The sequence below is a fragment of the Rhipicephalus microplus genome, chromosome 10 (genome assembly GCF_043290135.1).
Source record: "Rhipicephalus microplus isolate Deutch F79 chromosome 10, USDA_Rmic, whole genome shotgun sequence".
Lineage (NCBI taxonomy): Eukaryota > Metazoa > Arthropoda > Arachnida > Ixodida > Ixodidae > Rhipicephalus > Rhipicephalus microplus.
In genome coordinates, this window is record NC_134709.1 from 30,724,716 (window position 1) to 30,977,702 (window position 252,987).

The 252,987-nt window shown below is 47.5% G+C and overlaps 7 protein-coding genes and 3 non-coding genes across 15 annotated transcripts; 6 read left to right on the forward strand and 4 right to left on the reverse strand.

Annotated features, from left to right (window-relative positions):
* Window positions 1–2,657: 2,657 nt before the first annotated feature.
* On the reverse strand, window positions 2,658–13,544 carry LOC119181768 (serine/threonine-protein phosphatase alpha-2 isoform). 2 transcript variants are annotated; one of them, XM_075875356.1, is made up of 7 exons: window positions 13,370–13,544; window positions 11,011–11,373; window positions 9,084–9,188; window positions 7,858–8,081; window positions 6,535–6,669; window positions 4,978–5,064; window positions 2,658–3,610 (listed from the first exon to the last, which is right to left on the reverse strand). In XM_075875356.1, exons 1-7 carry the CDS (start codon window positions 13,425–13,427, stop codon window positions 3,608–3,610), a joined length of 975 nt encoding a protein of 324 aa, XP_075731471.1. In that variant the 5' UTR covers window positions 13,428–13,544; the 3' UTR covers window positions 2,658–3,607. The 2 variants fall into 2 exon arrangements, with proteins under 2 accessions (XP_075731471.1, XP_075731470.1); XM_075875355.1 differs by lacking the exon at window positions 6,535–6,669.
* A 5,710-nt stretch (window positions 13,545–19,254) lies between these two features.
* On the forward strand, window positions 19,255–19,326 carry TRNAA-UGC (transfer RNA alanine (anticodon UGC)). Its single transcript has one exon. It is a non-coding gene; the product is annotated as a tRNA-Ala (tRNA).
* A 1,960-nt stretch (window positions 19,327–21,286) lies between these two features.
* LOC142774676 (uncharacterized) lies at window positions 21,287–64,750 on the forward strand. 2 transcript variants are annotated; one of them, XM_075875361.1, is made up of 4 exons: window positions 21,287–21,426; window positions 23,449–23,535; window positions 62,016–62,170; window positions 63,654–64,750. In XM_075875361.1, exons 1-4 carry the CDS (start codon window positions 21,339–21,341, stop codon window positions 63,744–63,746), a joined length of 423 nt encoding a protein of 140 aa, XP_075731476.1. In that variant the 5' UTR covers window positions 21,287–21,338; the 3' UTR covers window positions 63,747–64,750. The 2 variants fall into 2 exon arrangements, with proteins under 2 accessions (XP_075731476.1, XP_075731475.1); XM_075875360.1 differs by lacking the exon at window positions 21,287–21,426 and adding an exon at window positions 21,550–21,921.
* Window positions 33,745–41,709, reverse strand: LOC142774675 (THAP domain-containing protein 2-like). Of its 2 annotated transcripts, none has more exons than XM_075875357.1 (3): window positions 41,076–41,709; window positions 40,721–40,919; window positions 33,745–40,395 (listed from the first exon to the last, which is right to left on the reverse strand). In XM_075875357.1, the coding sequence occupies exon 3, from the start codon at window positions 39,016–39,018 to the stop codon at window positions 37,699–37,701; it is 1,320 nt and encodes a 439-aa protein (XP_075731472.1). In that variant the 5' UTR covers window positions 39,019–40,395; window positions 40,721–40,919; window positions 41,076–41,709; the 3' UTR covers window positions 33,745–37,698. The 2 variants fall into 2 exon arrangements, with proteins under 2 accessions (XP_075731472.1, XP_075731473.1); XM_075875358.1 differs by having other exon boundaries at window positions 41,076–41,701.
* On the forward strand, window positions 41,931–46,182 carry LOC119178563 (uncharacterized). The gene is made up of 5 exons (XM_075875359.1): window positions 41,931–44,439; window positions 44,538–44,684; window positions 44,801–44,974; window positions 45,130–45,318; window positions 45,378–46,182. Exons 1-5 carry the CDS (start codon window positions 42,649–42,651, stop codon window positions 45,633–45,635), a joined length of 2,559 nt encoding a protein of 852 aa, XP_075731474.1. The 5' UTR covers window positions 41,931–42,648; the 3' UTR covers window positions 45,636–46,182.
* Window positions 47,272–47,343, forward strand: TRNAA-UGC (transfer RNA alanine (anticodon CGC)). Its single transcript has one exon. It is a non-coding gene; the product is annotated as a tRNA-Ala (tRNA).
* On the forward strand, window positions 56,214–56,285 carry TRNAA-UGC (transfer RNA alanine (anticodon CGC)). Its single transcript has one exon. It is a non-coding gene; the product is annotated as a tRNA-Ala (tRNA).
* A 3,225-nt stretch (window positions 64,751–67,975) lies between the features above and the next one.
* On the reverse strand, window positions 67,976–163,166 carry LOC119181053 (uncharacterized). 3 transcript variants are annotated; one of them, XM_075875362.1, is made up of 28 exons: window positions 162,982–163,166; window positions 160,580–160,768; window positions 158,583–158,795; window positions 150,186–150,315; window positions 138,597–138,702; window positions 129,429–129,594; window positions 119,304–119,390; window positions 118,656–118,787; window positions 117,783–117,986; window positions 116,144–116,311; window positions 101,544–101,626; window positions 99,315–99,519; window positions 97,616–97,817; window positions 95,158–95,309; window positions 93,955–94,071; window positions 92,053–92,162; window positions 90,458–90,679; window positions 88,251–88,404; window positions 87,568–87,642; window positions 85,146–85,300; window positions 83,066–83,236; window positions 82,150–82,273; window positions 79,742–79,992; window positions 74,990–75,112; window positions 73,412–73,578; window positions 72,859–73,004; window positions 69,156–69,380; window positions 67,976–68,556 (listed from the first exon to the last, which is right to left on the reverse strand). In XM_075875362.1, the coding sequence occupies exons 1-28, from the start codon at window positions 163,073–163,075 to the stop codon at window positions 68,417–68,419; spliced, it is 4,311 nt and encodes a 1,436-aa protein (XP_075731477.1). In that variant the 5' UTR covers window positions 163,076–163,166; the 3' UTR covers window positions 67,976–68,416. The 3 variants fall into 3 exon arrangements, 2 of the variants coding, with proteins under 2 accessions (XP_075731477.1, XP_075731478.1); XM_075875363.1 differs by lacking the exon at window positions 87,568–87,642; XR_012886492.1 differs by lacking the exons at window positions 67,976–68,556; window positions 69,156–69,380; window positions 72,859–73,004; window positions 73,412–73,578 and having other exon boundaries at window positions 74,998–75,112; window positions 79,673–79,992.
* Window positions 163,167–207,126: 43,960 nt separating this feature from the next.
* LOC119181769 (acid-sensing ion channel 4-A-like) lies at window positions 207,127–221,459 on the forward strand. The gene is made up of 6 exons (XM_075876049.1): window positions 207,127–207,275; window positions 209,908–210,124; window positions 213,354–213,508; window positions 214,143–214,246; window positions 216,919–217,079; window positions 221,319–221,459. The coding sequence occupies exons 1-6, from the start codon at window positions 207,127–207,129 to the stop codon at window positions 221,457–221,459; spliced, it is 927 nt and encodes a 308-aa protein (XP_075732164.1).
* A 10,593-nt stretch (window positions 221,460–232,052) lies between these two features.
* Window positions 232,053–251,106, reverse strand: LOC119180649 (pleckstrin homology domain-containing family J member 1). Its single transcript, XM_037431762.2, has 7 exons — window positions 250,869–251,106; window positions 248,028–248,113; window positions 247,405–247,483; window positions 245,369–245,459; window positions 243,450–243,513; window positions 240,306–240,402; window positions 232,053–239,543 (listed from the first exon to the last, which is right to left on the reverse strand). The coding sequence occupies exons 1-7, from the start codon at window positions 250,960–250,962 to the stop codon at window positions 239,512–239,514; spliced, it is 543 nt and encodes a 180-aa protein (XP_037287659.1). The 5' UTR covers window positions 250,963–251,106; the 3' UTR covers window positions 232,053–239,511.
* Between the last annotated feature and the right edge of the window lie 1,881 nt (window positions 251,107–252,987).

Below are 252,987 nucleotides of genomic sequence, written 5' to 3' on the forward strand. Positions count from 1 at the left end.
CGCAAGCGCAGCAAAAAGACCGCTATGACCGTCGCCACCAAAGCGTGCACTTCTCGCCGGGGTCTCTGGTACTTCTCTGGGCACCAAACCACCAAGTCGGCTTATCAGAGAAGCTACTATCACACTACCATGGCCCCTACAAAGTGTTACGACAACTTAGTGACGTGAGCTACGAGATCGCACCCCTAAACAATGCCTTTTCGACCACCTCACTCCAGACAGACGTTGTACACGTTTCCAGACTGAAACCGTATCACCCTCCTCGTTCGTCGCCGCCGTACTAAGCGCCGTGACGGCGCTTCCGCCGCAGGGGAGTGATGTTACGGTGCATCATCGACAGGAGCAAGCGTGGCACTTAGCGAAGATGAAGAAGACGCCTGTGCGTTAGGCGCTTGCACGAGATGCAACTCAGACATCTTGTTCGGCTGCCGACTCTCGGTGGACGCTGTCCTGTAAGCCAAGACCTCGCTCCGTCACAATATGTTGTAAAATACTCGAGCACATAATCGTTGCCCACGTCTACGGCCGCCTCGGGACTAACAAATTATTTTCTAACCAGCATGGATTCAGAAAGGTCATTCCATGTCAAACAGTTATTAAATTAACTACGGACCTTAACTTTAAGATAAATAGTGACCTACAGACTGGCTGTATATGTCTGGACTTTGCTATAGCTTTCGACCGTTTCGCCCATTGCCACCATATTTCTAAATTATCGGCCCTCATATTTAAATCGGCCCTGAATTTAAATAAAAGACTTCGTGAAGTTGTTAATTGGCACGTTTGGCCGATAAATATGCGGCACGGTCGACAACGGCGCCTTTTAAGATAGGATCGCATTGAATTGAAAAAAAAAAGAACTTGTGGAGTCTCGAATGGCGAGCAAGCGCTACGCCTCGCTCTTGAAGTGAACGGACAAAGTAAACATGGTCGGTACGAATGAAACCCACACATACATTTAGTTAACTAATTTACAACGACGATATCGTCCGCCGATTCGATACATCAATCGTTCACTCTCTAGGACATCCGTACACAACATTACCACACACTCCATGACAAACACAATAATACGACGAACACACACTAACATGATAAACACAATTAATACAACACCCAAGGCGGCGTCGCCAACGCTTGACTTACCACGAGGGCCCCCGACGCGCGGGCCCCGCGGTGCGACGCGCCGAGGACCCACGCTAGAGACAACCGTTCGCTGCAACCGCCACGCGCCGAAGAGACTCGCTCGACTCTCGCCCGCCACCAAGGCTTGCTTTCCGCCAGGGGTCACCACCGGGGCTACCACTGTAACACCCATGATGATGACAGTGGTGCTCAACGCGAACTCAAGGACACCTACCGCCCGGTGGTTGTGAATGGAAATGCGGCTTTTGGGCGAGACATGTGCGCCACGCAGCGCGAACTTTACAGGGGGCGTCAGCACCCCCACAAACTCTATTAGGGTTATGCAAGGAGGCGCATCTTAGTCCATACGTGGGACCACCAGAGGAACCGCGCATGGCGGCCGCGTCGTGGGCTTGCTCAACTGACCGGAGTTGGTCGACCAGGCGTGGACTGCTAATTGCAGCCATCACCACCTCACTAATCACCTAAAAAAGAGGAACGGCCGAGTTCCCTATGCATTGACTTGGTAGAAGGGTGGCTGCGACGAAGCTTCGCCCCCTTATTCTCCGGAAAGCAGGGGTGGAGCCAAGATTTTTTTTCACTGGGGACACCAACGAAAAGTGTGTGTGTGTGAGAGAGAGAGAATGAATTGAGAGATAGGCAGCGAGGTTAACCAGAGTTGTAGCGTACGGTTTGCTAGCCAGCACTAAGGAGAGAGAGAATGGGGAAGAAAGATGAGAATGAGAGCGAAGGAAAAGGTAGACACCCGAAAAAGAATAAAAAATGCGGTGGTGCTATGGCCTTATCAAAAGGCCACTACCACGCAAGCAGTTCAATTAGGCCTTGACTGAATTTCTGTGCGAAGACAGATCGTGTCGGCATTTGAGCACTCACTGTTCTGACAAGGATCTGTTGTCAAGACGGGCTAACGCAGCTGCTAGCGGCAGTCTGTGCGCGCTGTAGCGAGGGCATAGAGGGCTAGCAAAAAAATGCCCCCACTCCCCCTTCGTGTGTTTGACCAATGCCACCCCTGCCGGAGGGGGAGCCCCACGCACGCCTCTGTATACCTTATGTTCATTTCTCTCTCTTCCTTCCTGCTCAACATCCTTCTATTAACATTGCTGAAACGTGGGCTACCTGGTTGTACTTCATGACGGACCAGCCGCGCAACCACACATAAGAAGAAAGATCAGCACTGTGGTTTCATGTTTTTCTCTGCATGGTTCCGCTGACGGTCCTTCATGATCGTTGTAAAACACGGGAGAAAATCACGTTTATATGACTTCATCCCACGAGCTGCTACAACTCTGCCTGTGTGACCAGCGGGCAGGCTCTCCATAGTGCATTCGGCTTGAGACAGTTTCCGGCTATCCGAAAAAAGCTTAGGTACAGTTTCACCCTGCGCACTTTATGGTCACTTGCACAGCTGTGACCTCTGCGACAAGAAATGAAGGAAGCGCTGCACTGTTCCATCTCTCTGGGCTGCCATCACAAGCTCTTGGCAAAATGTCCTTCTAAAGTAAGCTGCCCGGTGAAGAAAACCGCCCTTTATTGTGAAGAAAAACAGTGAGAGGCGTAAGTAACAGTAGAAAAAAAAAGAGAACACTCATTGAAAACAAAAAGCAACGGGGAATGAGAAAGAGCAAACAAAAGTAGCTGACGTTAGAAGCAGGAAGTGAAGGGCCAAGGGGAGATGGTGGGGAGCTATTATCGAAGTGGTGCTGGTCAGAGATGGTGCTTCAAAAATCTTTGCTCACCCTCTTTGGTGGTACAATTCTTACAACCCGGCCAGGGGCTGAAGAGAAGCGCACGCTAGGGAGATGGCAGTACTGTAGAAAAAAACAGGTGGCAGGGGGGAAGGGAGACTCGCGTAGGAAACAAAAATGCTTCCTGGCAAGGAGGCATTCGGGGGAGAAAGAGAGAACAGAGTTGTGTCCGTAGGAACACACACAAACAAAAAAAAATCAACCAAAGCAACACGTCACGGGGGGGGGGGGGGGGGTCTTCTAAACGCGCGCAACTATGCCAAGTAGTCAACCTGTCCAGAGCGATTGTCATCACTCAATTCACATAACACGTGAAAGAGACCGAGGGGTCTGGAATGTATAAAAAAAAAGAAACACTACAATATCAGTCCCTTTGTCCTCGAGATCAGTTCATTCGTCACAAGAGCTGCACGCGTAAGGAAGGTGTGGGTCGGCATTTTCTGCGAGCCGGGTGTCCCGCAAGCAAGGAGGATCGTCACTCATCCCGTATGGTGACCTCGTACCCTCACAAAACTTTAGGACCTATGCTGCTCATTGAGTTGTGTTCGTTGTCGCCATGGTGATGGTCTGTCTCTCCTTTTGTCACCTTCCAGCCAAAGTGTCGCTTGGTTGTCTCTTCGTTGCCAAAAAAAAAAAAAAAAAAACTGGTGCAGCATCTTCCTCGCCCTCAAAGATGCCGAGCTTACTTTTCTTCGCCTCCCATCCTGAGCGCTCGTTCACTGCATCATAGAAAAGAAAGCCTGTAAATGAGCTCTCCGATTGCGCAGTTAGAAAAAAAAAAAGATAGAGCAAGCTTGACCGTTTGCATATAACGTTTCAACCTGAAAACCATACAAAGCTTGTGCTGACTGAGCAGGCGTCCTTAATTATGCAGCACTAGGGGACACATCAGTTTACCAGTTGATTTGCTTTACTAACAGACAAACGTATACGCCATTATTGCCGAGTAAATATTACAGACAGTTTTTGGTGCCGGTGCGGGCTGACTGCCTGCCTACCGATGCCTTCACATGGCCATCAGTCCCGCCTAGTGAGTGCTATCTCATGGACACACAACATAGCCTGGGAGGGATTCAAACTACCCTCGAAATTTCAACATCTTCCGTGTGTACATATACAAGCATACACGCACAAACATACACAAAGTTTGGTTGAACCCCTTTCTCACTGTGCCCCTGCAGAAGTATAGCGTGGTTGCACTAGCGTTTTGAGTGAGTTGCCAAACATAGCACAATTACAGCGTGAGGCCCGCCAAGCACGTGACTTGGCCTCAAAAGACATCTATCTAGATTTAAGGAAAGCAGTTTCCAACATGATCAATCATTCGTAACATCTGCCGAGCGGTGAGAACACAGCCGCCAACAGTTATTCGGGTGTGGAAAATTCGCTTATTCGGGCATTTTAGTGGCACTGCCACAGTATGGACGTTCTTTTCATCATTATGTAGTTTGTAGCAAGATGGCGTTAAAGGGCTCATCTCACAAAAATTTCGGCGTCGGCGTCGGCGTCATTGGTTCAGAGTGGGAACCGAAGCAGGGCCGTTTGGGTCCGAGTGGGTATCAAACTCGGGTCGTTTACATGGCAAGTGGATGTTCGACCACATGGTCACACGTCTGCTTGTGAATACAGTGAAAAGAACTTCCTTTACTTGGAAATGCAGTGAAGGTAGCTTTCATGCTTTACATACACACGCGTCCTGTATACGTGTTTCACAATTCAACACGAAATGTTGAAGTAACAATGCGTCGTACAAGCTACCATTGGCAGCGGGCGTGTCAGAACATGTGATTATCATAATGACTTCGTGGTTTAAAGCCAGTTACCCACTACAAAAGGCACACACGCTACTGCACCTATTCCCTTATGACCACGTAGTGGGCGTATAGCAAGTCCGAAAAGGTTTCATGCGCTAAGTGTTTGAGGTATGCACTATAGGACAGAACATCGCTATCGCATTCAACTCCTAAAGGCGAATCTTTAGGGCGCCCCATTTTTTTTCTTACGGGGTATGAAATTTCGGTGCAGCTGGCCATTCTAGTCATGCAGAACTACATTGAGCAGGTGATGCAACCAAAGGCTCGCTCACCTGTCCCCGCTTTGGTGATGCTGGCTTGGCCCCTGCCCCTGGAATGCCTCCATGAGGAAAATTTTTCTTGTCGGAAGGCTTCAGAATCTACAAGACATGCAGCACAAGTAGCTGTGAGAGCTGCCACGGGCAAATTAAAAAAAAAAGTGAAACAATGCATCCGCGAGTGTGCACTTGCAGCAACTTTTAGCTTCAAAGGAAAATGGAAGCAGCTTTATATAGTAGCAGAATTTGACTTTTAATAGAATGTAGATTACTTGTAAAACAAGTTACGGTTAAGAAATTGCTGTACTTAAACCAAATAAGCCAATATAACAAGCCAACTAACGATGAATCAATGCGAGGGTAATATTTTTCTTCAATATTAAAGTGGAACTTCGCAGCAGTGTGCTTTTTTTTTTATAAGTGTATTCGCAATATGGCGTTTAACGACTGCAGTGAAACCATCTCTACAGACACCATATGTGGACAAATTAATTTGTTCATTTTGAATACTTCAAATCCCAAATAAATAAAATTCAAATTGAAGCGAATGCGGAAATTCGTTCGTATAACCGAAGTGCTTGAATATTGGCTCAGGCCCAATTTTATTAAACCAAGTTTACCACCAATGCGTCACCAGATTTTCCCGTTGACTGCTTACACTTGTGAAATTTCTATCGATACGAATAGCGCAATTTTGAGCACTCCTGCCAACGGCGAGCTTGACGTAGTGCCAGCGCACCCAGGTGCGACTCAAAGCATGACGTTTTTGGTTGTGGTATCCAACAACTGCGAGCTGGACGTCCTTGGTCGCATAGTGCTCCAATGTGTACAATGTTTAAGAAAGGATCTGACACAGTACATCGGCGTACACGAGGGCCATTTTATTTTTTAATAGGGGTCGACTATATATTTATATGAAAATTAAATTGTGGTTTCAAATAAAATTTTAAAAAACGAGCGTGGCGTCGAAGCTAGACTCACTGTGTTGTTACATCGCGTTTTACTTAAACTGGTCAAGTGGTTTTTGCAATTTTCGTAGACTCACAGCCGAGGGAGGTTGATTAGATGTACACGCTAAAGGATACCCAGCCTTTAAAAAATTCAATGTGCTATACTTATTTTCAAAGTAATTCAAATATATAATGTTCTGAAGCTGAATCTCAAAGGGGGGAACACTTGCAAGGGGTGTTCCTCCCAGCCTATAATCAAGGAGTGTCCGGACCCACCTGACCCCCCCCCCTGCCATGATTGACGCCAATGGACAACTACGCATGCAATGTTCGCAGGTACAATAAGTTCAGCAATGGAAGGATCCACCACATCTACCTTTGGTTTATGGTGACATGAAGCACACCACAGACTCACTTACACTCCCGATATAACGAACATGAATATAACGACTTATCGGGTATCACTAAGTAAAAGAAGAATAGCTCTTTCAAAGATACAATGTTACAGGTAAACGCTTACAACAAACTTTCAGATATAAATAAGTTATTCTTGTGGCAAAATGACTGTTATAATAAAGTTTGAGTGTAGTTTGGGAGGATATGAGAGGATGCTCAGTCTCACCTGGAACGAGCACGTCAGCTTCTCGTCGACACTCATGAAAGCACCGGCGTTGTCGAACTCGCCACAGTAGTTGGGCGCCGAGAAAATGGTCACCAGTTTTCGCCTGGCGAAGAACTCGTAGCCATCTTCCACCACCTGAGTGCAGGGCAAAAGGCGAGTCCACTTTACTCCTAGAATGATTTTTAGGGGCGAAGCTCCTTATGGCGTGGCTTGGGCGTCCCTCGTAGTACGTAACCACCAGTGGCACATACCCGAAATACGTATAACATTTGACTTCCTAAGTGGTGCCGGTGAAAGATTTCTTCTGTGCGTTGTTTAACAATAAAAAATAGTGCTCAATGTACATGCCAATGGCTGCTAATGGGGAATAAAAAACAGGAGCATTCGGCTTTTAGTCAACGCGCACGCTGCGATCCCCATTAGCAGTCATTGGCATGTACATTGAGCACTATCGGACAATAAAGGGTTGCTACATTATACTCGCTGGGCGTAACCTCCTTGGTTTTAGACAGGTTTAGCGAGCATTGGGCCGCAGTCCCATGATTACAGTGAACTAGTATATACCATGAATTCAAGCTGGTTGAAGGTGGGAAGTAGACCCGAAGCGCAAGCCGTAAGAAAGTGTGCGTGTGCCACATCTCGTTTAGTCCTTGGAATGTCCACTGAATGGCGGTGCTTCTATATGGGGAATATATGATAAAAAGATGCGAGATGGTGGGACTTGGAGTGTTGAATAGACGGACGAACGGACACACAGGCAGATGCATGGATGGACGCATGAACGGACGCAGGGGCGGATGCATGAACGAACGCAGGGACGGGCACACGAACAGACGCATGGACGGTCACACAGACGGACGCATGGACGGACGAATGCTTCGCCCCACTCTCCATCAATCACTCTGTGGATATGCTGCCATTTTTTATAAATTGCTAGGTATTGCGATAGTGTCACGAAAGCACTGCTCATAATAGGTTTTTCTTATCGCTCTTGCAAAACAAAATTCACAAGTGTTACGTCAATTTTTTTCCTAGGCAGTGCAGAAGACAGCAAAAAAAAAAAAAACACTTCTGTCTCCGGTTGCTGTCTCTTGCGTTGCCTTTAAAAATGAACCATAACTAACTTGCCCAATGTCACATTTAAGTGCAATTAAGTTTTTAAAAAGCAGTGTCACAGTGTTCTTCATATACCTGTATGAAGTAGATGTTTGGGAATGAAGGCGATAGACACTAAGTAAACTGTCATTTGGGTGAACGTAAAATTTGGCTTTCGTTCAGACAGCCATATTTCACCGTGAAAAGGTATAAACAACAAGAACTCGCCTGGTGTGCCCTGCAGATGAGATCGAGGTCGTGCTTGTGCAGAAACCTCGCGACCACATCGGGTCCGAAAGTGAAGGATACCCCGCGGTCGTTCTCCCTCCAACCCACGGTGTCCTTGTCGGGATCGGCCCAGAGCAGGTCACACAGCAGACCCTGGTCGGGAACGTCCGTCGGCCGCATTATGCGCCCCACCTGCTCCATCGACTGCAGATCGGGGCTTAGACCTGCAAATACATCAACAGCACGTATTCGTCCGCAGAATGGCTGCATTCTTGACTTACAATACAGTGTCGCACCCTCGAGGAGGCTCAAACACACGGCCCACCGACGTGTCACGAGCGGCCTGTGGCTTCACAAAAAATAAAATGCTTGACATTTTCGTATGGTAGCTTCATGCTATTATTAACACTTTGCTCGAGAAGGGCCACAGAGACGGGACTAACTGCGAAGCATGTTTTATTATTGAAGTACTCCGTGCAGTCACCGTATGTTGAAAAGTGATCACAGAACAATATATATTTCTGAACTGGTGTCCACGGTGGAGTCATTATGGTGATTAGAATCGATGTTTCTCGATTGCTGACGCCAAATACTCTTCAGAAATGACCCATATATGAAAGTTGAGAAATACCTTCTTTGGAATGACAGCGTTAGTAGACCTTCTGTTCTACTCTTACGCACCCCTTCCCGCTTCAATCTTCTTCACTGTAGCAACCCTTAAGAGACTAAATTCGGCGACTGAGGCCCACAAGTTGAGGTGAGTTGAAACCCCTGTCATAATGGTTCCTTAGGGTTGAGAGCTGGGCTAGTTGGTGAGACATCATTTAACCATATGGTGTAGTAGCGCAATTTTCACGGGGACTTGTCCTCTTCGTCCCCGTTCTTGTCCTCTTCGTCCCCGTGAAAATTGCGCTACTACACCATATGGTTAAATAATGGTTCCTCCTATGCCTGTAGGTTAGTGCAAACAGCTCTAACATCTCGCCGCATAAAGGTTAACAATGCTCATGTCGCCGACGTCACAGTGTGACGAAAAAAAAAGTCTTCCCTCTTCGGTACCTGCAGAGAGCAGTTGATCAACGATAGGGCTTCCACGGGATGGTGGATATGCTTTTACGGGAGTGGCGTGTGAACATTAGAAATTTCAAATACGCGTCGATTATTTCTTTTTCGAAGCACGGTTGAATATGACAGGTTTCGTGTGTGCCAAAAGGTCGGGCACATACCTCCATGCATGCAGAAAATCTTCTCGTCTACAATGGCAGCCACTGGTAAACAGTTGAAGAGGTCTGTGAAGGTCTTCCACAACTTGATGCTGTACCTCCTCTTGCCTGAAACCGGATAAAAAAAAGCCGGTTGCAACAACGCCAATGAGCCTTCAAGCAAGAACACAATGAACAGCAATAAAAGATTGTTTGAGCACGTCAGCCAATAACAATCCATGTACTGCTGTAGTTTTTTTTTTCTCACACACTTACAAGTAACCATTTGGAAATGTTGTAATGAAGGAAGCAATGCAGTGACACAAGTGAACTACACACATACACAAATATGAAGGACAGAAAGAGCACAGGAATGAGGATAATATCTAGGGCTTAACGCCCCAAAAACCTACGATACGATTATGAGAGACGCCGTATTAGAAGGCTCCAGAAATTTCGAGCACCTGAGGTTCTTTAGCGTGCACTTAAATCTAAGTACACGGACGTCAAGTTTACATCTTTATAGAAAAGGCAGCCGCCTCAACCGGGATTCAATCCCGCGACCTCCGAGTCAGCACTAGAGTGCCGTAGCCACTATCCACAGCGGCGAAGAAGAAAGAGCACAGGAAGAACTGAAGAACATTGCATGAAACGTACAGCCCGCACCCTCCTCCCTACAGCGCCCGCTTCCTGTGAATCCACAAGTACAGGACCACCTCCCACGTTGCCATGACTGAATCGGGAGTTGACAAACGCACCACCAGAGCGTGTATGCTATGAAGTGGACCTCTCCCCGCACGCAGGGCACACGCCATATGAATAGTTTTCAGGGTGTATTAGATGTAATGTACAATGATTCTGTAGAAATCGAAATTGGTCCGTAGAAATTGATTGGTTGATGTGTGGGGTTTAACGTTCCAAAACCACCACATGCTTATGAGAGACGCCATAGTGGAGCGCTCCGGAAATTTCGGACTCCTGGGGTTCTTTAACGTGCACCCAAATCTGAGTACGCCTACAACATGTCCACCTTTATCGGAAAGGCAGCCGCCTCAGCCAAGATTTGATCCCGCAACCTGTGGGTCAGAAGCCGAGTGCCTTAGCCACTAGACCACCGTGGCGGGGCTCGTCCGTAGAAATATAAACGCTCCAGATATTGTTCGAAATAACAGAGTTGCGGTCAAGTATGAGTGAATTGAAAAAAATGATGCCGTTATAACTGACTGAGACCATTGAACGCGAGTAAATTATGAGTTTTCTCACTTAGTGAAGTGCCCTGGCAGGAGCTTTTAATGAGTACTGAATGAAGCTTGTATTGAGCTTGTTAGGAATGTTTAACTGCTGCTTCCAAACAAAATATACATGCAGTATAAAAACTGGTTACACAGGCCTAACGGAGGTAGCTCAATATTACTGCATACCTTAAGCTTCATGTATTTTTACTCTTAGCCTGATCAGTTTCTCCCCTAAACATGGGAGACGGAGGTCCATGGCAGGGGCAGCCATTTAATGCAATAGCTGCTGCTCGAGTATGGACAACTCTTGCTCCACACTGCCCTGGCTTTCTGCCCACCCAATGGTTTCTGTAGCACGACATAATCAATGCCGACATGAACTAACGCCATGTTCGACAGATCACACCAGAGTGCATCCCCTCTCCCCCCGCCCAGCGCTACGACGATTGGATGAAACGGCACATCATTGTGCCCTGGTGTGATGTTAGCCAAGAGTCATCAACCTCGCACCGTGTAATGAGACAGACTACTGATGATGTGGCAACGTTTTGGAATGTGGCCCTACCCCCTTCCCTCAAGCCTTGGCGCTACTGAGAAAAAAAAAAACAGCTGGCAGTCGGCAAGTGTGACACTGACTACCAATAAAATTTTCGAATAAAGATCTACTATATGCCTAAGGACAAACTTTAAAAATAAAAAAAAAGGCAGAAACCTACACTCATCGTAGAAGCCGTAGATGCGGTTGATGGAGGCGCACTCGTGGTTACCGCGCAGGATGAAGAAGTTCTCCCGGTGCTTGATCTTGAAGCAGAGGAGCAGGCAGATGGTCTCCAGCGACTGTCGTCCCCGGTCCACGTAGTCTCCCAGGAAGAGGTAGTTGCTCTCGGGAGGGAAACCCCCGTGCTCGAACAGCCTGAGCAGGTCGTAGTACTGGCCGTGGGTGTCGCCGCAGATCTTCAGGGGGGCCCCGAGCTCCAGCAGGATGGGCTGCGACATCAACACCTCGCGCCCCTTCAGGCACAGGCCGCGGATCTCGTTCTCGGACAGCTGGACATTCTTTCCCGGCCGACAGCCGCGCACTGCACGAGGTCCACGAGTGTTGAAGATTGGGCGAGTTGGTTCGTCGTACTTGAACTGGTATAGCCCATTACGGGGAAGAAGAAACGGCTGTCCTCTTGTGTAGGCCTGCTCGGCCGTTTCTTCTTCCCCGTAATGCGCTATACCAGTTCAAGTACCACTGCACGAGAGAGCGGGAAGAGGCATTGAACCTCCCTTCACGGCTGCAAACGGCAAACCGGCCCTTCGCAGATGGTTACGCAGACATCGATACAACGGTTTGTGCCAGTGCAAATCATGTGGCCCGCGTAACAAATGTTTTCTTTATCTCTGTATTTTACGGTGTGAATCGGCAAGGTCAAGAAACGAAGACAATTAAAACAACACGCTGACCACGATAGAAGCAAATAAAAGCAAGATGTTTAGGGCCCTCATACGGGAGCCTTGTTCACAAAACAATTATGGGGGGCCAAAACGTCTTGCTTTCATTTGCTTCTACTGTGGTCGGCGCGTTGTTTCAATTGTCTTTATGCATGTTCCCGACTACACGGGTTTCCGTCGAACTATCGATTTCAGGTCAAGAAACGTCGAGTACGCCAACTCAACCGACATGTGTATACGTAAACCGTATAGCGCAGCTCGTTTATTGGTTAAAGGTACAATATACGTCAAGGTTTAAAGCTTAACACAGCAGCACTAAAAGCCATTCACAATATAGGCTATCCATACCTGAGAGACTAATCCCCCATTGAAGAACTAAGCTGCAGCCATACAGAGACTGTCACAGCGGATGAAGAGAATGGAAATCCACCAGATCTACATCACGGCGTATATAGACACATCTGTCCATGGTGTGGAGCCACACTGACACATTTAGGATTTGGCAAAAACACGGGATCGGCAAAAAGTACGAACTACTGCCTTTCTAAAGTAGATTTAAAAAACTTAAAGTTTTAACTGTTAAAATACGGAATCTGCAAGTATGAGTGGTCATCCGAGCTTCTTGATACAAAACACTGTTAGTTCCAAATTTTGGCACACCTATAAGCAACTGCGAAGAGCCTCCCGCTCTAAAAGATTCAAAGGGTTTATCTTGTACGCTGGTTCACAATAGAGTAGTACACAACCAAATTCAAGCATTGGCGAGCATACATGCGGTAAATCATGACCGGCGTATCTCCGCGTAGACCGGAACGAAGCCGGCCACTCTACCCATCATCCCAACAGTGCGTATAGTCTTAATTGATTAAGCCAGCTCAGTTTTTCATCGTACAGATCTATTCTTTTTCTTCTTTCACGTTCCCCTAAATCACTGTTAACAAAGAAAAGGAGAGAGAAGACGTCTGCGATCAGAGTCGGCTGCATCCCTTGACAAAAAACAAAAAGAGCACCATATCCCGCAAAAGAGAATTATGTGTAGATGCGAAGCAGTGGGCGCTAACGCTTACACTGGCGGCGGCGTTGATTCTGGCGTTCATCACGGCGTTGCGCAGAAGAGAAACCCGAGGTGGTGCAAAGTACGCTGGGATATACCGGTGTTTCCTACTGGAACATGTCAATCGCCGCTAATGGTCAATGAGAGACAGAAGACTCGGATTGGACGCAGAGAACCGCATTCCGCTTTCAGTTAACGCGCATGCTGCTAATTTTTATTGTTCAACAACACACAGGAGAAATCTCCCACTGAAACTACCTTGGAAGACAAGGGTGGCCACTGAACGGTTGTGCAGCACGAGCCAGTCGGTTTTTTTTTTTTTTTTCAATCAAGAAACTCGCTGGCAGAGACTGCCTGCTTGGGCGTTGCGAGGCGAGAGAGAGGGAGCGTAGGAAAGGAGAGAGTGGCGGAGTGGCCACGCCGCACACCGGATTGAGCTCAACCCTCAGCTGCTTCGCATCCGTGGAGGTGCCGTCGGTCAGCGTGTGACCGGCTGTCGACCTATTCATCGGTCACTGCGACTTCCATCCAAACTACAGCGGCGCTCCTCACCAGGACTACCACAGCACGACTGCCGGACTCACCTTCAAGCAGCCTCTCCAGCAAGCTGTCTATGTTGAGTCGCGCAGGTTGGTCGGACATCGCAGAAGGTTCGCCTTCCGAGAACACTCGGTACAGCCTCGCAGCCGCCGCCGAAGTGCCGACGACGACGTTGACAGGTCAACGAAGTCGACCTGCGCGAACGTGCACCAGAGCGCGCACCAATGACGTCAGCAGCGCGGGCGCGTGGGTGCCGCCCCCTGGCGTCGCCTCATTGAAACTATGAAGCCAAGCATGACTTAACCGAGCGTGCTACGTACGAAAAAAGATTAACAGTAAAGTAAATGTGTACTGTCACTCTTTAGTAAACACCATAAAAATTATTTCTTTCCATTTTTAAAATTTATTTTAAGCCTGGGAAGAGCAGGAGAAAACAAAGGGTGTAAAATCTTGAGCCCGCATTATGGTTTATTAACTAAAACGTGTGTTGTTGTTCTTCCTCGGAGTTTTCGAGGAGCTGACTCTGCCACTGCGAACTATAAAAATGGTAAATCTAATAAAACTTGCGCGACCCCGACTCCTTCAAGACCCAACATTTCACGTATCCTCTGCATTCACTTCCACGTAACTCACCTGACAGCGAATGCAAAGGTAGACTACGCGTGTTGTGACTTCCTTTTCTTCTTCCCTCGTAGCAGAAGACTAGTCATCATCATCATTATTGAGGCTCGTCACGAGCTGACGCGCCGCCTTGGCAGCGCCAGCTCACCCTCTTTTCTTGCTTTGCGAGTTCAACAAAATGCCCTTTAAATCACAGCGAGTTCGAAGGCGAGGCATTACTTTCTGTCTCGCCTTCACCATATCCTTCTTACTAGCACTTATCTCTCTCGCCACTTCATAAAACGCGTGTAAATGTATTTTGCCGGCAGTAGGTAGGCTGCCGGTACGACAACTTAGCCTAGCGGCACTGCGCTTATGTTAGTACAGTTAGGCTTGCAGAGAACTGGGTTGAATAATCTACTAATGCAAAATAAACACCTGTACAAATAATGGACACAGATACTTGCGCTCACTTGCTGTCAATAGAAAACTGAAAAGAACCTTCGTCGAACCAGAAATCCGTGGGTTAACACACCACAGAGTCGCACAAAATATGCGATGCCTTGGTTTGGCCATCCTCGTCAAATGCACGGCATGGCTCACTGCAGCCTCTGTTCACCACACACCATATCAAATGCCTTATCTTTCCCGTATTCACACTCGCCATGCCAACTGCGCGAGATAACCGAGAGCGATCTAACTTGCGATATCGCTGAGTGAGTGGCAAGGATGAGCGGATGCAAGCGCAAAGAACAGAGGCCAACTAAGTCCCGTGCTGGGCATGACTAACAAAATGAGAAATAAAAATGCATACAAACCAAAGAAAATATTTTTTACAGTTTATTGAAATCACTTTATTTGTAAAATAATTCTGAGAGGCAATAAGTACGGACATCACATGCACATCAACCTTCCTTCTTTCCAACCGATTTTAGGACGCCCGGCCACCGCTACGAGCGCGCGTGTTCCTTAATGGGACACTAAAGGCAACTATCAAGTCGACGTTGATTGTTGAAATAGCGGCTCAGAAACCTCACAGTGTTACTTTGGTGCCAAAGAAGGGCCTATTTTGAAATAAAATCATGTTTTAGTGGTCCGCATCGGGTTAGCGCACTTCAAATTACCCGCCCCAAGAAGCGTACCGACCGGATCGACTCACGTCACTGTTGCCATGCACAACGTTGCCCGGCTTTACTGCGCTAGTAGCAGCAAACCGGAAGCAGCGGGAGCCAAAGCAGCAACAATGGCCATTGATCAATATCCCGATATTGGCTTCGAAATTGCAGACGTTTTTGGTTTAACGGCGCCCCGCTGATGGTCGAAATTTCCGGAGCCCTCCACTGTGGCGTCTCTTATAACCATATGGTGGTTTTGGGACGTTAACTCCCACATATCAATCGATCAATAAAGCTATCCGACTTTTCCAGCTAGAAAACTGCAAAGCTGGTCAAAGAATGTGTTGAACGCTATGGCGCTGAAGCAAACCCGCCAGAGACGCTCCGGCTGCCGTTGTTTGAAGAAACTAAAAGCAAAAAGATGTAAGAGCGTTGATATAAAAACGCAATCGCAAAAAGAAAGATCAGTAAAGCTACAAAACATAGAAGCGTTCACGAGCTGGCTCGTTTCGCACGTGTCATTCCCTTTTCAAGTACCAGATGGTTTGTTATCACCGCAACGGCGTCCTTATTGTGTGATTCTTAAAGAAAAAAGAAAAGAAAAGTGAGCCCCGTAACTGTCTGCATCAGAGTGCGACACCTCAACAGTAGCTCAGGAGGGAGGGGGGTAAAGGAGGGATTACAAGGATAGGATTAAAAGGTAAAGAGATAGAGAGAGGAAGGAGAGAGCGAGGCGCAGGGACAGCGAACGACAGAAAACGACGGAAGTAAAGAGGAGATAGGAAAGATGGACATGGTCGCAGGAGTCCAAGGACGGGGCACCACTGAGCGAGAGCTCTTGTCGGCGTCAGGAGATGGCGTAGGGGGAGCAATGTCGGCCAGGGCTGCGCTGTCGTCGGAGGTCGCGGGGGCACAACCGGTCGGCACGAAATCCAGAGAGCGAGTCTCCAACGGCGTCCTGTGCATTACGGGCAGTATGCCGTGCGAGCTTCCTGTACGGTAGGGCTTTCAGTTCATTTCATTGGACAGCCTTCCGACGTCATAGGGTGAGGGAAACACGGTCAGGTAAGCCCGCGAAATTTGAGTTGAGGGCAAGCATCCATTTCATTCTATTTTGATATTTCTATAGCGCACAATAACTTTGCGCTGCGTGTCCCTGTCGCTGCCGTTCTTGCGGCACGTATCTTTTGAGTCTTCTGTGTACACAAACAGCTAGAAAAACAAGTAAAACTATGAGGTCGTGAAAAGTGTTCGAGGGCCTCTTTAAAAAGAGGGCCTCTTTAAATCCCGGCTGCGGCGGCTGCATTTCCGATGGAGGCGGAAATGTTGTAGGCCCGTGTGCTCAGATTTGGGTGCACGTTAAAGAACCCCAGGTGGTCTAAATTTCCGGAGCCCTCCACTACGGCGTCTCTCATAATCATATAGTGGTTTTGGGACGTTAAACCCCACATATCAATCAATCAATCTTTAAAAAGGTGCTGCTGCACTTTTTGAGCATGGTCAGGAAACGCTGCTGATCAGTAGTAGAGGCCTTCGGGAACACGCGAGCCAAATAATATAGCGCAGCGTGCGGCCTGGCATTTACACTAAGTTCCCACAGTAATCTCTCTCTGCACAATTGATGATACAAGCTCAAAAAGCACTCGCCAAAGTCACTGTATCAGCCATTGGCTGAATTGAACATGACGCGATCTGTCGTAACAGGAACAGCCGCTTGAGGCCGTGATTTGTATAGGTTAGCAAAGTGAACTAATTATCACGCTTTGCCAATAGGTCTTACGTCATATAATATATATATATATATATATATATATATATATATATATATATATATATATATATATATATATATATATATATAAGTAAAATGAGGAACAAATCGTGCACCGGTGTTTTGTTATAAATTATAAAGTGGTTTTGATGACAGTGTGTCCAATTTACATATGCGATACAGAGTCCACATTTCAGTCATTGCATTTAAGGACTCACAGACCGGCCTTTTTGGGAATAATGCACCTGTACTAAATAAATGTGGGCTCACAACGACACTCGTACGCTGTAATGTATAGCTCACAACCGTGTTTGTATTGTAAAATTTAATACAGCTGCACGTTCTAAAACGTTTGTTCAAGTTACTGCTTCGCCGTGTGTATAAAATAGATAATTTTCGTATCGTTTACGTTCAAACATTTAAACGCTTTCCCGGTTTTTCAGAGTATGCACGAGTTCAACTTACGGTCGCTAGATGTCCCTACTGCAACTATATGTCACTCCCGCGTTCGTTCTCGCCTGATCCGATGAACATTCGAAAAAAAAAAAAAAACATACGTCACATTTGTAGTCTTCCGTCGCATTGCAGAGTTCATTATGGAGTGCACAGTACTGCAACATTCCCTTTTTTTTTAATGTGAAACAAAATACATGAAGTGTTGCACACGATGCCGAGATATATGCAGCGGGAAAACTATATTTACCTTTCACCGCGAAATATTTCACATGACCGTCAAACAAACAAAGATGTGTTCAGGTAGAGTTGTTAGCGATTTACAGCATAGAGAAATATGCTATATAAAGAACAGCCACTGTGGCCTTTTCGCGGCCCTGCAGGAAATGCCCCAGTGGCTTGATGGCGTATCACTGGATGGCACACCCACGCTCACTTTTACTCCTTTGTTGAGATATGTAATAGCCTCCTCAAGAGGACAACGAATACCCGAGTTTGACATCAATTTTTCGCAAAGAAGAAATTTTATTAACTTGGGCAATTTTACTATATCAACTCTACATCACGTTCCGCTTAGGACATTCAATGCCTTATAACATTATAGTGAAGTATCACTAGAAAGCGTTGTCTTTCTGCATTTGTTTTGCGCAAAGAGGCACATTCATGTGGTTTATATGTACAGTACATGTATTCCCCTTGAGGACGCATGGGTGTGTAACCTAGTGGTAAAGACACTCGCCTTCGGAGCGTATGAGTACGGGTTCAAATGCCAGCGTATAGACAAAAAAAAAAAACGTTATTTTATGTATGCCGAAGACAATACCGGGTCTGACCAACCACTCGTGGCGCTGAAAGCAGCGCAGCAGCTGGGCCACAGAACACTACGGGACTGACTACTCTTTGTGCAAGTATGTTTCTCTATGATTTATAATAAATAGACCTCTACTATATATGGGAGAGCAAGAGGCCGTCCCGTAACCCTCACCTTACATGAGGCCATGAAAAAGTATTAAGGATTCGAAAAAATGATTCACAATTTCGAGTACATCGTACTCAACTATGGGAGAGCACTTGGCCGTCCCTATGTGTTTAGAAAAAATGTTTAACGATTTCGAGTACTTCGTACTCAACTATGGGATAGCACTGAGCCATCCCGCTAAAAGAAGACACGTAAAGCTGCGTGGATTGGGTTGTCGGCGTACAATCGCAACTGTGCTTCCTATTCGTTTCTTCACTATGCAGACACGCGTTCAAGTCGCTGGGTTTAGGTCCAGAATTTGAAACGTCCCGGTTGAACTTCGTCAAAGATTTTCCCATTGATGTTCAGGAAAAGATATTGTTTCGGGTAGCTACGTCGAACCTTTAACCTGTTATAGGCGTGGTGTTTACATTTGCCGACGAAAAGTATTTACGGCTCCAATAGAAACCAGCTATAGCACAAGTCTTTCACTGGGGGAAGGGCAGGCGCGCCGCGCGCATCCAACACCACCTAGAGAGAGAGAGAGAGATAAAGATGCAAGGAAAGGCAGGGAGGTTAACCAGACGCACATCCGGTTTGCTACCCTGCACTGGGGAAGGGATAAAGGGGAGAAAAGAGGTTGCAGAAAGATGAGAAGGTACACACAATCACGAGCACACTCGGGGAGACCCAACACCACCTAGACTATTGAATAGTCTAGGTGGTGTTGGCGCATCTGTGGCCGCAGCCGACATTTGTTTCTCAGGGTTGTTGCCCGAAACGAACCTCGGCGGCTTCCTGCCAGTCCCCGAGCCAGCAACAACGAACAGTGGGTTTATTCGACCTATACGTGTAAAGGACTGCTCGATAAGCTGCTCGAAGCCGACGAAAGACTAACGTAATCGCACGTCGTCTTAATTTTCGTGTGCGGCGTCGAACGCTGCTTGCAATACGTCTGCGGCACCGTGCAGCCATCTGTACATCAGCAATCTGGTTCACACGTGCGCTCTAAAAGCAGCCATTCGTATATACGGGGGTGTAGCTCAGTGGTAGAGCGTTCGCTTTGCATGTGAAAGGCCCCGGGTTCGATCCCCGGCACCTCCACTGTCTATTTTTTAACACCCGTTTTTTTTTTTTTTGTAGCGAGATTTTCTGAGAAACAGTACTGGCTCACCGTGATACCTACTAAACGGCAAATTACTCATTTAACGGGACCAAGCGGTTGCTGCAAACCTTCCAATTTTGTTTCTCAACACGCATCCCCCAACACTAGTTTAACGTTTCTTGGACGCTAACGCCAACAAATATGTTCTGTCTTAGAAGATATGCCCCAAAACTAAAAAGAAAGTGGGATTCCTTATTGTTAGGAAGTTTCGTAGTGAAATTAAGGCCCATGCTACGTTCGTTAAAAAGCTTTATAACCTTTACAACTTCTCCGGACTTTTCGTTGTTCTGTTTGAGTACCACGAAGTCATTTATATACTTGAAATTTTGGTCAGCATAATCGAAACGGTGCCATATGTCTTGTCAAAAGTATTCAAAAATAAATACATCGTCTCTTTTTTTTTTTGCAGTTTTTCCAGATTTGTTTAGCAAGTCTTGCAAGCAAGACTGGCTTGCGACACTTGCAGAACCAGTTTTTTTTTTTTCTTTTTCCGTTGAACCTGAAGTTTAGTAGCATTGCTTAGAAACGCTATGCATTGATCTTCAGTGCTGCTTCAAACCATAGTAATGCTATATAAAGGGATAAAGTTTGTCGTACTTGTATTAATAAAGCTATAAAGTACGAGCCTTAGTTGTAAACGATAACTATCGCTCAATGCAAAACGTTTAGATATTGCCAAAAGCATCAATGTATATGTAAAATATTATGGACACTAGTTCGAATGAAAGTAAATGAATTCTCAATATATATTGAATTTCACAGATGACATGACAACTGCAAGGCCCAATGCTGCTTCATATTCTAGTGAATATTCAGTTTAGTGAACTATCAGTTAAGCGAATTATCTTTTAGTTTTCTTGAAGTTCACTCAAGTGAGAGTTTCCTGAATCGCCTGAAACTTGATTTTAGATTGAGACAGCAAAAAAAAAAGGGGGGGGGGGGTCGAGACATTAGCACTTGTTTGACGTGTACTACGACATTGCAGTAGCGATAAGCTTATTCAACTTCGCATTCTTGGTGTATGCCTTTAACTGCTCATTCACAACTGCCAGCATCTGCATGTGGTTACAAGCCAGCGTAGTAGCGGACTCTATTCAATTGCAAATCGCGCTTGATATTTTCTCACTGCAATCACAGGAAGAATGTGAATGCTGAAATGGGCTGTCGCTTTGTGACATCTCTGATAAGACAGAGTATCACATATATTTTTTTCTTTCTTTATTACTGAGACCAGCTTTGCTTCTTAAGAACGCGCCCACTAAACCTTTTATTCGAGCATTTGAGAATAGATCTCGGAAAGACCGCGAGAACGCCGACGGGCATACGTCACTCCCAAAGCTTCGGCTAGGCCACAAATACAAAGGAAGCAACGGTGTAGATTTAGAAATAGGACCGCACAGCGCACGGCGGCAACGTGATTGAATTCGAGGCAGGAGGAAACCACATCCGCTGGTGGCGTCGTGTTGGCTTGTTCCCGGAGCTTTCGCATGAAAACGTAAAACGTATTTTTGTCGTCGTCATCATCATCATCAGACTGACTACGTCCACTGCAGGACAAAGGCCTCTCCCATGTTCCGCCAGTTAACTCGGTCCTGTGCTTGCTGCTGCCAATTTATACCCGCAAACTTCTTAATCTCATCTGCCCACCTAACCTTCTGTCTCACTCTAACCCGTATTTTTGTAGCGCTTAATTAAGCGCGCACGCGCACGCGCACGCACACACACACACACACACACACACACAAAGAGAGAGAGAGAGAGAGAGAGAGAGACCGAACAGACGACGCGGCGACGATGCATGAGACATATGGAGGAGCGCTCCCCCGAAGGCCACATTGCAGGGACTGATAGGCAAGGCGCCGTCGTCGCACCATTGATTATGCAAACCAGCTGCACAAAATCATCTCTTCTGTACATATGGGACACATGAGTCCAGAGTGCGCAAGGAGAAATGAATCGCTATATCTGGCGTTCGGGAGAAGTGACGCATGCAGATGCACCCCACTGTATACATCGCGGACACTCGGAATATACATTGTGTGAGTGTGTGTTTTTTTTTTACTCGGGGAAATGCGTGCACCTATGTATACGTAGATGCCATTGTTCGAGTGCGCGCGCTTTCAAAACAATGCCACCGCTTGACCGCGAGGACTCTCAGTGACCGATGGCCCAGTCGGACAAGAAACGTATCCTTCGAAAAAGCGAATAAACGAATGCTGTCGTTCGAGATTGGTCGCGCCGACACTTTCAGTGTCGTTTGGAAGAGGTTCGCGCCGCGTGACTCCAGTGATAGTAGGAACGCCTGTTTCGTTTCTCGTTTTTATTAGGAAGTGTTTCGATAAGTTACGACGCGGAAGGAACTGCCGATTACAGGGGTGAGATGTTTTCATTAGCGAGAAGCGCTCTGGATAGAGTGAGGGACGTGGCGGCCCCTCTGACGGACAATGTGCTAACTCGCACCGTCGCCTCGGCACCAGGGGCGCTGCTGGAGGCGACCAGGAACGTCGCGTCTCCCGTCGTCGGAGTGGTCGCCGGTAAGTCCGATCGATAATTGACCAGCATATACGGCACCTGTAACACTTGTGGGGGCTGCAGTATTACTAGCTTCAACTTGTTTTCTTATCTAGTTTCTCTCTCCCGCTGATGGTGGGGGGAGGAGGAGAAGTTATTATCACAGTGGCCCACTTCTCCCTGTATAGATTAGTATACCCGTCCGAGGTTCTGTGATAGTGGTATAGCAGGTGTCACACGCCCTTCTAACACCCTGGTAGCAGGTTGTTTAAGTGTAAGAACACTCTAACACCCTACTTTCAATTTTGCTGGACACCCTTCATTTAGGGTGTTCAGAATCAGCCAATTACACCCTTGAGGTGTCCGTCTGGCGACAAGCCCGTATACACCCTTAAGGTTGTACAAAAGTTTACTGTGCTATAGAGGTTAGAGGACAGCATGCTTCACAATGGACGAAGAAAAACGAAATCAAAATGGAGTGATGAAGTGTGTCTCGCAATGACCCGCTGAAGGCAACATCACTGAGCGACGGCGGGCGAAACCCTGCACGACTGCATGCGCGTTGGGAACTGCGTCTTTCCTTTTCTCTCCCTCTTTTACTCTCCTATTTCCCTCCCCATGTATAGGGTAGCGAACTGATCGTATAGTCAAGTTAAGCGCCCCACTCTTCCTATATCCCTTCTTTATCTCTCTCTTTCGTCCCTAGCTTTGCCGAAGACGCGTGAAGCGAACAGTTCTTGCAATGCAGCATCAGGAGCCTCAGGCCACCATTATCGCCATAAAAATTGCGCGGCCATTACACCTCGAAAAAATAAAATGACCGGACAGGTATGACTTGGCAAATGAGGGCAGACACGAATCCCAGAGAAGGGTAGTATTTATTACCAGTGGCATATAAGTCAAACAAAACCCTGTACTACTTAGAAGTGTGGCAGCTTGGGCTAGTTGGAATGGCATGACGATGGCTAGAGCGCGAGAACAGAACGGGGACAAAGAGACAAGAAGGACACGAGCGCTAATTAGCCCTCGTGTCCTTGTCTCTTTGTCGTCGTTCTGTTCTCGCGCTCTAACTATCGTCATATACTACTGTTCGATCTTTGACAAAGGGGTCGTGTATAGTATGAATAATGTTTAGTCCAACAAAGGCAGTGTACAGCATACATAGAGAAATTAAATAAAGCAAGGGTTCAGTACTTAAGAGAGAAAATCACCTTACACATTTTATTCAGCTTTCGTGTTTTGTGCGAACACTTAAGCTGGCGTGATCAAATGGTGTTTTGGGACGTTGAAACCCGCATATCAATCATTGCTATTTTAAAAACTCTGTCAATAATTGCAAGAATACTGTAAAATCGAGTACTTCGCCTTATGCGATTGGATGGAGCTGTGCACCACGAACCTCTGGAGTTCACTTTAAAAAAAGTTAACTTAAATTAAGCGGAGATCATGAGTTACGGCGGTGTTGCGTTCACCGTCATTGCGCTAATCCTATACGTCCCAACGCGAAGGAGCCCCGATCGGGCGTCTGATATCGGTGCCTTCATTTACAGGTCTCCCGTCGACGGCTGTGGCGGCTCCAAAATTCATGTTCAATGCTGTGAGGAACACAACCACAGCGATCGGCACCGGTATAAAAGGCAAGTACCCAATTCGAATGCGCGTTGAGAATAAAAATCATAGCCCCGAAATGACAAGTTTCCGGCTCCGCAAATACTTCCGGCGCATACATTCAGCGAAAGCAAAGCCTTCGAGATCTCAAGCAGAGCCGATCAGCACGTCTTCATTTGCGGATTGTGTACTCGTTCAGATTGCAGCGGGCGTACACTTCTTTCATGAATTCCAAGAATAACACCAGCGGGTCTGAGTGCCGCCATATTGGACTTTTAAGCGTCGTGTTTTTTATGTATGACAACTAAACAAACAGTGTTACGGTAGCCGCATACACATGAAAACGAATGGGTTGGTTAAACCAGTACGATGTTTCATGGCGTTATTAATCCCCATTGCAACACACACACACACACACACACACACACACACACACACACACACACACACACACACACACACACACACACGCGCGCGCACGCACACACGCACGCACACACGCACACACACACGCACACACACACACACACGCACACACACACGCACACACACACGCACACACACACGCACACACACACGCACACACACACGCACACACACACGCACACACACACGCACACGCACGCACACACGCACACGCACGCACACACGCACACGCACACGCACACACACACACACACACACGCACACGCACACGCACACACACACACACACACACACACACACAGAGAGAGAGAGAGAAAGAGGCTTAGGCTTCGCTGCTCAGCTCAAGATGGTGCTGTCGGCATTCAATGAAAAATATGCAGCGAAATACATTGCCATTCCATGTGTTTTTCCTGCTAGAATGCATTATCTGTTCTTGTTTTTTCATTAGAGATAGAAAACGTAATAAGTGAGTAACTATGTCCTGCTCTGGCGACATTATAACGCGTAAAGTACCATAGATGTGCTTTGGTCCAATAAAAATACCTGTTGTCAGTTAAATCAGAACGTCTCTGTGCTTGCAATTAGACGTTATGATCTGTTTTTGCGTTGGTAATTAGGCAGTGTATGGAACGCAGTTTTCTTGTGAGTGTTTGCTGAAATTAAACTGCTCACTGCGTAAAAAAGAAATAATAATGCCTGATAATATTTGCCCGAGAAGTCATGCGAAAGAGTCTTATTTATAACTAAGCTAACCATCTTAGCCGGCAAGTTCTGCCTTGACTATTTCCACTAATATTCCCTTTTGACATTAACACGACGCAACAATAACACGCGCAATGACAAGCCGAGTCGCGGCGTCGCCTATGCCAGTATATCTGTTTTTTTCTTTTGTGAATGTTACGGCTTGTGAAGCACCTTCTCGCGGTACGAGTGCTAGTACTGATTGCGAAATTTAAATTACCTAAAACAATAAAACGTATCCATGCGTAGATTTTCCTTTTGAAACTCAGAAGATACACTTCCTTCGTTTTTCCCTTCGTAATCGAACTGCTACCGCGGATTCCGCCTCGGTGGAACAGTAGCTAGGGTGCTCAGATGCTGAGCCGGAGGTCGCGGGTTCGATTCCAGCCGTGATGGTCACATTTCGATGGAGGCGGTATGGAAAAGGCCCTTGTACTGTGCGATCTCAGTGCACGTTAAAGGACATCACATGGTCAAAAATTTCGGAGCCGTTCACTACGTTGTTCCTCAACCACGTCCTGGTTTTGGGACGTGAGACTCCAGATATTTTATTATAAACATGTTACCGTGAAATTCACGACGAAATAAAGCTTTCAAGAGGCCACCATAACGAGTCTTTTGTTGACCCTTTAACCTTCATGACATTTCTTTCCTTCTCTCTTTTGATTTGGCCGCTATGTATAGTTGTGCCCTCAGCTCAGACAAGCAAGCACGGGAATGTCGTTTGTCCTGTTTACTCAATCAAGCTTAGCGAGGACTACCAGAAGGACCACAGCACTCACTGCGGACTTTTGTTTGAACTAAACAAACACACAAATAAAACAAACACAGCTGCTCAATCTGTCACAAAGATGACAGGCGCGCCTGCTTGGCTACAGAGCTCCGCTGCGACCTTATACGTTCATATTTTCATCTCGCAATATTTCTGTAATCCCTACAACGCATGCTGCACATTGAATATCCTCTCATCTTCGAAATTAAAACGGAAGTGACTAGATGCGCGTTTCAAGCCGAATGTAACGACCCCCGGATGTTTCGAATAGTGCCTTTCTTGGGCTCTGTTTGCCACCATGTATACCTGTTAGAAACAGCCTTTCATTATTGCGTGCATGAAAAACACGCTTATGTTTGGAGGTGAAGTTTTGCAATTAAAAGCCATAAAACTTGAAAAATAGTGCGTGTATTGTTGTCTCTTCTTCGTCCGCGTTTGTTAGCGGTATACATTTTAACAGTCGTAGTACAGCAGTCGGCTCGTACTTTACTTTCACCCATCAAATCTTCGACTTCAATAATGTCCAATAGTCGATCATTCTTTATGTACTTTGCCATTCATAGCCATGCACGATAAATGTTTGCAGGATGTCACAGTAACTGGCGAAAATTCAGAAAGCACGTGCACTATACGCATGCCTTCTGAAACTGAAAGCTGCTTTCACTTTTGGACTTTGTTTGTGCTCTTTGGGATGACTGCGGATTTCAGAGTTCGTTTCACAGAGAGTGCGTTATATTTATTAATCAAGCATTTCAAATACCACGAAAGGAAAATCTCAAGGGAAGATACTTGAGATACCCCTGCCTTGTTTATGCGTTTACACTAGGTAAAAAAAAAAAGAGGCTCTTCTCGAAATACGATAAGTGACGTTGAGGCTTTATTTCTCCACGAGATGTTGCTTTCTTTCAAGATCTCCAGAATATGTAAACAAAGACATGCTTTTTTTTGTTTCTTGTTTGTGACGAATTCTTCGGTTACAAACCGACTCGAAAAGCTGGCGTGTTCTTGAGCCTATTGTATATGTCCTCGATCTTTATGGCACGCAGATGAGCTACTCTTGTGAGGTGTAAGCTCTATAGGCACGTGTAAGGCGTCCAGTCGACGGATCAATTCTAGGTCGTCTCTTTTACATATAACAATTGCTTCTGGGGTGCTGGAACATCTTGCACCGCGTGCATCGAAAACGCAAAAAGATGCGCTCATGAGCTTTGAAAGTAGTTCTTCAGTGTACCTCATTACGTGCTTCGTTACATTGACTTTCTGAGCTGACCTGGAGAAAGACAATTCGGGCATCCTCCTAATGTCGCCGGAACATAGAGAGAGAGAGAGAGAGAGAGAGAGAGAGAGAGAGAGAGAGAGAGAGAAAGTGAGTTAGAAAACATGCATCGTATTTTTTTTTGTTACAAAGTGGTTTTGATGATAGCGTCTCATAGTAGCATATAAGATACACCGTACTGAATGTCTCGATCTCTTATTTTCATGCATTTCCGATGAGAAGTCTAGGTCGGCCTTTTTGCAGGCTAGCAACAATGTGCTGTAATCATATGCTACAACCTGCATGCATAGTTTCAGTTATAACATTTGTACCTTCCAAAACTTTAGTTAGAGTAACGGTCTGTCCAAGCGTATCAAATTCGTCAATTACGTACCATTCACGTTTAAACATTCAAATGTTTTCCCGCTCTCCCAGAGTTCATTGCAGTTACACACACTGTCGCTAGATGTCTCTACTATTGGTTCCGTCGTCCTAGTTCCCGATTTCACGAACGTAAACGTCCCGACGATAGTTATAGCGCGAGAATGTGCGCGTAAACGTCCCATTCGGTGTCCGTCTCGTTTCAGGGGTCAGCATAGATTGAGTGCATTGTATTGAGTGCATATACATCAGGATTACGTGTGCGCCTGCGGATATTTTTGCATCCGAATATATCGTCCCTTTTCTTTCTTTCTTTCTTTCTTTTCATACGCCAAACCAAATATGAAACGCAACACAATGCTACGACAAACGTGCAGCAAGAAAATAATGATTCGCTACACCACCAAATATTTCACACAACGGCACTATGTAAAAAATACAACCCATGCAACAGCATAGCAAAACAAATATCGCCACGCCCACAGCCACAGCTACACGTGGTGGTTGCACAAAAACCTAATGTGTTCCTTTCAGTGGCAGGTTGTTTGATATACCTTGTGAACGCTGGAGCACTACTGTGCGAGAGCCATTCTCTGTCCCGGGACCAAGGATGTCTTGGATGCCTTTTGAACAAAATATCGACGGTTTAGAGCACGGTATACTACTCTACTAAATGAGAGCGTTGAGCTTTCCCGGTCTAGTTACGGTACGTTAACATTTTATTGTGTGTGTTTAGAAAAGTGGTTAACGATTTTGAGTGCTCGGTACACTACTTTAGGAGAGCTGAAAGCCATAACTTTGGCCTCACACTTGACGAGGCCGTACCGACACAGATTACCAGGCCCTTTGTCGACATGTGTTAAGAAAAAAAATGTTTGTAACGATTCAGAGTACTAGGTACTCTACTATGTGACGGCTCAAAGCCATCCCATGAGCCTCACACTAGATACACCCTGAACGATGGGCAGGCTTTTGTTACACAGATTTTACTTTAAAAACACGTGTGTTTAGAAACATTGGCTTATGATTTAGAGCACCTGGTGCTCTATTATGGGAGAGCCTTAAGCCGTCCCGTGAAATTTAGCTTTGTACATAGGGTTACTACCCCGATGTGTGTTTAGACAAAGTGTTTAACGATTTAGAGTACATCGTACTCTACTATGGGAGAGCATAATGCCGTCCCGATTACCTAGCGTTGTTGTACGGCGCAGATCGTGACACGAGCGAACGTCATAGGGAGCTATAGCTAGTTCCACAACCCATAATAGTGCACCAGGTGCTCTATTATGGGAGAGCCTTAAGCCGTCCCGTGAAATTTAGCTTTGGACATAGGGCTACTACCCCGATGTGTGTTTAGAAAAAGTGTTTAACGATTTAGAGTACATCGTGCCGTCGTCAGATAGGAAGGAGACGCGGCGCCGAAGCGCTTTGTCCCAGAGTCACACTTAACTCATCAACCCACCATCCTACGTCTGTCCCGGCACTTCCTCCCCCCCAGGGTCGTGTGGGGGGGAGACGATTTGTTTCAGGCAGACGGCCATGCCCTGGCAAGGGGGCCACCGTTCGGCGCCAGGCGCCAAACAGACGCGGCCTGCCTCCCGGCGTACAAGCCAGGGAGGCCCCACAAAGGGACTACCCTTCGGCAAAGCAACTTCGGTCGCAACGCATAAAGTGAACGTACCCTGGCAAGGTGGACTATCGCAGCGCGTGGGGTGCGCTGCGGTCATGGCCCGTCTCCTGACCGCTAGGGCCCAGCGAGACTTGACACAGGGGCTACCCTTCTGCACGGTGGCTCTCGTCACCGCACGCAAAGCGGACGTACCCAAAAAAGTGGCAGCGGGACTGCTTTCGGTCGCGGAAACATCAGTCACCGCAACCAAAGTGCCCGTGCCCTCACACTGTCGCGCGGCTGAGAGCCTGCGACGGCACCCCCTCAGGACGGATGGGCTATCGCTCAGCGCGAGGCGCTTTGCGGTCACGGCCCGTCTCCTCACCACAAGGGCACAGTGAGACACAATCCGTCCTGTTGGGTCTACGGGACTACTATTTGGTGCAGAGGCCAGTGCCGCTGCACGAAAACCAAACGTACCCACGGAAACCGGCACGGCTGGAAGCCGGCTTAGTCCTTCTCGAAGAAGGGAGCCACTTTCCGCTTCGACGAGTAGAGTTGCCGAGCCTGCAGAAGGGGCCAACACGGACCTTGCGGGTAAATCCCGACAAGGTGACAGGATCACCTTAGCACATGCAAAGCTCGGGTGAAAGACCATACAGACCAAACTCGGGGGCGACTGGCTCACTAGGCCTAGTCGTCGAGCCTTAGAGAAAGCCATCATTAAAAGTTGATGGTTACCTGCCCTCCTGCCTCACTGAAAATCACTGCCGGACGGTGTCACATCTCATAAAACTTCTTTGCACCTAGGCGCTGCCACTCTCGGTGGAGAACGAACCAGACCTCCTTCCGTACTTTTGCAAGCACTTCGTGAAGCCCGGGTCACTTGCCGTCAAAGACGGCACAGCACCGTGCCACCCACACTTGGTAGGAGCACTCAACAAGCAGAAGCACGTATTGCTTAGCCGCTTGTCGCGACAGGGAATGAAGAAAACGAACGGTGTTGAAAGGAACACCTGGGTGGCCAAACAAGCTAGCTATCCTTCGATGGAAGGCCGCTAGTAGTGCGCACTGAGAGAACACATGAACCAGGTCCTCCATAGGGCCACAAAAAAGGCACGCTCCTCGTTGAGCAATTCTTGTGAAGGGCCTGAACTTTAGAGACAGGCAATCTCTGGCCAGGAGATAAATGAATGTAGCGCGCTTGGCGTCCAGGAAACTGGAAGTATTTAACCACCAGTTAGGACTGTGTTGGGACAGGTCATGTTCTCTATAGCGTTCAGGTAACTCCGGAGCGAGTCTATTGACTAACTCGCGAAGTTCGATCGAAACTAAATCAATCTCGGGGTCGACCTCTTGGAGACGGGCCAAAGTAGAAGCAGCCCCTGCATAGAAGGCAGAAGGCGTTCTCGCCCGAGGCACGGAATTCGAAAATGCCCCAGGCGAGAACAACCTCAGCCTGGTGCTCAGGAAATAAGACGCGAAGCTTCTAGTAAAGAGCATATCTGAATCAAGAGCGCTACCTGTGTCCATTTAACATGTAATGCCGTGGTCACAACGCTAAGGTCGGGAATACCTAGTCCTCCATCGTCCCTACGCAACTTCAACACGGGGCGCGACACAAAATGAAAGGCACGACCCCAAAAGAAATCGAAAAATTTCCTTTCCCAGATAACTATGGTGTGGGGTTTAATTGGCATAACCGAACCTATGTACGTAAGGAAACTAAACAACAGTGATCGAATCATCGTGGCCCTAGCTGTGAGCGGACAAGACAAGGCACCGAGTTCCTTAATCCTGTTGGTCAGCTTTTGCCTTGCTAACCGCCAGTTTTCGGTAGTCAGGCCATCTGGCTCGAAATGGAAACCTAATATACGTAGGCGCTTCTGTATGGGGAGGCCATGTACAGGACGTGGACTGGAGGGAGCGCAGTTCAGATACATTACTGCGCTCTTCGACTTATTTATTCTGGTGCCACTCGCCGAGCAGTACCCCTCCATAACGTCCAAGACGGTGCAAACAGTTGCCTCGTCCGAGACGACAATAGAGAGGTCATCTGCATAGGCAAACATTGCCACCGGGGGGGGGGGGGACCTGGCGGAAGGGGAAATCTACCTATGCTGGTGTATTTAGAAAGCCTCTACAAGAGCGGCTCGAATGCGAGCACGTAGAGAGCTGGCGACAGTGGGTCGCCCTGTCTGACTCCACGGCACACACCGAATGACTCCGAGACGCGATCTTGAATGACAACAGCAGAACTAGGACGAAAGTAGAAAGCCCTGATCATGCTAATGAACTTGGAACTGAAGCCCGCCTGCTTTAAAACTTTAAAGGTGTACTTATGACTGATAATATCAAAAGCCTTTTCTTGATCAAAAGAACAAAGGATTCCACTTAGGTTGCGTGAATTCGACCATTCCATAAGGTCCCTGATAGCAAAACCATGAAGTTGGCACGATCTACCTTGGACACAACACGCCTGGTACGGACCCAAATTAGTACTGAGCACTGGAGTGAGTCGAACGGACCGGCACTTAGCGATGAGCTTGTAGTCACAGTTTAGGAGGGTGATAAGCCGCCAGGCTCTCAGGTCGGTGCGTCTCGTCTCATCCTTGCACAGGAGAGCGATCCGCCCCTCCCTTTGAGTTGCTGACAGGGTCCCCTCATGGAGAAGCCTGTTTGCCAATGTGGTAAAAAGACCCCCCCCCCCCAAACCTTCCAAAACTTGACATAAAACTCGACTGTTAAACCACCTGAACCTGGGCTGCGATTATGGTTCATGGATTTAAGGGCTGCAAACACCCCCTCTTCGACGAGAGGAGTGTCACAAATATCAAAGTCCTCGTAAGTTTTGGTGAAAGGCAACGAGTACGGAGTGGGAGGTGGTTCGGCGTAAAGGTTCTTGCAGAACTGTCTTGCCACCTCCAATACTTCGTCCTGCGTTTCCACTAAACTGCCTGTGTTAGGATTGACCAAAGAGGTTATCGCTGAGCTCTTCCTAGCCAAGTGTCTGCGAAGGAAACTTCTGCTGCACCAAGCCTCCATTTCCCACTGCTCTGCGCGTGCTGTGTCCCGCAAGCGGTCCCAGCATCGCTGGAGCAGGACTCTATATTCTTTGCGCAGTGAAGTAAGAGCCGCAGTTACCCCCGAGCCGCAGGACAATGGCTTTGAGAGCAGGAGAATCGCGTCAGAGACCGCTTTGATCCCGGCGCGCTCCTCCCACGCCCGCCTCTTGCCCCAATCCCGAAAGCGCTCCGCGACTCCGGCCTTCACCGTGTCCCAATCGCTACCGCCTAAGTTCTGGTCGCCAAGGAGTGAACCGATGAGATAGGTCGCTACATCTTTTGTGGCGTCCTTATCTTTAAGGAGCCGCGGATTCAGACGCCACGGTCGCTTGCCCCATGGCACTAAACTAGAGTCGGCAAATCTCAATGCAAGGAGGCTATGGTCACTCAATGCGGAAGCACAGCCAGCTAGAGTGCATGCTAGGAGCAAGCGAGGGCGAGACATAAAAACGATCGATACTCGACCGGCTCCCCCTCCCCGTCCAAGTCATTCCTGACTGGAGAGGGCGGAGGGACCGCCAAGCATCGACAATTCCCAGCTCTTTAACAAGCTCCCGCAACTCTAGGTCGCCGTTTCGGTCTCTAAACTTTGTAATTCCTTTGAGGGAAACGCGATCCGCTTGTTCTAAAACACAGTTGAAATCGCCTACTAAAATGACACGGGAAGGGCCAACTAGATAAGAATCTAGGGAATTAAAGAAATCTTTCTGCTGTCCGTACTGCGCTGGAGCATAAACATTCACAATTCTAACGCCAGAGTCAAGATCCACCGACAGAACACGGCCATCCGAATCCCTGGCGTAGCGTAGCACAAAACCGATGAATCGTGGCATTAAAATGACAGCAACTCCCCGGCAATGTGCGCCGCCATAATTCCAGTAGGATTTGGTGCCAAACATTCTGTCGAAGTTCCTAATCTGTTGCAATCTCGACACAAAAGTTTCCTGCAAAAGGAGAATGTCTTTTTTGCGAGACCGAGCTAAATGGATAACCTCGGCTTGTTTCGCTGCTCTTGTGATACCTCGACAATTAAAGGTAGCTATAGTGAGAGAAGAAGCCATGATGAAAGTTAGGAGAGAAAACAGACTCTAGGATAGGCAAGAAGCGAAAAGAAAGTCACAAAAGAGAAGGAAACAGCAGATACTCGAAGGTATCAGCTGCTGAAAAGCTACCTAACACAGACCTACGAACGAGAGTCCCCCTCGGAGAGGGAATACTCGTTCGTGGACGAGTACATTGTGTCAGACATTAACGAACACTCGCAATTGCCTGGTCCACAGTTAGGGCAAGAAGAACTGTTGTTCAACTCAACCATGGTATTTACTGCCCGTGACAGTCGACGAGGTAGATTCGTCGTCAGACTCTGTCGCTGCGGGTCGCTTCGGAACCGGGACGTCGTCCTTAGGGCAGCCGGGGCCGCCACCAGCCTCTCCTTGGAGGGCCCTGGTGATCGGCGGGCGCGCAGCTTCTTGCCCCGAACAGCGTCGATCCAGCTCATGGGCTCTTCTTTCTCCTCGGCAGCAGGCGCGTCAGCAAGGCTGGTGGGTGAGGGCCTCAGCTAATTCCGACCCCGCCTCCTGCTCTTCCCCTCCTGGAGCCCGTTCGCTAATGGGCTCCGGCTGTGTCGAGCAAGGAGGTTTAAAAAAAACTTCTGGAGTGGAGGTCCCCTATTCACGCCTACGCAAGCGGGTGAAGCCGGGGAAACCGGTTGGCGGCCATCTTACTCCAGGCAAGAGAGAGCGCAGACAACGTATCCAGCGCGCTTCCGTGGAGGCTTTTTCGAATGAAACGGGGCACTTAGTGTAATTAATTTCACTCGCATTTTTTTCTTCGTGTTAGATAAACAAGATATGTACAAAGCCATCAGTTACGATATTACACGTGAGCCGTACGCGATTACGTATTAGCGAATATGCATTACAACGGTTAGCTGCTGTAAGTGCGGATTCGCTTGCAATTCTCGAAATGAGGCTCACGGTGGAAGCAACACAGGGGTATATAAGTTTTTATTCATTCAAGGCTTTATACAATTTCCAAAAGCACATACAATAAAACAGAAACAATTCACACGAAAACGGCCTGATTCCCAAAACACAGGTTATATCAAGCAACTCTATAACAACACACTAAAATTGCAAAAAATATAGAATATACCAGCTGCTCCGCTTTGTTCAACGCTGGTTCTCATCTGTACCTTACAGATTTTTAAATATTGTTACGCCTACGAGGGGTTTATTCGAAGCAGACGTAACGGTCGACTCGACGGTATACCGCAGTGAACGCGAAGAAGCGAGCTCTTGCCACCAACCGAACGTCCTCTTCTTCTGCTACCACCATGTTCCCCGCTACACAGGTGCACATACCTAAATTACACATGTGGTAACACTTCCCTCCGCGCAGACGAAGCCCACTGGGCGAGTCAAACAGTCTCTCGAGGAATAAAGCGCTTCAAACGTGCAACATGGACAAGTTCAGTTTTTGCAGACCGTCGGCCGTTTGAATGGAGACGCGCTATGCGGTAAACTAAATCACTGATACGGTCTGCAACAAGATAAGGTCCCGCATAGTGCGCTAGCAGTTTCTCGCTCAAACCGCGTTTTCTAGTTGGTGTCCACAGCAACACTAGGTCGCCGCGATTGTACGTCACGTGTCGGCGTCGGCGGTCAAAATGTGCCTTCGAGCGATCTTGCGAAGCAAGAGTGCGCAAATAAGCAAGGCGTCTAGCTTCTTCTGCCCGACAGATGATCTCGGATATGCAGGGATCACGGTGGTCCAAACACGGGAAGATGGTATTCAGGGTATGACGAGGTGGTCGAGCATATAGAAGAAAGAAAGGACTGTAGCCGGTAGTTTCATGCTGAGCGGTGTTGAATGCATATGTGATAAAGGGTAGAATACTGTCCCAGTCCTTGTGATCGGATGCAACATACATAGACAGCATGTTCGAGAGAGTTCTGTTCGTTCGTTCAGTTAGACCGTTCGTTTGGGGATGGTATGGCGTAGAGTGCCGAAACCTTGAAGCACAGACACGAAGCATCTCTTCCATCACGTCTGCTGTGAATTGTCGGCCACGGTCACTGATTACGATTTTGGGAGGTCCATGCCGAAGAATTACAAAACGTAGCATGAAGGAAGACACATCGGCTGCAGTTGCCGATGGTATGGCAGCTGTCTCGCAGTACCGTGTTAAATGGTCGGTGCAAACGACTATCCAGCGATTTCCACCAGAAGACCGGGGAAAGGGTCCAAGGAGGTCAATCCCGACTTGCTCGAATGGAGCTCTAGGGGGCGGCACCGGATGTAATCGCCCTAAAGGAGCACTTGTTGGGCGCTTATGACGTTGACACTCGTTACAGCTAGACACGTATTGTTCCGTCGTCTGGCGCATTTTGGGCCAGTAGAATCTTTCTTGAAGACGGCACAGAGTTTTCGCTGTGCCTAGATGACCGGATGTTGGGTCATCATGCATAGCCTGCAAAACATAAACGCGAAGACTCTTCGGAACAACCAGAAGATATCGTGAGCCGGTGTTGGTGTAGCTCTTTTTGTACACTAGTCCGTCTCGGATGCAGAAGCGCGTAGGCGATGATTTTGGTTTGGTAGCAAGAAGCTGTTGTACGGTGCTGTCCCTTTGTTGCTCATCCTTAAAGGTCTTGTTACCGGGAAATGGGTGGTCGAGTGATGCAATGTAGATATCGAAGGTGTCCGCGTCACATTCAATCGTTGGAAGCGATAGTCGCGAAAGACAATCTGCGTCAGCGTGACGTCGGCCGCTTTTATAGGAAACCGTGAAGTCATATTCTTGTAGACGAAGTGCCCAGCGCGCCAGCCGACCAGATGGGTCACGCAGGTTGACCAACCAGCAGAGAGAATGATGGTCTGTCACGACGGTAAAGTGGCGTCCGTACAGGTAGGACCGGAAGCGCTGCACTGCGAAGACTACTGCAAGGCATTCTTGCTCTGTGACAGTGTAGTTACGCTCGGACTTGCTGAGCGAGCGACTTGCATACGCTACGACGTGTTCTTGATTATCCAAGCGTTGAACCAGGACAGCACCTACACCAATACCACTGGCGTCTGTGTGAATCTCAGTGGGAGCGAGAGGATTGAAGTGGCGAAGAATCGGATGGGACGTCAAAAGAAACTTCAACTCCGAAAAAGCAGACTCGCATTCCGGGGTCCAGTCAAACTGCGCACCTTTCTGAAGCAGACACGTGAGCGGGTATGCGATATTGGCAAAGCCAGGAATGAATCGGCGAAAGTATGAACAAAGCCCCAAAAAGCTTCGCAGTTCTTTCACCGAGCTTGGCTGCTTAAATACCTCCACTGCGGCCGTCTTGGCGGGATCCGGTCTTATGCCTTCTTTGTTTACAAAGTGTCCAAGGACGAGTGTTTGGCGCTCTCCAAAACGACATTTCTTTGAGTTCAGCACCAAGTGTGCTTTGCTTAGACAGTCCAGTACGAGACCAAGGCGTGTGTTGTGCTCACAAAAGGTGCGCCCAAAAATTACAACGTCGTCCAAGTAACACATACACACTTCCCACTTCAATCCACGTAAAATGTTGTCCATAAATCGCTCAAAAGTTGCGGGCGAGTTGCAGAGTCCGAACGGCATCACATTGAATTCAAATAGTCCATCTGTTGTAACAAATGCCGTTTTCTCCTTGTATTCCTCGTGCATTGGAATCTGCCAGTAGCCTGACCTCAGATCCACAGACGAAAAGTAAGAGGCCGATGATAGACAGTCGATAGCATCATCAATCCGCGGGAGTGGGTATACGTCTTTTTTAGTGATGGTGTTGAGACGGCGGTAGTCAACACAAAATCGCCATGTCCCATCTTTCTTCTTCACTAGAATTACTGGAGCGGCCCACGGACTACATGATTCTTGAATTACATTTTGCTTGAGCATCTCGCAAACCTGTTCATTGATCACTGCGCGTTCGGAAGGTGATACACGATATGGTTTCTGTCGGAGAGGTCTGTGAGATGTCGTGTCAATTAGGTGCTTTATACGAGAAGCAGGGAATGACGGTGAATCATGCTGTGCGAAATCAAAAATACCGGCATGTTTGCGCAGAATACTCGCCAGTTCATTACGTTCCTTGGTGCTGAGTGACTTATCAATCATAGCCATAATGGTGGTGTCCCTGGCGTGCAGATTATCGCAATGGGTCTTATCCGGCGAATCATTGCTTTCTGCGAGGGTGGCAAGCGTCAATACTTGGTGTTCACAAATCTCTGCAAGTTTCAGACCCTTCGGCAGCACTGTAGGTTCATTAGAGCAGTTAATCGCCCATAAACCAGCATGCCCTTGCGCAACCGATAATGTACAGTAGGGTATTAAAACTGTCTTCTTTATGCAACTGAGATGCACGGGCTCCACAGTTGCGTCAAATGTTTTCTCGCTTGCAGGTGAACAGGCAACAGGGACACATTTTGCAGACAACGGCGGCACAGTTGTGTCCACAGACACGCAAAGAGCACTTTCTTGAGAGGGCGAGTTTTCCATAAACGAAACTGGGATATCAGAATCTACTGTAATTTGTCCTGTGCGGCAATCAACAGTAGCACCACATAGCTTCAAGAAATCGAGTCCCAGAATGACGTCGTGCGTAGTATGAGGGAGAACAGCAAACTCCGCGACAAAGTTCTGGCATGCCAAACTAACAGTCACAGTGCAGACACCAACAGGTTGTAACACCTCTCCGCTCACTCCACGAAACGTATCAGGACGGTCCCAACGAAACATAACCTTTCGTCCAAGAAGGCGGGTGAAAAGTAAACTCATCACTGACACGCTTGCACCTGTGTCCACCAACGCCATCGTCGGTACACCATCGATAAGCACTCGAACCTTATTTCTAAGCATGGGAGCTAACGGAGGTATATCTGTTGAAATCGAGGAATGTCCGGCGACCTCACCTCCAACGGCCGCGCCGGCTAGTTTTCCGTAAGAGGCGAGGAGTGGCGGCGCCGAGGAGACGGTGATCGGTTGGCGCGAGGGGCAGGTGGTGGTGTCACACTGCGGTCAGAGGCCGGAGATTGGTTTCGTAGCGGTCCTGGGATCTCGTAAGACGCGCTTCCCGGGAATGTCGGTGCTCGGGTAAGGCCAGAACGGTTAAATCTCGGTGATCGGTCGTACCTTGGCGGCTGCCGGTAGTTGCAATACCTGGCAATGTGTCCTTCGAAGCCACAGTTGTAGCAGACTGGTAGAGGACGCTCGCTGAACCAATGCTGAGACCGCTCAGCTGTGAAGGGTCGGTGACGAGCTTGCTGAGCGGGGGCTGCCCACCTCTGTGTGGAGGGGCCGTGCCGAAGGCGTTGGCCATATCGCTGGTCGGCCGCGAATGAGTCACGACGTGGCCTCGGATTTCCAATTTCGCTGATGTCTGCCACACATAACGATGGTGGCAAAGGAGCTGATGGTGCCGCCGTGTAGTAGGGTGGATTGGTAGGTGGATGAGGAATGGTTTCGTCGACCCTGCCACCTTGTCGCTGCAGCTCTTCACGCAAAATTGCCCGAATAGTAGCCGCAAGGTCGGTGGGCGGGCTCACGTCGAAGCTGGCAACCATTGTCACATTTGCCAGCCTACCAAATTTCGGGGCGATGCGACGAGTCTTCAATTTTTCAAACGTGCGGCATTGGCGTTGGACGTCGGAGGCAGAGGTGAGGTCATCCCTGCCTATCAGAAAATTGTAAACGTCTTCCGCTATGCCTTTCAATAGGTGTCCGACCCTGTCTTCTTCGGACATCTGCGGGTTTATAATCTTGCAAAGCTTAAGGACGTCCTCTATATAAGCAGTGCAGGTTTCTCCGGGAGTCTGGGTTCTTCCAGCAAGAGTCCGCTCCGCGCTTTTCTTTTTTGAGTCGGAGTCACCAAAACACTTCTTGAGTTCTTGAGCAAAAAGAGCCCATGTTGTCAAGGGCTCTTCGTGGTTTTCATACCACATCAGTGCAGTGTCCGTGAGAAACAGCGCGACGTTTTGAAGCTGATCGATAGAGTTCCAGTGATTGTACCGGCTCACCCTTTTGTAGTGCGTTAGCCACGCGTCCACATCTTCTCCTGCCATTCCCGCGAACGGGCGGGGTTCCATGTAGTGATGCCGAGGTGTAGTCAGTGTAGATTGGCGCGAAGTCGAGGCGGTTGCTTCCTGACCTTCGCTCTGGGTCATGACGACTGTTGTCGGCGGCAGACCGGCAAGACGACGGCTCCGGCGAACTCCGAACAGCTGTGGCTCCGTGGTACGTCGACGTGTCATCCCCGGCACCTCCACCACTCTGTTACGCCTACGAGGGGTTTATTCGAAGCAGACGTAACGGTCGACTCGACGGTATACCGCAGTGAACGCGAAGAAGCGAGCTCTTGCCACGAACCGAACGTCGTCTTCTTCTGCTACCACCATGTTCCCCGCTACACAGGTGCACATACCTAAATTACACATGTGGTAACAATATAATAGTCCTTGTCAGCTGGGTTCGTACCCCACTGCGCGAGTTCTTGCGGTTGATTTCTTTGGAAATGTGGTGAAGCCTGATTGTTATATACAGGTTGGCAATCTTTTTCGCCAAAACGTAGATGTGATTGTCGAGTGGATCGCAGTCCAACAGATGAGGCTCTAACTCAGAAAATAATGCTTGTTCAAACACCTCCGTTAACACCTCTACCATACGGCGATCACTGTTTGCATGCAACGATTTGAGGTCCTTACATTGAACCTGTAGAGCACGAAGCCCTTTCTCCACAGTGTGGCAGATCTTCAAGACGTCTTTCGATGGCGCCACCAGACCACCGTTTGTTTTCACAGCTGTTAGTGGTGGCAGCTCACTAGAGAGCAGTGCAGAGCAGCATTCATCGCAAGATGTGCCACCATAGACTTTCCGTGCCACAAATCCTGCTATATATGGCACTACTGCGCCGACAACAGGCGAAAGGCTTGTGGGGAAGTCCACTCGCTGGGTGCAATCGTTATCATCGTCGGGTGGCTGCAACAGTGATGATCGTCTTAATGACGCCAAAGACGTTGGTGACTCAACAGGGCTTACGTCGCTTGAGGGACAGAGATAAGTCACAATATCCCGAGAACAGTTTCCAGCCTCTGATGATGCGACCTCTGTTCTAATAAGAAGACGCTTGTAGGCAGCTGTAAACTGGCAGGCAGTGGGGTTGTTGTTATAGCCGCCCTTTCCTCTTACGCAACCAAAAAATGTTTCCAGGTGGTCTTGAGACATTTTGTGGGTGAGCAAGTACTGCAGCTTCCCTGTTGCCACAAGCCTATCGAAGAGTGCTGTGACACTGCGCATACAGATCAGGAGTCCCACAAATTTGGGACTCCTGATCTCCTAAAAGTTGCTTCAAAGACCTCAAGGCCTTTTTCTGACAAAAGTTTCCTCTCTTTTAGCTCCTTGATCAAATTTTCTGACGCATCACACCGCTCGCTTAGCCTTCTTTTGGATTGCTGCAGTGTCTTAACTTTCTTCTTTAGTTGGAGAACCTCATGTGCAGACTCCTCTGCCTTGAAACGGTACCAATCCTTCGCCGGCGAAGAAGGCTCAGATGGCATTTCAACCGCTGCCTCAGCACTGACGACAGGTGACAGCGCAGTCCGACCCTTAGGGGCCTCTCGCTTTCTTTTCACCTGCAAGAAAAAAAAAATCAGTTATGCTTCAAAGTTCAGAAGCCGGGTATAATGGTCCCACCCACTGCTTAGACTGACTAGGAACGGGATTACTACCTCGGGGATCTTTTTATAGTTTCGGTGCGGAAGTTTAGCGTGTCAGTATTTATGCACGCACAGTGAAAAAAAAAAAAAAAGTTGGACAAGTAAGTGTACGTGACGTGCGCTTTGTCAGAGAGTGGTGTGATTTTGAACAGCACGTAGGAAACGAGAAACTGTGCCTACACATTCGTAAATCTATAGCCTATTTACCGTAACGAAAATGTACATTCGTGATGGTACTCACTGGTTTCTGGAGATGCGCAGGGAACGTAGGAAAAATGGTAGGAATGCTCCCTGGTCGCAGTCTGGTCGTTTGGCCCGTCCTGTCCAAGCAGTTGGCTTCAAAGTGCTCCGAGCAGAGAACGTCCGCATTCTTAGGCTCCCAGCCATCCCTTCGAACAGCACGCTGCCATGCGTCACGCAGCGTCTTGTCTTTCGGAAACCTGCGGTACCACACGCACAAAATAGGTTATTCAACTTCTACTCGCCAGCTGAAAAATGCTAATGAAAGTAAGTTTTCAGCTGAAACCGCGCTTCTCGAATGAGGTAGCGCGCCGAAGGAGACAAGCGATTGAAAGCGCTCTTTCCCGCGTACTTACACGTGAAAAGTGATTCTTGGCTTCTGCTTCGCACGATTAGTGCAGCCGAAGGCGACACACGAGCTCACCATAACGTCCGGAATCGTGTCAACTTCCTTTAGAACTGCACAAAATCCGCACAGAACAAAAGAACGAGGGACAAACGCGACAACTGTTGTTCAGTGGCGCGAACGGCGGGGGCCCAAACGACCGACGGCACGTCTTTTGCCTGGAGCAACATGGCGGCCGTCGGCGCCACCAGAGGGCAGGCGTTTCTACTCCAAAAACTTTTTTTTTTTTTTTTTGAACCTCCTTGGTGTTGAGCCCTCCGCACCCGCTGGAGCAGCCTCCCAATCCTCTGCAACGCCGCTGCCCTGCGAAGCAAAGGCTACAGGCGGGGCGGTCGACGAATTCGTCCGCGCCTTGCACTCTGAGGGGCCATGATCGCCACCGCAGTGCTAGCATTGGCCGGCGCACTGGGCGTCACCAAAGAGCATAATGCCGTCGCTGTTGAACGGCTTAGGTCGTGACAGGACCCAACGGCTAAAGGAGCTACAGCTATTGTCACAAAACAGGGACGTGTTTTTTTCACTAGTTTTACGCATAAAATTTTAATGTCCCCACAAACTTCGTCAGAAACTTTAATATCCATTTTCAGCCACACGTAATGTTTCAACTGGGCCCGTCGAACCTTTAACTCGTAGTATGCGTAGGTTTTATATCAAGCGATAAAGTATACTTAAAGTTGAAACGGAAACTAACTCGCACGATTGTTTCTCGTAGGTGGAGAACGGGCGCGCCGCGGTTTCGCGGACGGCACTGACTTTTTTTTTTCCGCCTTATGGTTGTTGCCTGAAACAATCCTCGGCGGCTTATTAACAGTCTCCGAGCCAGCAACAACGAACAGTATACGTGGGTCTCTTCGACTGACACGTGAAAAACTGCTCGAGAGGCGGCCAAACGTAATTGCTCATCGTCTTGGTTCCCGCGTGGTGCGTCAAGCGCTGTTTGCAACGCACACCTTCGACACTGTGCAGAGATTCGCTCGCAGGATTTCAAGCTGGACGGTTGTGCCCTCGCGATCTCCGACATCAGCGTAGCTCCCGCCGTCTGGTTCGCCCTCCGCGGTCTCCTGACCAACGTTTATAGATATATACTTCAGTTTCGAAACTCCGCCGCCGAAGCCGGGCGCGTCTTACTCCTAGGGAGTGTGAGGGCGCTGCGGTCGACTTTTGCGCGGTGCCGACGGGCCGGCCGGTGCACGCAAGCGTTTCGGTGTGCCAGTGGCCATGGTTTTCTGGGTCGTGCTGTGGGGTTGCTCGTTGTTTTTTTCTCGTTTTGTGGTTGTGAACTGTGTATGTGCTGTTAGTGAGTGACTGCCGATAGATTTGCTCGTTGTTTTCTTCTCGTTTTGAGGTTGTGAACTGTGTTTGTGCTGTGAGTGAGCGACTGTCGATGATAGATTTGCTCGCTGTTACGAACAGTCAACAAAGTCGCCGGCGTTCAAGGCCAGCCGCTCTCCCCCACGAAGTGCTGTCCGATTCCTCGCCGTGTCCCAGGCTTCACATGTGAAATGCCATAACATTCAGCCAACATGCCGACGTGTTTTGTGCCTGGGTGCACAAGCGGATATAGGAGTAACCCCGAAAAGCGGCACTTTTTTGCCCCACCGTCGGACCCCGAGCTTCTTGAGAGGTGGCGAAGGGCCATTCCCCGCGCTGATAAGTTGCTCAGCAAAACATGCAAGGTGTGCGACGTTCACTTTCAGCCGGCAGACATCACGAAAACATATAAGCATATCATCAATGGTGAAGTGGTGGAGGTTGAGCGGGGTGCATGGGCTCTGAAAAGTGGTGTCGTTCCGACGCAATTCCCGAACTTACCCAGCTATCTGTCTTCTGCACGGAAGAGGCGGCGGTCGCCGAAAAAGAGAGTAAGTGCTTGTCGGCGTGCAGAGACTGTGTCTTGCCACCCACCTCCCGAAGAGCCAAATGAGCTTCCGAGTCATTGCGAGAGCACTGATCTCGCGTACATTATCGAGAACAGTGCCTCACTGCGGCTACCTCGGAATTGGCAGTTGTCAATTGTGGAAGATGAGCCAGAGAACAGCCGGCAAGCAGTTTTCTACGAGACAGGGATGAGCGCAGGTGTTTTCTCTATCATGAAGAGCGTTGTGATACGAGAAAATCTTACGTACGTTATTTCAGCCAACGGAAAACTGCTGCACGAGTCGCTTGTTGACGTGCGGGCACGCTCCCAGAAAGACGTTGAAGCGATAGTGCAAATTGTGCACAGTATGAAATTCTGTCTTGGGTGCACCCGCAGTGAGGTCAGCGGTTCCGGAAAATCTGCAGAAGGAAGTGAAGCTGTGCACCACAAAGACTGTACAGTTTTGACAAATGCTGACAAAGGAATGTGTGCCATGTGTGTTGGCGTGGCAAAAATACTGAAGAAAAAGGCTCTGTCAAAGCAGCCGAGGAAAAATGTGGCTGTTGCAGCCAGCATACTCAGAAAGCGTCTCATACGTGCCACTGCTGCCAGAGAGCGCAAAAAGGCTGAAGTCCAAAGACTGAGCATTAAGCTGAAGAATGCTTTTGTAAATACTGTTGATGACATTGTGAAAGACTTGCCTGAGCCTCAGAAAATGGCCCTGCGTGCTGCCATAATGCAGCAAGCAGCTAAGTCGCCACGTGGCCACAGGTACACGACAGAGTGGCTCATGGTGTGCTTGCTGCTGAGACTAACGAGCCCCAAGTGCTACAGGACGCTCTCTGATATGAAGGTTCTTCCCCTTCCTAGCATTAATCGCCTCACACAGTTGCTCAGGGGTCTGCCATGCGAATATGGCATGAATAAATTTGCCTTGGAGTCTATCAAGCTTCATATGAATGGAAAGCCAGAGCACCATACATATGGCTCAATCATCATCGATGAGATTAAACTGAGAGAGACCACAGAGTTTAACAGAACATCTTACAGCTTTGATGGTTTTGTCAATTACGGGGACGTATCCAGCACAAACTCAGATGAGCTGGCAGATCACGCTTTGGTTGTGATGTTTAACCCAATGTTCGCACCATGGATTCAACCAGTTGCAGCATATGCAACTAAAGGAGCGGCACCTGGCTGGATTTTAGCTAAGATTGTAATAAGTACAGTTTTGCAGCTCCATCAGTATGGCGCAAAAGTGCTGGCAGTCATCAGTGATGGTGCCGGGAGCAACAAATCCATGTGGACACACCTCGGTGTCAACGGCAAGCCTGAAGACCCCAAGTGCAAGATTGAACATCCTTGTCTACCAGATGCATCCCTGCACTTCATTTGTGATGTTCCCCACATAATGAAGTGCATTAGAAATCATCTGATGAAGCACAAATATGCCCAGGTGAGCTAGGATAAAAAAATCTCACCACTCTCTTTCTCAACCATACACATTGCGGCCGTACTCTGTTTTCTAAGTTGCCTCCCTTGAATTTATTTCAGATAGGAAACAACCAAGTAAGCTATGAGCATTACGTGCGGCTGTATGAGGCTGAAAAGAAAGCAAACATTCGAGTTGTTCCAAAACTCACCGAGTACCACGTTAAACCCCAGGCACTCCAGAAAATGAATGTCCGTTTAGCCACTCAGGTACTGTACTTCAATAAAATTTTCTACCTGTCCCGCATACAAGGTCCCATTTCTTGTTAAGTAAGTTTCTGTTGAGTGCGTCATTTGCACATTATGGTCGTTTCCTTCCTTCGCAGCTTTTCAGCCGAAGTGTTGCTATTGGCTTGAAGGTGTACAGGCAGCTGAAAGTTCCTGGCTTCAGTGACAGTGCCGGAACTGAAGCATTTACGAAACTTCTGAATGATGTTTTCGACATCCTCAATGCCAAGGTCCCAGCAGCTGGAATCAGACGAGACTCTCCCAAGATTAAGGTAAGCTATCTAGATCTCTGCACTTGATACTTTTCAAGTTAGCACTGAAGCTACATTGCCACAACAGTGTTGCTTCTAGTTTTCTTTTTATGCTTTTGAAGTGCACTTTGACCAATGTTCTCATGAACTGCTTTGCAATTTTAATATGCTTGCAGGTCTTGGCAGACTTTTTGAAAATGATGAATGACACTGAATCAATCCGAAATTTGAAGCAGTTTGCATCCACCCAGACAATGGAATCTTTTTGTGTCACCCTCATGTCAGTGCTCTCTTTATATGAGTTCCTACACAGCCGGGGTGTCAGTTACGTGCTTACAGCAAGCTTGAATCAAGATCCCCTTGAGGTAATATAGCTTTTGTATATTGATACGGGGCACTATTAACACCATTTATTTTTTTGCAGAGGTTCTTTGGACTTGTCAGATCATTTGGGGGAGACGAAGACCATCCTACCGTAACAAACTTCGGCCAGTTGTTTCGCCTACTATCGCTTTACACTCCAGTGAAATTGGCAGTGAAGGGAAACTGTGAGGGAGGCAATGACCAAGTTTTGCTTAGTGCATTCGACAGCCTTGGTGAAAAGCGCCGTGAGGCACTTCAGAAAAAAAAACGCAGTCAAGGAAGAGGTGTGGAAGCGACTGAAACGCATACCATTCCATGACTTGTGCAATCTCCCCGATGATCACACATACAACGTGTTGTCGCCAGAAGAGACTGCACAGTATTATTTAGCTGGCTATGTCGCATTTAAAGTTAACAGAGCTGCAGATTGTGCTGATTGCAAGAAAGATCTCGTTGGTTCCCAGGATGCCCTTCCTGCAGAAGCACTGCTAATCATTGAGCGTGCTCACGTTTCTGGTTGCCTTGTATACCCATCCAGAAAATTATTTGCATGCATAAGTACCATCGAGAAGACAGTGAGTCAAGAAAGTGAACAAGCTACATTTGGTGATGTTTTTTGGAGGGTTCTTGATAGCCTTATTGAAAATGGCACCAACACAGTTGGCTGTTCACAACACTGCAGCGAATTCACTGGTAAAGTGATCCATTTTTATTTAGTTACTCGAATGCATTTCTTTGCTCGCAAAAAGTGCCAAGAGAACGACTCCGCAGTCAAAGCACAAAGAGAGAGAAAGAAGGCAAAACTTGTTTGAAATTGCACAGTTGTTTCCTGAAGTGTGTAAATAAAGATTGCATTTTGAATTTTATCACTTGATTGTCTCGTGTTCTTCACCTTAGTTGCATGCACGCGTGATATTTTTGTCTAATGTGAGAAACTGGCAGTAAAAATACCAGCAAGAAATATATGCAAAGCATGAAAATACTAGTGAGGACGAGGAAACATGAATCCCGCCGCAGTGGCTAGGCGTTGCGCTGCTGAGCACGTGGATGCGGGTTCGATTCCCGGCCGCTTTTCTGATGGAGGTGAAAAGCAAAAACGCCCGTGTGTGCGAGATTTCGGCGCACGTTAAAGATTCCCAGGTGGTCAAAATTAATCCGGCGCCCTCCACTACGGCGCGTCTAAACGCCGGCGTTGCGTCGGTGCGTTAAACCTTGCAATCAATCAAAACACGAATGGATTCGGGTTAGGACATCTGATTGGCAACGAAAACATTTCCCTTCCTATCAAGGCTACGCGCACGCTTTCAGTCAACCCAAACGAGGGCCGGGTATTCAGGGCGCAGTTAAAGCATAAGCTTGTGGCCTCGAATGTTCCGAATGCGTAGAAAATAATACAGTGGTGCGTTGCGACACGCATTAAGAACATCACACACCAGAGTGGAGCGCTTAAGATTTAAAAGCTGCAACGGGCGTAATAAAACCAGACGGCTTGCTAAGCCCGCTGCGCAAGCGCAACGTTGGAGCTAGCAGACGACGCTCGCAACGATAGCGCAATTCTCGACTGCAGCGCCGCGGTGTCAGGAACCGCAGCGGGCCGGCTGCGTTCAATGGCCGCGGCGGCGAGTTTCTAAACTGAAATATATTAATAAACGTTGCTCCTGACGCCGTGCAGCTCTCGCATTGTGGCGCCCCGCCCTTGTACTGCTTCGACCGGATCCCCACTTTCCTATCCCCTTCTTTTTTCCGTCGCTTGCCTGTCTTCTTCTCCGTCTATTTTCCTTCTATTCTTTTTATCCCTCCTTCCCCCCACCCATATAAGGCACTGCGCCGTGTCGCCTGAATGCAGACAGAAATTAGGTGCCTTTTCCCTCTTCATTCTAACCACTACCACCACCACCAGCCAGCTGTAGCAGCAATCCGGTTCACCCATGCGTACCGAGACGCGCCGTCGGTGCGGGGGTGTAGCTCAGTGGTAGAGCGTTCGCTTTGCATGTGAAAGGCCCCGGGTTCGATCCCCGGCACCTCCACTTTTTTTCTTTTTTAAAACGAGATTTGCGAAGAGGCTGTACTTATTAAACAATTAAAAACTCTTTGAACGCCACATAGTGGAAGCTACAACGCTTTAATTAATTGTTTTTTACTCACACAATCCAGCACTGGTTTCACACACACTGACAGGAGCACGACCGAATATATATTCTTTCTGAAATACCAGACTCAAATCCAAAAAACCGCAATGCATTATGAAGCGTTGTAGTGAAAGTAAGGCCTATGCCATTTCCGTTGAATACCTTTTGTAACGTTCACAACTCCTCGAGACACTCCTTTGTTGTGTGAATGTAGGGAGGCCATCGTCGTATTAATATTGTTTAGCAATATCGGAGCGCTGCCGTTCAATTTCTCTCTGAAATTTTTTTTATTATGTTTTCAAGTTTAACACTGTGTGCCGACGTGCTTTGGCGCTTGCAAAGGCACAATTTATTTGAGAACTTGAAGTTTAGTCACATCGTTTACAAAAGCTGTGCAATTATGCTTCAGATCTGGTTGAAACCATAACCATACGAAATAATTTTAATTAATAATGCGTTAATTTTACGTCCAAACAAAGCAATGAAAAAGAAAGAGGTTATAAAATGTACGGGCATCAAGCTATTCCTCAAAAGAGAACTTTTAGATATTTTCTTACGCGTTATTTGATTAAAAAAAACAATTTGAGAAAACGTTTAACAAAATGGATAAAAAGAACGTGTAAAGTTTGTGTAAAGACTTGAAATTTTAGACGCAAGCAAAAGTAAATATCCGTGATTTTTTACTTGATGGAAGACTTACGTACTATTCGTACATTTATCCGATAAAATGACCAAATGAACAAGCTATAGTTGCCAAGCTATATAACACACATTGAATCGCGTTACCAGTTACTTTTAAATTAAGAAAAATAAATAATTTACGACTGACCGAAAGTAATGATATATACATCACTATTACTTCTGAATAGTAGTAAGTCCGTTTTGGAACTACTTTACCGACTTTCGAATTCCGTGCCAAACTCACGCGCCCCTTATTTCCAGCGCATATACTTCGATATCTCAGATATTTTTTCTTAAAATTTCCGTGCTAGAGGTGTATGAGACTTGGACTTTTTTTAACTTGTCTCTGTTACTATTCTTTGTATAACGATTTCTCATGCCATAAGAGAGATATACCATATTTTGTTGAAAAGTAATTGTGAAAGTAATCACTGATTTTATTGAAATTGCGCGCTTTACGTAATTTGCACCACTACTAAATTAGCAGAAAGCAAATTGTATTGCCCATTGCAACAAAAATGTAGTATTGTTGTAATCGCCATTGTAAGTGTTCCGCTGTTGTGCGTATCGTCCCTCAAAATATTGTATTTCCTAAACTTTGTATCTAATTGGTTACCTGTGATGTTGTATGCCCGCTTCCTGTATGGGTCTGCAGATGACCTACAGTATTGTTAAATAAATAAATAAAATAAAAAATTGCATTAATTACTGTCAAATACTTTATAAGAGGATCACGCTTAACACTTGTGGCAAGCCCCACCGCGGTGGTGTAGTGGCTAAGGTACACGGCTGTTGACCCGCAGGTCGGGGGATCGAATCCAGGCTGCAGCGGCTGCATTTCCGATGGAGGCGGAAATGTTGTAGGCCCGTGTGCTCAGATTCGGGCACACGGTAAAGAACTCCAGGTGGTCGAAATTTCCGGAGCCCTCCACTACGGCGTCTCTCATAATCATATTGTGGTTTTGGGACGTTAAACCCCACATATCAATTAACTTGTGGCAAAATGTGCTTAGTGCGCAATGTTTGAAAAACGCCATCACCGGATCACGTCTACATACAGAAAAGACGTACGCATATCATTGCAAAACAACATCGCGTTTAGTTTCGTCAGCAACGAACGTGGGAGAACTGGAACGCCATAGAACTTTGTGCTAACACCATGTTTGAGTTTTTTACGACTATCGATCGCCCAAGGGATAGACAGACAGGGAGAGCGAAAAATAAAGTGATCGCATAAAATTGTACATTGTATTCGTTTGATCGATTGTCCTTAGCGGCCCGTCTAGGAAAGAGCAGTTCTAGATTAAACAATAGACATCGTCAAATAAATGGTGTGTCACACCAGTGACGTCATGTGTCGCGAAAGCGACGAAGCAAAACAACTGAAGAGATTGACAGAACACAAAGCTGAACTCCTTTGGTCGAGGTTTTTTTCCATAGACTTCGCAAGGTTAGGTTTGTCGCAGTTCTTCGCTCCCCATTAAGTCACTGTATGCGGCGTACATATAAGTATTTATTTATTCTTATACACATTTTTAGAAGTGTTTTCTTGTTCCTTTTCATGAAATGTACGTACCCCAGAGCATATTTTTCTTTATGCACGTTAGAATTTCTGTTTACAGGTACAAACAATTCCTGTAATGCATTTGAATGTATATCAAGATATATTAGCAATGCATTGAGAACGAACAATGTAACACATAAATGTCTTCTGTGTATGTAAGATTGTTTTTTTCAGAAAGAAAATTCTCTTTAACACATCTGCAAAGCTACCTATGTTTCACACTCATCAAGTAAGAGGCCCACGGGAAGGCTTTATGCCCTCCAATAGTAGAGTACCAAGTACTCTAAATCGTTCACCCTTTTTCCTAAACGCTTTGCTCTCCCGCCCCCTTGCCCCCTGTGAGGTTACTAATAGGGCGCCCGCCCTCCTATACCCTCTTCCCCCACCCCCCACGCACACCTTCTCTTCCATTGCTAACATGCGTATACCCCTACAAATAAATGCTGCAGCCGCATCACCCAATACAAATGATCGGAAAGAATAGGCGAGCCCAGGGTAATAATCCATTAGGGGTGGAGGAGGGGGGGGGGGGCAAGTGTTTTCGCAGCTGCGTGCCCAAGTCTCGGTGTCACCAGCGCCACTGGTGGCTTGAAGTAGAAGGAAGAAAGGAAGGAAAATAGGGGGAAAAGAATGGCAGGGAGGTTAACCAGCCTATAAGCAGCCGGTTTGCTACCCTGCATTGAATACGGCGGTTCTCTTGGAGTAGAAAATGAACAGCCAGCTTGGGAGCTACAAATTGTATGCAAGTTCCACCGATTCGTACTGAACGCACATCGCTAAGCCATAAGTACAATGAAATGTCCTTGATCCCGGAGAGTGACGTTCATAACCTAATGCACAAGTGTTTAATGAATCTCCAGCGGCCACTTGACCAGTATGCAATGTAAGAGGGTTGTCGCCCTATGCACGACGTCAACAATGCATGCATTGTGCATAAGATAGTGGGCGTCAGACGGACGTTAACAGCTATTCTGAAGAATAGCTAAACGCTGTTACTCGTTCATCTGGGACGTCAAGCGCTTTTTCCTTTTATGGCCTTCGTCTTGGAGGAGCACCTTCCAGGCCTCCTTGAGGTCGTCCCAGGTAGTCGATGTTACGCGGGGGGATGCTCTAATCGAGGCCTCTATTGGATTGGATTGGATAAACTTTTATTTGGTCCTCCAAAACACAGATCACTGTGTTGCGGGCAGCTCCCACGTGGGGACTGAGATGCCAAGCTCCTCAGCCGCCTCGCGGGCTTGGTGGACAGCCCAGAGCTGATCTGCCAAGGACGAGCTGCGGATTGCCGCCTCCCATCTGGCAGAGGTGATGTGCGATAAATGAGCGAATTTGGTGCACTGCCAGAGCATGTGTTCTAATGAAGCTATTTCCCCACAATGTGGACAAAGATTACTTGGGTATAGGTCAGGGTACATGATGTGTAACATTTTCAAACTAGGGTACATACGCGTTTGCAAAAGCCTTACTGTAAGTGCTTGGGGCCGGGTTAGATTTTTGTGAGTTGGAGGGAAAATCCTTCTAGACAGGTAGAAATGTTTTGTGAGCTCGTTATATGTTGTAAGAATTTCCCGGATATCCCCTTCACCGGTAGAACGCATCCCCGGGGAGGCGCGGTTGGAGAGTTCTCGCGCCGCCTCGTGTGCTGCTTCGTTGAGAGGCCTCTATGAGCGTCTCGATCTGTGGTGCAGACACCGGTTCCTTTAGTAGTGCAGAATCCAGGCGCCACGATGCGTCGGCTGGTTTGGGGCCAGGCTTTGCACGGAGGGTTGTTAGCAGTGGCGCGTGATCAGATAGAGCGGCCAGAGGGGGTGGCAACGGGACCACCTCGCACGCTGTTAGGGATGGAAGTAGGAGCTCCGGTAAGTACGCGCGGTGTAGCCGGCTAGCGGTGACCCTCGACACGCGGGTGGGGCCGAAGTCGTCGTCGTGGAGGCGGACCCATGGGTCTGAAAGTCGGAGGCGTTCGGTAAGTACGCGCGGTCTAGCCCGCTAGCGGTGGCCCTCGACACGCGGGTGGGGCCGAAGTCGTCGTCGTGGAAGCGGACCCATGCGTCTGAAAGTCGGAGGCGTTCGAGAACTTTGATCAGTTCTTTTGCACGGTAGGCTGAGCCTCCGCAACTTGGTCCCCGGATATCCCTCGCAGTGTCGACCACACAGTTAAAGTCTCCAAGGACTACGTGCGGGAGGGGGGTCAGCAGGTACTCGCCAAGCTCCCTGAAAAGGGGGTTCGTCTCCGATCTAGCTACTGGCACGTACACGTTCATAAACCGAACTTTCTACTCATCGAGGAAGATGTCAAGCATTAATGTGCGGCCGTCAGCGCAAACACGCAATGGGCTTTTTGCCTAAACCTCCCGGTGACGAACACAACCCCAACCCCGCATGACCTGGTCCTCGTCAATGAGAAGAAGGCTTCGACGTGACAGAGGCTGCGGAAGCGAGCGACGTCGAGGGGGGATCGGAAATTCGTCTCCTGGACGAACAACAAGTCGATGCTGCGGGCTTTCGCAAAGGAAACGACCGCGGTTTGTTTCGTCGTGTCGCGGAATCCGCGAACATTCCAAGTGGCGAAACGGATTCGGTCAGCCATCAGTCGCACTATGGTGGAGTGGAAACGAGGGGAGTACGTGAGTGTGTGGAAGGGAGGGGGGGGCAAGGGGAGGCAGCACATGGGGAAGTGAAACAGGAAGGGGTAAACGGCAGCGCCGGCGCGCACGAGCACTGCGGTCTGTAACGAAGCGAAGGTGTTATCAGATCGGCTCGCTGGCTTTAGGGGGCGGTTCCCCTTTGCCTGCGGCGCTTTGGCCGAGCTCCTGCGTCTTCGCCTTCGGTGGGGCATTGCTGTCGCTCGCTGTCGCTTCTGACCCAATTCGGCGTTGTCGCGCCTCTCTGCTTGTGGTTCTCCCTCTCGTTTCTTTCTTCTCCTCTCCCTGGCGTCGGAGCGAGCGCGAACCAGCTCTCTGCTCACGGCCTGACACCCGCTGGGACCAAGGAGGATACATAAAAAGTTTTATGTATCCTCCTTGGCTGGGACGCGAGTGGGTCAAGTTGGCGGTCTGTGTAGGGCGACGCTTTACCGGAGGGGGGCTCAAAGGAGAGGGGCTGGTTTATTTGAGCACGGTCCTGGTCGTCAGGGAGCGCGTAATACCCGCGGCTCACGATGGGCAATTCGTCCTTGGCGGGGTCATTGGTAGCGTCGTCCAAGTCCTGGGCGCACACTCGGGCCAACACGTTAAAGGGTGTTTGGGAGGCGGTTGAGGGGGGGGGGGCTCACTTCGCTTGAAAGTTTCGGCAAGCACCGGGAAGTTCTGGCCTTCATCTTGGACTGACGGGGGGACGAATGGCATAGACGGGGACGATTGGGCCGAGACGGTTTCGAGGTCGCTCGATTCCGTTTCCGATGACATGGTGGCGGCATCGTCAGTCTTCTCGGGCTTGTCTTCCTCGTTGGTGAACGAATCCACCGCAGTGCTTCCTGTGAGCAAGCTGGCATCCGTTTCGCGGCCTTGGGGGGGGGGGGGGCGGTCCTGGATACGAGCACTTGTAAGCGAGAGGGGGGTTCGCCTGGCTTCTGCGACGGGAAGCCACTCGGCTGGACCGAGTTCGACGCGAGGTCCGATACCGAGGGGAACCCATGAGCTGCTGATGCATAAGAGCGCCTCCCAAAACATTCTTTCGTTCCGTGGTGACCCCCCGCAACGCTTACATTCGGCTGAACAGCCCTCAGTTTCATGACCGAAAGTTCCGCATCGTTTGCAGTATGGTGCGGAGCATGCGGTCGCCATGTGGCCCGCCTCACTACATCGTGCGCACACACGTGTCACACAGGTCCCGTTAATTAGGGAGGCGATCGCCGGGCTAATTCAAAAGGCCGAAGTATTGGCCCCCCGAACCGCACCACGAAAGCGTGGACAATTTAGAAGTGGTCCTTTTTGGCGCGCCAGCGGACGTCGGCTGTGGCCCAAAGAACAAGTCAGAGCCGAGTTGATAAACAAAACAGAATTATATTCTCATTAATGGCAGATCAAAAAAACAATACACAAGTATGCTCACTCCACAATAGCTGAGTACAATTTGTCACCAATCAAACAACGTACTACACAGTACAATCAGCCACACTCGAAACAACGGACAAAGACAACAATACGCACTACAATGCAGTCGCATGCATCGAACAACCAAGACACTTAAAGACTAAAGAGATAGGAAACCTATTCAGTCCAAAGTTCTTGGAACAAAAGTCTGGATGATACTCTTCCGAGAATCACTCACTCAAAGTCCAGCGTTGTTGTCGTTCCGCGCCCTCGAAGTTTCTCTTCCAGGAAACCTCGTGTCTTCAATTGGCCACTCTCCAAGCTTCAAACTTCTTCGCCAGAAACACGTCGGCTTCACACACGCAGCTGTTGCCACGCGTCTTCGCTCGATAGCGGAAAACACACGCTCTTGCCTGTAGCTCGAGCCTTCACCCCTCAGGTGGAAATCCTCTTCTTCTCCTGCTTTGTCGCTACGGACAAAACCTTCGCCGACTACACGGCGGAATCCCTACGCGCTCTGCCGCTAACTTCCGTCTTCTCCTCCTCGCTCATCTCCGCTGCTCGGTTAAATACCTTCCGCGCGACATTCCAGAAAGTTCTCGTCATTTCGTCGGCGCGATACGCAGCGAAGGCTGGGGAGGGGGCGAGACGGTTGGAATGCCCTCCGCGATGGATGACTCAGCCCGGCGTGACCACGCCTCTTTCGTTCTAGAAATTTCGCGGCCTTGCTCGGCCGCCGATGTGGGGTGAGGAGGTTCGTCGGCGAAGCCACGCTTCCGAGGGGAGAGCGCGCGCCCGGGGAGCCTTTAGATGTTTGTTTTCTTTTTCTTTTGACCTCGCGGCGTCACTCCGGCGTTTCGTCGCGACAAATTGGCGGCGCGCCCATTTTTAGCGCTCGTTCTGTGACAACCCGCCTCATGCCTCTATATTCGAACAGGACCCGGTGCCCCGCAATGGTCGCAAAGTTGGGCACCGGCTTACTCATTTCGATTTTCACGACTCTGACGCCGTTCAACTTATTTTGGCGGGTGGCCACAGTAGCAAACGAGATGCCCCGCACCTTACCGTACTGTGCTAGGGCGTTGCCAAGTATCTCGTCAGACAGGTAGGCGGGGTATCGGTAGACGTTGACGTACGTGACCGGCGGCCCGACGGCCTCAACCGGTACGCTTACTCCATTAACCTTGAAACCTTCCGCCACCATTAACTTTGTTGCCTGGCTGGCGTTACGTGTACAGACGAGAAACTTGGCCCCGCCCATATGCTGCATAACAAGAACACTATCATCACTAGCTTCTAATTCAATAGCGTCTATAAGATCATCAAGGGATACGTCGCCGTCCGGTGCTGTGAAGAGGAAGCAGTTCTCCCGCACTGGTAGGTTGGTAGTGGCCGCCATTCTGGAGGGGCTGTCGCCAGCAGAAGGGGGCGTGACTTGTAGAAAACTAGTAGCGTGCAGTCGAGCTGCACTCTTGTAAATCTGCGGCTAAGCCTGGGGAGACACCGCTCGAGATCAGGAGGAGTCAGGTGGACTCCGGGAAGGTAGTGTAGACAGGCAACCGTGCTCCTCCTGGCATAGGGGTGGGGGGCTCCGGGCTGGAAAGCCCGAGACCCAGAGGTGGCAGTCGCTCGCACGAGCCGGCAGGACCCAGTCTGAGCGTGAAATATAAAAGCAGAGAAGCGATTGCCCCGGCACCAGATAGCAGTGACCGGAGCGTCGGCCGTCGATCAACTACGGGGCACCGCCATCTTGACCACGGTCACCTCGACACCATGTAAGCGTCAATAGAGGAGAGCAGTGCAGTCAGTGATAAAACGTGGCACCAGCAAAGAGAATTATTACAACGACATCGTGACCACGGTGCTCAGACACCAGGTAGCATAATGCCGTCGCTGTTATAGAGCGTAGGTCGTGAAACGACCGAACGTCATTGAGAGCTATAGCTAGTTCCACAAAGCAGGCACGTGTTTCTTTCACTAGTTTTACGGATAAAATTTTAATGTCCCCACAAACTTCGTCAAGAACTTTATGATCCATTTTCAGCCACACGTAATGTTTCAACTGGGCCCGTCGAACCTTTAACTTGTATAATGCGTAGGTTTCATATGAAGCGATAAAGTATACTTAAAGTTGAAATGGAAACTAACTCGCACGATTGTTTGTCGTAGGTGGAGAACAGGCGCGCCGCGATTTCGCGGGCGGAACTGACATTTTTTTTTTTCCCGCCTCATGGTTGTTTCCTGAAACAATCCTCGGCGGCTTATTAACAGTCCTCTTCGACTGACACGTGAAAAACTGCTAGAGAGGCGGCAAAACGTAATTGCTCATCGTCTCTGTTCCCGCGTGATACGTCAGGCGCTGTTTGCAACGCACACCTTCGACACCGTGCAGCCAGCTGTAGCAGCAATCCGGTTCACCCATGCGTACAGAGACGCGCCGTCCGTGCGGGGGTGTAGCTCAGTTAAATAATGAAAAAAAAAGGGGGGGGGGGGGTGTAGCTCAGTGGTAGAGCGTTCGCTTTGCATGTGAGAGGCCCCGGGTTCGATCCCCGGCACCTCCAATTTTTTTTCTTTTTGTAAAACGAGATTTTCGATGAGGCTGTACTATTTGATCGTAATAATTAAAAACGTATTGAACGCCACATAGTGGAAGCTACAATGCTTTAATTAATTGTTTTACACGCACAATCCAGCACCGGTTTGACACTTACTGACAGGAGCACGACCGAATAGATATTCTTTTTTGTTTAAATACCAGACTCAAATCCAAAAACCGCAATGCATTATGAAGCGTTGTAGCGAAAGTAAGGCCTATGCCACTTCCGTTGAATACCTTTGTAACGTTCGCAACTCTTCGCGACACTCCTTTGTTGTGTGAATGTGCGGAGGCCATCGTCATATTAACATTGTTTAGCAATATCGGAGCGCTGCCGTTCGATTTCTCTCTGAAATTCGCTCAGAAATATTTTTATTATGTTTTCAAGTTTAACACTGTGGGCCGACGTGCTTTGGCACAGTTTATTTGTTAACTTGAAGTTTAGTCGCATTGTTTACAAAAGCTGTGCAATTATGCTTCAGATCTGGTTGAAACCATAACCATACGAAATAATTTTAATTAATAATGCGTTAATTTTACGTCCAAACAAAGCAACGAAAAAGAAAGAGGATATAAATTGTACAGGGCATTGAGCTATTCCTCAAAACAGATCTTTTAGATATTTTCTCACGCGTTATTTGATTAAAAAAGCATATTGAGAAAACGTTTTAGAAAACAAATAAAAAGAACGTGTAAAGTTCGTGTAGAGACTTGAAATTTTAGGCGCAAGCAACAGTAAATATCACTGGTCTTTACTTGATGGAAGACTTATGTACTATTCGTACATATATCCGATAAAATGACCAAATCAACAAGCAATAGTTGCCAAGCTATATAACACAGATTGAATCGCATTGCCAGTTACTTTTAAATTAAGCTAAATAAATAATTTAAGACTGGCCGAAAGTAATGACATATTACTTCTGAATAGTAGTAAGTCCGTTTTGAAACTACTTTACCGACTTTCGAATTCCGTGCCAAACTCACGCGCCCCTTATTTCCAGCGCATATATTTCGATATCTCAGATATTTTTTCTTAAGATTTCCATGCTAGAGGTGTATGAGACTTGGACTTTTTTACTTGTCTCTGTTACTTTTCTTTGTATAACGATTTCTCATGCCATAAGAGAGATATACCATATTTTGGTGAAAAGTAATTGTGAAAGTAATCACTGATTTTATTGAAATTACGCGCTTTACGTAATTTGCACCACTACTAAATTACCAGCAAGCAAATTATAATGTCCATCTCAACAAAAATGTAGTATTGTTGTAATCGCTATTGTAAGTGTTCGCTGTTGTGCGTATCGTCCCTCAAAATATTGTATTTCCTAAACTTTGTATCTAACTGGTTACCTGTGATGTTGTATGCCCACTTCCTGTATGGATCTACAGAAGACCTACAGTATTGTTAAATAATTAAAAATAAAAATTGCCTTAATAACTGTCAAATACTTTATATGAGGATCAAGCTTAACACTTGTGGCAAGCCCCGCCGCGGTGGTGTAGGGGCTAAGTAAGGTACACGGCTGCTGACCCGCAGGTCGGGGGATCGAATCCCGGCGGCGGCGGCTGCATTCCCGATGGAGGCGGAAATGCTGTCGGCCCGTGTGCTCAGATTTGGGCGCACGTTAAAGAACCCCAGGTGGTCGAAATTTCCGGAGCCCTCCACTACGGCGTCTCTCATAATCATATTGTGGTTTTGGGACGTTAAACCCCACATATCAATTAACCTGTGGCGAAATGTGCCAAGTGCGCAATGTTTGAAAAACGCCATCACCGGATCACGTCTAGATACAGAAAAGACGTACGCATGTCATTGCAAAACGACATCGCGTTTAGTTTCGTCAGCAACGAACGTGGGAGAACTGGAACATGCATAGAACTTTGTGCTAACACCATGTTTGGGTTTTTACGACTATCGATCGCCCAAAGGATAGACAGACAGGGAGAGAGAAAAAGAAAGTGATCGCATAAAATTGTACATTGTATTCGTTTGATCGATTGTCCTTAGCGGCGCGTTTAGGAAAGAGCAGATCTAGATTAAACAATAGGAATCGTCAAAAAAAAATGGTGCGTCACACCAGTGACGTCCTGTTTCGCGAAAGCGACGAAGCAAAACAACCGAAGAGAACGACAGAACACAAGGCTTAACCCCTTCTGTCGAGGTTTTTTTCCATAGACGTGTGCAAGGTTAGTTTTGTCGCAGTTCTTCGCTCCCTATTAAATCACTGTATGCGGCATACATATAAGTATTTATTGATTCTTGTACGCAATTTTTAGACATGTTTTTTTTGTTCCTTTTCATGAATTGTACGTACCCCTGAGCATAGTTTTCTTTATGCACGTTGGAATTTCTGTTTACAGGTACAAGAAATTCCTGTTGTGGATTTGAATGTATATTAAGATATTGTCACGGGGTCGTGACGTGGCCGAAGACAGGATACTTTGTGTTGGAATTTAACAGTTTATTTGGGCGAACTTGTGCCCGGCGAACGGAAAGTCCGATTACAGTAGCAGTCTTGCAATGATAGCAGAGAACGGAGCGTCGGCCGTCGATCAACTACTGACAAGCGGTGAAGCGCGTCGGCATTTATACTCTTGCCGTCGAATGTTCTAGCGTTATCGCTGGCGGTGGCGTAGGTTCCAGAACAATCTGTACCGTTCGCACAGTGGGCGTGATCTTACCGAAATGATCTACTACAGTCCGGAACCTTCTCGAAAACTGCAGGTGCGGTTTGCCCTGAGAATCGTGTGGTGTTTTGGAACTATAACAAAGCTTGGGAAATGGAACGTGGCAATATATTCGCAATGCATTGAGAACGAACAGAGTAACACATAAATGTCTTCTGTGTATGTATGATTTTTTTTCAGAAAGAAAATTCTCTTCAACACATCTGCAAAGCTACCCTATGTTTCACACTCATCAAGTGTGAGCCCCGCGGGACGGCTTTATGCACTCCCATAGTAGAGTACCTAGTACTCTAAATCGTTAACCCTTTTTTCCTAAACGCTTTGCTCTCCCGACCTTTTGCCCCCTATCAGGTTACTAATAGGGCGCCCGACCTCCTACGCCCTCCTCCCCCACCCCTCCCGCACACCTTCTCTTCCACTGCTAACATGCGTACCTCTACAAATAAATGCTGCAGCCGCATCGCCCAATAAAAATGATAGGAAAGAATAGGCGAGCGCAGGGTAATAATCCATTAGGGAGGGGGGGGGGGGCAAGCGTTTTCGCAACTGCGTGCCCAAGTCTCGGTGTCACCAGCGCCATTGGTGGCTTGAAGTAGAAGGAAGAAAGGAAGGGCAATAGGGGAAAAGAATGGCAGGGAGGTTAACCAGCCTATAGGCAGCCGGTTTGCTACCCTGCATTGAATGCGCCAGTTCTCTTGAAGTAGAAAATGAACAGCCAGCTTGGGAGCTACAAATTGTATGCACGTTCCACCGGTGCGTACTAAACGCACATCGCTAAGCTATAAGTACAATGAAATGTCCTTGATCCCGGATACTCGCGTTCAACACGCAATGCACACGTACCTAATGAATCTCCAGCGGCCACTTGACCAGTATGCAATGTAAGAGGGTTGTCGCCCTATGCACGACGTCAACAATGCATGCCGTGTTGACGTCGCCCTATGCACGACGTCAACAATACATGCCGTCAAGAATGCATGCCGTGTTGACGTCGCCCTATGCACGACGTCAACAATGCATGACGTCGCCCTATGCACGACGTCAACAATGCATGCATTGTGCATAAGATAGTGGGCGTCAGACGGACGTAAACGGCTATTCTGAAGAATAGCTAAACGCTGTTACAGTCAATGAAAAAACTGGCTGGACAATGGAATCCGGCCGTGGACTTCGATTGTCCCGTGTAAGTGCTCGAACCATGGCGCCTTTCTGGCCGTTTTTGTTCTTACGCGAAAGCGTTAAAAAACCTCGTTATGCGGGAATTAGTGTCGGTGCCGGCGTCGTCGATCGGTTGTGAGCGAAAATTCAGCGTTGTCCGTGAGCGAAAATTCGAGATGGATGAAAAATCAAGAAGCGAATTTTCGTAAAATAATCAACCCAGTGGGAATGAAATCCAGGACTGCTTCGAGGCAAGCAGGTGTTGTACCTCAGATCCACGCCAGTGCTCGAATATGCTTCGAAAAAAACAACAACACACGCACAAAAAAAAAACTAAATGTGTGGTGCAACGAGTGTTATTAGACATGTAATATTGCGTGGCAGAAGCGTGGAATCACACCAGAGTCCAAAAACATGTGAATTCCACAACAAGTGGTTCGTTTCAACGTTTACGTGTTACAAAGTGCACAGACATAATTGATTGCCCTTTTTAAACAGCACAGTTAACAAACGATGCAACTGCATGTGGGCATGTTGCCGCACTGTGGGCATGCTCATATTAGCTCGCAAAAAGAGCAAAGATTGCTTACCCCCATATTCACAAACGCTCCTCGACTTCAATTTCAACCTTCGCTTGAGTGGAGCACGGCGCCACCACTCGGCTGAATGTGGCACTGCGCTACTCAGGAATCGCAGCAGCTTATCGCTAATATGCAGTGACCTGTCGTGACTAGAGAGGGCGCTCCCATCGGCTTTCTCAAGTGAAGGTGGAGCGTTGAATGAAGGGACGTTCTTGAATACGGGGGCTACAAAGATCGAGTAAAAAGGGCGTCTTTTTGTCCCACAACAATAATTGTCGTTCATCTTGCGTTCCTTTCCTGGCACTATCGCCGCGCGCCCGACGCACTATCAAGTCACGAACGACACGCGCGTTATCAGAGTGACGTGGCATTCTCGATAGGAAAGTGGCCAGCGCCGAGTTTTCGAGAAAGGAAGGGTCAAGCAGGCCAGGCGATGATTATTGTTGCACGGTATACAAAAAGACACCCCTTTTTACTCGATCTTTTATTGATTTGATTGATATGTGGGATTTAACGTCCCAAAACCACCATATGATTATTCAGAGACGCCGTAGTGGAGGTCTCCGGAAATTTTGACCACCTGGGGTTCTTTAACGTGCGCCCAAATCTGAGCACACTGGCCTACAACATTTCCGCCTCCATCAGAAATGCAGCCGCCACAGCCAAGATTCGATCCCGTGACCTGCGGGTCAGCAGCTGAGTACCTTAGCCAGGACCACGGAGGGGCGATCTTTTATATATATTGCTACGTGCCAGTGCATGGAGTTGAAGAAGACAAAGCAGATAGACTGGTGCGAGCTAAACTGTGTGGCTGGCGCTGCTCGCCTAACCGGCTGTAAATACATCGGTGACTACCCCTCTGTGTCGGTCTCCTTCTCGTAACATATTTGGTGGAGGTGCTGGGTAACAATATATACAATATATAACAATATTATGAAGTCTTGGTAGTCTGGGTTGCGACAGCGTTTAATTGAGGAAAGACCTCGCAAAACGAACGGGAAGAGCCAGTACACAGACGATGACGATGGTGATGAACCACAGTGGCAATGAGGACAAAGAGACAAGCGGATGATGGTGATTGTGATCATGCAGGGATGAGGACGATGCAAGTAACACATGCCCACAATATATACAATACAACAATAATCTCGTAACAATATATATGTCTCAAAAGTTTTTTTTTGAAACGCTTTGCCACAACGGATATTTCCACAACGGATAACCACAGCGCATACAATTTCGTTTTATATATCTAATTGCAGGTACGGCGAATGCGCTGAGCCCTTTCGCCTTCTTCCACAAGTTGACCAGAGGCGCTGTCGTGGGCATCGGAGTGGCCCTCGGTCTGATCGTTTTCGTCATCCTGCTTTGTTGCCTGGTGACACTTTGGAGATGCGTCAGGAGAAACGACAAGAGGGTATGCACGCTGAGCGAGAAAAGATGACGTAGCGAGAAAAAAAAAACAGCCTATGACGTGATGTCACAGGCCGGCAACAATAGTGGAGCTCAATGAGATTAACTCATGAAGTATATTTTTGCGCTAACAGCTAAGTCAATCTAACCAAAATTTTTTCCTCAACCACACTCGCTCATACTCGCATCCACAATTTTTTTTTCAGCCGGACTCACTCAGACTCAACCCCGTATTGTAATACGCCCCTTCACTCAACCCTGCACCTTCACTCGAGAAAGCCGTTGAGAGCGCCATCTCTAGACAGGGCAAGTCGCTGCATATCAGTGTTAACTTGCTGCTATTCTTGAGTAGCGCAGCGTCATTTTCAGCCGAGCAGCGGCGCAGTGCGCAACTCTGTCAAGTGAAGGATGAAAGTCGAGTCGAGGAGCGTTTGTGAATACGGGGGTCAAACTCGCCAAAATATTTCTTAAGCGGACCTAAGACTCACGGCTCTATTTTAGACTGAAGGTGCCCGACCGAATCGACTCATGATTGAGGTGGCCGACCTATGCACGATATACAGTCTTGCAGTGGTAAGCAAATGTGGCGTAATAAGGAAAGGGTATACATGTGGCAAACGAGGTTTATGATAAAGCAAAAACAGAATGATGTAGCGTGCTAAGTCTGGAAAGTCGCAATCAAAATGCTCTGACGCAGTTTAGCAAATTCTGATACCATAGTAAGAAAATGTCATGTACGGCAAACGAAGTCCATGACAGAAGTAAAAGCAATGTGACATAATTTGCAGAAGTCTGTGACGCGAGTAAGAACATATTGTATGACGCAGTAGAAAGGGCCTAAGGCATAGTAAAAAAGTTGTATGACGTAAGTGAATCCTGAAACGTTCAGTAAGAAAACTCTACGCGTAGAAAACAGTCTAACACGAAGTAAAAAAAAAGAAGTCTATGAAATGGCAAGCAAAACCTTCGAGGTAGTGAACAAGGCCGCGAGATGAGCAATGTTTTTATTAATAAACCGCCGTTGATATTCGCCATGTTAGAAGTAGAAGCCAGTGAATGGACAAAGTGGCTTAGTAGAAGAGCAAAGGCAATCCATACTCTACCTGAAGCTATTTATTTTTACACATATATTTACTTTCACGGTCCGGTGCATGTTCGCTTCTTATAAGCCTGACAGGGCTCGAGTATTGTAATTATCGAGTGAGACAAGTCATAGGGACAATTGGTGTCAGAAAGACATGGTTAAAAAGACTAAAGTGTTTAGGATGCGGGGTGGGTTTGAAAGTTGACCCAAGTGTAGAAGCGCATGGAGAAGAGGCTGACGCGAAGTGTAGGCAATGCCAAAAGAAGCAAACAGACATACGTAAAGTATGGTTGAACACGCCCCCCCCCCCCCCAAAGAAAAATTCTGGCTACCGTTCCTGATGCGTGACTGAGTTTAAGCATGACTAGTAAGGGTGACTCAAACGTTTCTCTCTTGTTCGCAGGAGTCTCAAGGCTTGCTGTACCAAATGCCGTTCAGAAAAGCCGCTCCTGTACCGTACTACACGATGTACCATGTTCCAGAGCCACAGAAGTAGCGGAAGCCCTGGTCTGCGATGTGGATGTAAACTGAGGACCAAGAAAAAAAAAGAAAAGCACCATTGCTGCATGCAACATCCGAGGCTTCCTGAAAGTATAGATTAAAGGAAACCATGGCCTCCGAGAATGCGGGCGCGCGCCCACAGTTTCGGAGGTTATGAAGGAAAGGATAGAAGTTTAAAACTGGGCCGACAGGTAGCAGTAACAGTAATGTCAGGTATTAATTCACTTTATGCTGTAGAGCTGAGGCTTGGGCGTGTACATGGCTTTTGGAAAACAACAGAAAGAACAGACAATATTGTGGCAACCCCGTCGAGCAGCTCCCGCACTTTTCTTTTCCGGTGACGTCACAGGATACAGCAACGCTTGGACGAGGCTCACGTGGGTACGACATGTTAACTGAACGACGTGGCCGAAAGTAAAAAAAAAATCAGGAAAACGAGTGAAATTACTGGGATCTTAATACTCACCTGTTGACTAACTAGCCCACTTAAAGACGACAAACACCCCAGGTTAGAAATTTTTGGCAAATATAGTGATAACCGAAGTCTTACGGCTTCCCCTTCTCGAAAACTGCACATCCTTGTCTCATTCGCGACGTTTCAGCCTAGAGTGAAAGATGTCAAGCGTTCGTACGAGTAATTCTAACATTCGCATAGACAACCTTATAGAGATAACTTTTTCCTTGTCTAGTTCGTACTTGACGAGAGAGAAAAAAAGATCATTTGTGGCTCTTGTTGCTGTCGATGTATCTTAATTTTCTTTTGTATTTGTCGTATTCGCGTAAGTGTGTAGTTATTTTTTATGCATTTAAGCATGTTGCAGGCCATCCACGGGCGCGTGCAGGTGTGTAGAATGCAATAAAAACTGGTAATAAACCTAACTGCATTAAACACTTTGGCGTAGTTGTAAAAGTAAAATAAATTACAAGGACATATTAGGAAAGATATAGGAATGCGTTGTACATATAATAAATCAGAAGCATTTCTTTGCATACTGCAGACACCTTGAGAGTTTCCATCAACACGTATCTGTCTATTAATCTATTCAGCCACCTGCATATTGACTATCGGTGCTCTTGTGATCAGTGATCACCTCCCCAATTTGGGGTTGACGAAAATCACTATAGGAGCTTAAGGAGGTTTGACGATTATTACTTTCTGGTCTTGACATGAATAACGTGAAGAGCCCGCCGTGTACGACGTCAAGCCCTTTTCTTCAGACACGTGTGGCACATACCCGCCAACCACGGTGCGCGGATATGCACCACAGATGTTGTAGCGAGAGCATTAAAAGGCCAACTCCGGCGATTTTTCAAGGGGCGAAGCTTCTTATGGCGTGGCTTGTACGTCCCCCGTTGTGGTAGTGCGTAACATGTGGCACATACCTGCATACCAGTGGCACATGCCCGCCCCCAGGCACATATCCGCATGTCCACACGTTACGAAAAACGTAGCATGGCGTCACGCTCTCGGTGCTAACAGAGCGCCGACAGCAGAAATGTGGTACGTACTCTCGTTTAGTCCTTGGATTTTCCGCTGGATGGCGGCACTTGTATATGATGAATATACGATACAAAGAAGTGAGATGGCGGTACTTGCAGTGTTCACTAGATGGACGGACGGACACACGGACAGACAGAAACACGGACAGACGGATGGACGGACGAACAAACAGACGCACGAATGGGAACACAAATCGGCGCACGAATGGACGGACGGGCACACAGACGGATTGACGGATGCTTCGCCTCCCTCATCATCATTCATTCCGTAGATATGCTGTGATTTTTTTAACCACGTCAGAGTTATGGTGCTTCAATGTTCCTGAGACATCATTGCCACGTGCCCTATAGCTGAAATGCTCAACAAATTCGAAAATAATTTTTGATTCGCAAAAAAATAGAAAAAGAACAAGCAATACCGAAACCGAAACCCGTCAAAACCGTTTGTCACCGTCATCAGAATCAACCAAGGTAATACTACGATCGAGAGGTCTGACGTTACGCTCGTCAATTACGTCATCCGACGCAGACGCCAGGTGGCGCGAGCGATTGCCGGAAGTTCAAAACTTGGTTGGTTGCGCTTAACGCCACCAGATGGCACGAATTCTCCCGGCCACCCAAGTTTATGCCAGCAGCGATCGGCTAAAACGCTTACGCTGTTAGGGTCAATGTATGGCAAATCGTGTACGGCCCACAACGCAACACCACTCACCACCCATCGCACGCCCACCAACACGGAAAAGGAAATCGCACGCTTAACAAAGGAACAGCCGGTCATACGAACACAATCCATTGCAGGCAGGGACACGCTGCAGTAGCAAATCAATTCCGTCACTTCCGCTCTGCAAAAAATCAACGTCACACACACAATGTTGCCATTAATTCTCGCAGTTAAGCGAGATGAACATTTGGAGGGAAGCTATAAAACTAACTTGAAAAGTGACTGCGAAACTCTCAAGACTGCAATTTGGCATAAATGGCGCAAACTTGCAAATGAACGTACCCAGTGACTTTCGTTGAGAACAAACAAACTGGCATCGGAAATGTCAACCTAACGAATGCGCAGAATATATGTTATGGTCCCAGCAGGAATCGAACCAAAGCATTCTGCGTGGCAAACAAGTATTCTACAGAGCCGCCCCAGGTCTCGGAACTACTTTGGAAAAATACTTTATGGAGTAGTGTAATGCTGGTGAAATGTAAGTTGTGGTTGTGGTTGCAGTGACCATCGTCTAACTTTATAAACCTTATACATGCACTGCAATGACAGAGGCGTAACGTCGGGTTAGCGTCAATTCTACTTAAGATCTATCCACTGCAGTTTGTCTATACGTACCACCCCGGGCCACCGCCCTCGCAAGCACAAGCGCTACATTTCAGCTTACCTCCTCTGGTGTTGGCAGTGGTAATACCCATGTCGCTCTAGTCATCCTTAGACAAGTGTAAACAACGATATATTAAACTTGTGCGACTGTTGGACATCCATGTCCGTGCGCATAACATTTGTGTTTAGCGTCATTCCATAACGTTTCGCCAAACAACGAAAAAAAATTCACACCATCCTCCGAATGTTTCGCATGACATTGATTCCTGCAGGTATACGTGGGATCTGCCGTATTTTCGTCGTTAACATCTCCACGAGCTCCACCTCTGCGGACCACGAGGTACACGGTGCTCGGCTGCTGTTCCGAAGGTCACGGGTCCGAACCCGGGCCGCAGCGGTCACATTTCAATCTATAGGCGAAGTGTACTGCGCTATGTTAGAGTACGTTAAAAAACACCAATTGGCCGAAATTTCTGGAGCCCTCCGCAACGACGCCCCTCACAATCATATTGCGGTTTCGGGACGTAAGATCATAGGTGTTATTATATTAACATCCCCACGAGGGAGAGTTAATATCAGAAGAATGGCTAGTTGGGCAAGTTGGTACTGATGCTACAAGTGTACTGCGCGAAAAACAGACGGATACACGAACTGTACTGCGTGTATCCATCTGTTTTTTTGCGCAGTACACTTATGCATCATAAGTGTACTGCGCAAAAAAAAAACAGATAGATACACGCAGTACACTTCGTGTATCCATCTGTTTTTTTTGCGAGTACACTTATTATGCATAAGTGTACTGCGCGAAAAAAAACGGATATACGAACTGTACTGCGTGTACCCGTCTTTTATTTTTGCGCAGTACACTTCTGAGTTATCTCCGCGCGACTCGTTACCAGCCAACAGGAGAATATGCTGAAACCAAGGTATATTTCGACATCTGTCACGTACACCAAGAATTCTAACGCTTCCACTAAGTGAGATAATCACAACATTCAAAGAAAGTTTTAGATTACAGTAAACCGCACAGACACGTTCAGGTATTCATTTTTTCCCAAGAACTAGTCGTGAGTGGAATTGCCTATCACCCGATGCTGTACAGTGTCCAACAGTTGATTTATTTCTACATGCTCTCAATAGCCACTAATCGTTTTTTTTTTGTACAGTCATGCAGCCCAGAGTTACGCAATGCTTTTATTTTTCAGTCAGCAAAGCTATGCCATTGTTGTAATGTTTTTCTTTAGTTCTTCTTAAATTAATTCAAAAGTGTTGAATTGTAACCACTGTCAGTATGCTGTGTGATGTCAATTATGTTTTTTTGTAGTAAACGTTTCTGTATGCCCATTCCTGCTTAAGACCTGGTAAACAGGTCATAAGTATAAAATAAATAAATAAATAAATAAATAAATAAATAAATAAATAAATAAATAAATAAATAAATAAATAAATAAAGTCCATGCAAACCTCGACGCTGAGCCCTATATGTACAGCCCCGATAGTGAACCTTTCCTTTGTGGGTCTCGTTCAGACGGCGATTTCACACTCGCACATCAGAATATATTTCACGCGCTATTCCGAGATGGACTATAGGGTGTAATTAGCGAAAGGGGGCGAATATCAGCGACGATTAATGCCAACGACCAAACGGCCCTTCTTCGTGATTCGATGTACGGCTGAAGGTCCGAAATTCACGCGTTCACGCAAATTTTACGCCAGATTCCGACAAGCACGTATTCTCTTCCTCGCACGTATACATAACACCGATTTTTTTTTCTTTTCGCGGTGCCTGCCAGCAGTGCACTGATTTGATGAGAAGGAGGCAGGTCGGCGTATTTATTGCTTCAGCGTGATCCCTGGTCGGCCACTTTGGCGGAGCCGGTGTGCTGCTTTTTGTGCATCATGAACATCAGCACGGCGGCGATGATGAACACGCTCATCAGGCAGGCAACCACGATTCCCGCGATGGCAGCCGTGCTCAGCCCTGGGCAGCGCAGGAATGAAAAATTATAAACAAACGTCAGTCACCATCCTCAGATTCAACCTCCGTACTACTAAGATCGAGAAATTCAACGTGACGCACGTCAATTACGTCACCCGACGCAGACGTCAGGTGGCCCGAGTGATTATAGAGAGTCAACGTGAGATGACATGGCATGACGTAGTTAACTGACGTCAGTTGGAAAGTGTCATCAGGTGGTGTCCTGAGCCCTTTCTTATCATAGCACAATTATCTACTGCCCTCAGATGAATCACTTTTTTTTGCTTCTTGTCAATCCTTATTTACGGACTTTAGGGAACCCATGTTTACGGATTTTCGATCGCAAGCTCTCATCTTCCCTTCCAGCCGTTTTCGATACTGTAAGTTATAACTTGAGGCATCCATCACATAACCAAAAAGTGGCAATACTGACGTCGTTATTGCTGGATGCTTAATTTGAAAAAACATTTGTCCCTTTGCTTCCTGCATCATTAGGAACAAGTTCAACAGATCACGTCGGCTTATGGTACATTAACCCTCCCGACTAAACAGCTCTAGCACGTGATTGGGTACATAGCTGAAGGTCCCCAAGAAAGTCGTACCGTCCTCGACCTCGAAGACGGTGAAGGATCCGGTCGAGGAGGCGAGGCAGGTGACCTGCCTCTGCTTGGTTCCGAGGGCCGTCATGTCCCGCTGGGTCCACTCCTCGTCCCGCTCGTGCCAGCGGAAGCAGCGCAGCACCATGCCGTGCACGCGGGACTCGTTGCCCGTCTGGCGCATCTGCAGGCCCAGCGAGTCGCGCAGGGACACGCCCCTCACCGCCTCGCCTGGATGGAGCCAGTGGAAAACGGATCGGGCCGGTTGGGAAAGAAAGAGAGAGAGATAAATAGAGAGGAAAGGCAGAGAGGTTAACCAAGCTTGGCTCGGTTGGCTACCCTACACTTGGGGTGGGGGAAAAAGAGAATAATAGAACGGAAAGAGACAGAAAAGAAGTGGAGTAAGAAAGAGAAGCGTAAATAGTCAGCTCGAGACTACACAGCACGGCCTCGCACAGTTCTTTCACAAGCAGTCGTGAAGTTTGGTGGTCCTTAAAAAGTACAAGAGGGCTTTCGTGGCTTTGCGCGTATGGGAAGCCGTCGGCCAAGGTCGCAGGATCTTCTCTTCTGTAATCGACCGTGAATCCAGCTGACAGAGCTTGGCTTCCATAATACGTCGTTCGGTCTGGTATGCTGGACAGCCAGTTGGGAATAATCCTGTTAAGATAGGCGGCTCGCACTGCCAATTAAGGACCCTTAAACATCCCATTAAGACACGAAGGACGAGCGCGTTACTCTCATAATGTGGAAATATGCGAGCGCACAAGGTAGAAGGAAAAGCACTTGACAGGAAAGAGCGTCTTTCCTGTCAAGTGATTTTCCTTCTACCTTGCGCGCTCAAAATCGCTCAGCTCGCTTCATTGTCGCTAATTACTCCCGTACCGCTAGCATCTCATCAATTAAAAATTCTCTAGACCTTCCTACCCTTTCTAACAGGAGGAAACAGGCCCGACTCTGTCTCTTTCACAAAATTTTTTTTATGAATCCTGAAATAAAGGGCACATTGTTCTCGTCACCTTCTTACGTTTCATCTCGCATCGACCATAACTTCAAAGTCCATGTGCCACTCTGCCATACCAACATATACTTCCACTCCTACGTGCCGAAGACTTCATCCGAATGGAACCACCTTCCTGCCTCCATCGCCAGCAACCCTGATCATGCATCATTCAAGACTGCCATCTCTAACTTGTAACCACTCCTCTCTGTAACGCCGCAAATGGCATTGAGAGTATTTAAATAAATAAATAAATAAAATATATTTCCACATTATGTTGTACCAACTGGCCCAGCAGATTCCACTTTATTGCGTTACTCTCACTGCGTTTCAGGTCTTTTCTGCAGAATCCGTGACGCCAGCAGCCCAGTCGGCACTGCTGACGCCAGCAGAAGCCATCTCTACCAGGGTGAAATACGTGGCGCTGTTTCTGTCTCGTCTTTTTTTCTCTTTGTCAACCTTGCGCCACGTATTTCAGCCTAATATGTACCAACTAGCCCGACATAACGTATTGTCCAGCTCTATCAGCAACTCCAGAAAACACTTAGTGTGCTGGCAACACTGGTAAAAAATAAGAATAAAGGTGGCCCCGTTTCACAGGGTCAACGCAACACTTTCGCTTGGCGCTGTGCTGAAGTTTCTTGATTGCGGCGTCACATGGCGTTGCTTCGTCGAAGGTGTGCTGGTCATGGACCGCCTCATTCTCACCGGCATACATGATTACACAGGCGATTTGATTGATTGATTGATTGATTGATACCTGAGGTTTAACGTCCCAAAGCCAACATATACGATTATGAGAGGCGCCATAGTGAAGGGCTCCGAAAATATTGACCATTCGGGATTGTTTAACGTGCACCCAAATCTGAACCCACGGGCCCACATCATTTTTGCCCCCATCGAAAATGCAGCCGCTGAATCCGGGGTTCAATCCCGCGACCTGAGGGTCAGTAGCCAAGCCCGTTAGCCACTAGACCACCACGGCGGGGTGATTTCACAGGCAAAACAGCGGAAAGAATCGCGCTGTGTGCGCAAACATTGAGCCTCTTCAGCGAACCACATCAGACTTACTTCACGTTTAATGACCTGTCAAGGGAGCGCGAGGTTCAAGAAATCGAATGCTCAAACAAGTGCAGCGGGCCTCTCCGAAAGGTGCTAGCACTTTGCGCTGCGTAGCTACTCTGCTAAAGGCAAGCAGCCCCCCCCCCCCCCTTCTCCTCCTAACAGTTTTCGGGGTAACTGCGCTGTGACTCGGGCTGCCGATTGCCCCTATCCCATTGAGTTCCGTTATTCCATCAAAGCTGAATACGCGTGCCGTTCACTTGATTACAAAAATGAGCGATGCCTGGGCCAGTGTATCTTAGGATAAGGCAAATCTATAGTTTCGATTGTAATAGGAATGCGGCTTTATTTTTGTTCGCCAATCTGTGTTATTATGTTTCTAATCAATAACGTCATGTGCTTCCAAACACAGACTCTTGTTCGTGTTGGCAGTAGTTCATATTGAACGCAGATATATGCACGCACACGCACGCTACGAATGCACGTACATGATATATATACACACGAACATACATACACACACCTTACGCACACACGACTTTCGCGCGCGCGTTTGTGTGCGTGTATCAAGACATTGCGAAATAATAAATGTTCGCGGTGAAGGAATACAGCGGCTTAATTTGAGAATGGGTAGCACTACAGCAGACGAGTTTTGTAAAGCGCTTGCCTAAATAATCGAAACTATGCTACGCGCCTACAAAGAAGCCCGAATATTCGTAAACACACACACACACACACACACACACACACACACACACGCACACACACACACACACACACGCACACACACACACACACACACACACACACACACACACACACACACACACACACACACACACACACACACACCACTAAATAATGGTGTACTCATCAAAGAAAATTAAGTCACCGAGAGCGAATTGATTAGAACAAACTACCGTAGTGTCCGTTAAATTCTATCCAATGCGTTAGTTTCTGATTTACGCCGTTCTTCGTCGCGCGTCGTCTGCATCCTTTGAAAAGTGATAGAATGATACGTTGCCACCCTTGCACCGGAATGCCACGCACTGTGGCTCACTGAAGTGGTCTCTGGACATCGCTTCATTTCTTTTTCGGGGTCACGCGCGCGACATTGCGAAAATAAAAAAAAACTATGCGGTCGCTTCTTAACGCGCGTAACGTGGTAACATCTCTTTTCAAGGGTGACCAGTCTGGCGCCGTTTCCAGATGTGGCCGCTAGGTGGCGGGCGCTCATTTGGAGCCACGACACTGACGTAATAGGGAGGAAGCGCTGCGACTCGGAGTTGGTAGAGCACGGCCGGGCTAGAGTGCACCTGCGCGCGCTTGGGTGCAGTCTAGCCCGGCCGTGGGTAGAATGCTTCGATACCCACTCCTGCGCTGCGGGAGCGCGCGCATCGAGGCACCCTAAAGGGTCGGGCGCAACGTAAGCCCCATAGATTCACATAATGGAGAAGCAGGGGGGGGGGGGGGGCTGCAACGAAACCTCGCCCCCCCCTCCCTGGAGGGAAACCCTGTGCCCGCCTGTCTAGTTAATAAAATTAATTCTCTGGGTAAACGTTTCTTGTATGATCGAAGCAGACGGAGTGTTGCTACGTATATCGGCTCCAGGAGCTTTTCCCTAACCGCTACATCGTCAAAAGTACTCACCGGTGTCTGGTGTTCGGAAGGTGACCGAAACGACGGGCGCCATCCGGGTACCCACGTCACTACCGACGAAAGGATTGGTCTGATGCACAGTGACGACGAGCACCACACCTTGGCACATCCGGGAACCACACTTCCAGATCTGGAACCTGTCACGCGAGGGAACATGTAACACGGAAACCACACTGACACTTTCCATTGCGAAAAAAAGACTCGATCGCAATTAGCTCTCGTGCGCAAGCTGCAGACATGCTAGCCTTGAATTTGGAAGAGAAGCTCCCCTTCCCCCTTTTCCTGAGTCCCGCTTTTCACACACAAAAAAAAATGAGAGCACGAACCACTGGACGACAGGATATACAGGTAGTGCTTAGTCTGTCGCTGTCCTGTCATCCTGTGGTTCAAGTTGTTTCTCTTTTTCTATGGACATGAACCAAGTGGTCCAAATGATCAACCTAGCCCTGCTCTTCGAAGTAAAAAGGGGACTCGAAATTTTCCTTCAAGAGGCCCGGAGGGACCCTGTCGAGACATCGTCATTCGCGGAGATGCGTTCCCTCACCTCTCCCATAAGGCCTTGTCGAAGGTTATGGCAACGTCATTTGTTCCAGGCCTGTTCAGGCTTGATATGGTCACCTGATCCCGGTTGAGGAACCGGTGGTGGATGTGTGTCACCTGGTCAGCCACGAAACGGACCTGCTGGCCCTTCGGCAATCTGGAAGCCGTCACCTGGCAACAAGTGCGTTGGCAGATTGACGAGTCACTTCCTATTACATTACAACATTATGCGTTTAGGTAGTTTTTTTGCACTTTTATATTCCATCCCTCGGTGCGCGGTCGTTGAATTCATTCGTATACTCTTACAAAGCATTTCGTCTTTTCTCTTTTGGTGTAAGAGTTCAGCTGGTGCTAACGTGAAGCTACAAAACATTCTGAAATATGAGGCCCTCAACAAGTCATGAAAAACGACACCTACTGAGTTGAAACTAAGTAGATTTGTTATCGCTAATAACAAAGGCGACTGTTAGAATTTTTTTTCGAAAACGAGTCATTTGCCGACATTTGTAGCACATGGTCTATGGTATTTGAACTTGAAGACCAGTATAGCACAAGCAAACGTTCATACAAGGGAATATGTCTTCGTAATTATGACATATGAAAACTGGCCTACGATGACAAGTAGTAACCACATCAAAACGTTATCTGACGAAGGGTGATGTTTGATTGTTGTTTAGATTGTCAGCTGTATAAAACAAAACCTGTTGATGTCAATCACTCCCTGTCATGAGGCAGTGTCTAAGCTTACGTTGTTTTTCGATGTAGCCTTTCCCTTTTGCCCAAGTCTTAACGAAGCAGGACACAGACACGTACCCCTGGAGAACACCTTTATACTCTCCTATCACTATAGACTCTCTCAGTAAAGCTCATTTATGGGCAAGCTTATATAGGCCTTCTCGGAGGATAAAAGGAATACCTCATTTATAGTGGACTGTAGCAAGGGAGCATAAAAGCTACGCCACTGCTTTGGTAGTGCGTTTTTTGTATGTGCGTGTGTCACGCCCATTTACCACAGCCCAGAGGGTATTACGGTGGCGAAAAGCCTCACTTAAAAAATGTACGTGACAACTTTGCTTGGCACTGAATAGAAAGCTACGCAGCCAAGTCATAGTACGTTTCTCTATGGCCAAATCGCGTGCATCCCACCGCCAGTAAAGGTAGTTCCAAAGTAGCGCCCATAATTTCAACGTGAAATGTAAAGTTTTTTCCTTTATTTTCTACGTGGAGCTATTTCAGAAAGGACGTAGCTCACACCAGTCAGATAATCGTATCTTTTTAATTTATTTATTGTGATTTGCGTGTTAGAACGCGTGAGAAAGTCCCGCCTTCCTACGTGCACCTCAAACGCTAGGTGGCGTCTGCGTCTACATGAGACGCTGAAGGTGCGCCTCCGTGACTTTCCACGGCATTGCGAGACGCGCGCCAAAACGGACTACTTCGCGTAGTGCTGCTGCACGCGCAGAAGGTCCGCCTCCGTAGCTTTCCCGTCAGTGCCAAGAAAAGTTGTCGCCGAGTATACACTCCTGTTGCAGTACGTGCAGCACGCTACAAGAACTGTAGGTTCAGCTTCATTATACTATACCTCCTCTATTCTCCTTTGGGCATTCTCGACGTTCCTGCGGACTTGGTCACTGTCCGGGTAACGGGCACTCACATTTCGCGTCAGCAGGTAGACTGCTTCGAGCGTGTCGAAGCCGACGGGAATCTGGATTGGGACCAGAGCTGAATAACCACACGGTCATCGGATAGGGACGATGGTAAATATGTAAAGAGACACGCGATAATCAAGCAGCAGCAACCACATAGTGCAGGTACTCGACAGCGTATATCACGCGAAAGAGAGAAAGAACAACGCACACATTTCAAATTCAGCACCAATACGCCCTTTTCACTATGTCACGGTGTATGCTCCACTCCCCTAGCGGAAACGACGGCAACCATGTTTTAACCTTAGAGGATTACGTTCTGGCGTTACCGGTTGTTTCGGCCTCTACCAAATCCATACCGAAACGGCAGAGGGTACCAGATGAAAATGAAGAAAGCAGGTTAACATTCGAAAAAAAATTAAATGTCTAAAGTATTTTATTACATGAACCATTACGTTAAAGGGGCACTAAAAAGGAACATTGACTTGATTTAGATTGACAAACTACACTCTGAGAACTCTACTGCCACATGTCTCACTGTCATAAGTTTATTATTAGCGGAGAAAATCAAGGCTGAAATTTCATTTTCAAATCTCGCGCCAAAATCTCCATGCATGACGCAGGAAATCTTAAAATGCATTTTCGTTATTTTCGTAGCATAGGCTCGATAAAATTTTCTGAAACTTTGTATGCTAGGTTTGTGATCCACATAGATAACACGTAGAAACCACTATCTCATTATGAGGCACGCACTAGTCGAGGGCTCTGAAAATTTGGACTGCCTGGTGCCCTTTACTGCGCACTGACATCGCACACGTGCCTTTAGCATACTGCCTCCATCGAAATGCGACCACTGGGTTGGGATTGAATACTACACCACCGCGGTGTGGGATGTGAAGAATGCTTACTCAAATCAGAATACCGATAAACTTCACGAGTTCATTCCGCGTCACGTCTTTGCTTGAGCCACATCTCTCCACTTAGGTTGATGTTCCAAAATATTGTTACGGGAGGGCACACAGAGAAATGAGGTGACAGTTGAGATATATTTGCATGACGCCAACCCTAAGCGCAGCGATGGCGTAGTGGTTAGAGCATCCGCCTCGCATGCAAAAGGTCCGTGGTTTAAATCCCGGTGCCACACAGTTCCCAACCGGATAAAAAAAAAACCGCGTGGTGATGGAACTGCATTACGAGGTCTGGGGTGCGGCCTTACCGGCAACCACCACCGGGAACGCACTCCCTCACCAGAGAAGGATTGGCCACCCTGGTGCAGTATCTGGCCACTACCTCCCACATGCATACGTCAAATAACTCACGGCCCTCAGTCCCCAGCAGCTGCGAAGCAACTGACCAGGGCGGCGGTCAGATCTGCAGCGCAGCCGAGGGTGCTAAGAATCTCTGGATCCGGACAGGCCGCCATTGGAACCTGAACTTGGCAACGTTTAACACTAGAACCTTATCTAGTGAGGCAAGTATAGCTGTACTATTCGAGGAGCTAGAGGGTGTTAAATGGGATATAATAGGGCTCAGTGAGGTTAGGAGGACAGATGAGGCCCATACGGTGCTACAGAATGGGCACGTCCTTTGCTATCGGGGCTTGGCAGACAGAAGAGAACTGGGAGTGGGGTTCCTAATTCACAGAAACATAACTGGCAACATAGAGGAATACTATAGCATTAATGAAAGGGTGGTAGGTATCGTAATTAAACTGAATAAGAGATACAAGATGAAGGTGGTACAGGCTTACAAGATGAAGGTGTACAGGCTTACGCGCCTACATCAAGCCATGATGACGCTTCGGTTGAAAGCTTCTATGAAGACGTGGAATCGGCAATGAGTAAGGTAAAAACACATTATACAATACTGATGGGAGACTAATGCAAAGGTAGGGAAGAAGCAGCCTGGAGACCAGACAGTAGGAAATTACGGCATCGGTACTAGAAACGCCAGAGGAGAGCTACTAGTAGAATTCGCAGAAGGCAATAATTTACGGATTTTGAATACCTTCTACCAAAAACGAGGAAACCGCAAGTGGACATGGAGGAGCCCTAATGGCGAGAATAAGAACGAAATAGACTTTATAATGAGTGCACACCCAGGCATCAAGCAGGATGTGGAGGTGGTTGGCAAGGTACGATGCTGTGACCATAGAATGGTACGGTCTCGAATTCGCCTAGACTTGAAGAAGGAACGACAGAAACTGATACGCAAGAAGCCAATCAATGAGCTAGCACTAAGAGGGAAAGTACAGGAATTCAGAGTCTCACTTCAGAACAGGTACTCGGCTCTTAGTGAGGAAACCAACCTTAGCATAGGTAACCATGAATGATAATCTGACAAGTATCATTACGGAGTGTGCAGTCGAAGTTGGAGGCAGGGTAGTTAGAGAGGACACTGGCAAGCTTTCCCAGGAAACGAAGAATCTCATTAAGAAGCGTCAAATCGTGAAAGTCTCAAGTACAACAGACAAAATAGAACTGGCAGAGCCTTCGAAGTTGATTAATAGGCGTAAGGTATCCGATGTAAAAAGGTATATTATGGAGAGAATTGAACACGCTTTGAAAAACGGGGGCAGCGCCAAAGCAGTGAAGAGGAAACTTGGGATAGGCGAAAATCGGATGTATGCACTAAGGGACAAAGAACGCAAAATAACTACCAATATGGATAGGATAGTTAAAATAGCGGAGGAGTTTTACAGTAGCCGGGACAACCACGACTGTGTTACTATAAGAACTAGCAGTAACCCAGATGACACCCCACCAGTAATGATAGAAGAAGTCAGAAAAGCTTTGGAGAGCATGCAAAGAGGCAAAGCTGCTGGTGAGGATCAGGTAACATCAGATCTGCTGAAAGATGGAGGACAGATTGTGTTAGAAAAACTAGCCACCCTGTTTACGAGGTGTCTCCTGACGGGAAGAGTACCAGAGTCTTGGAAGAACGCTAACATCATCTTAATATATAAGAAAGGAGATGACAAGGACTTGAAGAATTACAGGTCGATTAGCTTGCTCTCTGTAGTATACAAGCTATTTACAAATGTAATTGCTAACAGAGTAAAGAAAACATTAGAATTCAATCAACCAAAGAAACAAGCAGGATTTCGAACAGGCTACTCAACAATCGACCACATTCATACTATCAATCAGGTAGTAGAGAAATGCTCAGAATATAACCAACCACTATACATAGCCTTCATAGATTAGGAGAAGGCGTTTGATTTAGTAGAAATATCAGCCGTCATGCAGACACTGCGGAATCAGGGCGTCGATGAAGTATATATAAACATCCTGGAAGAAATCTACAGGGGATAAACTGCTACCATAGTGCTTCATAAAGAAAGCAACAGAATACCAATCAAGAAGGGTGTAAGGCCGGGGCACACAATCTCCCCAATGCTATTTACCGCGTGCTTACAGGAGGTTTTCAGAAGCCTAGAATGGGAACAGTTAGGGATAAGAGTTAATGGAGAGTACCTTAGTAACCTGCGCTTCGCCGATGACATTGCATTGCTGAGTAACTCAGGGGACGAATTGCAACTCATGATTACGGAGTTAGTAAAGGAGAGCAGAAAGGTGGGTCGTAAAATGAATCTACAGAAAACGAAAGTAATGTACAAGAACCTCGGAAACGAGCAGCGCTTCGAGATAGGTAATAGTGCACTTCAAGTTGTAAAAAGACTATGTCTACTTAGGGCAGGTAATAACCGCGGAGCCGAACCACGATATTGAAGTAACTAGAAGAATAAGAATGGGGTGGAGCCCATTTGGCAAGCATTTTCAATTTATGACAGGTAGATTGCCACTATCCCTCAAGAGAAAGGTATATAACAGCTGTATCTTGCCGGTACTTAGCTACGGAGCAGAAACCTGGAGACTTACAAAGAGGGTTCAGCTTAAATTGAGGACGACGCAGCGAGCAATGGAAAGAAAAATGGTAGGTGTAACCTTAAGAGACAAGAAGAGAGCAGATTGGATTAGGGAACAAACGGGGGTTGAGGATATCATAGCTGAAATCAAGAAGAAGAAATGGACATGGACCGGGCATGTAGCGCGTAGACAGGATAACCACTGGTCGTTAAGGGTAACTAACTGGATTCCCAGAGAAGGCAAGCGGGTTAGGGGGAGACAGAAGGTTAGGTGGGCAGATGGGATTAAGAAGTTTGCGGGTATAAATTGGCAGCAGCAAGCACAGGACCGGGTTACCTGGCGGAACATGGGAGAGGCCTTTGTCCTGCAGTGGACGTAGTCAGGCCGATGATGATGATGATGAGATAACACTGTACTGAATTTTTACCTATTGGAAGCTACGTGGGACCCAGTAGACGCCTTCAAAATTTCTTACGTGATGGTGTTCGGTGCCGGACTGTCAAAGTGGCGTCACCTCCCGCACTTTCTTTGCGCGCGTTTCGGTCGTGTCGTGTCGCAGTAAGAGTGGTGTATTCAGGATTGTGAAATTGTACTTTACTAATACGCGAAAAATCGTTTTTCCCCTTTAGTGTTCCTTTAAACAGGCTTGCAATATTTACTTGATTGAAGCGTTAGGTTAAGGAGTCACGTACAATTTTAATCTGAGCATTAATCAACGATTTGCTTCCTTTCAAAGGGGCTGTCACGAACCTTTTTTGTTGTCAGTGCCCCTGCATGAACGTTTGTTCATTCGCAAGCTGCAGGCGCTTACGCACGTGCCTTTTTCTTGAGGGCCATCTCGGAGATGACCGAGGTGGCCTCGAGGGCGCCGGAGACCAGGTCGACGTCGCCGCGGGCCATCATGACGCGGCACGCCTGGTACAGGGCGCGCACGTCGCCCGGTTCCAGTCTCTGGGCGTTGGTGCTCTGGAAGGTGGCCCCCAGCAGCTGGTCCAGCACCCGGCCGGGTGCCTCCACGTCGTCCTCGGACAGCGCCGACACCAGGGTCACGACGCTCGCTAGCTTGTTGCCTGATTTGCGTGCCAATGAGATACGCCCGAAAACTAATGTTCAATGTTTTAGAAAGAGAATGGCGCTTTGCAATATCTAGTGAGGCACTGGAACTGGTAACGGAATACGCCTACTGAGGACAGGCATTCGCCCCGCTGCGGTGGTCTAGTGGCTAAGGTACTCGGATGCTGACCCGCAGGTCGTGGGTTTGAATCCTGGCTGCGGCGGCTGCATTTCTGATGGAGCCGGAGATGTAGGCCCGTGTGCTCAGATTTGGGTGCACGTTAAAGAATTTCAGGTGGTCGAAATTTCCGGAGCCCTCCATTACGGAGTCTCTCCATACGATAGCTTTGGGACGTTAAATCCCACATATCAATCATCAATCGAGGACAGGCATTCACCGCAGATCCGAAGCATATATATATAAACGGAGCGGAACGCATTTGAGCGGCATTCCCAAGTCCAGGTCAAGTATGGAAGATTGTATGTCTCAAAAGAAAGGTATATACTATTTTGAAAATTAGTTTCGGTATCTCCAGATTGGGCTGTTAACCTTGCCGTTTTCTAACAACTCAACGAAGAGCGCTGTAGTAGACGCATGCGCACGAGAACAGTTGGGGTGGAGAAATCGACGTTTCACGGTATTATTCGTTCATGTAGCGATATACAAAAATAAGAAAACATCTCTTTAAAAGCCCAAGGTGGCGGCGTCCATGTGTCTTACGTAAAATCATGTATGTAACAGCTGGGTCTTACCGGCCCAGGACAGGGTTAAATTGCGAAACATGGGAAAGGCACTGCGGTGAGCGCAGTCGGGCTGATGATGATAGGCATCCAGTACATCTTTATTCTCGCACCCATGCTTAGACTAAGAATAGGTAACTATATATAATATTAGGCATTGCACACTGTAAAAAAAAGCCCGGAGATTCACGAAAATGGTTCAACTGGACTTGAGGACGACACAGAGAGGCATAAAAAGAAACATTATAAATGACACCTTACGGGACAAGAACAGAACAGCATGCGTCGGAAAAAAAGGGAGGAGGAGGGGGTGGTGTTAAGGACGTCATAGCCGAAATCAAGAAGAAACGAGCATCGACAGGGAATGTAGCGAGAAGGAACGATAACCATTGGTCAATAAAGGTAACAGGCTGAATTCGCGGGTTATACAAGTGCGCGGGATAAACTGAAAGTTTAGGTGGGTAGATTAAGATTTATTCGGGCCCACGCAACCACAGGATCGGGTAGATTGCCGAAACATGGGAGATGCCCCGTAGATGATGAAATGCATCCAGCACCGACCGCACATTTATTCTCACACCCACGTCTAGAGCAAGAATACTTTGACCTCAGGTAAAACTTGTCAGAGCGGTCAGCAAAGGCAGGTTCGGTGACGTCAAAGCTAGCTAATAGTGAACTGACGCTGGCTGCCAGCACGAGACAAAGACGGGCCGGACGCCATCGCCGACATTCGCTCTGACCCGCAGCACTTGAGCTGAGATACCTGTTCCTAACAAGTGATGGAAAATCCGGTATATAGACAAGAATTTCACAGGTTACGTAACAGCTGACCATCAGTTCTGATGTGGTAATAGCTAGAGTCCCTATCCTAGCCGCACCGACATATACTGCAGTCAATGTTACTCAAGTTTTCTGTAAACGCAGATGCGAGAGTAAAAGAACCCGTGCGTATGTATCATCACCATTCTGGACATACACGGCTGCCACGGCCAGAATATCGCAGCAAACTTCTTTGTCTCATTTGCCCCACAAATATTCTACCCACTCCACGAGCTTGCCTTCTCTTGGACTCCAGTCTGTTGCTCTTAATGACGATTGGTTGTCTTACCTACACGCCACATGCCTATAACCATTTCTTCTTGATTTATATACTAAGGTACCCTTAAAACCCCTGTGTTCCCTGACCATCTCTGCTACCTTTTTGTCCCTTCAGGTGTATACAGTGTGCACAGTGAACATAATTAGTAAATATACAGCTTGTGACCGTTACTGCACATCATGATTATGAAGCAGAAACTTGGTGGTCAACAAGGCGAACCTTGGACGCACAACCAATGAGAGGCTAAAATTGCAGCCATCATTTTGCATGACGAGTAAGCACTGCAAAGCGGATGTGCAGTATCTGTGTACACTAGCGAAGAGTTGCATCGCACCTTGACGATATTGCATGGCGGATCTCTTGAAGGCCATCGTGAGGCTTTCGCTCAGGTTCCCCGCGGGCAGGGTTTCCAGAGAGTCGTTGCAGAAGATACCACATTGCAGCGACATGTCACACACCTGAAACGAGTTTTTCGTAGCGCGAAAAATACACACTTTATAATAACCCGACGTTGAAAAAAAGAAATGAAATAAAAAGGGCTACTTGGTACTAACCGTCTGTTTTAAGACGAATGCTGCATTGGTAAGAACGACCGTGCCTCTTATCATACGACCCGAGAACCGAGTTCTATCGCCATTGCTTCGCTTACAGTAACTCTCTTTCTATATATATAAACTTCGATAAATAGCTATTTTAGGTATTATACTAGAGCTGTTATGATCGACGCTTGTTGGGCGTCGTAGATAGAAAATCATCATCATCATCATCATCACGGATCATCACGCAAGCTCGATCGCCGCCCAATCACTCTGCACAGATGGTGAACAAGCGAATGTGAATCGCGAAGATCCGTTTAAGCCTTCCTCGATTACTGGCTACGCCTGTACAGAAATCTTATTCGATCTTTGCCGCCCATGTGTTCTCTCGTGAATATATTGTGGACTAGTTGTGGTGAGCTGTGGGGAGTTTGCCATTCTGGTGATTACGCCAGAGAGAGAGAGAGAGAGAGTCCAAACTTTATTTTTTGGCCTTACTGGGTCGGCCGTGTGTCCTGTTAGGTCGGGACGTGGGCCGTGCGTGGTGGACAGAAAAATATCATCAGCCAAGCCAAGCCAGGACCAGCTCGGTAGCCATAAGTTCTGGCATGACTGTAGAGTGAACTAGAGCTGTGACCCCATCTTGCGCGACCCACGGTGCAAGGTGTACTATAACAATCTAAGTTTCGAGCAACATATCACTGAGGGACTCACATGGACGCAGACGGAACTGAAGTTTGCGGACGGCACGATGAACTGGAGGAAAGGTGAGCGTTGCACGGTGGTCAGCGGCACCGTCACCACCTCGCCGTCGTTCGCCCAAAGCTGGTAGGTCATCGGCTGCGATCCAGGTGGCGCCACGCATGCACGCACCACGGCTGTCGTCTGCGAACAATGTGCAGAACGCCGACGGAATCAAAAATAATTCAGACAGCTTCACGCCGTGAGAACCACCGGATGGGGTATAGCCGACTTGCTCGCGCTGCAAAACCATTCACGGGCCACTTCGTGTGGATCTTGACTGCAAAGTGCCGGCGGGAGATTTTTCATGTGCGCTGTTGAACAATAAAACATCGCACCATGCGCATCAACTAAAAGCGAACTGCGGGTCTCTGTGTCTAATCGGCGTTTTCGATTTATCATTGCCCATTAGCACCAACTGGCATGTTCCAGTAGGGAAACACCGGTCAATACGGGTTTCTCTCCTGCGCAACGCCGCAATGAGTGCCAGCGTCAAGGGATGAGAGCCGCCGCCAGTGTCAGCGTTAGCACCCACCGCTTCGCATCTACACATAGTTCCCTTTGGCGGGAAATGGTGTCATTTTTAAATGCGGAGCATTTCATAGTCGCGCCTACTCGCTAAGCTGGCCTCAGCGGCGGTCGGATTTACTCGAGCTTCCCCTGTGGGAAGATGCGGGCAGCTTTTTAGGGGCGAAGCTCCTAAAGCCGTGGGCCTGTCCCTCGTAGCTCATCGTGGTTCGTGACCGCCTAGTTCAATGACTCACTCCGCAGGTGCGGACGGACGGACCGACGGACGGACAGACAGACAGACAGACAGACAGACAGACAGACAGACAGACAGACAGACAGACAGACAGACAGACAGACAGACAGACAGACAGACAGACAGACAGACAGACAGACAGACAGACAGACAGACAGACGGAAAGACGGATGAACGCGCGCATGAATGGATGGATGGATGCTTAGACCCACTCATCATCATTCACTCCGTGGATATGCCGCGATTTTTAAAAACTTCCTTCAGCTTAACTCAGTTATGTCTGGGTTTGAGTAGCGAGAGTTACGGCTAAACTTATTGTTTAGCTTGGCTTACTACAGGATTACGCTTCTTAAGGCGTGCGGCTCATTCTTCCTATAGTCACTAGGCTCTCCGCCTCCTCTTGGATTCGTTCGGACGAAGAAGCATGGATTCTTTCAGTCTCTCCGACCAGAGGAGGCGCTGCTCCGACTCACTTTCCATATCTGCCGACGAATACCACCAAGCCACCCTTTCTATATACACGACGCAACAACGCGCTGCTCAAAGAAGAAGGAAGATATATACAAAACGCGAGTGCGAACAATGCTCACAATTGTTACTTCATGTGTCAAACGCGGCCCCTACAGCGAGCAGTGACCGCGTTTAACCTTTTAACCACTGTAATTTCAAGGAAAACTTGTGGTGGAAGCCCAAGGCGCACCCCATAAACGAGATAAGCACACGCGCGCACGAGCGACTACGCCTTGTGGAGGCGCGAGTGCGTCGCAACGAAGAGCGATGACATTTAGAAAACACCCCCCCCCCCCGCGCCACCTTCGCGCCATTTCGCCAGTGATGACGAAAACGCGCTTAAGTCGCCGAGCTCGGAGGACTGCCAACGGTATCTGGTGTATTTAAATAGCTAGCGGTTAGAAACATGAAGAAGGTATGCGTTGTGACCGAGTGCTTTCGCGCCGCGCGTTACGGAGCGGGAGGTCGTAGGTTCGACACCCGCCAACGGGACATTTTCTTGTTTTTTCTTTGCAATTGATTATCTTATTTCACAGCGTCATAACAATGACGGAAATTCGTTGGTGGAGTCGTGGCGGACCTCGGCATAAAACACTTTCATATTAAAATGTTCTTTGAGTCTGGTTGAAGGAAAGCTTCGGTTGAATCTCAGTTCGGGTAAGCGCGAAGGAAAAACGTGTTTCGTGAGTGAGCTGCACATTTTTTGCAGCCGCATGGTTGCTAGTATCGTAAGAATGGATACTCGTATTAATCATCGTCGTAAGTGGAAGCGTCACTTACCAGGTTGAGCTGTTCCACCGGCTCCTCGGCCTCGAACTGCAGTCGGCACAGCGACGGCCCGGGCTTGGCATTCAGCGACACGTTGATGCCCCCGCAGTGGGACTTCTCGCACACTTCCAGATGGGCAGTGTAGGAGCCGTGGGGAACCAGGCTTCCTTAAGGAAAGGGGAAGCAGAGAGTACTTGCACCGGTACAGGATTGATTGATTTGTGGGGTTTAACGTCACCGGTACAGGAAGCATCTACAGCTGCATCCGGACTTCAAGCACCGAAGAGAAGCATTATATGCCCTCAGGGAATGGGTGTAAGAAGGGGTGGATAGGAGGGGAGGGGATGAAGTTTGTTCCATGCTTTTACTCAGTCGGACCAGTGCAGTCACTGTCTAAGTTACGGCCATGGAGGTTTATGATAATTATGGCAGACTAAGGCCCCTGATGATGCATTAACTTACGATATTTCACTCCCGGAAAGGCAGGAACCAAAGACAGGCTATCGTGAGAAGCACGACACTGTTACGTTTTTTTTTTCATCCATGGTGCAGCATCTCGACAAACTGGGGGAGGAGGTTGCGTTGAAACACCCCCTTGCCCCCCCCCCCCCTCTTCCCTATTTGGGCACCCTGCACACGCCTATGAACGGCACTGTCACATTGGCACCCAGTATGCGTCTAACTTTGCGATTGCAGTCATGCATTTCAAGCCAACACAAACTTACGAGCAGTGCCTCGCAATTTATCAAATACTTTACAGACCAAATCACAAGCTATAGCTTGCGGTTATTAACTCGCAGATTGAAAGCGGTTACTCACAACGAACCAAACGCTTCTGCACGTGCGCACATGCTGGGAACCAACTTTCCCTGGACAAAAATAGTTTCTCGCCGATAGACACGCTCTCACGTCTCTTTCTCGTCTCGGAATCGAAAACACGAAATTTAGAGACCGCCAAGTTTGGACCGATTCTTCCGCCCTGAATATTTAAAGACCATTGCAAAGACAGTAGCCAGTTTCTCACAGCATTGGGAATGCGCCTAATCTAAATACATATGAAGACGGCAAAAAGTGAACTTGGCTGGGATTTCGTACGCACAGAAGGTCCGCTTCCCCGCCATACTTCACCACATACGTCTAGATTCCATAAATACTTCATTTTTCTCTCAGTAAATATATGGACAGTTTCTTTTTACGACTTGCTATTACAGAAATGTGTTCCGTCTAAGGGCCACGATTAGATATTGATATAAACAATATGGATATCAAGGCCTCTTTGTGGCCTCTGTTTTCCTTCCTGCCTATTTCTTGCGCTGTGCCTACGATAGTTAGTAATCATGTAGTATATTAAACCAGCAAAAAATTACAGTTCTGCACTCTTCTCCCCTATCCTCCTATACTTTACGGGGACGCTAAGAAGACAAACAATTCTCTGCTTACTATTCATCAGCATTCTGTGCGCGTGTACTCAATGCACGGTCGAAAGACAATCCCTAAAGCGCCACACAGATCGCCTATAGACTGCCAAGAAGAGGGGCTTTTGGGTGCTTGGGAACGCGTATAGATCACGCCCAACGCAGCTTAAAGGGCTTGCTCACATTTCTCAGTGAGACAAGCTTGGATTATCGTCTTTAGAGCACTGCATAGCTAATGTGGCAAATGCGTGTCCTACGCCAAAACGGGGCAGTGTCTGCAGTGACTCGTTGTGCTATACCACAATCACCTCTCATAATACCTTCCTCTTTCTCTTTCTTTCACCTTTTGTTTTACCCCCCGTGAGGAGTAGCAGGCTAGAAATTCGCTTTCCAGGCCGACCACTCCCCCTTCTCATCAAACATTTTTTTCTTCTGCTACTGCTTATTACATAAATTACTATTTCACAAGTACAAAGCTCACGCTAGCCGCGAGAACACGCTTGGCTTGGGAAACGAGAAAAAGCGCGAAAACAAAATGCAAGGGGCGACGCCACCTTGAAATTTTCACCCCAAACATCGTTAGTTCCATAGATATTGATGCATGGGGTCTAGTAGGTCCTCAGTAGCTGCTGATCAGTAAATACAGAGTACGCCGTCTTCTGAAGGGGCCATATACTTAACAAAGCAAGTGTCGGGAAATTTTGTTGAGCCTATGCCACCAAAATACGAAAGATACACTTGTGAAATCCGGGACGTCACGTGCGACGATTTCGGCGCGAAATTTCAAAAATGAATATTTGTCTTCGATCTTCTCCTCTGATAGTAAACCTATGGTGGTGAAATGGGCATTATAGAGTTATCAGAGTACAATTTATGAACATACACCAATCTGTTGTTCCAATTTGGTGTCTTTTTAAAATACCCTGACGCCTTTTGGGGCGAAATTGGTGTCACTGATAGCACTGACGGACGATGTACGAGGCCGCGAGACCAAAAGAGATGTCCGGCACAGCGCATACCTTCGGGCAGCGTTAGGTAGGTGTGACCCTCCAGGCCTTTCTTAACACCGGCCGTGCTGTACTGGCATGGAAAGCCTGCAAGAAATGTGCATTCGAAAGGATACCCTTGCGTACTATATGACCCACACGTTGAAGTTAAAGGGGGATACTTGATCGAGGTATAGTTTATTTCGTTAGATACGATCCAAGAAGACCAACAAGACGGGTGATGGTAAGGAAGAAGTGTAAGGGACATTTTTGGTATGTACTATAGCTGTGGCGTAGTCAATAATGACGTAAATGCAAAGCAATAAACTGTATGAAAAATTCACCTGCCGCCAGTAGGGCCCTAACCTGTGCACAGCACTCGCTAAGACTGCTATATAAGACTGCACAAACATGATACCCCATAAACAAGATTGGAAAATGACTGCTGCTGTAGCTCAGCTGGTATAACTTTGGACGTGTTATCCAAGGGTTCGGTCTCTAGCTGCATCACGTTGATTTTTCATTACCTTCATTTCATTTACATTGATCTACTAATTGCTATACATCAGATAAAACATACAAGTAATGTACTTTACACATCTTCCTTAGCTTCACTATCTGTCGGTTTGCAGACTTAGGAGTGCCTCTCGTACCCAGCATGTAGGTGAAAAAACAATCAAACAATTAGCGTAGTAGACGCTATCAGTTTCGCTTACCTGGGATGTTCCAGTTGATCGATATAGTCTTCGAGTGGACAAAGAAGACAGCGTGGACAACCACCGTCGGACCAGAGTTCACCGAATACGTGTCCGTCATGGCGTCGTACTCGTACACCGGCTTGTTGCCGACCAGTATCTCGTCAAGGGATACCTGCGTCCGATCGATAACCGCGTTTCGATTACGAAGCCGGCGATGCGTTCACGCCAACTTGCTCACCAATTGAACACGCGAATAAATAAATTGGGTTGAATAAATTTCATTGGAACAACGGTTGAGCCCGGGGCAACGCTGCCAGAGATCCACCGTTTGAGGAACGTCTCTCGAGGTCCTCGGCGATGGTTTTGGCCCGCGGAACGGTCAACTCCTGGTCTTCAGGATCCCCGCTCAGCAAGGCACGGCGCTTCAGAGGGTCCCCTTCACTTGGCATCGTCTTTTCTCGTGGCCTCTCGTTGTTCATTGCGCATTGCCAAAGTATACACTGTCGTTCTTTATGAAAGGGAACACGCGAACGCGTGGCCTGCGTTCTGTGGTGGCTACCTACAGCATCATACACCGACGAATGAAGAAAGCGCGTTCGCTTTTGACGTAATCTATGGCCAAACAAGATAACGAGTCATGGACGGTAGACAAGCGCTGCTAGATTACGATCCTTCACCGCTCGCGCGGCGAGCGATATCGGGCGATTACTGCAGCTTGCGCCGTGGTCGCGTACAACGTACGTTTGATATGTTTGCAGTGGACTACGCACTACAGGCCTGAGCAGAGATGAAGTGCAGAGATGAAGTGCAGAGATGAAGTGCAGAGATGAAGTGCAGAGATGAAGTGCAGAGATGAAGTGCAGAGATGAAGTGCAGAGATGAAGTGCAGAGATGAAGTGCAGAGATGAAGTGCAGAGATGAAGTGCAGAGATGAAGTGCAGAGATGAAGTTCAGAGATGAAGTGCAGAGATGAAGTGCAGAGATGAAGTGCAGAGATGAAGTGCAGAGATGAAGTGCAGAGATGAAGTGCAGAGATGAAGTGCAGAGATGAAGCGCAGAGATGAAGCGCAGAGATGAAGTGCTACCAGTCATAACTCGTTAATTTTTTATTTATTTTTTGGCAACGGATGACGCTGATAGCGAACGTGTTTTCTTTTGCTCTCGGTTGATGGTGTAGTAGGCAGCCGCCGCAGAGCACAGGCCACGCGTTCGCGTGTTCCCTTTCATAAAGAAGGACGACAGTGTACAGTCGCCATGTCGGCTCATTCGTGCTCACACCACGGGCAGCAAGGCGACGGGTGCAGCACGCGGCGAAGGCGGTGCACATGGCAGGGGTTAGTGATAATGAACGAATCAATCAATAAATAATCTGGTATCATCTATGCCAGTACTGTACCACCAGAGCCACTCTTGACCATATCCCCAGCATTAGTGAGGTCGCGGCCTCCAATGAAGACCTTCGGGCGCGTTGGCGGACTGCGCTGCTGAGTTCGGGCCTGGACAAGCCACTTTGGGTGATCCAGCAGGCCAAAGAACCTGTCGGGATGGGCCCCTAAGTGGGAGCCTATCCCAGCAATCTGCCGTAAATTAATAAAGTCTACATCTCTCTCTCTCAACGCCACATCGCACAATTTTTAATATAAAAAGCCACGCCTGTTTTAGACAAATTATTACCTCTTTCATAATCTTTCTGGAATATAACAAAAGCTTAGAAAAAGGCTCACCAGATTGATTTCCGCCCGAAGCGGCCCCATTTTGATGTATGCAAAATATCCCGTGTGCGTTCATTTGGATGGATGATCCTTACGTGTTTGAAACTTCCAGAGCCCTAGACCACATCGTAGGAAAAAAGGGGACTACATTAAGTCATACTGCTTACCTTAAATCGGTGCTTTTGGGACATGAGAGGTGCGGGCAAAGGTGGGGAATGCAAATTCTTCGGAGGGGGGGGGGCTCTGTGGCAACAATAACATAATTTTTGCGCAACTTACAAAACTCTAATGATCAAAAACGCTGCTCGAAAGAATAGAAACTGCGCTTTGTGCGTTCACGTTACCCTTATACCTCACTCTCTCTCTTTTTCTCCGGATGACATTTAATCACAGAGTTATTCAAAGAACGCCCCGGCATTAGGCAGCTGGAAGTAATCGTGCGGACATTATTCCGGAAAGTAACGTGCCTTCACCAAGCAGCCACGTTATCACTCCACTCAGTGGCTTCCTCACCAGAGGTATGGGTTCGTCACGTGTGACGACCAGCGTGGATGCGGCCGCGACTTCGCCGCTGCTGTTGTCACCGCGGAAGACTTCGAGAGTGAAGTTGAGCCTCTTTCCGGGCTCCAGTCTCTCGGCCATCACACGGAGAACGTCGCGGTTCGTCTCCAGCGGCTCGAGAAGCAGGTCGCTGCTGGCCGCTGCAGGTCCGTAGTCGTAGCATGGTTGCAGGTCCTTGAGGGCGAAAAGAAATCGGACAACTCAAACAGTGAATCGAGACTGAATTTAAAAAAAAAGATGGTTCATTTTTGAATTTTTGAACGTTTCCTCCACGTATTTCAAATATTTAAACCTTTAATTTCTGCTTTTAGTAGCAAATGTATTAAATTGGGCAGTAAGATGTCCCTTAAAAGCAAGTCCTTATGCGCCATTGCTGTGCGCCACCTGAGGTGAAAAAAATGAAGTACACTTTGGGAATTCCAAAGTGTGTTCGGCGAAAGCCTGCGCTCAATTGACTGACTAACCCCCGTATTCACAAACGCTCCTTCACTCAAGGGCCCTTCTCGACCTAAAAATGTCGATGGGATCGCCATCTCTTGGCAGACCAAGTCACTGCATATCGGCAATATTCTGCAGCGATTATTGAGAAGCGCAGCGTCGATTTCAGTCGAGTAGCGGCGCAGGGCTCAACTCAGCCAAGTTAAGGATGGAATGCGAGCCGAGGAGCGTTTCTGAATACGGGAGTAAGCCTTCTTGTTTTGCGCATGACACTCAATGTAGTGGACCTATGGCTTTCGCGAAACGCACTTTGGAATTGACAAAGAGCCATCCAATCTTATTTTTACAAATATTGAAAAGGTGTGCATTGAAGTAATCAACCAGCTTCGCTGTGTCAGCCTTCGCGCAAGTTCATGCAAACTTCCTATACATTTTTTTCCCATTGCGATAGCTGTTATATGGATACTCTCGGCTAACCTATGCCACTTGTCACCGTCTGTCGATGTCATTATGCCCGTACAATACATATATGTATATAAGAAACGAACAAAACTCGGAAAAAAAATATTTTCCGTCTTGAATAATCAAAGGGGAGCGACCTCTCGCTCCCCAGCGTGCTGCGTCAACTGCTGAGCCAGGAAAGCGCACGTCCTCTGTCGTAGTAACGGCGAACTATTTATATACACCACTTACAGATGGTGGTATGCCGATCTGGCGGGAACATCAGTGTGTTCTCAGCTTTTTCAGAAAGATGGCGCGAAGGGCGCACTCGGCAGCCCAGCTGGTGTACTTGTTCTCCTACGGTGCGTGGTCGACCGTGCGCGCTTATCTCGCGAAGGGGGAAGAGGGGCGCATTGTACGTCTTGGGCTTTCACCGGAACGATAGCATTGTAGTTACATAACGCACGAAGGTGACGTTTGCATCGCTACACTACGCCATGGAACTATGTTAAGCTTTTCGGTGCTGTTTTACGGACGGTTGGGACCTCGGGAGTAATACGTACAACCCATTAGCGTAACGAAGCGGAGCCTGACAACAGCGATGGTGGCCACAAAAATTATGACAACAATGCAGATGACTTGGTGATACTCAAATGGGATGCGCCTACCTCATCCAGACAGCTCCACTGGTAGACAAGCGCCTTTACACTCGGACTCGATGGAGATCCATCGAGAATGACGTCATTCTGGCTCACACCAGCGACCCGGAGAGGACCACCTGGAGTTTCGATGAAGTGCACGGGGTTCGTAAAGCGTTGACAGCGAAATATATATGCATAGTTCATACCGTTAAACGCTACTTTTAGAGCGATGGTTGCGTTAATAAGAAATGACCATACCCAACCTGTGACAACACTTGAGACGACACTATATATGAGAAGTGGCGTGTGTTTGAAAAAGCAAAGTCACGCGTAGTTTGTGTGTTTTGTAAGTGTTATTATATATCTCATCACGATCATTAACTATGGTCCCCTCGAACGTCCTTTTGTACGCCGCAGTCAGTCTTTTAAAAAAATTCAAGTCCATATGGCCTAGCCCGCTGGTCACAACTTTTTTTTTTTTTACACAGAATGCCGAGTTTCTTCAACCCGACATGGCGGGCGCTGGACGTGTATATTAGAGGGAGGACGGCCGCATCGCAGGCAAAGAGAAATTCGGCGTATTGAACATAATGGGAAAACATGGAATAGAAATAGTTTATTTTTGACTGAGAAACAAATGTTGATCTTTTCTTTTTGTATTACAGAAAGAGCGTCTTGACAGTCGAGATCGGAATTTGACACTAGAGATATGAAGTGACAAGGCGAGGAGGGGGCGTCTTGCAGAGAGCCTCACCGTATTGCACCGCGGGCCACGGGTCCCCGATCCCTGATCTAGCATATATCGTGAGTCGATTCCTGCTACAACCTATCTAGCCGCGAGCTTAACAGCTAGCCACCTATATAACTATTGAATTCGATTCAACATGGCAACTCACTGATAAAAGGCGTTATCTTTGTAACTTCTTTCTCTTCCTCCCATATCGCACACAATAAAACGCTAAACATTCTACAATTACTTGTGTCGCGTAGCAATGCCTGTAGCCTGTGCATTTCTTTTCGTAAACATTTTCTGTTTACCTATCACGTTGCGTCTGGGTGTATTGATACCATGTTACACTTATGATACATTAGTATTTCATTATAATGTTCTAGTATATCTTGACCGTACTTTTTAGATTGGTATTGCAGCACGCTCCCTTTCTCCTTAACGTAGTCATCAATTGGGTGTCTAAAAGCTCTAAGCTTTGCGAGTCTGTACTCTAAATCGTTACCCACTTCTTCTAAACACACATGAATGAACGGACAGACCGACAAAGACAGACAGAGACAGACAGAGACAGACAGACAGAGACAGACAGACAGACAGACAGACAGACAGACAGACAGACAGACAGACAGACAGACAGACAGACAGACACACAGACACACAGACAGAGACAGGCAGACAGACAGGCAGACAGACAGACAGACAGAGACAGACAGACAGACAGAGACAGGCAGACAGACAGACAGACAGGCAGACAGGCAGACAGACAGACAGACAGACAGACAGACAGAGACAGGCAGACAGACAAACAGACAGGCAGACAGACAAACAGACAGAGACAGACAGACAGACAGAGACAGGCAGACAGAGACAGACAGACAGAGACAGACAGACAGAGACAGACAGACAGAGACAGACAGACAGAGACAGACAGACAGAGACAGACAGACAGAGACAGACAGACAGAGACAGACAGACAGACAGACAGAGACAGACAGACAGACAGACACACACACAAACACACACACACACACGCGCGCGCGCGCACGCACACACATTCTACTTGATGCTACTGTTAGCAGCAGCCTCCAGTATCACACCTCGTCACTGTGTCCTTTCATAAACGAAGTTTTCCATCGCTACGCAAACATGAACGCACACAACAAATCAAGACGAGTCCGCAGGACCAGTGGCATTCGAACCTTTGATGACTGCCGTGAGCGGAGGCGACCCGACGATGAGAATCACCGAGGCCTCCCCGTACTCCTCGGAATCGTAGTAGTTGAACACGCGCAAGGTGAACGTCACGTTCGTGTCCGCTGCGGTAAAAACAACAACAAAAAAAGAAAATAATAATTTGCGGAGTTGTATATGTTCCAAAACCAAAATATGATCATGAGGCAACACTGCAGTGGAGGGCTGCTCTAGTTCCGACCACCTGGTGTCGTTTGACGTGTACTGACATTGCACAATGCACGGGACCCTATAGCATGCCGCCTCAATCAAAATGCGACCGCCAGGGCTGAGAGCAAGCCGACAACGTTCTGGTCGGCTGCCGAAAAAAATAACAAAAAAAGGAACAAACCTCAAAAAAAAAAATTGGCGCCGTATCTGCATTTATTCTGCAAATGTCGTCGAAAGACGATAGTCTTGCGTGTGGAGAGAGTGAACAAAACTTTTAGTTGATGTTCTGCTCAAGAAAATCGGTTAATGATATTCTGGAGGCGCTGCGTTGGAGTGCCTCGAGCGTGCAGCGGAGGCGAACGAGCGCATCAAGTCACCTGACACGCGAGACATGAGCGCCATCTGGCAGTTTTTTTTTTTAAAGAAGCGCGTGGCTCTGAGACGGGTGTGCGCGCCCGTCTCAGAGGTGATAAGGTGTAGAACGCAAGGCGACGGGTAGGTGGCACCACCGTCTCGTTTTAGCTAAACGTTGGAAACACTCGCCTTTCCGTACAAGCGTTGCATGGTCAGCGCGTGATAAGCGCTACGGTCCTTAAAATTACTTATGTATGCCTTTTCTAGTAAAAGGCGCACATGCAGAATACATACGTGTTGTTATGGTGCCCCAGACATGCGCAATAATTGCTTTTTAATCGACAATTACACAAGTATGAACGCTTAATCTTGAGCAACATAGGTGGGCGATGCGGATGGGGTCGGCCGTTTCGAATACCCGATGTTGTTAAGAGTGAACACACAGACAAATGTACAGACATACAGAAAGACAGACAAACAGACAGACCAAAATTTTCGCGTCGAAGGTCCACTCACGTCCCCAAGCTACATAAAGACCCTCGTGCATAGCAGCGCTAGGCCGCGTAGCCGACAAGCCACCGCGGCGCATGACGACGGATGTGCGCTTGCGACGTGCCACGCCTCCGTTAAGATGAGAAGACACACACCTGGCAGGTCGAACGGCCTGACCCTGTACGCCGGAGAGTTTCGGTTGGCAAAGTTGAAGCGAACCAGAGGAGTGTCGACCACCCACGCGTACTCCAGGTCCTCTATGGTCCTGTTGCAATCTGACGTCGTGATCTCAGCGTAGAGGTAGATTCTTTCCAGGGAAAGATAGAGCAAGAGAAAGAAAGATAGCAGTTATGGAATGGGTGTTAGACTTGGGATCAAAGCTAGACAATGGGATAAGAGTTAGACATGGGATGAGAGTTAGACATGGGGTAAGAGTTAGACATGGGATAAGAGTTAGACATGGGATAAGAGTTAGACATGGGATAAGAGTTAGACTCGGGATAAGAGTTAGACATGGGATAAGAGTTAGACTTGGGATAAGAGTTAGACTCGGGATAAGAGTTAGGGTCGGGATAGAAGTTGGCCAGACTGGATGGATCAGTCTGGCCCTGCACTGAGAAGGAGAAAGGGGCCTGAGAGGTGAGGAGGAAAGAAGTATGTTTCATACGCACACAAACAAGTGCTCCTTACAAAGTTCATCACAAGCGGTCGTGCTTGTAGGCGCGTCACAAAAAGCGTTGAAGTGTATCCGTGGAATGTATACGCAACCGATACACTTGAAACTTCTGGTTATTTAATTATTTGTACTAGTACATTGAGGGTCCGTTAGGGCGTGACATAGGGGGGAGCGAATAAACAACTGCGAGTCCGAAAAGTGGTTAACATGCATAAGTGCACAACAAGACAAAACATCATAAAAATACCTGTAATGTTATGTCTATAATGTTATTCTCGAGATACATCTGTGCTAAAATTAAATTCAAACACAGCAACAAGAATTCTTTGCAGATGGCGGGGACGAGAGGACGAATCTAATCACCCTGTTGAAAAATTACATGTGGTCTTACAGAAAACATGTGGATTACAGAAACAGATGCATAATAAACTGCGTGTGGTTATACAGATTTATTCAGAAGAAACAAACAACCTCCGTATCTAATATACAGACGGATACATACAGTCATATGCATTAAAGCAAAGTACGATACAGAACAAACGGAAACCGCATAGGAATACGGATAGAACAAACGGAATCCATAGCTGCTCTATGGGAAGACCCATATAGTAATAAAGGCGTGGAAAGCATGGTGTAGGGACCACGCATGGGTGGAATTAGCGGATCCCAGAGTCGAAGTACTTGCAAAGTGCAAAATTACATTCAGACTTTTTTTTTCGTTGATACAGCAGATTACGATACAGAATCTATCTGTAGCGTTTCAATATGGCAAAAGATGTTACCATCATGTGATTAATGGGAACTGCACTTGTATGAGAAGGGCTTCCAGTCAAAGGTGCCGATAAGTCGCAGAAAGACGACACGCCGCTGGTGTCACCTTTCCTATAGGGGCGAAGTTCCATAGGGCCGAGCCATGTGCCCTGTCCGTCGGTGTGACATGCTATAGATATCCATATCTATATGAATATCCACATGCATATGGATATCCATATGAATATCTAGTTATATGGACATCTCAACACCATATGCGCATTCTGATTACAAACAACTTTCTGTATAGTGTACACACGTGTTGTCACATCTTTGCATGATCGAGTGGGCAACGTACGGAAGTTAATGATATCCCTGGAGCTTCGCCCCCTCGTCATCGTTCATGACGATAGCTATAGCGCGAGAACAGAACGACGACACAGTCCTTGTCTCTGTGTCGTCGTTCTGTTCTCGCGCTATAACTATCGTCATGTCACACCAACTAGCCCAAGCTGCCGCACTTCTCAGGCATCATTCACTTCGTGGATGTGCCGCTAACTTTTTTTTTTACTTTTAGTTGCGGTGTGCTTTACCGATAAAAGCGGGCGCACGTCCATTGATTGTGCATTTTCTCCCAGATAAGACAGGTTTCCGTACATTGTGACATGGAGAGCACTGCACGACGGCGTGGTGCCTCCAGGGGGCGTAGTATCTTCATATACCATGAAACAATCAAGGGTCTCAAGCTCACCTCGGCCAGCGCGCCGGAATTACAAAATTTAGTCCTTCAAGGACCGGGATAGTGAAGGTGGAGCTGTGCGGAGTTTAAACAAATATCAGCTAACCCTGTTTAAGAAGGCCTTCCACACGTTTCCTATACTGGTGATTTCTGAAGGGGATTTCAGGCCAGGATTCGATTAACATATTTGTACCAGTATTCAGAACAGCCAAATTCTGGGCAGCAATTTCGAAGTACAGTACTTTTATTTATTTATTTATTTATTTATTTATTTATTTGTTTGCACGGCTGTGTTTTAACACATGGTGACTGCATGATGCGCCCCACTAAAGATGTGGGACAAAGGCAGTGCGGATTAGGCCGCTAGCGGACGTGTTCCAGATCCCCGTTCTAAAATACCGCGTCAGTATACTCTACAAAGAGAGACAGCGAGGTGTATTTATCTTACTCGTCTTCGGGTGACACCTGCTGTCCGTTCATCATGGCGTCGGTGTAGATGACCACGACCGGAGCGTTCACGTCCCTATGGATGAGCGTGTGCGACAGCTCGGCCACGTTCTTGCTGTCAGCCGTCACCTTGACCATGAACCTGTATTCCATGTCGAACTCAAGCTCTTCGGCGTCCAGCTCTAGGAACGGCGTGTTTGTACCTGCCAAGTCCGGTAAGACATCATTATTATCATCAGTCAAATCCTTGCTGCTGTCGTGTCTACGGCCTACGCCTTGGGGCAACGGACAATGTCTGATGTGAGGGATATCTTAGGGCCGTACGTTTCACGCGCTTCCCGCACAGCCGCAAAGCACGTGCCGGGGCCCTTACCGCACGCAAGCGGGGTACAAAGAAGCCAATTGACGACGCTCTTTCACCCTCCACAGCGTCGCCAATTGGCTTATTTGTCTCCCGCTCGCGTGCGGTAGGGGTCCCAGCACGCGCGTTGCGGCTGTGCGGGAAGCGCGTAAAACGGCCCTTAGGGGCGAAGCTCCTTAAAGTGCGGGTCGTTCCCTCGCAGTATGCTGTAGTAGCCACTACTAGTTAGTTTTAAGAATCGCTATCTAGATGGCGTTGTGTGTATGTCATTGTAAATAATAGATCTAGATGGCGTTAGCGGTCGTCATGTAATAAAGAATTCGCAGCATATCCACGGGGTGAATAATGATGATTGGGGCGAAGCACCTGTGCATCCGTCCGATGCGTGCTATCTTGTTTTAGGAGTAGACGAACAGCAAACAAACAGAGGGAGGGATGGACGGATGGACACTTCACCCCCCTCATCCTCATTCACTTCGGGAATATGCTGCGAATTTTTATGAAGTTCTCTCTCTCCCTCTCTCTGTACCTGCCAGTAAACGCGAAAATTGACCGTCGTCGACATCTGCGAGCGTCTCGCGGCGTCGGGTCGGCGTCAACACAAGTCATACAAAAAAGCATCATCACGTGACGACATCACCATATGACATCATCGTGGTATCACAGATTACGAAACCTCGTGACGTCAATATGGCATCCTGATGACATCACATGACGTGACGTTACATGATGACGCCATCGCACGACATCGTCGCTAGCTCAAAAGTGGGCCGATCACGGCGGATGTGTAAAAACCAGGTTGTAGAAAGCTTGCAGTGCCCCCGATCTTGGAGGCCGTGCAAAACAACATTATGTGCAGAAAGCTTGCAGTGCTCCCGATCTTTTAGGATGTGCGCAATATTAGATGCGGAAAGCTTACAGTGCCTCTGATCCCGGAGGTCATGCAAATCAAAATTAGATGCAGAAAGCTTCCTGGAGGGGAATCAATACACTGACTGGGAAGAAAACGAAATGGCTTTCACTTTCAAATAGTCTTAAATGATAGATTAATGCATAAAGATCCGTGAGAGTTTTTGTTTCGTAACTAGCAGTTTTGCGGCTAGGCGCAGGTGAGCGTACAGCCTTTTGAGGTGAGTGCACATCAGACCCTCTTTGCTGATCATCACTGCCACTGATCATCACTTTTTTTTAGTCATTCACGTAAATAATTACGCTGCTTCCCGCGTGAAAGTATGTAGTATAGTGGTGACTGATCACCAGATCGGGAATCAAGCCACCACTGTGGATCGCAGATGCGCATCTGGACGTTACGCGAGAGGTTGGCCCTGCACTCTCCCACCCTTGAGTTGGGCCTTGAGGTAGTCTTCCAGAGGTGCACTGTCGTTTCGCACGGCAGACCACGCGAACGCCTCCACGGGTCCCAGAGGCCACGTGTACTGCACGTTGAGGGTTAGCGCACCGCACCGCGGAGCCACGCTGGGTCCCGTAAGCATCGCCGACAGAGCGGGACTCCCCGACGCCGGCAACCGCTTGGCGTCCGTTTTCTGCGAGAAAGAACGCCTCGGATACGAGCAATGTGGCTTGTCGTAATCACACGTTCAGAAATACCCATTAAGAGTGGACGGGTAAACACCTTTCGTAGGTTAACTGGTAGACCACCAAACACGTAGTTCGAAGGTTTGGGTTCAGATCGCACAGACAAAGAGGGTGGTTCGTCGTCCATCTCAGTTAATTTCGATTTACGACATTACCGGTTAAGACAACAATGTGTCGCCCCTACACTTTCCCTGCCACAATAGTCCCTTGTATTCACTCGGGCAAGTCTAACAGACGAGCCTCTACGAAAAAATTTCCCTTATTTAGTTCGCAGCCCACGCTAGGCGGATCTCGACTGCATCCGAAGATTTCTATTCAGAGCGTCTAATGATGTCCGCATTATATTACTTGATTCTACAAAACGCGTTTTCTCGCGTATAACCCACTCAAAAGATACTGAAAATTAGAAGCTAAAGTCGGTGTTGCTTGTTATACGCAAATTGCTCTGTGCAAGCTTGTGGCTGCACCGAAAAACAAAATGTGCAAGCGGTTCAGTGTACCATGTACTACACTGAGATGGGTGTATGCTGCTGTCCCTAAATTCGCCTATCTGAAGTGGTGTATAAAAGCTATATTTACGATTGACGGTTAACGCTAATAGCAATTCAACATAACATTTTCTTGTCACACGCGGTTAATACTAATAGCAATTAAACATAACATTTTATTGTCACACGCAGTTAACACCAATGAGAATTCAACATAACATTTTCATGCCTGACACGCACGAGAATCATAAAACCATCTTCTGAAAGAAATGCCAGGAACCTCGCAGTGACAGTCATTTGTGAAACTGACGTTGTTTCAAGTTATTGTTTGCACGGTTGTAATGCGCCAGCAATACGAGGCAATAATTCGCGGCATGTGGCGCGTGGGTGCTGGCGGTATGCAGGAACGGGTTAAGCACCCACACAACACACAGGGTTCAGACTAGAGGTTTCCCGAACGAGTAAAATCGAAAGCCTGCCTGTAAGTTCATGCTGAAACACATTTTTGATAGCTTCAACGTCATTAAAACGCACGCTGCGGCACGGTACATTAGGCCTTCGATCAATCTGTTTCTGACTACATATGGGACCGCTCTCTGGTGTGTAAAGAAATATAGAAACGGAAATAAGATGGCATCCCCCCCCCCCCCTTCTTTCTTGTCAGATAGCTAATATGATTGATTTGTGGGGTTTAACGTCCCAAAACCACCATATATGATTATGAGAGACGCCGTAGTGGAGGGCTCCGGAAATTTTGACCACCTGGGGTTCTTTAACATGCACCGAAATCTGAGTACACGGGCCTACAACATTTCCGCCTCCATCGGAAATGCAGCCGCCACAGCCGGGATTTGATCCCGCGACCTGCGGGTCAGCAGCCGAGTACCTTAGCCCCTAGATTACCGTGGCGGGACCAGATAGCTAATAACCCAGCGATAAGTGAACACACAAAAACAGGTCTGTGCTCATCAACGCCTACACTAAACTCTAAAACAAAAGTGCGTCCTTCGGCATCATCGACTCAAAATGCTTTGCAGCTGCGTGGCAAGAGCAGACGCTCTCTTAAAGATACCTGAATGCAGTGGCTGGTAGTTCACCACTGCTCTTTGCTGTTAGGACTGTGTAACCAATCTATGTAACCAAACAGGGTAAGCGAATAATGTAATCTTAGAAGTTTATCGTTCGACAATTGAACGTGCTTTGCTAAATAGGTAAAAGTCTTATTACAAAAGTGCAATCTTTATCTGCCAGTATCGATTGTGTGCTTGAACTTCGTCGAGTGCTGCCTTCCAGGCCCGCGTAAGGCCACAATTGAACATGCTCAGTCTGAGTGTCATGTCCTCGTTTCTGCCGTATATCCATGTCATTGGCAATCGACGCAGTCAACGTACGAGAATCAGACGGCCTGCCAATGGAGACAACTTGTCCCCTTTGCTCCGAACATCTGACAGATGATGAACAAACTTGAATTGAATTTAACTTACCAGCTCGTCACCAACATTCCAGATGACAGCCTGCTTGTCCTCGACTACGTTATCAGAGTTGAGGAGCAGCTTCACTTTGTCTCCTATAGAGAAAAAAAACAAAGCAAACCAAAGCAAGGAAAATTTGTCGTAATGCTTCAGCGAGATTCTGCTGAGACGGTCAGGTCGCCGAACCCTTCAAGAAGCTTCACGCGTAACTATGCACAACGCTTGTTTTTGCCAGCTGTGTCATTAGAGACTTAGAAAGATCAACATTGATTTCTGGATGCATTAAACTTCCGGGATAATAATTATCTCTGTTTTACTTCATTTTGCAGTGTACTGGTTTATAGGATCACTTTGTTGAAGGCATTTCCATGTTCGATAAGTCGTTCGACGTGCCAGTTTTTCGCGAACAACGTCAAACGTATAATATTTGTTTGCTTAAAGTGAAGGTAACAGAATACGAATTCCAACTATGACTCAAGCCTGAGATTTGATTCTATTTATGCATAACCAGCATGAATGACGTCAGGATCAATATATAAATAGATAAGTTAAGTAGAATGAGTATAAAACAAATCAACGCATTCTGGCACAACTTTAGTTGCAATAGACTATACCTAGTGCCTTGAAAACGAACATTCAACATTATTTACTGCCAAAAAAAATGTCTCCACGGGCGGCAGGGGGGGCGCTGCGGTCGCCGAGCTGAGCAGACGTGCTCCGAATGAGCTCTGCAGGTTTCGCTAATTGTGCCGCCCTAATTGCTTCCAATCGATTGGAAATCATCACTGCAGTGTCCGTGAACATCCCTGGACTCGATTGATACCATTTTTGGTCCGGCCAACCGGACTTTTCGTCAATTTTCGACGTTTTCTTCACTTGTGCGATGCTAGGCCTAGCGCACCACGCCTAGGCTTAGCACGAGTACGGCCGCGGCGCGCAGCTGCGTCGGCCGCCCGGCCCCGCTTGACGGCTCGACTCTTCATCGCCGAAGATGGCCTCGGCCTCATCGCAGCTCAACGCCGTTTCCCACAACCGTTTCGCGGCCCTTGCTACGGAAGACATGGGCTTTTGAGGTGGCGGCAACGACACTACGACCACCGACACGATCAACGACCAAGAGGTGCTACGCAGCACCGGCCGCACCGCAGTCGCGGTGCGCGGCAACGAATTACACCCAAGCGACATCGCGGGATGGAAAATCTTCGGAAAACAAGTAAGCCAACGACTTAGCCCCAGCTTAACGAAGTTACCCAAAGCAGCAAGCCAACTCCGCAATTTAGCGAAGCTCAAGCAAAACTCATGATAGCGAGAATCACTAAAGCGTCCCGCATGCCGCTGAATTTGCCGCGGGAAGAGCAGAAGATTGTAATACGACCGAGAGGAGGGCTATTCCTAGCGAAAATCGAAGGTGACATCGTAATGTCCGCAGTCATAACGGCAGCTACCGTTCCCAAGACCGCAGCGAAAGCAGATACGATCTGTACTAATCGCACGCAGAACATCATCGTGATCAGCACGCCCGATGAAGAACGAGCACGTTACTACACAAGCGTACGCTCTCTGTACATTGGGGGCCGTAGCTACGAAACGCATGCCTACTGCACCGCGCCTCACGGCACAGTGAAAGGAGTAATCCGTAGCATCGCAGTAGAGAACACTGCCGAAGATCTGCATGAGAATATCGTTAACCAAGCAAACCCGCAGGCCCTCGAAGCGCACAGGATTGGAAACACTACCTCCATCGTCATTTTGTTCGCAGGAACAAAGGTTTCCAACTACATAAAGTACGGCTCCATTATAGTAAAGTGTGGATTATACAGGCAACACCACAACGTATGCAAGACATGCGGCAAAATCGGCCATCGAGCCGATGTATGCCCCACGCCGGAAACCAAGATCTGCTTTGCGTGTGGCGCGCCTAACCCGGCGGCAGACCACGCGGCGCGGTGCAAGCCACGTTGCAAACTGTGTAACGGAGCCCACGCCACGGGCACGGAAGGCTGTACGAACAAGTACAAGGAGCCCTTCGTAGTTACTCAGCGCAGATAGGAGCGCAGAAACGCGGCGTCAACGTTTTCGTCGCAAGACTTCCCGCAGCTGCCACCGCAACAACAGAATCAAGCACGTCTATCAAATAGAGGACGCAGCCGCTCGAGGAAGCGGGACAAAAGCAGGGGACAATCGGCGAGCCGCGACAGAAGCACCGACGGCAAGCGCAGCGAGAACATGAATTACAACCGCAACTAGCAGCGACCGGGCAACGTGATAAATGGGGCCCAGGCAGTCAACCCGCAAGCAGCGAACCGCAATCCGCTCAACCACGTAGCTGAAGCGAAGGACAACACCATCCAGTCACTACGCAATGAAAATGACCAGCTCAAGCGATGCATCGCTGAACAGAGAGCTCAAATGCAAGAGATGAACGCCAAGTTGAACCAACTCATCAACGCACAGCAGCAGCAGCAACAGGTGACTCCGACACTGTCGCCGTCGCCGTCGCCGCCGCAGATTCAACCAAGATCCCCAACGCGAACGGAAAACAACACAAACTCAGACTTGGAGGTACAAGTCCCAGTTCCTACGGAAGCTAACAGCGCAGAACCCGAAACGATCGACGTTGCTAAGACAAGCGAACCGGCACCCAAGAAGCGAGTGCTCGAATACGCACGTGAACGAAGAGTCAACGCTAGGCTGGACCGCCTAGAAGAACGTCAAGATCGACTAGAACAGACCATGAAAGTCAACTACGAAATCCTGAGCCAAGCCATCAAAGCTACTAACGATCGCCTCGATGCAACCAACGCACGCCTCGACACATTGGTGACACCCGTACATGGCATGCAGTCTACCATACAAGGAATACAGACTAAGCTGGATGCACTAATACACGCGCTGACGGCGTCAGGACTAATCCCACAACAGGCCTTCACCCTACCGCAATAATGGACGGGACAACGGCAACAGGCACCGCTAACCACAGAAACAGAGCACAGACAACAGCATCATCTCCTCATATGGCAATGGAATCCCAACGGCATACAGGGGAGAAAAGCATCGCTACAACAGTACATACAGCAAAGCACCAAGAGACCCGACGTTATAATACTACAAGAAACGCACAGTGAAACCCCACCGACGTTACCGGGGTACAGATCCTTTGCGAAGCCCCCCAGTGCACGAACAGTTGGGAAAGGCGCAGGGCAGGGGGTTTGCACCTTGGTAAAGAAGAATCTAACTTCAATAGATCCCGAGCTGCTACCCAACGGCGCCATCGAGCACAGCACGGTCGAAATCGTCCCCGAGAAGTGCAAGCACCGTGAAAGCACTTTTATAATCAACGTGTACAGAAATCCGAAGCACTTCCAGCAAAAATTCCGCACCCTTGTGCACAAAGCGCAACAGCTCACCGGCTCCAACGTAACCCTACTGTGTGGAGACTTCAACGCTCAACATACGGCATGGGGGTATCCATACACGACGGCGAAGGGCCACAGTCTCTACGACGAAACAATGGACGCAGGTTACCAATTGCTAAACGACCCCAACGCACCTACGAGAAACGGAACGTCGTCGCAGCGAGACACAAACCCGGACCTCGCTTTCATAAGCACGGCCTCGGCACTGCGTGGAGTCACGTGGCGGAACACCGGGGAGACGTTGGGAAGTGACCACTGCATACTCGAAATTACAATACCCATCGCAGAGAGCACGCAAAGAGCACAGCAACAGCAAATCGTCGACTGGCACGAGTACAGAAAGAAATTAGAAGACAACGTTACGGAAACCATTGAAAACATAGAAGCATGGACCAACATGTTGAACGCCACGACCAAAGACGCCACTCAGACGGTAGAAGTAGAGCCGGAGGCTACGATGCTGGACAGCATACTAGCGCACCTCATGGAAGCCCGCAACTCGCTGAGACGGCGCTGGAAACGTCAACGCCACAACAGAAAGCTACGCAAACGTATAGCACAACTCAACAGAGACATCGAGTATCACAGCGCAGTCCTCTGCAGACAGCAGTGGCACGCGGTGTGTCAAGAAGCCGACGGTCAACTACACAAAGGCAAGACGTGGCGCCTGCTACGCCACTTGCTTAACGATCAGACAACCAAGGGAGCTCAGCATTACATGCTGAACTAGACAATTCACAAAGCCGTCAAAGAAATGGGAGAGGCTGAGGTGCAACGACGCCTGGATGCCAAGTATCTCCGCGTAACGCCAACGGACCCACTCCCCAGCTACGAAGGGGCAACCAACGAGAGACTAGATGCTGACATCGAAGAATGGGAAGTGCGAGCGGTTCTACAAACAATCAACTGTAAATCGGCATCCGGACCGGACTACGTCACCAACAAGGCATTGAGGAACTTGAACGACACGGCAATCGAAGCCCTCACCAAGTACTACAACCAGTGCTGGCGCACGGGCAAGCTACCGCAACAATGGAAGACCGCGAAAACGGTCCTGATCCCCAAACCGGGCAAACCACCCAGCATAGACAACCTGAGACCCATCTCTCTAACGTCGTGCGGGGGCAAGGTGCTTGAACACGTCCTACTCAACAGATATATATATATATATATATATATATATATATGTATATATATATATATATATATATATATATATATATATATATATATATATATATATATATATATATAAGTGGTTATAACAGAAGAAAAGAAAAGAAAGGTGCCGACCCGTAACTGTCTCTCCTTACAAGGACACCTCAACAGGTCAGCACAGGAATGGGATATGGGGAATAAAAAATATAGGGAGGGAAAGATTGGAAAAGAGAGAAAAAAAAGAAAGGCGAGGGTCATTCGTTCTGCTTTCGCAACGGACTCACAAGCCCCCACGCGCCATGCACAGCTGACTAGGAAGGCTCCCAAGGGCCGGAGAGGTATCGTCATCGAGAGGAGGACAACGGTTTGATTGGCGCGTCGTACAAAGCGCGTGAAGCACTCGCCGAAGCGCGTAATCTCTGTACGGAAAACACTGTACGGAAAAACGTAGCACTCACTAATACGAGTCCAGTGGACATCGATGGGGAGGCACTAATGTTCTTTCAGTTCACAAGCGCTCAAATAGCGCAGAAGTCCTCAGGAAGGTGATGAGGGCAGCTTGCGCGCGCTTCACCAGGCATGCGTGCGCACGGGGAAAAAGAATCACATCAACAGTGCTGGTGCCGAGTCCCAGTTTGCTGTAAGCATCGAATAGTGATCTGCGCGCGTCCGAATACTCCTCACACTGGAAGATAATGTGATGGAGTGTTTCGGGCTGTGGGCAATGACGGCAGTTTGGGTCTCCACGACCGACTGTCTGTGAACCCGTTCCGCCGTGCGGTAGCAGCCGATGCGCAGGCGGAGAAGGAGGGCACGCTCCTCTCTCGAAAATCCTGTTTTCGGGAGTGGGCGTGGTGGCTGCCCTGCCGCAACTCGTGGGTCCGGGTGGCGAGCGGTGACAGAGCACCGTGTGCGAAGCCTTGCTACGTCGAATGTGCTCACCGCTGTAGTCACAGGGGTTCCCGGAGAGTGTGCTTCTTTGGCCAGCTCGTCGGCCACTTCGTTGCCGGATATTCCAACGTGCGCTGGTATCCATTGCAGCACAAGATCACATCCTAGGTCCTGCACTGCTTCGAGCTTTCGCGCGATGCGCGTGGCAACCGGAGGTCTGCGGGCGTCCTGCGCGAGTAGTTGGAGAGCAGCACGTGAGTCCGAGAGAACGGCAGCCGACGGAACTCTCAGTTGAATGAGGGCATCGGCGGCGAGGTCAAGCGCGGCGAGTTCGGCTATCGTCGACGATGCCTCGCAGGCAAGGCGGCACTGATTGTGAAGCTCCAGCGAAGACACCACACACGCAGCCGCGGCACACCCGTCGTTCAACACTGAACCGTCAGTAAAGACGAGGAGTCGTCCCGCGAGTTCGTCAAAAGTGGTAGCAGTTTTGTGCCGAAGTGCACACACTGGCGTCGTCCGCTTGCTTGCCACTCCCTGTAACTGTGTCCGAATCTTGAGAGGGCGATGGTGGCAGGGCGGGGCACTATAGTCATTCACATCCGGTGAGCTCGGGATGAGGGCGTAGAATGCCGCAGCGCATTGCCCCATCCGTGAGTGCGGAAGTGAGGAGAGCCAGAATACCAGATGCTGTCCGTGGCGCGAGCGTTTCATACGCTCTATGTGATTTAGCGCTCGAAGATCGGCCCGGAGTGACAGTGGCATGTCTCCCGCCTCAGCAAGTGTTGGGCCGATTTGAGATGATCTGGGCAAGCTGAAAAACTGGCGAATCGCGATACGATGCGCTGCGTCCAGTGTCTCCCAGTTGGAACGCGTAAGCGCTGCGAGAGGAAGGCCGTACAAAATGCGCACCGCAGCCATTCCGTTGTAGATGCGGAGAGCTAGGGACGGTGTGCATCCACTGCCGCGAGCAAGGAGCACTCGAGCGGCGGAGGCGACCCTTCGCGCGTTTCGAAGCTGGTCGCTGACCGCTGGTGACCAGTTGAGGCGTTGGTCCAGCTGCACTCCGAGGTAGGTCACTCGCCTCTTCCAAGGGATGGGGATTGTTTGGAGAGTGAACTTCGGTGTGTGGCGCTGGGCGCCATAACTGGGGTGCAGCAGCATCGCCTCCGTCTTCGCCGGTGAAAGCGTCGTCCCCCTGCCCGTGATGAACGCGTCAATAGAATCCAGGACGGTTTGGACACTGGTGCGAATACACCGGCCACTGGGCACAGGTCCCGTCGCGAACACTGCAATGTCGTCCGCGTAGACCGCCACGCGCACATCACAGGGAATAGCACGGGGGATGTAATCCTCGATGTCAGCCAGGGCGAGATTGAACAAGAAGGGGCTGAGTACACTGCCCTGCGGAACACCGACACTCACGGTACGCGGCTCACTAAGGACTCCACCGACGCGCACACGCATGGTTCTGCCGCCGAGGAAGGAAACGATGTACGTGAAGAGGAGACCGGTCACTCCGAGATCGCGCACCGCGTTCAAGATGGTGGGGTGTGGCAGGGAGTCGAATGCCGCCTTGATGTCTAACAGGATGAGGTACCCGGCCTCTCCTTTGTGCTGTGCCTCCTCTAGCGTTGCGATGACGTCCGCAAGGGCGTCGGCAGTAGCACGCGAACGGCGGAAGCCACACTGCGAAGGCGAGAAAACATCCAGTGCCTCGGCAATCCATTCAAGTCTCCTCAGTGCCATGGCCTCGAAGAGCTTGCCCGCTGCGGAGGTAAGGGAAACAGGGCGATAGGACGCTGGCTCCGAGGCGGGTTTGCCCTTCTTGAGCACGGGGATGACGATGGCTTCGCGCCACTCTTGCGGCACTATCCCCGTGCGCCACACGTCGTTGTAGGCGGCCAAGAGCACTGGGAGCTGGGACTGATCGATGTTGCGAAGCATCTGGTATGTCACGCCGTCAGCGCCTGGCGCTGAGCGCCGTTTGCGCGACGCCAAAGCCAGGCGCAACTCCCCGAGAGTGAAATCCTCAGTGCATAAAGCACGTACTTGATTGCGCATGCTGGTGGTGAGGAAAAAGCGGCGAGGTTTGTACCACTCTCGGCGATGGTGCAGCGGGAGTTGGGGAACCTCGGGCAAGCTTTCAGGAGCGCTGAGGCGGAGGGTGTCAGCCAGTAGCTCGGCCAGTTGCTGGTAAGTGATACAATGTGCAACAGCAATGGCGAGAGCTGGGAAACGTAACTCAACGGGGCAGAGGACGGCACTGAATATCCTCCACGCACGCGCGGAGCGTCGCGGGTCGTCCAGCGTGACGCATAGACTGCCCCAGGAGCGGTCGCGTCTTTGCCGTGCGTGTCGGCGACACACGGCGTCAAGGCGATTATACAGTGTCCAGTGCTCCTTGCGGTCAGTTTTAGTCGCACGGCGCTGGAGCCTCCGGCGAGCCGCGCGTAAATTAAGAAGTTTTATGTCCGGAGCTGGTGTTCCCACTGGCACTGTGCACTTGCGCGAGGCCGCTTCGACGCAGCGGGCGACGTGCGAGAAGTAGGCGACACCGGAAGGTGGGGAGGCAGCCGAAAGTTGCCGAAAACGTGGCCAGTCAGTGACAGTGTATGTGCGCGTGCCCGCGCGGCGCCGATGAAGTGGCTCTAGGTGGAGGGGGAAATGATCTGAGCCCCACGTGTCTGCCTCCCTCTTCCATTCGTACCGGCAATGGTCACTCACAAGTGAGAGGTCTATGGCACTGCTTTTTACGCCGCGACGGACGAAAGTCGGACAGCCCGTATTTATAATAAGCAGGCCTGTCGCAGCAATGGCATCCAACAGGTCTCTGCCTCTGCAGTCTATGTGGTCACTCCCCCAAGCCGTATGGTGCGAGTTGAAGTCTCCACAGATCACACAGTCACCTTGTAGGCGTCGCACCAAACGGGTCACAAATGTCGTGTCCCACCTGTGGACAGGATGGACATAAACACACGCCACTGCCGTGTCGCACTGCCCGAGGCGCACTTTAACCGCCACACATTCAACCTCACTGCACAAGGTGTCGGAAACATCAACAGTGCAATGTGAGAGTCCATTGCGCACGTAGATGGAGGCGTAAGAGCGGGCGGGAGGATGTGTGGGGTCGCAGCACACATCTAAGTCGCAATCGCGCACTTGACACCTCGCTGTACAGTGGTAGCTCGAGTAACCAGTGAGTCTACATTCGCTTCCGCGTACATAGGCCTCCTGTAGTGCGACGATGTCGTACTCGTTGAGCAGCAAGTACTCAGCGAGCTCACTGTGACGGCGGCGCAAAGAACGACAGTTCCACTGAAGGATGCGCGGCCGCCGTGCACAGTTTTTACTCGCCATGCTGTGTCAGAGCTTCTTGCGTAGCCAGCGCTGCTATGCAGAGCGGGCGAACCGGACAGTCGCGAGGGAGGAAGTCCAACGCGGCATGAACTGCGGCCGCGAGCACCGAGATCGCCGAGGAGTTCTCTGGAGCGGTGGTGGTGTTAGTTGATGCATCAGCAGTAGAGCCACCAGCGGCCGCCGCATATGAAAACCCTTCTCGAGTGGCAGATTTGTGTGCCATGGGGTTGTTCTTGCGAACAACTGCAAAGGCCTCGCGGCGTATCATGGGGCGGGCCGATTGCGCGCGGAGCTCTAGTAGCTGACGCTCTTGTTGCCAGCGACGACAGCGGGGTTCTGTGGCCAGATGGGTGGCGCCACAGAATATGCAGCGCGGGCGCTGCGCGGTGCAATCGGCACGCGGATGTGGCCCGCCACAACGCACACAACGTTCGTGTGCTGTGCAGGTGATGTCCGTGTGGCCGTAGCGACCGCACCGTTCGCACTGCACAGGACGAGGGCGGCGAGCACGAACCGGGCGTCGTTGTTTGTAAAGTTCGATGTCCTGTGGAGGTTTCCGTCCAGAGAACATGATCACGACATTGCGTCCGGATCGCGTGCATTGCAGTACAGGGAGCTGCGATGCGATGTTGTCGCGTAGTTCCTCCTCAGTGAGTGCTGGGTCGACATTGTGGATTATTCCACTGCAGGTGTTGGTTGACGCCTGCGTGGCACGCACGGGAATCTCGCAGATGTCGGAAACTGCGAGGAGGGGCGCGAGCGGTGCTCCCGCGGCAATGTCGACAGCGATAACATTGCGGCCGAAGTTAATTCGCACGCGGTGTGCCCCCTCAACTGCCGCTAGTTGTGCGGAGATTGCCTCTTGTGTCGCAGACCGAAAGGAGGTTTTCCTGGCGGTTGGCCTGTAGAGGACGGTCTCCAGCTGGGAAGTAGACCCAGGTCTCGCAGGTAGCTGAGTGGGTGGGGTACATTTTTGGGTTGAAACCGCAGGTTTTTGTACCCCCTGGTTCTTCTGCCATGTGTAGGTAGTAGGAACCTGTGGTTCGCAGAGTTTGGTGCCGTTTGGAGCCCCTGTGGATGGCAGTGAGGGAAATGGCTCCTCGGGTGCCCCCAGCACACAGCTGTTGCGATCAAGGGGGCGCGGCTGCGTTTCTCGAGATGCGCTGGATTTGTTTACCTCCCGGCGTAGCTGATTAGGCGGTCTGGAAAGAGGTGTACTCGGGACCGAGAGGAAAACTTGTTTTTCTCCCTCGGCTTGTGGGGTAGAGAGGGCTGCCTTTCCAGGTGTCCCTGTGTCGTCAGTCACCAAAGGGGAGGAGGAGCCCTGCTCCTTGTGTTCCGGGCTGCTCTCTTCTACAGAGGTGCTGGGAGAGGAGGCCGGCGTGTTGTGTGACCACGACGAGGAAGAGGTGGGGGACGACGTTTCAGTGATGGGCGAAGAACCACTGCTGGCTGCGTCGCTCTTCTGAGGGGAGGGAGACAGCTCACATTCTGTCTTTTCTGGGTAGCCAACCTCATTACTGCTGCTGGCTTGAATTCCTGTCTCCTGGCACGGAGACCGGTTCTGCAGGATGGCGGGCGTTCCTAAAATGGCGGCGGCTGCTGTCTGCCTTCTTGTGACTGCGCGCTTTTTCGGTGGGAAGTTTTTCGTCCTTCGTGCGCGGAGCCTAGGACCGGCGTTGCTCGCGGTCTGCTGCGGAGGTTTGGACAGCAGGCTTGTGGCTGCCTTGAGTCTCCCTGCCCTGGTACGTGCGCTGGAGGTAGGTGAGGGACGCGGCAGGCTTGGTCGGCCGGCCGTTCCTGTGTGCAAAACCTGTGCCGCGGTTTTGAGCAGTAGGTCGCAGGCCTTGGTTCTTTCTGCCAAGTCGAGAGCATAACCTGACGGGAAGCCCTCAGGCAGGCCGTCCGCCATTAGCGATGGGATTGAGGGACCATCCAGGGTGGTGCCATTGAAATTAAAGTAAACAATAATAAAAAAAGAAGAAAAAGGGGGCATTGAGAAATCACATGCTAAACCTTAGAGCCCTAAAAAGGGCTGCACTCGAGAGTGCTATTTAAGGTTTAGACGTGAAATAAATACGCCCACGGGAGTGAGCAAAAGCTGCCAAAATCAAAGGACTGGGGACGGGGAAAAAAACACGTCTGCTCCGTGCGAGGCACTCAGCGACTCCCGCGGCTCGAACCTACAAGTCACTGTATCCGTCTCCGACCTTGTGTTGCGTGCCGGTGCGCGTCCTGTGAGCGGAGGAGAGGACAGAATGTACTCAACAGATGGCAACGTTATTTGGAAGATTCGGACATATATCCACATACAATGCTGGGGTTCCGGGCCAAACTGTGTACCCAGGATACCCAGGACGCCATGCTGTTGCTCAAGAACGAAATCGTGGACAGACACTTTCCCACTTTGGATAACAGAGCGGTGCTCGGACTGGATCTCCAGGGAGCATTCGACAACGTACACCGCTCGGCCGTCCTTCGGCAGGTGTCCCACCTCAACATGGGGGAGAGGACGTACGCTTACATCAAAGATTTCCTGACCAACCTCACCACGCGGCTTGTGGCAGGAGAACTACAACTACCGCTCAAGCAGCTGGGGAGCACGGGGACACCGCAGGGCTCGGTGATCTCCCCTCTGTTGTTCAACCTTGTCATGATAGGCGTTGCAAGAAGATTGGAACGCGTTAGAAACATCAGGTACACGATCTACGCGGACGACATCACGCCGTGGTCAACGGGAGGAAGCGACAGCCAGATCGAGGCAGCCCTCCAAGAAGCCGTCACCGCCGTAGAAGAACACCTAGCTACGACCCACCGGACTCAAATGTTCACCAACCAAGTCGGAACTGCTAGTGATCTCACCGCGAAGTGCGCGACGCCCGACAACGCAGAACATCAACGTGGTAACCCAAGACGGAACGCCGATACCGCACGTGCAGACGCTCAGAGTTTTGGGGCTGCACCTCCAGGACTTGAACCGCAACAACGTGACGGTACAGAAGCTCCACGCAAAGCTCTCGCTAGCCACCCGCCTACTCAAGAAGGTGGCCACGCGGTACCAGGGCATGCGAGAAGACAGTCTACTACGACTCACCCAGTCGTTTGCAGTCAGCCACATCTCTTACGTAGCGTCGTTCCACAATTGGAAAGCGGCGGAGAAGATCAAGATTGACGCGATGATCAGAAAGGCGTACAAGACGGCCCTGGGCCTATATCCCCACACCAACACGGAACGCATGCTCGCGTTGGGCGTTCACAACACGCTGGAAGAAATCGCAGAAGCCCAGCGAACGGCGCAGTATCACCACCTGTCCCAGACCAGGACGGGAAAAACGATACTACAACGCATCGGAATCAACGCGCCAGCGACGACTCCGGAGGTACCAAAGCAGCTACCCCGGGACGTTCTCCAAAGACTGAGGGTTCCACCCTTACCGAAGCACATGCATCCGCAAGTACACCAAGAAAGAAGAACGGCGAGAGCCACGGCCCTCACAAAAGGTCACGCCAACGATCCGCGCGCATACTACGTGGACGTGGCAAAGTATCCCCACCGGCCAAGCACGTACGCAGCAGCAGTCATCGCAGCAGACACTGGACTACTCACAACGTCGGGAAGCATACGGTGCAAGTCGCCCACGCAAGCCGAGGAGTTTGCAATCGCACTGGCACTAGCGATCCCGGATTGCCGCACAGTCCTCAGCGACTCGAAGACGGCAATAGTCAACTTTGCTACAAACAACGTCCATGGAACCACTGCAAGAGTATGTTCAACTATAGCAAGACCAGAAACCAACATTACCGTCAAGTGGTTCCCTGCGCACGCCGGGAAGCTGGACGTGGGCCCGAACCGCAACGAGGAGGCAGATACGGAGGCACACGCGCTAACTAGCCGCGGGTCTCTGTCAACGCATTTCTCGGAGCCGCAACGACCCGATGCCGAAGACGGAGAGTATTTTATCACAACCTACGCCGACGTTCTGCAGTGGTACAGAACGAGCAGACGCCTCTACCCACCGCCTCACCGAGACCTACAACGCAGAGAAGCAGCCACACTACAGCAGCTGCTAGTACAAGCAATATGGACCCCCGTCTGGGCAAAGCACGTTTGCCCGGAGGTTTACACTACTGATGTATGCCAACACTGCAAGAAGGCGCGAGCCACCCAGAGACACCTCCTCTGAGACTGTGCACCACCGCCGGGTAACCAAGAAGTAATGCCAACTGCCATAAGCAGCAAAATCATCAGCCGAGAGCCTGGCAACCAAAGAGACGTGGTCCAGCACGTGCTTAGCATCCTGGAAAGCCAGTGGCCGAAAGCAACGCCGCCACGGGTTTGACGCGAGTAGGTTGCTGCTCTGGGACGTCCGAGCATGCTAGTGCCTCGCTTTAATCCCCCTACCCCTTCCCCCTTCATGTCGGATCGTCAATAAAGTTGTTTCACTCACTCACTCCGCAGGCGGCAAAGATTGACGGCTAAAAAGTGTGACGAGGAACTTGACGTCCGAGAAAAAAAAATGGCCTCGTATTTGCATGTTACACCGCAAATGTCATCGAAAGACGACAGTCTTGCGTCTGGAGAGAGTGAACAAAACGTTTATTTGATGTTCTGCGCAAGAAAATCAGTGAATGGTATTCTGGTGGCGCTGCGTTAGAGTGCCTCGAGCGTGCAGCGGAGGCGAACGAGAGCATGAAGTCACGTCACACGTGAGACATGAGCGCTATCTGGCAGTTATCTTGGAAAACGAAGCACGCGGCGTGCGCGCCTGTCTCGGAGGCGATAAGGTGTAGAACGCAAAGCGACGGGGAGGTACCGTGTCATCTAAGCAAAGCGTTGGAAACACTTGCCTTTTGGTGCAAGCGTTGCATGGTCAGCGCAGCGTGATAAACGCTACGGTCCTTATAGTCACTTATTTATGCCTTTTGTAGTAAAATACGCACATACAGAATATTGACGTGCTGTTATGGTGCCTATGTTATGGTGTGTTATGCCCAATAATTGTTTTTAATTGACAATCGCACAAGTATGAATGCCGAAGCTTGAGATATATTGGTGAGCGCTGCAGATGGGGTCGGCCGTTTGGAGAATCGTCTAGTGCCGTTTAGGGTACCGTTAAGGGCGGACAAATGTGCAGACAAAAAGACAGACCAAAATGTGCGTTGAAGGTCCCCAAGGAAGACTACCGTCTTTAAAAAAATCACTTAATCACTTGTCACGACTCGAAAACAACAGACCCACCGAAACCATACCCACGCCCAACGACGTTTTGCTATGTCTCCGGAAGCGGCTTAGCTTCGAGAAAGCGACGATGTAATGACATGCACACGTAATGGCGTCAACTTGTAACTCCACGTGATGTGACCTTACGACGACGCCAGAAAATTTGGCAATCTGTGACGTCAGAATGACGGCATATGGTGACGTCATCAAGCTATTATTTTTTAGGTGTTGGTGCCAACGCGGGACGCCGGTCAGATTTTGGAATGAATATGTGCTGTGCAAACATATTCATTCCAAAACATCATGACCTAGCCCAAGCTATCGTTTTATCGAGGTCATTTTTTGTGTCTGTAATATACGTAAGGCCTTAATAAAGTGTCTATTGACGCATGTACAGACAGCTGGCAATATGTGGCGTCTGAAACGGTTGAGTATACATGCGAGCCCTGTCAGACCAACTCGTCCATTACGAAGTGCTATTCCAATGAAAGGCGTCTTCTTTTATTGCAAGATTAATTTCTCACCACCGATAGACTCAGGATGTCAAAAAAAAAAAAAACACTCACCCGGGGCGGGCTTGGCGAGGTGCACGACCAGCTGCTGCTTAGTCGCCCACCGACAGTGCACGTTCATTGGTCCCAGCGCGCTCAGCGTGTCGCCGGAGAGTATCTTCTCGCAGCCCGAGGCGAGACACACGTTGACGGGGCGGTCGAACAACACCACGGCGCTGCTGCCTTTTGAAAGCGCAGAAGAAAAAAAAAACGGAAACAGGGGCGTAAGAACGCGCGCGCTTACGATAGTTTACACAACACTGCGTTTCTGCGAGACATTGTGAAGATGTGATCCCGTGGCTGCATGAACTCAGGTCGGAAGTCGCAGCTAGCGCTGTCTGCGACCTCGTACAACAGCAGCAGCAACAGCAACAATGTGACCTTTGACTTCTTTCTGTGTGTGTCCTGACTTGGCACGGCAATGACTCTCTAACGTGACAAGACACGTCATCTCTCTTTAGAGATAACTATTAACTTTTCATGAAGCCATCGAACTGAGCTCGTTCGTATGGTTTCATGAGCACGAAACAGCGCAAACGACGATGACAAAAAGAGAAACCGGACTAAGCGTTTGCTCCTGTCTGTTCCGTCTCATCGACTTTCGCCGTTGTTATGCAATCATGAGCTCATTGCATTCTCGTATTCGTACTTACGAGCTCATTGTACTCCCGTGCCGTGGGAGCCGAAACTGAGTTACCACGGTTAAAAAAAAAAAGATTCATATACGTGGCAAATACCAGGACTCACCGAAAACAGTGACAGATACTCTTTTTTTTTCTTATGTATGCGGAAGGTGTCACCCGAGATGGCTAAACTGTTTTCCGCGTTGCAGACGCCATTATGCAAATAAACGGTGCACACGCATGGGCATCGGCAGGGGACGCAAAAGGGGCACTTGAAACTTTCAAGCCCCATTTATGCTTTCTCTTCCCCCACATGATCCCGCAATACAACACGGGTTTTCATACCTCAAGGCAAGATATGCGCAATTGAGTAAATACTCATCCACAATTCGCTAAAGAAGATTCATTAGGTGAGCCCGAGGAGACACCATCAGAATTCGTGATGTCACGGCGAAAAAGTGCAGCAAGCTGACGGTGACGTCAAGTCCTCCGTTTAATAGTACTTTACAAAAGCCTTTCTTTCCACGGTACGGGTGATTGTTATTCAATTAAATGCAGAACTATACTAAGGTGAAGACTTTGTACGGCTACTCTGGGAATTAAAGTGGAGCTCAATTCAGAATAAAACTTTTGGGTCAAGAGAAAGAACTATCGAAAAAATTCCGCAGTGACAAAAAGTAGGATATACAAATTCACAATGATCAATACCAAATACACACTACAACAATAAATAGTCAACAACTTATCGTTTATGTAACGATTACTGCATTTGCTCGTACATTTCCTGTAGAAGCTTACATTGGCTAGCCTTGGCTATATTTTTTATGTAACGAAATAATACGTACCAACTACGTTCCCTTTACTTCAATTGATCGAATGCTTCGACCACTACCCTCCTCTTAGTAAAATAAATTAATCAATTTTTCTTTCGTATAGCCAGAGACTAATTAAATGCGACTCGAACAATATTTCTGTTGATTCGGCGACCACTCATCGAACTCGGTAGGCACACAAACAACAAAGGAACGCACCGTCAGCTGTGATATGTGAAGTCTTGATTTGTGGCCTGGTCGCATACAGCGAGAGGTTGAAACCCGTCACCAGGGGGTGCTGCCCGTCGAGCGAAGGGTACACCACGAAGTCTCCCGACGTCTTCGGGAAAGGCACGCGGCATTGCGTGAACCAGCTGGGAGCCGATCCCTGAGGCGGCACTAGGACGCGCTTCCTCGACCTGTCTGCAGTACGAGACAGGCGCCGCGAAGTATCGCTTTAAATCGCACGCATCGCCGAAACGATGTTCTCGCAAACTTATCTTTGACGGGCAATTATTTTTAGCGCAATCACCCCGCTCGCCAGTCATTACAGCTCGCGTTTCATTCCGATATTAGCTTCAACAGTATTTGTTCGAGTTTTACACGCGAAAGCCACAATGCGACTATTAGGGGTGCCCAGCTACTGAAACGTTCCGCATGCCATTTCGATAATGCCGCAGGTTAGCGCAAGACTCTTTCTGAAATATGAGGCAGAAACGTAAAAAATATATGTAATTTCTAAGGAAACACCAATTTTTTTTTAGATTTGCCTAAGAAACGTTTAGTAGGGCGTAGTACGGGATTACTGAATAATTTTGAGCCCCTGGAATGTGCAACAAGATTTTAGAACACAGGAGGAGGGTTTTTTTTTTGCGTTTCGCCTCATCGAAACCAGGTTGCCGTTGCAGGGCACTGAACAAATGAACACGACATCAGCAAATGAACAAATGAACTCAATCTCAACACCATCGTTGCTAAGCTACCACGGCGGGTGAATACTTTCTTAGCGATATTCACAGTCATCGTCGCCGTAGTCGTGATGTTCCACAAAGAACCAAAGCCAAATAAGATCCCGCAGAAGAGAGCAATCACCTGACGGTACGAGGATGCAGTAAAGCGGAAACTTCGGGACCTCCCCACCGGAAAAGGTAAGTGTGAGAAAGTCGTTCTTGTTTTCCTCCCGGCGGTAGGGGGCGCTGCTGGGTTCCATCTTTTCAAAGTACACTGCAGGTTACAAGAGTTAACGCAGAAGGCGTGTTGTCGTCACTTTCACACGGTTTATGGCGGTTATTTTTATGACTCGAAGACCACTAAATTAACACAACATTGAAGTAGACTAGTTTAGGCTCATTATTCTAAACCAAGATATCGATGAATTCGCCAAACAACGCAAATTAGAACAAAGATTGCCTGCACTGAAAAAGGTCAGGTGCACCAGTCTCAAGAAAAAATGCGGTGCTGGTGGTGGATGGTAAGCATTGGCCGCGAACAAAAGCAGCTGAAAGCATGATGGGCACCATGGCATCAGTATCGAACAGGTTATTTTCTTACTAAGCCGCTATGCAGTACGTCAGGACACACAAAAAACTGACGGACATCCCAAAGGATAGACTGCTTTACTAAATGCAAGGTCTTGTTTGGCATTATTAGTGAATATTTTGTGCATGCCTCGGTAAATAGAGCCAGCGCTCACCCGTTCATTCCTGCGTCCCCCTTTGCCTCCGTTTGAACAAGACTTACCTTCGTTATTGAAGGCTGTGAGGACCGTATCTGAGATGTTCACCTCTTTGCCGATCCGTGAAAGTCGTGCTGTCACTACATAAGTTCCTGAAATTGTAATTCATCGCATGCAGTCAATGCAATAGATAGTATGAGTTCACTTGTTGGCAAATCACATTGAAAAAAATATGCGAGAGCAAACAGTGGTAAAACACTAAATCATCAAGCGTATGTGCGGAGTACAAAGATGAGTAGCATATACCCCGGACCCTGTTTAACTACAAGCGAAACAACAAAAGTGTTGGTAGCGCAGCTTGTACCACGCATTATGACCGCAATATTTCATTATTGTGACACATGTATCCAGGACGCGTGTGTTTGTAAAGCATGAAAACTACTTTCATTGCAGTTACAAGCACAGGAAGTTGTTTTTATTGTATTTTCAAAAGCAGGCGCATGGCCGTGTGTTAGAACATCCGCTTGTCACGCAAACCCATAGTATGTGCGGTTTAACAATCCAAAACCACCATATGATTATAAGAGACGCCGTAGTGGAGGGCTCCGGAAATTTAGACCACCTAGGGTTCTTTAACGTGCACCCAAATCTGGGCACACGGGTCTACAACTTTTCCGCCTCCATCGGAAATGTAGCCGCCACAGCCGGGATACGATCCCGTGACTTGCGCGGTCAGCAGCCGAGTACCTTAGCCACTAGACCACCATGGCAGCGCCACTTGCCACGCAAACGACCCGGGTTCGATCACCACCAAGACCCCAATTTTTCATCATTTATTTTATTTGCATCGTTCTCAATTTTTCGGTAACGCATAGGACGATTTCTCGCTGACAACCAACGACGCCGACGCCGAAATTCCTGCGAAACTAGCGCGAGAGCTATATGGCACCTTCGAATGCAACCACGGCCTTCGCTTCCGCGTGCGACGGTGCGACAGCTGTATGGATGGATGGATGGATGGATGGATATGGCTGTACCCTTTAGATCGGGCGGTGGCTAGCGCCACTAAGCCGTAACACTTAATGAACCCAAAACTATATTTATTTTTTCTTCCTTAAAAAGTGAGTTTGAGGATTCGTACTTTGCAGTGAGGAGTTTAATTTTCACTCGTGCCTTGACTTTAGCCACCAATCAGATAATCTCCTTCTAGTTAAGTCTACTCGCTTAAAGTCTATTTTGCCCTGCCGGTCCTGATGTACTCCGATGGCGGCGCCTCGCGGCCAAAAGCCGCACTAACGCCGACGGACTATGGCCTTTGAGATTGCGAGCGCGCGGTGGAGATCTCTCAGGCCGTCCCAATCGCCGCGCTCCCCAGCGAAACCAGCGAGTATTGCCTCACGCGCTCGGCTACTGCAAGGGAGCGCGTTTAATGCGAGTTCAGGGAAGCTAGCAGCAAGATAAAATTTGAGAAGCGATTGAGAAAAATGGGGGAGGAGCGTTGGGAAAGGAAGGTATTCAGCTACTTGTACATGAAGAATGTCGATACGAAATGGAGGAAGCGAACCAGAAAATTGACTGGTAAATACTTAGAAAACAGCAGGGGGCCAAGAAGAAGAAGAATAACTTTATTTATGAAGTCCAGCGAAGTTGATTTGGGGCGGGCCTAGGCGTCGGCCACGAGCCCTTGGGCTCGGGCGGCTTCCTCGGCTCGCTGGACGGCCCACAGTTGTTGTTCGAATGAGGAGCTGAGCAGAGCCCCCTCCCAGCGTGTCCTGCGGTCCGAAACTGCCTCTTCGTGGTTTTCATCGTTGCTTTCATCTAAACTCGAGCATTCCCATAGTATATGTGAAAGTGTCGCCCTTTCATCGCAAACCTTGCATTTTTCTGTTAAATACAGATCAGGGTAACAGAGACTAAAGAGAACTGGATTCGGATAAGTATATGTTTGCAGTTGTCGCCACGCAACTGCCTGTTTTTTATTTAACCTGTTGTGTGGCGGAGGGTACTTTCGCCTTTCTAGCTTATAGTGCTGCGTTATTTCGTGGTAACTAGTCATGCGGTCCCCCCACTCCCACTCCCCCCCGCGTGGAACTTCGTCCGAGGCGGCGTCGGCGTTCGCAACGGCTCGGTTCGTGAGTGCTCGAGCCGCCGCGTGCGCCGCCTCGTTGCCGGCCAGCGGGGTTTGTGTGTGTGCGGGGGTCCACATGACGAAAGTGTCATTTTTTTCCCGAATTTTGTCTTCGTTAGTCATTAGGATTCGCAGCGCCTCTCGGGAGACACGACCGTTCGCATAGTTGCGTATCGCTGCTTGCGAGTCACTAATTACTACTTCGGCCTCAGTGGTCGCCACCGCGAGTGCTATGGCCACCTCCTCGGCCGTCTCGGTCAGTGGCGTTTGCACCGTAACGCTCGTCATGCATGTCCCTTTACCGTCGACCACCGCGGCCACGTAACCACACCTTCGCGCGTATCTGGCCGCGTCCACGAATACCGCTTCCTTGCAATTTCCGAATTTTCTCTGCAAGTCCTGCGCTCTCTGGTTTCTTCGGCCGGTGTGATGTTCCGGGTGCATATTTTTGGGCAACGGCGGAATCACTATCTTTTCCCTCACCATCACGGTTATGTCGGCTTTTTCGCCTTGCTGCGTGTGATAGTGGATTCCCAGTTTTTCGAGGATGTACCTGCCCGTTTTAGTCTTAGAAAGTCGTTCATACTGTGCTACGTTGTGCGCTTCTATTAATTCGTCAAGCGTGTTGTGCAAGCCTAGTTCTAATAATTTCACTGTGCTTGTGTTCATGGGTAAGCATAAAGCTTGCTTATACACTTTCCTGATTAAGCAATCTAATTTTATCTTCTCGGCGACGTGCCAATTCAAGTAAGAGGCAACGTACGTGATTCTACTGAGGACAAAGGCTTGCACAAGTCTAATAGTGTTCCCTTCTTTCATACCACTATGTCGGTTCGTAATTCGTTTTAGAAGTCGGATTGTCTGATTTACCGCGTGTTCCAACCTGCGAACAGTTTCGCCATTGTGGCCATTGGCTGCAATATACAAGCCTAACACGCGTATAACGTCTACTTTGGGAATGACTTGGCCTTCCGAGGTCGTTAGCTGTATCGCTTCCTCTGCGTGATTTGCGCTTTGTTCGCTGTATTTGGGCTTTCGACCTCTGCGCGTAGGTCTGTAAACCAGTAGCTCCGATTTCTCAGCCGAGCAGGTGAGGCCCGTGTCCTCTAGGAATCTTTGAACCGTATCGATGGCTCGCTGTAGCGTCTGTTCTATTTGGCCGTCACATCCCCGAGTTACCCACAGAGTAATGTCGTCTGCGTACAGACTGTGGGAGAGCCCGTCAATCTCTTCTAATTTAGCTGGTAACCCTATGAGTGCGAGGTTAAAGAGCAAGGGCGAAATCACCGAACCCTGAGGAGTGCCGGCGCTGCCCATCTCTATCTCTCCTGACTCTAATTCTCCCAATGTGATCCTCGCTGTCCTGTCCGTTAGAAAATCACGGACGTAGTCGTACGTCCTTTTACCGAGTCCTAGTTCTATTATTCGGGTAAGTATAGTCGAGTGCTTGACATTATCAAACGCCTTCTTTAAATCTAGGCCTAAGATTGCTTTGGTAGAAGTGGTCATGCTGTCTATTACCTGGTGCTTGAGTTGTAGCATGGCGTCCTGCGTGGAGAGGCTCTTCCTGAAGCCCAGCATGGTGTGAGGAATCAGATCGTGGTCCTCGAGAAAGTTTGTTAGTCTCGCGAGGACCACGTGCTCCATGACCTTACCAACGCAGGACGTCAGCGATATCGGCCTTAGATTTTCCAGCTGTATGCGCTTTCCTGGTTTGGGTATCATAACGATGCGGGCGGTTTTCCACTGTCGGGGAATACGTCCCTTTTCCCAGCATTCGTTAAGGAAAACCGTGAGGTGCTCTATCGATGTGTCATCTAGATTCCGAAGCGTTTTGTTCGTAACCCCGTCTGGTCCGGGCGATGATTTCGTGTTGAGCCTGTGCAGCACCGCGCGTACTTCAGCAATGCTGAAAGGTCTGTCCAAGCACTCGTTCGCAGTGCCTTTGTATTCAGAGTGGAGCGCGGGTCTAGTCGGATTAGTGTATCTCATCCTGAGTTCATGCAAGAGTTCTGCGTGGGTGCCTTTGTAGACGTTGATTATCTTGTTGACATTTTGCCTATATGCTGTTTTAGTCTCCTCTGGATCCAGCAGGAACCTGAGGAGATTCCACGCCTTGGTGAACCCTACCCGGCTATCCATGCTATTACACGTCTCTTCCCACTGTGACTTGCAAAGCTGTAAAGCGTATTCCTCGATGTCTCTATTCAGTTTAGCTATTCGCCTACGTAAAGTCCTATTGTGTCGTTGTACTTTCCACCGGGCTTGTAGGCTACGTTTAGCCTCCCACATATGCAGAAGCTTACTATCTAGGACCTGGAGGTTTGCTTCAGGAGGGACCTCATGCGTTGCTGCCGCGACATCTTGCCTCAGCATTGATGTCCACTTTTCTATATCTTCGATATTTTCCGAGGAGTCAATCCTATTTTCCCTGTTTTGCCTAAACTTGTCCCACTCTACAAGTTTTAGTAGCTTGCTTTTCTTTTTGCACGGCCCCGCATTGGCACGAATTTCTACAATAGTGTGATCACTGCCCAAATCCTCCTGTGTATTCGTCCAGCATACGTTTGTTATGTTTTTAACGAACGCGAGATCTGGTGACGTATCAGCACAAACACTATTTCCTTGTCGCGTAGGCGCGGAGGGGTCGGTAATGAGAGTGAGACCCTCCAGTAGAGCATCCTCCCATAGGTTTTTGCCTTTCAGGTTTTCGTATTTGTAGCCCCATGCGGAATGATGAGCGTTAAAGTCTCCCGCTACGAGGAGCGCTCGGGTCCCCGCGATGCCGGCCGCCTTCTTGAGTAGCGCGCGGAAGCGGTGCTTAAGTCGAGGGCTACTATACACATTAAGAATGAAGAGACTATTGTCTCGATTCTTTGGAGGTACTATCTCCACCAACAGGTGCGGTATCGCGTTTACCTTTATCTCATGCTGCGTTACGGTTAGGTTACGTTTGACTAGCGTCGCGACGGCCGGTTTGTCCCGAGGAGCGCTATCCTGAAATGACCTGTAACCGGATAACTTAGCTTTAACGTTAGTTTCCTGTAGAAGTATCACATCTGGCTTCTCCTTGTTAATCAGGTACTGTTGAAGATGTCCCCGCTTTCTAGCGTATCCTCTACAATTCCATTGCCAAATTACGTAATTTTTAGTATTGTGAGTAGCCATGATGATAGTAAAATTTAATATTTGCCAGTGTTCTCCCTAGTCTCTGTGTCCACTGGTCTGTGGTACGGTTTCCCAGTCTGTTTGAGGGGCCCGCAGCTGCTAGCTGGTAACCTTCGCTCGTTGTTTTCAACCCTCATCTGCAGGGTGGCGAGTTGTTGCTGTATTTGCTGCATTGTAGTTGTTATCTGCTGCATCGCGCCTGTAAGCTGGCTAAGCATTCGTTCCATTTCTGCTTTACGCGTGTTCTTTTCATCCTCTATTTCTTTCCTGACTATGCTTATGTCGTCTTCGACATCGTGCCGTTTCCTATCCCTTTCCTCTGTTTTATGTGTTTGAATTTCGGCTTGCGCCGGGTCCACTTCAACTGCCCTGCGTTTCGAGGGGGTCGGCACCGTTTCATCCTTAGATAGTACCTCCCCTGGATTGTCCTGCAATCGGATCGTTCCGCCCTTTTTAGCTACCTCATTTTTTAGACTAGCATTTTCCTCCCTGAGTTCCTCAATTACGTTTTTGTATCTAATGTTATCTCTCTCCAATTGCTCGAGTCGTTTTTGAATTTGCATGATCATGTCGTGTTGACCTTCACTGTTAGAAAAGGCAGTGCCAGACCGCGCACGCTCGCCGGAGGCGGCTGCCGCCCAGCTCACCTTGGAGGCTTTGGGTAGACTGTCGTTACCACCGGGTCCGGCAGCTCGCGTCGCTGTAGTGTCGGTACTGGCGGGAGACGTGCCCTGGGACTTAGGTCTGTCCTTGGCTCGTTGGCGCTCGGCGTTCCTCGACCGAGAGCGGGAGTGAGACCGGGACCGGGAGCGGGAGCGGGAACGCGAGGCGGATCGGCCTCGTCTCTCCCCACGCAGCGCCGAACAGGCGTGTCCACTTTCGCCGTACACCCTATAGCTCTTGTCTGCGTCCTCCTCACGTTGCCTTCTTTCCCACTGGCGTTTCTTCACTATGTAAGGAGTTCTGTACTTGGCTTGGCATTTCCTGTCTCCGGTAGGGTGGTCCTTGCCGCAAAGTCGACATCTGGGCTCACAGCAGTGGTCTTGCGGTGGATCATCACAGCCACAGCCTCTGCATCTTCTACTCTCTGGGTTGGGGCAAACGTCGGATCGATGTCCAAGTCGGCCGCAAGCGTAGCACGTCTCGTACTGTTTCTTGTAGAGCACGCAACGGTGCTCCGTTCCGTTGTAGTATATGTAGCGCGGCACTACACTTCCTTCGAATACGACGATAGCGTGTGCCGTGCTTCCCATCCTCTTCGCGTGCAATAACGAAGGGTTGTGCTCGTTGACGAGGTGTCTCTCAATATCCTCAGGAGAATCTTCGTCGGGAATCCCACGGATGATGCCCTTGGTTGTATTTTCCGGCGCGGCTGCATATGCCCTCGCTGCGTAATCTTTGTCTCCCATGGTTAGCTTGGAGATTTCACAATATCTTCTGGCTCTCTCTTCCGATGGAGTGCTCACTACTACAATATTCTGTCTTTCGTTTACGCGAAAGATATCGCCTCTGGTTTCCTCTTGGTTCAGTCCGGCAGCGGCACGTATGCTGTCGCCGATCCGAGCAGCACGATGTGTCCTGGTGCTGAAGCCATCTCTAGGGCGTACGATGACCTTGATGTCGTCCACCGGCAGATTCGGTTTTTTGGTCGCCATGCTGAGTCGTCGCACGTTTCTGGCTGCTCTTTTGACAAACGCTTCATCATCGTTGAGCGCGTCAGCGGTCTGCGCAGCAGGGTCAGTGCCCGCGACGCGCGCCTTGCGTTCCTTGTATTTGGCCCGAACCTCGAGCCAGCCATTCTCCTTGCGGACATCTGTCGGCGATATTTCTTCACCGTCTACGTGAACAACTTCCATTGCAGTCGAGGATAAAGCCGTTAAGCGAGTAGCAAAGGGGCGTCGCACTGCTCGCTGGGTTCGGCATAGACGCCGGCCGCGTCTGCAGCGCGAGCGACGGCGTCTACCGGTGCTGCGTTAGGCTTAGTTCGTGTGCCAGTGTGGCACCGCAATAAATGAGCTACAGTGTCCAGAAAAGCGGCTCACCTCCGAAAAACTTGATATAGGCAGGATTCGCTGACCTTCCAGAAACTGCTGAGTAGAATGCCGTTGATCGAAGATCTGAATTTCTGCCACAAACATAAAACATCCGCGGAACCGACGTGAAACGCGTCCGCACCCTCTGGCCCCCTGGCGGCATCACCCCAGCAGGGGGCCAAACCAAAAAGAATTATCGGTTAAAAAGAAGGTGAAGGAAGCTGAGACCGACATGTGGTAAATTGGCATGATTAAGAAGTCCGCACTAGAGATCTATCGAACTTTTAAGCAAGAAATTGCCAAGGAAAGGATCTATGATAATACTCGGGGTAGTTCTCTACTGTTTTAGGCAAGGACGGGAGTACTGCGAACCAAGACATATCGGGCCAAATACGAAGGGGTAGACACAGTATGCAGTGCGTGTGGAGAGGAAGAGGAAACTGCCGAACACTTGATAATGTTTTGTAAAGGGCTTCATCGTATAGTTCAGGATGATGGCGCAGAGTTTTTCAAAGCACTGGGGTTTAGGGACCGGGAGGGCAAAATAGACTTTAAGCAAGTAGACTTAACTAGAAGGATGTTATCTGATTGGTGGCTAAAGTCAAGGCACGAGTGAAAATTAAACTCTTCACTGCAAAGTACGAATCCTCAAACTCACTTTTTAAGGAAAAAAATAAATATAGTTTTGGGTTCATTAAGTATTACGGCTTGGTGGCGCTAGCCACCGCCTGATCTGAAAGGTACAGCCTTATTCATCCATCCATCCATCCATCCATCGAGCAGTGGACATCACGGCAGAAAACAGAGCGCGCGGAATTTGAGCGTGCGCATGATTTTTTTTCTCGTATGTGAAAAAAATCACCGACAAACCTTCTGACTGCACTGAAGGCAAATATTCTTTTTCTGTTACCGCTTTAATTTTCATCCAATTGGCGAATAAAAGCATGGCAACTGCTGAATTTTTTTACATAGATCATTGCAAGGAAATATTATTTCGCCTGTGACAGGCATTCTAGCATTCCCCCTTACTGGAGACGTTTATGTGGATGAAGACTGGGCTAGTTATTGTCATTGAATCATATTGCCCTGCTATCGTTAGAAATCGCTTTACTATTTTACCACGTAGCGATATTTATCAGGTGGTCAACCTAATTCCATTGACGCTCTAGATAATTAGTGCGCTGATCATGCCACCTATTAATGTGATAAGTATTTTTGCCAGAGTATTGTCAAAGGCTACGATTAGCCGACCTGCATTTACTCCCTACATCCTTCACAGTGAGAGTGATTGAGTTATCATCGTCTCCTTTTTTCGTCATCCGTATTTCGATTATGATTTGGTAGCACAATGGCAATGTCAGTCTCGTGTTCATTTACAATTATCTCTATTCCATCCAAATCAAAGGATCGCAAATGCGGCCGAACGGCGTCTTTCAGAAAACGAAGTATTTGTCGAGGTAGACCACTGGAGAATAAAAAGGATCGGGCTGCCATATTTATTTTTCGCCAGTCCCCCCCCCCCCCCCCCATACAGCCTGCGAATTTCGAAGTATAGTTTTGAGCACATGCGCACCTTTTGCAGAGGCAATCTACAGCAAAATAAAAACCCCATTTGAAAATAAAACGCCCCACCGTTCACTTTGCTTCTCGTACACCTTGACCCGACATTCCCAAATGAACACAAAGTTATATAAAAGCGCAAAACCATTTTTTTTCTCGCCACATAGAAGCTTCACCAACAGCGCGGCAGCCTTTTCGAACGAAAGAAAGAGCGCCGCGGTGCGGAGAAAAGAGCGGGCCACGCCCACCTCCGGAACCACGCGTCTCCGTGCGATTGGGACGGCTGGAGAGAAACCCTCCACGCGCCCGCAATCTCGGAGGCCATGGACGGCCCGTTCCCATTGCGCTTCTCTCCTTCGCCCTGGCACAGAAAGAGAGCGGGGGTACTGGCCATCCACAATGATGTTAGTTTTGTTGTAACGCGAAACGGCAGAAAAAAGAGCTTAAATTACTGCGTTGTTAAAATTGAATTGAATTGAATTTTGAATTGAATTGAAGTTTATTTCTTTCTGATACAGAAAGAGGAGTAAGAGCTAAAGGCCGTATTGCCTGACAGAGGCTCCTACTCTTATGCGCATTCGGCATGCGTGTACATGTTTGCATGCGATGCAAGTATACAAATAGAGCAACCAGAAAAATCAAAACATGCATGTACATTATTGTCACTGCAAATAAAGCATTACAGATAGACATCATACATGAAAACTCTTCATGAAAACAAACATATCATACAGATACTCCAAGATTATATACCTATACGCATTAAATTGTGAACTTTCAAATTGTAGCACAAACTGTATATGCGGTACACGTAGAAAAATAGACAGATATATTTTATTGATAAGTTATCGTAGAATGTAACAGAAAGTTCTTTATAGGATTTTAAAGCGGGGTGCATGAAAATCTATATGATGTTCAACAATGTTCAATAGCCGGAGTACTTGATACTCAAGGTCCTGACGCCCGTAGTTAGTTCGCATAAGTGGTGGCATTCTCGTTTGGTGGCGTAATTGATATCGAGGGGGAGAAACGGGCAGGCTACTAACATGGAGCCTGTGCTTTTTTATGTGCAAAAGTAATCTATAATAGTAGATTTAATTTGCTCTGATTAACGAGTGTTTCTCAAAAAGATTGTGTGTGGGTAAATCTCGCGGTCTACCGTGATAGTTTTCGAAAATTCGCATTGCCCTTTTTTTGCAGACCCCTGATCCGTGTCCATGACAAATATATAGTACCGCCGACTAGCTAGCCCAAATAGACACACAAATACGGGAAGCGAATGAACTGTTTGGTCTATGTACCTTGAGAGAATGTTCTGGGCTGACAGACAAACACGGTGCCGTTGCCACGGCCCGCGGCAGTGATTGGAGGAGGAGGCTCGCCGGTTTCTGTCGTGGTCGCCTCGCGCTTCCGAAACACGCAGAGGACGTCGCGTGACTCGCCGTTGAAGGCGCCCTCCAGGACCACCTGAAGAAAGCAAGTAATACTACTATTGTTGGCGGGCGTATATAAGAGGAACGTCGTTGGTGTCAGCGACAATCACTAGGTTTTCCTTTGAAAAAAAAGTACTTATTTTTTTATCACCAAAGCAATCTGGTGGGACACTCTGGGAGAGAAAACGACGTCGCCGTAATGTTATGGGTAAAATCGGGGTGCGATAATAGAAAAGTTTAGTTATCGGCAAACTTCAGACGGCGTAGAGATCAACCAATCAACTGCGGAATATTTACTACAGTAACCATGATTGTTCTACTTCCTTGTTCTGTGTGTAGTGGGGAGTAGTGTAATATCGTAAGCATTGCATGTCTTATAATTTATCTTTTGTCATGCACGCTCACCGAAAACATGCAAGAGTGTGTAACCATGGTTTAACGAAGTGCCACAAGTCGATGATACCGTCCCGCTGTAAACTTATCCCGCAAAAGCCTTCACGTATAACGTATTCACGTAGACGCAAAGAACTTTTATTCAGTGCATGTATATATATATATATATATATATATATATATATATATATATATATATATATATATATATATATATATATATATATATATATATATATATATATATATATATATACAAACACAGAGTAACACGCACGAACATATATAACGTGCGGCTAACCAGCCTCCCCCCCCCACCTTCCCCAGGAAGACCCAGGCTCGGCCACTGCTTCTATACGATAGTTTTAGCATGCACGCCGAAAGAAAGAGCCACCCACGCTCCTGGTATTGGGAACGGCAAGTAACTATGACCAAGAAGAATGGCTATTTGGGCTAGTTGGTTTGAATTCATGGTAATAAGGGCTGCAGCGCGAGCACGGAGGTGCTACAAGAAACAGACGAAAGGCTGTTTGCCTTCCGTGCCTCGTCTTTGGAGCAATTCTTTTTGTCATGCCGAAAATTCAAAACTCAAAGGGAAAATCTCCTAGAAGAACCCCTACGAAAGTTGGGCTTAAACTTGACACTTTCGGTGATTCTTTCATTTGGCGCAGTCGCATTTGGATTCAGCCACAGGAGCGTTTTTACCGCTGTTACAAATTTTTTACGAGAATCTAAAAGAATGGAATGCTAATAATAAGTAACTTCAGTTGTTTTATGTATAATTTTTTGTATGTTTATATGTTTTCTTTTCAAGGTTTTTTTAGAAATTTAACACCTTTTTATTATTACCTATATTACCTAAGTAATCCAACCCTCTCTTTCAAGAAGTGAAATAATTTGAAAAGCAAGGCACCGTCCCCTTGATGGCCTATCCCCCTAGGTGGGTTGCGCCAAGGTGTTGAGGAACCAACCAATCAACCAGCCTCGCCTTTCGTCTGTTTCTTCTAGCACCTCCGTGCTCGCACTGCAGCTCTTATTACCATGAACTATGACCGAGTTTCTATATTGAACAAACAGGGTGTGCTCTGTTGGAAAAGAAACTACATTGCCTGCCTTGCGTTCAAAGGTCCATCGAGCGCAAATAAATTCGATGCGGCGTCGTTGATTCGTAAACAGCGAAAGTCCCGATCGCCGCGCGGTATGGCCGTAAATCAAAGGGGGCGACCTCATTCCGATCGTCCGCAACGCGACATGCTGGCGACAATCTCTCCTTATCGGCTTTTTGCCGGCGAAACAAGAAGCCAATAACGTGCTACGAGTGAATCGATCGACGTCCCTCTGCCCCGATTCCACTCAAGCTCGACGCATAGTAGCAAAACTGTATCGACGTGAACTCGTGAAAGCGACAGCCCGTTGACTGCAACGCTTAACCTGGCTGCCAGAGTCGTAATGGTTCGCTTGCACGGACGTGCGTTAAGTGGATAGAACATTGAGCAAAGTTACGAAGAAAAAATAAACAAGAGAAAGCATTTAAGCCTTGTTCTACGAAGAATCTTTTCAAGAATCTCTGAACAACCGTCTTCATCAACTGATCGTTTGACGATGAATCTTGGTTGTGGCTTATTTCAAACCTTGTTACCCCTAACTCAAGAAACTAATAAATGCGCTCATAGAAACAGTGGTGCGATGGCTGTGTAGCTATAGCAGTTTGTACAACAGTTTTTTTTATTTTGTGAAATGTGATATACCTGTATACAAGCACCCCTTGACGACATGCCGTTAATCTCGTTCGCTAACCGACAAAATGAATTCAGTCATCTGAATAAATTGTGTTTCGTACCTCGCATCATGTACAGCTGATGGATATAGGCACAGAAAACGAACGTAGGAAATTAGGGACCATCTCCCCGAAGGGAATCCTGATGGGATGCGAAGCAGCGGCGGTACGCACAGCGTTGACCTAGTTGAAACAGGCGTCAACGCGGGTTCTGGGATAACGGTTGATTACGGGAACTTCCGGCGGGCGAGGCGGGTAATGGTAACCATGCGTGACGCTCATCATCGGAACCTTGCCCGACGTCAGCGACTCCTCGCAAGTGGCGCAGAATGTGAAGTCGGGCGGGTCCGCGCCGTACTCGCGTCGTATCACTTCGGTCACCGCCTCCAGCTGCTTGCGGACGGAACCGACGTTGGACAGGTGGCTGTCGAACCACAGACGGTCGCAAGCGCCGCAGCTGTGACTGAAGCTACGTCGGAGAAACTCTCGTCAGAAGCGAATGTCGGCCCCGGCGTTGCTGGCGGCGTTGCGAACGGCTCTCGCCACGCGCAAACGCGATCGGCGTTGCGGCGGCAAGAAGTCTCTGGATCGGCCTGCGGAGCCCGGCGCTTGCGGGCGGGTGCTTCGGTGGAGGGCGCGCGGGGTTTTCGAGACGTTGCTAACGACGTGGACGTTGACGATTTGCCGGTGTTGGCCTTCCACTGTCGGCGCTTCCACTCGGCTTCCTTAGCTTGCGTCTAGTCGGTGTTGCCAACGCATTGAAGACGCTTGCGCTCGGCTCCCTTGGCGCGTCTCGTCGGTGTTACGCGCGCACCGTCTCGATTCTCGAACGCAATCGGCATGCTTGACTCCCACCTCGTAGGCATCGTTGGTCTTCCACAGCCGACACTTGCGTCCGGCTTCCCCAGCTCGCGCCTCGTCGGTGTTGCAGGCCTGACGTCGCCATTGCCGAACGCAATCGGCTCTGCTAATCCTCGCAACGCCGGCGGCGGCCGGATTAGGCCAAGTCGCTTCGGCGCTGTTGCGAACTACGGCCAATCCCTCCGATGGCACCACTGTTGCGACGCCGGCCCTCCGACGACGTTACGAAGGGCGCTACGAATCTCACCGCTGCAAACACTGTTTCGAAAGACGGCGACGCCAACACAGTCCCGAAGGCGCCACTGCTTCGAACTCCGCCGGGAAGGTCACCAGCCGTTTTGGTAGCGTAGGTTTCTCAGCTCGCGACTGCTTCTGCGCAAAGCTGATAGACGAGCGGACGAGACGACGGTGAGTTAAACAAGGTTTATGTACAGCATATATACAGAGGCGTTACAAATTTGGCACTGGGGCCGACAGAGACGCGAAGAGCCGAGTTCTTCTCTCAAACACATACCTCTACTCTCAAATGGGTCTCTGTCAAAGGGGGTCTCTCTTGACGCACCGCAGGGCTTCCTTTATATGCCCCGGGTCCAACCCAAACGTCCAACCCGAAGCGCCGCTGGTCGCGAGGTCAGAATCCTCCAATGAGGTCGCCGCTGGGCCGCGTCCTCCTTTCTACTCAAATCTGGAGAGGCTGTGCTGCAGGTGATTGCACCCAAGGACGAGTGACGTCGCAAGGCATTGCGTCAGACCCGCCAGACAGGAAGGCGCCAGTTGTTTACTCGACGGGCTTGCTTGCGGAGATGACCCACTGCACGTGCACGCCAGCGAGGCGCCGTTGAGTTGTTGATCGCGTCAGGCGGGCGACGCGGGCTGGCCTTGACACAGATTGCCTTTTTCAGAGGCACGGACGTTCGCTGTCGACTCGCAGGCATAACAGCACTTCCGCCGCCAGACAATGCGCCGAATAGACGAGCTGCTTCCACGTGGCTCGGATGACAGGCGCGCTCGTTCGCCGGGTCCCTCCAGGTTCGCCTCCAGGGCCATGGGGAGAATGCAGGTCAAGACTCTGTTCCGGGAACACATCCCATTCTTGACGATGGATCCCAGCTCCACTGGCTTGTCGCCACAACTTGTCGACCAGCTTCACTCGTCTCCTCTGACCACCTTCGGTTTCAGCACTTGTCGATGGTTCTGCAACTTGCCAAGAACGGATCGACAACAGACAACACACGACCCGAGCAAGTGCCCTCGGTACCCGACAGAACACCAGACAAAGTATAGTTCAACATATACCTAGCTACGTGTCGATCTGAATTTCGTTCCCTCTACATCAAGAGGCACATGTGGGACACAAGACGCTTAAAATGACAACTCAAATTTTTCCCACGTACAACAACGTAACGAATTAGAATACAACATAAAGTTGGCTCCTTGAGCTCACTCTGGACGAGAGCGCTCACCCCAGGTCGTGATGAGGTCAAAATTTTGCCCCGAATCGCCAGCGAGAAACCAAAAGGTTGAGAAGGTACAAGATGGAACGCACTGCTCAATGCACCTGCATTAGCGTATAACTTTCTCTTTTTTTAGCGAACGTCAAAGTTGCCCTGTCGGAGTACCACGCTCCATCTCAGTAACCGGTCACTTTTAGGCGACGATACCTATGCGGTACCAAGAGCGGCTCACACTTGCGACGTTGCACAGGGAAACAACGATACGGCTTGCTACGGATTGACTTCTCACCGCTTAGCTCGATATCGTGTTCGATCACCCTCGTGTTTCCGTGACAGTCCGAAAACACGTCTTCAAACACCAAAACAATCTTTCTCGGGTCCTCCTTTTGGACTTCACTTAACCTAGGCTCTAGGTTTATCTGCTCCCAGATTACCTCCGATTCCCTTTCGATTGCCTCACTAGAACTAAAAATTTCTGCTCCCTCTTCCTCTGAAGCATTCAACAGCTGATTTACGACTGCTTTCAAGTTGTAAATTTTGTCCGGCCGCCTTCCTAATTTCACTTCATAATTTGTATCGCAAGGCTTCGATAATACTTTGGCGGGCCCTTCCCAATCAACATCAAGCTTGTTCCTTTTGGATGGCTGCAGCAGCATTACCTGATTATCAACTTCAAAAGCGCGTTTCTTCACCAATTTCTCGTAGTGCTCCTTCGACAGCACTTGTGCCGCGTTTTTGTGGCTTTCCACTAGCGCTTCAATCGAGAGGTCTTCACGCTGCTCTTGAATGAGCGTCTCTCGATCAACTCTCGGCAGCTCGCTCCAACTTTCCGCTACAGGCGAGAGCGTTGCAGCCCTCTCGCTCTGATTCAATGGCGCCATGTCGTCTCCCCCTACGCATACCGAGCCGGTCGCTTCGGCGACGGGCCGCTCGCGTGACTGCTCCCATGACACACACGGAGAATCTTGTGTCTGAGGTTCCGTCGACCAGCCGACAAGGTCACTTGAGAGTTCACCGCATTGAACAAGGTCAAGCTTCCGCGAAGGCTTCCGCGCTTGCGATCGCGTGAGGGCCATGCACGCTAAGTTGGGGAAGAACGATTTGCCCTGCTCTTTGAGAAGCTGCTCTGAGTTGTTGGAGAAAAGATAAGGAAAACGATCGTTTAGCGCGGCAGACACAGCCGCTTCGGTGCGAAGCTTACCGAACGGGCCTTCAATGACAACCGTGGCGATTGGTAAGCAAACACACTGCTCCTCGGCGACTTGCCTGATCCGCGCGCATTCTCCTGTAAAGTCATCCGGAGACACCAATGAAGGATGGACAACATCCATGGTTGCCGCTGAGTCACGAAGTGCTCGGCACGTTTTCCCATTCACCATAATTTCTTGGAGATACGGCTCGAACAACCGCATGTTTTTTTCTGATTCTCGGATTGTTGCAAAAGCAAACTTTCTTACAGTTTATCGCGATGTGCCCTTCCTTTTTGCAGTTGTAGCAGATTAGCGGCTTTCGTGATTCAAATGCCCGTGTGGTATCAGTGCGTTGTTTAGGAACCTCACTCGATTTCTCCGCTTCTGTTTGTATTCCCCTACACTGTCCTTCGTAAGAGACGGGTCCTTCTTGAAATTACGGTGCGGAGCGGGTCTCCGTTGATCAGGTTTCTTTGAAAAGCCCTCTTTTCTCTCATCCTTTTCAACGCGCACTGCCCTGCTGTGCAACTTTCGGCGAGTATAATACTCCTCAACTAACTCTGCTGCCTTGTTTAGCTGTACTTCACCAAGTTTGTCCTGCAGCCAAAGTTTGACATCCTCCTCGATGCAGCGGTAGAATTGCTCCAATGCAACGCATTCCACCACTTTATCGCGGTCGTCATAAACACCTTCGCCCTTGAGCCATTCAATTAAATCGGCTTTAAGACGAAACGCGAAGTCAACGTGTGACTCATTCCCCTTTTTAGCATACCAGAACCTTTGCCTGAAAGCCTCGGGTGACAACTTATAACGTCTCAAGAGCACTTCCTTAACCTCGTCATAGCTCTCAAACGCTTCCCTCGACAAGCAAGTTATCGCGTCGGACACTTCGCCGGGAAGAAGAGCTAATAGGTTCCGCGCCCAAAGAGACCGCTCCAAAGCGTTTCGCTCACAGACGTGTTCAAACTTGACGAGATACTTCGCCATGTCCTCGCCTACTACGAACGGTGGCAGTTGATCCCGAATTCTATATCCGCTGACCTGAATCGTCGGAGAAGCTACGCTAGGCGCCTGCGAACACTGTAGGATTGCCAATTCTATTCGTTTCAACTCGAGGCGCTTCTGTCTTTCAGCCTCCTCGCGGCGTTCTCGCCTTTCAGCTTCCTCGCGGCGTGCTTTGACATCCACCCAGGCCTCATCGACTTCCTCAGCCGACACTCCCTCATCCTTCATGATCTCAAGGATCGCTTGCTTTCGTTTCGCACGGCCCAAAGTAATGCCGAGTTGCGACGCCGGCCCTCCGACGACGTTACGAAGGGCGCTACGAGTCTCACCGCTGCAACCACTGTTTCGAAAGACGGCTACGCCAACATGGTCCCGAAGGCGCCACTGCTTCGAACTCCGCCGGGAAGGTCACCAGCCGTTTTGGTAGCGTAGGTTTCTCAGCTCGCGACTGCTTCTGCGCAGAGCTGATAGACGAGCGGACGAGACGACGGTGAGTTAAACAAGGTTTATGTACAGCATATATACAGAGGCGTTACAAATTTGGCACTGGGGCCGACAGAGACGCGAAGAGCCGAGCTCTTCTCTCTAACACATAGCTCTACTCTCAAATGGGTCTCTGTCAAAGGGGGTTTCTCTCGACGCGCCGCAGGGCTTCTTTTATATGCCCCGGGTCCTACCCAAACGTCCAACCCGAAGCGCCGCTGGTCGCGAGGTCAGAATCCTCCAATGAGGTCGCCGCTGGGCCGCGTCCTCCTTTCTCCTCAAATCTGGAGAGGCTGTGCTGCAGGTGGCTGCACCCAAGGACGAGTGACGTCGCAAGGCATTGCGTCAGACCCGCCAGACAGGAAGGTGCCAGTTGTTTACTCGACGGGCTCGCTTGCGGAGATGACGCACTGCACGTGCACGCCAGCGAGGCGCCGTTGAGTTGTTGATCGCGTCAGGCGGGCCACGCGGGCTGGCCTTGACACAGATTGCCTTTTTCAGAGGCACGGACGTTCGCTGTCGACTCGCAGGCATAACAGCGCATGTCTCGGCGGGCGAAGACGCTTCGATTTCAGGCGTCCTATCCATCGCAGATAAACGAGTTGAAAGAGTGTTCACTCGATGTGCGCTCGAACGTTTGCAAGCGGTGGCGAGGGTGAAGCAAGACAGAGGTGATACGCGGTTGGCGTGTGGCAGGTGAGGGGGAGAGTGACGTCACCACGCCTTAAGAGGGAAGGCGTGACCTACATAGCACGGACCCAACACCTGCGGCGAGGTGAGCGCGATGCCTCGCGTCGGCACGGACGGACAGCGTTACACAGTCTAATCAAAGAGCTGCTTGGCATCTAAAAGGCGCACATATTCTGTTTGTACGTTTCAATATTTCTAACCATTTTGAGTCATCTATTCAAGCAACAGACTGCACAAAGTATACAAGTCGTTTCGAATTCCCGCGGTGTCACGTACTACTGGGACGTCCGGTGTCACGTACTACAGGGACGTGGTGTCACGTACTACTGGGACGCACGGGCGGACGGAAGCAAGAACGAATGTACGTCGGATGGATGAATACAGTGAACTAGTATATACCATGAACTCGAGGTGGTTAAAGGTGGGAAGTAGACCCGAAGCGCAAGCCGTAAGAAAGTGTGCGTGTGCCACCTCTCGTTTATTCCTTGGAATGCCTGCTGGATGGCGGTGATTCTATATGGGGAATATATGACGAAAAGATGCGAGATGGTAGTACTTGGAGTTTTGAAAATATGGATGGACGGACGCATGGACGGATGCATGGATGGCTGCATGGACGGACGCAGGGACGGATGCATGAACGAACGTAGAGATGGACGCACGGATGTACGTGTGGACGCACGAAGAGACGCACGGCCGGTCACACAGACGGACGCATGGACGGACGGAAGCAAGAACGAATGGACGGACGGATGCTTCGCCCCACTCTCCATGATTCACTCCGTGAATAGGCTGCCATTTTTTCCTACTTCTTTTGCGTTTCCATCCACTTTTATTCCCCCTCCCCTTGTGCCGACCTGTTGAGGTGTCATCCCAGTGATAGACAGCTACAAGCGGCACTTTTCTCTTGCTTTCATTTGGGTAATCACTTAGAGAGAGATATTAATGACAAAACAACGGAAAAATAATGCGAGTGCAGTTTGGTAAAGAACTAACCAAAACTTCAGTGTCAGAGTCATAAAATAAATAAGGGACGAAAGCCGTCATGTGATCCCCCCCCCCCCCCGTAGTTAAAAAAGTGTGTTTGGGATTCCTGCTGTAAAGCATGTAACTAAAGCATGTCACTAACCGTACAACAGCAGGAGTATATATATAGAGAGAGATAACAAGACTGATGCCGTACCTGTACGTCCACGTTAGCGGGAACGGCGGAAGGTCGCACTGCTTTGAGAACGAAGCACGATGCGCCATTGCCGTTGCACTCGCCGCACTCGTCTTTCTCGCCCTTCCTGGAATGAAGAACGCCAATCAGATCACGGGCGCCCGCTCGTGCCAGAATGACACCATGAGGTGTTCTTTTTTTTTTTTTGGCGAAAGATTCATTGAACAACAGATGCCACACAAAAAAGAGGGCATGAACTACAGATACAGTACTGTCACGTGGTTGTGACGTTGGCGAAGCTACAGGAGTCGGTATGTTCCAGACGAAACTGTTTATTTGAGCGAACCTGTGGCCGGTAAACGAAAAGTCAGATTACAGTGATTTACACTGGTACCAATAGCAGCGAACAGAGCGTCGGCTGTCGACCAACTGACAAATGGTGACGCGCGCCGGCATTTATACATGTGGCGTCAAATATTCCAGCGTTATCGGCCATGTAAGAAGAAGGTGATGTTCGCGTTGTGCCTAATCGCTCGGGAAGGTTCTAAGATTATCTCGACGGTTCTTAGTAACTACGCACGGTTTACGCTTATCACTGCTGAAAGTCTTTGCAGGCGTAAACCGAACACAGCTAAAGTGAAATGAGAAACTTGCGTTGCAATACGTAAATGAGGGAATTAAGCCAATTTATACAGTGGACAGCGATAAATTTTTGAAAGTTGCGGAGAACAAAATTTTGACCATTGTGGAGGTTATTTGCACGAATATAATTTCGCGTTATCCGCCATCTATCACGTTATCTGCCAGGTTATGTGTGACTGGAATTTGCGTCAGCTTTAGTGTTATCTGGCTGGGCTTCGAACATATACAACGCGTTATGTGTTCATATATTCCCGTGTTAACGAAAAACAGCGCGAAAGGACAGGGACAGAGGGGTCCATGCACAAGTGCTGACTAAAATCAAATATCATTAGTACATGAAATATACAGCATACACAAGAAAACCAACCAACCACGTGCACTTCCATAACTCGTTTAAATATGCAGAAAAGGCAACTATCCCACCAACCAGTATGGAGAAAAACTTATACGCAATGCCGATGAAATGTGTTATACGCCGTGTAGGCGGTAACGCGATACAAATAACGGAGCTACCGGTAACGTCTCACCTTTCTTGATAATTCAGTAACGTATACTCATCACCATTTCGGAATTTTAACAAGAATCGCACTTACGTTAGCATATTTCGGCAACGTGAGGTGTCCCGCTAATCCTTACTTTTCATCCCAATTATCTCGGAATTCTTCCACTTTCGCAGAGTTCGCCCCAATGTTCTTTTGTCGCAGCGGCGGATCGCTTCCGGCCCATCGAATGTATCTTTCGAGAGCCTATTTAGAGCAGGTGCGGATTTACACACAGAGCAGCGAGTCAAGGTGCCCCATGACAGCTTTGATTTGATTGATTTGCGGGGTTTAACGTCCCAAAAACACCACAAGATTATGAGAGACGCCGTAGTGGAGGGCTCCGGAAATTTCGACAACCTGGGGTTCTTTAACGTGCACCCAAATCTGAGCACACGGGCCTACAACATTTCCGCCTCCATCAGAAATGCAGCCGCCGCAGCCGGAAATCGAACCCGCGACCTGCGGGTCAGCAGCCGAGTACCTTAGCCACTAGACCACCACGGAGGGGTCAATGACAGCTTTGAAGTGTGGCAGTTATTATAGGCTCTGCATAAAGCAGTACTGATTAGGAAGTTCTCGCCTGCGATGGGCTAGCGCTGGTTATCAACTTCGCTTTCAAAATGCACTTCATTTCTATCAGCCACAGCGGGTATATGTTTCTACAGTTACTTTGTTTTTTCTTTCTGTCCTGTTGGTAAAAACACACCGCCAGAACTAGAGTAAATTTGTTGAGAGTTGCGCAACGCTTTATTTGTGGATGATGAAAGCACGTTTTTCAATTATCGCAATTTGTGTTTAATGCCACAGTGCGAAAAATGGCTTTACAACGTTTCACAGAGTACAGTCACAATAAACTCTAGTCAACTTCTTGTTTCGCTATTATGCTGCTGAAGTCCGGTATATTTGTGGAAAGTACTTGCATGGCATTAGTATCTCGGGTAAAATCTCGGAACGATTCTGCTATATATAAAGGGCGCACAACGGTCACTGTACTCGTAGCACTGTCTCCGTTGGCGAAGAGGACGCGCTTTTAAGACGCAGCGAAGTAATAACTGAGATGCTTCTTCGTGTTCATCTGCATCCGTGAGTAAGTTTCATGCGTCATTCGTGCGAGAAAAACGCGGGGCACGTTTCGATCTGCCTGCCGTTCTTCGCGTGACCTTCCAATTTGTTGCGGTCGCGTTCAATTGCTTCGTCTTCGCGGCAAAGCTTTGACTTTTTCAGGAGCTTGTTCGCCAAGCTTCTTATGCTCGGTGCACGTCCCTTGAAGCGTACGCAAAAGGCACAGCTGTGCAATGTACCCACTAACTTTCATTTATAAAGTAGGGAAGCACTGTGCCATGAACATATCTTGACTCGGCGCACGACTACGCGGACACAAGAGAAGTAGGAACAAAAACCTCAGCGCTGACTCGCAACTGTCTCTTTATCGGAAAACATGAACGAAAAAAGTACACTTCAACCTTCACACCCATGTGACTATACTAAAGCAATAAACCACGGGAGCTGATATTTTGAACAAAAAAAAACAGAAAAAAATTCTGGTACACCCCACGTGCATTCTCCACCAGCTTAAAAGTTAAGATATCGTGCGATCTAATAATCTAACCTCGCCATCATGTGAGGCTATAGAAGGCACGCTAATGCACTGTTCACTCCTTTCTCGATATTATATGCTTCAGTTCTTTATCGGGTGATTTGATCATTGTGCGTCGATAAAACTTCAGCTTCATGAAAGATAGGTGCGCACTGGCACTGTGCGACATGTTGGGACACATGTGAGCACACACATTACCTTGCATAGAACGCTTGTGTTCCAACAACCTAATTTTAATGCATCTACTTAAAGTCGGTTAAAATACGTTCAAGTACAGTGTCACCAACTGGCTCAGCTTTCAGTCCTTCTGCAGTCCTTCCACTATGCCACTGTGACATTCTTCATTCTGCTGATAAGCGAAGTGCACTCTAGGCGTCTGTAAGGCACTATGTGCGCTTTGCGCTGAGAAGAAGGCTATAGTCCATAGGCGGACGCCGAAGTGGGAGCCCGTGAAGCAGAGGCGGCGCGCAAGCGGCCGGAAGAGAATCTCGATTCGGGACCTGTATCGACATTGCCTTCTGCAACTTTCAGCTGCAACCTCTAATTCAGGATTTCCACGCCACATAGTTCAACGACCACAAAATCGCAATCTTCACAGAAAAACACGTTCCGCAGTTTCACTATCAGTAATGTAATCCTTGTATATAAATGCATCGATATGTAAATGATTACATCTTGCGTATATACAATCCTGACACCCCTATGACAACGTGTCAGGTCTTCACACGATGGTACATGACTTGTACGGAGAATTCACGGTTTCTCCCGATCAGTTCCAAGCGAGCTCCTGCATCGTAATTCACTTGGTGTGATGGGAGGGTGGGGATTTTTTCGGTAACGGTAACGCATTACCTTTTTTTCTTTTCAGGGGGGACGTAGGGCGGTAATGCGTTCTTTTTTTGTTAGCGTAAAAGTATTTAGTAACATTTGTTTTCGGTAGCGCAACACCGCTTTTACGTCAATCAGTTTAGTTTCACCTGACATCGTTGTAGTGCCATCTTTTCTGTCGTCATGGGAATAGACTCCGTGCTTATAAAATTGCCTTCATCGCTTGTCTGACTCACCTAATTTCACTTGGGGTGCTACGTGATGCAGTTTTTTTTTCTACGTCGGTGGTCTATGAGGGCTCGGCCTTTCAATGAAACGGAGTACTCGGCCTGGTGAGCGTCGAACATATCTTAACCATGGGATCACGTACATGGCTCTTTGCAACCTCGGAGAAGCAGCTCGACGGGCCCTTCTATCCGTGTACAACGACTCGTGGAGCAGCGGATTTATCCCTCATTCATGGAAATCCAGCCACCTCGTCCCTGTGCTTAAACCAGGTAAATCTCCTCTGCACTTGACCTCTTATCGCGCCATCGCGCTTACCAGCTGTTTCGGGAAAGTGATGGAGAGGATGATTTTGACTCGCCTAGAGTGGTACCTGGAGCGCCACGAGGTATACCCTCATGCTATGACGGGCTTTCGGCGTGGGCGGTCCGCAATTGATAACGTTACAGACCTGGTCTCATCTGTTCAGCATCAAAAAAGACTAAAACGTTTATCTGCGGCGTTGTTCTTGGACGTGAAAGGTGCATACGATAACGTATCTGTCACAGAACGAGCGCTAAACAAGAGCGCGCCGCCAAATCCTTGCGACAACGGGCGGCAGAAACGCCGCGAGGTAAAAAGAAAAAAAAAGAAAGCCAACATCCAGGGCTCCCGGGCGCGCGCTCTCCCCGCAGAAGCACGGCTTCGCAGACGATCCTCCTCACCCCACATCGGCGGCCCAGCAAGACCGCGATTTTTCTAGAACGAAGGAGGCGGGGTCAGACCGAGTGAATCATCCTCGGGAGAGGGCAGTCGAACCGTCTCGTGCCTCTCCCCAGCCTTCGCTGCGTATCGCGCCGACGAAATGACGAGAAACATCTGGAAAGTCGCGCGCAAGGTATTTAACCGAGCAGCCGAGACGAGAAAGCAGGAGGTGACGGAAGTTAGCGCCAGAGCGCGTGGGAATTCCGCCGTGTAGTCGGCGAAGGTTCTGCCCGTAGTGACAGAACAGGAGGAGACGGAAGTGAGCGCCAGAGTGCGTAGAGAGTCCGCCGTGTAGTCGGCGAAGTTTTTGGTCCGTAGGGACGGCTCGAGCTACAGGCAAGAGCGTGGGTTTACCGCTATCGAGCGAAGACGCGGGCAACAGCTGCGTGTGTGAAGCCGACGGATTTCCGGCGAAGAAGTTGAAGTTGGAAGAGTGGCCAATTGAAGAGACGGGAGGTTTCCTGGAAGAGAGACTTCGAGAGCTGCGGAACGACAACAACGCTGGACTTTGAGTGAGTGATTCTCGGAAGAGTATCATTCAGACTTTTGTTCCAAGGACTTTGGACTGAATAGGTTTTATATCTCTTTAGTCTTTAAGTGTCTTGGTTGTTCAATGCATGCGACTGCATTGTAGTGCGTATCGTTGTCTGTGTCCGTTGTTTTGAGTGTGGCTGATTGTACTGTGTAGTACGTTGTCTGATTGGTGACGTATTGTATGTAACTATTGTGGAGTGTGCATTCTTGCGTGTTGTTTCGATCTGCCATTTTTTGAGAATATAGTATTTGTTTTGTTTATCAACTCTCGGCTCTGACTTGTTCTTTGGGCCACAGCCGGCGTCCGCTGGCGCACCAAAAAGGACCACTTCTATATTGTCCACGCTTTCGTGGTGCGGTTCGGGGGGCCGATACTTCGGCTCTTGGAATTAGCCCGGCGATCGCCTCCCTAATAAACGGGACAGGTGTGACAATTAATCTGGCGTCCGCGACAGGACCTTTTGGTGCACAGTGTGTTCAAAGTAGTGAGAAAGAGCCTCGAGTTGTTGATACTGCTATCGGAACGATTTTGTGTGTTGTTCAGTGTTCTCGTTAACGAGTGCAGGGGAGTGTTCCGATAGACGGATTTAGGCAGATACTTTTTGCACGCGGCAAGGTTGTATTTGCGAGTTGCGAGACACAATGGATCTCGAAAAGTTAGTTGCGCTTGGTGAGAAGATGGGTCTTTCCGGCGCCGAACTACGGAAATGGGTAAGCCAGAAGGAGAAAGAGGCGGTGGAGAGAGAGAGGTTGGCGGCAGAGAGGGCCAAGGAAGAAAAGGCAGCTGAGTTGGAGAGAGAAAGGCTGGCCGCTGAAAGGGCGAGAGAAGAAAGAGAAGCAAAGGAGCGACAGCTGAAAGAAGAAAGAGAGGCAAAAGAGCGACAGCTGAAAGAAGAAAGAGAGCTGCAATTGAAGTTGGAGCTGGAGAAAGAAAGACTGGCAGCTGAGAGGGCGAAAGAAGAAAGAGAGGAAAGGGAACGGCAGCGACAGCACGAGATAGAACTCGAGCGGCTCCGTTTGCAACAGCGAAGTGAAACTCCGGTCCAAGCTAGAGTTGAAAGCAGCGAACGAGAGGATCACGGCTTCCGCTTGAACCCAAGCAAGCTGCTCGTAGCGTTTGATGAAAGGAAGGACGACCTAGACGCGTACCTCCACCGATTTGAGACGATTGCGAAGAGCCAGAATTGGCCGGAACATCAATGGGCAACTGCTTTGAGTACTTGCTTAAGTGGTGAAGCGCTCAGTGTGTACGGTAGGCTGACGCCGACCGATGCAGCCAACTATGCAAAGGTGAAAGCTGCTTTGCTGAAGCGATTTAGATTCACTGTGGAAGGATTCCGGGACAGATTTCGGACAGGAAAGCCAGCTGATGGTGAGACAGCTACGCAGTATGCTGCCCGACTTTGCCACTATTTCGACAGATGGATTGAACTTTCAGGGACAGCACAGGAGTACGATGAGCTTAGAGAGCTGCTAATTAAAGAACAATTTCTTACTAGTTGCCACCCAAGCCTGTCGCTGTATTTGAAAGAGAGGAAGGCGGAGTCATTTGAAGGAATGCTTGAATTGGCTGATCAATTCTTAGAAGCGCAAGGAGGAACTAATTTGGCCAAGGTCAAGAAGGATTGTCCCGAGGATTCGAAGAAATTGGCTACTGAAGAAAAGAAGCGTGCACCAGAGAGCATGCAGCGATGTTTTCTGTGTAACCGAGTGGGTCATCGCGCGAAAAACTGTCGAACGATCTTTACGAGCCCTACGGTAGTGAAATGTTTTAAGTGTGGTCAGACTGGGCACAAAGCAGATGCATGTCGGAACGGAGTGAGTCAAACTCACCAGGTATCCTGTGTGCAAGCAGCACCGAAATCTGATAATAATGCCGTCACTGATGGATTCGTAGAGTTGAAGAATGGGGAGAAAATTCCTATTGTGGGGGCTGTAATGTCAAAACAGCCAACCGGTGTTACGAAGGGAATGCCAACGCTTCCTGGAAAGATTGCAGGCAAGAAGATTACGGTTCTAAGAGACACTGGGAGCTCCACGGTTATCGTGAGGAGAAATCTGGTACGGGAAAGAGAGTTGACAGGCAGAACGAAACCGGTTTGCCTAATTGACCGTACGGTCCGGATGCTCCCCGAAGCAGAAATTGAGGTTGAAACCCCGTACTTCAGCGGGAAGGTTACTGCTTTATGCATGACGACCCCCCTGTATGACCTGGTCATCGGGAACATCGACGGGGCGCGAGGGCCAAGTGACCCAGAATGTTTGGGAGAAGACCCGAAGATAGAGCCCTCGCCAACACAGCAGCCGCGAGATACAGTGGAGGAGCATCCCGTGACGGATCTCACTAGAGCCCGAGGCGAAGCCGCGGCGCAAGAGACAGCGAAGGAGAAGACGATCGTGTCGAATAAGTTCCCGGGCCGAGCAACCGGACTTACGTCGGCACGGCCTCAACCGACCGACAGTGTAAAGGAGACGGAGTTGGCCAGCCGGGCAAAATGTAGAGGCATGATCAAGCAGGTAAATGAACAGACAGGACCCGTCGAATGTAATGACCCGTTAACGGTGTCGGAAGTGACAACGATGGCTGAGACGCCGCCTCAGATATCGTCGTTGGAAAGGGCTCGCCGAAAAAGAACGTGGAAGCACAAGAAGAGATCGAGCGAGCACCGCAAAAAGGGGCGCAAGCGCTGCTCGAAGTACTCAGGATAAGTGGAGAAGTCAAATCAGAATGTGTTGGGCAGAGCTGAGTGACATATGTTGTGTTAACGTTCTTGTTATCCTGCGTCTCAAGTGTATGTCGAGTGAGTCAGTGTTCTGTGCGATGGTGTGATGTATAGTGTTGTATAATTGTTGGATAGACAGAACTTTGTACGTTTGTATTGTTTAGAATGTGTGATGAAGTGTTGTAGGCATGTACCTGTGGCTATATTTCATGTGTTGTGGAATTGAACTACAATGTACGATTGTATTGAGTGATATATTATGAATGTGAAGTGTCATGAGCGACGGATTGTGTTACAGTCTGTGAGAGGGTGTGGTGACTGTTCGCGCTCGTCTGTGGGGTTTTGAATATTATGAGATAATATTCTTAAAGTGGGGGGCAGTGTCACAGAACGAGCGCTAAACAAGAGCGCGCCGCCAAATCCTTGCGACAACGGGCGGCAGAAACGCCGCGAGGTAAAAAGAAAAAAAAAAGAAAGCCAACATCCAGGGCTCCCGGGCGCGCGCTCTCCCCGCAGAAGCACGGCTTCGCAGACGATCCTCCTCACCCCTCATCGGCGGCCCAGCAAGACCGCGATTTTTCTAGAACGAAGGAGGCGGGGTCAGACCGAGTGAATCATCCTCGGGAGAGGGCAGTCGAACCGTCTCGTGCCTCTCCCCAGCCTTCGCTGCGTATCGCGCCGACGAAATGACGAGAAACATCTGGAAAGTCGCGCGCAAGGTATTTAACCGAGCAGCCGAGACGAGAAAGCAGGAGGTGACGGAAGTTAGCGCCAGAGCGCGTGGGAATTCCGCCGTGTAGTCGGCGAAGGTTCTGCCCGTAGTGACAGAACAGGAGGAGACGGAAGTGAGCGCCAGAGTGCGTAGAGTCCGCCGTGTAGTCGGCGAAGTTTTTGGTCCGTAGGGACGGCTCGAGCTACAGGCAAGAGCGTGGGTTTACCGCTATCGAGCGAAGACGCGGGCAACAGCTGCGTGTGTGAAGCCGACGGATTTCCGGCGAAGAAGTTGAAGTTGGAAGAGTGGCCAATTGAAGAGACGGGAGGTTTCCTGGAAGAGAGACTTCGAGAGCTGCGGAACGACAACAACGCTGGACTTTGAGTGAGTGATTCTCGGAAGAGTATCATTCAGACTTTTGTTCCAAGGACTTTGGACTGAATAGGTTTTATATCTCTTTAGTCTTTAAGTGTCTTGGTTGTTCAATGCATGCGACTGCATTGTAGTGCGTATCGTTGTCTGTGACCGTTGTTTTGAGTGTGGCTGATTGTACTGTGTAGTACGTTGTCTGATTGGTGACGTATTGTATGTAACTATTGTGGAGTGTGCATTCTTGTGTGTTGTTTCGATCTGCCATTTTTTGAGAATATAGTATTTGTTTTGTTTATCAACTCTCGGCTCTGACTTGTTCTTTGGGCCACAGCCGGCGTCCGCTGGCGCACCAAAAAGGACCACTTCTATATTGTCCACGCTTTCGTGGTGCGGTTCGGGGGGCCGATACTTCGGCTCTTGGAATTAGCCCGGCGATCGCCTCCCTAATAAACGGGACAGGTGTGACAGTATCACATGAAGCCATTCTGTATGTCATGGAAAATGTTGGATTAGGGGGTCGGGTTTACCAATGGCTCCACAGCTATCTGAAAGGCAGAACTTTCTTTGTACAGACGGAGAATGGCACAACAACGCACCATTGCAACCGTCGAGGTGTGCCTCAAGGTGGTGTTCTTAGCCACACACTTTTCAATCTAGCGCTACTCGGCCTGGTTGATGCACTTCCAGAATCTGTCCATCTATCAATATATGCAGATGACATCTGCATCTGGGCGTCAGGCATAACACGCCTTCATTTGCGTGCCCGGCTTCAGAGAGCGGCTAAAATAGCGACAAAGTACCTGGAAGAACGGGGACTAGAGCTGTCATCAGAGAAATGCTCGCTTATAGCATTCACGCATAAGGCTATGAGCCCATATGTTATTAAAATCAACGGACACACGATCAACTACGTGAAGACACACCGATTACTCGGAGTCATAGTTGATCGCGACCTCTCCTGGAGCCCTCACATCGCCCACAGGAAAACTAAACTCACCATGATTACCCCCGTACTGAGGTTTCTTGCTGGAAAAACGTGGGTTGCATCGGTACAAGCAATGCTCCAACTCTACACTGTTTTAATCCTCGGTTATATGCGATACAGCTTACCCGTGCTTTGCGGGATCCGAAGAACAAACTTGCGCGTCCTCCAGTCGATCCAAGCACAAGCCCTGAGGATATGCCGTGGTCTCCCGAGATGCGCGTCTACAGCAGCGACAGTCATCATTGCGCGTGATTATCCAGTCAACGCATACATCCGCGTAGACGCTTTGAGAATGCACATAAGACATTTCGCTCGGCTTCCATCTCATCACCTAGACTCACTTCGAACTTCCAGGCCACACTCAGCATTCAGCGCAACTGTAGCTCAGCATTGCGCAGTGCTTCCATTGCACTTCACGCATACAGCACAGCCGCCGATACCATTATGGTGCCTACACCCACTCAAAGCCCTTCTTAGAATTCCTAGCATCCAAAATAAGAAAAAGTCGTCGCATCTAGCCCTGAAACAGGTCACATTACTTTTCCTGCAAGAGAAGCACAACGGACGCCTTCACATTTACACGGATGGCTCGGTGTCTTCAGTAAGCTCTGCAGGGGCGGTGGTTATTCCCGTGAGACACATCACAATTAAATTCATGACATCGCATTTGACGTCGTCGACAGCTGCAGAACTTGCAGCCATTCGTGCAGCTCTGGAGAATATAGTGAAAGAACCTTCGGGAATTTGGTCGATCTTCTCGGACTCGAAGGCATCTCTTCAATGTCTTATATCACCCTTTCGCCATGGACCTAATGAGCAGTTGGTAGCTGAAATAAGGCTTCTTCATCACCAAGCAACCGAAAAACAGCACAGCATAGTGTATCAGTGGATACCAGGTCATTGCGGTATATATGGCAATGACCGCGCAGATGAGGCCGCTAGATCTGCACACGATGGTACCCAATACACAGCCATCCCGTTCTCAAGAACCGACGCAGCTACAAGACTTCGTTCGCTTGCACGTGACCTCACACTGGTACAGTGGAACTCGACAGACTTCACAAACGCGCGCCTGCATAACTTGGATCCCGATCTGCAGCTTCGTCTTCCCCCAAGGATATCTCGAGCAGAGGAGACTCTTCTATGCCGCCTGTGGCTTGGAGTGGCCTTCACGAACGCATGCTCTTATCTCATCGGGATGGCCAGCTCTCCTACATGCACTTACTGCAGTTGCGAAGAAACCATCGTGCACCTTCTGTGTGAGTGCACCTATTTCAACGTGCAAAGACAAGAACTCACTGCAGCTCTGGATAGACTAGACAATCGGCCTTTGTCGGAACAAAGGATTCTGGGTCATTGGCCGAGCCCATCCTCAGCCCAGAAGGCTTTTAAAGCTTTGCTGCGCTTTTTGCGGACAACTGGCCTCAGAGGCAGACTTTAGTGTCTTATACTCTCTGATGTTGCCTTTCCTCAGTCGCAATTTTTTTTGTAATTTCTCCCTCTTTTCGCAACATTTCTTTATAACATCTTTCATTCCCCTCACCCCTTTCCCCAGCACAGGGTAGCCAGCCGGTCTAAGAACTGGCTAACCTCCCTGTATTTCCGCTTAAACTTTCTTCCTCCTTCTCCTTAACCAGCTTATACTAAAAAAAGTTTTTTTTTTTCGTTGAATCAGTTTTTTTTTCTGTCATCTAGACGACACTCACCCGTCACAGAGGCACGGCGATTTGGACGTCTTGCAGTTTCCGCAGCCGTCCACTACGTCGGCCTTGGATACGGTTCCGTTGCCGCCGACGCAGCTGCCGCACATCAACGTGGCTTTCTCTCGAGACATACCTGGGCAATGGACATGTATACATTTTTTTTGAAGAATAAGGCCAAATGCTACATAGCGCAAACTACATAGGCTATAGGGACAACAGAATGCGACACGCACAAGCCCTATATATATATATATATATATATATATATATATATATATATATATATATATATATATATATATATCGTTTGCAATGATCGCATGCAATAGATCGTTTAGCTCTTAAAGCCAGCCCCGGCCCTGATGATATTAGTGCTAAGCTTTTAAAACTAACCAGCCACTTCTCAGCCTCTTTGCTCGCGTTAATTTTTCAACAATGTTTAGATACAGGTTGCTTACCAGAGGACTGGAAATCTGCTTACGTAATCCCAATATTCAAATCTGGTGATAATACTCAGCCCAATAACTACAGACCAATATCTTTGACGTCCTATGTTGCAAACTTCTCGAACATATCCTAGATAGATTTATGGGGTTTAACGTCCCAAAACCACCATATGATTATGAGAGACGCCGTAGTGGAGGGCTCCGGAAATTTTGAACACCTGGGGTTCTTTAACGTGCACCCAAATCTGAGTACACGGGCCTACAACATTTCCGCCTCCATCGGAAATGCAGCCGCCGCAGCCGGGATTTGAACCCGCGACCTGCGGGTCAGCAGCCGAGTACCTTAGCCACTAGACCACCGCGGCGGGGCTCGAACATATCCTATTCACAAATATAATGGCTTATCTTAATTTAAATAACTTGCTTCTAAACAACCAACACGGTTTTCGTCAATATTTCTCATGTCAATCGCAACTTTTCGAATTAATTACTGACCTTCATTCTGCGCTTAACTCATCTCGTCATGTCGATGCCATCTTTATTGATTTCTCAAAGGCATTTGATAGGGTCCCCTACAAACGTTTAGAACTAAAAATTCGCAATCCGAAGCTTGAAAACACTACAACACAATGGATACTGGAATTTCTTACTAACCGCTTCCAATCTGTAAAACTTAAGAGCTACATCTCTAACCCTACTGGCGTTTTATCCGGTGTTCCCCAAGGCTCGGTTCTTGGTCCTTCAATAATGGTATCAATACCAAACTTGGTATGGCATAGCATGACTGCATGAAGGACATATTTGAATGGTCATAACATGAAAATCATGACATGCGTGTCATGTAACAACATGACTACATGCCACGGTGATGATGCGCTGGCGGCCGTTTCGCTAGCTTTCTTTGTACCAAATTTTGTATTAAGGGACGAGAATAGATGACGAAGGTATGATACTGGTGCAAACATGATAAACATGTCATGCGTGTCATGTAACAACATGACTACATGCTATGCTTATAATGCGCTCACGACCGTTTCGCTAGCGTCACATGTACCAAACTCGATATTACGCGACGCGAACGAACGACATAGGTAAACGACACATCCAAACGTGATAACCACGACATGCGTGTCATGTAGCAACATGACTACATGCCACACTCATGATGCGCTCGCGGCCCTTTCGCTAGCTTCACATATGACAAATTTGGTATTACGTGGCGTCAATGGATGACGAAGGTATGTGACTGATGGAAACGTGATAATCGTGAGATGCGTGTCATGTGAGAACATGACTACCTGCCACAGTCAAGGCGCCAATACACTTCGACGTGACGCGGTGCACGTGCTCGCCGGCGTTTATTTCGTTGCGTCACGCCGGCGTTGCCACGCCAGGCGCCGGTCCTGCCATACACTCGCAGGCGCGCCCTGCACTGCGTTGCTTTGACGCATGCACATTTCGGGGCGTCCGGCGTCCCTCCGTCACGAAAAGAGGGAGACGCAGTGTTACCTGGGTAAAGCATCGGCGTGATGCATTTCGCGCCAGTTGCCGTCAGGCCGCGCCGACAAACGCTGGTCGCGCCTGGCGTCAGACTATAGAGTGCTCGCGTTTTGCTAACGTAGCGTCACTGTGCCCAGCGTGCGCGCACGTCAACGCTACATTGGAGTATATTGGACCCTTCATGGCGCGCTCGCTGCCGTTTCGCAAGCTCCACATATACCGAATTTGCTGTTGCGTGACGTCAACGAATGACGAAATATATGACCGGTGCAAACATGACAATCCTAACACGCGTGTCATGTAAGAACACGACAACATACCGCGCTCACAGCGCGGTCGCGGCCGTTTCACTAGCTCCCCACATTCTAAACTTGGTATCACGTGACGTGAATAGATGACGAAGGTGAACGACACATCCAAATATGATAATCATGATACGGAAGTCATGTACGGCATCATTTACTTCCACCTCGTAACGTTGTGCTGATTTTAAAGTGATATGTCAACATTTCTCATTTGTGCTTCTCATATCATCGACTCCCACTGTACGGGGGATCTGCCCATTTCTTTTTTTTTTTCATTTACGTTGTCAGCGTTGCGTTCTCTCAATACCTTTGTCGTCCTTACAAGCAACACATGACATACCCTTCTGTATTAACACACACACACACACACACACACACACACACACACACACACACACACACACACACACACACACACACACACACACACACACACACACACACACACACGCACACACACACACACACACACACACGCACACGCACACACACACACACACACACACACACTTCCAAAGAAAACCAGAAAATGGGGGATTCTAAAGCCCCTATCTCACGGAGCTCCATTTTTTTTTTTCAATTAAAGTAGATGTATTCTTCCAGCGCATTTGCCAAAGGATGCGAAATGTTGCCCCTGGAGACCGTGAAAATAAACAAGTGAAAATCTATCGAGCGCTCCCTGTAGTGTGACGGATCGACACCGCTGTTTAAAAAGCAGCGGCTTTCGCGTGTGCAGTTCGAATAGCCGTAGTTCTCGCGCGGGTGTGTTTACTGTGCTAGAATTTCAATAATCGCGATGTGCTGCTTACCCCCGGCCCTTTCTTCGGAGTGTCATCGATTTTTTTTTAAACATTCGTTTTTCACCCGAGTATCGCGTCGCCGTGGTAACGTGAGTTATAACTGCCGCGACTTTTACACGGACCGCTGTTTCGACATGATTCTTCTGAACGTATGTAAAAGCATTAGATAAAGAACGCGTAGACAGGTCCACTTAAAGGTGAAGTGAGGACGCCGACTCTACATGGAAGCAGCGATGCAAAGAAAACGTAAGGAGGGAGCACAGATCAATGCGAGTGGGGGGAAGGGTGCACCTAGAAAACGTGAAACCAACTTAAAGTATAGTAAAAATAATGGTTTTTGAAAGAAAGGAAAAAAAAATGAACTAATTTCTTCCTTCCATGTAGGCTACACGGCTAAGATATGTAAGGGGATATAAGTTTAGGGGGCACGGCTAACGGGATAAAAAATAATAGTAGAAGTAAGATATAGAAGACAAAACACTCGCCGCATACCAGTCAAGAAAGAGGAGAAAAGAGATAGATAATAAAGGGGACACGGTCGAGGCATATCGTGGACGGCGAGCCGATCAGCGAGAGCTACGCGACATCAGAAGATGGCAGCCGGCGGACCGAGAGGCGAGAGCCACGCTCACCTCAGAGATCACGTGTGAAACAACGGTTCAGCGCAGTATTCGTAAAGCGAGTCACAAATCCATAAATCCACGCAAAACGAATGTATAATTACCGATTCTTAGTATACAAGGGGCGGGAGAGAGAAAGCAAGAGGAGGGCAAATGGGGGAAGAGTACTCGATAACCGTCTCTGTAGAGCACACCTCAACCAAAGTACTCGCGGGAATGGGGGGGGGGGGGTGAAGGAGGTAAGAAGAGAGAAGAGGACGAGGAAAAGGTACTGATTAGAGCGGAGACAAGAAAGCGCCGTCTGGTTTGCCGTGCCAGGTTTACCGTGATTCCGTTCAAAGAATGCAGCGCGAGCGTAGTTATAAGGCAATCAATCGGAGGAGGAAGAGAGAAAGAAAGAGAGAGAGGTAAGATAAAGGGCGACAAAGGTATAGATCGGAAAACTCGCTGATGAGACGGCTTCACTTAGACTCAGATCGAACCATGAGTGAGTTTGAGCGAGTCCGGGTAGGTAATTTTTCGGTGAGCTTGAGTCCGAGTGGGTACGGTTGAGACAGTTTTTAGCGAGTGAGAGTCCGAATAAGTCCGGTTTAGGAAATTTCGGGAGTCTGAGTCGGAGCGAGCACAAAGGCCAAAATGTAACGGACTGAGTCTAAGTGAGCTCTAAGCTTTTTTGCCAATCTATGGACAAGGGAAAGACTAAGAGCGGGAGAGAGATGGAGAGAAAAGACAGAGAACGCAAGTGAGAGGGAAGCAGGAAGGTTGACCGGGATTGGTTACTGTAACATCCGGTTTACTACCCCCCACTGAGGCGGAGGGAAATGAGAAAGCAAGGCAGAGGGATCAGCGGAGTAATAAATAAGGTTTGCAAAAAAAGTAAAAGAAAAGAACAAAAGCTGCGCCTATAACTATTATTGTCGCCTTCAACAAGCAGCGCACAAATGGACAAGGGACAAGACAGAGAGCCGAGACAAGCACCGTCTTCCAACTCGGCAGGAAGAGACAGCGGTTGTCTGTCAACCCTTGTCTATATTGTCCATTTTTGCGCCGATTGTGGAAGAAGCATCGCCGACTCACCAAATCTCAAAGCTGGCGTCACATTCTCGTACAATTGGCTGCCTTCTCAGAGACCACGTGACGGGCCGACACTGATCGGGAGTGAGCTGAGGGATTGGTCTCGCGCATATCTCTATCGCTAAGACCGGCTGCGTCACGTAACGCTCTCTCCTGTGCTCTTATTTGTTTCTCAAGGCTGGTAAGTGGCATTACGACAACGGCCACGACGTCTGCATGACGACAACCACAAAAACGTTAAAGTTATCAGGTTTTAATTATACATGCCCGAACCACTGTCTAGTGGTTCAACTGTCTAGCCCCACCTCACTCTCCGTCACTCGGACAGAAAAGTAATGCAAAATAAAAGAGGTGACTAGCCTGCTCCTACAAAGTGGATTGGGTGGTGCCTACCTCTGCAACTTCCTCAAGCCTCTTTGCCCCGATACCCCAGTCAACGATTCCGCTGACGGGGCTAAATCGATCCAAGAAGTTATATTGCTTTGAGATAATTTTTAAATCGCGTATATGGGTTTTAACCGAGATTTCACTAACACGCGAGTGCTGGTCTGTGTACGGGACGTACTGATCTGACATTTTAGTGTTTAAGCGGGCCAGAACAACAAACCACATAGGACTGACGTCGAGAGCCATCTGAAATACAGTAACGAAATTTCTAATTAAGTTGTATATGTCATTAAAACTGAAGAACGGGAAATGCTTCGCAGGCAACTCGTACAAAACGATATACCCGCACTACACCACAACTCTTGAAGATAATAGACCTGTTTCACAAGACAAGGCATTTATGATTTTTTTAAAGGAAGACATGCCTTGTTTTCATAGCCATAACGTATAGTTCATTAGTATGAAACTATGTGGCCTTAGGCACCAAAAGCTTGATATGATTACGAGGCCCACTGTAGTCGGGTACTTCGGTATATCTATGACCACCCGAGACTCTTTAACGTACGTCCATAATAATAAGCGCACAAGTGTTCTTTTAAATCTCGCCCCCCATACGGACAAGCTGGTCGCCATGGACGGCTGGGAATTGAAGCTGCGTCCTCATGTTTAGCTGTGCACGCCGTAGCCGCTGCAGGCGCAGAGGCATAGGCAGTGATATTTTTCAGGGTGGGGGGAGGAAGGGAGAAGGCTTTTCTTTTATTTGAAGTTGGTGGCCGGCCGGCAGATATGGTCGATTGCGATTTTAGGGTCTGTATGCTATGGGAGAAAAAAATTCTGTGTGTGTGTGGGGGGGGGGGGGCACGGCCCCGGTGTACCACTCTCTGGCTACGCCACAGCCAGGGCGTATCTAGAGCGATATGATGACATTCATCATCCTGTTTGCATCGCGTCTCGTGAGTGGTAGGACAATAAAATTTGTTCAAGGTCGCTTTAGCGCCCTCAAAAACAAACACAAAATCCAGACATTCAAGAGGTGGCCCTACTTGTTGACTTTGATGTCAGGTATAGTGGCACGTCTGTATTCGCGCGCCCTGATCTGTATACCTTAGGTTAACGGTGTGTTTCGTCGTGCTGCCGAAGCCGATCTCAGAGGCCACGTAAAAATAAGTGCGCAATTCAGATCTGTTCCGTAGCGATGCCAGCCGCGTGCAAAAGAACTAATCTTAATCATCATTCATTGTGATGACGGTTAATTGGACGTTACCTCAAGTTATGGTCCAGCATTTACATATTGTCACGTGGTCGCGCCACGAAAACATCAGTAGACTTCTTGAAGGTGAAACTATTTGGCTGAACTTGCGGTCACCAAAAAAACTGGATGCTCACTCTACAGCAAGCAATGCACGCTGTAGTACACTGATATCAACGCGCAGAGCATCGGTCGTAAACAAACTGATGAGCAGCCAAGCGCGTCGACCGCGCCACCCCTATAGCGGCCACGTAAGCTACAGACACGCGGTGCAGTTCACGGGAAGTTACAGTTCACGCGGTGCACGTAATCTCGTCGAAAAGTTATCAGATTATCTAGACAGTTCCCAGTCATTAAGGCGTGCTTTGCGTAAAGCAGCAGTTACATTGCAATGGGCAATAAGATGAAAAGAGAAAAGGAAGTAGCACGCTGGCAGTATCAGACATAACTGTTTGAGCGAGAACCACCATTTTTTTTTTTTTGCGAAAGCCTGATATGGTTAGAAGAAACGAAAGAAAAAGAAGACTGTTCGGCATCGGCGTAACGAGCGCCGATGCCGTTATTATGAGGTACAGTGTGGCCAATCCCCCATGTGGGTATGAGCCAAGATCTCCTAGGAGACAAGACAAGACAAGTAACGAGCGGTCTCCATTGGCTGTACTATCAGTTACGTCCTTCACAGCGTCGTACTCAAGCACGCGCGCCATTGGCTACGTTGCGAGTGACGTCGTCCATCGCGTCGCAGACGGCGCGCCGATCACCAGTTTCTACCGACATCTTCCACAAGGGTAAGCCACGCGCAACTCTAGAAAACTGCCGACAGGCGAAACGCGAAAGAGCTTGGCTTTCGACGGGCCGATGGTACAGAGCGGTCACGAAAACAGGCCCGGGAGGCCGAGTGCTGGCAGGAACTGCGTACCCATGATCCGGCAGCCTTCCAAGCCACGCTAAATTATGAAAGGGAAGGCAAGCGCCTGTGGCGAGCGGATCCTGCAAACCACCTTACCGAGTTAACTCGTGACGTCAAACGCTTGCAACAACGCCGCGCCGAATAAGCGCCGTTGCGGGCACGACAGCGTCAACGTGACGATTACGGGAGCCGGGGAGCGCGTTCGCCGGGGCGAGAGCTTTTCCAGCGGCACTTTGGCTTCGGCTGCGACGTCTGTGACCGCCTGCGGTTCGAGAATAACCATTGCGATCAACACATTGTGAAAAGCATTTGAACTCTCACTGCACCCCTTGACGACCGTGATCGTGCGAGACACAATGTGCGGCACGTGAAATAAAAACCACGGTGAACCTAAGCCGATCGCGACTCTAACCTCACTAAAAGAACGAACCCATTACAAATAATTGCGAAAGGCTTTAGTGCGGCGTCGGCTTGAACCCACTACTAAACACCGGGGCCGCACGTTTCAGCTTTGGTTACAGCCATTTGTACGGAGTGCTTGGATGGTGATCTTTTTTTAGAATACCTTTTGCGAATATTCTAAAAACTGGAAGTCCTCGACCGGGAATGATTGAGAGAGAGGGAGAGAGAAGAGTATCACACGTGTCACTAATCGATTAGTTTCGAATTGAGGCCACGCCAAGAAAAGGAGTGATCCTCCGCTGTGGTAAGTGTAGTGGATAGTATGACGCTCGGATGATGTCCCGAAGGTCCCAGGATCGAATCGCGGCCATGGCGGTCGCATTCTCGAAGGAGGTGATAATGGTGCAGGCCCGTGTACTTAGATTTAAGTGCACTACATCACATGGTCCAAATTTCCGGAGCCTGCTACAACAGCGTCCTTCACAATCCTGGTTTCGGGACGCAAAACCTAAAAACTTTATTATGAGTGTAACAGCTTGGCCTGGGTGGTATGAAATGACGATAGTTACAGCGCGAGAACAGAACGACGACAAAGAGACAAGAAGGACACGAAGCATAGCGTGTCGTGTCCTTCTTGTCTTTTTGTCGTCGTTCTGTTCTCGCGCTATATAACTATCGTTTAATATGAGAGTAGTAATGCACGTTACCGGGTCTGCGACATACTCCGAGACAGTCCTTGTAGGCGCTGGAGTCCCTGGCGACCGGACCGCGGACGCAGACCCCGCACGAGTCCCTGGTGTACGAGGGTGACGTAGGTCGGGCCGGTGTGGCACCTTGGCTCAACAGGCAGATACCGCGACAGTCCCGGTGCTGGACTAGCTGCTCTTTGCGGGCAGCGTATACCTTGCTGTGCTTGCCATCTGCAGCGGCAGGTGCCGGTAGAAGTGCGCACGCATAAGAAAAAAGAAGACAGCGAAAAGAACTATGTGGCTGTTGTCTATGTACACGCACGATAACATCTTTGGATTGATACTGGGATACAAGCGGTACACATTGCGCGCTGAGAGTGGCGAACCGAGCGTCGGCCGTCGATAAAACTGAAAAGCGGTCCAGCGCGTCGGCTTTTATACACGTGCCATCTAAGATTCCAGCATTATCGCTGACGGCCTCGTAAGTTCCAGAACTCCAATGTTCACGCTGTGTATGCAATGTCATCGCAAAGTTCTAAAATTATCTAGATAGCTTCTAGTCAATCGAGCACGCTTTTCGCAAGGCGGAATTCACATTGCGATGGGGCGGTAACTTGAAGAATATAGACAGGAGCACGTACTATACCCTTAAATGAATGGGGAATAAGAACAAATAAATTACGGAACACGTGTAAGAAAATAACAATAAAAATTGTTATAAACAAATAGTGTCCGGTAAACAAACCAGCTATAGTGTCCGGTAAGTTAAGATGTACAGTCACTATTCGGTTACCTGTGAAAAATTGGCCCAGACGAAAAGCTTTAATGATTGACTGTTCCACTAGAGAACATCTATTTTTAGACGGAAAAGGACCGATACTAAACAAAGACGATGTTGCCGTGACAACAGCGGTTAACGACGTACACTGTGGTATATTGGCCAACATTGGCAAAACTGACCAACACTGCAGCGTGGCCCACCCCCCTCCACAAACAGTAACAGTGGGCGGGGGTGGGGCTGGGGTGGATAAAACTTGCTTTTACTACATAAAACCCTGCGTGCACGCCGATGGTTAAACTAAGAAACGCTTCCGAGACCAGCAGTTCTGTCAGAAATCGTCGCCCATGGCATATCATATCTAGAGGCCTGACACCACGTAGACGTTGCAGCACGCCGTGCGCGTCACCTTTTTAGTGGCGCCGTGCCCTCTCTCATGGCCTCCGAGATTGCGGGTGCGCGGCGTAAGAAAAACCTGCCGCGCACCTGCAATCTCGGAGGCTATGCATACCCCCATGAAGTGACAGGGAGCGTGGCTACGCGACGCTGCGCACTGTGTCTCTCCCAAGGAGGATGAAAGAAAAATTGCTTTTGTTAATCCTCCTTGGTCTCTCCATACAGGCGAGGGCTAGACGCCGCGTCAGAAAGAGACGCGCACGGCGCGCTGCAACGTCAGCGTGGTGTCAGGCCTTTAGGTCCAAGAGAAGGAACGACGGCGCTTCGGCTCGGCAACTTGGCATTTCGAACCAGCGCAAAAGACCGTCAAGAAAGATAAACGAGGGACACACAGACTATATAGCATTGCTGTCAGATGCGTGTTTTCACTGGTCCTCTGTCCTTTGCGCAGTTTCAAAACACGAACGTCGGCAGGATTTCGTATTGAATGGCGGGGGAGAATCGAGAACGCGTTTTGAATCCCGGTGTGGCAGAAATAAGGAAAATATGAGGAAAAGAACGGCAGGGAGGTTAACCAGTTTATAGGCAGCCGGTTTGCTACCCTGCGCATGGGAGGGGGGTGGAGGGGATGAGAGATAGCGAGGAGAGAGGGAAGAGAGATAAACACAGCACATTCGGCGCTCACGTGGCAAGCTGCATGGGCGGTAGTGTGGGGGTGCAAATGTTAGTGCGGCATGGGGTAAAGTGTCACTTTTCACCCACACCACTGTTGACGCCCATGTCTCCAATTTCCGGCATCTCTCGCGCTGAACCGCTTAACGAAAGGACGTGGTTCACTCACACACGCACTGGCCGGAGCATGGCTCGACGTAGGCGCCCCCGTCGCAGATGCCGTTGCAGTCCCTGCGCGCCGTGCCACCGCAGGTGCCCCGGCAGTCTCGGCCGTGCGTCCGCTCCAGGCCCGTGTTGCCACCCACGCAGTAGCCGCACGGGTTGAGCCAGGCGCCGCCGAAGCCCAGGCTAGAACACTCTTGGGCGAGACGAGGAGGAAGAGAGGGACGAGAAGCTCGGGATGGAATCATCATATGACGCACTCGATATGTGCATTGCGGTCATAAGTTACGATCACTTAATCAGGAAACTTATTACCCGTGTCTTGTTAGGGCAAGCGAGCAACTGGAAAGCGAGTGGAAGTGACAGAGAAGACAAAGCACCTCTTTTTTTTTCTTTAGCTAACGGCCCTTATCTCGGACATACAACAGTGTACGAATAATCATCCGAGTCACGGGAACACTATGCCGGATCACTGTATCAGGTGCCGCAAACGCCCCCACCACAGACTGAGTTTGTGGTGTCTTGACTTCTCCGTTTGAACAGCTTTGACGTATAGCGCGAAACAACAAACAGACACGAGACACATCAGGACACCACACAGCGCTGCTATAGCTACGGCTTGTTTTAACGCTTGCAGCGTTAAAGAGCTTGTTCCGCAGAAGCTGCGGTGTCGGCATCGTCGGTTGTCAGTGAAAAACGATACTGCCGTGACCGCGAAATCAAGAAAGATGCGAATGAAATAAATATCGAGAAATCTTAGGTTCGAGCAAGAATTTAACAGAGGGCGTCTGCGTGACAAGCAGTTGTTCTACCACACAGCCGCACTACTGCACTTTTTTTCAACCACACAGCCGCACCACACCACACAGCCGCACAGCCGCACCACACAGCCGCACTACTGCACTACCGCACTTTTTTTTCGGTACCATTTCCGGGACATGACGGCGACGGCAAAAATCAGCCGAGAATGTCCATATAATTGGCAATGAAAACACGACGAGGTGCATTGCAGTAAACCCCAACGAGACCGAAATTCAAGATTGTCTGACGTCTTAACTCCCTGTTGTAACCGCCAACGTGCAAAAAAGCGTACAAGAACCGAATGCTCGTTACCGATTATTTTCTTTCTTCAAAAATTGCGCTTCCATGCCCCGCGACAAATCAGCCGAAACTTGGCCGAATAATAGCGGGATGTCACGCCATCGCAGCTGCGAACGCGCACAACCTAATCGAGATCGCTACAGTGTTCTGCGCACGCAGTCTTGTAGTTGCACCCTAACCATACGATCGGTGATGGAGGCGCAGAGTGACGGCTGGTTTCAATGCCCCCATTCACAACCGCCCATGCTATGCACAGGATGGCTACGCACGCCACGCAAATGGAACGCCGTGCGGTCCCCCAAAAAGGGAAGCGGCGATTTTTCTTCCCTTGATGTGGCGCCCATTGGCCCCCATCGTTGGCTTGCACGTCGTCGTCCCAAGTGTGGTTTGAAAAATACGATGACGGACCATTCCCCCGTGAAATGTGGAGGTTTCTAACGCTACAAATAGTGACATCATACGTTCTCCGAAAAAGAAAAAAATTCTAGTGTTCGTGCGCTCATTTGTTGTGTTGTATGCTCGATCAATTCAAGAGCGAAGGAGTCACCTGTTCCTGATTAGTGCGCAACATCTCCTTCACATCATATCAATAAATGAAAAAAAAAAGAAACACCGTAAGGGAGCCTGTCTCTGTCCGGTCCACCGCTATACGCCAACTACTTAGAGTGTACCAGAAAAGCGGGCGTGAACTGCGCATGCGAGCGCCTGCAAAACATGGCCGCGCCACTGAAAGCGATTTCTGTTCACCTCAAATCTATCGAGTGGCCATCGCGCACTCTGTAGCTTGCTAGCTTCGAATAGATGCTCTTATTTGCTTGAAAATCACGGAATCACGGCCTCACCCTTCGACAGCAAAGCATTCGTGCCCAGTCGGCAATGTTTTCGGGATATTTACTCAAATAATCAATGCTGTAGGCTTAGTCTGTTACGCTCCCAAAATCTCAGAGGTCGTTAAACATGTGTTTGTTAGTTCACTCATTTTTTTCCATAGATGACGCCACTTGACGTGGTGGCAGCTACGGGGTATAGTTCGTGACCCATCAGAGCTACACCAATCACGGAATTGTTTAGAAAAAGTTGTTGGCGATTTAGAATACTCTAATACGGGAGAACATGAAGCCGTTTCATGGAGAGAGATGAAGAATGGACACAGCCTGGCAGGTGTCCTGGTAGGTGTTCTGTGGTATAGTGACTACGGGGCGCGCTATCCGGTAATACGCCCGCCCTTTGCGTTACTGGAATACCGGACAGGCTAAAAACCCTCTCATATCGCGTCTTTTAAGAAGGACGTTAACAAGTGATACTCACTCTGGTCGGCCCAGGCGACCTGTGGAAGGAGGGCACCGGTCAGGACTTGCAGCGTCAGTGCCAGCGTCGACTGGAGTGCGAAGCCCTGGCGCATCTGAGGCACATGCGACCTCCGGCGGGCGCTCGCTCACCGCACCACCCTCAGGAAGCTTCCTTGCCACGATCACTGCTCTTTGTATTTTCGGTTATCGTCTGAAAAAGAAAAATAAAGGCCACCACCTTTCTGTCAAGGCATCAGCTGTCACTTCCAGTTTGTTTCACGCGGCTGATCAATTTTTGTTAGCTTCAGCGGTTTGTACGTATGGGTGTATGTATATGTCCTGTCGAAAGAGGGGGTACTGATAGAGAGCTCATTCATTCTGTCAGACAAAACCTAATCAAAGGAACAGACAACACACAAGTAATTTCCTATATACTTGGCCTGATTGACTGTTCGTTTCATTACCTTGTGTACATTAGAAGAAACAGGCGCTCGACCGACACCCCCTCTTTCGTACATTCATAGAGACAGTCTCGTTCCGCAATTGCCTTTAGTTAGTATTGGTCAATTTCGAGCTCGTAAAAAGATCGCGTGCTACGTGACGTCAGCTGGAAACAAAACAGTGTGTCCCAGTCACCGTCACGGCTGTCAGCGCTGCTGCCCAACACTTTCCAGGATTAAAAAAAAAAATAAAGTGGGATCGAGGAAACCGCCGCATAGCTGAATCAGTCGAGCATTGGACACGTTATCCGGACGTTGTGGGTTCGACCATATAAGCGTGAAGTTGATTATTCCCTTTTTTTTTTAGTTTATGTCACAATTACTACACTACAGTTCAAGCATACAAGTGTACTGTCTCTTATACCTTCCTTCGCTTCAGTGTCTTACTTTGAGTTATGTCTAGCATGTCTAAGTTATGCAACTCAATTTTGTAGTATGTGTCATGGCCTGCGTACCTCACTCTTTTTGGAGCAAAGGCCTGCCAGGCTTCTATGCGTTTTGCTTTTGCTCTATCATCTGCTTTTGTACCGAAAAACAGACACAAAAATGAATAAATGTGATATGAAAAAGTTAGGAGGTCCTGAAGCTTCGCCTTTAGGAGTTTAACGTGATAGCGCTCTTCTGTTCTTAATGAGTACTTGAAACACTTAGTGAATGAAAGCTTTTCGAACTTGCTATGCCCCCAGTACATGACCTCAAGGAAACAGGCGTAGTACTGTGTGTGCCTTTTGTAGTAGGTTACCAGATTTGAACCACGAAGTCACCATGATAACCCCTAAATTGCTCTGACGCCCGACTGCAGAGGGCGCTTGTACCACGCGTTATAAACGCGATAGCGTCAAAGAGCTCGTCTTCCGGTGCCGGCGTCAGTGTCAGCGTCGGTGTCATTGGTTGTGAGCGAAAAAATCATCATCTTATTTTTCTTGTCTATGTTAAAAACTGCGCTACTTAACCTTACGGTAAAATGATTATTCATCAACTAGCCCAGTTATCAACCTTAGCGTACTAGTAATTACATCTTCGGTTAGCCTAATAACGTAACATAGTGGATGAAAAGGTATCGAGTGAATTATTCCTAGTTCTAGAAAGCGGCAAAAAGCAAGAAACTTCGTAAGAAAGTCATCTCATCACTCACCACAAACTTGAATTGCTAGAGACCCCGACGCCTCTCACCACCACGCTCATACACAACGATTAGTCCACGCGACAGACAGACAGACAGACAGACAGACAGACAGACAGACAGACAGACAGACAGACAGACAGACAGACAGACAGACAGACAGACAGACAGACAGACAGACAGACAGACAGACAGACAGACAGACAGACAGACAGACAGACAGACAGATAGATAGATAGATAGATAGATAGATAGATAGATAGATAGATAGATAGATAGATAGATAGATAGATAGATAGATAGATAGATAGATAGATAGATAGATAGATAGATAGATAGATAGATAGATAGATAGATAGATAGATAGATAGATAGATAGATAGATAGATAGATAGATAGATAGATAGATAGATAGATAGATAGATAGATAGATAGATAGATAGATAGATAGATAGATAGATAGATAGATAGATAGATAGATAGATAGATAGATAGATAGATAGATAGATAGATAGACAGACAGACAGACAGACAGACAGACAGACAGACAGACAGACAGACAGACAGACAGACAGACAGACAGACAGATAGATAGATAGATAGATAGATAGATAGATAGATAGATAGATAGATAGATAGATAGATAGATAGATAGATAGATAGATAGATAGATAGATAGATAGATAGATAGATAGACAGACAGACAGACAGACAGACAGACAGACAGACAGACAGACAGACAGACAGACAGACAGACAGACAGACAGACAGATAGATAGATAGATAGATAGATAAATAGATAAATAGATAAATAGATAAATAGATAAATAGATAGATAGATAGATAGATAGATAGATAGATAGATAGATAGATAGATAGATAGATAGATAGATAGATAGATAGATAAAAAGTGGTACTCCAGGCACACACTTGCCTGGCTTCGCTTGCCCTAATTTTTCCAATACGCGAAATAGGTCGATTTGATTGATATGTGGGGTTTAACATCCCAAAACCACGATATGATTATGAGAGACGGCGTAGTGGAGGGCTCCGAAAATTTCGACCGCCTGGGGTTCTTTAACTTGCACCCTAATCTGAGTACACGGGCCTACAGCATTTCCGCCTTCATTGTAAATGCAGCCGCCGCAGCCGGGATTCGATCCCGCGACCAGCGGGTCAGCAGCCGAGTACCTTAGCCACTAGACCATCGCGGCGGGGTGATACGCGAAATTCTACTGGATTCTACTGTAAATTAGCAGCTTGTTTACCGCGTACATATGGACCCAAGTGCACTTCAGCGTTCCGCCCTTATCGATTTCTAGCTCAAACAGACCAGCAGTTAGCGCACGAGAACAATTAATAGTTGCGCCCATTAGCAGCACCACTCATATACGCTCGTCGCGCATGCCGCATCCAGGCGGACGACACCGCGGTGAGCCGGGCGCCGCGCGACCTGCGACGCGTTCATTTCTACTCGTCTCGCTCGGTTGAGTTTCGCGTGTAGAGACAACGCATGAGACACGGCCGTTGCGCACGCGTGAAAAGGTCATGTCACGCAGTTAGATGCCCACGGCTGGCGATCATTAGGACGCTCACCGCAGTCATGCAGAACACGGATGGCGCATCCGGTTTGTTCTCTTTACTATCATCAACTGCGTCATGTGGTTATAAAACTTCAGCGTAAACGGGCGGATCTGGTTTGTCGTCCTATCTATCATTACCGGCGTCAGATGGTTATAAAAGTTCAGCGTAAACCATGCCAGGATTGTGTTATTTTAAGTTTGGGATCGCGTGCCAACAAAGGAGGATTTAAAAAAAATTGCTGGAGTGAAAAATGGTTACGCAGAAGTGAAGCCGTTCCTCTGGCAAGATGGCGGCTGTGGCGGCCATCTTACTAGGGGCATAATAAAGAATCATCGTTCAGTGGTTAAAAACGGAGCGTTACCCTCGCACGCCCAACGAGTTTAATGTGAGGAACTTTTTCGGGTCACATAGTGCTCCAAGTGCGTCTTACAGTTACTAGTTTTCCTTAGTGAGCCTCTAATGGGAGGCAAAGTTCTTTGAAGATTCAGTCATCCATACTCGTTTGTGTGTGTGTTTTCGTCGGGAACAGCTATCTTTTGTTATAGCACTGACGTAGCATTTACATAACATATCAAAGCCACTTGATCTTTAAGTGGTCACTATCATAAAAGAGCATGTTTCCGCCATCTTGGCAGTGGCAAAATCTGGCTTCACTTCTGCTGGCAAGGCATTGCGGGAGCTTCCACTCCAGCAATTTTTCTTTAATCATCCTTAGTACGAACGCGTCGTGCACGTGCGTCGGCTATTATGTAGTTTTACGCTCCCGAATAACATGAGGAGAAAAGCCACAGGGCATTTTTTTTTGTTTTTTAGAAGAATGACAACGCACAGAAAGCACTCACGGATTGTGCTAGTCAATGTTCATTGATATTTGGGGTTTAACGTCCCGAAACCACCACACGATTATGAGAGACGCCGTAGTGGAGGGCTTCGGAAATTTTGACCACCTGGGGTTCTTTAACGTGCACCCATATTTGAGCACACGGGACTACAGTATTTTCGCCTCCATCGAAAATGCAGTCGCCGCAGCCAGGATTAGATCCCATGACCTGCGGGTCAGCAGCCGAAATTGTGCTAGTCAAAGTGACCTGTGGTTGTTAAAAAAGTCGACCATCTGACGCGAGATCTGGTGTATTGACGTTTTGCCGAAGACGCATACAAAATCTACGCATACGATGAAACTGTACCAGTTTGATGCCGACGCTGTTTGCCCGACAATCCCCTATGGCCGACCCCTTCCACGCCTAATCTCAAACTTCTACCTGGAGCCATACTCCTTTCTAATAGAGGCTTAATTCATACATTCGATTACTGAAGACGGAGAAGAAAAAAATATGTGTACGCTTTGTGATGACGAATCTTCAAGCTGATATTTCACGAAGTTACGTTGAGCATTGGAACAGGGTAGCAAGGAGCTCTTGAAACAGACAAGGGGAGTTCTCAAAGTTTACGGTATAGTCCTCGCTAACGGTTACGCAGACATGGGTGACCCTTATGAGGCAGCAGCTAAATATTCCTTTTGGAAATGCCTGACGATGTTTACGAATGACATATTCGTACACGTGCCACCATGGAGTTGTGTCTTGTTGAGATATGTAGCTCCAATCGGGTTTCCATATTATAGGTTTGCCTAGTCATAATTGACGTCAAAAGATCGAAAAAAATGGCATCATTATTACTACAGCTATCATCGTCATTCTGTCTTCACGATAGTGTTGAACCAAAAAGAAATTATGAAGAGATGACGTCACCCATACTTACAGTAGATAAGGGAAAAAATAGTTAAAAGCGTTGTCCCCAAAACCCACGGATTTACGCACGAACAGTCGACATAAAAAGTAATGACTTCAGTACAACGAAGCTGCACCAAATGACGCCAGACTACGAACAGCGAAACTGGACAATTCTGAAGACTAATCTCGTCGCTTCTAGGTTGCCTTAAGTCGCAGCTAGGCTTTAGCTAAGCGATGATAAATTATTTCTACGCTTATTCTTGGCGCAGAAAGGTTCGAGCTAAAGCACAGATACGACCCGGATGACCAAGATCCAGAGACCGAAACACGCGCCAAAACCGAGCGTTCGCACTTTCCGCAGACCTACGGACATGTAGTCATTGGGGGTAGGCCTTTCATCGCTTCGGGAGTCCTCCCGCAACCACGGCTGCCTGTCCCGTTCCCCGTTATGCTATCGTCACGGCGTACGTATTCGGAGTCTTGGGCTCGCCGTAGTCGCTTCGCAGCCATCTGTCGGGCTAACCCCTGTCTTGCTCCTTCTTAACAAACCAGTGGTAAGTAGTGTGTTTTACCCAATTTTTGCGGCACATACTCGTCTGCGATGACGATAGTCTTCTGATAAGCCGCACGAATTACTGCTAGCCTTAACAACTTCGCTGTTAAAAGACAAATGTCATAGCCGTGCAACGCGAACCGGTCTGTGTGTGCTATACGTATGCCATACAGGCGCACGTAGGCTTCACCCTTCGGTTTAGGTCTTCATGCCTTATCTTCCATGTCCCAGATTACTTAGCGGCACATGCGGTCCTCACAGCTTTGTTCATGACTGTATTTACATATATTGAAAGCTGCACTTAGAGTCAAAGACGCCCCACGTAATTGATATGTAAACAAAAAAACTGAGGACAGATCTAACGAGCCGTGACATGGGATCGCAGCGCATAAAAGCCTCACTTAAAGGTCATCGTCGGCTCTGGCTTCCCTGCTATAAGGGCCGGCATGTGGAAAAACCAGCTTCTGATGCAGCACACCATACGCGGTTTGGCTGGCATTCGGAGCGCTGCATAAGCTCTTCCTTTAAATGGAAGCTTTACTTCTGGAAGAATCTGGGCTTCATGACCTTGCTACAGCTGTCTAGCACAATCGTATTTCGACTACACGCTTCACCTCGTTACGTTTACTTCCGGTCTCAACTTTCGTTTTTTTTTTTTCATTTTTTATTGACTACCAGATAAAGCCTAGCCAAAGGAGGCCTTTTACAGAAAGTGCAGTAAAATTATCGTCGACATCTTGGACATTATACACCTTTTCACTGAAGGCATTCTGGGTGCCACCATAGTCGTATCTGGTCTTTTGGTAGCATGCGTGCCCCTCCGCCCCCCCCCGCCCCCCCCCGCCCCCCCCCCTCAACAAATGCACTGCCGAGGCTGTGATGTTGGCTTTTGTACTCTCGTGCAACAGCCAAAAAAGGAATAAATCATTCTCTCGGTAAAACAGATCCATATATACCAACAGAGAAAAAGGTTTGAACCCTTTTTCTTTGTTGCACAGCAAGACAAGCTGCGTCGTGTTTGTTGAAACACTATGTGAAAGGAAATACAAACTATCCTCGCTGTATGTGAATGACTATAGGGCACGTTCGACCTTCAACTTCTTTTACGTTCCACTCCCCCCCCCCCCCCCCCCCATTTGCAGCATCCGTACAGACGTCAACGGAATTACGTGTGTCCACGCTTAACAACGCTCATATACGTCGAGCTATCATATTAAGCTATAATTGTATAATGGCTAGGAATAGAACAATATCAGAAAATTTTAGGGACTCGATTTCTCGTTTGATGTATTGTTAATGAAAACACTCGACGAAACAAGGCAGCTATAGCGGGCGGTAATTGTACTGTTTGTGTTCTTGCAATTATAACACAAATCCGTTCTCTCCCGTTCCTTCTTTCCTCATCTGTTGGTTATCGTAAGGTTGTAAAAAATTGAGAGAGAGAGAGAGAGAGAGAGAGACGCGTGTGCCTATAATTTAACAGTCTATTCTGTCTACACAGCGATGACGTCATGTTCATGCGCTATTCTTCATTGTACTAAACAAAAACCGAATTTGAGGCGCGGCATGCTTACGACAGTGATCCGCCAACGCGCTTCCTGCCGAACACCGTCATCGTGCCCAGCGCACAACATCCGAATGAGCGTCGAGTCACGACGGCGCACAACGAGGCGCCCCCCGGGCGATCGCGTTCTAAAACGGGCTCTCGCTGATCCAGCCCCGAAACGCATCGTATGGGCTCCTGGCCATCAGGGCCTACGAGGTAATGAGGCCGCTGACGCGGCCGCCCGAGCGCTTACCCACCGGGCTCCTCACCTTGGCTCTTATGACTCGGAGGCCAATACACCGCTGCTGCGGTTCAGAGAAATTCTCACCTATTATCGCGACACTCACCGCCTTTACCCTGCTCCTGCAAAGGGGCCGAGTAAGGCGGAAGAGCGAACTCTAAGGCGCCTGCAGACAGGTACTCTACTCTGCCCTGCAATCCTAAAACATTTCGATGCGAACACAGATGGGCGGTGCCCACACTGTGGGGAGACGTGTGATATCTTCCACATGGTATGGGCATGTCCGAAAAATCCCCACCTACCCCCTACCCCTTCCCGAGAGGCATGGGAGACTGCCCTCCTCGACTGCTCATCACTAGAGTCTCAACGGGCTCTGGTGAGACGGGCGCGAGTAGGGGCCTCGTCATGCGGTGTCCCGGACTAAGGACGCCGACCATGTAGCAAGGGTCATGCTTTGACCCCGTACCTCTCTCTCTTATAATAAATGTTTTTCATCATCATCATCATCGGTCGATCGCAATATAACCCCCGTATCCCGTGACACGAAACTGTTAGCCTTTGTCGCACCATACCCGCCTCCTAGTATGTGGGTGCACTGCGGTAGCGACTGCCGACAGCGGCGACAACTCGTCAGTCATTCGCAATACGCTCTTCGCGTGCCGAGCTGACACTGACCTCCACGGCAGTGGTCGTCGTCCGAGGCTATAATAACGAGGTGGGAGAGAAAAAAAGAGTTTTTTTTTCTTCCACTTAAGACCTAGTCAGCGTCGGGAGTATCTGGCGACTAAGAATTCCCTTCATTGAAGACTGCCCCGCACTAAGAGGTTGTCTTGTCCGAGCTTCTATTACGGCAAACAGGGTTGTTGATGTTATTGATTTGATTGATATCTGGGGTTTAACGCCCCAAAACCACCATAGGATTATGAGAGACGCCGTAGCGGAGGGCTCCGGAAATTTCGACCACCCGGGGTTCTTTAACATGCACCCAAATCTGAGCACACGGGCCTACAACATTTCCGCCTCCATCGGAAATGGAGCCGCCGCAGCCGGGATTCGAACCCGCGACCTGCGGGTCAGCAGCCGAGTACTTTGGCCACTCGACCACCGCGGCGGGGCGTTGTTGATGTTATTCTCGTCGAACTTATTCTAATAGTTTGAGGTATTACGTTGCGAGCTTCAGAAGGAGCTTCCTACACTGATTTCTTTTTTTTAGGAGAAGACAAAGGGACACTAAAAGGGAAAGTTTTTTTTTTACGCATTCGTTAAGTTATTATTTTACGATACCAAATACACCTCGCTTGCAGTGAGAAGACGTTTCGCCAACGAGAAAACACTCAAAAATAAAATACGAGTGGCGCAGCCACCCTGAAGTTCCTGCACCAGTCACTATGACGTCATATATTTTGATGGCGGCTACTAAAAACCACGTTGTTATTACTCGGTAAAAATTAACTACAATGCATTTTTATGGAGCGAGAGTTAACGTACCAAGTTTCAGGAAATTTCGTGGAGCCAATGAGGCCAGAATACGTAAAAAAAAAAACCTAGTAACCTATGACGTCACTATCGCAGACCTCAGCGGTGGGAAATTGAAAAGTAAGACTTTTGTTACAGATTCTCTGATCTAATAACAAATTTTGTAGTGGCGAAATAAACGACGCTGTAGAGTCTCCGGAGCATGATTTGTCAGCCTAACCAATTTATCGTTGCACTCTAGCGTCCGTTAACGTTGCGACGTGAGGCACCCGAACACGTAAACGACGACGCGTGATTGAGAGACAACGGAGCATACGTAAACGGCGATATGCACATCTCTACTGCGCATGCGCATTACAAAACACATTGCTGCCAACGGTGCACACGAAAACGAACCACCGGACACGACGACGTCCTGGAATCCCCCCCCCCCCCCCCCGCATGCAGCTCACCGTGACGTCAAAGATGCTGATAGGATCATCTACTAGGGTCTACCTTGGTGCATGCCCCCAATGTTTTTTTACGACAACAATGACGAACTAAAGCATATAATGAGTTGCAGTTTAAGAAAACAACGCGAGATGGCGCATGGCCTCTCATGTAACGTAGAGTCACTGGAAAAAATTTTTCCAGTGACTATTGTAACGTAGAGTAACTTTATGTGCTAAAGGTAGCATATACAGTAACTCTGATGTACCGCCAACGCTGCTTCCGTTTCACATTAGCTCATAAAGAGGGGGACACACATCTACAGACACTTCACACGGTTTCATTGAACAAATATAACTGCTCAGTTTCTATGTTCCAAAACCACGATAAAATTATGAGAGAGGCCATAATGGAGGGCTCCGGAGATTTAGAGCACCAGGGGTTCTCTAACGTGCCCCTGTAATCAAAGCACACGCGCCTCTATCGAAATGCCACCGCCATGGCCTGGATTCGATCCCGTGACCTTCGAACTAGCAGCAAGCACCTTCCCGAAAAGATCACCGCAGTGGGTACAAAGTTACGCAGGAGCCGACACTTGTTATCACATACTATAAGTTACATAGTAACATAGTCATAACGGAGGAGCTGACGAAAAAAAAGTCATTTCAAACGTTTTGCTCTCAGTTTATTCAGAACTAAGCAGTACTTTATCACTTGTTTATTAAAGCAGGAAAGGTAACTATTGAGCTGCTGTATATAAGAGCACGTCTGAAAAGAGAACAAGAAACACCTATCTCTTTCTTTTCGAAGTGAGCTGTCCCGTCCCTCACCACACATTGCAAAAAAAAAAAAAAGAAATGAGAAAAGTGAAAATACTGAAAAAAAAATATTGTTACGTCAAAAACGAGGACATGTTTTACGCTCGGGCTGTAATTGGCCCGGTTGCATTATGTCACGCTCTGTTAAGCATCGCAATCAATACGACTCTCCTGCGGGTCCGAGGGGTTGTAAACGGTTTTACGTGATCGTGGCCGGCTCACCCGGGAGTGTGTATTCGTCGTTCCCGGACGAGCAGCGTTTTATACGCGTCGTCAAATGCTTCGGCATGGCGCCAGTTGTGTAGTTCCACGTAAGCTGCATATAGGGCGAACGGATGCGCCCCTATAGGAGTTGTAAATAGTTGATGAGATGGCACACACCTGGGGTGACGGAATACTGAATTTTCGTATACAAGGTAACCGGGACACAGAGGAACACGAAAAGTTTATCTGCGTAAGGCCGCTTATAGCGTATACCTGAGCGTGTTGATTTCGCGCACTATCATATATCGGAGATATAGGCGGGCTGGGGGTTATACATGGGGGAGCGAAGGACAACTACCAGCTAGCGCCCCCCCCCCCCGCCTCCCCTCTCTCTTTAAAGGCCAACTCTGGTGATTTTTCGAGGTCAGTGGATCTCGATGAAATTCAGTGGGTACGTTCATTTGCACGTTTGCGCCAATCATGCCAAATTGCAGGCTTGAAAGCTTCGTAGATTCTTTTCAAATGAATTTCATAGCTCGCGTCAAAACGATCACTTCGCTAGCCAGAATTAATGGCAACATTGTGTGTGTGACGTTGAGTTTTGCCTGGCGGAAGTGACGAAATGATGCGCCACTGCAGCATCTGCTTGTCTGCTATGGATTGTGTGGGTTCGGCCAACGCTTCTTTGGTTGAGCGTGCGATTTCCTTTTCCGTGTTGATGGGCGTGCGATATAGGTGCCAAGTGGTGTTGCGTTGTGAGCCGCACACGATTCGCCATAGATTCACCGTAATAGCGTAAACGTTTTAGCCGATCGCCCCGGACGGCGTGGACAAATAGTGCCATCTGGCTGGCGTTATGTGCAATCAGGCAGGTTCCGGCAGTGTCAGACAAATCTTTACGTCACACGTAGAAGCGCACTCAGATAGGTTTCGATTTCACAATTGCGGTTTTTCGGTAAATAAAAATTATTTTCAAACTTTTTGAGCATTTCAGTTATCGGGCGCGTGAGAAGACTGTCTAAGGAACATAAAAGCACCATTATCCTGACATGGTCGAAAAATCGCCGGAGTTGGTCCTGAACGAGTCCGAATGAAAACAAGCCTTTGGGATAAATATTTTATGTCAAATGTCCAACCCCATCCGGCGGCGATCTTAAATGCCATTGAAAAAACATCGTGCTGATTTCTTCCTTGAAGAGGAGGAAATTGTTGATGTACGAAAAAAATAAAAAATTGGTCACGTGAGAGCCTTCCAAGTTTCGCATAATGTAAGAGTGCCAATCGTTAAAAATATGATCTTGTTTTAACGTCAAAATCAGTGCACGTAATAAGCGAAAGCGTTTGTGTCATCTGCTCGAATCTCAGAGTACTGCAATTTTTTTGCTATATACGTATCCGGAAATTTTCCAAAATGTTCCATATGTTCGCATTAGTTTTCTTATACCACGCTAATTATCAACACCCTTGTGATATCAACAGTTGTTATGACAATTTTTGCTGTGATGAAGAATTTTTGTAAATTCTTTATTTTCGCATTTGTACACACGGCGCCTTCGTCGTTGAAGGTGACCATTGCCATCAATGAGAAAATTCAAAAACGATTTTCATGGTAAAAAATTATCATAAATATTTCCACGTAGAAAGAACTATTTATTTGATTTCAACTAAGTTGTAAAGCTGATTTTTCATTGGAGCAAAACGTGGTGTAAATTTTGTTTGAATGTGAACCAAAATAAAGGTTTTCTCAAACTTGTACTTTTTTTCGCAAGATTTACAAGCTTCTGTGACGTGAAAGAATTTTTATCTGAATGTTTTCATTCCATAGCCTAAGTATTGACTGCCGGTGTATTCATACATAGCATGAAATTTCATGGAAAGCAATGAAAACACAGTAAATTTCGGCAAAGTTTGTGGAGGTGTATATAGCATAAAAATTGCAGTAGCATTACTCAGGCCCAAAAACTTTACACAGAATGCTTTTGTTCAACAAGTACGTCAATTTCGGCATGGAAACAAGAAACAATACTCTCTGACTTAATTTTTGTAATAAATATCACTCATACGACACAAATTCGGAAGGCTCCTACGAGACCGAAATTTTTTTCTGTCCGAAATATTTAATGTTTTCTATAGAAAAAATATTATTTTTATAACAATTGAGGTAGTCGCTAGAACGCTGGGACGTTTGACACGGAATGACCCCACATGCAGAAATGCAAATGAAGCGATCACGTGCTACTCACGACGGCCCCCCTGTCACAGAACGAGCGCTAAAAATGAGCGCGCCGCCAAATTCTTGCGACAACGGGCGGAAAAAACGCCGCGAGGTCAAAAAGAAAAAAAAAAGAAAAAAAAAAGCAGCCAGGGCTCCCCGGGCGCGCGACGCCTCTCCTCTCGGAAGCGGCGAAGCGATGAACCTCCTCACCCCACAGCGGCGGCCGAGCAAGCCCGCGATTTTTCCAGAACGAACGGGGCGGGGTCAGACCGAGTGAATCATCCTCGGGAGAGGGCAGTCGAACCGTGTCGTGCCTCTCCCCAGCCTTCGCGGCGTATCGCGCCGACGAAATGACGAGAAACATCTGGAAAGTCGCGCGCAAGGTATTTAACCGAGCAGCCGAGACGAGAAATCAGGAGGTGACGGAAGTTAACGCCAGAGCGCGTAGGGATTCCGCCGTGGAGTCGGCGAAGGTTCTGCCCGTAGTGACGGAACAGGAGGTGACGGAAGTTAACGCCAGAGCGCGTAGGAATTCCGCCGTGTAGTCGGCGAAGGTTCTGCCCGTAGTGACAGAACAGGAGGAGACGGAAGTTAGCGCCAGAGCGCGTAGGAATTCCGCCGTGTAGTCGGCGAAGGTTCTGCCCGTAGTGACAGAACAGGAGGAGACGGAAAGTTAGCGCCGGAGCGCGTAGGAATTCCGCCGTGTAGTCGGCGAAGGTTCTGCCCGTAGTGACAGAACAGGAGGAGACGGAAGTGAGCGCCAGAGTGCGTAGAGATTCCGCCGTGTAGTCGGCGAAGTTTTTGGTCCGTAGGGACGGCTCGAGCTACAGGCAAGAGCGTGGGTTTACCGCTATCGAGCGAAGACGCGGGCAACAGCTGCGTGTGTGAAGCCGACGGTTTTCCGGCGAAGAAGTTGAAGTTTGAAGAGTGGCCAATTGAAGACGGGAGGTTTCCTGGAAGAGAACTTCGAGAGCTGCGGAACGACAACAACGCTGGACTTTGAGTGAGTGATTCTCGGAAGAGTATCATTCAGACTTTTGTTCCAAGGACTTTGGACTGAATAGGTTTTATATCTCTTTAGTCTTTAAGTGTCTTGGTTGTTCAATGCATGCGACTGCATTGTAGTGCGTATTATTGTCTGTGTCCGTTGTTTCAAGTGTGGTTGATTGTACTGTGTAGTACATTGTCTGTTTGGTGACGTATTGTATGTAACTATTGTGGAGTGTGCATACGTGTGTATTGTTTTTGATCTGCCGTTAATGAGAATATAATTTTGTTTGTTTCTCAACTCTCGGCTCTGTCTTGTTCTTTGGGCCACAGCCGGCGTCCGCTGGCGCACCAATAAGGACCACTTCTAAATTGTCCACGCTTTCGTGGTGCGGTTCGGGGGGCCGATACTTCGGCTCTTGGAATTAGCCCGGCGATCGCCTCCCTAATAAACGGGACAGGTGTGACACCCCCATTGGTCACTGACTTTCCAGGGGTACAGGTGGGTTCTTTGAATGCAACGTCGGGAGTCCTTTGTAGCTATTCTTGCCGATAAGAAGAAAAGAGTACGTATACCAGTAAGTCTAAAGTACAACAGACAAAATAGAACTGGCAGAACTTTCGAAGTTGATTAATAGGCGTAAGGTATGCGATGTAAGAAGGTATAACATGAAGATAATTGAACACGCTCTGAAAAACGGAGGAAGCGTTAAGCAGTGAAGAGGAAACTTGGGATAGGCCAAAATCGAATGTATGCACTAAGGGATAAAGAAGGCAGAATAACTGCCAATATGGATGGGATAGTTAAAATAGCGGAGGAGTTTTACGGAGATCTGTACAGTAGCCGAGACAACCATGACCCTAATACTATAAGAACTAGCAGTAACTCAGATGACACCCCACCAGTAATGACAGAAAAATCAGAAAAGCTTTGGAGAGCATGCAAAGAGGCAAAGCTGCTGGTGAGGGTCAGGTAACATCAGATCTGCTGAAAGATGGAGGACAGATTGTGTTAGAAAAACTAGCCACACTGTTTACGAGGTGTCTCCTGACGGGAAGAGTACCAGAGTCTTGGAAGAACGCTAACATCATCTTAATACATAAGAAAGGAGATTACAAGGGCTTGAAGAATTACAGGCCGATCAGCTTGTTCTCTGTAGTATACAAGCAATTTACAAAGGTAATTGCTAACAGAGTAAAGAAAACATTAGAATTCAATCAACCAAAGGAACAAGCAGGATTTCGAACAGGCTACTCAACAATTGACCACATTCATACTATCAATGAGGTAATAGAAAAATGCTCAGAATATAACCAACCACTATACATTAGCCTTCATGGCTTACGAGAAGGCGTTTGATTAAGTAGAAATATCAGCCGTCATGCAGACACTGCGGAATCAGGGCGTAGATGAAGTATATATAAACATTCTGGAAGAAATCTACAGGGGATCAACTGCTAGCATAGTGCTTCATAAAGACAGCAACAGAATCAAGAAGGGTGTATAAGACAGGGGGACACAATCTCCCCAATGCTATTTACCGCGTGCTTACAGGAGGTTTTCAGAAGCCTAGAATGGGAACAGTTAGAGATAAAAGTTAATGGAGAGTACCTTAGTAACCTGCGCTTCGCCGACGACATTGCATTGCTGAGTAACTCAGGGGACGAATTGCAACTCATGATTACGGAGTTAGACAAGGAGAGCAGAAAGGTGGGTCTTAAAATTATTATGCAATAAAAAAAGTAATGTACAACAACCTCGGAAAAAGAGGAGCGCTTCGAGATAGGTAATAGTGCACTTCAAGTGGTAAAAGACTATGTCTACTTAGGGCAGGTAATAACCGCAGAGCTGAACCACGAGATTGAAGTAACTAGAAGAATAACAATGGGGTGGAGCACATTCGGCAAGCACTCTCAAATTAGGACAGCTAGATTGCCACTATCCCTGAAGAGGAAGATATATAACAGCTGTATCTTGCCGGTACTTAGCTACGGAGCAGAAACCTGGAGACTTACAAAGAGGGTTCAGCTTAAATAGAGGACAACGCAGCGAGCAATGGAAAGAAAAATGGTAGGTGTAACCTTAACAGACAAGAAGAGAGCAGAGTGGATAAGGGGACAAACGGGAGTTAAGGATATCATAGTTGAAATAAAGAAGAGGAAATAGACATGGGCCGGGCATGTAGCACGTAGACAGGATAACGACTGGTCATTAAGGGTAACAAACTGGATTCCCAGAGAAGGGAAGCGGGTTAGGGGGAGACAGAAGGTTAGGTGGACAGACGAGATTAAGAAGTTTGCGGATATAGACTGGCAGCAGCAAGCTCAGGACCGGGTTAACTGGCGAAACATGGGAGAGGTTTTTGTCCTGCAGTGGACGTAGTCAGGCTGATGATGATGATGATGATAACGCCATTAACATTGCACATAAAAAAAGAAAAACGATGGTCCCACTGGGTGAGGGCACGGGGCTGAATTGGCAGCCCAATTTATAGAATTTTTTTTCATTTCGCCCGCCTATATGATGACAGCTAGTACAGTACCACTAACTTCATTTACTCTCAATTAAACGAATGAATTATCTATACATTTCTGTTTCCTTTTGGTATCCGCATAGGTAGGCGTGCTCTAACGCCACAGAATCGCCTTGCGTAAATGACAGAATGCGGTAACCGTAACTGTGTGACAACGAGACTCGATCGGCGCTCTCCCCTTTCGCTTTTGACCAGCGTCCACAAGCGACGTAGCGCCCCGACGTTCTTCCAAGGCCATCGCTGGATTTGTGTCACTCCGTGAACACCCCTGTATATTGGCGTTCTCGGCCCTCTCAGCTGCCTTGCCGAGCTTATGCCCCTGTCAAGATGAACCTAGTTTTAACAGCGGACCGGGTTTAAGCCGGTCATAATCTGTCAACGCATACAAAATAGCTCGGGTGGGTAAGCACCACAGGAAATGGCCGAGCCCCACGGGACTCGCTCGCTGGATTCCGTGCCGACCGGTTGTGCCCTCGCGATCTCCGACGTCAGCGTAGCTCTGACCTACTGGACTTGCTCTACGCCATCTCCTGACGCCGACAAGAGCTCTCGCAAGTGGTGCCCCGTGCTCGGACTCCTGTGACCGTGTTTCCATCTTTCCTGTCTCTCCTATCCCCTCAATATGTCGTCGCTCTCACTCTTCCACGCTTACCTCATCTATCTCTCTCTCTACACCTTTATTCCTATCCTTTAAATACCTCCTCACACCCATCCCTTGTGAGCTACTGTTGAGGTGTCGCTCCCTAAAGCAGACAGTTACGGGGCTCACTTTTCTTTCCTTCTTACAACATAACCACTTCCCACCGAGCCCCACTATTGAGTACAAAAGCTGCAAGCGTTATACGAAACTGTGCTCGGCGAAGTGAAGAGCGTAATAAACACAGCCAGAACACTTCAAAGAGATATAAATAAAGGAATGAAAGGAAAAAGAGGAAATAGACGAAGAAAGCGATAGAAGGAAAGAAAAAGAAATAGAGAAAACGGAAACACATTAAAAAATAGAAAACCTAAAAAAGAAGAGAACAAGAGAGAAATTATTATTATTATTATTATTATTATTACTATTATTATTATTATTATTATTATTATTATTATTATTATTATTATTATTATTATTATTATTATTATTATTATTATTATTATTATTATTATTATTATTATTATTATTATTATTATTATTGTACACATTCATAAAAAATACAAAGAAACGGGCCTGTCTTACTCCCCAGGGTTGTGCGACTAGGCCCGGCATAGCCGGTTACAGCTATGCGGGTTCAAGGTCACAAAAACTATGTTTTTTTTTTTTTTGCCAACGAACAGAATAATGATTGACACCATTGATTTTTGTTGAAGACAGGCCGTAAATAGAAAAGAATAACAAAAGAGGAACCAAGAACAAATGTATCATGCAAGTAGACCATAGCCATGTGATTTTACAGCTCATAGGGCAATTTCTTTTATTGCTTTTCGAACTAGCTGAAAAAAAAAAAAAACTCTGGTAGTTCACTGAAAATTTCAGGAATATATGCACTTCTACACGCTTCTCCATATCTAGTAGAAATCCAGGGTACCGTAAAACGCTTTTTATCTCTGAGGAGTCGACGCGTAACATATGGCACTTTAAAGTCATCACACCAGTTGTATCGCAGAGCAACTGTTTTGGTAGACAAATCCTGGAACATACAAAAACCTAAATCACGAAAAATAGCTTATTCACTACTTCACTACCGTATGCCACACTTTTTGGAATATTTAAAAGCAAACTGTCCATGCGTGTTTTCCAGTGCTCTGAGAAAAGTGCGAAAACTGTAATACCATATCTCACTGCACTATATGCTAGCGAATGAACTCATTTTTTCAATAATATTAATAATAATAATAATTGGGGTTTAACTTCCCAAAATCACCATATGATTATGAGAGACACCGTAGTGGAGGGTTCCGCAAATTTCGACCACCTGGGGTTATTTAACGTGCACCCAAATCGATTCGATCCCGTGACCTGCGGATCAGCAGTCGAGTACCTTAGCCACTAGACCACCGCGGCGGGGCGATCTCGACACAATAATGTTTTCCACTAATCACTTTCAATGTCAAAGCTACGCGAGGTTAGTTTCTACACCTGTACACTAAAGATAATTCTTATTTGTATATCTACAATTTTTATTTCAAACACTAAACGCTTCGCGCCGTTAAGATTGAAAGAAATCCCACGAAAATTAGTCTGAAGTCAATCGGAAAGTCTCAGACGAGAATCGAAAATGTTTTGGCACGAAACATTTGTCGTACTTTCGTAGTTATTGGAGTTTGCCCACAACACAGATTCATTCTTTGGAACATAGTGTGAAACATACGCAATTAAAACAAAGCGCGGCACGAGATTTATCACCCGCAATGTTAACGTGTCACACAGACGTGAACGCGTCGCTGTCACGGAAGAAACTATGTAACAAAGCCTTCGATTCCGGGGGTCAATCGGAAGTCAATCGTGGTTGTTGTGGCTACTTTATGCAAGCCGACAGCGTTTGCTAATTAAAAACGCGAAAGACGTTCGAATCCAACAAAGCCTTCGTTTCTGCAAGAGGCCTGGTCACACCATTTTTCAATTTCTCACTTACGCTTCAACGCAGGCGCCTTTCCTGATGTCGGCAACTTCTTGACGTCGAATGGGAAAAAATGGTAGCGATCACTGAAATCCGGACGTTCACCGGCATTCGTCGTCAATTTGAACGAGAGAAACAGTGATTTATCAACGCTAAGGCTTAGTAAAGACCTTAGTCACCTGAGAAAGTCAATCCGAAGCCAAATAACACGCCTGTACAAGATCGCGACTTCCCTGCAGCGTCAGCTGACACCAGAAAACAGTCTCACTGAGTCGATTTCTTCAGCCCGCCGCATGGCACATAGCGTGCCGTCTGCACGCGAACAGAGGGCGACGATTGGTCCGCGAGTCTTCCGGTAGTGACGTCACGAACGCGCCGGGCTGCGGTTGGTGCGGCGGACCCGCGCCGGTCGATAGCCATTGGTCGCGTGCCGCCGAGGCGTTTAGAAAATCGCGGCGGTGAGAGGGGAATTCATTGGCAGCGTTGAGACGCACTTCCCTTCGCGATCCGCACAACGATTTCCTTGCGGGGGTCCCTCATTTTCGTGGTTTCTTTTCTCTGTGTGATCGGTAACTGACGCGTCGTACACTCGCCGTTCGTCGCTTCGATCTGCTGTGGTGTGTGTGCGTTCATGGACGAAAAGTCAAAGTAGGCCGTCGATGAATGCGTTGAGAACAAAGCCTTCCGAAGCGGCCTGGTCCATGTCGAAACCCCTTTCCCTTTTTCTGCTCACCGTCTCGTCTTCCAGAAAGTGTGGGATAAGTTTGCCCGGCGATGATCACAAGCAAGATAGACCTTGTACGGGTTGGGACACCAAATAGAATGACGCGATACTTTGATGGGACCGCTACGCGTTAACCCATTTTGTAATTTGTGTTTTTGTGCCGTATTTTCTGAGACTTAAGAGTCATATTCTTCTCGTATAGTCTGTCGCAGGCACAAAACATATATATATACATACATATATATATATATATATATATATATATATATATATATATATATATATATATATATATATATATATATATATATATATATATATATATATATATATTGTGGTAAAGCCTTTGAACAGTGGGTCGTCCTCTTCAGCGCCTTCTAGTGGGTCGCCCTTTTCATAAGAAGAAGAGCAGCTCGCGCAGAGAGTCGATCCCCGCATTGACTGTCGCCCTCGTTAATCATCGCTGAGTGTCCGCCAATAAACCGCTTAACAATTTGGTGGAGGTGCTGAGAGTGCTCTGTCCTTCAAACACCTTCGGTCCGCATTCGATGCCCTTGGAGCTTCGATCCCGTACCGTGCCTCCAACCATGTACCAAGACGCCGCCCAGCAAACCCTTCCTCCTACGCCGACGCCATGTCCTGGTGTCCCCCGCATCCGCGACCCTCCTGTCTTCACCGGAGCGGATGGCACCGACGTCGAGGACTGGCTGGCCATGTACGAACGCGTGAGCGTCCCCAACCATTGGGACGAAGCAGGTAAACTCGGCAACCTGTTTTTCTATCTCGCGGGTGTGGCCGGCATGTGGTACAACAACCACGCATCTGATTTCCCGACATGGTCCGCTTTTAAAACCGCTGTCGTCGACGTGTTCGGCCGCCCGGCCGTTCGTAAGCTGCAAGCTGAACAGCGTTTACGTGAACGAGCCCAGCAGACCGGCGAGTCCTTCACGAGTTATATCGAGGACATCCTTGACTTGTGCAAGAAAGTCGACCTGAACATGTCAGAGGCTGACAAAATCACGCATGTTCTAAAAGGCATCGCCGACGATGCCATCACCATGCTCCTGGCAAAGAACCCCCGCACTGTGGCAGAAGTCATCATGTTGTGCCAAAGTTACGACGAGCTGCGGCGGCAGCGCTTGATGACCCGTCGACCGCCACCACGTGATGCTGATCTCTCGGCCTTGTCAGCAGTTCCTGACCACGCAACCTTGCTCGCCGAAATCAAGTCGTTCGTGCGTGAGGAAGTTGCCCACCAGGTCTCTCTACTGGCTTTTGCTTCCCCACAACATGCACAACAGCCATCAAGTACACTTCTACCTCCGCTCCGCCGAGCCATTCAGCAGGAAATCGCGGAGGTCGTCCCTGAATACCACCAGCCGCCTCCTGCATCTGTGCCACTCAGCTACGCCCAAGTTGTTGCAAGGCCGCCCCCACCGATTTCTGCAACTGTTCCCCTAAATTACACCGAAACCGTCACGAGGCCCCAGGCCTTTGGAGAAACGGTCTCGCCTACATACGCCGGCGTCACCCACGTGCCCCGAGTGCCGCCTACCATGCACTCATATCAGCAGCCGGCTCGCCAATCGCGTTCTGCGACACGGATGCGACCCGCAAACCAATGGCGCACTGCTGACAATCGCCCCATCTGCTTTGCTTGTGGTTGCGTTGGTCATGTAGCTCGCTATTGCAATCGTGTGCAGCAACCGCAGGTCGCCTCCAACTTTCCCAGCCAGTCAAGCCGCTCTTATGACCAACCGCCGCCTATGTCACCGTCGTCCCGCCCCGTTCCGTCTACCCGCCGTTCACCATCTCCACGACGTCGCTCACTCTCGCCAATGCGGCCACGTCCACTCGAGGGTGACCAGGAAAACTAGTCGTCGCAGTCCACGAGGCAAGGGCTGCGACGCTGTCGAACTGCGGAAGCCCTCAGAAAAGCCCGTCGAACGTGATAGACGTGCTTGTGGATGGCGTTCGTGCATATGCCCTTGTAGATACTGGAGCCGCCGTATCCGTGATGGACGAAAAACTTAGCCGATTACTGCGCAAAGTGACCACGCCGCTTTGTGGGCTCTCCCTCCGTACAGCCAGCGCTCAAAGTATTCACCCTACGGCGATGTGCACAGCCCGCCCTATGATTCAGGACGTGATGTATGCGGTCGAATTCATCATAATTTCTTCATGCTCTCACGACGTCATCCTAGGATGGGATTTTCTCTCCCGCCACGACGCCGTCATTCATTGCGCACCAGCAGAAATAGAACTCACGCCATTCTCTTCCTTGACGCCGGCCGACACTCCATCCGCTGCAAGCAAGTTACTCGTCAGAGACGACACTCAAGTGCCTGCAAACTCGTCCGTTGCGGTGTCGCTCTACTGCGCAAGCCTTTCTGACACCGCTGCACTCCTCTCGCCATCTCATCGTGTCTTCATAAAAAAAAGCTTGCTGGTTCCTTTCGCGACCGTGCAACTCACTCACGGCAGCACCACTATTTTTGTTGTGAACTCATCTCCGTACAGCGTTACGTTGGTGCGAGGGGAATGTCTCGGCAGCGTGGAACCCATCGAAGACGCGCAAGTTATGGATCAACCCGATGACATGCACTGCTCAAGTTCCTGTACGCTTGGTGCTGTTTCGACATCTGCTTCATCATCCGATGATATATTCGGTCCCTGCATACCCGACGACCTTACGCAGGGCCAGCGTTCCCAGCTTTTGGGCCTGTTGGAAGAATTTCGCTCTTTCGATGTCGCTCAACCTTCTCTCGGCCGCACATCCACCGTTACGCATCGCATCGACACAGGCGCACAGCCACCGCTGCGGCAACGTCCATATCGCGTATCTCCCACAGAACGCCGTGTAATCAACGAGCAAGTCGACGACATGCTTCGCCGCGATGTTATTCGCCCCTCTAGCAGCCCCTGGGCATCTCCTGTCGTTCTCGTCACGAAGAAGGACGGTTCTGTGCGGTTCTGTGTGGACTACCGACGCCTCAACAAGATCACTCGTAAGGACGTGTATCCACTACCGCGGGTAGATGACGCGATTGACAGCCTGCAAGGAGCAGAATTCTTCTCATCCCTCGATTTGCGCTCAGGGTACTGGCAAGTACCTATGGCTGAGGACGCTCGACCGAAGACCGCTTTTGTCACTCCCGACGGCTTGTACGAGTTCAACGTTATGCCGTTTTGGCTGTGCAATGCGCCCGCCACCTTTGAGCGCATGATGGATACAGTTCTGCGTGACCTAAAATGGCACACGTGCCTGTGCTACCTCGATGACGTCGTCGTTTTCGCTCCTGACTTCTCGACGCATCTTCAACGCCTTCGGCATGTTTTAACGCGTCTGAGCAACGCCAGTCTGCAACTGAACCTAAAGAAGTGCCAATTTGCAGTTCGGCAGCTGACAATACTCGGCTACGTCGTGTCCAAGGACGGAATTCTCCCTGATCCAGGCAAGCTTCGCACCGTGACTGAGTTCCCCAAGCCGACATCCATCAAGGAACTGCGCAGTTTCGTAGGACTGTGTTCCTACTTTCGGCGCTTCATTCGAAACTTCGCGACTATCATATCGCCGCTGACGAAGCTTCTCGGAAGTAACGGGCCTCTCCATTCGTGGTCATCACAGTGCGACGACGCTTTCAGAACACTTCGTCGTTTGTTGACGTCGCCTCCCATACTCCGCCACTACGACCCTACGGCCCCTACAGAGGTACACACGGATGCCAGTGGTGTCGGCCTCGGCGCTGTCCTTGCGCAGCGCAAACCAGGGTTCCCGGAATATGTCGTGGCATACGCGAGCCGTACGCTTACTAAAGCCGAGACTAATTACACAGTCACCGAGAAGCAATGTTTGGCAATCGTCTGGGCCCTTGCAAAGTTCCGACCTTATTTGTATGGTCGCCCATTTGATGTCGTCACCGACCACCACGCACTATGCTGGTTGTCGTCATTGAAAGATCCCTCAGGCCGTCTCGCCCGGTGGGCACTTCGCCTGCAAGACTATGACATCCGCGTGCTATACCGCAATGGAAGGCAACATGCTGACGCCGACGCCCTGTCGCGCTCTCCCTTGCCTGACGACAATGCCAACAACTCAGTGTCTCACCTTGCCATTTCTTCGATTAGCATTCATGCCATTGCTACTGAACAGCGCAAGGATCAATGGATTGCCTCACTGATAGACTTGCTGACTGATTCATCCACTCCATCCACTCGCGCGTTGCGTCGTCAAGCCCACCATTTCGCCGTTCGTGACGACCTCCTCCACCGACGCAATTACAACGGTGACGGCCGCCAGTGGCTACTAGTCATACCTCGCAGTCTGCGCTCTGACATATGCGAATTCTTTCATTCTGATCCGCAATGTGCGCACTCAGGGGTATCGAAGACTTACCACCGCGTTCGCCAACGGTACTTTTGGCGCGGCATGTACCGCTACGTGCAGAAATTCGTTCGCTCCTGCATAGAATGTCAGCGCCGCAAAACTTCAACGCAACTGTCACCGGTAGGTCTGCAACCTCTACCTTGCCCTGCCAGGCCCTTTGGGCGCGTTGGCATCGATTTGTATGGGCCACTTCCACTTACGACAGCTGGTAACCGCTGGGCCATTGTTGCTGTGGACCACCTCACGCGATACGCCGAAACTGCCGCTCTCCCCGCGGCTACAGCGAGCGATGTGGCCTCCTTCCTGCTCCAACGATTCATGCTGCGACACGGTCCACCTCAGGAACTGCTCAGTGATCGAGGCCGCGTCTTCCTGTCTGAAGTCGTCGAAGCCATTCTCAAAGAGTGCAACGTTGTTCACCGCAAAACTGCTGCTTACCACCCGCAGACGAATGGCCTCACGGAACGCTTCAACCGTACGCTCGGCGACATGCTTTCCAAGTACGTCGCCGCCGATCACACAAATTGGGATGACATTCTACCCTTCGTCACCTACGCATATAACACCGCCCCTCAAAGCACTACTGGCTTTTTACCTTTCTTTTTATTATATGGAAGGCACCCGTCGCACACCATCGACACTATACTTCCGTACAAGCCAGATCCGTCCGAGTGGGCGCCTATTTCTGCTACAGCCAAGCTTGCTGAAGAGTGTCGAGAGCTTGCAAGGACCTTTACAGCGCATGATCAAGAGCGGCAAAAAGTCATTCGCGCTGACGCCAGCACTACTGCGCCCACGTTTCTCCCTGGAGCGCTCGTCTGGCTCTCGATCCCTACTACTGCAACTGGCCTATCTTCAAAACTATTGCCTAAATACGAAGGCCCCTACCGTGTCGTCAAATGCACTTCCCCAGTCAACTACTTGATTGAACCCATCGAACAATCTTCGGACATGCGTCGTCGAGGACGCGACATTGTTAACGTGGAGCGCCTGAAGGCCTACCATGACCCGCTCATTATAACCACCTGTTAGGTCGCCAGGTGGCTCCCTTTTCGTACCCGGGGTAGTTGTGGTAAAGCCTTTGAACAGTGGGTCGTCCTCTTCAGCGCCTTCTAGTGGATCGCCCTTTTCATAAGAAGAAGAGCAGCTCGTGCAGAGAGTCGATCCCCGCATTGACTGTCGCCGTCGTTAATGATCGCTGAGTGTCCGCCAATAAACCGCTTAACAATTTATATATATATATACCCGAGACGCCCTCACAGTGACACGATATTATTTTGGAAGGAACGGAGGGGCAAGCAACGGAGACATAGTATTCAGAAAAGATACATTGCGCTGGGAGTAAACTGCACAAGCGCTGTTTTAGTTTGTTTTCTTTGTTGTGCTATTCCTCAAATCTCAGTAAACACGCATGCTATAGTTGTTATAGTCATGGCGTTAATGTTCTTTCTATAGCAGCATGTACAAGGGTCATTGACTCCTTGCGTATACTTATCCGTGAACTAATAAATCACTAAACTCGAGTGAGCGTAATGAAGGTTTATCTATTTTATTTTATGCGCGCGGACATAAATCACGGTAATGAAGACAGATATCGTTCTGGCAGAGGTAACATGCGTCACGGAGGGAACACTCTCTACCGCATTGACCACTTCTCGATGTCCACTGTGTTGCTCTTGCACATATAAGGCCCGTCCACGATTGCATTTAGGATAAAAGACATAGTGAAAGATATGAAGGCCCTGACGGAGCCGCGACCGTAAATGTGGTCGCACTTCGCGTCTGACACTGAACCAATGTTTTTGCACACACACAGCGCAGATACACGTGAGTGACAAGCGAAAATGGCCTTCGCGCCCCTAAATGCTCGGCGTCGCTTATTCCTTGATTAGTTTTGTTTATTTGAGTCGGACAAACTATGGCGTAAAGTCAATTGATAACCAAATTGTTTCACTGTGCAACAAGATTCCTGAAGTAATAGAATACGCTAGGGAGACTAAAGACATTACAAAATATAAGAAGCAAATTACGAATGTAATAATCCAAACCCACTTATTGGGTGCGTGCGCTGAAGATTGGTAATGTATGAAATATCTGTTGCAATCTTTGTTTTTTATCATTGTTTTCCATATACACACAGATTGTATGCATATTTAAATATATGTTAATAGTGCTGATAACGTCTTTGTATTTATCGCTAAGGAACAACTTTGAATCTTTACCGATATTTTCTGCGCTTGTTGTAATGATCATCGTTTTTTTTTATAACTTGTACGTATGATCTTGAGTTTCCTGTGTACTGTTTTGCTGTACTTGCCCGGGGTGCCTTAAAAAGGGTGGGCCTAGTCGGGAGACGCTCTCTCCTTTTGCCCCTTCGTGGACTTTTTGGTAAAGAATGTCCAAAATAAATAAATAAATAAATAAATAAATAAATTAGTCGTGCTCTTTCCGGACATTGCCCGTGCGGGAATATTTTCGAGGGTATCCCCAGGAGTGGCGCGCCTTCGCGAATACGATGACATCAAGAGAACGTGTATATCGTCGACGCAGTACTCAATGGCCTTAGCGTCCGGAGCAAAGGCACCGATCAGCAGGTTTGCTGCCGCCATGAGCAAATATGTTGCACGAAGGCGGATTCCTGCTTTATACGTCGGTTCAAACTTTGTGTACATCAGTATAACGCCGCGTTTTCGGCGTTTCGGATGAGACTGATATAGCGCGAGAAAATGTCATGAACAAGGACATTTTACTCCCCCTTGTGTGGTGCTGAGCCGAGGTGCTTTACTTAAAGGCCGCAGAAAACAGCCACCTCGTACAACCTTAACAACGTCTATACCCACGTTGAGCGTGAGCATATTGCACTGTTTCCGCAATCCATGTTTGATTATAGAGAAATCAAAATTGTGGCCTACATTGCCATCTGAACGTAAATTAATATTTATTTTTAATTCATGAGACAATCGCATCATGATCTGACTATATATGCTCCCTTATATCTTTCTGTCGATCGTTGTTCTGCCGGTGTACGACGTTTCTTTAGAGACACGACAGCGGAAGCGAATGTACGAACGCACACCACACAAAATGAAAAAACGACTAACCTCGTAAAAAAAGTGTGTGTCTTTCCTATAGACGCGACGCTCTTCTTCACCTCCGGTTTAGTCTTGAGCAGGTGACCACACAAAACAGTGGCAGACACAATGGACTACCACCGCGAACGTCATCCACTGAAGTGAACCGTTCCCTTTGCTTCGTCACGAACACGCAAAAAAAAAAAAGGTTGAGCTGCTTTACTACATGGGGCAACGCACCAACGAACAAACGAAAGCAAACTTACCTACAGCGAAAGGATGAACCACAGCATCGTTTTCTGTTATGTACCCGCAATCTCATCGCATTATTACCCCCTCCCCCCCCCCCATAAAAAAGCGTCACGTGATTTTTTTTATTTCTGCTTGCTTCGTGTAGAAGTATCTTTCTCGTACCGCTATCACTACATGCCCCTCAAAATGAGAGAGCAAGGCGTGCGATGACCACCATTAAAAATTCAGTGCCCGTCGGGCCGCAGCGCGCGACTCTACACAAAGTCCAGTTGGGTAAAAAGCAATAAGAAATATTACACAGAAAAAAAAACACCTGAAGAAGAGACGAAAATGAGAGTCACCTATGTTCCAAACGGGTCGATCACATTTGGAGCGTGAATAAGCTCCCTCGGAGAGCTCGCACATATGCCGCGTCACAGGATGCGTGCAGCGTTGCGCAAGGCTATACCCTGGAAGCGCGTATAGGTGCCGGCTAATCACAGGGGTATAGGCATAATCGCGAAACCGTTATACGTTTATTCGCCCCATAAACTCCGACAAGTTCCGCGACCGCGGAGATCACAAATGTTTTAGCACATTCGAAGCACAAAATAGCTCAACTTTGATTACACGTTGGCGCCAAATGTCAACAGAGTAGAAACTACACAAATATGTGTGATACAGGCGATGATCTGATACCGTTTTCCGTCACTTTTTGCCACTGTTCCTTTACGTCACGTTCTTGTAATATAAATTACGATTACAGTTGGGGGTCTTACATCCCTTAACCATGGTATGACTATGAGAGACGCGGTAGCGGAGGCCACCGGAAACTTACACCATGCATGGTGCACTTGAACGTGTACCTGTATATCTATATACACACACGGACATCAAGCATTTTTACCTGCATCGAAAACAATGCCACCCTGGCAGGTATTCGATCCCATGACCCCTTTTTTTCATACATTGTTTTGAAGTGTTTTTTTTTTTAATGTCCGCTTTGATATCGCAAGATTTTTTCGTTTGGATTTTCGGTGACCACATAGGGAGTGGCCGTTTGTGAATGAGCATATTGGAAGCGGGAATACCACTAACCAAAGCGCAATGAAGGTGTAATGGGATCGCGTAGAACAAAACAAGCAAGTAAGGTATATAGATAAAAACGTAGGACTTACTCTGAAGATGTCATGCTTTGGCCTCAAATAACACAAACACGAAGTAAAAGAACACACAACGACAAGCACAAGCCGCTTGTGCTTGTCGTTATGTGTTTCTTTACTTTGTGTTATCTGCAGCCGAAGCATGTCATTAAGCAAACACCAACTAGGCCAACAATGAGTATTGTTACTTTGAAAACGTTAGGACCTAACCGAAGTCAGCCTATATAAGCCCAAACTACACACCCCTGAATGGCGCAGACTGACTCTTTTACGGATCAGGGTTTTGGTGCCATCACGCTGGGCTGTTAACCTGGCCATTTTTATCTCGAACAGCTAAACGAACAGCCCTACGGTGGGCATATACACGTGGAAATTATTGTGTTTGTGTATTCGCACGTTTCTTGACCTTATCAGTTCACGTCACGAGATATAAAAATATAAGAGCATTCGTTTAACAGCCCGAGGTGGCGGCAGCCATATTTATGGCGTAAAACAGTCCATTTGGTCATTCCAGCGACGCAGGCGGCGCCATGTATAACCGTGCTCCGAAACTGTGTCACGGCGATAAAACTGCGTCAGAGGTCGGTCGGTCCCTCAGTAGTCACGAACCAATGAACGCGTCTTCACGCTCTGCGACGCTGACGTAAACGCTCGCGACATCGTCGTCTCGACCGCCATTTTGACGCACCGCTGCGCCTCCTATAGCCGCTGGAATGGTCGAACTGCGTCGGAGGTCGGTCCCTCAGTAGTCACGAACCAATGAACGCGTCTTCACGCTCTGCGACGCTGACGTAAACGCTCGCGACATCGTCGTCTCGACCGCCATTTTGACGCACCGCTGCGCCTCCTATAGCCGCTGGAATGGTCGAACTGCGTCGGAGGTCGGTCCCTCAGTAGTCACGAACCAATGAACGCGTCTTCACGCTCTGCGACGCTGACGTAAACGCTCGCGACATCGTCGTCTCGACCGCCATTTTGACGCACCGCTGCGCCTCCTATAGCCGCTGGAATGGTCGAACTGCGTCGGAGGTCGGTCCCTCAGTAGTCACGAACCAATGAACGCGTCTTCACGCTCTGCGACGCTGACGTAAACGCTCGCGACATCGTCGTCTCGACCGCCATTTTGACGCACCGCTGCGCCTCCTATAGCCGCTGGAATGGTCGAACTGCGTCGGAGGTCGGTCCCTCAGTAGTCACGAACCAATGAACGCGTCTTCACGCTCTGCGACGCTGACGTAAACGCTCGCGACATCGTCGTCTCGACCGCCATTTTGACGCACCGCTGCGCCTCCTATAGCCGCTGGAATGGTCGAACTGCGTCGGAGGTCGGTCCCTCAGTAGTCACGAACCAATGAACGCGTCTTCACGCTCTGCGACGCTGACGTAAACGCTCGCGACATCGTCGTCTCGACCGCCATTTCGACGCACCGCTGCGCCTCCTATAGTCGCTGGAATGGTCGAATAGCGCGATTTGAAGGTAAGCGCGAGAGCATAGACTAGGCTAGATGACAATGCGAGGAGAGGGCGACATCAGGCAAGCTTCTGTCGCGCGGCAGTACAGAAGACGGACACACCATGAAATAACAGAGATACATGCTTCCGTCGTAACAGTGTGCTCGACGACTGATTGATTAATTGATATGTGGGATTCGACGTCTCGAAACCACCATAAGATTATGAGAGACGCCATAGAACGCGGCATCTTTCGTACTGGGACGTTTGGCATGCGCGTGCTCACGTGTTCTGTATACATTTGGTCACGGTTGTATGCACGTGTACCCTAAATTAACGCATTTCATCCCCCGAGCATGGCTGCATCTTCTTCATCCCCAACTCTTTCAAAAGTTATCGAACACTCTTAAAAAAAAAGTTAGTAAAAAGTTAAGAACTACAAGCGAATAAGTAGTAATTAACTGCAGCGCCTACTAACTTTTGGGACAGTTACTAACCTTTCGCTACCTGTTCACGACCTACCTTAGTTCACAGTTACTAGCTGCAACCATTAACTTTCTTGGCATGCTACAGCATTTTCGGTACTCAGCCACTGACTGTCTAATGTTAAATAGTATGTAATACATATTGTAATAATTTTAAAGATTAATCGTCTCGGTGAATCATCAATAACGGGAAAATGACGCAGATGGTATCTACGGATCAAGAAAAAAAAAGTTTGTTTTAAATTACGCAACCGAGATATGTAAGAATCATTCTGCTAATGTAAAACAGAGAAGTGGAAGTTAATGAACAGTAAGCAATCACTACACATGTTTCAATAGACAATCACAACAAAATTAAGACAGGCGGATCAAAATTAACAAGACGGTCAAAATTAATCAGGAGTCCCTCACTATATACGGCGTGTCTCACAAAAATATCGTGGTTTTCTCACGTACGTACGACCCCCGAAATAATTATTGCCCTTTAACCACCAATATATTAGTACTGTGAAACGTTAAAATGCAGAATGTGTTAATGAAGATAGTTATAGCGCGAGAACAAAACGACGACACAGAGACAAGAAGGACACGAAAGACACGAGCGCTATGTCTTTCGTGTCCTTGTCTCTGTGTCGTCGTTTTGTTCTCGCGCTATAACTATCGTCATGCCATACCAACTAGCCCAAGCTGCCACACTTCTGTGTTAATGAGCTTGGTAACTTGTTTCAGCTGCTGCATACAATTCTTTCTTGTGGCTCTTTTATAATTAATTGATATGGTACCATATTTTATAAGTATACGGCCGATTAATGGTCTTCTGCTACGTCCCCAAACACACGTAACGCCGTAGAATAGTATACTGCTCTATAGGCTCAATTTCTTTGTAAATTCATCCTGAAAGTGCTCACCCGTGCCAGACTTGCGTTTTAAAAGTAGGGGCTATGTATACTCAGGTAGTCGCTGACTGTATTGTAGCGTAGTGAACTTGTTAGATCTATCTATTCTTCGCGTTCATGACACACCACGCAAGATTACGCAACGTTGTTTAGTAATAAGACATTAAGTGACCAGCACAAAACACGCAGAAGTAATGTGGCAAAATGAACGCGGTATTATCAGTTACTACTTTTTCTTCTTAAAGCCACCTTTAGTTTGTAACTGCTAATATAGTAACTGTTACTAAATGCTTGTTCTAATGGCAAAGGCAGTAACTGTTACAACCCTCGCCGTTACCAACTCCACTTACTAGCACAATTGTTACATATGTGACAAACCATTACTACCGCAAAGTTAGCAAGGTACTGCTTTTTTTTTTCTAAAGTGAACACCCACTGGTTCGACAGAGGGTCTCCTGCAACGCTGACAACACGGTTGACTGCCGTGCAGTTCAACTCACGAAAAAATCACTCGGCGCATGAAATCCCGCAACACAATTTCCATTCGGCTTTGTGCATAATGTGTTCTCGTATTTTCGGTAAAATTGGCGCATGTAAGCCTGCCTCGCCTTCAACAGTGCCACCCGGCTTCGCAACAAATTGTGCAGCAAGCCCGATTGCCTTCTGAATTCATAACCCGCCACCAGTGAATTACGTTAGGCCTTAACGGCAGAAGCTCAGCGAAAGTAACCATATAGTGTTCGACTTACAGTTTCCGCAAAGATGTTCCGATGCCGGATATTTCACCAGCAGCGGTGAAGAACACCAGGAATGCTTCGCGTAGTTCTGCTGCGTGCATTTTTTTTAAGCACCCATAACGTATAGTGCAGTGCACGCACGAATCGTTCGCTCAATCGCTTACTATATCATCGCGTCGCGACAACGTTCATTCAAACGCCTCCAAACCTGTGCCATCGTCTCGTGAAACGTTCTCGCCATTCGGCCACGAAACCTGTGCGGTGCCTGGGCAGCAACGACTTCGCCACCGGCAACCACGCATATCTCCGAAATCGCGATAACATTTTTTTTTTTCGCGTAGAGAAGGAGGAGAAGGAAATGGAGCGGCAGGTTGGTTCGTTTGCTGCTTCGTCAACTCGACAATACGTCACTCTGAGGAAACAAAAGCCACCACCGTTTCGCCGTGTACACGGAGCCGAGGTGTTTAGCGCGTCATCACTATCATAATCATCGCCCTATCTTATGTAATACACACCCGTCTGCAAAATAAGTCGGGACGTGCGATCGACGACCGCAATCCGACAAAACCGATTCGCCGCGCCATCTGACGTGGTGAGTGCGCATGCGCGTCCTTTCATTTTCGCATCCATATCTTTTTACTCGCTTGCAGCGGACTACCGTAGCCTCCGAGACGGCGAACCACGCCGCGCGCCCACAATCTCGGAGGCCACGGAACTACGTGATTACATGCAGCATTTCGTGCTATAGGCGTCGCTTTCTTTCATTAATCCGTGACGCACTAAACTCGACGGAGGCACGGGTGGCGGTTAAATGTATGCGGTTCGCTTCACAGACAACGCAGGGCAGTGTTTAACGATCGCCCCGCGACGGTGGTCTAGTGACTAAGGTACTCGGCTGCTGACCCGCAGGTCGCGGATTCGAATCCCGGCTGTGGCGGCTGCATTTCCGATGGAGGCGGAAATGTTGTAGGCCCGTGTACTCAGATTTGGGTGCACGTTAAAGAACCCCAGGTGGTCAAAATTTCCGGAGCCCTCCACGACGGCGTCTTTCATAATCAAATGGTGGTTTTGGGACGTTAAACTCCACATATCAATCAATCAGTGTTTAACGCGCTATAGCGTTAAAAGCCTCTTTCGCAGAAACTCCAGTGTCGGTGCCTACGTAAGCGTCATTGGTTTAAGGGCGCGAAAAATCAGCGTGGTCCGCGAGCGAGAACACCAGGTAAATGTATTTAAATGACAAATAAAGATTGTATACGTTCTCGTGGGGATCGAAACAAGGTGTTCTGCGTGTCGTGAAGGTTTTCAATGTTACGCGGACAAGCATTCTTTTCCTCAGGACACGTGCAAAGAAGAGAAGGGCTGATGTGCGCGGCACCGGTTCGCCCCTGAGGCAAAAAATGCTATCTCTTTAATCAGGAAATAGCAAGTCGCGTGCACTTCCCCGTCACCATGCCCCCCGTCGAATTGAGCGCTTCAAGGATTGAAATAAATAAAAGCGGCGGTCAAAGTTTCGGGAACCTTCGACACCATAGTCGAAGGCTCCAGAAACTTTGACTACCTGTTCTACTTCTAAATCGTAGTGCTAGCCCAAAAACAAGTTTTATTGTTCCTGGACATAGTCAGAATTTTAACCAGGACCTGATTGAAAGTGCAAAACTGTATTTGGTGAATAAACTCAACACAAAAACACAACACAAGGTCCCAGCAGGTTTATCAAGAATATAGTGATTCGCAGCGAATAAACTTTTTTTCTGTATCTCTCACACTGCACGGAACTACCAACGTTCAGGGGACGTGCTTCACACCCAGCGACGCTTCTGCATGGGCAGGTTTTTGTTTCGTCTCCCTCTCCGTAACGGGGAAATAAAAGAAACCTGGATTTGTTGTTGGGAACACAACGGCTTCGGTGTGGAAGCCGAGCGTGACTCACACGCACGTACGAATGAAAATGCGCGTGGCCACGAAATCGATGCCTGGAGCCCGGAACCCATAACCAGACTGATTTATTGATTGATTTGTGGGGTTTAACGTCCCAAAACCACCATATGATTATGAGAGACGCCGTAGGGGAGTGCTTCGAAAATTTAGACCACCTGGGGTTCTTTAACGTGCACCCAAATCTGAGCACACGGGCCTACAACATTTCCGCCTCCATCGGAAATGCAGCCGCCACAGCCGGGATTTGATCCCGCGACCTGCGGGTCAGCAGCCGAGTACCTTAGCCACTAGACCACCATGGCGGGGCCCCCATAACCAGACTCTAAACTGAGTTCATCGAACAACAAAGAAAAAAAAAAACAGGTTTATAATATGCCATGCAGCATTTCAACTATACGCGCGTGGAATCAACTACATATTTAGATAAACTTGAGATTTTGTGCACCAAAACGACGCGATAAGTTTGCCTTCTCGCTAGCACTTGCACATATGTGAGACTAGAAGGAAAAGTTGAAGTTCTGTGACTGATAATCCTAGTACATGTTTGTGTGCTTACGCTTTCCGAATATTTGGGGATAAGAAATGACGGAGCGCATACTATACGAAAGTCAATTAAGCTGGCTGGCGCTCAACACAATCGTAATTGTTTGGGTCTTCCATCCATAAAACACAAAATCATGAGGAACGCTTTTGTGATGAGTTCCGAAAAGTTTCACCACATAGGCTTCTCTGACGTATACCTAAATCTACGCACACGGGTCTCCGGCATTTTGTCTCCATCGATCTGCAGCTGCCGCGGCCAGGAGTCGATTCAGCGACCTTTGGGTCATAATGTGAATTCAGCGCAACCACACACGAACCGGCAAAGAAGGCACTGAAAACCCGGCGCTGAACTCACAAATTAATATTTTATTCCGAAAACGACACTCGTAAGAACAACTACCGTAAGCTTCCCGCATGCGCAAACTGGCCTTCGAGTCATCAGTCTAGTACCACGACCACTATTGATTGATTGATGTGTGGATTTAAACGTCCCAAAACCACCATATCATTATGAGAGACGCCGTAGTGGAGGGCTCCGGAAATTTAGACCACCTGGGGTTCTTTAACGTGCACCCAAATCTGAGTACACGGGCCTACAACATTTCCGCCTCCATCGGAAATGCAGCCGGGATTCGAAACCGCGACCTGCGGGTCACCAGCCGAGTACCTTAGCCACTAGACCATTGTGGCGGGGCAGCACGACCACTATACACCCGCGGAGAAAAGTATATACCCAGCAGCGACGAACGTTTAATGACGTATACTACACGGTACAATTCAGGGCTCAAGTGCTCCTCATTCGCAAAGCTGGAACTGGCAAAGCTTCAATGAAATAAAAATCGTGAAATAAATAGATATAGGAGAAGCGCCACCTTCTCTTTTTTCAAAACGCCCTTTAAAACTTATGAAGACTTTCTTCCAGAAAAAAAAAGGAGAAAAAAATCAGTGACTCACATGGTGATTAAAACGCGAGCGGCTGTTTCGAAGGGCGTACCCCTAATTTGAAAGTCGCGTCCTTCGCAGTGATTTGCGGCGAAACGCAGCCCACATCGCGTGTCAGATCCAATCTTTCTTCCAGTTTCGAGCCGAGTCAGAAATCACATCGAAAAACTATATGCTCGTTTGCATTCGAGCGCCGTTTCAACACAACGAGTAACCCAGGCAGACGTGGTCGAGTGAACTTGCGACATTGACGTAAACCCCCCCAGCCACAGGGCAAACGATGAATACGGCTTGACAAAGAAATTAATATTTAGCCTGTTCTTCGGCATTTACAGGCGAAAAAAGAAACAGAAAATGTGACTTAGAAATGAGGACGTGAGGGTATACGTTATTCTTATTTGTTATTGATTTTACTTCACACAGACAGACAGACAGACAGACAGACAGACAGACAGACAGACAGACAGACAGACAGACAGACAGACAGACAGACAGACAGACAGACAGACAGACAGACAGACAGACAGACAGACAGACAGACAGACAGACAGACAGACAGACAGACAGACAGACAGACAGACAGACAGACAGACAGACAGACAGACAGACAGACAGACAGACAGACAGACAGACAGACAGACAGACAGACAGACAGATAGATAGATAGATAGATAGATAGATAGATAGATAGATAGATAGATAGATAGATAGATAGATAGATAGATAGATAGATAGATAGATAGATAGATAGATAGATAGATAGATAGATAGATAGATAGATAGATAGATAGATAGATAGATAGATAGATAGATAGGTTACCTTGGCATATCCCGATTGGCTGCCCTGGATATCGTAATCCGATCGCCAAGATGGTAATCGGATTACGAGACGGGCCTACAGCCGCCTTAAGAGTTGGAAGCACGGAGCAGTTGGAAGTAAGAAAATATCGATATAATTACGGTAAAAACGCAACCCGCTTACCCTGGAGACTTTCTTTCAGTCACGCACTCACTGCGATGGTAGGCTAGCGGTGAATTAGAATTTTTAAAAAAAGTCCGCCATGTTTCCAGGGAGTAATTTTTCTTTTCCACATCTAACACGTGCAACAGCCAGCGGTGTCGTTGAGCGCGTCGACAAGTATACGCAACGTCAGTTCGCGATCTTCGTTAACTTGGTTTACAAAAATCACGATCGACTTGTGTAACCAGTTTTATTATTTTCTGTAACGTGAAAGTCTGGGAAGCTTGCAAAAAAAAATTGTGAGGTTTGCGAGCAGACAATCACGTCTAATGTACCAAGCCTTACCTACCTCCACACTTGCAATTTTTCTCTTTCCATCGGACGTTTGAATCAGTGAGTATGACAAATACAAAAAACACGTCACAAAAAATAAATTAAAGCGTGAATTACAACACACGAGCGTAGAGACAAAATGAAGCAGTGACTAGTTCGTGGCGTGCTCCTAGCGTTAAGACTTCGCAATTGGATTCCCGACACGACGGTCGAATGGCGTGTCGGGCTTTCGTGCCTTTCCCGTACCTTCTCTTACTCCAGGAAACAAAAAAAAAAAAAAAGAAGGAGCAAGTTTTCTATCGTTCCAGTCACCCTCCTATCATTTCGGTTCTGTGTGCGAACAACTACGCTTCGGCGCGCACAGTATTACAGAGACAACATAGGATAAGCGGCATGTCTTCCCAGGGAAGGTGCGATAAGATACTTGAATTTTTTTTACGAATCGAATTCAGGCGTAGACTCTTGCGCACAGTTTAGCAACAGGTTCCGCTTATTGTAACCGTAAGACCCCGACAACGCAACTATTCCTTCGAATTTGGAATTCCTTCCATAGCCACAACTCGTGGTCAGTAGAATGCCTCTGAATCGACTGTAGTCATCACTATACTGGGATGTCACGGGTCGTGCGCGATAAGAAAGTTGATCAAGCGAGAGGAATCTTTACGTCGTGAGGGCGCTGCTGCTATACCGTACAATAGGATCGCGAAAGGTTTGACCAAGAGAATTGCCCAAGTCTTGTTCAGCGTTACAGCGCGTGTCGTTCGAGAGTAAGCGAAACGACCGCCACGTATACTCAAAACGTGTCCAGTTTTCAGCTACGGGTCGGGCATAATCAATATGTACATGGCAACATACCGCTGTTCTTGAAGACTTAAATTTAGAATTTCTTGTGCGTTCGCCTAAGACGTCTCGAAGATGAAAGTCGTCTTCGTTTCGTTTGCAGCAGGCGCATTATTCCTCGGTGGTCGAAGGAAGTGGAGCCCCCCGGCTACCACACTGGCTACGCCCTTAATTCATTGTATTCTCCCTATACGAAAGTATGCAGCTCTAAATTGGAGGTAAACCAGGAAATTCGGGGACGTTGTTAAAAATCGCAAAGTGGGCGATAAAATGGGGAGGGGGGAGGCGGTAGACAGTAAGGCTACGCCTTACTGAATTCGGTGTGCTTTACAGAGCAAAAGAGGACAGACGCAATTTTTAACGACCTTAACCGGAAAAAATGATGCACATGACATGTAAAGCGAAGGACCCATGTGGTATATTAGTTACAGAATGGACGTGTGGTAGGGAATGAAAGCTCAGTAGAAGGCGGCAGAATTGGTGCTATATGTGGGCGTACGGGGAGGGGTGTAATGTATGCCCTATACATTGAGCAAACGGGAGGAAGAGGGGGGGGGGGCGGCTGCAGCGAACCTCCGCCTCCTCCCCCTGAAGGGGATCTCTGCGCACGCTTATGGGTGTGATAAATTCTGAGTAAACTTCACACTAAAAACAGTGTGAAGAAAAAATTTAAGATGTACTTCCTTACTTGTAAGGAGCCTCAATTGTATTATTTATTATAAATATTTCTTTTGTGTCGTTCGTGCTTTTGCATATTAGATGAAAATTGCTCAATTTCTTTCTTTTTAAATGTATTTCTCTATGGTACTTAGTAATTATGTCAGAAATTTCTCCTTGTTGCATTTATATATATATATTGTAAGCACATTCCAAGCATTTGATCGTTCTCACTTGCACATACCCATCATCATCGTTCTCACTTGCTCATACCCATCATCATCGTCCTCTCTCTTGGTGTGGTTCTGAGCCGAGCCAGACATCGCAGAATAAACGCTTCTGCTCGCCCTGCCTGCTCGCCGTACCTAGTCTGCCTGCGTCTTTCAGAGTGGTGGAAGTGCCGGGGTAAGATCCCGACGTCCTCCTACGTTCATTTCCCACCTGGAGCTCCGATCTGGTCGCCGATTGCACCCAGCCACCCACACAGGTATGCAGACATCGGACCTAACGCCTAGCCCTAACGCTACAGCCCCTACGCCGGCGGCTGCCCGCTCTTCATCTACTGTCACCAGCCCTCAGCGCGAACCGCCCGTGTTCGCGGGTCTTCGCGGTGACGACGTCGAGGAATGGCTTGACCTTTACAACCGTGTGGGTTCAGCCAATCGATGGACCGAAGCAGAGAAACTGAGCTACCTTCCTTTCTATTTGACCAGCGTAGCCAAAACCTGGTATTTTAATCACGAAACTGACTTCGTTGATTGGTCGACCTTTGCCAACAAACTGCGACAAATATTCGGATGCTCATCGGGTCGTTCCGAAGCCGCGAAACAGAAGCTGGCTGTGCGTCTACAACTGGCACATGAGTCGTACACTTCGTATATCGAGGATGTTTTGGCCCTCTGTCGCCGTGCGAATAAAGACATGACGGAAGATGAGCGCGTTCGCCACATCCTTAAAGGAATCGGCCCAATCGCATTCAACGCCTTGGCTGTTGGCAATCCCGCTACGGTTAACGACGTCATTTCGACATGCCAACGCCTTGACCAGTTGCAGTCCCTTCGGCTTCAACAAGACAGTGATCCACGCCTGATGCCTCCCTCTGAATTAAAAACCCTTATCCGCACAATTATCCGGGAAGAACTTCGAGACCTTGAACAGCAGCGGTCCACTGTCGCCTCCGCTCCGTCTCCACCATTCGACCTGCGGAATCTTGTTAAGCAGGAGTTAGCGGCAATGGCGACACCGACATCCCCGGTCGCTCCGCCAGCACGCCCGATGCCCACATACGCCGATGTGACGCCCAGGTCGACACCGGCAGCACCGGTTGTTCAAACGGTAATGCCCACATATGCGGAGATCGCTGCGATTCCGCCTGCTCCCGGGGCATCTAGCTCTACGGATACTGCTAGTAGCCATTTGGCTGCTATGCGAGGTGGGATGACTGCTGCACCCTTGTATCCTCAGTGGCGTCAATCCCGTCCTGTTTGCTTTTACTGCGGTATACGAGGCCACATTTCTCGTTACTGCCGTCGCCGCCAGCAAGAGGAACGACGAGGCTATGCTGAGTTCGAACGAGACCGGTTCCGAAGACCAGATCTTTATGCTCCAGACACCTACCCGTCCGCGCAGTACCGGTCTCCGTCTCCTCCAGTGTCCCCTCGTCAACATCAGGAATACCGCTCCTCCAGACGACGCTCTCCATCGCCCTATCGCCGCTCCGCATCGCCACTTCGTCCAATCATCTCCCGTCCTGTTGACCAATCTTCGGAAAACTAAGGATTGCAGTTTTTGGAGGGAAAACTGCGTCCCGTCGACCAACAAAAATACCTCCTGTTCGCCCAGCTAATATGTTGTCAGTGACTATTGAAGGTATTCCTGTGCAAGCTCTCGTTGACACCGGTGCAACCACTTCTGTTTTGCGTAGTGACTTGTGCTCGCGCCTCCGTAAAGTCAGAACGCCCTATGTGGGACCTGTGTTGCGTGGGGCAAATAACGTGCTGATTCAACCTGACGGACAGTGTACGGCTCGTGTTTCTATTGATGGTATACGTCACCACATCGAGATGATTGTGTTGCCCACGTGCATTCATGAACTTATCCTTGGTTGGGACTTTCTGCATTCCGCTTCCGCTGTTATATCCTTTAAAGAGAACGTCATTCACATAACGGATACAACGGATGCGCCCATTCCAGTTTCATCACCCTCGATCTCCAACTTGGTCATTGTTGAAGACTGCGTCCTGCACCCTGGTCACGAACACGTGATAGCTGTCGCATCTACCCAAGTAACCGACGGTGATGCACTTGTGGCTCCTTCGTTTCGCTGCACCTCCCGTGGAATTCTCGTCGCCTCTTGCCTCCTCCGGTTTTCCTCTGGCCGCGCTTTTCTGCCCGTTTCTAACACAACTGCAGAATCTGTGCTGCTGCCCAAGGGAATGACAGTGGCAAAGATTGACTTCTCTCCATTGACCTCCATCGCGACACTCTGCCCGTCTTCGTCACCAGTACCAGCTCCAGGTTCACGTTCTTTCCCTTTTCGACCTGTCATTGGTTCAGACCTCACACCAAAACAGTCTGAAGCACTATTGGCCCTTTTGGCTAAGCACAAAGCCTGCTTTGATAGCTGTACCACAACACTGAGTCAGACTTCCGCGGCTGTACATCGCATTGAAACCGACGGTTCTCGTGTGATACGCCGTCGCCCATATCGGGTTTCGCAATCAGAGAGAGAAATAATTGAAAAAGAAGTGAACGAGATGCTATCGCGAAATATAATACGACCTTCTTCGAGTTCCTGGGCATCTCCAGTCGTTTTAGTTAAAAAGAAGGATGGCTCTGTTCGTTTTTGCATTGACTACCGCGCGTTAAATAAGATCACACGCAAGGACGTATATCCTATGCCTAGAATTGATGACGCTTTAGACACACTGCAAGGGGCGAACTATTTTTCGAGCCTTGACTTACGATCAGGTTACTGGCAAATCCCCATGAACGAGGCTGACAAAGAAAAAACTGCATTTGCCACACCGGACGGCCTTTATGAATTTAATGTAATGCCATTCGGCTTGTGCAACGCTCCAGCCACGTTTGAGCGAATGATTGATACTGTTCTTCGTGGCCTAAAATGGAAGACCTGCCTCTGTTACTTAGATGATATCGTTGTTTTTTCAAGTACCTTTGCCCAACATCTTCAACGATTAGACGAGGTGCTACAATGTCTCTCCAAGGCTGGCCTTCAGATAAATACAAAGAAGTGTACATTTGCCAGCAAAAGCATCAAAGTCCTCGGTCACGTCGTTTCCAAAGACGGAATCCAACCAGATCCCGAGAAGATCGCAGCTGTGCTACAGTTCCCTCGACCGTCCAACCAAAAGACGTTGCGCAGCTTTCTTGGTCTCGCGTCCTATTTTCGTCGCTTTATACGCAACTTTGCTACCTTAGCGGCTCCGCTAAATAAGTTATTGGCCACTGGTGCTCCTTTCTCATGGTCCAACGACTGCGAATCTGCATTTGAAATTTTGAAAGAACGCCTGACTTCCGGACCAGTGCTGCGCCACTTCGATGAGAGAGCGCCTACCATACTCCATACTGACGCAAGCGCACAAGGCATTGGAGCAGTCCTTCTGCAGCGTGATTCCACCTCTAAAGAGCAGGTTGTGGCCTACGCTAGCCGGACTCTGTCAACAGCTGAGCGGAATTACACCATCACGGAGCAGGAGTGCTTGGCTATCGTATGGTCGATACAGAAATTCCGCCCGTATCTCTACGGTCGGCACTTCACCATCATCACCGACCACCACGCACTCTGTTGGCTTTCATCAATGAAGAATATGTCAGGACGTCTTGCGCGCTGGATACTGCGCTTACAAGAGTACGACTTTACAGTTACGTACAAGTCTGGCAAATGTCATCATGATGCCGACGCGCTGTCCCGGTGCCCACTTTCGCTCTCTCGTGACAATACGTCCACCGCATCGCGTTCGAATGACTCTGACACCCAGCTTGCCTCACAACACGTATCGCTCGCATCGCTGGATCCAATGCAGCTATCTTCGAACTCCGATTTACGTTCACTTCAGCTGGCAGATTCCTACTGTCGGTCTTTCATTGATCGCCTTCGCGGTGTCACTAAACCACCCAACAGCCGCTTGCGACGCCAGCTTCGACAATTTCGCCTTCAGGACGGTGTGCTTAAGCGCTACATTTACCATCCCACCGGTAACAAGTGGGTGCCAGTTCTTCCCCGCTGCCTTCGTCTTCGAGTTTTGGAAGCATTCCACGATGATATTGCTGCCGGTCATCTAGGCTTCCACAAGACCTACGATCGCATCAAGACGCGCTGCTTCTGGCCTGGCTTGTCCACAACGGTGGCCAAATACGTGGGCTCGTGCGCGTTGTGTCAGCACCGCAAGCGATCCACATCCCCGCCTGCTGGTTTCCTTCAGCCTCTTCCCTGTCCCACCACACCATTCGAATTTGTCGGAATAGACTTGTATGGTCCTTTGCCGTTGACACCTTCCGGTCACCGTTGGATCGTCACTGCAGTCGACCATCAAACAAGATACGCCGAGACTTCACCTCTTCATTCTGCTACCGCCACAGAAATCGCCAATTTTTTCTTGAACTCCATCGTCTTGCGCCACGGAGCCCCTCGCGTCCTTTTGAGTGACCGTGGCAAAGCCTTCCTTTCCAAGGTCCTGGATGAAGTCCTGCAGGCGTGCAATACAGTGCATAAAACCACTTCTACATACCATCCGCAAACGAATGGCCTTACCGAGCGCTTCCACCGAACACTCTCTGACATGATATCGATGTACTTGCATCCTGACCACAAAAATTGGGATAACATTTTACCGTTTGTCACCTTCGCATACAATACTGCGGTACAACGATCAACTGGCTACAGCCCGTTTTTTCTCGTGTACGGCCGATCTGCCTCCTCGGTCTTCGACACGGCATTTTTCTTTGCACCGGCTCCAAGCAGTACCTCGCTCCCAGAAGAGTTCGCAGCCCGAGTCACACAATGCCGTGAAATTGCTCGCAAAAACACGGAAGCAACCCAAAAGGAGAGAAAACATCGCTGTGATAAAAAACGACGCGACGTGGCCTTTAATGCTGGCGATAAGGTTTTACTATGGACCCCGGTTCGAGCGTCGGGCCTTTGCGAGAAATTTCTTCACCGGTATGTTGGCCCATACACCGTTGTACGACAGACATCTCCAGTTAACTACCTCGTCACCCCGCTTCAGTCTGTCACTGACCGCCGTCTGCGCAGCACGGAAATAGTTCACGTCTCACGCATGAAGCCTTTTGTTACTCGTTCGGCCGATCTCTGACTGGCGGCCAGGTTGGCCGCTTCGCAGAGGGGGGGGGAAATTGTAAGCACATTCCAAGCATTTGATCGTTCTCACTTGCACATACCCATCATCATCGTTCTCACTTGCTCATACCCATCATCATCGTCCTCTCTCTTGGTGTGGTTCTGAGCCGAGCCAGACATCGCAGAATAAACGCTTCTGCTCGCCCTGCCTGCTCGCCGTACCTAGTCTGCCTGCGTCTTTCAATATATATATATATATATATATATATATATATATATATATATATATATATATATATATATATATATATATATATATATATATATATATATATATATATATATATATATATTATATTGGTACTGCAAATTGGTGATCGCTGTAATGTGTTATTTTAAAACGTATGTGTCGACATCTGTTATACTTGCTGAATTTGAATGTTGTGTCCCCTCATTCAAAAGCAGAATGAAATTTGTATCCTTTGTTCCACTTCACCTGAGCAAATGTATGGGTGGAGGGACCTTAGTCAGGCAGAAGTAATCTGCCTTTAGTCCCTTCAACCTAGGCAATCATTGTTTTTGTCTGAATAAACAGTGAATGATTGATTGAATGAATGAATGAATGAATGAATGAATGAATGAATGTAAGTGATGTAATCATGAATACTGCAGGGAGAGAACAGAATTAGCTGTTAGGTAAGAGTGACGGTCGAGGCCGTCGGAACATACCTGCCTTACGAAGTGTCCATAAATAGGCGGAGCCTAACGGTAATTAGAATTATTATTAAACATTTATTTTTTTAACTCGCAGATTCGAAGTTTCCTCCGAGGCATCCCAAGTGTCTCGACCCACGAAGTCCCACTCCCGAACCGGTGCGACGACCGGGACAAACCCGCGACGCGACAGTCGCACGAAGGGCAACCTGTGCGCGACGATGCTGGCGCAGTTAAAGGAGCTCCTGTACAGGTCCCACGTTCCGGGCATGAAGGTGGTCATGGGTCCCTTCGTTCCCGCCAGTCGGCGAGCCCGCTGGGTGTTCGTGCTCGCGGTTTTCACGGCGCTGACGTGCTGGGACATCGCCAGGTGCGTTCGTCCGATTAAATGTTCCTCGCGGTGTCTTTTTCGTACGAACGTTGTTCGGGACTCACGGCACATATCGAAACGGGGCAATTCGCGGCCGAGTATAACCCACATATACATCCCTGTTTTGATCATACTCAGATAAGGTCGTATTGGCGCAATTTCGATTCCAACGCGCAGATCAGAGCCAACATTACATTTAGGGACCACATTCGCTGCGACAAGACTTGGTTATTGCGAGAAATCGCGCATACTAGTCATTATACTAAACAAATTTGATGTCGTGTTTGAATCCTTGAGTACTTCTCATCTGGGACTCTCAGAGCACCCATTTATTGAAAGGCAACCATGTTATTTAAACCATCAGTAACTTCTGCTTTCATCGTCACTGCGCAAATAATGATCCCCTGTATATCTTCCTTCCCTATCAGCAGCTGCAAGGCTTCACTTTAATATGTCGTGATAAAGCTCGAGCTCGTATAGAATAAGGTAGTTTCCCATAAGCGTCCGAGATGCGTAAAGATGCTTTCAGTTCACTGCTTTGCATAAAACTAGATCTCATTCTCACTTCACTTATCTCCTTATTATTCCCATTTTTATTTTACAGTTACGAATTTATCCTAATTACTTAGTTACTTTCCGATGAATCTTAAATAATCCTAAATACTTTTAATTCGCTACGCAGTATTATTAATTACTTTTAGTTCTCCCGCCATTGCTTCCCCGAGCTTTAACTGAGGTTTGGTGTCTCGCGTGAAGTTATCGGATTCTTGTTACCGCTGGTATGTCCGACGCTGACGATCACTTTTTCCATTTGATGAACACTTTTTTCCGTTTATCAAATAATAATGAAAAAAAACTCTAAATAGGATGCTATATTTGCCGAAAGGAAGCCAATAATCTTTTAAGGCGCAAGCTATTTAGATCTAGACAAGGTAATATGGCAAAACAAGGATAAAAACAGTATATCCGCTGCCTAAACCCGCAGTTCGCGAGACGTTCGCGACGTGAAAGTCCGTTTCCAATTTTACCGCTTTTTCATTTTTTCGCGATTAACCATTCCCCGTTATCACTTCGTCCTCCTAATATCATATGCTGTCATTGGTTTTGTTATCGATGACAACATACGCGGTACAGCCACACATGCATCGCACGCCCACTTTGTAAAGGACGCTTAGAAATGATAACACACTAGTCGCATACTCAAGGGAAGAAAAATCAACTTCTCGAGCTGCTCCATTACGTGGACACCAGACCATTGATTGATTTGTGGGATTTTAACGTCCCAAAACCACCATATGATTATGAGAGACGCCGTAGTGGAGGGCTCCGGAAATTTAGACCACCTGGGGTTCTTTAACGTGCACCCAAATCTGAGTACACGGGCCTACAACATTTCCGCTTCCATCGGAAATGCAGCCGCCATAGCCGGGATTCAATCCCGCGACCTGCGGGTCAGCAGCCGAGTACCTTAGCCACTAGACCACCGTGGCGGGGCGTGGACACCAGACCATGAAACTGTGACAGGGAACCAATCTGCCGACGCCATTGCCCAAAAATACGTCGACCGGGGGGCGCACAACGACGAGAAACCAGCCACAGACGCTATGGAGCAATTTTAGAACACCAGAGAGCCCTGAGGAGGACATGCCCCCTACCCCACAAAGACCTCAGCAAAGAGCAGTCGGTTGCCTGGAGACAGCTGCAGGCTAATACGTACCCCGATCTCAGTCTTCTGAGTAAAATCTATCCGGGAATATACGCCAACAAATGCCCGCTATGCAGAGAACACCCCACACTGTACCGCGTGACATGGGCCTGCCTACACACACAGGTAGTGCCAAGAAACTGTACACCAACACCGGAGCAGTGGGAGGCTGCGCTGTCCTGCTCTGAGCCTGAAGAACAGCTCAAGCTGAACGAAAGGGCTTGCAAGATGGCAAAGTCCACAGGGGCCCTGGACTGAGGACTCCATTTTCACCGAAAAAAAAATATTTGTAATAAAGTTTTGCATTCATTCGCACCCTCAGGCTACATAAAAATTGGAGAAGGAGATGAAGTGGGGGCTTTTTGGAACGCGGCGCTCTCGTGTGCACGGTGTTATTCTTATCAGAGAAAAAGATTTTTAGTAGCCTCATTACAAAAGCTAGGAATACAATTAAATTTACCAGTAATTTTATCACTTGGCGGAACTTCATTTGGTTACTGCCACAGGGATGTATGCTCCGCTGTGTTTGATTACATCAACGCAACTAAAAGATTACCATGCTAGTGAACCACTACCTTTTCAGATCTTTAGTTTATAATTCGTATTTATGTCTTTCAAAAACAAAAGATGGTTTGACCGGTTGCTCAGCACACATTTTTTGTTTTTTGGTAGTATTATTTTAAGCTACTTTTTCAGATTGGCTTCATTTTCAGTTTAGTTTCATTTAAGTATCCTGCCGCCCGGTTCTTGGCCCATCCCCCTTTGTGGGTAAGCGCCATCCATCAGAGGTCATCAGCATCAGCATCATCAGCATCAGCCTCTAGCGAAGTGCTGCGCTAACGGCGCGTTCTATATTTTTTTGGCCTTCGCAGCAGAGCATCTCGGCACACGTTACACGTCGCGTTGTTTCTCGTGCGTGCCCTGCAGGACCGTGACCGAGTACCTGGAGCGACACGTCGCAATGGACATCGAACTGTCCGAGGTAGAGGACGAAATGCCGCTGCCCGCCATCACCGTCTGCAACTTGAACCCTGTGCGGAAGTCCGTACTCTGCGACCCCAACTACGAGGCCCTGAACGCTCAGGAGGGCGCTGCGTATTGGAGGGCGCGGCTCTGCAACGGAAGAGCGATAGAGAACGTCTGGGTACGTAGGTTTTTGTTTTGTCGCCTCGATGATCTTGGCTCATACCCGCAAGGAGGATCGGCCACGCTGTACCTTATAACGCAAATTTGTATACAATGCTTGTTAAAAGAGGGATGATTGATTTGTGGGGTTCAACGTCCCCAAACCACCATATGATTATGAGAGACGCCGTAGTGGAGGGCTCCGGAAATTTAGACCACCTGGGGTTCTTTAACGTGCACTCAAATCTGAGCACACGGGCCTACAACATTTCCGCCTCCATCGGAAATGCAGCCGCCGCAGCCGGGATTCGAACCCGCGACCTGCGGGTCAGCAGCCTTGTTAAAAGAGAGAGCAATCATATAAGAACAAGGTGAATAATAACGTACCATAAAAAATGCAAAGGGCGAAAGGATGCAATTAACCGGGTTGTCGTAACGCTGTGATGGCCATAGAGCTGCATGCACACGGTCCTCCACTATGGAGTATGTGTAAGAAGAGGGGCAGTACGGGGGGACCAAATGCATGTTGCTTACTACTGCGTAGTGTAAGCCGCATTACAGTGAAAGCTGTTATGAAACAACAAGTGTCACGTGTGCTGCAGTTGTTCGCCGCCACCACCGGTGTCCGTATCCACCATCGCACAAAATAAAAAAGCTAACTAAATAGAAACACCAAGAACACGATGGGATTCGAACCAGGGTCCCCTACGTACCACTGCAGCCCAGTATTCTACTACAGAGCCACGCTGGTGCTCGAAACTCCGTGGCAAAATGTTTTTAAGGCAGGCTTGATGTCAGGAAAGGAATCGCGGTATAATGTGTGCAATAAAGAATTTCAGAACAACAAAGGACCAAAGAGGCTTCGCACACAGCAACTTGCGTAACAAGTGTGTCGTCGAATGCCCCGACCCTATAGTTCTTGTTGACCTGAAAGCTTCAGGTATAATTCTTAATCGTCGTCAGCCACAGTATAAAAAAATTGCCCAAAGTTTTTTTTTTTTTTTGCAAATGCGGGTACCACGCATCTCCGATGAAGAATGACAAAAATCTCCATAGCGAATCCTTACTATACACATATTTGATTATAAATCATGGTATAGTGGGTACCCTACAAGTGTGCTTGTAGCAGTTACCCAAGTATTGTTCGCAAAAACATTCCGAAAAACCGCTCTTGCAGCTTTCGCTGTGACAGTGCTGCGCGTTCCGCGCAGGCCAGGCGTTTTTTTTTTTTACGCGAAGGTGCTTTATGCCGAGGTCCACCACGGCTCTGCTGACGTACTTCCGTCACGGAAGTGACGTTGAAAAATATATAGTAAGAAATTGCAGAGAAAAAAACAGAAGGCAAACATTCGTCGCGCGGAGTCGAATCAGTAATCTCTCGATTCCCAGCGAGTGGCACTAAACACATACGACACGGAGCATGCGTTGTCGGGAATGATAACGGCAAGCCATTTATATGCACCACACACCACGTTTTGGCAGTCCCTTCGAAACTTTAGCACGCTTTCGTCATCGTTGGCGAGATGGCGCGACGCATACTCACGTTGGGCGCGAGATCGCCGCTTCCACGTAGCGTCGTCTCTCCAGCGCGGGCACTTACCAGACTCGATTGATTTGTGGGGTTTAACGTCCCAAAGCCACCATATGATTATGAGAGACGACGTAGTGGAGGGCTCCAGAAATTTCGACCATCTGGGGTTCTTTAACGTGCACCCAAATCTGAGTACATTTCCGCCTACATCGGAAATGCAGCCGCCACAGCCGGGATTTGATCCCACGACCTGCGGGTCAGCAGCCGAGTACCTTAGCCACTAGACCACCGCGGTGGGGCGGCACTTACCAGACTCATAATTCGGGAGAGGACGAAGGCCTTTTTAGATGCGAAGGCCTTTTTAGATTTTTAGATATGTCAGGTGGTATATAGTATTTTGGGCACCTGCAGTAAGCAAGAAGATCCTTGATAGTGACACGGAGGTCCATGCTGACGCTAGTAACACTGGGCTCGGTGCAGTGCTCGTTCAACGTCAAGATGACATTGAAAAAGTGATAGCCTACGCCACCTGCTCTTTACCCCGCAACCCCACCAGTTTGTCACAACGAATCACAAGTACTGGGGGGTTTAGTAAACCACCGAGTAGCTAGCTCTAGGACGATGCATCAGTCGTCGCTGGCTCTCTCGAGCAGAGAAGAAGCACGCGATCTTCTTTTTTTTCCTCCACATTGAGAGCCGCTCTTGCCGTCGCACCACTACGTGCGGGTGGCAATAGTATGCAAGGTAGACAGAAAAGCCATAACAGATATACCATTAAAACTGTCTAATCAGACGGTTTGCGAGCCGACATGCGGCAATAACAGTGTATTTCACCCAGTCTCGTTACTTTGAAGGGAAATAAAATATACCTGATTATGTAATTAGGAAGAAAACAAAACATAGACTTACTCATTGCAATAGTTGTCAATACGCATTTCGTCCCATCCTCACAGAGTGCGTTGGCATATATTTTTTTTAACTCTGGCTAGATATGACTGGGGCACCCTGTATACGGACATACAAGCGCACGTGTGAACATACATAAATGGTGGATCGATCGGGTAACCACTTCCCTGCCCCGCGGCTACCACGGCAAATATTGTCTCACTGCACCCTATGGCTCGGTACCTTCATAGTGTAAACATCTTAAGATTCGATTTAGCGCTGTAAACAAATTACATTCTGGAGTTTTATCGCCATAAGCACCACATGACTTTTAAGTACGCAATAGGACAGCGTATTAATTCCAACCAAGCCAAATTTACTTAACGCACACGGAAATTCTAGAAAGCATGTGTTTTTTGGATTTCCGGGCCATAATATTGAAGCACGACATCCATGGTCCCGATTCATGGACTCCGTGGACTCCATGAAGCACGACATCCATGGACCCAACAGAACGCGACACTTTATACCAGCTGGCTAATAAACTACCTATCAATATTGACTGTCTTTGAACACTCCAATAGTCTTAAAAAACAGTAAGTCAATGAAGCGCCATAAAAAAAAAAAAAAAGCTGCGCGCGTGTCTGACGCCAAGTTTGCATATCTTTGTACTCGTTCAGAGAAAAGCCACATGCTTTCCCCGAAAATCGACTTCATCGTCGCTGTGATAAACGCAAGCAGTTGGAGAACTTTACGAACTGGAATCGCTGGGTTCCCGTGCTATACGCGCTTGCTCAGGTTTCACAGAAGCGTTTCGCCTGTTTAATCGCAGATGAGCGAGGAGGTGCTGAAGGAGGTGGAGAACTTCACGCAGTGGGTGATGCGAATTCAGCGGAAGGACGTTGCGCTGGCCAAACGCATGGGACACCAGCGCAAGCGCTTGTTCCTCGAGTGCACCTTGGGGAACCTCAACTGCCGGGATGACAGGTGCGCCGTTCGCTGTCTCGCCGATACCGAAGTCCGTACCGACACAGAGCATGTATACAGTATACAGAGAGACAGGCATGCCATCGAAAAAAAGTGGCCGTAGCGTTGCAAACTGAGATTGGTAACTGTGTTTATTTCGACAGTTCCGGCCAGGGTCTGGCCGGAACTGTCGAAATGAACACTTCCCTTGCCTTGTTAATGTTCTTCTCACGGAGGAGCTAATTCACTATATATATATATATATATATATATATATATATATATATATATATATATATATATATGTGTGTGTGTGTGTGTGTGTGTGTGTGTGTACAATATATTTTAAAATAAGGAAAATGAGGCATTTGCTCGATGTCATCGCAGTTCCTTTTTCTGTAGCAGCAGGAACCCTGGTGGCTGAAGACATCATTCGGAACAGTAATTAAGAAAAATAAATTAGTGAACCCGTTACTCCACTCGCCTGGTGGCTGTCACGTAGTTCAATTCCGTCTCGTATCCCGATTTTGTAATACTTATTTCTTCGTTTTCTTATTACACACTGCATGCGGCCAGCATGTCAGAAGGCCCTCTCCGACGTTAATTAATAATTCTGTCAATCAATTCTGTCTTCATTGTCCTGCCTCGTTCACAGTCTCCTGTTCGCAGTCCCTTACGGACGTTACGGCACCTGCTACTGTTTCAACTTCCTGCACGGGTTTTCCATCCCCCAGGAAGACACACGCGACATCTACAGAGGTAAGTACGACAGAAGAAAAAGATTGCCCCCACCTACCCGAAAGGAATCGTGAGGAGATGCGAATGCATATCTTGCGCCCAGAGTGCACGGCGTAGTAATTTTAATAGCTTAAATAACGACGAGACGAGGATTCGTACTATAACCATTTATTTATACATTCATCAGCCCGCTAACGGTCGTGAGGCGCGCTTTTCTATATTTATATATACGTACGAGAGAGGAGAGTGGTGCGCAGGAAGGAGAGAGAGAGCGAACAGCGTGAGGAGCGGCGTAGCACTGCACCTTCCCTCTCCCACACTGCCTCCACACACGCGGGAGCTCCGCCGAGCTCCATCGATGCGAGCGCCCTCACAAGCCAGAGCGCGCTCCTCTTCTTCCCTTACTCTCCGCTACTCCGCCCGCACCACATATCCCGGTTGCCAGGGGGAGAATAAGGTCCCGCGCACGCATCTGTTGCTATGGGAGAGGGAGTATGAGCGGAGAGATAACGCCTGTCGGCGCGCGGACACGGCCGGACGCCTGACATAGCCTAAGAAATGTTTTAAAAATCTCATACACCGCGACTGAAACCAGGCGGCTCTTCTTGCTTAGGATACTTGAACGCAGAAATTTCAGCCTCTGTTTTTCTGTCATTTCCACGATTCAGCCACCCGGCTAGAGTTTAAGCATGCGCTGAACGCCCAGCCACGTTGTACAGGTGGCTACGTTCATACTTGCGAACACTGTCGATCAAGAAGCGAGCGTTACGCATATCTGATTCGCAACATCAGTACGCAGGTATTAGGTGGCGTGTTCCTTTATTAGAAAACACATAGATAGGCAATTCTAAAGACGCTGCTCTGAAAGCGCGAAGCTACGCACGAAAACGCCCTCTACCGAAAATATGATGCTGTTACATGGCAGGACGGAAAAAGAGCAAGAACGGGATCCCGGGTGGCCACGGATGTCTTTTGACGACATTGGCAACGAAGAACGCAGATACGCGGCCAATATTTTTCTGTTTGTTTTTTCCTTGCTTATGTTTTTGTCTTATCTTCCCACATTTATTTCGGACGTTTCCATTCTTCGAAGGTTTGATGGCAGCAAATTTCGCCCACTACACAATGTGTTTAAGCGCTGAGCGGCAGCATGTGCGATTGAGATGGAGGGGGGGGGGGGGCAGGTGTACTTTTTCACACATCGCTGGGTTTCGCTTTAGACACGTCTAACACTGCTCGAACGATGCCTAAAACGAAAAATTCCCGTCAGTGAACCCCGAGGAGCGGCTCCGGCTTGTGGAAAAGGCTCGGGCGTCGGCTGCAAGTCATGGCTACCTAGAATAAGGAAGTCACCCACCTCTGTGAAAATACTAATAATATCTGATGTTTCACGTCCCAAAACCAAATATGGTTACGAGACCCCCGTAGTGGAGGGCTCCAGACATTTCGACCATCCGGTGTTATTTAACGCGTATTGACATCACACAGTACGCGGGTCTCTACCGTTTCGCCTCCGTCGAAATGCGACCGGCGCGACCGGGATCGAACCCACGACCTTTGCGTCAGCAGCCAAGCATTGTAGCCACTGTTCCACCGAGGAGGACTCTGGGCGAAGAAAGCATGTGCCTAGTCGCAGAACAAAGATTATTTTTCCTTGTCAAGACAGCTTAAATACTTCGCTTCGAAAGTACACGTGCATGCGTATTTTAGCGTGTGCGCTGACGCACAAGGCAATGGCACAGGTACTATTTCGCCCTACTGCACGTTGTACTGCGAACTGTTGATCCTGTCGTACGCTGCCCACCTGCTTTACGGCATCTGAAGTTTGAATTCGCAGGTAGGATACGTATTCCGGGGGACTACAACCGCAACGGAGTACACATTCCCCCGGAATACGTATCCTACCTGCGAATTCAAACTTCAGATGCCGCTAACCTCCCTGTCCTTCCTCATTCATTCTTCCTCCTCCTTGAATTCTTCACATGCGGAACATCTCTTGCTCGCGGGTATGTCCGGCGTCCGCATTTGCACTACGCTGGCGCGACTCTCCTCTTTCCCTCTCTCTAAGAGGTACGTGTTACTTTCTCCACTTCTCCACTACCACCTGCTTGCGCTCGCTCCGCCATTGCGCAAGGCACTGCACCGTGCTCCCGACCAGGCTGCAGAAATTAGGTGCCTTTTTTCTCTTCTGACCACTACCTTCACCACCACCATTGCGCATGTGCGTCCTCTCCCCTCCCTCTCCTCTTCTGCCTCGCAACGCCGACGCAGGGCACGTCTGCTAACCTGCGCTCGCTTCCCCCTCTCTTCTAGGCATGGAGGAAAGAAAAATGCTTCTAGGCATTCCTCCAGGCCCTGCGCCGTGCTCCCTACGGGGCTACAGTGTGCTAGAAGGAGTTTTAGTACACACTAACCAGGTTGCAGAAATCAGGCGCCTTCTTCTTCAAACTCCCACCACCATTATTCCCCCGGCGTCTCGCCAAGCTGACGTAGGCAGCATCTGCTAACGAGTTATCTTGATTGAAATGACCGGCTGCTCGCCGCACCACCCCATGGTCCTCTTTTGGGAGATGGTGTAACTTTTTTCGCCGCACAAGAGCAGATGTTAAGAAGCCGCGAAAGAGACATGTTGGGGGACGAGAAACTTCGTGCCGAACGTAACCCAGTGCCTGATTTCGCTCTCGGGGAATCAGGTCTCCGCATGATACTGGACACCGAAATCGAAGAATACCTGCCTCTGTCGGCAGAGGTCGGCTTCAAGGTCATGATACACGAACCGGGAGTGGAGGCGGACTACAACCGCAACGGAGTACACATTCCGCCGGAATTCGTGTCCTACCTGCGACTTGCCAAGGTGAGTGCGCCCTGTGTACTAGGATATGATTCACCGTGGGATGACTGCAACATGTAGCATCAATGGCGCCATGGGTGACACCAGCGATCTTTAGATTAATAAGGAAAAGACGACGAGTATACAATGCATTTAAAAGAAGCCATAGTAGTTATCGGTACACCAAGTTAGTCGAGATAACTAATGAATATAAATCTAAAGTTCGTAGCGCAAAGGATCAATACTTCAATCGACCAAACGAAAGTATAAAAACGAACCCAAAGCTTTTTTGGAGATACGTAAGAAACTGTGGAGCTGATTCAACCGGAGTAAACGAAATTTTCCATGATGATCAGATCTTGTCCAGCGATATTGATAAAGCGTCGTGTCTTAATGATTGCTTTCACTCCTTATTTTTACCTCAAACGAATTTTGAGAAATTATCTACGCTGGCAGAGCCACCTCTGGGAACTCGGCCATTAATACCACCGGTTGAACTCTGTGTGAGTGGTATCGAATCTCTTTTAAAAAAATATAGACGAAACTAAGGCCCCTGGTCCAGATGGCATTTCCCCACGCGTGTTGAAGCGCTGTGCCTGGCCAATAGCATCTTATCTTTACCTAACATACAAAAAAATCTCTCTGACTGGAATTCTGCCCGAGGACTGGAAAATGGCTTTCGTGGTTCCCATTCACAAGGGTGTTTCCAAAAGAGAGGCCAACAATTATAGACCTATTTCATTAACATCTATTCCCTGCAAAATACTAGAGCCCATTTTCTATAAAGACATAATGGAACACTTAGTTCAACACAAATGGTTAGTTGATGGTCAACATTTTCCGCAGGGGCCTGTCATGCACAACACAGCTGATTGAGTTCTACCATGATTAAGTGTCCGAGGTTGATGACAACGGTCAAACAGACTGTGTTTTCTTAGATTTCAGAAAGGCGTTCGACACCGTGTCCCATCCCTTGCTTCTTCGCAAACTCGAAAGGGCAAATATTGATAAGAAAGTACTGAATTGGATAGCCTGTTATCTATGAAAGCGTCGACAATGTGTCATTCTCAATGGTACTACTACTTCTACGGTGGAAGTAGCATCGGGTGTCCCTCAAGGGTCCGTTTTAGGGCCGCTACTGTTTTTAGTTTACATTAATGATATTCCTGATGGCATTACTTCTCGGATACGTTTATTCGCTGAATCTCAGTTGTGTACAGAAAAATAAAAAAATGAACAGGATCGCATTGAATTGCAGGCTGACCTTACCCGAATTGTGCAATGGTGTGATAAGTGGAAAATGCAATTTAATGAGAAAAAATTTGTGCACGTGCCTTTTACTAAAAAGAAGAAAAAAAAGATGAAGCGCGTTACTTTTTGAATGGTGAAGTCGTTGATCATCAATCAATGTATCAATACTTGGGTGTAACACTTATGAGCGACTGTTCATGGAATGCGCATGTGCATGCTGTAGTAGCAAAAGCTGCCAGAGCCCTAAATTTCATTCAACGAAATGTGAGATCCTCCCCTGCTGTCCTAAAAAGTACTGCGTATACTTCATTTGTCCGCCCAATTTTGGAATATGCATGTTGTGTGTGGGATCCGCGCCAAAAGTCCTTGATTGATCTGATCGAGAAAATACAGATCAGAGCGGCAAAGTTCGTTCTCCGTCGGTATAAACGAGGTGACAGCTGTACTTAAATGAAAAACGAGCTGGGATGCAAAGCGCGCTTCTTTCGCAGAAGAAAATTGCGTTTGAAATTGTTATTTCAGATATACCTTAAGAAGACTGGCATCAATAAAGACACTTACCTTAAACCACCGCATTATCTGTCTAGAAGGTCTGATCATGACCTTAAGATTCAAGAATACCGGACTGGAACGAACCTTTATGCTAATTCTTTTTTTTTTTTGTTCATACTGTACAAGAGTGGAATCAATTGTCTTGTGACCAAGTGTGCTGTCATAACGAAGACTTGTTTTTTTCAAGGCTGTAACCCCCCCGCTTACACACCTTTGGGCAAAGCAGGGTATTTTTGAATAAAGAAAATAAAGAAATAAAGAAAATGGCTTTACGCTCATAATTACCAGCGTTACGTTCTCAAAAGCGTATTCCATTACGTTGCCAGCACATGCGAGCATAATTTGAAAGAAGACAAGCGTGAGGGCACGATTGTCGTTCTCTGAAATTTTGGAGGTTAAGGGTACACTAAAGCCAATAAAAATTTAAGTAAGAGTGAAGTTTCAATGCATGGCGACGTCTAATACCCCTGTCACACGGCCACCACCAAACTCCGTTGAACACCGTCAACGTAAATCTCCCCTAGGGGGTTCGACGGAGAAGGAGTTGTGGCAGTGTCACACGGCAATGACAAGGTTGTAACAGTTGCCGCGAGGGGACTCAGCTGGCGCTGTTTGATTATCGGAAAAGTATTCTAATTTGATCCCTATTGATTTTTTTGTGAATCCTTGTTGTGCGGTTTTTACAAAAAAGCACTAGTAAGTAGGTATACGACTAACAAACCATTAAAAATAATTTCAAATAAAAACGCATTTGCTAAATGTAGCAATGCTGCTAGTGACGCTGGCCACATTGTGCTTTTAGTTGTCTTGTTGCCTGTGTACATGCCCGGTACGAAAGTTCTTATGCTTCCTTGCCTCGTGAGCGCACATTTTGTGTTCTTCAGCCATGAGTGACACAGCGGACGACGTGAAGAAGTGGTGCGATATTGCGCTGGTAATGACGTTGATCGGCTGGCGCCGGCCGGCCCGACTCGCGAGGCACAGTGTGTAGGGCATCGGTGTTGAGAGTAAGTGAACTCTGGCGGGCGTAAACATTGTAAACAAACACGCGTTGTGAATGAGTAATAAAACGAAAGAACGTTTAATATTGCTAAAATGTATTATTCTTTCACTGCGGCCACTAAGTGCTCGAAATTTTTCTCTGACCTCTAGACTGCTGAGGACGAGAGTACTTCGTTTCGCTGCGAAGGGAGATCGTTGAACGTCCTTTGCGAAATGCTCCGTTCACCTTCGTTTGCGTAAGGGTGGCCGTGTGACACCTACCGCATCTTCGTTGTCGTAAAGACGAGGGAGTTAAACGGTCTTCACGGGTGCCCGTGTGACAGGGGTATAAAACGGCAATATTCGCCTCTCCTTATTCAGCACTCACTCGCAAACTTTCGAAGATCGCGCTCCCCTTGGCCCTTCTCGGCCTTCGTTCGACGGTTTCGTTTTTAAAGTCCATACGACCCGTCGCGATGAGAAAAAGTATTCGGAACATCTAAATTTTGGCCCAATAAACATAGTCCATGGAACTTGGCTGGAAAATTTCACGAATTCGTGCCAACCGGTTTCGCATCGTTGAGATTCTCGAGTACGTTTCAATGAACGTCTCCTAAATTCGTTTACAATAAAATGCAATGGGTCCGTAAAAAGCCTGGATCGAATGGGGTTGCATTTGCGCCAAAGCGGCCAGATCGCGCTCAAAAACTTCGATTTCCGGGAGATCTTCTTGACAACCGTACAAACGTAAGAAGTGGTCGAAATCCGGGAGTCTACCGGATTTTGGCAGGTATGTTGAACAGACAGAACAGACCGAAATTTTTTGCGCCGAAGTATCGCAAGACTATCGTCTTTGAAAAGCTACTTTCAACTACGGCAGCTGGACGCCGGCGATGTTTAATTTGTGTTCTGTTGTCATTTCTTGAAGCTTCCACTTCAAGTGTATTTCTCCGTAAGTTCGGTTTCTTCAAGTTACAAATTAATGTACGGGGGCGGGGGGATCAATAGTTCCCTGGCTACGCTCCTATAGCAATACACGGCATAGTAGCCGAAATCACTCCCTGCCGAAATCACCAAGCTATGATTGCGAGATGTGTAAATAAATAAATAAATAAATAAATAAATAAATAAATAATATAACAAACTAAGAGTAACTGTAGCAAGCTAATGAAATGCGCGTGAAAGTCACGTAGATCCCAGGGAGTGCACACTCGGCAGAGTTCAGGCTTCACCGGCAGCAAACCATCATGCGAGGGGTGCGAGGTGTTCGCTGAAACGTCATTGCCCGAGCCCGCAAGTCACGTGGTCTTATTTTACCCAATCAATTGTAAGCACGCGTTCTTCAAATATAGCGGCGGATTTACGACCCCACGTGACTTCGCATAGCTAATTACACGCACTTTCGCGCGCTTACAGCTTCGCTGTCTAATGGTCTTCACGGCGTAGAAATGGCTGCAGTTTTATTTTGTGATTTTGCAGATGACGCTACAGAGGCTGGAACCTCCGTACCCGGAGCCCTGCCGCCATGATTGGCCGCCGGGGTACAAGGAGATACTGTTCACTCAGACCAGATACACGCGAGAGGTGATACCGGAAAATTCGTTATTTCGCATTCAGTAGGTACAACGGTGATGGCAATTGAGCTTCCCTGGCAAATTGCGACGGCAACTGGGATTTTCCAATTCTGGATCAGTCATTCCTAGCATCGATCAGCGATCCACATTTAGCATATAAATAAATCTGAGAATCATTACGTTTAAGTTTTAAATGCGAAGCATTTCTTTGCTTACTGCAAGCACTTTTGGTATCTATCTATCTATCTATCTATCTATCTATCTATCTATCTATCTCTATCAATCTGTATCTATCTATCTCTATCAATCTGTATCTATCTATCTATCTATCTATCTATCTATATCTATCTATCTATCTCTATCAATCTATCTCTATCGATCTGTCTCTATCGATCTGTCTCTATCGATCTGTCTCTATCAATCTATCTATCTATCAATCTATCTATCTATCAATCTATCTATCTATCAATCTATCAATCTATCAATCTATCTATCAATCTATCTATCTATCTATCTATCTATCTATCTATCTATCTATCTATCTATCTATCTATCTATCTATCTATCTATCTATCTATCTATCTATCTATCTGCATTGCCTTGCCTGCCTGCCTGCCTGCCTGCCTGCCTGCCTGCCTACGACTGGGTGCTCTCGTGATCACCGCCTTAACTTGGTGTGAACCAAAATTAGCATGGGAGGATAAGATGGCTTGACAAGTATTACTCACTGGCCATTACATGAATAATGTCATGATCCATTACATAGTTTCATAATGTGGTCAATCGCTTCACATCAAACAGTGGCACATACCCACGGGCAGGTACGTGCCACTGGTATGCGGGTATGTGCCACAGGTGATTGACACTATCTACCCAGGAACGGCGGAATACACATGGGTAATTTTACTGCTTAAGCGTAGAACAAATGCATAGAATAAATGTCAGGGTCCAGCAGGAATCGAACCCGAGCATACTGTGTGGCAATCAGGTATTCTACCACAAAGCTACGCCAGGTCTCGGAACCGCTTTTCAAATAGCCCCAATAATGTTCGAGAAACGTCAATTGTGGTTGCAGTGCTGGCTATACAATTTTTACCAACATTACATATGTACTCCTACGATACAGCCATCATGTCGTGCTAACGTCAATTGTAGTTAGGTGCCATTCGCTGAAGTTTATTCATGCAAATCTACCATCTTCCCAAACACCAGCGCTTCATTTCAGCTTATCGCTTCTGCTGTTGCTGATACTCATGTTCCTGTTGGAATCGTTGCACAAGTGTAAATTTATTATATAAATACCTGCAACTGTTCAACACATGCATGTGCATGCAACATTTGTACATATATTTACGTCATTTGTTAACGTGTTGCTCAATGAAAAAATTAAAACTTGGTCACCTTCCCTCTGCATGTTTCGCATAACATCGATCCCCAAGGTACGCAGTATCTGCCAAATATTTTTATATCATTAATTGCAACCTACCTCCCACATTGTGGTAGAACAGGTCAAAAGACGGGCAGAACATGCAGGACACAGCGCTGACTACTAACATTATTTTTCTATGCTGAATTCAAGGTAAAAGCAGCTAAAAGAGCCATGCAATTAAATTTCATCGCTCAATTCATAAGTAATTTGAACAAAATTATTAGCAAAGTTTTTACTGTTTTCAGCAAGAAACAGTACAATTTTGAATAATCAGGACCACAGTAATAAAAGTTTTTTTTTCCACTTTCCTTGTTCTTCAAGCTATAGAAAAGTTGCACATATGAATAAATAATAAGAAATTCGACGCACCTGTATAGTGTTTCTATAGAATAGATATCTTGACAGTTACAGAGTGTTATCAGAACACGCTAGCCAACAACCAAATATGAACATTACACATTGAAGCAGTTTTCGATGCGGAGCAGCTTTTGCTCGAGGCCATGTCTGTACCTCGGCGACCGTCCGGTCCCCCTTGCGCATGCGCCAACTCTCCCCCTCACCTCGCCTGAGCGCGAGGAGGTGGGGTGTCGAGTAGGTGGCAGAGCACTGCCTTCACTACGTTTCTCCTCCCGTTTACCTCTCTGCCACAGCAGTGCGCTCGTATATAATGCTGCGTGCGCTCTCTCCATTGCACTATCCTAGCAATGCTGGGTATTCACTCTGAGGCACACGCACGGTAATACAAACAAATGGGAGGGGGGTGACATGAGCGGTACGCAACATATACACAACTCCACACAGAAATGAAACATACACGCAAAACATACAAATGAAAACAACAAATGCAAACACAAGTGAACACCACTACTACTTCGCATCCCGGCATTGTTCGGTTTGCGGGAAATGGTGCATTCCTTTTTTTTTTTTTGAAGTCACGGACCGACTTTATAGAATAAATAGATTATTTTAGAGTTTACATACAACACCAGTTGAGCTTCATTTTGTTGCAGACTTCAAGTTCGCGCTAGGGCATGCGCTGCGCTTCAGAATAACAAACCTGCACGTACAATCAGAATAATGGTGCGGCTGATGCAAGCAGCGACGCATGCCAGCCACGCCATAGCCAACATGCACGCAATCTCTTTTTGCAGGCACGCCAAACGTTGGTGTAGTAGAGGACGCCACGGCGGGCATGACGGGAAAAACTTAGAAACTTGGCGTTTTCTCTGCAATTAATTAGAAAAATTGATATACAAGTACGCCAGCATGAAAGTTAAAATGTTGCCACAAAGTAGCCATGGAGCCAACCTTAAATTTTCGTCGCCAGGCACAATCGTAATGTAGCCGATTTGCTGCAAAGTAGCCACCAATGACGATCCTGGAGCGAACAAAGAAAAAAAAGGACACAAACTGCATCACATACACGGTGTTAATTTTTATCCAAATTGATAGTTATGCCAGCCAGCCAAGCCACTTGATAGAGTTTGTGCCCTTCCTTTTAATTTTTTCGTTCTTAGCATTCGCACACGTATAATGCCACTTGAGTTTAGAGGATGCGGGACAGGAACTTCTGCGACTTTTGAGATTTTCTGCCATCTATGTTTGAAGCACTTCTATAAACATTTTAAACATACAGGACCTGCTTAGAGCTAGACCTTTCATCTTTACTCAAATCATCTTTCAGAAGTGCTTGGCGGCGTGCCTGCAGCTGACCATAGTGAAGCGGTGTGGATGCATGGATTATAGCGTGCGGACCTTCAACATTACCGGAGTGAAGCGCTGCTGCAGCGGAAGCCGTGCGTATCAATCTTATATGTTGATACAGGCAGCTTTACAGAGGTTCCTATTGCACAGTTCCTCAGTATCAGAAAACTATTTCTTTGTGCATAGGAAGGCTATATGCATTCAAAAGAATAAGTGAAGAAGTGAATTAAGTGAAGCCAGATAATCTATCTAGATTACTCAAAGGCGTGGATATGAAAAGTGAACTGCTAATTTTCTATGGCCTTCTTGCTAATATTTTACAATTTATATATACTTTTTACTTTATGCAATATACTTTCTTTCATTCGTTCATACTTCATATTCAGTGGAAGTGTTATGAATTACTCTATCGCGCTGTATTACGTAACCTGCTCTTCAATATTGCATTAAAACCAACTTCACTGTCCGCCTGGGAAGCCGGAGCTTTGTCAAGCCGAAAAACTTCCGGCTTTTTGTCCAGTTCTCTTTTTTTCCCCTTACGTATGAAATGGCAAAAAAAGAAGAAAAAAAAAGACTACAATTGAGTGATAAGTTTTGACAATAAATAAACACGTAGTAATCCAGAGCTGTTGCTATATAATATAAACGTGGAGCTCTCGGACGCCTGCTGACTCGCATATATAGGCAGCCGTGGTGGTGACGTCATGTCCTCCGTTTGGCGAGCGTGAATCTAATTAAACATAAAGCCCCAAGAAGCATTATTTGAGCAGTGGCGAAAGAGATTTTTGGTGGCTATTTTCAAACAAAAAAATTGTTTACTGACGCGCAGAGCGGCGATTTAAACCAATGGAGGTGAAAAAAAAAATTAACCTGTCACCAAACCTCATATTTTTCTTCAGTAACCTTTCAGAGATAGATGGTCCCTGCTTGCAGGGGAATAGAAATAACTTTTTCAGAAATGGAAGGGGGGTGGTGTGTGTAATGATAGTTTAGTTTGTGCGTGCATTTTTGTCTCTGGTGTGTGTGTGCGCACGTGCACTCCTCATCCGTCAGCTTCTTGAGATTCTCGCTCTCAGTCTCGTGTTATCGTCGGATCTCGTGCAGATTGCCAGTCGGAGAAATGTGTGACGAATATCAAGCGATTGTACTCCCTTCACCAGCTGCCCTGCACCTGTTATTTGCCCTGCTAGTAAGTCAGCTTTTTCAAATATTTTGTACATTATGACAGAACTTGCTGTTGGGTTGCCAGATAGCTAATCTCTATAACCACTTCTGAATACACTATCATCCATAGGTATATCAGTCAGGGGGGGGGGTCAAGGAGGGTGCGAGCCCCCCCCCCCACTGAGAGAAGTTGGGGGGGGGGGCTGAGCCCCCCACTTTCGACAGTGGTCACACTTGGCTGCACGCTGGAGAAACCGGCAAGTAAGGAGTAGTTTTCGATCACAACAGTAATCACTCAATGATCTTACGGGAGAATGAAATTGTTACGAGGCTATGGTACAACATAGTAAAATTTTGCCAATATTGCCGCTGTGATGACTTTCCTTGTAGGATCACTCACTCACTCACTCTCACACACTCTCTCTCTCTCTCTCACACACACACACACACACACACGCACACACACACACACACACAATTATTTATATATCCCAGCTGACGACTCAGGTAGGTTGGCACTCCTACTCGCGAAAAAGTTGGTACGCCACTACTACCATCATTACTCATTGTACCCTTAGGGGCATTTTACACGGTATTAGACAAGGGCGGAATGGGAGGTAATAAATATATAAATATAATAAAGGACATGCCAGAACACGGCTGTAGTATTTGACAGAACAGCTGGAGAATGCAGAATAAGATAATCTAGCTATTGTAAGTCAAGCACGCGTTAGTTATAACATTTAGGAGGCCTGAGCAAGACATAAGCTGACAAGAATAAAAATAATGTACGATAATAAATGTGTCGGCACTAATGCAGGCAATGCGACACAACGAGCACACAAAATTACCATCATTCTTCAAATCGGCACTATATGAATAGATTGCAGAACAGATCATGAAACACTACTAAATAAAAAAGCAGTATCGAATAATGTAGGTTATATATTGGCATAACAAGTGTATTGAGAAAACTTCTTACACAGTGAGTCAGCAAAGAGATTCTGCAAGCTGTACGATCCTGTATAGGTTTATATTATTACCATTATTTTATGGAGGCATTTCCCACATCCAATTCGCATCGAATATATGAAACATTTCATCTCAGGTGCCTAGCCGTAAAAAAAAACGAACCTTTTGACAAGTACAAGGGGAAAAAAACAAAAAAGATGGCGCTCACTGGAATTAAAAGCAATCAATGTGAAAACAATTTTACACTGGATAAAGAAAAAGAATTACCACTGAACAAAGAAAAAGGGTGACAAACACATACGTATATCGTACATGGAAGTAATTCTAAAAAATGAGCGATAATTCAAAAACGATATAGCACACTAAGAAGAAATTTTTTTTTATAGTCACGCTATAATCAACATCCTGCTCAACATCCTAATGAACTCAAGGGCCCCCTTATCATTGTCATGTGAAAATTACCACTTCTTGTTCAGGCCTTCTTCTCTTTTTATGGAAACAAAAAAAATGAAATTGAGAAAAAAAGAGAAACAATGCTGTGGCAGAACTGACGTTACTATTGTTTTGTTCCCTTTTGCAGCGAAGCAGTATACAGAAAAACCTTGACTCATCTAGGCTGGCCTGCCGTATGTACCAAAGCAATGTATTAAATGTTTTACTGGAAACCACATTGCTTGAGCTTGCATCTGCGATGAAGTGTGTCGCATGGTTGCCAAGAACACATGGGTGCCCCTCTTATGATGTCAAACAAAGTTTATCTATCACAGAAATTTGATTTCCGTGAAACAGTCGAGAGAATGAGCATGAAATGATTGTAGTTGCATTTACATACGTGTGACATTCGCAGGTTACTGCAGAAAAAGGGGTGCGCTTGTTAAGTCAAACAAAGTTTATCTATCACAAAAATTTGTTTTTCGTGATACAGTGGAGACAGTAAGCATAAGATGATTACAGTTGCATTTACATACACGGGTGATGGTGGCAGGTTGCTGCAGGAAAATTATATAATTCCATCCTGATGGGAAATGTTGCTTTCATGCATTGATCACCTGAACAACATTGACTGCTGCTGCTAACCACAGTGCGCACACAAAAGCACAGGAAGTCCTCCCGCCCGGTCCCGACTTCCTTCATTTAAGAGTTGGCAATGATAACCCCAATTGTTCAGCATATGTTACATCTTTAGTCTTTTTCATTTGACAAAGAGGGGTGGTGGTGCACAAACAAAACTTTGCACTTCCCGCCCCCCCTCCTGGAGAACCCTTCGCATGCATGTGCTTTAACGTGAAGCCTTTTTTCCATAGCGCAGCTCAGTTTTGCAAACTATTCTTTGATCTAACAGATCTCATAGTGTTCCTCTTTTATCTTTCATTTACAGGAAAGGCGAAAATACCCTAACAGGTGAGCAGTCATCGATGGCTCTTAAATTGAATAAAACTTGTGCCTTTACTATAGGGACTCAACCATTATGTGGGGTGGGGGGGGGGATCACTGTGTGTAGGTCAGTTATACGCTACAATTGATGCACGTCACTATGGATGCCACCTGCAGTCACAGTTAAGCCAGTGCACACGTACTACTTTTGAACTCATATATTAAGATGTATGTAGTGGAGATATACACGATCGGATAAGGTGAGCCCACATACACATGACATTGCTGCAGTAAATGACTTGATAACTTCCACAAAAGCATTGTCAGTTCTTACCGCATTGCGAGGCTCCAAATTACTCCAGTTGCACCGATAGTGTGGGTTCGTGGTTAAGAACGGCACAATAGGCAACGCCAAATGAACACCTGTCCTTGTCTCCTTCTTTTGGTGCCACGATCTGAACCATGAAGCCAAACTGTCTCACACAATCATTTTAGACACAAGCTGCCAGCTTAATCTGGTTCTTTCTCACGTCTTGGAGAGAACTGTCGTGATTAATGTACATGCTTGTATCGTGAAGCTATCAAAGGGAAGGCTTCACTTCCTACCTATATTTCTGAGAAATCTGTATTAATTTCGTTTTCGGGTTTCGCGCTCCCATGACATCGATAAACATTGGTCGTCCACATTGTGGGCTCTAGCAGTATAAATTTGAATACACACTTTGTAGAGAGGATGAAGAACGAAGCAACGTACGAACTGGTCCCGGCACACTTCCTGAAGTCGTCATTACACTGGCCGACTCCGACCCGTTTTGCTTGTACCTGTACGTGCCCCTCATTTTGAGGGTTTTCGACCGCACTAAAGACAAGTCTTAAAGATCGCGTAATCAAGGGCGGTGTGGTGAAAGGTGCCCAAAGCTCTCCTAGCGTTCGCATGCTGTGATGCAAATCTCGACGACAAAACCAAACTTTTTGTTGCAAATGCGCGTGCATGCAAACACACAAGCACGTACACGCACAAATCTCAAAGCAAAATGCCACCTTAAAATGACCTTTTCATGGCCTAGCTGCTTCCTAATTACAATATTCTTAAGCGTAATCCTTTGCACCTTGCTCTTTATTCAGCTCAATATTCTCAAATCGCCATTTGATATTTCTTCACCTTTCTCGAAGGAACCTGTAAGTGCTACTTTGACCCTCAATGAACAATAACAGACAAGCATGCCATGGAAAGTACAGGGGAGATTATTAGTATAAGTTATAATGTAAATATGAATGTGAATACTCTTCACATTAGCATTACAACTATTACTTATAACGTCCTTGCTATTTTCTTTGCCACTCTCGTATCTCATTATTATGCGAGACTGACTAACAAAGAAAAACGAGCCCTTGAATTTACACTTCTTTTCTTCCTGACTCTCGATGCTATTCCATGCATCTGCATAATGCATCATGTATGCAGGACACTGGCCAAGTTGATCATCTATCTAGACGGTGAGAAAATCGAAAAACGCAGGCGCTACGCCCAATATCCTGTAAGTATACCTCCCCAATTCATGATAGTGATAGTGGAAGTGTACGTCATGTCGTTAGTATGATCATGATGATATGTTTGCGAGGAAACACCCTGAAACATGCAGGTTATTATGGTCCATTATTGATAAAATATCATTGACTTATTTGTACTAATGTGACATACGGCTGTTTCCCAAAAAGGGGCCCTTATCCAACCTTCGGGCTTTTCGAAAAGATACATTCCACGAACAGCAAGCACAGCTTTGAACAGTTCAGTCAAGTTCTGTAGTCGTGCGCGGCACATACTTTTTACAAGCAGAGTGCGAAAAAGCCATTTTTTAAATTGCCTTTTTTTCATACATAGGCACCGTCCTCACACACTTGGGGGCGGAGGCATCAGCCGCATGCCATCAAACGGCAGATTTCTGCTACTGGTTGATAGCTGTTGTAAATAAGGAGCAAATTTTGGATCAGATGTGCATTTTGCAATGGGGTGTTGCTACGTGCCGGCGCGTGGGCTAAAATTACGCAATGGCAAGACAGGAATCGGCAGGAGAGGGCAATCGCATTTTGTGAAGCTTGCCAGAGCAGATGACACTCCATAAAAGCCAGGCAGACACATCGACAAGCGCGTGGGGAGCCGGGGGCTTTTCGTTTGCATGTGTGGTAGGTAACATAGCGCTCCGATGTCCCTCGTGCCATGAAGAGTCATTTCTGTGCACCATGTGACGTGGCATGAGTCTCGAAAAACTAAATGGCGCGAATTTACTTATCTTAACCGGAGACCGAATTCACAAGAGAGCCACGGATCTAGGTTATCGCCACTAGCATGGACGCAGAGACCTCAACTTATGGTCCATCCAGTTCCTCGCAAGTAAATCCTGTCCAATGCGAGATATACTTTTCCGCTTTAGTCTGCAGTTTAAAGAAATGTGTGCGTGCCGTCAGCATATAGAATGTTAAATTTTTAAAACTTGCCCCTTTCCATGCCATGCACAGCTGTCCAGTCTGGTGACCAACATAGGCGGCACAATGGGCATCTACTTGGGCCTCTCGTTCGTGACACTCTTTAGCATAGCCGACATTGTGGCCACAGCGCTGGTGAGGACGCTCGCCACGCTCAAAGCCGTCAAAGCGGTGCCCTTGGTACACAAAGAGTACTAGCTGCCATCCTCTTGGAGAGCCTATTTACGGAGCTCTTAACAAGTCCTGTACCCAACGGAACTTTCTCTTCAAATGAACACAAAAGGAAAAGCCACTGACGTTTTGCTGTGAAAAGTCCACATCCACTCAAACGTGATCTTCAAGCACCCAGACAAGCTATTAAGAGAGATTATGGAGGTGTTTGTATGAACAAGAAGGGGTGTCAATGTGTTAAACAGTCATCCATTGCCTTAATGAATGACGAAGTTTTCATGTTAGAGGCTAAGGATCATTTGCAATCTCACATCCAGTATCTTGGCAACATTTGTGTGTTTTCTTTATAGTTTTTGGCAGGATTTCGTGCACGTGACAAAGCTTTGATGCGCTGTGTAAAATTTTGATCAAATGAAAAGCCAGCTCAGTCACGAGGTGTTTTTCTCACATGTTACATATGTTCCTGTTTTATTCAATAAAAATTCAGTTGAAAGTCAGCGCTGTACTATGTTCACTTCTAGTCTCGAGTGTTTCGCACTGTAAGTCACAATGAATCTTTATCAACTAACCCAGTTTTCAAATTTTGCTTCACACATTCTAGTTTTTAATATCAACCGTTCGTTGCGGCACCTAACGTAGCAGATATCAACCCTGTGCCGTTTTCTATGTGGCCTCTGAGATACGCTTTGGCAAGCTAGTACGAAATTAACAGTTGAATTAGGTTATATTTCAAGGCAAAACCCTTAGATGTCTCATCAAACAAGAAAATTAACAATTGGCGTCAACAGCAATGATGCAAAAGGTCATGTGATGAAAGATTACGGCTAGATGACGTCGCAGATAGCCAAAACTTGTGAAGTCATCACACACAAAATCATAATGTTGTTAAAGGTGTACTGATCGCTAAGGCAGAGCAAAACTACACGAGATGCTAAAAGTTTTCAAAGGGAGGGTGGCAAGCGGTAATACATCGACTAAGGAGGAAAAAAATAATTCACAGTGAATATAACAAGTTTACCAACACAGTCACTGAGAGTGCCACACTGAGACGCCCCCAAGTCTTGCATCAGGTTAGCTTCACTTTCTTTTGCCACATTAAACACAAAATGGCGTGCTCGCGAGGTTGGCCATATTTCTTTCAAACACCAAAACGAAAGGCAGCACTGGCACTGCTGGATCGTCATGACGTCATGTTTTCTTGCAAGCAAAACGTGCACCATACTCACATGTTCTGGAAGTAGGAGTCATTGCAGCCATTTGGATGCACCAGAAAAAATGGCAGTATATCAAACGATCCTACAAACAGCACAAAGAACGAAAACAAACACAATGAACACAAACTTTCATGTTTACTATTTATTGGTCCCAAAAAGGCAATACCGTTAAAAGCCAGATTAAGACATACTACAGACATTTCTGGCAACATCAATGAGAACCATATTTCTTTTTTTTTACTATGGCGGTGCCCTGCCTGAGAATCTCCTCACTGAGAAGTGCCAATGCGGACAGATGAACTAAGTCGTGCCATTCAACATACACCTCATCTGTCAAATATTTACAAAACACAGTGAAAACCCATCTGGGCTTTCACCAACATAGTATACTACTGGCTCTGTTAACGATGAATTTCAACAAACATATGTACAACTGCTTAAAATGCCATTACAATACTGTACCGAAAAGCCATGAGTATTCACTTACTCGCATTGTCCAGGGATATGACAAGCCGTGATTGTGAAATAACAAAAGAAAAACAGTGTGGCTTGTGTCTGGGTGAAAATTGGTTCTAGTCCTATACAGTACTCTAGTTCGACCACTGTCAGTTGACTGTGAAGGATACCTGGCCAACCAGCTTAAACAGCACGGAATCTACATCGACAGCAACTGACTCTCATACTCCTGTTACACAGGCAAACCTACGATTAACGTAACCACTGTTGTCGCCAAATGCAGTTAGCACAGCTGCGCAAGATGTCTAATGATTCTTTGAACTATAAACGAGGTTCAGCACTAACAGAGCTTCGTAACCACAGTGTCACTGTAACTGGCCTTTAACAAGGCGGTAATACAAAAAAACAGTGCATTAGTTGAATGCAGCATGGGCCTCGTTTAAACACTAACTTCTTTCAACCTTATTTCTTAAAAATGCCATTTGCCTGACGTAATGAAGTTTACGAAAAAAATGACTCAATATGAAACCAGTACAGACGATGTTATGCTACTGAACAAGATAAGGATAATACATGATTTATAATTGGTGGGGTTCAACGTCCCAAAACCACCATATGATTATGAGAGACGCCATAGTAGAAGACTCCAGAAATTTCGGCCTCCCGGGGTTTTTTAACGTACAGCTAAATCAAAGTACACGAGGCTCAAACATTCTTGCCTTTATGGAAAATGCGGCCGCGGCAGCCGTGATTCGATGCCACGACCTGCAGCTCAGTAGCCGAGTGCCTTAGCCACTAGACCACCGTGACAGGTAAGATTAGGATAGTCCGTGTAACTATAGCAGCTTACGGTTTAGATTAAATGGTTGAGAGAGTTAAACCACTGGTAAGCTTTAGAGGTTAGGCTGCCTGTGTAACAAGAGTATTAGTGTATAAAATTTTCTAAGCCACTTGCTAAAGCTTTTTAAACTATCACACAGTGATTAGAACCAGCATGTCCTAACAATATTGTTTTACTATGTTTATTGATGACATATAAAAGCAAATCTGGACTTTTAACATTATGGCACAATGGTTGCTTGCACAATACCACAGTGAAAACTCTCATCAACAACAAAGTAAAACAACAAATTATATTTCATTTCACAGTCATGTAAGAGTAGTAAATGCTTACACAGTTATCACACTACCTAAAGATGAACTGCGAAGTAATTGGTAACTATGTAAAAAAAAAATGCTAATTCCAGACAATGTAGATATGAGAGCATGATCAGTGAAAATTGGTTTGAAGTGCAGTAAGACGTATCATAAAAAGCTTCAAAGAATACATCTTCGATTCCAAAACTAGGAAAAAGCCACTGTTATCACTCAAGAGAAGCAATGCAGAACTCTGAATGTTTAAAACCAATTAACTTTGTGCGGCCTCAAAGACATGGCAGCGCTCTCGGCACATTAAAAATACTCGAGGTGGTGTGCTTGCATTTGTGTAACAACTCCCATGTACATGTATTTGTAAGCAGAGCCTGCACAGAAGCTACCTAAAGGCTTAGTAATTACATTTGACAAATAACAGCTCTGCGAGTGTGCCAAGCTTTGCCTTGGAGCTAGGAAACATGCTTGCTGCCTCACAAATTTACCGCCGCAAAGTTTCTAGAATTAGTCCAGTACGAGCGGAGTTACAAAAATTTGTCGCACCTTGCAATTGCATTCTCTCTTCTCGTTTCGACGAAATAGCTGGAAGTTAAGCAGGGAGGAATGTCACGGCGAAAGAAAATATGTCACACGCACTTCGTGACCTTGAGCACCTTTTTTTTTTTCGGATACGTGGCTTTTCAGTGTGATCGCGCACGTACTAGTGGACAAGTGACGGCCTCCCACGGCGGCCCCGGTAACGACGAGCGCGCCATGCTCAAACCAGCCAATGGCTGTGAGAAGTGATTTTTGAGCTTGTAGTGTCATTTGCCGAGGGAAGAAAGCATTTTTAAGCTTTGAAAATTTATTGTGAATTAGAGGCCGCGTGCTGCGCTGCAACGTTTGCCTCGTGTAATCTCAGTAGCCTCAAATACCGATCGGCAGCGTTTTTTTACTATGTTCAATAAGTGTAGCAGGGCCCCTTTAAATTTGAAAGAGGGCTTCTTGGCTCCCCTGTATAGGTGCTTTCGTGGTATAGCACTACCACATTGCAGTGAAGGTACCTTTACAAGCGGTGACAAGCGGATTAGTAAACATCTATCCGTTCCTTGCGAATACTTCAAAAATATTCGATAATTTAAATTCGAATCGAAGCGAATTCGAATACTCAAGTATTCGTTCAAATATTCAAACCATACAAATATTCGCACAAGCCTAGCAGTTGGCCTCAAGAATTATGTGCAGTAGCCTTGGAGCCAAGAGTTGAGCAGTAGCATTCACTCTTTTTTTTTTTTTTCCTATTTAGTCATGCCCTTCGTACTAACAAACTGAGAAGGCAAGAAAATTGTGCTTAACATTTACTACAATAGAATGTGAAACTATTGATAACACTTTATCGAGAAGAACACGTCAGGATCACACCTATTTTTTGCAATAGCAAGGTCTTCAACCTCATGTCAAGACAAACTAATGGATGAGCCTGCATTCGCTGCTATTTACAGCTTTGCTTTCTTCGGTGTAGTCAAGTCTATCAAGAAAAAGCCTCCTTATATTTTCAATATGTGGCAAACAGATTACGATGTTAGGAAAAAAAAACTGGACACTGGTTCAGCATACGCAGAGAAAAGGAGGCACACAGAAGACGTAGGCATTTTGTGTACCTCTCTCGTGTGTGTTATGCTACAAGGCCATTTTTATGCCTAACATCTTAAGTTTCTAGTACACAAGCATTCTGCAAAGTGTGATCAGTGCCTTCTGTGCGCATCATTCATTTGTGTCATCTAGCTAGCTTTCGCCTCAGAGTACACTACATGTACAATGACTGTGGTAGTGAGAATGCTATATTTGGGACACACTGCAACTAGTGATCACCACAAGTGCTTCTATGAGGCATGCGGCAACAAAGGCACGAAATACATATTCACACAGCAATGCCACGGAGACAGTGATTCTCAACAGCAAAGTCGTGAAATGTCGGTTTCTGCGATACAGGTACTTGAAGTGCCATTCCTACAGGAATGTACTGATGGTGCATACGAGACCAAACGATGGAGACCAAGCCGCTTACGATACGAGGTCACGCTAGATTTGAACCAGTCAGCCGGTGCTGAAAATACCTCAAAGAGACACTAGAGAGAAATGTCAAGTTAACTGTCATGTCACACTTACGTGTACTATAGTACAAGTTAGTGTGACCATAATATGAACTATTGCAAGTGCAAGCCACAAAAGCTATCAAAGAACCAGTTGACAGCCCCCCCAAATCCATGTGATGTTTGTGGACCTTGACAAGGCATGCTCAAGGTTGGCTACTCGTGGATAAACAAAGTGTATACAACGCCTTGAAAAGCAAGCAGCTATTATAGCAAACATCTTGAAGTTTTCCAGTGCAAAATATATAATGAAATATTGTTTATTATGAAGTAAACAAATAATACTCTTGACATAAATATAGTGTCAGGAATATGCTTCTATAAAGAATTTTCATATATAACAAAATTTTTTTGTGAAAGATGTAACTTCGTTATAATGAGGCTTGAGTATACAAGATCACCCCTATGGCTTTGGCACAGTGTTAATAAAGGATAAAACCTCCTTCTTGGCAAGTGAACTTTTTAATGGCACATGCAAATAAGGTCAAAATTTTTAAGTTACACTCTGGGGTTTAACCTACCACAACCACCGCACGATAATGAGACATATTTGGTAAAATATTTCAGAATATTTTAATCAACCAAGGTATTTTACGTTCATCTAAATGTATCTCCCCTACTGAAGTGTCGCCGCTGTGAACAGGGAAGAACCTGCACTTTCAAACTGAGCCTTATATTGACAAGCTATCATGGCTCACAGCAAATAAGATTCTGAAAGAGCTCAGTCTGATCTTGCTTGACATTTTCTTTAGTGTCCCATTAAAGCCGCTTCTGGGAAAGAACCAATTTCAATCGTGTGTCTTGTACCAAAATGCAAAAAGAAATGATTTCGCAGTGACCATGGCTTAAATTACAGAGTGATTCAAATGAAACTGTGCGTTACTGCGTGATGAGAATGAACTAAACTACAAAGTTTCCCAATGAAAAGAAGAAGAAGGCCAAACATGGTGCGAGTTTACCCGTGTTAGGGACATAGCTTGTCAATAGTAGCTCCGAAGTGTTCTTCAACTTCGCCACAATAACCGAGTGAAAAACATGAAAGACAAACAAATGTACCACGTGCATTGCGCTTTTTGCTAGAGAGCAAACTTGTAGTTCAGCAGTTGGCTACAGGAATCGTTAAACATTACCAGAAAGTTCTAGCATATATGTAAATGGGGAAATGCATTAGGTGTGGTGATTCACCGACAAATCAGAGAAAAATGTGCCGGCACCAAATCGCACCAATTTACCGTCGCAGGTCAATCTGCAGTTTGCCGACTTTTTTTACATCGCTTCGAACTTCTCCCCACCCCATGAGTTTCCCTTCTCTTTTCCTGCATGCGACTTCCATGTCACATTTAACTGCAGTTAAAAGACTTTCGTCTACCAAATTCAGTCTTAATTTTACTTCTGAATCCAATCCTAATCATCTTTGGTTGACCACAGGGCCATGCATGGTACACTTCCAGTTTATATTTAACGTACAGCTGGTCAACTTTTCCTTTCGGGTTTAGAATGTTTCAATTGCTTCAATTCACATCCTTTACCTCATTATGTTCCTTGCACAGATCCCCCTCTGTGCCTTTAGCACCTTATAATGGTTTCACTAAAATCCCACATATACAGCTTATTAAATCTTGACTAGAGCTGTGTGAATTTTGAAAATTTGTAATCAAACAACAGCTACACGCAAGCAAACATTTTCTTTGAAGTTTAACCCCTTGACTGTTTTGGAAGAGCGCTAATCAACCTTGTCAAACAGTGCCCAAACAATTCTGGACGAGCGGGGATCATTCTCTTCAGATATCCCCTTATGAGCATTATATACGAGACTCAGTTTTTCTAGGCTAGTTTGTGAGTTGCTTCACAGATGGCAGCACGTGCTTGGCAATTTCCTGTATTTTAACTGCTATTACACATTTTTCTGCGACTTCTGCTTGGACAATGTTGTCCAGTGAAGGCAGTGCACGTGCTGCTCATGCATTGTCGCAGTAAAGAAGCTTCTAGTCACTCTACAGCTCTTGAGGTGCTCATTATGCAGATAACGAAGTTTACTTTGTGGACCTAACGTGTATTATTTGCCAGTTTCTCGGCCATGACAACATTTCACAAATCACAATAGACACTAATAGGCCATGGGACATTTGCTCATTTTCTCATTTTGCTCATTTACTCATTACTTCATTTGCTCATTTTACTCGATATACACTTCCATTTTGTTTTTATGAATCAAAACTTGCTTTTTAAAAGAAAGTATACAACATCAAGTTAAAAAATAAACTTTTTAGAAGGAAAGACTCAAAAACCAAAAAGTTAAGCGTTTAAGAACATTTAAAGATGTGAACTGCACTGAAAGAATCCCTGAATAAACGCAGAAGTATAACTTTCATGCCAGCACATCTCATTCCTGCAGTTATGTTTTGCTGACTACACGACCATCGTTTGCACACTCTGAAGAGTTCCAAGTGTATTTTGTTCTTGTGCTCCTCAAGCTAATGTTATGAATACCAGGACGCAAACAACAAATTACATTAACTCTAAAACTGACTATTCAGTGCTCAAAACCTACTTTAACAGTTTCCTATATGGCCTTAAAAGTCTGTACAATCAAACCTCATTGTAACAAAGTTGCACCTTCCATGAAAGCAAGCTTGTTAAATACAAAAGTTCGCTATATCCATAAGTTTGTTATAAAGGTATACTCCTAACACTATATATACTGCTAGACCAGTCTTCATCTACATCGTTATACACTGATATTTCATTATATCAAGGTTTGAGTGCATTTCCACAGCCCAACTTTGATATTTTTAATGCTCACATGTTCAAATGTAGATTTTGGACAATAGCAGTGAAAGTTAAAATAACTTGGGATCAGTCATGGTGATATGTTCTGCTAAAACAATAGTTTTATTGCTCTCACTGGATTTTCCACTAATGTGACGCTGCTTGGTGAAAGAGAACACTAGAAGCATTACTAAACTGGCTGCTTTGCTATATCAAGTAGGTCTAACTAAGAAGAAAACCTAGTATTGATAAGCTCGACGTTAATGACCAGAGAGCCTACAGCTACAAGAGGGGCCCACTGAACCATCAAGATTGTCATTTGATTCTTTTCATGCCATAGTCTACATGACTTGTGCTGGCAGCTGTCAACCAGAAACAGTTTATCACTCTTCCACAGTTGCATAAAAGTGATAGATACTTCCATTCCTACTCTTTCTTGTGTACCTATTCCTATCTTAACTATGAAAAATGAGTTGACATTGATGACTGAGATGAAAATGTCAAGACGCTTTTCAGCATTCAACAAACAGGAAGCTGTGCTCAGCAAATGGTTATACATTACTTGACCTGGGTAACTGAATTCAACTAACGAAAGCAAAACAGAACGTAAGTGAACACATCTTTGGCGCACCGCTTCATCACTCTGTGCATAAGGTAGGCCCCTAGGTGCCCCGCTCGCTGCATAGCCTATTTGTTCCATGAAATCTGCACTGCTATCAACAACCAAACTTGGCAAGTGGCATTAATAAGGTGCACCATGAAATATTTGATGCTACCTAGTATATTAGAAACAATCAACAGGGTTACCGAGTTGAAGAGCATGCACATTGCAGCCTAATAAGGTTCAGACGAGCGATGTGTAGGCACAAGTGGTGGGACGTCAGCACAGACACACAAACATATTGTAGCATTTCACATTAAAAGTCACGAACACGGCTTCACTTCACCCATGAAGAGTCGTGATGACTGGTGGAAGCAGGGTCATCATGCTTCACACAGCGTGTGACTCATGCGACGCCGAGAACGATGGTGATGGCAATGCGAGACCACAGTGCAGTGTGACCTCGTGGCACACCATCAGTGCCATATTGTGGTCCTCTTTTTTGCATCTGAAAAAGAAAGCAGCGCTTTATAAGCGAAATTCCAATACATCTGCTATTAGCAGCACCTTCAAACTCGCAATGACCCAGCATCAGGAAATAATAATTGTTGGGGGTTTTACGTCCCAAAACTACAGTATGACTATGACAAGATGGTGTAGCGGCAGACTCCAGAAAATCCAACCACCTGATGTTCTTCAACCTGCGTCCAAATCCAGGTACATAGGCCTCAAGCATTTCCCATCCATCAAAATGCAACTACCGCAGCCAGGATTTAAGCCCAGGATTACAATGGTTACGGTGAGTGACTGCGACCCCTTCAGGCCAGCAGTCAGGCATCTTAACCACTACGCTACCAAGCCGGTGACTAAGCTTCAGCAATTCTGGTACAGGGAATAGATATACGGTTCAACATGCTTAGGTCGAAGAACATAGAACAACTAACAGTAGGAATGGCTACGTTCATACGCTAATATGACACCACACAATTTGAGGTCAACCTAGATAATCAGCAACCCTGTGCGTCTACTTCAATAATTAAATTAGACAGCATAAACAAATGAGAAAACAAAAACATAGTAATAAGCACTTCAAGGCTGTGCAAAAGCAGCAAGCAAACATTCCAAGACTGTTCTTAGTCAAACGTTAAAGCAGAAAAGATTGCAACTGAGCAAGCAAAGCAATGCCAACACGCTGACCCCAAGAACAGCTGCAGCATGCAAAAGCACTGATTGAACACGCTACACGTCTTAAGGAATACAAAGAACTTGCCCGCAGCACTGCTGTTGCTTTCAGGTGCCTTCTGGATGGCCTGTACACTCCCCGGAGCATTGCCATTTCGCCGACTGATAAAGTCTGCCAAAGGGTCCTGAGAACAAAAGGCATCACCATTATATTAACCCTTTCGTGCCCGTGGAAAAAATTGGCCACATTTCGTATGTTTTAGTAATAGTTTTGATAATGTGCAGTGCTTTCCCATTTTGCAAGTATGCAGAATGACGACCGTAGTGCTAGTACAGCTACGCCTGCTACTTCAGCATTCCTCTGGGCACAGTAAATCTGAAGATATACACAGCACACAAGCAGAGGTGTACCATTTCCAGCATGCTAACAAGCCATTCGCAGTATTGAAGTGGTCCTTCTATTGCCTATCAAGTTCAACTAAATGTATAAAGAATTAATGTACAATTTTATTTGAATAACTGCGTTCAAAATCAGGAAGATACAAAGCATGTGAGAGACTGTAGACAGAAGCTGGAGGCCCTGAATTGGGAGTGCACAAGACGAGCAAAGCAGTGGTTACACACAGCAGGAGGTTTTCTCGAAGTGTTAAAAAAGAAGGGCACGGGCGCGCCTGACTTCATATTTATTGCTGCACCGTTTTCATTGTTCTTGCACCGTTTTCATTGTGCCTGTTCGCCTGAAGGTCTAGAAGTTCTAGACCTTCAGGCGAACAGAAACTCTGAGGACATCTCGTATATGTCTATACAAAAAGAACAAGATGGCTAAGGAAATTTCGAAACATTGCGGCGGCAAATGTATGTGCCTGTGTCTTCTGATACGGTGACACCCATGCCAGTTTTCTTTTCTTCACTGCTTTTCTGCCGCTGAAGAAAATTCTAGAAAGTGAGCGACCTCGCTCTCAACACCCGAAATGTACAAGCGGTGTTCGCCCGCTGTCTATGTTATCTTCATCGCAAGTAAACCGCAATGGGGCTTGTGCGAGCCCACCCCTCTCTCATGCTTTACAATGCCCGTTTTAACTTGTTCTTTCGCTTCGTATATGCGCTATATTTTTACTGTACGATGCCGGAAGTGTTCATAGTAAAAGCAGGAGGCTTCGAAAAACTATCTGCTATATGCAGACGCAGTTTCAATGGGTGCCATAGGAAAATCGTAAGTGCACCGAAATATGGTCGTGATGACCACAGTAGGTCGTTATATCTGGAACCCTTTTAAGTAAGTTCATACTGTACAAAATGTTTGCTCAATAGTCCTGGCAGAAAGTTTGAATGACCTAGATCAAGAAACATACCAGTTACAAATTTTTCGCCTGCCCAGCAAAGACAGCAGTATTTCATAAGGTTACACGGTTATGTTTTTCTCCTCTAAAAATTTTTTCAAATCCAGAAATACAACGAAAATAGTTGAGAAGAGGAATGAACTTCTTATTGAGTTATAGGTATTTTAGCAAATTATACTAAATAGCAAAAAAAAAAAAAGAACCAGATACCAAAAGGCAGCGCTGAACACGGCATCAAGACATCCTAAAGCTAGGCTCCAAGCATATATGTTATAAAAGTATTACTAACTTTTAAGCTACAATGAAGTCTTTATTTTTAACGTCTCAGTTCATCCAAATAGGTGGGCCCATGTTTGAGAACTCTAAGATGCAAAAAAAAAAAAGGATATTTTACTAAAGTTGTGCCGCTGGCATCACAAATGGCATTGTCCGGTTGCATTGCTTGTCCTCTGAGCACTTAGCACTTTTGGTATTTTAGATGTTTCTTCAATCAGTAGGACTTAATTTCAATGTACTTGTTTTGTGCAAGTCTTGGAAACTTGACGAAGCCCATACAAGTTAACAGGTGAATGAAATTCATGATCTCTGGGGCAGTGACCATTTCCCAAGAACCATCATCTTTGGCATAAGACTTGCTATAGAATTTGCAAACACGCACACTCATCTGTGTTAATATAAATCCTTTTTATTACTTCCGGTCTAAAAAAAAAATGCCTGAATCGCTGATTTTTCCTTGCGACACATATTTCTTCACCGCGCAAAACTACTATCATGTCGCGGTCGGGTAACATTCTTGAGCTTGACATTACTCTCGGCTGGTTGAAGGTTATGTCGCCAAATTTTCATCATATACTGTTGAGAAGCTACTCATAAAAACTATAATAGTGCAAACATCGTCACGACATTTCAATTTAAATAAAAAAGAAACAATGTGACAGAAAGGTAACGTACTGATCTACACCTGACTACAATCGGGACCATTCTGCGGTTTTTCATCATCCGAATGATATTTTCATTGTTTGACATCATCCTCAGAGTCACTTCTGCTAGAAACAGCAGAAAAATTTGCTTTCGGATACAACAGACTCGTTCAAGGCACCTTTTCAAGAAAGTCTCGCTACCGTTTTGCCAGCCATTTTCGTGAACAAACCAAGCGAACCGCTACCTTTGAGTCTGTTAAATGTTGCTGTCATTCAGAAAAAAACAAAAAAACTACCCAGGAAACGAAACATTAGTGCTTAAAGAATATGCCAGATGGTGCAACAAGTTGTTGGCAGGGCCGGTGTTTTTCAATTCTCGCTCGGCGCGTTTGGTTCACCAGAGACCCACATTCTATGAGCGTGGTAACGAAAGAGTGAAGACGAGAATACAAGTTTGGTAAGCAAGCACTTTAATAAGCTACATGGGGCTTGACTTCCTTACGAATTGCATCAACCTTCACTAATAATTTCAGATTACTGATGCATTTCAGGTCTCTTTCATGTCTAAGACACTACCTGGTTGACAGTGTTCTGAAAAGACCGGAAAGAGTTGCCCAGTGCTGACCTGAGGCCACTGGAAATTATGAAACTTCCCTCTGTGTATTGTCCTGCACCCACTATTCAGTGTCTATTGTCAACAGCCCAGCACTTCCCTGTCTTACCAACTTTGCAAAGCTTAGCAATATGATAGATGTTTCCTGTACTGATTAAGCTTACACGAAGTACCTCAAAATCATTACACCAAAACTAATTTTAGGCAGTCATAATCCCAAATACACTTTTAACAGTCAATATAAAGTTCGCAGTGATCGTTAATGACATCTGTGGGACAAGTTTCATTTGGCCTTGCTTTAGGCTGGGTTTTCTTTCAAAGGCAAAAACATTTGTATGAGAAAACAAACTTGAGCTCACCCTTCCTGTGAGCTCCAAAATCTTCTGCTGCATGTAGAGCAGGCGACCCCTCTGGTATTCATAGCTGGAAGGCAAGCATTGGTGAAACAGGTTGGGTCGGTGGTACGGGGATACATTTGTGTCTAAACAAAATGATGAGTGTGAGGCGTTTCCAATGCCGTTTGACTCTCGTCAAACAGTATTTTGCCAAATGTACAAAAGCAAATACATATACTGAAAAAATGTTGCCGAAATGGGCCATAAACAGACTTATAGATTATGGTACATTTGATATATGTCCCTATTAACCCGAACCACTCGTCACCGTATACAATATGCATTAACACCATACTTCGCAAGAACGAATACATTGAAAAATTCTTTCTTCCCTCGTACAATAACTGAATGTAATTGCGTAATCGAATGGAGACCAAAATGCTGATTATTATTAATTTGTTTGTATAGCGTTGTTCTTGTTTCATTTATTCTTTTGTTTTTGACATGTTTCACTGCTGTACCATTTTATTTGCCCTCCTTGCTTGGACTACGTGTCCACAGTATTTGATAAATAAAACAAATAAATAGATAAATAAGTTGGCGAGTACTGTTGGACATGTATTTAGAGAGTGAGTGTTTGACTGGTTGTGTGAAGTGACAATGAAGCTGAATAGCAGAAAGGTGTGCACTAGCATTACTATTGTAGCTTTTACACGGTAAGAGTGTACCTTTACGAGAGTACTTTGAAATGACCACCTATTTAAAAGCAGTTTTGTTCATGTGTGTGACATACGTTTGAAGTTTACACTATTTGGCTTTACTTCTAGTTGTTTTTACCGCTAACAATGTTAGTGTTAATGAAAAAAAGAACACTATTATTGGTCATATGCCATCAGAATGGCAGTCTCACCTGCATGTGCAGGCCTCGAAAGGGTAAAAGACAAGGGGACTTTACGCGAGCTCGTGCCAAACTCCACGTGTCTAGAGGTTTCCGAGCCGACGGTTGGTCTACTGCACTGCATAGCAGTTCTACACACCGACTGCTTCAGTCAAAGCCATATGCATGACCGAAAAATGGCTACCTGTCCCTTGCAACTTCTAGCTTCACAGTTTTTCAAAACTTGGACCCACTGGACTAGCAGGTCTGGGCCGTCACTAGGACGGTGACTATGTTATCACCATACACAAGAGGAAGGACTAGCTGAAAGCGGCTACAATGTGATTGGATTGGCCAACATCAAGAATAAAAAAAAAATTATCTGAGCATGCCGCAGTTTTCAAAGCCAGCCAAATCTGTTACTGATGATAAAGACAGTCTAGCTAAACAACTTCAGAAGGCAGCAGCGACACCAGCAATACATAAAGACCAGGTGCAAATTCTCAGGGGCGATAAATTAAAATGCAAACTATGCGGCATCTATGTTTTCTGCCGTTTCGTATTCCTTTTGATGTGGTTATAGCCTGGATAGTAAAAAAAGCCACTAGAGTCGTGTATGATATAATCAAAGACCAGCCAAACATCGTTTTATTGCCACCAAGGTCCTGCTGCGATGAAACCAGCGCACCAAAGTGTTCGTTGAAAAATATTGTGCAAGTTAGCTTGGTCATGACAAATATGCCCCTTTTTCTTTATAATAAGCGATACATATAGAATTTGAATTCGATACGAAATTATTTGACCAAAATCACTATTCACTTCGAACCTAAAATGCACTATTCACACAAGCCTGGCAAGCAGTAGTTGACCCTACACTAGTACAGCCTAAACACAACGTTGTGCCGGCATTGCAGAAACAGTATTACCCAGCTTTTGGTTAGCTCTTGCTAAAAAGAGCTTATTTCTTACTGCCTTCGCACTAGAAACAACACTAACATAGTTAAGTGAGGAAGTGCAAAGTGACGTTCGATCATTTCCTCAACAAGACGAAAGTGAGATCGCTTACCTAGCCTGCTGTAGGCAGCTCACCCACTCATCACAGTGCTTCTGCGTTGTGCACGTGAATAGGTGCCTTCGGTCCGCGTCGTCCAAGAACGCTAAACGAGAAAGCAATCACTGACGAAAATGCAACACAACCTCCACAGATTAAGCTACTGATAGAGAGTCTGTATATTTATTAGAGTGCCTCGAACACATCAGAAGTATGTCCAGTGCCTCCTCACCACGAGATCCAGTGAACTGTGTGTGAGAAAGATGCCACCCATTGTAGCTTCTAAACAGACTCTTAAACAAGCTGACAAATCAAGAATGAAGTTCAAATTCCACAACGTTCAGCACCTCATACCAGTTTCAATGATTGGTAATGGTTAAATTAATTAAATATGAACGCAAAAGGAAACCTAACACCAAATCAGTTTCACTTCCTGTGTCCTCCTCTCCATTAAGTCCACTGATACCACAGAAAAGTAAATGTTCCCCAAAATCATTCAGCTTGTCCAAGAATTCCCCTTAATCAGAACATGCAAGTTTGCAAGAGGCGAAATGTCTTAACAGCTGTGACACAGAACACGTTAAACTTTTGTGTACCACTGTTTTATGCCTCCTCATGTCTCGGTAACATATAAGTAAATTACACATTCAAGTTCACTAATGCTTTTTTACACTAACATGCACTCATTCATGTTTTCACCTCCACCTGCTTTTTTTTACCTATATTCACTCGCATTCATACCGCCTTCCATTCACACTTCGCAGCACACTCGAGCTTATGCTCGCATCCACTCACGTACAAGCATTCTCACAAGCGTACTCAAGACTTACTTAGTCTCGCCAACATTCATATTCCAGCCCCCTGATGATGTGTGGTGTCTTATGGGGCAATAGAGCGCCCCTCAAAATGACCACACCTACCGTTCGTCCACACCTGTGTTGCCCGACACCTGTGTTCGGACTAGCCTTTACTGACATTCACCAGCGGTAATTGCCATTCATACTTGTACCTACACACATGGTTACCGTTTTCATAATTTTATGTTTTGCGGGGTCTGTTTGGTATTTACAGTAAGACATGTAATAATATAATTGGTGGGGTTACGTCAAAGTGGGAGACTGGAGATAAAATTTGACCACCTGGGGTTCTTTAATGTGCACCTAAATCTAAACACGCAGGTGTTCTTTGCATTTCAGCCCCATCGATATGCAGCCACAGTGACCAAGAATCCACCCCGTGCTCATCATAAATTTGGTATGAACCCCTTTAATAGAGACACAGATGTAACAGACAAATGGGTATAAGACGTGGAGTTTCCCACATATATACACTCTGGCGCTGATTGTGCTATGGGAGCTGCAATACACGGCACTTAAGCGAGCATGAGAATGATGGGTAGTACACAAATGTGTCTAATCTTCGTTCTTTTGGCTCCATTTGGCGTCGTGTGGCTTGGAGCTGCTTTGTCACGCGACAACAATTGGCAAATGTTCAGCAGTTACACTTCACCTTAACCTTTAGGCTCACCAATTCGAAGCGGGTCACTAAGTACAAAATTACCCGTTCATTTCTTTGAAACAAAACTAAAACACAACAATAAACAAAGCCACCAGTGCATTCGAAATCCACAAGCATGAAGACTAGGCAAACTTGTGCACTACCTATCATTCCCATGGTGGCTAAACGATCACAGCACCACCACAGTTCTTTCTAGTTAATTTTAGCAAGCTCTGTGGTATAAGAGACAACAGTGTGCTTCCACTAAAATAAGGGTTGTTAAGAGAATGCGTACGTGATAACCTGCTTATAAGAGACACTTCATACAAAAGATAAGAACTGCTCCCCGAAGCATGTCTCTTAGAAAGGAGTTAAACTGTAACCTGATACCCTGTATGCCGAGCTATCACAGCAGGTGAAGAAGGCACACGATGCGTTTCCTTTCTACTCTACAAATGCTGCTACCTTATATGCCTTAAGCACACACATGCCACTACCCGGCATATGTAATGTCAAACTTAACACAAAAATTTGCGATCCAGGGCTATATGCACCTATAGAAAAGGCAAATGAATAGTCGACGTTTGGCTCGTGTTGAACCTTGCAGCATTCGATGACAAAGAGGCCCACGGGCTGAAAAAAAGAAAAAAAAGTGAGAATGAAGCACACTTAGACAGTATGCCAAATCTCGAGTGAACAACAGCTTAAATATGCTGAACATTTTATATTACAAAGGGCTGTCGTAAGCAAAATAAAAAGTACTTCACAAGGTTTTATTGACATGATATTGATAATACAGAGTTCCCATAAGTAATGCATAGTTACATTTTTAAAATTACAAGTGTGCACTCTGATATCACAATGATTACTCCAACCAATAAATTAAATAAGCAATGCTTCTTGATCCAAGTATATACACAGATCAAACGTGAAATCTTTCAAGGTTTGCCTCCTAGAATATTTCTCGATTATACATGTTTTGCCCAAACATGAGTCAACCATTACTTAAAAAAAGCTTGGTGCCTTGCAAGAATGCTGGTCAGAGATTGAAAAAAAAAAAAAACACAAGGGGATGTGAGCAAAACAAGTTCAGGATAACTGGATGTCCAATATTTATTGAATTATATTTTAAAAGCTGACGATACCCAAAATATAAAAGAAATATCGGCCTACTTACCTCTTTCTCAAACACACCCCCGTGTTCATTTAGGCGGAAGTAGAACAGCAGGTTCCCTTTCAACTTGAACCACCGTTCTTTGAACACTGCAGGAAGAATAAGTGTGTTACGTCAGCGACAGAGTGTATTTGTTTACTCATTAAATCATCATTTCAAACAACATAGAGAACTGCCCACGGGAAATGACCAAAGACAGCCGATGGTCTGCTTACCTGATCTTGTGCGCCTGCATGGAAATACAGTAGCATCATTCAGGCTATAGATGATATTACGCAAGGCACGTAGGCCTCTTAAACCAGTGTTCTGGTACTTTTGCATATTGTGGCGTGAAGTAATTAAGTCATGAAATGTCAAATACACCAACGCAATTCTTGTCATGCATATGCATCTACCGTCACACTAATAATATGGGAGGTCTTATGTCGCGAAACCACGATACACTTATGAGACGCCATAGGGAAGGGCTCCCGAAATTTTGACTATCTGGTGTTTTTTAACGTGCACTGACATCATATTGCCTTCATCGAAATGCGACCCCCATGACGGGGATCGAACCTGTGACCTACAGGTCAGCAACCAAGCTCTATAACCACTATGCCGCTGTGGTGGACATGTACAGTCGTCAGCAAGTTTAACACGAACGCTCCGACGCGTGACCAGGACTATTTTATCTGATGCCAGTTGCGAAGCCTTGGGCATTGTTGCCTAGATGCACGTGTAACGTCTCGGAAAAAAAACAAAGCTACGCGACACTAGAGTCAATCAAACTGTAGCAAGACACGCTGCGGAGCATTCGTGTTAAGCCTGATGATGAGTGTACTCTATCTTAAAAATGAAAAACCGTAAGGCTGCAGTCCAATACAGTAGCATCAAGCCACATCCTCGATTGATTGATATCTGGGGTTTAACGTCCCAAGATCACCATATGATTATGAGAGACGCCGTAGTGGAGGGCGCGGGAAATTTCGACCACCTGGGGTTGTTTAACGTGCGCCCATATCTGAGCACACGGGCCTGCAACATTTTTGCCTCCATCGAAAATGCAGCCGCCGCAGCCAAGCCACGTCCTCAAATTAGTCTTTACACAAAACAGCATCATATTTTTGCCTTGCCGGCTAACTATCGTGATGTGAGAATTCGGAACATTTGCGTGCTCCCGCAAATGAACGTTAGCACATCGTCCAGATTGTCCAATGTATACCTTATAACAAATAAGCGGAATGCTATACACCACACGTTCCTCATGCACTATATTTCTTGACATGTCTGATGTCGCATGTTCTGCTCCGTGTGCCGAGCTGCAAACAATATGTGTAAGCTTGGTAAGCACCGCTTCTGTGTTTTCGATCACGAAAGAGGGCAATTTTCTTGAAAAGGGGCGATTTCGCATAGATAAGAGTGGCGAAGTGACTTAGCAGGATGCTTTTGCGCACGCTCTTTACGGACTTAGGAGGATTTGATAGTAGCCACCTCTGTGTGCTCCTGCCTATCAGTGTTCCTCCTTTTTCGACGTTTCAGTGGCTTTGGTCGAGTTCGAATATGCGCCACTGTCGAGGCTACCGCGTCAGCGAATCGTATCAAACAAGGAAAACATAAGATAGCATTATCTTATGCTATCTGCGTTAATGCTATCTTAAGGAGATAGCATTAATGAGGAGATAGCATTAACGCAGACACCACGTCCACGTCGCGCTGCATAAGCACGTGCTCACAATGGACTTGGCGAAGCCACGCGACAAAAGTTGTCGCCTTGAATATGCGGTATTGTCAAGGCTGAATCGAGTCAGCCAAGGAAAAAAAAAAAGAAAATGATAAGCAGTTGGCGCGACGTTGATAGCGTTAACGGAAGGCATTCGTGTCGAGGTATCGCTGCACCAACTTTGCCAGCTTTAAAACAGCAACGGGCGGTGGTTAGGACTTGCATAATAACTGACATTTAGTTCATGTTATTGTTTGTATGGAAATTATACCAATTCATGTATGTATTCCTTTTATGCTTCCCTTACGCAATGCCCTGTTGGGTCTGTAAGGTATTTTGAATAAATAAATAAAACTGACGCTTCGCAAACGCCATCTGCAGCGCCTTGAAAAGCAACAATTCAGAGATCTCGCGTTTCGAAAGCAACAAAAGAAAGGCCGGCACGCAGCTATCCGTCAAACAGTCGCGACACGGCTTCCGGCGTCAACTCAGCGAAACGAAAATGACAGGACGCAAAACTGAAAAAAAAAAAAAAACAAGGAATGGATCATAATGATATTCCATACCGCATTCTCGCAAAGTACGAAAGCTGCTACAAACTCATTACACGAGCTGTCTGTAACTAAAGTGAAACTGTCACAACGGCTGAAGAGAGTTGGGGCTTGGCGGGCATAGTTTAAAAAAGAAGACCCAAACGCATGTGAACAGCAACAACAGAAATATGCAGGCGTTTCAAGGTCTGCTAGTACGTTCAGTTAATAGAGTTCAGTTCGTTAATAGAGTTCCAGCGTATTTCGATAACGGACAGTACGAGCGAACATCATGTGATTGATTGATTTGTGGGGTTTAACGTCCCAAAACCACCATTTGATTATGAGAGACGCCGTAGTGGAGGGCTCCGGAAATTTTGACCACCTGGGGTTCTTTAACGTGCACCCAAATCTGAGTACACGGGCCTACAACATTTCCGCCTCCATCGGAAATGAGCGAACATCATGCCAACTGTCGGAACCGTGGCAACTAAACACGGAAGAATTTGCTGCTACGCGGGACCTCCACGTGAAAGGAATCGTTACATCCGAGTGACAACACGTCAAATCGATCGCAAGAATGCTGTGCCCGGTTTTCAAAAAATGACGCACCTTCTCTGAAGGACAGGTTTCGGTGGTTCAGACGGCCTTCTTTGTCGGCAGCTCCAGCGGCCAGCGTTGCCATCTCTTTCTCGTTGAACCGCATGGTCGCTTCGACTTTCACGGATGGCAATGAACAGTCGGCGCGAACGCTACTTGTTACGGGACGGCACAGGATGCTGTTACATGACGCGCTGCGAAGTTCGCCCGCACAGCTCGCTCAACTGACGGCTGCGAATCGCCATGTTGACTTGTGCTCTAGTGATGATGATGGTGACAAAAATATTTTTCTTTCGCAATACTTTTTAAATTTCAAAAATATCGAGAATATGAATAATGCTTTTTTTAAATGAAAGCATTTGACTATAAAACTTTGTTTTGCAAGTATTTTTATGCTGCTTAGCAAACATAATACGCAAATAAAACCGTGACTACAGGGTGATAGGCTATTGGCGCGCAGATTCAAATTGTGTTAGCTGCTTCAGGCTTTTGCGACACGGCCTGCCTATTTGGAGACGCAACTTACTTTTTTTTAGTGCTGTGTAAGGAAGAGACCGCAAACAAACTATCGCCTGTAATTTCAGTGGGTCATTGAATTCGGTTTACAAGCACAATGCTTAGCAATTTACGTTGTATTTACAGATAAATGCTGTAAAATACATTACAAAACAAACTCTTCACTTGTCCTATATTTTCTCTCCGAAAGAAAGCCACCAAATTATGCAAATTTCACGAATTTATAGGCTGCTGTTCGATCACAATGCGCACGTTGCAAATGGTTAGTGTTGCAGAAACTTGTTTGGTGCCAGTTCCGATTGCTATTGAGCCCTGTTTGGAATTAATTTATCTGCAATTACTGGCTCCTTTTTGCAGCTTCCGCAAATCGGCCAATCGCGACCGAGAATTGTGATCACGATCAAGCTCGACTGCGAATCGGTGTGCTAGGTGTCTATATAGGTGCCCTCAAACACCTGCAAACGCTTTCGTAACATTACAGTACGCGCTATTATAAGCTCCACACTGAGAACTTCATAAAGTCTACAGTTTAAAAATAATTGTTGTGGTTTCGCGTCCCGAAAGCACAATAAAATTATGATAGAGGCAGTAGTGGATGGCTCCAAAAGTTTCTACCACCAGGTGCTTTTCAATGTGCACCTAAATTCTAGTCTTTTATCATCCATCGAAATGCGGCTGCCACGGACAGGATTCGGTTCCACCTTCCGCGACCTTTGGGTCAGCGCTCAAGCACAATAACTACTTCACTGCCGCCGCGGGAAAATTCGATTAGTGCAGTGCAAAGGCGCAATATTGACCTAGATTGAGCCAAACCCACACACACGTTCTCAGCGACTCTTGCTGGACTCATGGTCTAACATTCTCAGCATGTCAAGAACCTTCACAAATTGATCTATATTGACGAACATCAAATCTACTCAAGTGGTTTTTACACAAATGATGAAGTTCGAAATGAATTCTTGCCAATTATATAATGTTGAACTAAGAATATGTCTGAAATTATTTACAGCATGTTTGAATCAAACACTGGCTTGATTGCTTTGAAATTCTTCAATACCCTATACATCGGCAATTACTTCCATCATACAAGACAAACTTCAAACACTGCAGACATAAATTTTGGACATATATCACCAACATCACGTTTTGCCAGACTTTTCGATTACAATAGGTGCTGACATTTATGTTTGATAAATGATACATTAGGTCACACGGAACATTTTTGTCAGTTTATGTGCTCGTTACTGTTGTGTTGGTGGCCTAATAAAAATACTATGTTGAGTTTAACACTCCAAAAAAACAATATAATTGATAGATGCCGTAGTGGAGGGCTCCGGCAATCTCGGCCACCTGGGTTTCTTTAGTAAGCACACTGGCCTAGAGGATTTTTACTTCCACCGAAAATGTGGCCACTGCGGCCAAGATTCGATCCCGCGACAAGCAGGGTCAGCAGACTAGCGCACAACCACTAGATCACTGTGACTGGTGGCACCAAAAGGTGTGTGGGCTATGGATGTAGAAGAAGGATGCCGCAAATTGCACCCTTTTAGAGCAGAGATAGTTATGTTCAAGTGAAGCTATGTACAAGACAGCACCTACTTTCAACATTTGGGTT

What these genes read in the sequence shown, in the direction of transcription:
- LOC119181768 (XM_075875356.1), bottom strand. Translation starts at nt 13,427, where the DNA reads ATGTCCGACCAACCTGCGCGACTCAACATAGACAGCTTGCTGGAGAGG. An exon ending in GCTGGAGAGGCTGCTTGAAG is followed by an intron (nt 11,374 to 13,369) that starts GTGAGTCCGGCA and finishes GACCTCGTGCAG; the next exon opens with TGCGCGGCTGTCGGCCGGGA. An exon ending in TCATCTGCAGGGCACACCAG is followed by an intron (nt 6,670 to 7,857) that starts GCGAGTTCTTGT and finishes CCCTGCACTCAG; the next exon opens with GTGGTGGAAGATGGCTACGA.
- LOC142774676 (XM_075875360.1), top strand. Translation starts at nt 21,768, where the DNA reads ATGTTTTCATTAGCGAGAAGCGCTCTGGATAGAGTGAGGGACGTGGCG. An exon ending in CGTCGTCGGAGTGGTCGCCG is followed by an intron (nt 21,922 to 23,448) that starts GTAAGTCCGATC and finishes CTTCATTTACAG; the next exon opens with GTCTCCCGTCGACGGCTGTG. An exon ending in TCAGGAGAAACGACAAGAGG is followed by an intron (nt 62,171 to 63,653) that starts GTATGCACGCTG and finishes TCTTGTTCGCAG; the next exon opens with GAGTCTCAAGGCTTGCTGTA.
- LOC142774675 (XM_075875357.1), bottom strand. Translation starts at nt 39,018, where the DNA reads ATGACACGTCGACGTACCACGGAGCCACAGCTGTTCGGAGTTCGCCGG.
- LOC119178563 (XM_075875359.1), top strand. Translation starts at nt 42,649, where the DNA reads ATGCCGACGTGTTTTGTGCCTGGGTGCACAAGCGGATATAGGAGTAAC. An exon ending in TGAAGCACAAATATGCCCAG is followed by an intron (nt 44,440 to 44,537) that starts GTGAGCTAGGAT and finishes AATTTATTTCAG; the next exon opens with ATAGGAAACAACCAAGTAAG. An exon ending in TGAATCAAGATCCCCTTGAG is followed by an intron (nt 45,319 to 45,377) that starts GTAATATAGCTT and finishes ATTTTTTTGCAG; the next exon opens with AGGTTCTTTGGACTTGTCAG.
- LOC119181053 (XM_075875362.1), bottom strand. Translation starts at nt 163,075, where the DNA reads ATGCGCCAGGGCTTCGCACTCCAGTCGACGCTGGCACTGACGCTGCAA. An exon ending in GACAAGGCCTTATGGGAGAG is followed by an intron (nt 73,005 to 73,411) that starts GTGAGGGAACGC and finishes CTCGCGTGACAG; the next exon opens with GTTCCAGATCTGGAAGTGTG. An exon ending in CTTCCGAACACCAGACACCG is followed by an intron (nt 69,381 to 72,858) that starts GTGAGTACTTTT and finishes GGCTCCATCCAG; the next exon opens with GCGAGGCGGTGAGGGGCGTG.
- LOC119181769 (XM_075876049.1), top strand. Translation starts at nt 207,127, where the DNA reads ATGCTGGCGCAGTTAAAGGAGCTCCTGTACAGGTCCCACGTTCCGGGC. An exon ending in ACGTGCTGGGACATCGCCAG is followed by an intron (nt 207,276 to 209,907) that starts GTGCGTTCGTCC and finishes CGTGCCCTGCAG; the next exon opens with GACCGTGACCGAGTACCTGG. An exon ending in CACACGCGACATCTACAGAG is followed by an intron (nt 214,247 to 216,918) that starts GTAAGTACGACA and finishes TCGGGGAATCAG; the next exon opens with GTCTCCGCATGATACTGGAC.
- LOC119180649 (XM_037431762.2), bottom strand. Translation starts at nt 250,962, where the DNA reads ATGCGGTTCAACGAGAAAGAGATGGCAACGCTGGCCGCTGGAGCTGCC. An exon ending in GGGGTGTGTTTGAGAAAGAG is followed by an intron (nt 247,484 to 248,027) that starts GTAAGTAGGCCG and finishes TCTTTTTTTCAG; the next exon opens with CCCGTGGGCCTCTTTGTCAT. An exon ending in TTCATTTGCCTTTTCTATAG is followed by an intron (nt 245,460 to 247,404) that starts GTGCATATAGCC and finishes TTTCTCGTTTAG; the next exon opens with CGTTCTTGGACGACGCGGAC.